The sequence below is a fragment of the Salvia splendens genome, chromosome 19 (assembly GCF_004379255.2).
Source record: "Salvia splendens isolate huo1 chromosome 19, SspV2, whole genome shotgun sequence".
In the NCBI taxonomy this organism is placed as follows: Eukaryota; Viridiplantae; Streptophyta; class Magnoliopsida; order Lamiales; family Lamiaceae; genus Salvia; species Salvia splendens.
This window is the reverse complement of record NC_056050.1, coordinates 23530466-23811779: the sequence shown is the minus strand read 5'-3', so window position 1 is coordinate 23811779 and position 281314 is coordinate 23530466. Positions and strand designations below refer to the sequence as shown.

General features: G+C 37.0%; 29 protein-coding genes, 3 long non-coding RNA genes and 1 pseudogene across 52 annotated transcripts; 23 read left to right on the top strand and 10 right to left on the bottom strand.

The window, feature by feature from the left end:
* The first annotated feature begins 6070 nt into the window (after positions 1-6070).
* LOC121779201 (SKP1-like protein 14) lies at positions 6071-6523 on the top strand. Its single transcript, XM_042176524.1, has one exon. The coding sequence runs from the start codon at positions 6071-6073 to the stop codon at positions 6521-6523; it is 453 nt and encodes a 150-aa protein (XP_042032458.1).
* Positions 6524-9118: 2595 nt separating this feature from the next.
* LOC121779781 lies at positions 9119-11592 on the bottom strand. The gene is made up of 2 exons (XR_006045934.1): positions 11406-11592; positions 9119-11293 (listed from the first exon to the last, which is right to left on the bottom strand). It is a non-coding gene; the product is annotated as an uncharacterized LOC121779781 (long non-coding RNA).
* Positions 11593-13695: 2103 nt separating this feature from the next.
* Positions 13696-14162, top strand: LOC121779200 (SKP1-like protein 12). Its single transcript, XM_042176523.1, has 2 exons — positions 13696-14037; positions 14139-14162. The coding sequence occupies exons 1-2, from the start codon at positions 13696-13698 to the stop codon at positions 14160-14162; spliced, it is 366 nt and encodes a 121-aa protein (XP_042032457.1).
* A 3025-nt stretch (positions 14163-17187) lies between these two features.
* On the top strand, positions 17188-18162 carry LOC121778810 (SKP1-like protein 4). The gene has a single exon (XM_042176214.1). It carries the CDS (start codon positions 17505-17507, stop codon positions 17967-17969), a length of 465 nt encoding a protein of 154 aa, XP_042032148.1. The 5' UTR covers positions 17188-17504; the 3' UTR covers positions 17970-18162.
* Positions 18163-27735: 9573 nt separating this feature from the next.
* On the top strand, positions 27736-31427 carry LOC121779449. Its single transcript, XR_006045816.1, has 3 exons — positions 27736-28769; positions 30126-30188; positions 31234-31427. It is a non-coding gene; the product is annotated as an uncharacterized LOC121779449 (long non-coding RNA).
* Positions 31428-34404: 2977 nt separating this feature from the next.
* On the top strand, positions 34405-39204 carry LOC121779447 (glycerol-3-phosphate dehydrogenase SDP6, mitochondrial-like). The gene is made up of 7 exons (XM_042176770.1): positions 34405-34859; positions 35834-36307; positions 36788-37119; positions 37854-38014; positions 38240-38498; positions 38619-38939; positions 39025-39204. Exons 1-6 carry the CDS (start codon positions 34508-34510, stop codon positions 38916-38918), a joined length of 1878 nt encoding a protein of 625 aa, XP_042032704.1. The 5' UTR covers positions 34405-34507; the 3' UTR covers positions 38919-38939; positions 39025-39204.
* A 731-nt stretch (positions 39205-39935) lies between these two features.
* On the top strand, positions 39936-43228 carry LOC121779448. 6 transcript variants are annotated; one of them, XM_042176773.1, is made up of 6 exons: positions 39936-40692; positions 41315-41422; positions 41660-41704; positions 42221-42358; positions 42466-42823; positions 43042-43228. In XM_042176773.1, exons 1-5 carry the CDS (start codon positions 40282-40284, stop codon positions 42817-42819), a joined length of 1056 nt encoding a protein of 351 aa, XP_042032707.1. In that variant the 5' UTR covers positions 39936-40281; the 3' UTR covers positions 42820-42823; positions 43042-43228. The 6 variants fall into 6 exon arrangements, 4 of the variants coding, with proteins under 4 accessions (XP_042032707.1, XP_042032706.1, XP_042032705.1 ...); XM_042176772.1 differs by having other exon boundaries at positions 39937-40692; positions 43038-43228; XR_006045815.1 differs by having other exon boundaries at positions 39940-40692; positions 42466-42919.
* A 2606-nt stretch (positions 43229-45834) lies between these two features.
* LOC121778368 (exocyst complex component SEC8-like) lies at positions 45835-63638 on the bottom strand. 4 transcript variants are annotated; one of them, XM_042175707.1, is made up of 27 exons: positions 63490-63638; positions 63276-63388; positions 61720-61932; positions 60956-61129; positions 60695-60799; positions 60183-60292; positions 59607-59759; positions 57381-57543; positions 57186-57292; positions 55877-56178; positions 55621-55784; positions 55418-55533; positions 53812-53882; positions 52780-52904; positions 52628-52677; positions 51556-51656; positions 50592-50704; positions 50405-50512; positions 49577-49774; positions 49404-49489; positions 48852-49035; positions 48660-48737; positions 47366-47467; positions 47200-47274; positions 46401-46496; positions 46243-46292; positions 45835-46159 (listed from the first exon to the last, which is right to left on the bottom strand). In XM_042175707.1, exons 2-27 carry the CDS (start codon positions 63315-63317, stop codon positions 46072-46074), a joined length of 3174 nt encoding a protein of 1057 aa, XP_042031641.1. In that variant the 5' UTR covers positions 63318-63388; positions 63490-63638; the 3' UTR covers positions 45835-46071. The 4 variants fall into 4 exon arrangements, with proteins under 4 accessions (XP_042031641.1, XP_042031643.1, XP_042031644.1 ...); XM_042175709.1 differs by having other exon boundaries at positions 63276-63346; positions 63490-63622; XM_042175710.1 differs by lacking the exon at positions 60695-60799.
* A 9468-nt stretch (positions 63639-73106) lies between these two features.
* Positions 73107-78084, top strand: LOC121779820 (protein FLOWERING LOCUS D-like). 2 transcript variants are annotated; one of them, XM_042177262.1, is made up of 5 exons: positions 73107-75048; positions 75694-76428; positions 76702-76747; positions 76830-77605; positions 77725-78084. In XM_042177262.1, the coding sequence occupies exons 1-4, from the start codon at positions 73209-73211 to the stop codon at positions 77566-77568; spliced, it is 3360 nt and encodes a 1119-aa protein (XP_042033196.1). In that variant the 5' UTR covers positions 73107-73208; the 3' UTR covers positions 77569-77605; positions 77725-78084. The 2 variants fall into 2 exon arrangements, with proteins under 2 accessions (XP_042033196.1, XP_042033197.1); XM_042177263.1 differs by lacking the exon at positions 77725-78084 and having other exon boundaries at positions 76834-77096.
* A 348-nt stretch (positions 78085-78432) lies between these two features.
* Positions 78433-80792, bottom strand: LOC121778135. The gene is made up of 3 exons (XM_042175440.1): positions 80628-80792; positions 80133-80203; positions 78433-79462 (listed from the first exon to the last, which is right to left on the bottom strand). The coding sequence occupies exons 2-3, from the start codon at positions 80138-80140 to the stop codon at positions 78634-78636; spliced, it is 837 nt and encodes a 278-aa protein (XP_042031374.1). The 5' UTR covers positions 80141-80203; positions 80628-80792; the 3' UTR covers positions 78433-78633.
* A 349-nt stretch (positions 80793-81141) lies between these two features.
* LOC121778136 lies at positions 81142-83867 on the top strand. The gene is made up of 8 exons (XM_042175441.1): positions 81142-81597; positions 81898-81974; positions 82244-82285; positions 82386-82427; positions 82526-82609; positions 83031-83118; positions 83294-83391; positions 83629-83867. The coding sequence occupies exons 1-8, from the start codon at positions 81414-81416 to the stop codon at positions 83647-83649; spliced, it is 636 nt and encodes a 211-aa protein (XP_042031375.1). The 5' UTR covers positions 81142-81413; the 3' UTR covers positions 83650-83867.
* Positions 83868-97276: 13409 nt separating this feature from the next.
* LOC121779766 (E3 ubiquitin-protein ligase WAV3-like) lies at positions 97277-100546 on the top strand. Of its 2 annotated transcripts, XM_042177178.1 has the most exons (3): positions 97277-97413; positions 97894-98056; positions 98506-100546. In XM_042177178.1, exons 1-3 carry the CDS (start codon positions 97379-97381, stop codon positions 100408-100410), a joined length of 2103 nt encoding a protein of 700 aa, XP_042033112.1. In that variant the 5' UTR covers positions 97277-97378; the 3' UTR covers positions 100411-100546. The 2 variants fall into 2 exon arrangements, with proteins under 2 accessions (XP_042033112.1, XP_042033111.1); XM_042177177.1 differs by lacking the exon at positions 97277-97413 and having other exon boundaries at positions 97420-98056.
* On the bottom strand, positions 100522-103071 carry LOC121779767 (BTB/POZ domain-containing protein At5g03250-like). The gene is made up of 4 exons (XM_042177179.1): positions 102977-103071; positions 102349-102418; positions 101109-102281; positions 100522-101045 (listed from the first exon to the last, which is right to left on the bottom strand). Exons 1-4 carry the CDS (start codon positions 103033-103035, stop codon positions 100596-100598), a joined length of 1752 nt encoding a protein of 583 aa, XP_042033113.1. The 5' UTR covers positions 103036-103071; the 3' UTR covers positions 100522-100595.
* A 6456-nt stretch (positions 103072-109527) lies between these two features.
* On the top strand, positions 109528-111826 carry LOC121779952 (GATA transcription factor 8-like). Of its 2 annotated transcripts, none has more exons than XM_042177438.1 (3): positions 109528-109806; positions 110226-110473; positions 110995-111826. In XM_042177438.1, exons 2-3 carry the CDS (start codon positions 110255-110257, stop codon positions 111577-111579), a joined length of 804 nt encoding a protein of 267 aa, XP_042033372.1. In that variant the 5' UTR covers positions 109528-109806; positions 110226-110254; the 3' UTR covers positions 111580-111826. The 2 variants fall into 2 exon arrangements, with proteins under 2 accessions (XP_042033372.1, XP_042033371.1); XM_042177437.1 differs by having other exon boundaries at positions 109540-109747.
* A 6092-nt stretch (positions 111827-117918) lies between these two features.
* On the top strand, positions 117919-120703 carry LOC121780425 (auxin response factor 18-like). 2 transcript variants are annotated; one of them, XM_042178055.1, is made up of 4 exons: positions 117919-118221; positions 118296-119427; positions 119612-120312; positions 120424-120703. In XM_042178055.1, the coding sequence occupies exons 2-4, from the start codon at positions 118330-118332 to the stop codon at positions 120491-120493; spliced, it is 1869 nt and encodes a 622-aa protein (XP_042033989.1). In that variant the 5' UTR covers positions 117919-118221; positions 118296-118329; the 3' UTR covers positions 120494-120703. The 2 variants fall into 2 exon arrangements, with proteins under 2 accessions (XP_042033989.1, XP_042033988.1); XM_042178054.1 differs by having other exon boundaries at positions 117919-118228.
* Positions 120704-126232: 5529 nt separating this feature from the next.
* LOC121780436 (phosphoglucomutase-like) lies at positions 126233-133253 on the top strand. Of its 2 annotated transcripts, XM_042178066.1 has the most exons (18): positions 126233-126387; positions 127048-127257; positions 127447-127513; positions 128554-128737; positions 128911-128963; positions 129208-129296; positions 129403-129639; positions 129898-129962; positions 130699-130759; positions 130842-130959; positions 131048-131129; positions 131217-131289; positions 131360-131421; positions 131860-131955; positions 132077-132231; positions 132307-132403; positions 132701-132778; positions 132855-133253. In XM_042178066.1, exons 1-18 carry the CDS (start codon positions 126381-126383, stop codon positions 132960-132962), a joined length of 1842 nt encoding a protein of 613 aa, XP_042034000.1. In that variant the 5' UTR covers positions 126233-126380; the 3' UTR covers positions 132963-133253. The 2 variants fall into 2 exon arrangements, with proteins under 2 accessions (XP_042034000.1, XP_042034001.1); XM_042178067.1 differs by lacking the exon at positions 127048-127257 and having other exon boundaries at positions 126248-126387.
* Positions 133254-133313: 60 nt separating this feature from the next.
* LOC121779199 lies at positions 133314-135323 on the bottom strand (annotated as a pseudogene).
* An 11417-nt stretch (positions 135324-146740) lies between these two features.
* LOC121778387 (pentatricopeptide repeat-containing protein At5g55840-like) lies at positions 146741-150534 on the top strand. The gene is made up of 2 exons (XM_042175734.1): positions 146741-146888; positions 146975-150534. Exons 1-2 carry the CDS (start codon positions 146741-146743, stop codon positions 150205-150207), a joined length of 3381 nt encoding a protein of 1126 aa, XP_042031668.1. The 3' UTR covers positions 150208-150534.
* A 377-nt stretch (positions 150535-150911) lies between these two features.
* LOC121780285 (beta-taxilin-like) lies at positions 150912-154874 on the top strand. Of its 2 annotated transcripts, none has more exons than XM_042177831.1 (12): positions 150912-151027; positions 151135-151401; positions 151908-151984; positions 152192-152297; positions 152543-152610; positions 152892-152969; positions 153317-153381; positions 153713-153779; positions 153883-154065; positions 154204-154260; positions 154363-154458; positions 154555-154874. In XM_042177831.1, the coding sequence occupies exons 2-12, from the start codon at positions 151149-151151 to the stop codon at positions 154684-154686; spliced, it is 1182 nt and encodes a 393-aa protein (XP_042033765.1). In that variant the 5' UTR covers positions 150912-151027; positions 151135-151148; the 3' UTR covers positions 154687-154874. The 2 variants fall into 2 exon arrangements, with proteins under 2 accessions (XP_042033765.1, XP_042033766.1); XM_042177832.1 differs by having other exon boundaries at positions 150914-151027; positions 151141-151401.
* Positions 154875-155392: 518 nt separating this feature from the next.
* Positions 155393-157984, top strand: LOC121780205. Its single transcript, XM_042177736.1, has 4 exons — positions 155393-155624; positions 156559-156717; positions 156807-157100; positions 157212-157984. The coding sequence occupies exons 2-4, from the start codon at positions 156583-156585 to the stop codon at positions 157821-157823; spliced, it is 1041 nt and encodes a 346-aa protein (XP_042033670.1). The 5' UTR covers positions 155393-155624; positions 156559-156582; the 3' UTR covers positions 157824-157984.
* Positions 157985-158584: 600 nt separating this feature from the next.
* On the bottom strand, positions 158585-165184 carry LOC121778601. 2 transcript variants are annotated; one of them, XM_042175970.1, is made up of 4 exons: positions 164674-165184; positions 163242-164117; positions 161575-162579; positions 158585-161384 (listed from the first exon to the last, which is right to left on the bottom strand). In XM_042175970.1, exons 1-4 carry the CDS (start codon positions 164876-164878, stop codon positions 158731-158733), a joined length of 4740 nt encoding a protein of 1579 aa, XP_042031904.1. In that variant the 5' UTR covers positions 164879-165184; the 3' UTR covers positions 158585-158730. The 2 variants fall into 2 exon arrangements, with proteins under 2 accessions (XP_042031904.1, XP_042031905.1); XM_042175971.1 differs by lacking the exon at positions 164674-165184 and adding an exon at positions 164223-164662.
* Positions 165185-169913: 4729 nt separating this feature from the next.
* On the top strand, positions 169914-172944 carry LOC121779856 (serine carboxypeptidase-like 27). The gene is made up of 9 exons (XM_042177312.1): positions 169914-170770; positions 170858-170953; positions 171077-171169; positions 171264-171349; positions 171443-171703; positions 171899-172026; positions 172102-172197; positions 172316-172421; positions 172527-172944. The coding sequence occupies exons 1-9, from the start codon at positions 170401-170403 to the stop codon at positions 172665-172667; spliced, it is 1377 nt and encodes a 458-aa protein (XP_042033246.1). The 5' UTR covers positions 169914-170400; the 3' UTR covers positions 172668-172944.
* Positions 172945-174525: 1581 nt separating this feature from the next.
* LOC121779857 (serine carboxypeptidase-like 28) lies at positions 174526-177294 on the top strand. Of its 2 annotated transcripts, XM_042177313.1 has the most exons (5): positions 174526-175055; positions 175150-175242; positions 175334-175426; positions 175696-175780; positions 176777-177294. In XM_042177313.1, exons 1-5 carry the CDS (start codon positions 174974-174976, stop codon positions 176793-176795), a joined length of 372 nt encoding a protein of 123 aa, XP_042033247.1. In that variant the 5' UTR covers positions 174526-174973; the 3' UTR covers positions 176796-177294. The 2 variants fall into 2 exon arrangements, with proteins under 2 accessions (XP_042033247.1, XP_042033248.1); XM_042177314.1 differs by lacking the exon at positions 175696-175780.
* A 3726-nt stretch (positions 177295-181020) lies between these two features.
* On the top strand, positions 181021-189715 carry LOC121779198 (MLO-like protein 12). The gene is made up of 12 exons (XM_042176522.1): positions 181021-181188; positions 181294-181351; positions 181451-181602; positions 181812-181928; positions 182049-182056; positions 186689-186900; positions 188174-188223; positions 188300-188329; positions 188410-188583; positions 188656-188691; positions 188785-188852; positions 188928-189715. Exons 1-12 carry the CDS (start codon positions 181051-181053, stop codon positions 188992-188994), a joined length of 1110 nt encoding a protein of 369 aa, XP_042032456.1. The 5' UTR covers positions 181021-181050; the 3' UTR covers positions 188995-189715.
* A 7550-nt stretch (positions 189716-197265) lies between these two features.
* LOC121780371 (putative tRNA (cytidine(34)-2'-O)-methyltransferase) lies at positions 197266-200154 on the bottom strand. Its single transcript, XM_042177962.1, has 7 exons — positions 199955-200154; positions 199771-199880; positions 198637-198705; positions 198494-198552; positions 198155-198215; positions 198009-198062; positions 197266-197707 (listed from the first exon to the last, which is right to left on the bottom strand). Exons 1-7 carry the CDS (start codon positions 200121-200123, stop codon positions 197432-197434), a joined length of 798 nt encoding a protein of 265 aa, XP_042033896.1. The 5' UTR covers positions 200124-200154; the 3' UTR covers positions 197266-197431.
* An 8757-nt stretch (positions 200155-208911) lies between these two features.
* Positions 208912-211570, bottom strand: LOC121779708 (rhomboid-like protein 19). Its single transcript, XM_042177089.1, has 8 exons — positions 211426-211570; positions 211148-211272; positions 210322-210382; positions 210068-210234; positions 209885-209990; positions 209586-209788; positions 209374-209505; positions 208912-209157 (listed from the first exon to the last, which is right to left on the bottom strand). The coding sequence occupies exons 1-8, from the start codon at positions 211447-211449 to the stop codon at positions 209067-209069; spliced, it is 909 nt and encodes a 302-aa protein (XP_042033023.1). The 5' UTR covers positions 211450-211570; the 3' UTR covers positions 208912-209066.
* Positions 210052-215881, top strand: LOC121779707 (3-oxoacyl-[acyl-carrier-protein] synthase, mitochondrial-like). 3 transcript variants are annotated; one of them, XM_042177088.1, is made up of 15 exons: positions 210052-210069; positions 211943-212109; positions 212565-212794; positions 213013-213120; positions 213201-213272; positions 213484-213570; positions 213770-213921; positions 214282-214362; positions 214451-214484; positions 214576-214642; positions 214729-214805; positions 215004-215064; positions 215152-215234; positions 215370-215441; positions 215510-215881. In XM_042177088.1, exons 2-15 carry the CDS (start codon positions 211989-211991, stop codon positions 215672-215674), a joined length of 1410 nt encoding a protein of 469 aa, XP_042033022.1. In that variant the 5' UTR covers positions 210052-210069; positions 211943-211988; the 3' UTR covers positions 215675-215881. The 3 variants fall into 3 exon arrangements, with proteins under 3 accessions (XP_042033022.1, XP_042033020.1, XP_042033021.1); XM_042177086.1 differs by lacking the exon at positions 210052-210069 and adding an exon at positions 211638-211704; XM_042177087.1 differs by lacking the exon at positions 210052-210069 and adding an exon at positions 211669-211704 and having other exon boundaries at positions 211934-212109.
* A 360-nt stretch (positions 215882-216241) lies between these two features.
* On the top strand, positions 216242-217547 carry LOC121779709 (chlorophyll a-b binding protein 6, chloroplastic-like). Its single transcript, XM_042177090.1, has 4 exons — positions 216242-216489; positions 216600-216702; positions 216842-217130; positions 217228-217547. The coding sequence occupies exons 1-4, from the start codon at positions 216296-216298 to the stop codon at positions 217368-217370; spliced, it is 729 nt and encodes a 242-aa protein (XP_042033024.1). The 5' UTR covers positions 216242-216295; the 3' UTR covers positions 217371-217547.
* A 9952-nt stretch (positions 217548-227499) lies between these two features.
* LOC121779390 lies at positions 227500-229697 on the top strand. Its single transcript, XR_006045800.1, has 2 exons — positions 227500-228253; positions 228654-229697. It is a non-coding gene; the product is annotated as an uncharacterized LOC121779390 (long non-coding RNA).
* Positions 229698-234137: 4440 nt separating this feature from the next.
* Positions 234138-238502, bottom strand: LOC121780471 (patatin-like protein 6). The gene is made up of 3 exons (XM_042178109.1): positions 237196-238502; positions 235604-235919; positions 234138-234407 (listed from the first exon to the last, which is right to left on the bottom strand). Exons 1-2 carry the CDS (start codon positions 238303-238305, stop codon positions 235653-235655), a joined length of 1377 nt encoding a protein of 458 aa, XP_042034043.1. The 5' UTR covers positions 238306-238502; the 3' UTR covers positions 234138-234407; positions 235604-235652.
* Positions 238503-254977: 16475 nt separating this feature from the next.
* On the top strand, positions 254978-256722 carry LOC121779197. The gene is made up of 2 exons (XM_042176521.1): positions 254978-256370; positions 256439-256722. The coding sequence occupies exons 1-2, from the start codon at positions 254978-254980 to the stop codon at positions 256720-256722; spliced, it is 1677 nt and encodes a 558-aa protein (XP_042032455.1).
* LOC121779928 (U-box domain-containing protein 35-like) lies at positions 256659-260924 on the top strand. The gene is made up of 11 exons (XM_042177404.1): positions 256659-256787; positions 257180-257479; positions 257559-257668; positions 257981-258099; positions 258173-258408; positions 258478-258538; positions 258626-258887; positions 258962-259063; positions 259136-259253; positions 259356-259546; positions 259797-260924. The coding sequence occupies exons 2-11, from the start codon at positions 257293-257295 to the stop codon at positions 260655-260657; spliced, it is 2247 nt and encodes a 748-aa protein (XP_042033338.1). The 5' UTR covers positions 256659-256787; positions 257180-257292; the 3' UTR covers positions 260658-260924.
* A 6725-nt stretch (positions 260925-267649) lies between these two features.
* Positions 267650-274624, bottom strand: LOC121779521. Of its 3 annotated transcripts, none has more exons than XM_042176851.1 (6): positions 274265-274624; positions 273370-274178; positions 271371-272490; positions 269164-270547; positions 268994-269071; positions 267650-268355 (listed from the first exon to the last, which is right to left on the bottom strand). In XM_042176851.1, exons 2-6 carry the CDS (start codon positions 274109-274111, stop codon positions 267756-267758), a joined length of 3924 nt encoding a protein of 1307 aa, XP_042032785.1. In that variant the 5' UTR covers positions 274112-274178; positions 274265-274624; the 3' UTR covers positions 267650-267755. The 3 variants fall into 3 exon arrangements, with proteins under 3 accessions (XP_042032785.1, XP_042032786.1, XP_042032783.1); XM_042176852.1 differs by lacking the exon at positions 274265-274624 and adding an exon at positions 273043-273107 and having other exon boundaries at positions 273370-273504; XM_042176849.1 differs by having other exon boundaries at positions 273370-274624.
* Between the last annotated feature and the right edge of the window lie 6690 nt (positions 274625-281314).

Genomic DNA, 281314 nt, shown 5'->3' with positions numbered 1-281314 from the left:
AATAATGAGAAGTTTTTCTTTTAATTCCATCAGATCCAAGAACAATTAAAACCATAATTAACTGTCCCAAGAGAATCTAATCAAATTGCTAAACTATGTTTGGTTGTGGTCGGCTGATTCCGGATCTCATAACTTCATATCGCATATGAAAAACAAATCAAATTAATACCAGTTGAATTGCCTATGAAATAGAAAAATATAGAAGTACAAATTTATTCTATCGTATTTTTTATGTCAAAAATTTCAGTTCAAGTTCATTGTAACAAGCTTTCAAATTTAATATAATTTGAATTACAAAAAAAATACTTATTATGTCTAGGTAGCTTGGGGCCTTAGGCCATTTTCAATTTAGAATTACAAAAAACAAAATTATGTCTACGTAGCTAGGGGTGTCTGGAAATTGCAATGAAGAAGTGATGAATTTAGGATGAATTCGTGTCCAATTTTTACTTTAATACGATTTTGTACAGTTTAGTTCAATCTTGTAATATTAGGAGTACAAATAAATTTGTATTTCAGATACAACTTGACTAGGTACGAATAAACATAGTATTATTAGCTATACTATTTTAATTATATATACACACAATTTTAATTTAAGAAAAACTTCAATCTACTTCCAAATCTTTATATATCTTCTAACATGAATATAATAAGAAACCAAATGCTTTCGAAGTTTCGACCTCAGATGTCGTTCATTCATGATCAAATAAGATTGTGCACACATATTATTTTTCAAAATATTTTTGAACTTATAAGAGCATGATCTTCCAACATAAAATCCAATACGAAAACAAAGGCTTGCGACCTCACATTTTTTGGCCCAAAGACCCAAACATAGCAAATATGACTCACAACACCAAAATAAAATAATGTAAATATTCCAAAAAAGAGAATCAACCATCTTTAACTAATTTGGTGGTCAAAAACCTACATACGCAAAAGAAAAGTAAAGAAAAACACTACAAATATTACTCCATCCTTCCATGAAAAGTGTGAATGTTTAGTTCGACATGGGTTTTAATTTTTAACATATAATTAATAAAGTAAAAAAAAGAGAAATGATAGTGTAAGAAGTGTTAGTGAAGAATGGGTTCAACATCATTAATTAGTAATGTAACGTAATAATATAAGTTGTAAATAAAATATGTATAGGGGTAATGTGTTGTTTAAATATTCTAAAATTAAAAAATTCATACACTTGACAAATAAAAAAAAATAGTTCATACTTTTAAAAGACGGATGGAATATTAAATTACAAAAAAACTCATTTTATAATGAGTAAGCCATTCATTACCTAATATATAAATTTTAGAGGGAACATCTTTTTTAGGTCCACAACTTTGCCGAAGTATCATTTTAGGTCCGTGAACTTTGAAAATATCATTTTAGATCCGTCAACTATAAGTTAATATCATTTGAGGTATTTTGAACTTTTTTCGGACGAAAATGCCCTTCAGGCCTTCAAAGGGAAATTTGAACAATTCTTTCGCCACTCATCTTGCGTCAAACACCTAGAGTCCAACAATTTTTTTTACTATTGTTTAATTCAATTACCATCCAAATTGAATTTAAATATAATTAAAATTTGCCGTAAAAAATAGTACATTTTTCAATTATTAGATGACCAATTATATACGAATAGTGAATTGGGACTTAGATACTTTATTTTATTTTTTTAATCTAAACTGCATTTTAAGAATTTATTATAGGTGATTTGTGAATTATATTTAGTTTATTTGTTTTGAAATTAGATAGCTATTAATTTGAATTGTCATTCGGAGTATTATTTATATGAAGTTCAGAATGAGATCAATTACCATCCAAATTAAATTTAAATAAAAAAATTTGCCGTTAAAAATTGTTGGACTATAGGTCTCTGGCGCAAGATGAGTGACGAAACAATTGTCTAAATTGCCCTTTGATGGCCTTAAGGGCATTTTCATCCAGACAAAGTTCAAAATACCTCAAATGATATTAACTTATAGTTGACGGACTTAAAATGATATTTTCAAAGTTCACGGATCTAAAATAATACTTTGGCCAAGTTTGTGGACCTAAAAAGACGTTTCCTCTAAATTGTATTAGCATCAATAGTGTGGATATAGGGATAATCACATTTTGTCATTTTGCATTATTCTTTGACCGTTTCTGTCCCTTTTCACTTTTATTATAAATTAAACTTTACTGACTTATTTCATTTATAATTTATTTAGTCCACTGTAAACTCCTATTCCACTGTAGAGGCGTTAAAAATATGCAAATGCAATTATCCAGAATTTAATTATTTTAATAATTTACCCTTAAATACCCCAACTTATAATATGAATATTCAATATACTTATATATACACGCAAACACGTCTGCATAAATCATCTCTCCTTTCATGAAAGCAGAAGAGGTGATGGGAGATCCGATGAAGTCACTCCGGCGGCGATGCGGGCGTTTGGTGAAGGAGCAAAGGGCCAGATTTTACATCCTCCGCCGCTGCGTCGTCATGCTCATTTGCTGGCAAGATTGCACCGACTCTTAATTCTTCATTAACTACTTAATTAATCCTTGTTACTTAAATTTGCGACTTCTTTATTTTTCCTCTTTTAATTTTTTTAGAATGTTTGATTCTCTGCCCGCTAGAATATTTTTTTGATCTTCCTTTGAACATAAAAAATAAAATATATACTGTACTGTAATGAATGAATCGAATGCATTTTTTACATTTTTTTCGCTAGATGAAAATATTAATTTATGCTTTTAAATTGTATAGTAAAAAGATTTTTTTATTTATTTTTAGTTGCATTTTAATTTATAATATGCTTATGTATCACAGTATCAGTAGTACTTGCCATCTTCAAAAACAGTATAGTGACTGTATGAGAGCCACATTGACAATTCTTCCGCTGTTTCCCAATATATATTTCCCTTTTTCATGTTTTATTTTATTTTATCAACTGGACTTATATTTAGTGTATATATCCCATCTTAAAAATTTAAAATTAAATAAAGCAAACTAACTTGTGACACGGATTGTTGATAAATATTAAGTAGATTTGTATTATAAGTGAAGGAATCTCTATATTACTACTAGATAAAATGTATTGTGAATGGGGAATGAATCAATGATCCTAATCATTGTAAAAAGTACTCTATGTGGGAAAAATGGGATAGAAATAAGGAATTTGAGTTCAATAAAAAAAATAGCCATAAAAGGAAAGGTCGGCACTGTTTTTGTGGGAGTACTTAATTAGGAGATATTTCTTCCTAGATTTTTTTAAGCAGATGAATTAAATAATTTCGCAATTTTTCTTTTTTCGGATTTCGTATTGAGTCAAAATTATTGTAACATGAAACTTATAATCGTGCCACACATTTCATTTAATAATGTATTTAAAATGAGAAGTTTTGTATATGGAGACAATGACGTGGAGTAGCGTGAGCCAACCGGCAGCAGAATCCAATGTACAATGAGACGACGGCTTAATTTGTTCGGAATCAGAGCTTTAACATGAAAAATCATACTACTCCTATAAAAGTAATTAATTTAAGAGATCGGTGTGAAATGTATCAATGTAACATGAATATATGAGTTTGCATAATATAAAAATATCATAAAAAATTCTTTTGCAATTTTTTATATCTATTAAGATATAATCATTGATTGTAAACCTTTTGGATTTCAAGAGTAAGTAATTCAAATTTGATTTTTAGCTATGCATTAATATATGATTTATATATTTTTTACGTAAGCAAATTGAGTGTGAGATTTTTAAAATAATTAGGAAAAAAATTGGTTTGGGCATGTTTGGACAGCCGTAAACAGATGGCGATTGGCAAAGTGTTGAAAGATGGGGTTTGGTAGCCATGAATTCATGATCATCTTGTTGCTTAGCTTTCCAATCATTGTCTTCTAAGTATTGGCACTGTCCATGATATTTTAATAGGAGTATACCACAAATTGTTTTGTGATTTTATTAAATATAAGAATATAAAAATATGTGGTGAAACATAATGGCCATACCATATTATCTCTAATCGAGCATCACCTGGGCATGTCCTCTAGGAAGTTGCTTTGTCTAATCAAAACTTATCCAAATCATTTTGATAAACCCTAAACATGACTAAATACTCTTGCACGGATTCATAGATCTATTCCATAGTAGTAGAGTCATTTTTCCATTTTAAGCATTTCATAATAGTAGATATATTTACTTTTATAGTAAAAAGTAACACATTTTCCACTCTTATTTTTTCCTCTTCCTTACTCTAATTATTCTTTCTACTTTTTTATCTCTTCTATTTTATTATATTTTTATTTAATACATTATACATATTTTTCTTAATTAATCTTCATGTTGGAAAGAAACGCATCCACTAATATGGAACGGATGTGATATTATTTTCATTTTAGTTATAGTAAAAGTAGACTAGGTATATTATTGTAAAAGTACGATATATATATAAAAATTTGTTATAGGTTTATAACATACCAACATAACAAAATCTTATTTTATATAAAAAATAGTAGTATTTTTAAAAATCGAGAAAACCACCAACAAGTTTCCGGATAGTGTAGTTTGCACCATTTTGGTACCTGTTAAAAATTACAGTATATAACTTCTGAACAAAGACTTAATTACGTTTGAGATATTTTTACACTACGTGGAGTTTTTGTTCTATATCACTTTTTAGTTTTAAGGGATATTTTAATCTTTATATATGTCCGCCATTAAGAGTCTCATTTATGAGCGGCACGAGTTTTAACAAATGTTAAGAAAAGTGGTTGGAAAAAAAATAGTGGAATAAAGGTCCTACTTGTATATACTATTAGTTTTAAATAAAATATGAGTAGAATGAGTTAGTGGAAGGTGAGACCCTAATACTATTTATGGTAAAAGTGAACCGGGACTCCTATTCGCGGACGGACTAAAATGGAAAAACGAGACTCCTATTCGCGGACAGATGGGGTATTAATTTCTCTCTCATCCCTTCTCTCTCTTAATGTTTATTTAATTTCTTACTCATCTCTCTCATTCTAGATGATTGAAAAATATTTATAGTATATATATTTTCTATTTCGTACATAAATGTTTTTATTTTGTAGTGTGTATATTTTGTTTTCAATTTTATTTTTTTGTTTCTGTTAATAAGTACTACTAGTATATACCGTATGCGTATGCATATTTCTGTTTGTAAATATGCGTGTGTATGTTTTATGTTATGTATGTTTTATGTTATGTATGTTAATGTTTGAAATATTTATAAGTATTTCCGAATAACTCTACAAGACTACGATAAACCATGGTCATAATCACCCTTTATTTATCCCTCATTGTTATCTGCACTATTGTCTATAGGGCTCATTAATCCAATTAAACTCATACTAGCTTTTTCAGATTTAATATGTATGTTCTGAGTTAATAGTCAATTTTTCAATAGATAATTAGCGTATACAAAAACAACCAGCTTCAATGTTAGTCATTAGATAGTTAATACTACTATAAATTAGTACTAATATCTTTTTTTTTTATTACTATCATCAAATTGTTTGCAGTTTTTCATTTAAATAATCACAGTAATAACTTTTTTAGTTTTTCTCAACTATCCCATAATACTAAGAACTGAAACTAATATGCTCAAATTAAATATGACATGACAACAAACAACATCGTTTCGGATACATCGTAAATTCGTAATCTTTTAATTAACATTCAAAATAATACAACGTCGTTTTATCGCCGTATCATACTTGATTTTGTCATATTAGTTTCGATTCTGGCCATTATGGAAAATTGATAAAAAAAAAATAACAAAAATACCATAACTTTATATTTCAATTTCTAAAGTCATAGAAACAACAATAAGTTAATGGAAAATTATAATTTAAATGATAATTATTCCTTAATTATATATAGGGAGTAGTAATAAGTTTTACCATATCTATGATGATAATATTAATCTAGATGGAAATTCGAAACCCCGTCCACATAGAAAATTCCCTATATATAGATGAATCGATATTCACAATTCTCCAAAGTAATAAAATTATCAAAACCCTTTTCTCTCTCTTTTTGCAATGGCCGCCGTTCCCAAAACCGTAACCCTAGTGAGCTCCGACGGCGAGCGCTTCGTGATCGCCGAGACCTTAGCGAAGCAGTCGATAACGATCGGGAACATAATCGACGACGGCTGCTGCGACGCCCCGATCCCGATCCCCAACGTCACCGGCAAAGTCCTAACCACGGTGATCGAATACCTCAAAAACCACGGCGGCGGCGGCAGCAACGCCGAGAAGGAGAAGAAAGACGAGGAGTTGTTCCGCGGCGTCGCCGTGAAAGAGCACCTCGAATATGCTACAGCCGCCGGCTATCTTGACATTAAAGGTCTAGTTGATCTCCTATCGAAGAAGATCGCCAATACTATAAAAAACAAAGCGGTGGGGGAGATAAGAAGCATTTTCGGCATCGAAAACGATTACACGGCGGCGGAGGAGGAGGAGATTAGGGAACAGTACGCATGGGCACAATGATCGATCATGTTTTTCAATTAGGGGTTTTCTTTTTTCTTTTTTTTTTTTGGAAATAAATAAGTATGGATTAGGGTTTTTTTTCCTATGCTGTTAGGAGAGAATTCGTTATTTCATAAATATCATGCATTTTTTTTGTTCTCTATCTTGTTCATCTTCAAGGAATTTAATTTAATAAAGGGTTAATTAATTTTACACAATGTTGAGACTAGAGATGACCAAAGTTTATGGTTCTGGCGGTTATCTGCAAACCCCCGTAACTGGCGGTTACGGTTCCGAACTGAAACCGTGAGAATTTATCCAAACTGAAAATGTCAATTTTAGAACCGTGATTTGGTTTGCCGGAATTGCCGGTTCTGGGCGGTTTTAAATTGGAACCGTGAAAAACCATGAAACCGAGCCGGAACCGCAAAAAAACGTCGGTTTTCGGCGGTTCAGAACCGTGAAAAAATTGTAAAAAATTGTCGAAAAACCGCCGGTTCGGAACCAAAACCGAAACCGGCGGTTTTTGAACCGGAACCGTGAAACACCCTCATGGTTCGGTTCCGGTTCGGCAATTTACAAAACCGGAACCGTGGGCACCTCTAGTTGAGACGGTGGATTGCAAAAGCAATTTCAACTTTGCGATAGAGATGAATTTAGTTTAATGAATGGTTAACTCTCATTTTTAAAAGAGGCATAACCAGACAATATAATGCTTTTCTAAAACACCCCTTAAGCATAATTTACCTTGGTTTTGGCATGTTTTTAGAAATTTAAGTTGTTACAATTACAAATTTCAAAATATCTCTTTGAATAAATAAGGGTCGTTAATAGCTAATGGAGTAATTTATTTGTGAATATAGTTAGCTAGTGAATGGTGAACAAACAAGGACCGTTCCACACCTAAAGCTTAGTTGTAACTTGTATAGGTTAGCTTGCAGAAAAAAATAAGGAGCATTCAGAACTAATAGTAGCCTAGTTGTGACCGGAGAAAAGTACTCCCTCCAATCCCCTAAAAATATAAGTTTTCTATTAAAGGAAATCTCTTTCTCTCTAATAAGATGGAACCCATTTCCACTAATCCTATTTTTCTTTTTATCTCTCTCTTACTTTTTCAATTGTACATTAAAACTTGTGTCGTTTCAAAAGTTGCTATTTTTTAAAGACGAAGGAAATAAGAGGTAGTACTCACAACTAAGTAGGAGTCCGGTGAAAAATAAGAGGTACTCACAACTAAGTTGGAGTTTGGTTCGTTGAGCATGATAATAGTAAGATACAATATCGAATAATCATGTAGCACAATATGATCTTGCCGTTATAGAGACGGGCCAAGAGCTTTTGAGAAAAATATAACCGAATAAAAGATAAAATTAATTAGTCATGACATTTAATCATAAGTAATAAGCCCTTAATAGTTAAGTGTAATTAATTATAGCTTAAAAAAAATTATTCAAAACCATGAATATAACCAGTTGTGGATGATAGATTAAAATCACATTAATTATAAAGTAATACTATCAAATAGACCCCAAAATCCGTATATATATATAGAAGCGTCGCTAGAGTAGTGATATAAGGAAAGCATCCCTTAAATATATAACTAGAGAATAAATCTCAACCATAAGATCAAGAAAATTAAGGGCTGACATTCAACATATGATCAAGAAAATTAAGGGCAGAATTGGTTCACTATAATAAGGCGGGGGCAAAATAGTCATTTACAAAAGTTGGAAATAGGAGCAGAATGAGCGATCCTTGGGATGCCGATCGCAACAGTCATGATCGGCGCCGGAGGCAGCGGCGGAGCTGTGGTCGGACGAAAATGGGGATGAGGCCACAGCAGAGGCGGAGGGGGACGAGGCGGCGCGATTGCCGATGGAGCTCGAGTGGCGGAGCTCCGCCGTCGCTCTCTTCGGGCTGAACGACAGCTTGGAATTCGGGATGCTGCTCCAATTGGCTACACATAAATTCAAATAATGGCTAGAAATTGAGAAACAATGTGTTCAACTGTCAAACAGAAGCAAAAAAACTACTATTTGTGTATAGTCATAGTGAGCTTCAACACATTAAGCATACTCATGGTCGCTTATAAAAATGGATTAAGTCCAAAATAGCAAGACCTCAAAAGAGTCAAAAAGTTTATTTAATCTCAAGAGTGCTAACTAATTTTTTCTCTGCAAGGAAATTTTTTGTCTTGACTCTTGATGAGACTCTAGTAGATACTGACATACTAAAGCGTCAATTTTTCCATAGGGAATCTATTTTTTTCATATCAGTGAAGTAAAAACATGGTTAGAGTGATGTATTTCATGGTTAGAGTGATGTGTCTGTGATATTTTCTTATAGTGATCTGATTTGTTCACATCAGTGAAGTAAAAACATGCTTAGAGTTGTCAACTAGGCCGGGCTAGCCCAGCCCAGGCCAGGCCCCGTGAGGCCCGAGGGTGTTGAGGCCCAGCTCGGCCCAATACCAGGGTCTGAAATGAGCTGTGCCGGGCCGGGCTTATTTTCATACATCTCAACCCAGCCCAGCCCAGACCCACTTGGTCAGTGGGCCGAGCTGGGCCGGGTCGGGCTGAACTGGGCCTGACGTTGACAATTTAATAATAATCAACATAAACAAAAAATTTCTTAAATGTAAGACTTCAATTGTAAAATTACAAAAAATATTACATGTTCAAAGAGTTAATCCGGGTAATTTTGCCAATCAAAAGTAAAGTTTGGATCATTAGTACTTGAATAGTAATAATCAGTTATTGGAAAATAAAATCTCTCGATATCCGACTCTTGATCTTCTTGTGCATTAATTACCAAATTCGGTTCGCCATCTTCATCTTCTTGATCTTCTTCTTTCATTTCTGACATCTATATCTTTCGAGCCTCTTCAACTTGTTCAATCGAAATTCTTCATCCATCCAATTCTTCAAAAGCATGCAAAATTTGATAGATTTTGGTGTCAATCGAGTTCTTCTATCTGTCACTGTTCTTACACCTGCACTAAAAGCACTTTCGGATGCTACACTAGACATTTGACATGTTAGTAGATCACGTGCAATCATAGATAAAATAGGATAATTTTTTTGTTCCAAAAATAGCACAAAAAGGAACATTTTGATAATACTTTTTCCATTTAATCTCCATCTTTCCAATAATGTCTTCACATTTTCCATATTTCTATGCTCATCAAAAATTTTAACAATGTTAACCATTTCACGCAACATAATATTGGAAGTAGGATAACAACTACCGGACATAACATTAGTCATATCACTAAACGTTTGTAAAAGTGGTATTAATATGTCAACAATCTCCCAATTCTTCTCAATAATAGCACTAATGCTAGAATTTTTTTCTTTTTTCATATAGTGTATTATTATTGAAGAATAAGGTTTAGCTTCCATTAACATTCTACAAGTTGAAAACCACCTCGTTTTTACATCAATATAAGGAATTTTAAATTTCATTTTCGCACTATTAACCATTCTCTTATACTTTTGCAACCTAACCGAAGATGATGTAATGAATAACAAACAATCTCGTATAAGATCAATGTGAGATCTAATACTTTGCATTCCATCACATACACATAGATGTAGAACATGACAAACACAACGAATGTAAAAAAATTTTGCATCAATATTTGGCCTCAAAAATTCAATAAAATACTCCATAGCTTTGCCATTATTTGCGGCATTGTCTAATGTAATAGACATAATTTTATCACTTATTTCCCAATAATTCAAACAAGACATAACAGCTTGATATATAGATATACCATCATGTGGATACTCAAGCAATGAAAAATCAATTATTCTTTTTTCCAACAAGAAATTTTCATTTATCCAATGGGCTGTGACACATAAATAATGCAAACCTTTTCTACAAAGCCATAAGTCGGTAGTTAAAGAAATTTTAGAATTTAATTTAGAAAACAATGTTTTCAAAGCAATAATTTCAAATTCATATATTTTGTAACCATCTTTCTAACAAGTGTTTCGTGAAATACTTTTAAAACGAGGTTGAGTTTTTTTCATAAAATTTGCAAAATATTGAGTTTCCACAAAGTTAAAAGGAAGTTCAGCTCCTATAACAAGTTTAGCAAGTTCAATTCTCACTTCATCTTGTTTATATGCACAATTTATAACAGAACCACTAGATGAAATATCTAAATTTTGTTGTCTACTATCATCTAACAAGTCATTATCTTCCCAATTCTTGCGATGATTATTCAAATGTCTAGTTAAAGTACCAGTGCCATAATTAACTTTAAAAGCAAATTTGACCTTACAGAGCTTACAAGCTGCTTTTTCATCATTCAAGGTAAAATAATTCCACACTTTACTAGTCTTAGATCTAACTGGTGGTTTTTTAACTGCAATAGTAGTTTGGGTTTCAACAAAAGTGGTTTGGTCCCCCTCTAAGTTTACATGTTGTGGTTGTGATGCAGATTCTGAAAAAAGTGGAACAGACTCATTTTGTAGTGTTCTAGAAGATGAACCAGGAGACATTCCCATAAATCTTTTCATTTTTAAGATATAAAATAGCCAAGAAATAAATAGGCAATGAAGCTATAACAAATAAATCACAACTGGAGCAAAATTAGGTGTATAAAAAATCAACAGTAACAAATATGAAACAAGAACAGATATAAATCAAAAATTAAAACAAACCAGGTGATTATTGGCAGTTCAGCAACACCAAATCAGACAAATGATACTTCGATTGGATGATTCTCGACAACACCAAATGATGAACAGTTGGATGAAGATGGATGATTCTCGACAACAATTACTGAGGATGCAGAGAATAAGAGTAAGAGAATTGGAGTAGGGATGAAGATGGAATGGAGAATACAATTACATGTATTTATAGGAGAATCAGAGAAGAACAATTAAGATTTTACCGTTGAAAACTTGGAATTGGAGAAGAAGACCGACGGATGGAATGAAAATTGAGAATGAAGCTGGATCTAGAAATTGGAGAAGAAGACCGACGGATGAATGAAAATTGAGAATGAAGACCGACGCCTCTTTTATTTACCAATCATCAATCTATTAATTAATAGTGCACGCCACTTTTCAATTCAATCTATTAACACGCCACTTTTTAATTAAGGTCCATAATCAATTTGTCATTAAATATATTAGTTTTAATTAAATCCTAAACCTAACTATATTTAATTAAGTCAGTGGGTTGAAGCTGTGCTGGCCTGAGCCGGGCTTGGGCTGGGCCTGAGCCGGGCTTGGGCTGCTAGTGGGCTTGGTCCCGGGCCGGTTCTGGGTTTACAAATAGGCCCAAATAGAGCCCGTTACACTCAACAAGCCCAGCCCGAGCCCGTTCCATTTCTCTAACGAGCCGGGCCTGGGCCGAGCTGGGCTAGGCCAGCCCGACCCAGTTGACAACTCTAAACATGCTTAGATTGATGTGTTCCACGGTTAGAGTGATGTTTCTGTGATATTTTCTTATAGTGATCTATTTTGTTCACATTAGTGAAGTAAAAACATGCTAAGAGTGATGTGTTACACGGTTATAGTAATGTTTCTGTGATATTTTCTTATAGTGATCTATTTTGTTCACATCAGTGAAGTAAAAACATGCTAAGAGTGATGTATTCCACGGTTAGATTGATGTTTTTGTGATATTTTCTTATAGTGATCTATTTTGTTCACATCAGTGAAGTAAAAACATGCTAAGAGTGATGTATTCCACGGTTAGATTGATGTTTTTGTGATATTTTCTTATAGTGATCTATTTTGTTCACATCAGTGAAGTAAAAACATGCTTAGAGTGACGTGTTCCACGGTTAGAGTGATGTTTCTGTGATATTTTCTTATAGTGATCTGTTTTGTTCACATCAGTGAAGTAAAAACATGCTTAGAGTGATGTATTCCACGGTTAGAGTGATGTTTATGTGATATTTTCTTATAGTGATATGTTTTGTTCACACCAGTGAAGTAAAAACATGCTAAGAACGATGTGTTCCATGGTTAGAGTGATGTTTCTGTGATATTTTCTTATAGTGATCTATTTTGTTCATATCAGTGAAGTAAAAAAATGCTTAGAGTGATGTATTCCAAGGTTAGAGTGATGTTTCTGTGATATTTTCTTATAGTGATCTATTTTGTTCACATCAGTGATGTAAAAACATGCTTAGAGTGATGTATTCCACGGTTAGAGTGATGTTTCTGTGATATTTTCTTATAGTGATCTATTTTGTTCATATCAGTGAAGTAAAAACATGTTTAGAGTGACGTATTCAATGGTTAGAGTGATGTGTCTGTGATCATTGCTTATAGTGATCTATTTTTTTCATATCAGTGAAGTAAAAACATGCTTAGAGTGATGTGTTCCACGGTTAGAGTGAAGTGTTTATGATTCTTGCTTATAGTGATCTATTTTTTTCATATCAGTGAAGTAAAAACATGCTTAGAGTGATGTATTGAGTATATAGTGATCACTCCAAACTTCATTCCAAAAATCACTCCAAAAATCACTCCAACCCCTTCGTCTACTTTTACACACCAAAATCACTCCAAAAATACCAACTCTTATTTCTCGATCAACGTGCATTTACAATATTCATTCCATTCGTCTACTTTTACACACCAAATTCAAAATTCTCCGACTCCTTAAAATCAAAGCAGCTGAAAAAATCCCTATCGGAGGTCCTCTCCATATACTACCCCCTTGCCGGCCGCATCGTCGCCAACCTCTACGTCGTCGCCGGCGTGGCCTTTTCCGAAGCCGAAGCAGATTGCGACGTCTCGCAATTCATCACCAATCCAAACCCTAAAAATTTGGAGAAATTTCTACCTCGCGATGAGTTCAAACATCATTGCCTGGCTGTCCACGCCACCTATTTCCGCTGCGGCGGCCTCGCCGTTGTGATCCTCCTCTCGCACAAGGTCACCGACGGATTATCTCTCCACTTGTTCATATAGAGAGACAGAGTATGCATGAATGTGGTGTGTATGTCAAAATGTGGAACAATGTATTTCCCAAAATACCCCCATGCTATTTTTATTAATAGAAAATGAATACTTAATTTAGTCATTAGATTGAGATAATGTGTGGCTGAGATTTGTTCTCTAGTTATACACTTAAAATTAGTTAGACCTTGATCACTTCCCAGCGTCGCTATTCACAATTCTCGCCAAACTACTAATAAAATTATGAATAACGAGTTTACGACGATGGCGAAAACCGTAATCTTAGTGAGCTCCGACGGCAAGTGGTTCGAGATCGCTGAATCCATGGCGGCGCAGTCAATAGTGATCGGGAACGTAATCGAATACGTCGGTGGCGGCGACCCGATCCCGCTCTTCAACGTCACCGCTAGAGTCCTAATTAAGGTGATCCCTCAAGAATCACGGCGGTGGAAAGTGCTCTTGGAGTGTATGAAGGCCGCAAACTATCTCAACATCGAAGGTCTGTTTGATCTCATCTCGCAGAAGATCGCTGATTCGATCGAAGCCTGCAAATCGGAGGCGGAGATGGTGTACGATTTCTCGCCGGAGAGGAGGCGAGCAAATACGGTAAGCGATCGCGCGTGGATTTGGGGCTTTACTTTTCCAAGAAAACATGAAAAATGGTGAATTAATTAAGGCCACTCTTGTCACATACGTGTAAATTTCAGTGTGCGTGTATTGGCTTGGTGTAAAATACTAGTAGTTCATGTCAAAGCAATGCGTGTTGAGTTTGAATCGATCATGACTTTAAATTTTTGTTCATTTATCCATAAAAAGATAGTACTTAAGTGTTATTTTCCAACAAAATATTAGTACGATTTTGATAGTGGTGCGATGATGTTTTCCCATTTCATCCACATTGAAATATGATTTTTAAAAAACGATAAATTCATTTTTTTCGTATTCATCAATTCTTATAATAAATTTACAAGAATATACCTGAAATGTTAGTAATATTAGCTCAATGCCCAAAGGGAGTTACAATGGTTAGCCCAGTAAGGCCATCCACAAAGCTGTCAATATACCGTCCCTTAACTGTCCCTTAAATTACTATTCGCGGGGCCCATTGTACTTTTTTACTCCATCCCTTAACTAAGGGACGGAACCTGCAACCCTCCGTCCTTTAACCGTCCCTTAAATTACTATTCATTCAATTTCATTTTTTTATTTTTTTTTCCAACAAGTTCAATTAATAAAAAACACACTTCATTGAAAATAAAACAACATTACAACATAAAATTTGAAAAAAATTAAAAAAATATAATTAAAAATCCTAAAAAAATTAAAAAAAACATAATTTAATTTCCTCCGCCAAAGTTTTCCCAAATGTGCTCCATTAGATCATCTTGGAGTTGGGCGTGAGCGGAAGAGTCACGTGTCCTTGCCTGAATAGACAAACGTTCTTGTATAGACGGATGCACTCCACTTCGAGGCGGACTACTGGCGGTTGAGCTTCCGGGGGCTTCAGGGTTGAACCAATTTCCCGTCTCGGGTCCTTCGTCTTGAACAATCATGTTGTGCAAGATTATGCACGTATACATGATGTCGACCATGCTCTCCATGACCCACGTACGAGCCAGGGCTTTGATTATGTTGAAGCGCGCTTGGAGAACCTCGAACACCCACTCCACATCCTTCCGAGCAGTCTGCTGCTTCTGCTTTGCGTTCATAGGCCTAGTGCACGTGTTCACGAAGGTTGGCCACTTCGGGTAGATGTCGTCGGCAAGATAGTACCACATTTTATATCGCCGGTTGTTAGCTGTGAAGTTGATGGCCGACGCTTTACCATCCAAAACTTCGGCGAAGAGGTCGGATTGGTGGAGCACGTTTATGTTGTTGTTCGAGCCGGGGACCCCGAAGTACGCATGCCAGATCCATAGTCGGTAGTCGGCAACGACCTCAAGTATAACGGTGGGGTGGGTGCCTTTGTGGCCGCTCGTGTACGACCCCCTCCACGCCACCGGACAATTCTTCCATTGCCAGTGCATGCAGTCGACGCTGCCAAGCATCCCGGGGAATCCATGCACTTCTTCGTGAAGGCGGAGCAGGAACTGGCAATCAGTCGTGCTTGGCTTCCGGAGAAATTCGTCGGTGAAGGCTGCCCGGATGCCTTTGCAGAATTGGAGCAAGCACATTCTCCCAGTGTTGTCTCCAATGTGGAGGTATTCGTCGAACACATCCGCCGTTTGTCCAGTCGCAAGCTGACGGATTGCTGCAGTACATTTCTGCAGCGTCGTGTGGCTGGGACGGCTGACGGCGTCGAACCTTTCTTGGAAGAACTCTTCCCGGACCGCCAATGTATTTGCGATGTGGAGAAATAGCGATCGCCGCATGCAGAAACGGCGACGGAAGTAGGTATCTCCCCACACCGGGTTATCGCAGTAGTAGTCGCAGACTAACCTTGCGGCGGCTTCCTCCCGGTTAAGATGGATGTAAGTCCGGGAGCGTCTTTGGGGCGGCGCAACTTCCTCCGCCTCCCGGTGTCGATCTTCTTCAAGTGATTCTTCCATTATTTGACGCATTTGCTCATATGGATCCATGAGATCGATTAAATTTGGGGAAAGAATAAAAGAGAGATGAGTTGAGATGAAAATTGGAGAGAAAATGGAGATGATTTGGGAAGAATAGATGTGTAGTTGTGTGTGAAATAAGGATGAATTAGGAGTATTTATAGAGTAAAAAAATAAAAAAAAAATAAAAAAAAATTGGAAAACGGCTAGAAAACGGTAATATTTTAGTTTTCCACTTTTTAAATTTTTTGTTTATTTTTTTTTTTCGAATATTTTTTAAAAAATTGATTTATTGCGTCATCGTGACGAATCCCACTCGCGGGCCGGCAAGTGGGCGTCACGCATGGCCTAGGAGCGCGTCATGTCGCGGGAGCGCGTGGCGAGCCGTTCCGTGCCGCGTCTCGGCGTGACGGGCGATCCGGCGAGACTGTGACGGGACGAGACGCCGCAACGCTTCCCGCCACCGTTCCGTCACGGAGTAACGAGATTCGGGCCACCCGCGTAACGCGTTGCGGGTGGCCTAAAAACATGATGAAACGTTGATATTATCAACCAACATTTGGGGAAACGGGTCAAAAAATATCCAAATTAAAATAATAATTTTAGAGTTAAGAGAAACATTTGTAATGATTAATTTTCAAAAACAATGGCTAGCTACAATATTCTACTATGAAACACTGTTCTTACGAAATCATGAAGAATAAAACAAAGTTAAGAGAGCATTGAAAAAGAAGTTACTTACTACAGATCATAATTCTCAAACAATGTCAGTGTAAGTATTATTGTCACGTCATATAAATTAATTCATTATTGAAAAATATTGTGCCAAAACACATTGATACCACATTACCACCAGCCTATGCTTTTCTAAAACACTACTTAAGCATAATTTACCAAGTCTTTAGAAATTTAAGCTGTTACAAATTTCAAAATTGGATCTTAATTACGTTGACATATTCATATTTTTTAGTGATATATGGAGTTCATTTATTCGTATCACTCCTATTTAAATAAATAAGGGATATTTATAACTAATGGGGACATGGGGTATTTATTTGTGTATATAGTTAGCTGTTAATGGTGAACAAATATGGATAGCTCACACCTAATAGCTTAGTTGTGAATGGAGAAAAAATAAGAGGTATCACAACAAAAGTGACGACGTTCGATTCGTCAAATAAATAATACTAAGATGGAGTATATATAATCCATAATTCATAATTGGAATTATCTAGGATTATATATTAATCCCATAGAGGTGAAGGTGACATGCTTAATTAAGTGACTCGATCTATTCTTGCTAAAAAAATTTATTAAAAAAATACAACTGAACAAGTAAACATTAGCGTGGCATTTAATCACAAGTAATAAGCTAAGTTAATTATAGCTTAAAACTAAAAACTCTCAATTCACAATTTTAAAATTATTGGCAATGAAAAAGTAATTCCCAAAATCCCCAATATATAGAAGGGTCCCCATTCACATTTCTCCCAAAACTAATCAAATTATAACGAGTTTACGATCATGGCAGCTTCAAATTCGAAAACCGTTACCTTAGTGAGCTCCGACGAGGAGTGCTTCGACATCGCCGAGTCCGTGGCGGCGCAGTCGATAACGCTCAGGAACACAATCGAGGACTGCGACGGCCAGATCCCGCTCTTCAACGTCACCGCTAGAGTCCTAATCAAGGTAATCGACTACCTCGAGAACCACGGCGGCGGCGGCGGCGATGACGAGAAGAAGAAGAAGGACGACGAGTTGGTGAGCGGCGTCCCCGTGAAATTGCTCTTGGAGTATCTTATGGCCGCCAACTATCTCAACATCGACGGCCTAATTGATCTCGTCTCGAAGAAGATCGCCGATTCGATCGCAGCCTGCAATTCGGTGGCGGAGATGAGAAGCTTGATCGGAACGGAGAGCGATTTCTCGCCGGCGGAGGAGGCGAATGTTGTGATGGAGAACCAGTGGGCTTTTTTCAACGGTAATTGATCGCTTCTTCATTTAGGGTTTTTATTTTCTTTTAATTTTTTTTTTGGGTGATGAAATGTTTTTGGATTGGTGTAAAATAGTTCATGTTGAAGCAATGTGTCGAGTTCGAATCCGTCGTAATTTTGTGTAAAATAATTCGGGTCGAAGCAATGTGTCGAATTCGAATTCGAATTCGAATCTATCGTATAAAGATATGGAGTACGAAATTCTGTTTTCCTTCTTCTTCGTATCCAAATTAAATTTGTAGTGTGTTTGGTTTATAAGATTAAACCCCGCAACTCAATCCTAGAGGAATAATCATGGGATAATTAGTCATGACTAATCTCATGTGACTAAAATAATTTCACGACTCAATCCTAGATTATATCTTAATATTATTTTATCTTAGAAACCGAATGACATCTTACTAATTAATACTAGTAATTTACAAGATCAGAATTCTCAAACAATGTCAGTGCAAGTATTATTGTGACGTTGTATAACTTAATTTATTATTGAAAAAACATTGTGCAAAACATTGATACCAGAACTCAATACATAAAAATAACAACAGTAACTTAACATCAGGCATATTTGACAAAAACCTTGATACCAGAACTCAATTATGACCGTTCGATTCTCGATTTGATTGCCATTCATTTATTTCCCCTCCTTAATTTATTTAGAGACTAAGTAATTAATTATTTCCTCTCGGTATAAATTTGTATTAAATGCAAGAATACTAACGAATCTCAGTGAAAAAAAATATGATTATTAGTTATAGATATATTTTTTTTATAAAGAATCACAATTAGAAAATATTAATATTAGCTATGGACGAATTAAGAATCACAATGGAAATATATAATTTTTGATTATTGGATAAGTTTACTCAACTCATGAAAATCTGTAAATTCGGGTACCTTCGGGTACCCAAACCCGAAATCTAAAAAATATCATACCTAATACTCGACCCGAATGTGAATTTGGGTACCCTAATACCTGGTGCGGGTATCCGAACCTAACTAATCGGGTACCCATAAACCCGAAATTAGTATATTTCAAATTTTTTATATAAATTATATTGTGATGAGAAAAGAAATAATTAAAAATAACACAATAATACTATTTATTTACTATTATTAATAATCTAAACTTCAATTCTAATGCTTTAGCTTTCTCTAGATTGTGATTCTATTATATAATAGACATTAGACAAATAGACACTCCTTAATTTTAAAATAAAGAAATTTTTGGCATAAATCTACATGTGATTAAATATATTTACCCTAGATTTACCCTACGGGCCATAGGCCTTATACAAAATAAAAATATTTATCACATATACATAATTAATCGGGTTTAACCGGGTACCCAAATACGGGTTTTGGGTACCCTTGGGTACCCTAAACCCGAAAAATCCTAACATTAACTACCAAAACCCGTACCCGAACCCATAATTTCGGGTTTCGGTACCTAAAACCCGTCAGGTATTGGGTCGGGATAGGGTATACCCGAAACCTGCGGAGTAAATTTGCATGCCAAAGTACTACATTCATTTTTAATTATTTTACGGCGTATTAGGGATATTTGCCAAAACTTAAAGATTATACATGAGTATAAATAACGATTTTAAGATTTTAATTTTCGTATAAAGGTTCACATATATACGCTTGAACACAAAACAGATTTATGATATCTCATAATTTCATTTCATATTCAAGTCAATCATATTGTTCCTTTTTTACAATATAGTATTACAAAACTAAACATTCATAATGTCAAAATTACATAAGCTATTTAGGCACATAATGTCAAAATTACATAGCCTTTTTAATATAAAAGTAGACAAACTTAATAAAGAAGGTTCTTAATTAAAATATACTACTATAAAAAGAACTTGAAATCCCCCAAAATATATAACACAAAAAATAACATTACATTTTATTATTTTACCAAAAGTAGTAAATTTCATAGACAATGTCTTCCACTCACTAGAATGCAGAGTTTATGATCTTATCACACCTATATATTTCACGTTCATGAGCCCTTGGTGTATCTTCGGTAGATGAATTTACCAGTGAGGGTGTTGTTGTATATCCAGTTTTGTTTAGTTCATCTAATTGAAATAATAGGACATCTTGGTCCATTTTTGAGTGACCAACAAAACTTGAAATATAATCTTATGTGAAATAGTATAAAGATTATGCTGTCAAATGTCTCACTAATTAACTTGATCTTAAAATAAGTTGTTCTCTGGGTGTTCGGTTGACAAGATTAAATCTCATGATTAAATATGTATCATGTTTGGTTCATAAGATTGAACCCTTCAACCTAATCCTAAATGGATAGTCTCATGATAATTAGTCATAGCCTCCCCCCTCCAACTAAAATAATCCTACAACTTAATCCTAGATGGATAGTCTCATGATATTAGTCATGACAACCGAACGCCAGCTTAGAGAAGATGGTCGAAAGCATTGAAATGATGGTAGTATTAAATCAATTGAATGCCGTTTCATGAAACAAATTAATTGTTAGAAGAACGAGAAAGGAAAAATTGTCACATTCTTATAAGCAATGATCTACGCAAGTATGTGTGTTCTTGCTTGGCTTTGTAACTATGTAATTCATGTTTTACATCTATTTAATTCGTTAGATCCAAAAAAAAATGCAAATTTGGAAATGAAAAGTAAGTTGCTATTATATATAAAAACCATCAAACTAACAATCATGTTCGCAAATACACTGACTTAGCCTCCGAAATAATTTACTTGACACTTAATTTGACAACATTCATCACTACAAACTCCTGCACCACAACATATCTCATCTACCCAGTCCACTTAAACATTTTAATATCAATATCAACATAATGTATTAAAGTATCAACTTAAGTTTATATTGACATTTCAGTAACATCGTGTTGACATTTTTAATACATTGTATTAATGAATTAGCAAGTTAGCAACTTAAGAAAAGTTAGCAACGGATTACACTCCTATGCTCCATACAGTTTTACAGTTAAGTGTCAAGAATTGGTTACATTAGTATATTTTTCCACATTTAAGAATCATGAGGTTTCTATTCAAATATTTCATAGTCACACAATTAATAATTTGGCCTTTTTATCATTGTATAAATTAGCTCACTATAGTGTGTGTCGTCTTCACAATAATTGTTAACTTCCAAAAACCATACAATAACATCAAAACTTATTTAAAAAGACTAAATCTATCCAATCACATTGTAAATGACCATAGTAAGACATTATAACCATGGTCAATATACATAATAAACAAACACACAAACACACAAACACACATCTATTCTTCCCAAATCATCTCCATTTCCTCTCCAATTTTCATCTAACCTCTCCAATTTTCGTCACAAAATATCCGGCGACGGAAACGAGGGCGGCTCCGGCGGGTTTGACATCAACGCGTTTGGCGACTGGGGGGCATGTACAATGTATTGGGTGGTTCGGGTTCCGGTTCGTTGACGCCGGGCACCCAAGGCTCGTCGACACCGGCGGGGTACCAACCACCCCATTTTGATGTGGATGCATACGCTCGTCCCTCCGCCCTGAGGTATTCGCAGGGATTATCCCAAATTAGGGAGGATTATTCGGATGAACCCACTCCGGAAGGAGGACGAGGCGGTGGAAGCTCCAGGGCATTTGACGTCGTGGAGGAAGAGGCGGAGGCGGCCGAGGAGGATGAGGATGTAGGCCGGCATCCGTACAGCCGCAAGGACACGATAGCTGTGTACAACGCCTGGATCAGTGTCTCGTACGATCCCGTCGTCGCGAATCAACAAACCCGGAAATGCTTTTGGGAAAAGGTCACCGAGGCCTACAACGAGATTAAGCCTAAGGGGTCCCACCGCCGCACATTGAAGATGCTCCGCGCTCACTTTGACTGAGTCGACAGAGAGGTCAAAAAATTCTGCGGCATCTACAAGGCTGAAGCGGCTCATTACCAAAGCGGAGTCATGGGAGCCGACATTCTGAGATCGGCTTTGCGAGTCTATTTCGACTACACCGGCAAAGAATTCAAACATGTCGATGTTTGGGAGGTCGTCAAAGACGAGGCAAGGTGGGCCGTCGGTGTCCAGTCCAGCACGGGCTCGACCTCGAAGCGCACGAAGCACACGGCGGGTGGCCAATACTCGTCTAGTGGGGGCGGTTCAGGCAGCGCCGCACAAGAGGTTGCCTCGCAGGAGGTTGAGGGCACGACGGACGATGCGGGGGGGTTTACCCGTGGGCGCCGTCGGCCGCAAGGGACCAAGGCGGCGAAGGCGGCTAGAGGAAGGAGGGGCCAAGGCAAATCAAGCCAGGCGGGCTCCCAAGGGCCGCCCTCCTCCTTAATGTCCATGTACTTCACTGCCACGATGGCGGACACTTCCCGCATGATGCCTGCCCATTTTCAAGCCCATCATGTCGGCATTGTGTATCTGGCGGGACAACTTGGTATTCCGCCTCCACCGCCTATGGGGGATGATTCGCCGGCGGAGTAGTTTTTATAATTTCTATAAAATTGTATTTAAAATTTTGTCTTTATTTATTTATTTTAAGTTATAATTTTTATTTTATTTAATGAAGTGTGTTTTTATTAATTGAATTTGTTGAAAATAAAAATAAAAAAATGAAATTGAATGAATAGTTAAGGGATGAGATGATTAAGAGACGGATAAGAGATGGATGGTTGCAGGTTCTGTCTCTTAGTTAAGAGATGGAGTGAAAAGTACAGTGGGGCCCATGAATAGTTAAGAGATGAGACGGTTAAGAGACGGATAAGAGACAGTGTTGCGGATAGCCTCATCTCTCTACTTTTTTCATTTTCCACTTTATTCTCCATTTACTTAACTCACCTAATACAATTTTTCTTAATCTCCGTGCCGAAAAGAAACGCCTGCATTACTATGGAACGGAGGGAGTATAAACTAACTCTTACCAATAAAATTAATATTAAATTATTTAATATTTACCATTAGAGAAATGGCGTCTAGGGACTGGGGTGGTATAAGTTTTAATTTATCATAATTTATTTATTTTTAAATACTTTCATAGTATTTCATATTGCTGTTTGATCATGAATTCAATAATAACTTATAAATCAAGTTATAATATTATAATATTAGTGAGTAACATTTTTCTTTAATTAGTTGGCTGCAAAAATTAATACTATGTGTTCTTTAAAATTGCAATTATTTTCAATCACGCTTGCACTATGTTTCTATGTTATCATTTATTTTCGTTGTAGTTAACTTCCAATAATATTTGTTTTAGTTAACTTCCAATAATATTTTTGTTTTAGTTAACTTCCAATAATATTTTATGAATTAGTATTACTTGCTTTATTACCAAGATTTTTATATTAGTGAAAGGCGTAAATGTCCAAAATAATAGTCGAAAATTAAAATCTATACGCTAATAAAAAAATTAAACTGTATCTACTTATTTTATTTCATATATTTAAAATCTATACACTAATAAAAAAATTAAATTTTATCCGTACTTATTTTATTTCGTACTACTATCATCCATAACTAAAATTCAATAATTTTGATTGTGGTTGTTGGATAATAGTAGTATATTATTAATATGATTTCTTACAGATTAATTATCACGTGATTGAAAACAAGAAGAAAAACTATTTCCTCTGTCCCATAAAAAAATGGCATTTGATACAATTGCAAGACTGATGTAGATTTAAACATAAAAATACAAAATTAAACTTATACTAACAGCTAACACACATGAATCCAAATGATTATATTTATAGGAACGAAATCTCACACAAATCCAGATAGCCTTGATTCATTTTTTATTTCGACCATTTAGTCTAGTTTAAGGCGGACATTTATAAAAGCATTTACAATGAAAATAATCTAATTGAAATTGATTATTTAAACATTGTGAATGCAAGAATCTATTTCCCATATAATGCCTGCAATTGTCATCACATGTAGAGGGATAATCGTCGTCGCACGTATCTCCAATTTCCAAATCACACGTTTCAGCTCCAAGACATCCTATAATACTCGAAAAATTGGTGACAATTACAATTATATACTTATGTAAATAATCTTAAAAGTTCTTTATTCATGTTATAATGAACCCTGATTGAAATCTTTATAATTACAAAATAAACTGAAATCAATAGTATGTAATTTACAACCATATTTTAAAGTTTATAATCAATATTAGTAGTATTTGTTCTGTAAAATATAAAAATAATACCTGTAATGAGAGCAGAGCCGAGGATACAAACCAGCAACAAATGAAATAGTTTTGCCATTATATTTTATGAGAAAATGGTTTATGACACCCATATATATATATGCAAGGATATGTGTTTTTGGGTTATAATTTTTGAAATTTGATTTCCAGAACCCAATTCGAGAAAAAATCAATTATTGTCACTGTCCAAAATTAGATTTATAGATACTATCATCAATATTATGCAGGGGTGAGTAGGTACTGTATACCTTACTGAAACCACCATACCGTATACCTTACCGTAAATTCTATATGCGAACAAATCATACCTTTACCTTACCAAAATTTTTGGTATACCGAACTTCGGTATACCTTATTTTCGATATGACCAATTTCCATACCGATGCAGTACCTTATTTTTGGTATACCGTACCAAAGTTTGGTATACCGTACTTTTGCGGTATACCTTACTTTCAACATCAATGAAAATAGATAATTTGAATTTTTAGAATATTATTTATATTTTATTTTAAATATATATATATATATATATATATATATATATATATATTACATATATTTTATTCATAATTATATTTATATTTCACAATAAATTTTATAATTTTAAAAATATATAAAATATATTTTATACTATTAAATTTATATTTTACGGTATATACCTTAATTTACGGTACATACCGAACTTCGGTATGAAGCGGTATACCGCGGTATATGAAAATTCATACCGTTACCTTACCGAAAGATTTCAGTAAGGTATTATACCGTACCGAAAATCACGGTATACCAAAAGTTTGGTATTTTCGATATTTTTTCAGTACGATAAGGCCGGTATTTCAGTATTTCGGTATTTTTCCCCAGCCCTAATATTATGAATTGACTAGAGACGATATTATGAATTGCCACTGTATCATATTATGGATTGGCTAGATACACAAAGATTTATAAAAATCACACCATAATAAAGTTCATGCAAATCAGATCACATTTAAGTAAAATAAAATTCAAAACACGTTTAAAAGGAGGACTTTGCATCATAGACTTTTATACAATAGTACTATAATACTACAGTAGTAGTATATTGTATTAAATGTTATTAATTGTATATTACAGTATATGCGGACAATAAACATATACAGATTAAACATATAAGACTAAACACAAATTAATCATTAATTATATCTTTAAATATTTTCATTTCAATTTCAATTTCAATTTCAATTTCAATTTCCTATATCCACGCTATAAATTTTATAAGGGGGTAATGGATTCAAAACTATTAACTTTGAACATAGTCTAATATTTCTAGTAAACTTTCGTAAATACCATGAATTTAAGATCTTTGTGTCACACGTCGGCGGTTCAAGGCCCAGCTATTGACACAACATCGTTATGAATTGTTTATAATAAGAAAATTATATTTGGCAGTTGTTGGAATTTCTACTACCCATTAATAAAAAACTGTATAGCGATCATTACAATTACAATCCTGATTGGTGATGATTACAATTATTCATATGTTGGGTGAGAAAAAAAAAAGCTGAAAATCGAATATCCGAACTGATTCAAGCCGAAATTTTAAAATTCGGTTTAATTTTTTTTTGGTTCGGATGAAAAAAAAAACTGAAAACAGAATTATATTTTAATATATATATATATATATGGATGTATTCATTTCCTTTTTGTATCTTTTGTTCTTTGTTCTTTTTAATCTCAGCCCCACGATTTTGTAATCCGACGGTTAGATTGGTGTCACGTGTCATTTAATAATGCAGATTTTCAGTTGAATAATGCACACCGACTAATAATGCACCATTATTGTGTATATATATTAAATTTTATATATATTATATATTCTATTAATTTTATACGTATATATATTATAAATTCTATATATCGTATATATATTATATGTATATATATTAAATTCTATACAATAGCATTATATAATATATTATATAGTATTATACTTATTATGTATTGTATATTCAAATATATACAATATATTATGGAGGGTCCTCTTTAGTTACATGTTTTATTAATATCTCTGTTTTTGGGTGAAATTATGTAATTATAGAATGAAGAAAGTTGGTTATTAGATGATGTAATTTCATATCTTTGATTATATCTTTGGCAGTGTAGATATGTAGCGAAGTTTTGTTTGAAGTGATTTCTTATAAAGATGAATAAATTATACTATAAACATGAAGTATTTGTTGTAAAAAATGTTCCTGTTTATGGGGTGAATTGATTTCTTTATATAATGAAGAAAGATGGTTATTAGATGAGATAATTTCATACTCTGATTATTTAACTGGAATAATTTCATTTAAAACTGAAAAATGTTGGTATGATGAAATGTATGTATGTGGTTTGGAAATGAAGTGGTTTTACAGTAATGTATATTATCTGATACTTTCAGAAGCTCTAGAATTTGATCGTGAACGAGCTAATGAAGAAGGGAGGTCTAAACGGAGCAACGACAGATTACAGAATGTTAAGGGCAATATAAACAATGATGGGAACAATGGTTTTACTTCAGAAGACAACAACGTCAGTGGCAACAATGGTCCTACTTCAGGTGTTTTATTAAATTACAATTGTAATACATTCTGTATGATTAAGCATACTAACCATAATCCTTATTTTAGGATCGAAGAGAAACTGATGAAGAGTTTGTCAAGGAAGGTGAAAGACTCAACAAAGTTGGAGGAAAAGGGAATAAACCAAGAAAGGAAGCTGTTCATCTCATACTGCTGGACAAAAAAGGCAAGAAATCGAGAAAGGAAGCCGTTAAAGAGATACGACCATAAATTTGAAATTGGCCCTGTTTTTCCACGGATTTTAATTATCTACATAATTTGTGAACAGATATTAAACCACACTAGAAGATTCTTTTCATTTGGCCTTCAGTAATTCTCTGCATAAATATATTGGATACACTACTTTGGTTATCTACATAATTTGTGAACAGATATTAAACCACACTAGAAGATTCTTTTCATTTGGCCTTCAGTAATTCTCTGCATAAATATATTGGATACACTACTTTGGTTCAGCAAGAGCATAAATAAACTACATCAGATAAACAAAACCGTTCAGCACAATGATTTACTAAAAATGGTATATTGCACATAGCAGAACACATTAAACTGAATTGAATAAGTACAAAAACTAAAAAAAAGAACCACATTAAACAAAACAGAAATAAACAAAATAGCAATAAGAGATCATATTGGCTGGAAATCTATTCATCGAACCTGTAGATAAGTTCATCCATGCAAACCATAAATCGAATAGCCTAAATACTTCTTTTATTATTAGCTCAAAATTAATCAAAATTGGTATATTGTCGAGTGCAATTTTTAGATGATTATAAGATAAAGTATTGTGATTACATGATGAAACGATTACAATGCATAATGAATGAATATGTAACACCCCGAGTTTTCGTGCACAGATTTTTGGAGTATAAAAAAAATTTGGACGAAGAAACACTTGGAATTAAAGTGCAAGGAATTTAATTTTTATGAACTATAGTTGTTGAAAAGAGAAATGCCAATTTATCAATTAGATGAATGCTCTTGTTGGAAGGACAACTTGGAGATACAATTAATACATGATCACATATATGAAAGAGACAACTCCAACCTACATTATACCATGAATTATGGGCTATAGCCTTGCTACTCTAGGGATGTAAAACTCCAAGACTATGTTGCTAGCTAAAAATGGTAAACGGATCACTTAATCTTGGAGCAAATCTCTCCTCTGATCCTCTCCAGATTCGATGGCCCCATTAACCAAAGGAAAGCTTGTCTTCTTCTTTCCCTCTATACTTCTCGGAGTTCGATCCCCATGAAGCTCCAAGCAATTGTGGCAGCCAAGTGCATCTTGAGGACCCTGCCAAGTTACACAAAAAAAGGGATTAGCATAGACTCATAGTTTGGGAAATAGGGGGAGACCAAACCAAAATGTGGGAGGGGACAAGATGAGCTAAACAAGATAGCTAAGAACCCAAATCAAAGCTGTAAGAGTCAGCCAATCTGTTTTTTTCAAGGTATCATCAAAGAGGGAATCAGACCAAAAGGGCCTCGGTAAAGTGAGCTTATCACCGAGCTCATTAGAGCAAAGAGCAAACTCAACCCCAAGGCTTGCATCAATTAAGTATGATCCCTATAATCATAAAGCTCAAAAGGGGGATGAGCTTGTAGCCAAAAATGGGAAGCACAATATACAAGGAGTAGGTCCTCCAAGAATTTCACAAATTTGGCAAGAAGGCTTTTTAGCTCAACTCAAAAAGAGAAGTGAGTTGTTAGCTCAAAATAGAAAGTGGAGCTCTCCAATGCCTTACACCAATTTAGGCATAAAAGCTTTAAGCTCAAATTCAAAAGTGAAGGAATCTTTATCCCAAATTAGACACAAAATGCCAAGGAGTTTTGGCTATAAATACCAGCCCACCACCACCTCCTTCCTCACACCTCTCTAAATTCACAAATCACAAGAAGTGCAGCAAGAGAGGAGGGAGTGGCGGCGAGCTTAAGGGCAGTCCGGCGTTCAAAGGAGTCATCGAGAAAGAGGTAAAACACTAGCACACCCTCTGCTTATGTTTCGGACATCATACTAGGCCCAAGAACGTAGAAACATGGCTATAGGAACCTCACAACAGTAGCAGCTATGGAACATATACCATATAGATTAAAACCCCATTGAAACCAAGCTTGAGGTAAACATAGAGGTGAACTGTGAACAACAAATAGATACTTTAAAAATCACATAGCTACTGCCAGCTCACAATAACAACCAAAGAGCAAGATTAAACTGGATCACAACTAGGCAAAGTCCTTAATCACCAAAATATTGCATAACTCGACATGAATCGAGTAAGAAGGGGGAAAGGGGGTGAAGACTTAGCTTAGGCCGAAGGGCAGTCCGGCGATGGCGGAACCCCGGAAGCTCCGCGGGGTGGCTACGGGCCGCGGCAGAGAAGAGGGAGAAGGAGGCGAAGCCTGCTCTCCACCGATGACTTCACTAAGAGAGGGGTATTCGGCGGAGACGACGGAGGGACAATGGCGACGTCAACTCGTCGGGAGATGGGAGAATGCGATGGTGGCAGAGTTTCCGACGGGGGAAACCGCAAGGGAAGCGGGTGAGGTGCTGCCTCCCTGAGCGCTCGACGGAGCGAGTTAGAGGCAGACGGAGGTGGAAGGACCGGCGGCGACTCTGAACTGACGGCGGTGGCTGGACACGGGCGAATAGCAGCCTTGTCTGTGAGCAGCCACCGAGCCGGCCAGCTTGTGCTAAGATTGCCGAGTGGCAGCGGCGTGGAGCACATTAACTGAGTGAGAGTCTTCAATTTAGGGATTTTGATGGGAGAAAGAGTAATTGAGAGAGAAGAACGATTTGGGAGAGATAGAATGTTGCGTTGGGGAAGAAGAGACAGAAAGGAGTATTTTGTTGAACTCTTGACTTGGGCCAATCTAATTGATAAGTTGGGCTTAGAAAATTAAATAAGAGGAAGGATGATTTTATTTGAGGAAGTTGGGCCTGCAGTTTTTAATTACTCCAAGTTGGGCCTATGTTACATTATTGAGTGGGAAGATTAGAATAAGGAAAGATGGGCTGTGATTTGTATTCTCATATTGGGCCGGAAATGGGTATGCTTGGGCTGAGAAGATTTGACAGTTGGGCAAAGAATTATTTGTTGGGCTAAAATAATTGATCCTTAGGCCAAAATAAACCAAAAAATGGAGAAGATTAGTTGGGTCGGATGGAATTAATTTACAGAGGAGCTTGGGCTGAAATTAATTTGGTTTTGAGCCGGAATTCTAATTAAGTTCTTGGGCCATGATTAATTAGGGCATGCATTCTAATTCTAATTAAAAGTTAAAGAATTTTCTTAAGTCTTGTTAGTAAGTTGTGTTGTTTTCAAAAAGGTTATCTCCGCGAGCTAAGGTCGGAGTCAGGAAAAATCAAGCTAAGAAGTTTAAGCAAACGAGGTGGGCTTTCGAACTAAAATGTTTTTATGAAGGTTTACAGTTACTATAAAGTTTTTATGAGAAGTATTTTCGTGTGTTTCTATTTAAGATACGATGTTAAGTGCCCGCTCGCTATTTGATGTGCAGTTTTTATGAAAAGTGCTATTTGCTTGATGCTATAATATGATGTTATGTGTTGCCTTATTGGTGCTTATGAAGTGTAGCCTTCGTTGATATTTGAGTTCGGCTTTGACCGATAGAAAAATGAGTTTATGTTTCAAGAGTGTTTTATGAGGAAATGGAAGTTTTGAAAGTTTTGAGTTCGGTTTTGACCGATAGAAGTGAGTTCCGTTGAGAGAACGTTTACGAGGAAAATGAAGTTTTGGAAGTTTTGAGTTCGGCTTTGACCGATAGAAATGAGTTTTGATCCAAATACGTTTACGAGAAAAAAAAGGAAGTTTTGAAGGTTATGTGTGCGGCTTTTGATGAAAGAAAGATGAGTTACGTCAAAAATATTTTATGAGAAAAAATAAGGTTGCAAAGGTGATGTCAAGCCATGTTTTGTTTTGAACGTTGCCTATCCGACTGACTAGCAAGGACGATGTCTCTACTAGACCAGGAGTTTCAGTTTTGTGAATTCGGGTTTGTAAGTTGGTTGAGCCCATACATTCCGTTTCACCAGGAGTTTTGTGAATTCGGGTTTGTAAGTGGGTTGAGCCCATACATTCCGTTTCACCAGGAGTTAGTGAATTCGGGTTTGTAAGTGGGGTGAGCACATACATTCCGTTTCACCAAGAGTTTCGTGAATTCTATTCACTAGGAGGTTAGTAGGCTTCTGTTCCCCAGGAGTTAGTCAGATATGGCATATGTTCCAGGAAAATAGATCGAAAGATCGCTTTTGAAAAAGGAAAAGAAAAATGTTTTAGTGTTCTCGGACTTTTCCTAAAACCCCGAGTTCACTCAAAGAGTGGCTTGACAAAATCAGTTTTTATGAAAATATATTTCGGCACGTGTCCACTGAGTACACCAAGTACTCAGCCCCTGCATATGTTTTAAAAATGTACAGGTTGAGCAGTGATGACGGCGGGCGGTGTTGAGCATAGACGATGAAGATCCTTCGATAGAATAGTACTTGGATGCGTCGTGTCTCCATACATGATGTCATCTACTCTTGACTCTTCCGCTGCAAAGTAAAAGTCGAGTTTACAATCTTTGTATCAATCACTCTGATATAGATAAATTCGAGTTATTTCAGTTCAAGTTTCAGTTGTGCCACAGTTTTCCCCTTTCTTCCCTGCTTCTTTCATCCTCCCCTAGTCGCGATCAACCGGGCTTTCTATCCTTAGAAAGTGCGGTCGTGACAGAATAAGATTATAAGTATTATGGAATTGTTATACTGAGGGACGTAGAAACATGGTTTTAAGATGAATGAAATTTACTTAGGGGTGGGTAGGTACGGTATACCTTACCGAAACCACCATACCGTATACCTTACCGTAAATTCGGTATGAGAAAAAATCGTACCTTTATCTTATCAAAATTTTCGGTATACCGAACTTCGGTATACCTTATTTTCAGTATAGAGAATTTTCATACCGATATCGTACCTCATTTTCAGTATGTCGTACCAAAGTTCGGTATACCATACTTTTGCGGTATACCTTACTTTCAATATCAATGAAAATTGAATATTTGAGTTTTTAGAATACTATTTATATTTTATAGTAATTTAAATAATATACGGGGTATTAAATACTAGTATATTTTATTCATATTATATTATATTTCACAATAAATTTTATAATTTAAAAATATATAAAATACTTTATATATTATTGTATTCATATTTTACGGTATATACCTTAAATTACGGTATATACCGAATTTCGGTATGCTGCGGTATATAAAAATTCATACATTTACCTTACTGAAATATTTCAGTAAGTTATCATACCGTACCGAAAATTCGATATTTTCTGTACGATAAGGCCGGTATTTCGGCATTTCGGTATTTTTCTCCAGCCCTAAATTTACTACAAGATGAACAAAACATTTTATGAGAAAGAAAAAACATATCTCCTTCTTCCGCTTCATATCATTCAATACCATTTGTGCATCAGCACCATCCACATATGCTCTTAGATCAACGTGGGACCAATATTTGCACTTGCACAATCCGCTATGAATTTCTGATGCACTAGGTCGATATTGCAATTGAGTCTCATAAACCGCTTATGACGTAATTGAACCATATTGTGATTATGTCGCTCTTCAAACTATTTAACAACATAACCAATACCTTTACAAAACTTAAAAGCGACTTTAGCCTTACAAAGATACTATCTAGAGGAACGTCTACGTTTAGTGTCGGGTTGTTTATGATTCACTCGCTTCTCACCTTCTCTACTACACACAACGTATAGCCATGTAACCAGATCCCCAACCCTTAGAGATCTATGTTTATAGTTGTCTATTTATTATAGAACACGGTATGATCATCCAGGGTATGAAAAATCGGCCCAATATGTGGCTTCATTTGGGAAGGACATTCAGAGATATATGACACTGAGATAAAAAAAAGGTAAAATATTAAATAAATTCAGTTAATCACTATGTACAAACACATAATTAATATTAACATTATTAACTAAAATGTTTGTGAAGACTAACAGAGAATAATGATTTTAATAACATAAAATAGCTTACTTCAAAGACTAATAAAGTTTCATTCCAACAGCATGATAGTTCATTTTGAATGTTAAACATTTCATAGCAAAGACCATTCCATCATAAATCCATACATCATTCACTAAAAAGATTTATTCAAAAAGAACCATTGGTGGAACTAGACTAACACAGAAAGTGAATAATAACATTATTGATAAAAACGATTCATAACACTAAAAACACATTTATTGAAAAATAAACGAAAAATAATAAAAAAAATATCAGATTTTATAAACATATTTTGTACTCCCTCCATCCCAAGGAAGATGTCACACTTGGGGATTGACACGAGATTTTAGAAGGTGTTGTTTTGTGTTTTAAGTGGAAAGAGAAAATAATATATTTATATTAAAGTGAGAGATAACTTTTTCCAAAAAAGGAAATATGACATCTTTTGTGGGACAAACTAAAAAGGAAAGTGTGAAATCTATTATGGGACGGAAAAACCCAACTTTTTGCTAATTTTAAAGTTCGTAGGAAAAATCCAACTTTTTAAAAGTTCCGTGATAATAGATGTCAATATTCGATAGCATTTGTTTTGTAAAATATAGGGAGTAGTAATAATATCGGGAGTGTGAACAGAGCCAAGGATACAAACCGGCGACAAATGAATAGTTTTTTTTCCATTATACTATGATAAAATGTTTTATGCCACCCATATATATACAAGGATATATGTTTTTTGGGTTTTATAGTTTTGTGAAAACTTTGATTTCTAGAGCCCAAAAAAATCATTTGCTCGTTGTTAGGATCTCAACATGCCTTACTGACAAACATGGATACTATGAATGCATATCATATTATGAATTGACTAACTACAATTTTATAATAAATCACACAATAGTAAAGTTCAAGCAAATTAGATCACATTCAAATACAATAAAAATACAAAACACGTTTAATAAGAGGACTTTGTAGCTAAGACTTTTATATTAGTAATACTATATTATATTAGTAGATGTGATTATATAAGCAGTGTAATCATATAAGTAGATGTGATTATATAAGAGTAAACATAAACTAATCTTTAATTATATCGTTAACCATTTTCATTTCCATTTCCATTTCCATTTCCATTTCCATTTCCATTTCCATTTCCCTTATCCATGCTATAAATTTATAAGCGGGTAAGAGTTGACCAAGCTATGAACTTTAAACATAGTCTAATATTTCTATTAAACTCCTCTTAAATACCATATATTTACGCTCATTGTGTGACACCTCAGCATTTCCCATTTAAGCTCTTTGTGTGACACGTCGGCGGTTCCTAGCTATTGAGTATTGACACAATCATCGTTATGAACTTTTAATTATAAGTTTTTATTTTTAATACCCATTTTATTAAAAAAACAGTATACTTTTCTATATGTGACAATCCAATGACATTTCTATGCCACCTCCCTATTTATTATTAATAATTATAATTATAATTATAATAATAATATAAAGTCAGTATATTCGATTCGCAATTTCAAGGCAGTATATATATATATATATATATGTGTGCGAGTGTCAGTCCCATAACTGATGCAATACGTTTATTCCTCTTCCCATACTCTGCTCTGATCGCTCAAATTCCATTATTCTGATCGCAATTTGCGTTTGCCCCTCTCATGGCACCCTCCATACGCCTCCGGCATCTCGGCGCCTTCGCCGCCGTCGCTGGCGGCTCGTACTTAACCATCCTCAGCAATCCCCCAATCGCCGCCAGCGACCGCGGTCTCACCAATGTCAAGCAGAGAATCGCGGACCCCTACGCCGCCGTGCCGTCGCGCGATGTCCAGGAGTCCGCCTTGATCGCCTCCAGCGCCGCTAATCCCCTCGACATCCTCGTAATCGGCGGCGGCGCGACCGGCTGCGGCGTTGCTCTGGATGCCGCCACGCGCGGCCTTCGCGTCGGCCTCGTGGAGAGGGAGGATTTCGCGTCCGGCACTTCCTCGAGGTCTACCAAACTCATCCATGGAGGTCTGCGTTTTTTTTTGCCTTCCAATTTTGCGTTTACCTGGTTTTCTGCATTGAGTTGTACCTTGGGAAGTTAGAATTGTACGGTGTTACCGCATGAGGTGAGGTGAGGCGAGGATGCATTGATCACGTTTGTTAGCTGTCATGGAGTATCTGTGACTGTCTGCTAAAAGTAAGAAGTTATTCCGTTCTTTCACGTGAACAAAAACCGAAATCTATTGCATATAGCTAAAAAAAATTATGCAGTACTACATTTTCTTTTAGCTTGTTTATAGTACTCAAATAGAGATGGTTTGTGTGTTGAATACAAACTTAATATCTCAATTTTTCACATAATTTGTGGAATGCTTTTGTATTAGTAGTTCGTTGATGCTGTAGCACAATTTTAATTGGGAAAACTTTAGCAATAGCTATCAGGTGCTGATGAGAATTTTGTAGTGCAACAACTGTTTGACTATGTGGAATAGGCAAAAGCTTTTAATGTAAATGAGATGTGAAAGTTGTTTCCATGTGATACGCAACTGGAAGAGTTGTGGAATACAGAATTCACTTACATTAAGAATTGAGCCAATAGACTTTCTTTGTGGAACTACCAAGCTATTGTATGCTGAAGAGACTATCTAGCTTTATCCTAAAAATGTGCTACTTATTTACCTAACTATTGCACTTCGTTAATGCTCGTAAAGTGATTGGGGAATATTGGCCTGATGAGAAGATTCTTACAGAAGCTGCTTGTTTAATTGTTTCTTAGCGACGATTTTAAGCATAAATCCATAATTTATTTATTGCTTCAGCGGCATCAAATTGAAGTTATTTTTACATTATGTTATTATGACTTACTTTTAAATCCTTGATTGCCATTAGTTATGACTTTGGATGACAATCTTTCAAATTCTGGTCTTCCCTGTATACGCCCTTTGTTGCCTACTGTGATTTTAGAGGACCCATATTATGTTCTAAACCATCATTTATTTCAGGAGTCCGTTATTTGGAGAAAGCTGTTTTTAACTTGGATTATGGGCAGTTAAAGCTAGTTTTTCATGCTTTAGAGGAACGCAAACAAGTTATTCAGAATGCCCCCCACCTTTGCAATGCCTTACCTTGTATGACACCGTGTTTTGGCTGGTTTGAGGCAGTGTACTACTGGATGGGTTTGAAAATGTATGACCTGGTAGCTGGCAGGCATTTACTCCACCTGTCAAGATACTATTCGGCTCAGGAGTCTGTCGAGCTCTTTCCTACTTTAGCAAGAAAGGGGAACGATCGGAGTTTGAAAGGAACCGTTGTTTATTATGATGGGCAAATGAACGATTCACGTTTAAATGTCGCATTAGCATGTACTGCTGCTTTAGCAGGAGCAGCTGTAGTGAATCATGCTGAAGTTATATCCTTTGTTAGGGATGATGGTACTGGGCGTATAATAGGAGCTCGGATTAGAAATAATTTATCAGGTAAGTGTATGAAATTCAATTAATCATTAGCATTTATTCATGATTGTTTCTCTCATTATTGTCTTGATTTTAGTTATTTATTTGATGACATGTTAAAACACGATCAATTCTCAGATGAAGTGTTTAGCATCTTGTGCTTGGTCTATGGCACTCATTGCCTTTGATGGTCTTTACACATCGTTGTGATATTTTTTTTGAACTTTTATTTTTAAACCTGCACCAGACTTTGCATGAATTTCAATGTAGAAAGTTATAGCATATTTTCCACTGCAGTTTTGATGCATATGCATCCAAAAGAGAGTCTGGAAAGTTGATTTTTCTATTTCCTTGGGATCCATGATTCCTGTTCCTCTGTTTCCTGAATGTTAACTCTAATGTTGTTTCTGCATCTGAAGTCTTACTGTTATTTCATTTGCTTATCTTGGGACCTCTGCTGCAATTGATTTGGCATTTCATATTTTGCTATGTCAACCTGTGCAGGCAATGAGTTTGATACATATGCCAAAGTTGTAGTAAATGCTGCTGGTCCCTTCTGTGATTCTGTCAGGTTGATGGCAGACAAAGAAGCAAAGCAAATGATATGCGCCAGTAGTGGTGTCCATATAGTGCTTCCTGATTACTATTCTCCAGAAGGAATGGGCTTGATTGTTCCCAAGACCAAGGATGGCCGTGTCATCTTCATGCTTCCATGGTTGGGAAGAACAGTTGCTGGCACTACTGACTCGAATACATCTATTACAATGCTACCAGAGCCGCATGAGGATGAGATTGAATTCATATTGGATGCCATTTCTGATTATCTTAATGTTAAGGTTCGTGCATCACATATGCTTAAATGCGGATTCCAATCAATCAAAACTTACTTTCTGAACTTTATGGTTTTTATGTGTTTATCATTCATCTCTTGCTTTAATCATCCAACAGGTCAGTTCTTCCTTATATTACCCAGAAATTAACCCTTCTCTTCTTCACAATTTTGGCTTCTCCAGATATTGTTGCTAGTTTGCTAAATCATTTATCTTCATTTTTTTTTCTTTCACGGCTAATCAATCATTTTCTTTCTTTTGGTTCGATCTAGGGGCTGAATATATTGACAGGAAAGAACGCCAATATATTTCACATTAGACTTTGACACCCTCATGCTAGTTTGCATATTTTGCCGCTCTTTTGCTTGATGCACAGACATTAATGTCAATGCTATGTGCTAGATCCGATTATCAAGTTAAAAATCTGCTTCTTGATTATCTAGTTTGTAAGATGATATCCTTGGATTGTTATAGTTGAATGTATGATATTCATTTCAGTCATCCTTAAAGAGTCTTAGGTATGGCATGGCTTTATTAAAGTCCTTGGGGTAAAAGGAATAATCGATTTTTGTTTTTTTTAATCTTCCTATTTAAAGCTTTAAGAAATTTTGACCTGGGTGGAATTGGTTAGTGAAAGGTGCATGAGTGATTCTCCTTTTATTTTTCCATTCTCGCCAGCCTTACAATTGTTCAATTATTATGTTTCAAGGGGAGATGTAATATTTAAGAATGATTGTTAGGTAAGACGCACGGATGTCTTGTCTGCTTGGAGTGGCATTCGACCATTGGCTGTTGACCCTAGAGCCAAAAGCACTGAGAGCATTTCCAGGGATCACGTGGTGTGCGAAGATTTACCTGGTTTAGTCACAATTACCGGTGGAAAGTGGACTACATATAGAAGGTAAATTAATAGTTGCATAATAAAGTGACTGAACATTTCAATATTTTCACTTTTTTGGTGAAAGTTTAGAATCAGAACAAGTGGCATGCATCTATGTTTTTTTTTTGTTTTTTTTTTCCGCGGCGGACGTCCGCCACTAATGATTTAAGACTGGCATGCATCTATGTTTAATCCTTCAGTTATTAGAATTTTTCCGTCAGCATCTCTTACTGAACTCTATTCCAGCATGGCAGAGGATGCTGTTAATGTAGCTATCGGATCTGGAAAGTTGAGCCCAGCGAGCAAGTGCTTGACTTATAACCTACAACTTATAGGCGCCGATGGATGGGATCCCGCTTCTTTTACCGTACTAGCTCAGCAGTATGTGCGCATGAAGATGTCATATGGTGGGAAGGTTGTGCCTGGTGCAATGGACACTGCTGCTGCAAAGCATTTATCACATGCTTATGGCACTTTTGCTGAACGAGTAGCTGCCATCGCTCAGGTTTACTGGTCCTCTATTATTCCTGCAAACATACATGTCTTGCATAATTTTCTAAACACGAAGAGGCTTTTAAAACATGACTCACACATGCCTAAATAGTTTAGTATTCATATGCATCAGAATGAAAACCTGGGCAAGCGACTAGCCCACGGGTACCCTATCCTAGAGGCTGAAGTTGCATACTGTGCTCGGCATGAATATTGCGAATCAGCTGTCGACTTCATAGCCAGAAGGTCTCGGCTTGCCTTTCTCGACACTGATGCTGCCAGGAGGGCAGTGCCCCGTATCATCGAGATATTGGCTTCGGAACACGAATGGGATAAGTCAAGGCAAAATCAGGAACTGCAAAAGGCTCAAGAATTTCTGGAGACCTTCAAGTCGTCAAGAAATGCTCAATTTCACGATGGCAAACATAAATAATAGGAGGGAGTACTACTATATGTAGGATTGATTTCTTTACTTCTTCTATTAAACTATGACATATATAGTTGAATCAGAATTCATAATCTCATCTTCTTTATTACAGGTACACATTCTTGAAATCTACTTGGTCCATTTTCACCACGCAAAAAGGTCCATAGTTTCTTTTCATATTTATTTTATTTGTATTTTTAATTTACAACTTTTGCCTCCAGACACAAGATTGAAATAAAAATCCACCCATTATTCATAAGAATAAAAATCGTAGGATTTGGCATTCTCTTAATCGATCCTTTTAATTTCTTTTGCTTATGATCGAACTACCGCTGTCAATTTGAAGTTACAGTTACCTTAGGCAAGTGAAGTTGAGGTCTCGACTATGGAGTGAGATATTGTGAATTAGAGATTATTTATTTTCATTCGCCGGTGGTTCAAATTGCCAATTAACGAAAAATTCGATATTTGCTACGGGAATTCCAAAATAGAAATTCTTTAACAACTTTATTTACCAACTTTGAAGATTTCACACCAAGGTAAGCAATTTGTCTTTTACTACTATGAATTATTGAGATAGTAAGTAAATCAGTCAGATTGAAACGTTTAGCGCATCATCAAAACATTGTCGAGATAGAAAATGAACCCATTTTCAAAAAAGAAACGAAAAGAAAAGATGAATAGAAAATAGTAGTACTACAATTTAATTTGTTATATCATGGTTGCAAAGAATTATTGAACAAACTTATGGTATATCTGAGTAGAAACAAAACATATGTTTTCGCTCTTAATAAGAAGGATGCATCAATATGTTTTCAACCTGAACTGTATTTAATTAGTATGATATTATGACTTGCTATTATTTATATAGTACAATGCTTTTTTGTTGTTTTTAAAAACAGGGGGTGATCCCCTGCGGTGCACAGCACTGCTATGCACACTCACAAAATAATTTTTTAATAATAAAAAAAATATTTTTTTATTATCTCCTTTGAGCAAAGCAGGGGATCCAAATCCTTAAAAACAACCTCTTTGTTAAAGATAACTACTAATATACGTTGATTTAATTTAAAAGTAATTCAGATTTTATATTCTCATAGACAAATCATAACTGATTTACAAAACACGAACAAAGGAAAAACCCAAAAAGTAAAGAAATTAGAGAAATCCCACCGCAGCTCGTTGGAGAGCGAAATTCAAGTAAGATCAATCGAGCATTCTTTCTTGAAAAATTATTCTATACATATGGAAGCATTCACTGAGAGCTCTTAATAGAGATGGGTGAATTTGATTGAAAGGTGACGAAATATGCTCGGCAAGAATTAAAGAAATCGTTTTCTGGTTTGTGGGTTTCTTGATTCTGTATCAAATGGGTCGGAAGGGGAGTGAAGTGGAGCCAGTGAGGTTTGGGTCTATGGTGCTTCTGTTGATGGGTTTAGTCTCTTTCTGTATGGTCTACATTTTCATGGCAACTGTGATGAGCCCCTCGTCGTCTGGTGATTCAAAGGTGGGATCTTTAGGGTTTGGTGATGGTAATTCTGTCGGCGGTGGTGGGAATTCGGAGGCTGAGGTGAGTGGAGGTGGGGGTTGTTGCAGTGGGATTCCGAATTTGGAGCTGTGGGGTGATGCTGTCAAGTGGGGGACTGATTTCAAGTTCAATTCGTCCGAGCAGTGCTGCAACTCTTGCAAGGCGATGTGCACGGGGAAGGACGGGCCGTGCCTCTGTGATTCGTGGGTGTTCTGTGGGAATAAGGAGGCTTGTGGGGAGAAATTTGGTGAGGTTAGTAGTTATCATGTTTGTTAGTTCTGCTTATTGTCTTGTGTTCTTGAATGATAGTTTGGACTGTGTAGATCTTGGATTGGTTGCTGTTTCATCTGAATTATCTTTTGTTGTGATCATCAGTTGGATATCTTAGAAGTTAGAGCAATTTTGAATCATGTTTGTTTTTGAAAGAAAGTAGCTGTTGCATGCTATCAATTGATGACAAGCACACCAGGAAGTGTAGTAGCGCGTTTAATAGTAAGATAGGAAATTAGGAGACTTGAGCCAGGTCAGTTTATAAGAATGGAATCCTAATCAAATGCAGCTAGGAGAGAGAAGGAAGTCATGAGAATAAAAAGGGGAAAGAGAGAATAGGAGAGGCATGATTTGAGCGTGTGAAATGGGGCTGAGATTTAGAGATCTTGAGCAAATTGCATTAGTATTATTATTCTGCTATCAGTTGTAACCGTTCGATTATCATCAATACAATACCTACTCTGTTCTTACGTAATTGAATTATTTGAGTATTGTATGTGTGATTATCTGGCTGAGTGCAACAGTAGCATGCTCTTATCGCTTATGATTTTTTACACTTCTAACTATGAAATTGACATGATTATTTCTGTTTGCTTTATGTTAGTGCTGGTTGAAGAAACAAAAGGATGTCCTGCTTCCTGAAAAGCTATATACTGAAAACAAAGTCATGTGGACATCGGGCCTCATCTTTGGGAGAGGGGAGGTATACACGGTAGCCTAATATCATGTAGTGGTTTTGACAACAATTGTCATATGCATTCTGTGTATCTTAAAATGATTATTAAGCTCAGTATATTCTTGGTCGTATGGAATGTACGCCATTTTGTTTAATTCCTTGTGTTCACCATCGCTGCATTCTTTCTAAAGCAGCTAATGTTTCTTATCACCACACGAGTTTATGATTCATGGTTCCTTGGGCTAACAATTCGCTTCTCTTTCTTCTTAAAAGGGCATTATTGCATTGGAGACGGAGTATGGGAACCTTCACATCAAGGTAAAATCTTATGTCCTCTGTATTTGGTAAAAGTAAAACTAGATTTGTTTTCATCAAAACCTCAACTGCTTAAGTTATTACACTATATAAATAAAAGAAGAGCTTCAATGCTTCATAATGCTATTCCTCTGGCTGCATAGTGCATAGTGCTTTACATGAGTTCGGAGAAAATAAAAGTTACGTATATAAGTATAATTGTTTTCATATTATCATTCGCCTGATTTGAGTAACGCCAGACTTCAGACGATAAGTTAAGCAAACTGGGACAGCCAGCTTGATATAGGGAGTGTTGGCCGAGATTACAAGTTGTGAACGAGCTTATAAGCTGTTGCGAAGTGTTTGGAAAAACAAGCAAGTAAACTGCTTATAAACTGTAACACTAAGCTCCCACAAAAATAAGTCTATTTTAAAGTCAACCAAACACCATGGCTGAGCAGAAGTCTTGATTCTAATTCAAATGCTTCATTTTGTGAAATCCTTCTTATGTTTTTGATGATTTTTCTATTTTGCTCACAGCTTTTGCCTGAATGTTCCCCACATTCAGTTGCATACATGCTAGAGTTGTTGGCTCTGCGACATTGTGCAGGCTGCCATTTTTATCGAGCCGAAGGCCGGGGTCAGTTTTGGGATATTAAGGGAAACCACATAGAAGATGTAAGGCTATAACCTTTTTTTCTTACAAACCTTTAGAAAAAGTTCAAGTATACTACTTTGCTTTCTTGTTAAGAGTCTTCAAAATTTCCTACTTTTAAACTTGTCAGGCTTCATATGGCCCTCCGTTTGCTCTTATTCAAGGAACACTAGAAGCCCAAGAAGCCACATTCGACCCGATTCCATCGGAGCACAGCTCAACCATAAGAAGGGGTTCGGTGGCATGGGTTGGATCCGGCCCTGAATTCTTCATCAGCCTTGCAAATCATGAAGAGTGGCAAAATGGATACACCGTGTTTGGTTCTGTACTCCCTGAAGATATGGCGATTGCCGAGAAAATCGCACGGCTTCCGACAAAGTCAGATGTTTGGAATAACATCAATGTCTCAGTTTTGGAGAAAACTGTACCTTTGAATATTCAAAGAATCAACCTCAGTGACGGTGACCTAAGTCTCACTGACTAGAAGGGTACCTCGAACGCCTTCTCGTGTATATCTCTTGCTGAAAAATAGGTTTTAGTGCAATATCTCCTAAAGAAGATATCACCTCACTTTGAATGTTGAGGTTTGAAGGAATTGTTTGTTCATTGTCTCTCACTTCCAGATTTGAATGTTGTGTTTTGAATGGATTGTATCTTCATTGCCTCTCTCTTTCTCATTCTCTCTCTCTCTTTTTTGATCAGTTAGATTCAAAGTGTAGATGAACATTATGGAGCATATGAAGGTGCAGCCAAAGACTAACTGTAATGTAAAGCTCTACAACATGCACCTTTGGAGGTGCCTTCTCAAGGAGTACTAAGGAAATGTCTTATTTTTTTCCTCCTGTCAAAACCTAACAACAATCTTAGATAAATAAATGTATTTATTCTCCTCCTCCTTTTTTTGCTATGATTATAGAGTCCCAAGAAATTGAATTTGCACGTTGTGATTTTTGGAAAAAAAAATTATAAAAAATCTCAACTTTGACATATTTACATGAAGTGCAATTTTAATATTTTTCAACTAAATGCCCCTAGTTTCTGAAGGAAAGTTTTGTACATCTTCACATTTCAAATTAATAACCAAATACTATCGTAACAGTTTTCAAATAGATCACTAAATATTATAATAGGCACTCGTAGTACAAAATAAAATAAATCATGGAGCAGTATATTAGTACATTTTTTATGTGTATATATGTATTTTTGAGATTTGTGATATTCTGCTCTTTAAATTTTTTTTATTTTATCTTATTTCTACAAAGCTTAAAATTTAATTACTTATAAAATAAAATAAAAAATTAAAGAGTAAAATATAGACACAAAACTAAGACTACTATAAACTAGGGCTAATTGCCAAATTAGTTATTTAGCAATGCTATAATTTCTGGGCAAATATTATGAACTAGTATAAATGATAGTGAAATAATATAGTAATGAAAAACGATTTGTCGGGAAGGTGATAGCCAATAAGGAAAAAAAAGAAAGAAAAGAAAAGAAAGCGGCTTGTTACCAAAATAAACACACAAATATTAATCAAAATCATTTAGGGTGTGTTTGGAACACGGAATTGGAATTGGAATTGGAATTGAATTGGAATTGGAATTGGAATTCTATGGAATTGAATTGAGTGGAATTGAATTCTAGATCAAATCTAAATCCATTGTTTGGTATTATTACAGAATTGATTAGGCCTGCTTATTCGGCCGGTTCTGATTCTAATCGGACCGCTTGACCGGTTTTAAATTTTCATAAATCCTAGAATCGGAACCGGAACCGATTGGTTCCGGTCTGAAACTGGCCGGTTAAGAACTGGTTGATTCTGGTTCCGAACCGAAACCGATGTGTAATTTTAATCCGAGTTTATTTATAATTTTAAATAGTTTAATACTAAAAAAATAATAATCCAACATCTAGAAATATATAATAAGAGTGAACTACAAAAATGGTCTCTGAACTATGAGTTTATTTCACCCATAGTCCCTGGACTTTAAAAATATCCCCAGACATTCATGGACTAAGGGTTTATCTCGAAAATGATCCTTTTGGCCTTTTTTCATCCGAAAATACCCTTTTGAGCATTTGGACAATTTGGTCTTTTTACACTTTTAAAATTTTAAATCTGATATTATTTCAGTGATGTAGTAAATCTGATATTATTTCAAAATTATCATTCTTCTTCCCTTTTGTCATCCTTCACTTTGTTTCTTTATTTCAATATTAAATTTAATTTTATTAAATTTTAAATTTTGATTTTTAAATATCAATAAATTTTCATTAATTATTAAAAATATTAAATAACAAAAATTAATAGTTTTAATCAATATTTGATAGTGTCTAATATTTAATCAATAAGGTATGACGACGCCTTAGTTTTAATCATAAATAGGTCATATAACACGATTTATTCTTAAATAAATATGCATCTAACGTAAGACTAATATAATTTTCGTTTATTAATTTGAAAACAATCAAAATTAACTAGAAAATTTCAACCAAAATACTCCTATATAAAATTTTTAGAAGTATCAAATTTTTAGTCAACTTCATAATATTTAATCACAAGCAATTATAACAACCGAAAGAATGCTAAATGGAATAGCTCTTATTTTTCCATCATGATTATATTATTTTTCTGTACTTCTTCAATTCAGCTGAATTTTATATTAAATAACAAAAATTAATAGTTTTAATCAATATTGATAGTGTCCATGAATTAATAGTTATAATTTAAAAATTTATTAATATTTAAAAATCAAAATTTAAAATTTAATTTTATAAAATTAAATCTAATATTGAAATTAAGTGAATGATGGCAAAAAGGAAGAAGAATGATAATTTTGAAATATTATCAGATTTAGCACATCACTGAAATAATCTAAAACTAAGATTAAATCTACACCCTTGGATTTTCAAATGAATGAATGAGATTAGAGCTCACAAATTTCAATAAATAGTAGATAAAATATCAACAAAAGGGCAATATCGTCATTATGTTATCATATGATAATTTTCGTGCGTGTTTTTTACATCAACATAGTATATTACAAATATCGACAATATGACATAAGAATATCAACACAGTTTTATTGATATTTTACTTACACTAATTGAGATTTTGCATACACAGATTTTTTTGCATTTGTTGATAAAATCTGCTTATCAACATGTACAAAAATTGAAATATAATTTAACAAATTTCACCACTCGAACATTGTCGGAACGTATGCAATTGAGATTTCGTTGGAATCCTTATAAAATTATCTTTAATTTGATATATTTTTTGCAAAAAAAATTATTTAAATCGAGAGAGTTACGTAAATTTAAAATTTTGATATGATTTTGATGAGAGAGAATTGACATTAATACCCTTTAAGTTTATTTAATATTTTTTTTAATTTAAAATATAATGACATTATATCAACCACTAGATCTCTTAATCTAATGGCTAAGATTTGATCTTAATTTGTGATTGCTAATTAGTTAGCAATGATCACTCCCCTGTAAATAAGCATTGAGAACTCCATATATACTGTACTGTCAACAAAATCTGAGTTGATGCCAAACAAAGCCCAAGGATACAAAATTGAATGTACATAAATGAAGAAGAAAAGACTAGGGTAGGGATGCTCTGATATTTGTCTAATTGAAGGAATCACTCAAAAATAGCGAATCAGGCAAATAGGTATACTAAAACTGCAGATGTGAGGACGAGAACGGCTTACAAATTTTCCAAGTTTCAACTAGGCAAAATCTCTGACAAGCGACCATGAGCGTCCTCGGGAATTTCCCTCCCGGGGACGAAGACTTTTAGCAGATTTAGGTACCTGACAGACAAAATGTTTGGTTATGAATGAGGGAGAGTATAATTGGGATTTATGGCAATTTTGAACTTGTAAAGATAACTCACTCTGCAGCTGAGAAAAGATCTTCGTGCTCTTGGATAAATGCAAGCAATGCCTGGAGAAAACACAAGACAAATTGTCAACGAAACATGATTATTTGTGGGAAAGAAAGTAAATACAGAAATAAGGTAGAAATTGAAATCAGTAGTATCAGATAGTTAACCTCGAAGGGCATGTTTAGTAATTCATAGTATGTCCGAACACGATCTAATCTCATTTGTACAACTTCACTATCAATTGAAGACACAGCAGCCAAAGCCTGATGAAGCTCAGAAAAATTATCAGTTGTCCTTGTCATGATAAGCCGTGTAATGTGTTTGTTACAGGAAATAGTGTTATTTCCATTAGGCCCACACCACCTCCAATCACCACAAAAATACAGAGAAGCGAAATGAAAATTCAAGCACAATTAGCTTGAGCGTATAATGTTACTAATTATGTTTTTCAAGTTCTCACACTGGTGCTCAGTCCATAAGGGTGGGAAAACCATATGCCTAAGTCAAATAAGAAATGCCCCCTTATCATGCACATCTCTTCATTTTGCTAAAAAGATTTGAACATGGGAAAAGAGAAGTTCTCAAATTAATTGTTGCTGCAAGTTGTATATCTCTGACTACAAGAAGTGTTAGCAAAAAAGTTGACTAAAATACTTTGTATATAGAAATAAAACTTCAAACAAATTATGGCACAGAACTAGATATTATGACAGTGATGTTTTTATTGAAAACCTATAACAGCTATTATTCACATAAAATGCATATAATAATGACAGATTAACATTGAAATTTCGTTCTTCCAACCCATGCTTCAGGACTTGTTTGCATAACAATTAACAATCTAAACTATTAGACTTAGATGTTCAAATTCATGAGAAGGATTTTTTAAGAGACCCCAGAAGTAGTGGAAGAGCTGGAGGAAAGGGATAGAGATCAAAGAGAGGAAGAGTGAAAAAGACCACAGACCTGTTCCAACGCAATTGAGTTACGGCAAATCTGCTGAACGCCAAAGAGGTTGATAGACTTCATTTCAGCCAAAGCCTGAGTGGGAACAATTATTTTTCTCACAAACATAAAAATGACCAGCCTTTCCGGTGCAATTTCTCAATACCCAGCACAATTATAAGCAAACCTTTATAGACCAATTGGCGGCAATGGGGCATATCCCTCCAAATATGTAATTTCGTTTCACATCCGCAACAAATGGTGCCATTTCCTCATCTCGGCGTGTTATCTGGATCGCATAAATTTAAGCTTCAGTATGTGTACGATTATTTTGCAAGATTGATCAGGCCACATGACAAATACGCCAGTTATATTTGATTATTTCACAGTTTAACGAATGGAAGCCTAAACCATGTACAAATAAAGAGACCAAAGATAATAAGAAAAGATACAAGGCAAGTGTTAGGGAACCCAAATCTTTTTGATGAATTTCATAGTGCTTAAATATTACTAATCTGAAGCATGATGATAAAGGACATATGCATAATAACTTAGTAGTGCTTTTCCTTAGGAGACGAAAGGTATAGTAATCTGAGGCCCTTAATAAGTTAGTTTATTATTGGGTAGCTGAAGATTTATATGGTAGGGGCCGGTGTAAATTTATAAACGAACTCCCTCTTAATCAGGTCATTGAACATTCACGTGCTTCACCAATCAGGGTATCTCACAGAGGCCTTGTATATTGGTAAATAAGTCTTCAAAACAATACACTAATTCATCTGCAGACAGTGCAATGTCTAAGGCAACAGAATCCCCAAAATAAAGAGCCGTGTCAAAGAATATTTACAAAAAGATCAACTCTTTTGACATAAATTCCAATCATGCTACACCAACCTTGTCAATATCAAGGAAAGTTAATCAAGCCAATTAACTCAATAGCTGAGGTATAAAGTTATGCAAACAAGAAACTCGATTTTAGTTATATATTTTTAAAAAATAGAATGTATAAGAGAAATACTCCCTCTGTCTCTTATAAGTGTTCCCATACTTTTCACAATGGGTTTTAAATTTTAATAAACGCTAGGTAAGTGTGTAAATGAATGTAAAAAGGGGCCCGCATTTATTATAAGGGTATTGTACTTTATTGTAGATGTTAGGTAATTTTGTAGATGATTTGTGGGCATGTAAATAAGTTGATATAGTGAGGGTAAAACATAAGGGGTTAGTGATAGGTAGTTTACTGAAGTGGAAAAGGAACACTTTTTTAGGGACAAACTAAAATGGTAAAATGGGAGCACTTATAAGGGACCGAGGGAGTATATGTTTTAACTTTCAAGGAATGTTCTATATAATTGTCATGACTGCAGGGGAATGACGTGAACATGAAAAAATGGAGCACTAGGTTTAGCCAAAGCATTTTCACCAGATCACAAGGTTAAGCCAAAGCTAACCAGCACAATGCTCTAAAGATGAGAATTCACCTGGGAAGTTAATGATATAACAAAATCGTCTGGCTCCTCTGCATCTTGGTCATCCAAATACTCCCTCTTTGTCATTTCCTATACCAGTTCGCATTTTGCAGCAAGAGTTATTTTGTATGAAGTACAGTTTTCCAGTGAGGCGTCATCACCTTATCAACTTTTTGGTAGAATATGTACACAAATTTCACGTACCTGCAAATGAAAAATTGTCTCCAACTGCATCTCTATTCGTAGAACTTTAAGGCAATCAATAGCCAGTTTTCTGTAGTCTTCAGCAAATGATTCAAGATCTTTTGGAGGCAAACTGCCTGTTCTAGCATGATGCGGTTCATTTTCTTCTACGTGATTATAAGCTTTTGAAGATGATTTCCCTAGCCTACATGAGAAAGAATTATACTGAAGTATTTACATGTTTCATTTTTGCACATACCTGATACTTTCCAATCAGTCCAAAATAGTTGGACAACAGAAAACTAGGTCATGGGCCATTGTTTCAGAAAGTGCATTCTAATTTCTAACATTACTTTAGGACTTTTATCAAAACAACAGATAATCACAGGGACCAGTCATCCAATATGTTAATTGACAATCTAGAAAATTGAGCTAAAAACTTAAAAACACATCTTTTCAGGACTATATAAAACAATTTCAAAACTCTTTCTTGAGCTAGATTCGATCATGAAAGAAGGTAGCTACAAGAATCAACCAAATCGACCATGATACAAATAAGATACATAAAGTTACCTTTCTATGGAATCTGCAACATATTCCAACGAATCGCTCAATGAAGATAATAAGATAAGTTTGTTATCCTCGCGTATTAGGTTTTCCTGCAGAAATTAACCAGAGTAAAACAAGGTGCAAAACAAAGATTAGATGTTTCAAAATGGCTTCTATTTTCATAAGGGCATGAATACCTGCTTAATAGGTCTCAGATTCAGTAGTATATCACTTAGTTCCATTTCTACTCCATTTGATCCAGCATCCAAATCATTGGTTTCTAGGATTCCATCATCTAATGAATTTATTAAACATGTACTGGATGGATCAAGTCGCAAGAGATTATCTACGTCATGTCTCCCAATAAGCATGTAACTTTGCTTCTCCAGAACTGCCTGATATTTTAACCAAAAAAGAGATTATTATTTCAAAGTGAAAACAAATAGAATAGGAGTTGTATCCAGTAGAATATCAAATGTGAAGCTTCATAGTAGAGCCTGTTCCCTGTAGAGGTTAACCCTTCTCTTTACAAACTTACATCATACCAACAATTCCTTTCAGTTTCCATCATTACGAAGTTCCTAAAGCTTAGAGCTTCAAATGGTATGCACATTAAGAATTTACAGGTAAAGGCTGGTATAACATCTTCCATTGAAATCTAGTAAATGGCTACGGTGGCATATTCACCATCGAGAAAGGTAGCCACCAAGCAGAAACCCAGGAAGAAGTCAATAGTCCTGGAGGTTGAATTTAAAGGCATTACTTAGTTCTCATACAGATATAGTTAATTTGTTTTAAGGAATAGTCCAAGTTCTTCAAGTATCAGCTCCCAGATTTACCAAGCACACAATTCAAGAGTGATAAAGTTGCAGAAAGCAACATATCATCAAGAGAAACAAGAAACAGTACAACGAGAAAGAAATTTTAGTGATGCTCCCTTTATTTGAAAATACTTGAATGAACTTAAAAAATATGACTGGGTGAAATGAGAAGAAGAAAAAAAGAGGATAACGTAACAAGCATACCTCCATATATGACGTTCGACATCTTTCATACGTTCTTTCCAGGAATGTCTGGACATAGTTTATTAACTCACCAGCAAACTTTGGCATAGCTTGAGCCCACCCAAGAACCTAAATAAATCATGTAAAGGTTGAGCACAAAGAGATCGCTTATTTCTCTTCTCAGCATATGGCAAAAACACGAATATACCTCTTTTGCTAAGCAATCGATAGCTAATAATCCTTGTAAAACAGGCCGGCCTTTTCCAATTGATGGAGTGTATGACACAGCTACATTAGCTCGTGGCCTGAATGCAGCTGGACCTGTTTATAGAAGAGACCCAAAATCAGATTTTGAGGGGTATGCTAATGAAATTATCAGTACATGATTCGTGATTAGCAAAACTGCAAATACACCAGAATTAGATATTTAAATTGAGCACCATATTTACCATTGCACCTTTTATACATCCAATTCCACCCTATTGCGACAGAATCAATTCAGGCAATAAACTATAATTTATCTAAGTCTATCTGCTAGAATGAGGCAAATATAAAGATATAAGTGGGACTTTCTAAAAAAATAAATAAAGCTACTGAAAGGCATATAATTATGTTGAATGCATGCGTAATTGAAGGAGCCTCAGCCTAAATTCGAACAAGAAGAAGATGCCGTACTAAATTTCATAGATATTACTCCCTCCGTCCCATTAAATATGAAACATTTGCTTTTCAGCAAAGGATTTTATGTAGTGTTGTTTTGTGAGTTAAGTAGAGAGAATTAAACAAGAAAGAGAAAAAAGTAGAGATGATGTTGTTTTCATTGAGGAAAGTTGTCATTTTTAATGGGACGGAGGGAGTATTATTATACCTCTGTAAATTACTGCTTATAAATTACTAGATTTGTGTCAGTCTGCATCAACACAGTTTAATGAGCAGTTCAGCTAGAATCAAACAATCACTGGAGTCATCATATGCAGGCACTTACTTAGCAGACAGCCACAAACAGACGATGCATGAGATCTATTAGTATATTACTGTTGATGAAATCAAACTCGAACTTGATCCACTTCAATCCATATTACAAAAATGGACATAAGGTGTTTGGAAATAATGAAACTAAATGCATTCATCAATCAATAACCAGGCAAAAAGACAATAGTTCGTAGGCTTGCTTGATATGGCTTGCTGTACGCTTTTCCGATAATCTACAAACATAGTTGGCAAAAAGTGATCCTTCACAAAGTTCTCTGTGAAGGCAAGCAATCCATCATTTCTGCATAATCCATTCATTAGTGGATAGATGGTCAACATAAAGATGCATTAAGAAAGGATGGATAGATATAATAGGACCGGAAACAGAAAGACAAACATCTTCAAAACATTCACTCGTGCTGAATCATATATGGGGTAGATTATGAAATTCAGTAAAGGAAAAGGTTATGGGAAACAATTGATGAGGAAATAATTATTTCATGGAAAAGGAGAAATCATGACAAAATCAAGGGTGGGGAATAAAATTCATCATTTTCCTAACAGGAGTATCTCAACTAAATATCAAGAAGAAACTGTGTTCTTCCAATCAAACTTTGCTATTTAAGATGAAATACTACAGTTCTAAATCATTCCAGCTATGTTCAATTAAAAGTCTCACCAGCTGTAGAAGCATACAGCCTTGAAACTGTTACTTTTCGGGAGTCCAGAACCAGACTTAATTTCGTCCCACGATTTTCATTAACTACACACCCCAATACTTACAGTGGGCAGCAACATCACCAAGTCCTAGACTCCTAATCATATTGTGACTATTTCAAAATATGAAAATATCAGTTTTCTCAACGACCAAACAGCTATTTCATGATAATCTCGATCGTGAGTGACAGAGAATGGTTTACTAAGGGAACTTGATAGGTTGAACTTGAGATAACAAAGATCTCCTGACAAATGACATTTTTGCAAGAAAAGCAAACCTAAGACCTCTAAGGTCTGCCAACATATACACAAAATCCCCTTATTTTTATTCAATACAACATCTCTAAAGATATTTGATAGTTTCACTTTCACAACCAATGTATTAATAAGTTTGTAGAGCTGACTAATGGTATGTCACTGAAATCTAAAAGGGATCGAGAGTATATCTGAGGCTTATATATGCTTAGGGTCATTTCTGAGTTAATATTATTCTAAGCAATTATACACTGCATGTCATGCGCTGCTGATTTAGAAATTGGAGCTGAATGTGCTCACCCAAGTTGGGAGAACTTTTGAGGAAGCATGGATGCAACTTTTTCTGTAAACTGCAAGTAAGGGCAGAAAAAGAAAATTAAATTATGCATCTTAGTCATGTGACCAGGAGAACAGACGAGCATTAGTTTCCTTTGATTGCACTCTATCCATACCTGAACTACAGGCCTGTATACTGATGCTGCTAAGTATATCCCTTGCTCTGGTAGCACGGCACCAGTCCCATAACCTTCTTGGACTACATTTGGTCTTCTCCATCCTTGGCGATTAAGGTCAGACCCTACGAAGAATTTATGCTATTTAATTCAATGACAAAATTATATATACGACCTTTGGCCAAATTTAAGACAACGTTATAATAAATTGCAAGGATAAATGCCTGAAGAATGATTGCATTTAATATATGAAAAGTAAACATCCATTCACTGCAATTGTGTCCAATTATTAAAATTATAGAGAAATTTAATTTTGCTGTTACTTGTTAAGTTGTCGACATCGCAATTCACTCCCTCGGTCCCCAATTAATAGGCCTAATGGGGTGCGGCACGGGTTTTAATAAAAAAAAATAGTTGGCGTTTTGTTAGTTGAAAAAGGGTCCCAAATTAGGGGTCAGTGTTAGTAATGATTAATAAATGTAATGTGAGAGAAGAAACTGGTGGGCCATGTGTAAGAAAGGATAAATAAATTGATATGTTGTGGGGTAGTCTCTATAATGGGAAAAGTACTAATTTTTGTGTACATACCGAAATGGCAAAAATGGACTATTTTTTAGGGACCGGGGGAGTATAAAACTGTGTTGAATCAGCAAATTGGGGAAAACATGGTGATTTAAAATGCAACTAACCATTTCCTTTAGGAGGGTTGCGGGATAAAATTTTAGAAAATGATTGTGTCCCAACAGACAATATTTAAATAAAAAAGAAGACTTCATCAAGACTAGGTTCCTTAGGAAGACACGCTGTTGGTTGATTTATTTTTTTTTTTTTTGGCAAAATGGTTATTGCTGTCAATGAGAGAACATGTATTTATATAAATATGATAACATTTCCAACTGATTTTTCATACTGTCAAGCCATGGAAAGGTGATGCCCAGGCTGACATTGTATGTGTAATCAATAAAGTACACTTGCCACTTGGCTACCTCAAGGGGTGAGGTTGGTGGTAGGCATGAAACATATTTCTCTTACCTTGATTAGGAGTGGAAGTACTAGCATCAGTGAACCGAAATGCAAAAGTAAGTCCATCTTCTGATCCATCTCTGTAAACAAATTGATGTAAAAAGGGTCAATTACCTTATTCTATAGACGATAAATCAGAGTACAAGTTCAAACAGTAAAAAAATGATTAATGTATATCATCATAATGATGCAGGGAAGGCTATCATTCCAGTGTGATAATGCCTTCCCAACTAAAGCAGTTCTTGTCAATGGAAAAATCTGCAGAAGAGCCATCCTCTTGCAAAATACTAATTTCATCAACAGTTGTCAATATACTCCATTCATTATCCTTCCAAACACTTATCAATGTCACCAAACTTGTCATGCCAGCAGCATGGAATATATATGGTGAAAACAGAATTCTAATATCAACATCCAAATCAGTCATGGCATCAGATGCAGAAATATACTACTCCCTCCGTTCCATAGTAGTAGAGTCATTTTGCCATTTTGGTACGTTCCATAGTAGTAGAGTCATTTCCCTTTTTAGTAAAAGTTAACACATTTCTTCTCACTTACTTTACTCTCTCTTACTTTATTCTCTCTTCATCTCTCTACTTTCTTAATCTCCGTGCCGAAAAGAAATGCCCCCACTACTATGGAACGGAGGGAGTATATATTTACACACATGTATATAGCACAGGAAGAGGTTCAAAACTTCAAATGAGAAGTCATATTTAAAATAAGAACGGAGAACCATCGATCATGGAGATCTACGGTGGCATCTTCTTGCTTGATGAGTGCAACACCAGTATTCGAATCCCATAAGGGGCGGAATTTTCATTTAATTTCATTTTTTGCGAGTGTAGTAAAGTTCACTCTGAATGCAGTGATTTTATGTGTTAATTGCAATGTTTTTAGTGTTCTTAGTTTTCAGGATAAAATTGAGTTTTTACATTAACCCACGTCTATATAGATAATATATAGAGCTTCTTCCATGACGAATGAGAATACATGAACAAATCCATGAAGCCGAGATGAACAAACCAATGTTAAGAATTGAACAACTACATTAGTTGAATATGGTTGTCCATGTGTTGTATTAATTTGTTCATCTAGGGTCCATGGAACTTGTGATTATGCATGCATAATTCATGTTTGTGCATATATTCATTTCAAACATAAAATTCTCTCACTGGATCCCAACCAAGGGACTTTGTGAAAATTAGATTTGTTGTAGAAATGATAAAAACGAATAAACACATAAAATTAATGAACAAGGATAGAATCTTCACTCCTAATTGCATTCAAACAAGATGCATCCGTAGTAGATCTCTGTAGTCTAAGGACTGAAAACTATTCTCACCTCTCACCAATATTTACCATTCTCACTGGATCCTTTTCATATATAGATTAATTGCATATATAATGTGAAATTCAAGTAAAAATATCATCATCATATGGGGATTAAAATGAGTGCATTGCGGAAACAAAGAAAATAATATGAACATCAGTATCAATCACGTTGAAAACGTTGTTCACATGAAACCCAAATGTAGAAGTAAAAGAAAATGATACTAAGCACATGAACAATCTGTACGATGCACAAAAGTGAAAGAACATGGAATGCCCTTGCCTCTTGTCTTTAGAAGGGTTTTTGCTGGCAAGTCTGGCTGTTTGTACTGCAGCATCTGCAGATGTAGCATCAGGGGTTGCTCGTAGGATCTCACATATAAGTTGCTGGCACTCACTCTACAATCATTTGGGAAAATATTAGGGAAAACTCAACTTTCTGAGTAGCATGAGGTTGAAACACAAAAGAGGTCATTAAGTGAAAACCTGTAGAACATTTAAGGAAAAACCAACACTAAAGCCTCCAGTATCATTAGAAACATCAGAGTCATTGCTCCAACTGACGTCAGCAGCCATTGTTTTTGGTGTGTTCATATTAAGTTGCTGTGAAGATTTTGACTCAAGTAACTCTCCAACAATAACATGATTTTCTGAATAATTGTTCCACCATCAAGAATACGAAGATAACAGCAAAGAGTACATGAGTATATAACTTACAGATATTTTTATAGCCATAACATACCGAATATCCGAACAACTGTGTCCAGAATAGAATCAAGTAGGTCCCGTGCTGAAATTTGGGCTGTTCCCGAAGGAGACATTACATGAGAGACAGGGCTCACAGCTAAAGCTCCATTTGGCGATATCCCATTTTGACGTTTTTGTTTTGCTAAGTGGTGCTCCAGCTGGCCCTTTAGATAGTGTAGACCTGTGACTGTAGGCGAGGCAGTGTGGCCCAGACCATTCCTTTGCCTACTGACACGTCCTACCTGTGCTTTGATTTTGGCAGTAATGATATCATGGATTGTAGAGCGTAACCGCTGGCTATGACCATGGAGACATGAGAACAGAGCAGAAAATAAGTAGAAAAACTAACAAAGTGTACTTTAACAAAAAATGAAATGACTTAATAAGCATATCAAAAAGAAAGTATTCATACAAAAATCCTATTCCAATCACACCTTCATTTACCGAAATTAAATAGCCCTGGAGCTTCATAGTCCCTATAGTATGACTTCCAATAAACAAATAAAATGACTCTAGGGGTGGTTTTTCATGTATACTCCTCCGTCCCATAGAAATAGGCCATATTTCCTTTTTCGTCCGTCCCATAGAAATAGTCCATATCCATTTATGGCAACCTTTTTCTCCTTCATTTTTACTCCCTCCGTCCCACAAAAATAGGCCATTTGGGGTTGGCACGGGTTTTAATGTAGAATTGGTAAAGTAAGATAGAAGGAGAAAAAGTAGTTGAAATTGTGTAGTGGATGGTGAGGCCCATAAATAATTAAGTAAAAATGAAGGAGAAAAAAGGTTGACATAAATGGATATGGATTATTTCTATGGGACGGACGAAAAAGGAAATATGGCCTATTTCTATGGGACGGAGGGAGTACTTAATTATTTATGGGTCTCACCATCCACTACACAATTTCAAAAACTTTTTCTCCTTCTCTCTTACCAATTCTACATTAAAACCCGTGCCAACCCCAAATGGCCTATTTCTGTGGGACGGAGGGAGTACTAAAATCTTGGTATATAGAGGTTATCAAGTGAACTCCCTGTTTCTCAAGATTCAAGAAACATTGCAAAAAACTAACAACAGAAGAATGCTGAATAAAGAGCTCTATACTTCTGCATATATCTACGTAATGAAGAAACGAAACAGGATATCTAACTGCTAGGATAAGACGTTACAAGGAATATATCTGTAGGATTTGACTATTTATTATAGTGGGTAACATCCACAATGTAGAACTATACTGAAATAATGCAAGTCTATTAAAACACAAGTATATCAAATCCTATGGGATTCAAACTTGACAGCATACCATATAATAGCACCAGCTGCAGAAACTTTTCCAAGCATGGAAAGGCACTCGACCAGAGTCTGCAAATACTTTACATGCACTGGAGCATCACTCTTTCTCATTGCTTCCTGCATCAAATACCATGCAATTGACCTTATAGGCATAAAGAACCAGTATAAGTTCAAGAGCAATTTTACTGTAAGAATGGAAGCATACGACAAATTCATCAGGAGTAGAATCTGATAGCCACACTGGAATTTGTCGAGAAAATATTCTTGCATCACCACCAATAGCCTTCATTGTAGGAGTATACCCATTAGGTGCAGCATCATCATGCATATCCAAGGTGCCATCCTCATTGTGCCCATCATATGATGAACTAACAAGCAGAAAGGAGATAAATCCAGTGTTATTAATAGCGTATGGCGGCTTATGGCGGTCGGTCAAAAAACCGCCATAGGGATATGGCGGTCGGCATGGCGGTATTATGGCGTAAATGGCGGTTGATAAATTAACAAATAAATAAAATATAATACATAACATAAGATGCAAAAAATTAGAATAGTTATCGGAAAATTAGAAAATTAAATGATGGAAGACAATAATTATGGAGACGCTTTCATCGAGTAGAATAGTTATAGGAAAAGAGAGAGAATTATACAGTGGAATTAATCCATGCATCGAGTAGAACAGTTATAAGAAAAGAGAGAGAATTAAATAGTGGAATTAATGCAAACTGAGCGTCCACAATAGTGGATTAGTGCCCGCCCTAGCCACAGGCTAGCGGCTAGGGTGGGCGTCTAGTCCACTATTGCAATCGGCTAACGGTAAGGACGAGCGCGGAGCGGACGAGAGGTTGGGCATGGACTAACCGGCTAGCCGATCGCTGGCCTCCTATTTTGCGGCGAGCAATAGGCTACCAGATTTATTTATTTATTTATTTTTTATTTATACTCTATATTTACAACTCATTCCACTTCATTTTTTTAATATTTGATAAACACCAATAATTAAAATGAATTAAATCGTATTTGTCAATTTATTTGTTGGGCTAGGGCATTGGCTAGGCTATTGTTAGCCTATTGCTAGGCTGTTACTTGGCTAGGACAGTGGCTAGGCTGTAGGAAGGGCATGATGATGTGGCAGGAAGAGTTTTTGGCTAGACCATGCTAGTCTGATGCTATTGTGGATGGTCCAAGTAGTAGTACATAAAAATTTTCAGTTATCTTGAATCGTGAATGAAATTCTAGAATCTGGAGCCTTGTGCGTGTGGAAACTGGAGAGACGATAACTTGGATTGACAGCAGCGGTTATGGTTTTGAAGCCAGAAACTCCCATAAACCCTATAAATAGACTGTTTATAATGGCCAATGGGCTAGGTTACATGTCACGTGGGCCGGGTAGTGGGGTAAGTGGGGTAGTTTTACAAGGCAAAAAGGCATCTCGACCGCCATGAAAGCCATATCCTGCCACGGCGCTTCGCGAGTGGCGGCCGCCATTCAAAAAAGGGAGTAAACTGCCATATCACATGGTGGCGGTGGCGTTGAGCCTAGAAACTGCCACCGCCATCCGCCACGGCGCAGCCATCTCCGCTTTTTAATAACACTTGATAAATCTCAGGAGAAGGGCTAATTATTGCATAAACTCTGACATCTGCCTTGGGGAAATTCAATTCGGATTTCAGAATCATAACTAGAATTACTTGGATATGATAATATTAGTAATAATTAAAAAAAAGATGCATCGTCCAGCGAGAGCTGGGATCTGGCATTGAACACGGAGAAAAGACTGAGTCTGACAAACACCCTAAGACATCTTATACATAAACATTTTAGTTTGGAACATCATCAAGACAATAAAGAGGATTGACTAATTGAGAATTCGTTGAAAAAGTTCCTACTTGGTGGACATCCCCATCTAGTTAAATCGGATGTATACATACTCCATATGTTAATGTGTATAAATGTAAAGAATTAAGAAAGCTGAAAAACGAATGCATTATCGGGAAGGAGATGCAAGATTTTTTCTTTTACCAATGAGTGTTAATGAAGATAAAAAATTCTCTTTAGTAAAATTATTTTCTTTGTGCTTTTTAATCATTTCATTTCTGTTGTTTACTAACCAGTAACAGGTTTTTCTTAAGACTGCTAACTGACTAGCTGACACGTTTATGTATTGTTCTGCCCATAATTCTTTTATTATCAGAAGAAAGAAGCTCAAATTTGTTGCAACATACAGGATATGCAGAATATAAATAGCTCACTTCATACCATAAGAATCACATTTACCACAATATCCAATTTGAAAGAGAAATCAAACTGAATTTGCAGACACAAACTAAATAATGTGATTGATATAAGATATCTCATGGTCGAACATAATTCTTGCCAGGTCGATATTTAAAAAGCAAAAATGATTACTAAAAAAATAAGACTATCTCACCTCCCATCAACTGAACTGGGCCTATACACTCCATCCCCATCTCCTTTCAGCAACCTGGTTCTTCGTGAGAGAGAGTGTGAATAATTCATGGAAGACGTAGCTGTAGCAGTTGGAATTGCATCATCACTTTCAAGCATACTTGAGACATCTGAGCTGCCACAAGGAAAGTTGGAATTAAGAATAAGATGATCCAGCCATATACCAAAAAGAAAAGAACACAAAGAAAAAGGCAAACCTTTTAAAACAAAGCTACTTACATGTACAAAAGCAAAATGAAAAAAAGCCAACAAAATAAAATGCAAACTCCCTCAAGTTGTGAAGCACATAAATGTTAACCATAACAGCTATCCTCAAATTTATCGTGGTTAAGCATCATATATAAAATGTGCTTAAAAAGAGAAAAAATGATAGGTTGTCGAATTACATAGGTTCTCAGAGGAAAGGCTCTTCAAACATGTGATGCAATATGCCATCAGCCACCACTCTAACTTTTACTAGCACGGTGATAGTAGGAACCAACGGAAAAGGCTTTGCATGTCTAGAGGTTTACTTTCTACAAAATAGATTGATAATTACCTGTATTCACCCTTATTGTAGAGATGAGAATGTAGATCTTCCAAAACTTTATAGAAAAAGGCTCCTCGCAGTTTCGTCAATTCTGACCGTACATCTTGAAGAGCACCCACCTAAACCCGAGTAGATCATCAGCCATCAGATACTGCCTTATTAGAGATACCACCTTTTTGCTCTCAAGTTGAACCAGAAGTTGAAATTTTGGAAATAGAGGACAAATTGTGGTGTTCAGTAAAAAATGATTAAAAAAATTCTAGTCAAGTCATAGGCTACAACTCTAACAGATGCAAGGTTGGAAAAGAACAACAACTACAGTAGACCTTATATGAACCAACAAAAGACTTAACAAATTAACAAGTAGGATTCTTCAGTAAGTCTGTTATAATGGGGTACGATGTATCGGCTTCACAATATCAATAAGAATAATTACTTCTCAAAACATTTCCTTTCAATTCTTTATGTTTATTAAAAGGAAACTAACAAAACTTGCATAAAAATAGAAAAAAGAAACCAACTGCTTGGAGGCCCTCTCTCTCAAGCATTAAGCTTGAATGGACATGTAATTGTACTGCCGCATAAAACTTCTTTTCAGCAATAAGCTTTTCAATACGAGCTGGGACCTATACGTTTGAAAACATCGCAGAAATAGAATTAAAAATCCATGAAAAAAAACCTTTATAATCATCCCCCATCAGCAAACTGGAGCTAACACAATGAAAAAAAAACTTTTATATTTCTGTCTGAAACAAAATACTATGTCAAAAGAACATACTGACCTTAGCTATGCCTTCAACTTGGTCTAATAATGAGATTATGTGCCGCAAAGTAACAGACCGGTACCACAACTGATGCAATTGTTTATTATGGGCACCGAGAAGTTTCTTTGCTTGAGCTAAATCAACCTTCAATTCCCCAAGGCTTTGAGCAGATTCACTGAACAAGCGCAAAATCTGAAGGACCGAGATATTTTAGTTATAACTTTAAGCATACCTGAAAACTATATGGCTAGTCCAAGGGTAATCATGCCACCAAAGAGTAAAGGCAAAAGAGAGAGAATGGGACAGAAAGAAGGATGCAGTGCCTCAGATCCAATAGTGTTAGCAGTTTATATTAAGTCCCACAAAAGTAGACTGCAGTTCTTGCATAAATTTCATTTGCATGAATTCAATATTTATAATAGAATAAGGGTAAATCAGAAGTGATCGTGTAAAAGATCCATTATTGCAAGATGTCCTACAGCTTGCCACACATATTTTTTCTTATTTCAGGTTGGCGATTAAGAAACAAGAAAAAAAGATCATACAATATGCATAATTTAAGTCCATAAAAGTAATACAGCATAGAAAGGAACATCATTGGTATACATAGTCATAGGTAAAGGCCTATGAATTGCAATATGATCTAAACTTCCTTAGACTATATGATACTTAAACATTGCTTCATAGACCCTACTTCGCGAAATGCTCTAACAAGCTCCAAAAAGCTATCATAAATATAAATAGATGGATTCTGGAACCCAGAAAAATAACTATAGAGAAACCTGAGAATAATTTTGAATTGCTTTGTTAAAGCCACTATGATATGCATGAACAACTTCATCAACAACTTCTTCAATGATATCACTTTGCTCCTTTAAGACCTTCACTTCCCCTTCACGGTCTTTGGATGTTAAAATGTGCACAACATGAGGTAATGAATCAAAGCGCGCTGCAGCCCAACTTTCATCTATTCTAGAAAGTTCTTCCTTTAAAAACTGCAAATACCATGGAACAATAATAAGTTAGACTTTCAGCAGCCCAAACATAATTGTTGTAAAGCTGATGCATCATCAATACAGCATGAGATGTCCTAGATGACAAAAAAACTTAGAGAAAAAAAACTCCAAAAAGTAGGAACTTGGGGAGAAAAGGGACAGGAAAACTTATAATTTTCGTAAATAACTAATTATGCTATCTAAGATCAGAATGGATAGTAGTGTCATGTCAACACAAAGATGTGCATATGGAGTTCTTCAATTTTTCAATATAAGTGATAAAAAAAAGTACCCTGGTAGCTACTTATACAGGACACACAGAGGATAAAGAAGCCAGCAAGTCAGGCGCTGATTATCAAATAGTCAATAAATGAGTAACTTTTAGGTAATTCTACAATGTGTGATCAGGTTGCAATCTTCTCCCTAAACTGAAGTTAGTGAACTATAAAGTTAATTTACATGGACACCAGCCTCCATGCGCGATAAAGAGCTACATGTGTGTGAGTGTGTCCAATCGCATGAAGATCTTGTTTTCCCAATCCAAAATCAGTTAAATACAAATTGAAGCTAAGAATCTGTAGCTATCTATTGTACCAATATGTGCAAAAACATCCATCCAATCTACTAATGACTTTTTCCATTTACGAAATCAGAATATGGCAGTTCAGTTTTCAGCTAGAAAAGTTTGCTAGTAAAGCCACTTCTTTCAACATTATGATGGAAATAAAGTCACCTCGAATAAAATACACATAAACAAGGGGGCCAAAGCAGAATAATTCTCCAGTTGCTACACTTCTGTAGCGGGTATCACACTATATATTTATCACTAGGTGTACGAAGTAGTGAAAATCTTATGTGTTAATAGTAACTGTTTAGTGTTACATGTCTTCAATAGAATCTGGGAAATGAGGAAATTGACAGTGGAGTCCCAACTACTTTAGCCATAACAGTACAGGAGTATTTATTTAGAGACATTGTATAGTCCAAACTTGGAAACTCATAAATCACCACTTCAAGGACTCACTAGAGATTAAATTTAATTGACACAAAATATGAAATCAAATAAGAAGCTAAAGAGCACATTGATCCAAAACCCCAATCAAGTGAGGCGCTATCAAACTACCAAACATTTTTCTACCATTGTTTCTAAATTATCCAGAGAACTAAAAGCATTTTGACCGTAGGAAGCTACCAGTGCATACGAAATGATCATAATAATTCAATCCAGCGCCCAATTGATACAATTTTACATCACTAATTAAAGCATAAACGAAATGGCAACTAAGCTATACTTAAAACACACATAAATAAGCTAAACGTACACACCGGGAGAAAAAACTCACCGATTTATCTTTCGGAATGGGGAGCCCGTCGAAGATTGACATCTCAATTCAAATCAGCTAAATTACAGCTCCTAGAAATTGAAGAATATCAGATTCCAAATTCTTGAGATTAACTGAAAATCGGAAGCATTAGAAGTTAGATACAACTGGTTGTATGTATGTATACACTCATACACACAGAGAGACGCAATAATGGAAGAGAAAACATGCTTACTGGATCTGTCAAACTATGGCTTGAAGAAATAGCTCTGATTATTGGTTTAATTTCTGCAAATATATTATTTCCGACATTTGATTTTAGAATTTTCAATATTAAGACTATTTGATTATTGAAAACAAATGAGATCGAGCCATAAGGGTAACGTCAATTCCTCCAAGTCTGGTAGTTAAATTTTAATTTATGCCATATTAAATTTAAGAGGGCAAGTGTTAAAACTTAAGAGCATCTCCAGTGGTCGGCGAGCGAGCGGCTCGCCGATTTTTTGCGCTCACCGAACTATTGCAGTCGGCGAGCGCCAAATCGGTGAGAATTTCGGCGAGGACACGCTGATTCCCGGGCGTTCGCCGATCGGCTCGCCGCTATTGCAGCCTCCCGATCGGCGAGGGACCGGCGAGCCAATTTTTTTTTCCGAAACACTATATATACGTGATTTGCACGACATTTTCATTCGCACCAATTGTTTTAACGAGTACTCTCTCTATCTTAATTTTTGTACAAGATCAACAACGCGAAATGGATCTCAACAACGAGCCAACTTTAGGGTCGAACGGGTCTCAAACTCCCGTGGTCCCCGTGGGAGGTGGATGGAATCAGATGCCCGGGTACTACAACAACATGTACCCTTGGCAGCAGATAATCCCCGGGATGGCATCTGGTGGTGGTATGCCGGGATGGCAGGGGATGTCGGGGGGTCAGGGGGGACCGGGGATGCATCCCGGAATGCCGATGATGCCGGGGTGGGCACCCGGGATGTAGGGGACGCCGGGGTACCCGGGGACGCCGGGGATGCAGGGGACGCAGGGTACACCGTGGGGGCAGGGGACGCCCGGGGGCTCTGACGTCTATCGCCCCAGCTTTGATTTTGGTACTGCTGCTTCGCACACATCGACCCCAGCGGATACGCAGTTCCAGGGGATTGAGTCCTTCTCCTTAGAGGAGTTGGGTATAGATCTCGGGGCACCGGACACTCCCGTGGGGCGGGGTCGGGGCGCGCCCAAGAAGAAGAAGGGGAAGAAGGTGGTCGGCGAGTCGTCGCAGACGGAGGTACGGAGGAAGTGGACAGACGCGGAGAACGTCGCGCTGTCCAAAGCGTGGGTGAGTGTTTGCGATGACCATCTCGCCTCGAACAATCAGATGATCGTTAACTTGTGGGCTAAAATAGCAGCAACCTACAAGGCATTTTGCCCAGAGGGGAGGCCACGCAGCGGGGAGGAGTGCCGGAAGGGGTGGGACCGAATCCGGTCTGGGGTGTCCCGATTTTCGGGCTTGTACACCAACGCCCTCCGAATGAAGTCCAGCGGCCAAACTGACCACGACTGTAGGAGGCTGGCGGAGAAAGAGTTCCCCCTGCCCGGGCTTTACAAGGACTTCACCTACTGGAACTGCTACGAGGTGCTAATGGACTCCGAGAAGTTTCGGGCAGGTGTCGACGCGGGCTGGCCGAAGAAGCAGCGCCTGAACTATTCAGGTGATTACGCCGGAGGTAGCAGCGGCAGTTCCCACGACCTCCCCAGAGATGCTCAGGAGACCCCGTCCCCTCCCTCGTTTACTCGCGGCACTCGCCCGGTTGGTCAAAGACGGGCGCAACGCCCTCGCCAGAGGTCCCAGGAGGTCTAGTCGGCATCCCCCCCTGTTGGCAGCTCGACAGCCGACCTCGTCTTCTTGGCGCGTCAACAAGCGCGGGCTCAGATGATCAAGGTCATAGATCAATGGAAGAATGCAACTGACCCCGAGGATAAGAGTTTTTTTCACGTCGTGCTCGTGAGTATGCGACAGGATTTGAATCTCGGCGCGGCACAGGTGGGGGGCTCTGACGCGGGCTCAGATGCCGCAGATTTGGGGGTCCCGGATAGCGCCGACGGTGAGGAGTGAGGCGGCGCCGGAAGGAGTGGGCTTGTGCGTGGATTTCGATTTTTTTTAAGTAATGTAATTTTTTTACTTTTTTTTAATTAATGTATTTTTTTAAATTTTAATATTATTAGAGAATTTTCCCGTATATGTGTCGTAAATTTAATTCCATATTTTGTATGATTGTTTAATTATTTGTTTTTAGTGCTGATGATGTGGCAAGGCTATGGATGTCCAGTTGCTTGTCCAGCTGATATGGCAGGAGGAATTTAGTGCTGCTGATGTGGCATAGCTGGGCTATTGCTTGTCCGCCGACCACTGGAGATTCTCTAAGTACTAAAATTAGAAGATGATGACATATAAGGATTAATTGTCAAGTAATGACAATATAAAAATCATTTTTTAAGTATATTGTTTTGTATACTTTTATTGTGTTTTAGGCTCAATGTCACGACTTAGCAAGAGAAAAGAAAATTCACTAGTAACTTAGTATGCAACTCTAAGTCATTTGAATATGATGAGACATGCATTGTACTTCCTCCATTTCATAAAAAATATTCCACTTTTCTTTATAGTTTATCACACACTAAAGATGTCACATTTCTATTTATAGAAAATGTTCTCTCTCACATTAATATAAATATTATATCTTCTTTCTCCACTTAACACACAAAACAAAACCTCCTAAAATCATGTGTCGTCCAACAAGTGTGACATCTTTTGCGGAACGGAGGGAGTATATGTTAATGTCATCAGATGCAAATTCCAAACAATGATATGAACCATAAAATTTCAAGATTTAATGTTAATAGGTGACAAATAACGTCAACAGACAATGTCAACATTGTCAACCAACTGACATTATGTTGGCATTTTCAATTGACGTTATTTGTCATATATTGACATAAAATCTTCAAATCTAATGGTCTAGATTATAATTTGGAGTTTAAAGAAAATCACAATGCGCAAAAGATTGTGATTTTATCACTATCCTGGTTTATATGAATAGGAATGGCCAAAATGTGGTATTAGGGTATCCACATGTGCAAAAGAAGTGTCATGCCCCTACGTGATACGTAGGAGTTGGTCCACGATGGAGGCTGAGAAACCAACGTGAAGGCACGCTCTGACGTGACAACGTGCGTAATGCACACGCATCCATCTCAGTCAATTGTGCGGCACGTGTAGAAGACTCATTGACCATACAAGTAACCTCCGAATCAACCATTATTTTAGTTATTATGCTTTAAAATAATTAAAATATATCAATATTATTTTTTAAATAATTCAAAAATATTTTCTCCTCGTTCACACATTAAAATCATCATCTTTCTCATGTTATTCTTATTATTTCTCAAATTTCTTCAAGATCATCTCATTGTTTTCAATTTCTTATACTTTTTCCCAAATTCTACTTTATTAAATTATACTACTAGTACTTACTTAGTAACACGCAATTCGATCATATGGCTCCTCCAATTGATATGCCCTTTGTTATAAACAATCCATCATTTTTTCGAATACCCCTACTCAATAGATACATTGCCTCCAAAAAGGTTTCAAGTTTTTTTATCTTCTTGACTTCATGTGATGTCGACGGCACGCATATCATCCACTTATTCAAAAATCGAAAATATGAGTGTAGTACACTGCAAACGAAACCATGTGCCTCCCCAATGTTTTTGTTGATATTTCCAAAGATCTTATTATCGGCTATCGAAAATATGAGTGTAGTACACTGCAAACGAAACCATGTGCCTCCCCAATGTTTTTGTTGATATTTCGCAAAGATCTTATTATCGGCTACCAACACAAACTTTTGGAAGGAAAGATCCTACACAATAAAGATTGAAGATTAGTGATTGATTGATATCTTTTTCATACCTTGTATATAATTAGGTATAGAATTTAATAGCTTACCATATGTGGGAAATAATGGAGCCTATTTGAGGCGTGTAATGTTGGTGTAATTCCTCAACCAATAATGAAATCAATTCCCTAAAAACCTATGTTTATCATGGTATCAGAGCAGGTCGCCGACTGTGGGTCATATTTAACTGACCCAGCAGTATATCTGGGCTGAAACCGAAAAAAATGACTGACCCAACAGTATATCTGGGCCGAAACCGAAAAAATGACTGACCCAGCAGTATATCTGGACTTAAAAATTTAGGACAAGTGGTCCAACCAATCGAAAAAAATTGGGCCGATTGTCCAATCGATTAGAAAAAAGTCCAACCCCTCCAAGGTTCACCTTGAAGGGTTTGAGGGAGGGTGTTGGCAATTGAAACTAAAAATATAACATATAACTGTCCCACATCGGTGTCAAGAGAAAACTGAAACTAGTATATAAGTCTCATGGGCCCCTCCTCCTATCACCAATTGGTTTTAAGATGGAACTCATGGATTTCTATCATGGCTTCAGAGCAGGTTATGAATTATGGCTCAGAAAAATTTCATCATCACCCAAACCAATCCCGACCAAAAAAAGCAAGAAACAAGTGACAAAACCAAATTCCAATCAATCCCAAAATGGCCAACGAAAAACCAACCACAGAATCATCAAGCAGTAAACTCAACGGAGGAAATTACCCGTTATGGTCGCGTCTAATGAAAGTCGCAATCGGGAGAAGGGGAGGCTACTCCCACATAACCGGACCACCAAGCTCCAACACCGAAAACAATCATGGAGGAATCGGCCACGGTCTCGCAGCACAGGGACAGAGACAACCCCAGCGTAGCGGGAACCCACGAACGACGACCACCTCACACCGCCCGGGAAGCAAACCGGCGGATAAATCGAAGTTGTGGTGCTTTCATTGCGGAATGCAGAAGCACACGCGGGAGACATGCTTCCAATTGGTGGGATACCCCGATTGGTGGGAGGAGAGGAAGACAACGGCAAGAGCCAAGATGGCAGTTGGCCTGACCGTCGCGAATGAGACGGGGAAGCAAAATCCCGAGAAATGGGAGGTACCGAACGGACGAGGGAAGCATAAGGAAGGGGGACCGAAAGCCTCCGGCGGAGGCGGAGGCGTCGTCAGAGCCGGCAATTCCGCCGAAAGGAAGAACTGGATCAGCGACTCGGAGGCATCAAATGGAGGTAAAGGGTTGGGGATTCACAACCCTAACCCTTGTTTAAACCACTCATTACAAAATAAACCCTCATATTTTAGAAAATTATACAAACACCCCCGAGATTTGCAAAAAGACCCCCCACTTACAATGATTTATATGATGGCCCCAAACTTATGGATTATTGTGAAAAGCCCCCTGATATCCCTAAAAATTTTGAAATCTGCCCTATGTATCTTAAAAATCAGTTTGAGCCCTTAAACCAAATTTGCGTTGCATATATTGTGAAACATGGAATTGAGGGGGAGAAAAAGGGATGGATTTTTTATTGTGGGGCCACCGATACCATGACCCCAAATAAGGATGCTTTTATTAGTTTTAGTAATATTACTAAGACATATATACAGACTGTCAGTGGGGAATTAATCACTGTAGCCGGGGCGGGCACTATTGAAATATCCCCGACATTGAGACTTTCAAATTGCCTTTATGTTCCTACCTTGTCCCAGAGATTGATTTCTATAAGTCATGTGACGAAGGAATTGAACTGTACATTGCTGATGCATCCCGACTTTTGTATATTGCAGGATATTCGGACGAGGGGGATACTTGGGCGTGGCACTAAGAGCCAAGGACTCTACTACGTGGATGAGATAGCTCACCAAGAAAGTGTGATGCTGGCTCACGGGTCCACGAAAATGGAGATTTGGCTTTGGCATCAACGATTGGGACACCCCTCTCCTGGTTATTTTAGGTTACTTTTTCCTAAGCTTTCTATTCCGAAAGATTTTATTTGTGAAACTTGTGTTTTAGCCAAAAGCCATAGACAATCGTTTAAACCTACAAATACTCGTATGAATTCCATTTTTTCCCTTGTTCATGCTGATGTTTGGGGTCCTGCATCCATTGTTGGGGGGAATGGTTTTAGATACTTTGTCGTTTTTGAAGACGATTGCACTAGGATGACATGGATATATTTTTTAAAACACAAATCCGAGGTGCTTGACAAATTCATTCTGTTCTTTAAACTTGTTCAAACCCAATTCCAAACCACTATAAAAACCCTTCGGTCCGACAATGGGAGAGAATTTGTTAACCAGAAAATGACCGATTTCTTTATCAAAAAAGGCCTCATCCATCAAACTTCCTGCCCTTATACACCCGAACAGAATGGGGTAGCTGAGAGAAAAAACCGAATCATCCTTGAAATCACCCGAGCCTTGATGATTGAATCCAAAGTCCCTAAATTCTTTTGGCCAGAAGCTGTTGCGACCTCAATCTTTCTTATAAATCGGCTTCCCACAAAAATTCTAAACAAAAAGACACCCCTTGATACCTTGACCAAGCTCACCAAAATTCTCAAACATTTGAACCTTCAGCCTAGAGTCTTTGGATGTACAGTGTATGTCCATATCCCAAAACACGAGAGAACTAAACTATCATCTTGTGCCACCAAATGCGTCTTTGTGGGTTATGAGATTAACCAACGAGGGTATTGATGCTATGATCCAAGCACACGAAAAATCATAACCACAATGAACTGCAATTTTTTGGAAACAGAATTCTTCTACCGCACCAACTTTAGTAGTCAGGGGGAGAGTGAGTCAGAAAACACTTTTGACTACCTAAGTTGGTTTGTGCATCGGTCAAATCTCTCCAACGAGGACTCAACAGAAAAGATTAGCACGAACACCGAGCACGTCTCCGCCACAGAGTCCTCTCAACCACCACCCAATGATCCTCCTCAACCGGTATCCGAGGTAAACTCTGATCCTCCTCAAGAACCTTCTCTTCCTAACCAAGTTGATACAGATATTGCTCTAGATGAGAGCACTGGGAGACAAGTTGATACAAATACTGTTCTAGATGAGAGCACTGGGAGATACATACTTTCTCCCCGGAGCACTCGGGGAATTCCACCGAGAAGATATTCCCCGGAGAAGATAGGAAGACGGAGTCAGTATCCTGTTGCAAACTTAGCAAAGGCAAACCTAACTAAGATGGCAAGAGCCTTTGAGGCTGCACTCTATGAGGAGGAAGAAATCCCTTAAACAGCAGGGGAAGCTTGGCAGAAGAAACATTGGCGAGATGCAATGCTAGTAGAGATGGATGCACTATTGAAGAATAAAACTTGGGAAGTTAGCAAACTACCTAAAAGAGCAGCAACTGTGGGGTGTAGATGGGTGTTCACTATCAAGAGGAGACCAGATGGGTCTATTGATCGATACAAAGCAATGCTAGTAGCCAAAGGATACACCCAAACTTACGGCGTGGATTATGCTGAAACCTTTTCACCAGTGGCCAAAATCAACACGGTAAGGGTCCTGTTTTTTATTGCAGCCAACAGAGACTGGCCCCTTCACAAATTTGATGTGACAAATGCCTTTCTACATGGCGAATTGACCAAACCGGTCTACATGGAACCTCCTCCAGGCTTCGAAGGAGATTTTCTGAATGGGGATGTTTGCAAACTCAAGAAAACCTTGTATGGCTTGAAGCAATCTCCAAGAGCTTGGTTTGGGGGGGTTTACTGAAGTGATGAAAAAATATGAATACCGACAAAGCAACTCGGACCACAGACTGTTCCTCAAGAAAAGAAATGGTAAGATCACTCGTCTTATTATTTATGTTGATGACCTGATTATTACCGGGGATGACGAAAAAGAGATAAGTCAACTAAAGAAGAATTTGTTCAAAGAATTCGAGATGAAGGATCTTGGTGCCTTGAAATACTTCTTGGGCATCGAGGTAAAAAGGTCGAAACAGAGGATCTTCATCAATCAAAGAAAGTATGTGTTCGACATCCTTGCAGAAACAGGAATGATAGACTGTAAGCCGACAGACACTCCACTAGTTCAGAATCACGGATTACAGATCCGAGAAGGAGCCAAACGAGCTTATCGAGGGAAATATCAAAGACTAGTGGGAAAGCTCATCTATCTATCCCATACTAGGCCGGATCTGACCTATGCCGTCAGAGTGGTGAGTCAATTCATGCATGCACCTCAGGAAGAACATTGGGAGGTTGTTTTGAGAATAGTATGATACTTGAAGGGCACGTCAGGACATGGAGTGTTATTCAAAAAACACAACCACCTAGAGGTACATGGATATACAGATGTAGACTGGGCAGGAAACCCAAATGATCGAAAGTCAACAGCCGGGTATTTCACCTTTGTAGGAGGCAATCTCGTGACATGGAGAAAGAAAAAGCAGAAAGTAGTAGTTTTGTCGAGTGCGGAGGCAGAATTTCGAGGAATCAAGAGTGGATTAACCGAAATACTGTGGCTGAGGAGACTCATGACTGAGTTGGAACTCAAATCGGCCCAACCATGCCGATTACTGTGTGATAACAAGGCTACTATTAGTATCTCCGAGAATCCGATTCAACATGATCGAACTAAGCATGTAGAGGTGGACAGACACTTTATAAAAGATACAATTGATGCAAAGATCGTGGAGCTACCATACGTCAGATCAGAAGATCAATTGGCTGATATCTTGACGAAGGCTGTGAACTCTCAATCGTTTCATGGAGTATTGGACAAGTTAAGCATCGGTGATCCCGTCACTTAACTTGAGGGGGAGTGTTGGAAGGAAAGATCCTACACAATCAAGATTGAAGATTAGTGATTGATTGATATCTTTTTCATACCTTGTATAGAATTAGGTATAGAATTTAATAGTTTACCATATGTGGGAAATAATGGAGCCTATTTGAGGCGTGTAATGTTGGTGTAATTCCTCAACCAATAATGAAATCAATTCCCTAAAAACCTATGTTTATCACAAACAAAAGTATTTTATAAGAATATCGAAAATAGGTATAACGAGATTCGACTAAAAATATAAAAATGTAGGGGTAATTACATATTTTATACAAAATGTTTCACCTTTGTTTCAATTTAGTACAAAAAGTATTAAGTTTACATATTTCATATAAAAAGTTATATTAGTGTTTTAAATTAATACATTCCGGTAAATATTTTAAACACCGTTAGTTAGTTTATAATTTGTCCAACTTATCAATATAATAAAAGATAATTAGAGATTTAATACTATTAATCACTCTAAAAATAACAAGTCAATTTCAATTCTTCTAGCAATTAATCGTAGTTTAAAAAAATTTTGTATCTCAATATACTCTATTTTTTTATTGTATTCTTTATAGAGCACAATATAAAATATAAGTCAATATTTTATATTTACAAAATGACCAATTTGAGCTTCAAACAGTCAATAAGTTAATATTTAATTTTTACAAAAAAGATCCAATATCTCTTTAGTTGTATTCTCCATTGTTACATGAGAAAGCTTCGACAATAAAATGCAATTCGCTAATTTGATGGTGAAAAGTGGTGATTTTTTTCTATGTGTTTTTCATTCTTGTGAGTAATAAAAATAATTATGTTTGAAATAATTAATGGAAAGTTTTAATTTAATTTTTTTTGTACAAATTTGAAACTTGATGAAACTTTTTGTATGTATAATGTAATTGGAAGTAACTGTGTTATGTTAGTAAGGACTTAACGAAATGTATTATTTTGGAATACTAAGTAAATTTTTTGTATGAAATATATAAACTTAATAATTTTTGTGTTAAATTGAAATAAAGATAAAACATTTTGCATGAAATATGTAATTATCCAAAAAAATGTAAAATGCCTCAATTCCCTTCCAAATGAAAACCGCCCTAATTTCCTAAATTTTCAACTACTCTCTTCCAATAAGGGAAAATGCCCAAAACTCTCCCTCCCATGGCGTTTCTCTGCAACTGATTTTTTGATTTTATGACTGCAAACCTTTTCATGGATTCATCAAGCCAAAACTCTAATTCGCCAACCTCTAATCAGGTCGATGCTTCTCTCCAATCCGCCCTTCCTCCCATTCCTTCAAGCCTTAACCCCACCGCAGCTCGTCACTCCAATTTGAATCCCAACATTGTGCAAAACCCTACTTCAGATGCCAATTCAGTCCATGATCACTTTCTTTTTGTGGCGATACCGAAAGGCAAAAGGCGAGGCCGGCCCCAGAACCTGACACCACACCAAAACCATGTAAGGCTGTCTTCTCTGTCTCTCAATAGCGGCGTGAGTACTACAGGGGCTTCTTTGGAAGGTTCTAGTTCAGGCCAGGTTAATAGGACTCGGCTGCATAGCCGAGGCAATTTAGCGTCGAAGAAACATGGATCCAGTTCAAATTATGCTACTCCGGCCAAGAAAAGTGTGGACGACATGTCTGATGAGATCATCGTGATAAATAAGGATGCCACTGCTGAGGCATTGACTGCGCTTACATCTGGATTCCCGGCTGATTCGCTTACTGATGAGGAAATAGATTATGGGGTTGTTTCCGTGGTGGGAGGAATAGAACAGGTTAACTATATATTGATTCGGAATCATATAATTACTAAGTGGCGTGAGAATGTGTCGAGTTGGATAACGAAGGAAATGTTTGTGGACATTGTGCCAAAGCATTGTGGGGCACTATTGGATAGGGCTTATGGTTACTTAGTTACACATGGGTATATTAACTTTGGGGTGGCGCCTGGAATAAAGGAGAGGATTCTGGTTGACCCGAAACAACCAAGTGTGATAGTGGTTGGGGCTGGGCTTGCGGGTTTGGCTGCTGCAAGGCAGTTGATGGCTTTTGGTTTTAAGGTTACAGTTCTAGAGGGTAGGAAGCGTGCTGGTGGGAGAGTGTATACAAAGAAATTAGAAGGTAACAATAGGGTAGCAGCTGTGGATTTGGGGGGGAGTGTGCTAACAGGCACTCTGGGGAATCCACTAGGGATTCTGGCTAGGCAGTTGTCGTTCTCACTTCATAAGGTGAGGGATAAATGCCCTCTATATAGATTGGATGGGACACCTGTTGATCCTGTATCGGATCGGAAAGTAGAGGCTGGTTTCAATCAGCTTTTAGACAAATTAAGTAAAAACAGGCAGTTAATGGGGGAGGTTTCGCAGGATGTGTCTCTTGGGGCTGCTTTGGAGACGTTCAGGGACCCCTTAGATGAAGAGGAAATGAACTTATTTAACTGGCATCTCGCAAACTTGGAATATGCAAACGCCAGTCTGCTATCTAGGCTTTCATTAGCCTTTTGGGATCAAGATGATCCATATGATATGGGAGGGGACCATTGCTTTCTTCCTGGTGGAAATGGAAGACTGGTTCAGGCATTATTGGAGAACGTTACTATTCATTATGACAAAATTGTCCAGGCCATCCGTTATGGCAGTGATGGGGTGCAGGTTGTTGTTGGTGGAGGGCAAGTTTACGAGGGTGATATGGTTCTTTGCACTGTACCCCTGGGGGTTCTGAAAAGTCGGTCTATTGAGTTTATCCCTGAGTTGCCTCAGAGGAAGCTTGATGCGATAAGGAGACTGGGATTTGGCTTGTTAAACAAGGTTGCGTTGCTCTTTCCCCATGCATTTTGGGGGACTGATCTAGATACATTTGGCCATCTCTCTGATCATCCTAGCCGTCGAGGAGAGTTCTTTCTTTTCTATAGCTATGCAACTGTTGCTGGTGGTCCACTTTTGATAGCTTTAGTAGCAGGAGAAGCTGCGTACCGGTTTGAGACTGCAGATCCTACTGATTCTGTGCAAAGGGTGCTTCGGATTCTAAGAGGTTCAACGCTTTTCTCTTTCTTAAGATGAATGCTTATGAATAATTCTTTACCTTTTTGGGGGCATAATATGGTTTTTTACTTGCTTGCTTGTTTACGAGGGGTGCCACTTTAACTAGAAGATCTCAAACATGGTTGTGGATATAGGACTACTATATGTTTCTGATTTGTGTTGTTTTATGCATTGATTTATGACCTATGTTTTGTCTCTGAAAACAGTCTTCTGCAACTAATGTTGGTTACCCATCGTTTACATTTTAACAAAGCAGAGTTACATTGACCTGATCAAGGTCCTTAGTCACCATCTGATACTATATCTCTTCCACATTACTTCTAATGTGGTAGTTTAATTTGAGCAGGTGTTTGGTGTGTTCAAGAACTTATTAATACACCAAATGTAGTCCACTTTAATTTGTCTTTGTGTTTGATTACTTATTTACTTTACAAATTCTGCAACATTGATAAGAAGCAAATAATAACATATACCAACTCCTATAAATCATAAATGAGGATCTGAGCATAAAGATTGAGGTTTTTGAATTAGATTTTATTTGAAAAGCTAAAACATGTTCTTCAGGAGTTATGTAATCTATCCTAGTTCAAGCTTGCGATGTGCTCTAGCATAATCTCTAGCCTCTTTCATGCAGACATATACGAGCCACAAGGCATTGAAGTCCCAGATCCTATTCAAACTGTCTGTACAAGATGGGGAGGTGACCCCTTAAGTTGTGGTTCTTACTCGAATGTTTCAGTTGGGGCATCAGGAGATGATTATGATATTTTAGCTGAAAGTGTGGGGGACGGGAGACTTTTCTTTGCTGGCGAAGCTACCAATCGGCGCTATCCAGCAACCATGCATGGCGCTTTGCTTAGTGGGTTCAGAGAAGCTGCCAATATGGCTCAATATACTAAAGTTAGAGCATCAAAAATAAAAGCTGAGAAGATTCCATCACAAAATGCACACACATGTGCTTCTATTCTTGCAGATTTGTTCAGGCAGCCTGATGTGGAATTTGGCAGTTTTGCCTTGCTATTTAGTAGAAAAAATGCTGATCCAATGGCTATTTTGAGGGTTACATTTGGTGGACACAGAAAGAAACCGGATCAGCAATTTTCTAACAAGTTACTTTTTGAGCAACTTCACTCTCATTTTAATCAGCAGCAGGAGTTTCATGTTTACACACTGCTACCTAAGCAACAAGCCCTCGAGCTGAGAGAGCTAAGGGGAGGTGATGAGACTAGGCTAAATTACCTTGAGAAGGTTGGTGTGAAGTTGATTGGAAGAAAGGGTTTGGGGCCATCAGCGGATTCCATAATTGCTTCGGTTAAGGCTGAGAGGAGCAGCCGCAGGCGCAGCCGTAACCGCAATCCTTCTTTATCTGGTTTGTGCTCTCAACATAAGTACTGTGCTGAACGGAATATGATGTTACCAAAGTTCTTATTTAGCTCATGTAACTCAGATATTGGCTCCGGCACTACATTTTTCCATTATGCTTGAGTTAGAACATTCTCATGTTTTATATGGTCGTGAAAACATGATTTCAATATCTGCCATAAGAATCAACGCCTTTCATCTCGGAGTAACTTGTTTTGCATTTGTGTTATTTGAACCAAGTAAAATTAAAGATAACTATTTGTTTTTTTCTTTTGTGAAGGAATGCCAAAGCCGCGAGTAGCTGCCACCAACCCTAGACAGATTAGGTATGAGCAAAGGCTTGTATTTTTCTGAATTTTGATAACTTTGCTATTCCGTTCTCTTATGTATTAATTATCCTTCAAATAGGAAGGCTAAAATTATACGACACAACAACAACATATTTTCCAGCCCAAGCAAAAATATCGAAAGTAAAGCTGGCAGCAGTGGCAGTCTTGCAGAGTCTAGGATATTGGTCGATAGTAATGGCTCAGATACTGGAGTAAGAGCAGTTATGAGTAATAACGACCAACCTCCTCCAAACTCACTTGACTGTGTTGACTCTACTAGTGAAAGTACATGCACTACCTCTCAAAATAATGGGCATAATAATGGTATAGCAACTTCTTTGGGTCTTCCAATCGGGTCAATGGCGTCATGCAGCGATAACAGCCTTGCACCCCCGGATTCAAATGATGTGCTGATATTGGCCGACGAACAAAGTTCTACCCCTTCGAACTTTCTTGCCAGCAGCCTGATTCCTGCCAGTTCAAGCAGCTTAGAGACAGTTTTAAGTGTTACAGACAATCTGTCTCTGCCACATGTGGATGTTCTTATGGGCTTACCGGGTGATACCAGTGCTTCCAACACTCAGTTGATTGGTTGTCAGTCTTCTGAAATCGAGGCTACAGCAGTAAGCAGTAATTGCAGCATGGCACCTTCTAGTTCTAATCTTCACATCCCTCAGACTCAAGACAGTGCTATGGATATTGCTGATAGTATTAGCTGCATATCGAATCAAGACAACATTTTTGAAGATATCTTGAATGAATTGCTTCCTCCTTCTAGCACAAACTCCAGTACTTGGCAATTCACAGGAAAATTGTAGGAGTTGAAGTCGGTGTCAAGGACACTCTATTTCTCTGGTAATTTTTAACCACATCATTCTTCTAATCTGGTATTATCTTTTGACCAGTGGAAAATAAATGCATTCATTTGCACAATGAGTTCCTTGTTTGATGACTGATTTTCCTAAATTATGCAGTGTGACTGAATGAAGTATAAGACAAAGACAAACTCCATTTCTTCCTGTAGATATGTAGCAGTTCCTATAAGTTCCCTTTTGCACTACATGATTTTTATTCTTTCAATGTTGAGATGTGAGATTGTCTATTGTGATTTGTCCTATGTAGAGATGTAATTTACTTATTGTTGTAGTGAATGCTTTAGTTTTTCCTTCTCCAACTCAATCCTTGCTGCAGCTTAGTTAAATTAGGATGGTTAGTTTCGACACATGTTTTTTTATAAAGATTGTCTCTTCCTTTGTTAGGGCCTTTGGGTTGCACTTCTGTATTTAATTTTTGAAAGTTTATGTTACATTTAATTGGTTTGTTTATTATGATAATCTGAGCTTGAATTTTTGGAGGAACTTGCTGAACATGAGTGATGGAAGAGTTTTTGGTTTAATCTCTACAAATTATGTTGTATAGGCAACATTGCAAAATCATCAATATTATAAATTTAAACTAAGCACATATAATCAGTATAATATTTTTTTTAAAGGAAAAAATAACATAAATCTTACTACGCCCAAATTCTTGTCCAGGAATTCTACTTAGAATAAAGTTGAAAATTGATCCTGTGTACATTTGATCAAAAAAACTTTTTGTCCTATACACAAGTGTGTTACCCCTAAAAGAAAGAAATCAACAATAATCATATTTGAATCCAAATTATATCTGTGACATTTGTGTTAGTATTTGTGATTTAATAACTAGACATCATCATAATAAAGAGATTCACATAATTATTAGCGAGCAGAATACATGTATAGCTCTATCCCTTTCTCTCTCTCTCTCTCTCTCTCTCATACAAAGATTCCATCTCATAAGATAACCAACAATACAAAGAAGAAAAGTGGTGGTCATGGAACCAAGTGCTGCTGAACTAAAGCTCATCTGTCCAAATTTTTCCCTCCTCTTCGATCCTCACGACCTTCTCCTCCCAACCATTCTTCCAGTTTCGCTTCCCGACTGGCCTTGAACTCGTCGTAGTTTTTGTGCAATGCCAGAAAATGCTGATGAGACAGACTCTTACTCAGCTGCGACTCTTCTTGCAGCTCCCTGCCATTCTCATCCAACAGCGGTGAATCTAAAGTCTCCGGCTCTCCTACCGTTGCAGAAGGACTACTACCTGATGTGCTCGCGGCTGCAGGACTAAAATCACAAGGAAGCTTCTCGTTGCTAGACTCAAACGCTTCCTCAGAGCCCGTCTGAGACAGGTTGAAGCTCTGAGCTCGCTGTGTGACTGACTTAAAAGCACTGGACAGGTAACCGGGGCTCCTACCACCATCCTGCTGTGGGAAAACTGCATTACGACCCCAAGAGGCCGGACTCGTTCTTGGAAGAAAACTGGTGCTGGTACTGTACATTACTCCCCTTTTTGGCTGCTTCGCTGATATGATGGAAAGGGACTTTTTTATATCTCTAAGCATTTCATCTGCAACCGCGACCCCACATTCCTTCATCGACCTCAACATTGACATGGAATCGTCGAGATCTTCCGTATGCAAAGCAGTCTCGCGTGATTTTTCAGTGACTTTGTTCTTGAGATCAAGAAGGTTGGGGGTTACCTTCTGAGTATGCTGCTGGATATAGTAAAGCCCCACAGAGGGCTCATTTGCCACAAATTTGATCATGTCTGTCAAATTTTCGTTTATCTCCACAAAGCCATCAACTGTGGAAAAACCATGCATCTTCTTGAAGGCAATTGGCTCCTCATCACTGGATAAAACATTTGAAAATAATTACTTGAAAAAGGAAAGGAAGAAACAAGTTTCAAGTCATACACAATCAAATTCAATCAAGAACTCCGATATAATCAGTCATCACCATTATCAGAGCCCATCCATCCCAAATCTTCCGGCATATCATAACTTAATCTGAGGTCCATAAGATCAGCATCCTACCCACCCCTCCCCACATGCCTTCCACTAGCTCAACAATATAAGATTTGTCTAATTAGGGCCATATGCCCGTGGCTAATGTGATGAGCAGCAGTACACGAGAAGTAAGTTAACAAAAGTATAGTAATCTCAACATTCGGATCAATGATCGCCTATAAAATCAAACTAAAGTTTATACATAAAAGAAAAGCAAGTTAAGATTATGGAAACATTGAGGAGCAAGAGAAGCAAAGCAGCCAATCAATAAGTCAAAATCGAAAAGGGGAAGAAATCTACTATACTGTTTCAAGCTGGCTCACATAACATAATTACATAACCAAGTATATTACCATGTCGACTACAGTATATTCTAGTTTCATGAGGATTCCAGGCTGATTGATTAAGAGCAGTATCTAACTCTACTTTTTTAAAATCTCATCACCATGGCCGTTGCTTAAGATAAAAATCAACACTTTGATCAAGAAAAATAAAATTGTGTCACATCTTACTTGAACATAGATCACGCATCTACGGATGAGCTTAGTTTGCAGAGTACATTCAATCTAAAACACAATACAACCTGCAAATCGAAGTCAGAAAAAGGCCTTGAGTTAGCTTAAACAGCCATTTAGAATGAGAATCTGCATCAGATACAGTCAAAGTTCGATTGTGCAGAACATTTTGATTCAAAACTCAAACTCAAAGCTCATCAAATTATTGAACAAGAAGATAATGCAGCATATGAAAGATATGCTAAAAACACAGGAATATAGAAAATGAACGCAATTTTGTTTAGGGCAACCACGAAATTTCTCAACAAATAGAACAAGTGTGGCTCGAAGAATCAAAAACCCTATTGATATTCAGAGATAACCCACTTCTAAAAATGCAATTTTGAGCTCATTGGCAATCAAAGAACGGATCAACATGTAGAAACGGACATACAACTGCAGATAATATTGAAAAAAAAAAACACATTAAAGAGAAGAATTTCAAATGCTTACAAATATTTTACAAAGCTGAATTAGCTCTTTCTTTGCTCTCCATTTACATGTATACCATGTACTGAATTTATATATGGTAAACTTAATAGTGTGCGAGAGTTTTTTTTCTTTGTCCCTTCTGTTTGAGATGAGTTTTCTTTTTGGGAAGGGGTGCAGTGCACCAGATGTTGTGTTGTCTACAGCTCTGATTGCTAATGCCAGAACAAATCCACTTCAAAAGACCGTTTTGCCCCTTCTATAAGTCTTTAACAACGCTTGGTTTCTACTCCACTAAGAAATGGAAATGATCTTATTAATAAATGGTGATGTGATTCTAATATTTTAGAAATTATGTGAGGTTATATCTCAAAGAAATATCCTATTATTAACGGCAATTAACATCATTCTTAGTTCCCCAATGGTTAGATGGATGGAGTTGGTGTGGCAATAGCAGTTTGTAATATGTTAATATTGGACTTCTTTGTCACTTTATTGAAAGAGCAAGATGATTTGGTTTCTCTCTTCTCATTTGTTTATGGCGTGGAAAGTTTTGGTCGGTGATAAATATACATAGTTTAGAATTTTGGTCTAAAAGTTGGCCTAATATAATTATTTGAGTGTTGGCTGTGTTGAATCAGTAAATTTTGTATGAATGCAGTCACCTGCTGAAGTTTGAGGTGTATTTACTCCCAACTCTTTATCACATAGTAGAAAATTAAAATCTTCCAGAACAACTGAACAAGCATATCTATGAAGGATAGAGGAGATAAGGGTGGGGAGTGAGAGAGAATATTGAGGTGTGGTGTCATGATGGCTTCTTCACTCACATCCAAACAAAATTTTCAGTGCCAATTCCCATCTCTTTCTCTTCATCAACCAAACACACAATTACATTTGAGATCATGCATTCCAAATTTTCCTTCATCAGTTGGAGGTTTTTCTCATTTGAAACTTAAACTCAAGCATAGGAGTTCAAGAGCCTCTTCTGAAGGTCTATCTCTCTCTCTTTCTATCTACTTAAATGCATTTTTAATTGTTCTTGAATAATTTTTCCAGCTGGGCTTTCAAGAATTGAACTTTTCTTGGGGAAATTCCTATTGATATTCATCACTTCCTAAAGTCCCTTTTCCCCCCTTATGTGTGATTATCTTACTTCAGCATATTGAATGGATTAAAAAACTGAATGCTATACATTGTGAAGCTTTGATTAGGCATCCAATGTCAAAATGAAAGTTGATAGCAATTTTAGTTTCAGATGCTTAACTGAAAAATGTCTTGACCCAATTTGCAGATTTACCTCCAGAATTGACTGATGAGGATTCTAAATTTGTCCCTTTAGCTTCAGAGGATTCAAATTATGGCCCCCCTGTAAGTTCTGGTTAGTTTTATGTCATTTGTTATCTACCATTGGCTTTTCATTATCTTGTTTAGGTGGAGAGGAAGGAGATGATTTAGTTCTAATAGAATTGCTCTTGTTTACTCTCTTTTACCGGCTACAAGAAAACCGGATAAACCCATCAATACTGAACTTCAAACATAGCCTTGTTTGCTTTTTCATACTAAGTTAACTTAACTTTATACTATCTCTGGCATGATTCATCAAAACTGAAGTTTCAAATGTTTTGCATTTCTTTCAGGCTTTGCTGTTGCTAGGTTTTGAAGTTGAAGAAGCAGCAAAGGTCTTGACTAATCCTTTATATAGTTTGCAGTACTCAGTAGTTTTATGTTCGGGCGTCCTATCATTCTTTAGTCGGGATTCTTACTGTGTTATGACAACAGATACAACTATTTCTGAAGGAGCTGGATGGCGAATTTCTTGAGGTATACAGAATTTGTACCTATTTGATTTGCAACATATTCCTTTTTGAGTCCTTCTGTAGAAAATCTCATGTGAACAAGCAAATGAAATGTTTACCAAGGTGATTTTTTGCACTGAAGACATGATAAGTCGTTCGCTCTGGGAAGCGGTGAACACCAAACAATCGAATCTGGAAACACTGAAGGTTAGGTTTCTCAAAACTAGTGTCTTCTTCAATCATCTATATGAGATTGCAATAAATGTAGCATGTTCTTCTGTTTGCATTTAAGTAAAGTCGAATATTACTATGTTGAGTTTCCACATCTAAGGTAGAAAACACTGCCCGAGTTTTAGTAGGTTCAATTTGAGCTAGTTTCCGCCTTTTGATTTCCGCTATTGCTGGAGAAACTTTTTTTTGCCAGCGGCTTCTGTCTAAATAAATCGATCTTTGAAGGCTACGAGATCATGCGACATTATATCCAGTTCTCGAAGTTAAACATCCCTGATAAAGTTAAACACTACAGTGTAGATTTTCATGTATAAAGGGTGCTGACTATGTACTTTTGTGAGATTAATGTCGAACAAAATGATGCTAATTCGATCCTTGTATTCTGCAAAAAGTGCAGATTGCAACATCAGTTCCGCGAATTTGCTTCCTATCTGGTCTTACCGGGGAGGAGATGATGATGTTCATAGATGCCTTCCCCGAAAGTGGTAATCAGTTACTACAACTTACACGAAACTCTGTAATTACAAAACATCTGAATTGACCAGATTGGCAATGGTAACACGAGGCCACAGAACTCTTTTCCTGAACTGCGCGCGTCCAAATTCTTTCATTCTTTGTAATGTTTCTTACTTTTTCTGATTTTTGTGTATTCCTGTTCAGGTTTGGAACCTCCTGTGTTTGCGGCCCTCGTCCCATATAGCGCCAACAAACCTTTAACAGAGTTGATAGATGAGATCATGGGAGACCATGAATTGCTAGTAAGCGTGTTAACTATACTTTTCAACTATAATATCATCAATTGTTTAATATCTAAGAATCATTTAAGAATCCTTTGCTTGTAGAATTCTTCAAAATTATGATTAGATTTTTCTGGTTTTGATATAAATGGTAGTGAGAAGTAGATGTAACATTGGGGCATAGTAGCTAGCTAGCTTGTATGTTTTAGTAGTTTGTTTGTTCATTGTTGGTGCTTTCAAGTGAACGGTTTCATGCAGTCTGCGCGGCAAACAAGCTAGACAACGGGCGCAACGGGCGCAGCTGGGGAAGTTTGAGATGAGAGTAGGCGCAGTTTTCTTCTTGTGTTTGGTAACATTATTCTATCATGATTTGCACACTGGCATAGCTAGCGTGCAATCATGTCAATTTTTCCATCCATGTATTTATATGCAATGTATATTTATGATAGTGCATTTAATATTTTTAAGTAATCAATAGAGTTTCCATAATGAAATCCTTTAATACTGGTCTTATTTACTCCAGTTTTGAATAAATATATGGATTTCTATACAAATCCTTAAAGGTAATTTGTAGCATTTTAAAATGGGATTATTTTGAGTTCCATAATCCATAATCCATAAGCAAAGCACTACTGGGCCACAGCCCATTAGAATTTAAAATATGTAGACTCATTTGCTAATTGGGCTGGCTATAAATTGGTCCAATTGAAATTCAAGCCCAGTAGATAACAACTTTTCACCACTGTCCTGTGGAAACAGCTTTAAAATATTCTACGCCCGCACGGGCTTAACTCAGTTGGTTCCTGGGTGGTAGATTGTCCCTAAGCAGACATGATCGAATGCTGGCAGCCGCAGTGTGGGAGTTTCACCACTGTGGTGGCTCCTTGTGTGCTGGTTACCAGTGTAAGTTCCTCCCACCTAATGGGCCGCTGAGGTACCGTGTTTGAACCCCTCCATAGCGATGTCGGGCCGGGTTATGGGGGCGCCTGGGGTGAGCGAATCACCTTTTTATCCCTAAGCTTTAAAATATTCTACTATTATTGACGAATTAGTTCTCTATCGGGGATCCTAGATGAATAATCATGAGATAATTAGTCATAACTAACCCCCTATTTGTATATAGTACTAGTTTTAAATGATATGTGCGTGAAATGAGTTAGTGGAATGTGAGACCCAATTACCATTTATGATAAAAGTGAACCGGGACTCCTATTCACGGACATACTAACATGGAAAAATGAGATTACTATTCGCGGACAGAGAGGGAGAGGGAGTAATACGTAGTAGTAATTTTAAAATGTACTCCCATTTTATTGGTATGAATTTTTATAGTATAATATACTATGGTATTATTTTTCATCATATGTATTATATGAATATGTTTCATTTTTATCCGATTTCTAATTTTCTTTCAATTTAAATAGCAAAACGACTAGTTTTTTTAAATTTTACTTTAAATTGGTCATTGGCCAAACGTCACTTTTTAAATGCCATCAGCATCTTTGATGAAATAAAAAAGTTAGGCCACTCGCAACGAGTTACGCGGGTGGCCCGAATTTCGTTCCTCCGTGACGGAACGGTGGCGGGACGCGTTGCAACGTCTCATCTCGTCACCATCCCGCCGGATCGCCCATCACGCCGAGACGCGGCGCGAGACGGCTCGCGACGTGAGACGGCTCGCGACGTGGCGTGCTCCCAGGCCATGCGTGACGCCCACTCGCCGGCCCGCGTGTGGTTTTGTCACGCTGACACAATAATTCATTTTTTTAAAAAATTAGAATTTAATAAAAAAATTAAAAATTAAAATTTCGAAAACGTTAATATTACCGTTTTCGACCGTTTTCCTTTTTTATATATATTTTTTTATTTTTTTACTCTATAAATACTCTTATTTCATCCTCATTTCACACACAAACACACATCTAAACCTCTCAAATCCTCTCTCTTTCCTCTCCAATTTTCATCTCAAATCATCCCTTTTATTCTTCCTCCAAATTCAATCGATCTAATGGATCCATATAAGCAAATGCGTCGAATAATGGAAGAATCACTTGAAGAAGATCGACGCCGGGAGGCGGAGGAAGCCGCGCCGCCCCAAAGACTCTCCCGGACTTACATCCATCGTAACCGGGAGGAAGCCGCCTCAATGTTAGTCCGCGACTACTTCTGCGATAACCCGGTGTGGGGAGATACCTACTTCCGTCGTCGTTTCTGCATGCGGCAACCGCTATTTCTCCACATCGCAAATACATTGGCGGCCCAGGAAGAGTTCTTCCAATAAAGGTTTGACGCCGCCGGCCGTCCCAGCCACACGACGTTGCAGAAATGTACTGCAGCAATCCGTCAGCTTGCGACTGGACAAACGAAGGATGTGTTCGACGAATACCTCCACATTGGAGAAAGCACTGGGAGAATGTGCTTGCTCCAATTCTGCAAAGGCGTCCGGGCAGCCTTCACCGACGAATTTTTCCGGAAGCCAAGCATGATAGATTGCCAGTTCATGCTCCGCCTTCACGAAGAAGTACACGGATTCCCCGGGATGCTTGGCAGCGTCGATTGCATGCACTGGCAATGGAAGAATTACCCGGTGGCGTGGAGGGGGTCGTACACGAGCGGCCACAAAGGCACTCACCCCACCGTTATACTCGAGGCTGTTGCCGACTACCGGCTATGGATCTGGCATGCGTAAACGTCCTCCACCAATCCAACCTCTTCGCCGAAGTTTTGGATGGTAAAGCGCCGGCCATCAACTTCACCGCTAACAACCGGCGCTATAAAATGGGGTACTATCTTGCCGAAGGCATCTACCCGAAGTGGCCAACCTTCGCGAAGACGTGCACCAGGCGTGTGAACGCAAAGCAGGCGCTTTTTGTGCAGAAGCAGGAGGCTGCTCGGAAGGATGTGAAGCGGGCGTTCGGGGTTCTCCAAGCGCACTTCAACATTATCAAAGCCCCGTCTCGTACGTGGTTCACGGAGAGCATGGTCGACATCATGTATACGTGCATAATCTTGCACAACATCATTGTCCAAGACGAAGGACCAGAGGTGGGAAATTGGTTCGACCCTGAAGCCCCCGCAAGCTCTACCGCAAGTAGTCCGCCACGCGGTGGAGTGCATCCGTCTATACAAGAACGGTTGTCTATTCGGGCAAGGACACGTGACTCTTCCGCCCACGCCCAACTCCAAGATGATCTAATTGAGCACTTTTGGGCAAAATTTGGCGGATGAGATTATTAAATTATGTATTTTTTATTTTTTAGGGATGGAGGGTTGCAGGTTCCGTCTCTTAGTTAAGAGATGGAGTAAAAAAGTAAAATGAGGCCCGTGAATAGTAATTTATGTAAAAATCATGGATTAAATATGTCCGGTCAATGGTTTTGACCAAAGAATAAATGTGACGAGACATTTAATTTTGTGAAATTAAATGATATAGCGTCGATCTACATTTTACGTAGATAAATGTAGTATATTCACTTTCTCAAATCCGATTTCCGGTGAGTGAGAAATAGTGGATTAAAGTTGGGCATAATTAGCTTTTAATTAAAGCTTGGAGCATGTGCTTAGGGAATAATTAACTAGTGTTAATTATCCCACATTGGAAGATTAATACATCTTTAATGTGTTTAAATTAAGTGACTTTATGTTACTTAATAATTATAGTGGATCAATATGGGTGAAAAAGCCCACACGCGCGCACACGCGAGCGCCGCCGCCGCCGCCCGAGCCCGTGCTCGTGGGCGTGGGCGCGGGCCACGGGCCTCGGGCCCGAGCCCGAGCCCGATCCCGATCTCGATCTTGGACTTGGATCTTGGCAATTGGTCTTTGGGCTTGGGGCTTGGCCCAAACTATTCTTTTTGGACCACCGCCGAGTCAGCAATCCAAGTGGCTTGACACGTCGTCAAGCGAGGCACAGTCATGGCTGCCACGTGAGAAATCCACACGCTCCACATGCGATAGGCACACGCCTGCCACACGCTCGTAACCGACGGCGGTTACGAATCTGCCATGATGAGCCTTCATGGCTCGGTTGACCCTGCATGGTGGCTTGGCCTATAAATAGGCTAGCCATACCACTACATTAGGACACACAATTCCAAGTATTCTCTGCATCATAAGCTCTCTCCCTCTCTGCATTGTCCTTCTGTCGAAGCTCTGCCCTCTCCTCCATCCAGTTCGCCGGAGCTCTACTGATTGCGGTGCTGCATCAATAGAGACGTAGCCGTTTTACCTTTGGGGACGACACGCCAAACCAAAGAGCACTACCGGGGCGTATCTCGTCTTGCGGGAAGAGGCCTCCTCGACTCGGCTAAACTTAGTTCACGGTTCTTTGTTTCGAATTCTTACGTTGTAATTTCATTTAGTTCAGTTTCTCCTTTTCTTTCTTTTGGGTTATATTACGCCCGGTTTTGTTATCTTGTAATCAGTAGAACTAACAATTTAAGGAATGATTAAGGGACGGATAAGTGACAGCGTCGTGGATGGCGTTAGTAGCTACAACATCCGACAGCCGAAACCATCAAAACGGAGGGTAATTTCTTTTTTGTCATCGTCAATTGTAAAAATACTAAAAATATTAGTAATAGGTATAAATATGATAGTACTATTAACTAATGATTTCCCATGGGTTTCAATGCTCTTCGGGCTAATTTATTCACAAGTTCAAGAGAATGAGAGACACGCGCGTGGGTCATGCGTTAATCGGTTAATGTGTTTATGTTGAAGTGAAGTCACATTGAATTATAGTATATCAAAAAGTAAAATGTAAATAAATGTTATTCTATTTTATTAGTATTCGGGATTAACTCCTAGAGCACGACCAAATAGTATGTCATTGCTAGGTCGTGCATCACTATTTAATACTAATATGAAAGTTGCAACCATATATCAAGCTAATAAGTTTTTTTTTCAAATATTTAAGAAAGTAATCATCAAGCTTCAAATCAATTACTACAATTTCTATTTCACCTTCAACAAAAAATTTTCTTCACATATACTCAAGACAAAAGCTCCAATTTATGAGGATGAACTCGTACAAAAATTTATTTATTCTACGAGAGATGACGAACAATTGGAAGAGCTAGAAGTGGAGATGATCTCCAACATATTTTTCTTTTTATAGTTAATAAATTGATGGGTATTTTCACACACTAAAATATAGACATGCCTATTAATAAGTTAGCCATTGAGCGTGGTAGATTTGATACAGATCAAACATGAGAACTGAGAGAGAGCTCATTTAGTCTTTATACCCCACATCAGTTGTTCTCACAACCGATGTGGGAATTGAGTCCGTAACATTCGACCCTCCTTTAAGGGCCAATGTCCTCGTTGGTCACGACCACGTTGGTTACGGCTGGTTCTTTGCAAGGCCACCACTCTGTGGGCCACCACTCCGAGTTCTTGTTGGTCACGGCCACGTTGGTCATGGCGGATTCTTTGCCCGGCCACCACTCCGAGCGGTCCCAAACGCACTCGTTGGTCACGGCGAGTTCGTTACCCGGCCACCACTCCGAGCCGTTTGGGCTCTCAATGAAAGCACCAATTGATACAGACCAAACATGAGAACTCATCCCAAAAAAACTAGCCTGCTAGGAGAGAGAGTTCATTTAGTCTATATACCCCACATCAGTTGTTCTCACAACCGATGTGGGAATTGAGTCCGTAACAATTGTACGGGCGAGGTAGTCTTGTCGATCATTTTTAAAATCAACACATTTAGCCAAAATATGAAAACTAATTAAGTGATGGGATTAACAGTATATGTGCATGAGCTAGAGCGAGCTTATCCCGCAATTAGGCATAAAATTCTAAGCTTATATATACTCATTCAATTATTGAAAGCATGTAAAAATCTGATGAGGCAATACTATTGATTGATTCAATATATTATGTCACCAGTAGAAACAAGTATTTTCTTTGTTCTTTTACTACAAAGAAAATCTCCACCATCATTATCAACACATTTGCTTTGAATAGATTGCAAGGGCTAAAGAGATGTGAAAAGTGTTTTTTTGGGCAAATGTAAGATACCAATCTGGCAATCTTAGACTTTAATTTTCTTATAATATTCCTAAAATACAATATAAAAATAATGGACAAGTAATTTTATTCGGAAATACGTAAATTAAAATTTTGAAAAGTATTAAGAATTACTATGGACCTCTACCGACTACCGCCAGCCGTGGTTAGCCAATGGTGGAGGTAGGCTTTTGATATTGGCGGACAAACCTATGTAATTTAGAGACTCGAATCAAGTAGGGTACTGCAGCATTAGATGATTAGGGTATTTTGTGCTTTTTCTATAATTTTTTGTACTACTATATTTCTTTTGGATCATAGACTAATGGTGCATGAGTTGTGACAGTTGTGTGATATTTTGTGATTTTTGCATAATGTTTCTCCAAGTGTTGATTGCTTTATTATTTTGAGAATTGTTTCTTGATTGAGGACAGTTAAATGAGTTTTATAATATCTGATTTGATGAGATGATTAATTAATTTTGTTTCTAAAGTTATTTATTTTATATTGTACTGGTAATTTTTAATCATGGGAAAATGAGAGGACTATGTGGACATGTCTATGTGCAGGCGGAAAGAAACAAGATAGCAATTATCTAAATTACTTACTGGGAGGCAATTAATACACAACAAACTATAAAATGTGGGAGTTGAGAATTTGGAATAAATAAAAGAAGAATAAAGGAAAAGAAATTTGAAAAAAAAGAGTGTGCTTTCCAGTTGACTTGCCACAGAAAGTCTGGCAAATTTATAGGGGAGATAGTAAAAGGGAATCATATACCTTTAAAAAGGAAGTGGGTTGGGGGCAATGTTTTATAAACAGGACCGGACCGGCCGGTTTGACCGGTTGGACCGCAAACCGGTAAGTAGTCCGGTCCGGTTCACCCATTTTAACCACCACTGCATTGAATCGCCGTGAACCGGTGGAACCGGCTAGTCGGACCGTGAACCGGAAACCGGTTTTCTATTTTTTTAAAAGTTGTTGTTGGTAGAGGTTGAACTCATGACCTCTCTTCTAGTTAAGAAGACCTCTACCACTCCACCACATGGGCTCATTGAACAATTTGAACATTAAATATTTTATACATTAACCATTAATTTTATCTACAAAAACTAATAATTCCTTTTAATTTTATTATTCTTTAATATAATTGTTAATTATAATATATATAATTATCATCCTTTATATTTTAATGATGCTCTACTTACCACCTATATTATTATTAGTACCATATAAGATTCATTATTTACTATAAATAAATTTTTTATATTACATACTTAATTTATATACCCTATTGACATTAATGAATAATCTTATCTAAACTAATTAATAAGTACTTAATTCGTATTTAATTATATATTATTTTACGAAATAAATTTTCTTAAATTAATATAAACATTATCTATTTTAATACATGAAATATTAAATTTTTTATCTAGACTAACTAATATTAAATATATATATCTGAATATATTTACTAAATTTTAATATTATTTATATTTATATATCATTAATTATCTATAAGGTTTAATGTTTTGTGATATATTATTAATTGTAAATCATTTATTAAATTTAATATATTTTTATATATATTTGCAACAGTAAAACGGTTAGACCGGTAGTTCGACCGATTGGACCGGTTGAACCGTGAACCAATAACGTCTCCGGTTCGCTTGCCGGTCCGATTTTTAAAACATTGGTTGGGGGCATGTGTAGTCCAAAAAGTAGGTGTGAAATGAAAAGGAGTCACTCACTCGGTTCCTAGTTGGTGTTTTTTGTGGGTGAGAGAGAATAAAGCTTTTTTTAAGCTTAAAAAGATACATGCCATTTTTGCTTTTAAAAGGGTGGCTAAAGTGAGAATTATAAAGTGGGCGGAATAGAGTACACCACTACCTACTCAAAATCAAATTATAGTAGTAGTTTTTTCAAATATAGAAAATCGAATTATGTGACATGATTCTTTTTTTTTGGTTATTTCTTTCTTTATGGAATTATATGTACTACTTATTCAATTTTCAATTTTCTTGTGTTCTTGATTGTGGGATTTAGATTCTGCACTAATTTTGAAGTTGGGAAGATAAGGTTTTTAGTCAAGATTCTCCATTTCGACATCTTTCGATTGAACAAATCTTTTTGATGCTCTGCCAACAATATTAATGGATGTATGTTCTAGTACGACATATTGCGTCCTTAGTGATACAAGCATTCATACATGGGGAATATATAATGACACAACTCAATATATTCCTAATGATGAAGTGCATCTTAATTGATAAGATATTTTTCTCTCTAACTAATAAGGTGAGAGTTCGAATAATTGTGAAGGTATATACAGAATCATTATTAATCCTACGGAGGAAAACCTAATAGTTCATTAGTAATAAATAAGTTAGACGATAAGAATTCGTTTATTTCTTCTACAAGATATTTAGTTCTTACTAAAAAAATAGTGATTTTAGTATTTTGAAAACAACAACGTCGACAATGATAGATTATATAGTATCTAAGAAATTTCCTTTATCATGGGGTACATAGTTTTTTCTTTTGATTATGATGGCAAAATTTGATTTATAAACAATGGAGACAACTCATTGAAGATTTTTTTATATTGAATTGAGACGTGCTTTAATGGAGCATATGCATGCTACAATAAAGTTATGAACAATATTGACATGACTATCGTTTTATTAGTTTATTATCATGCCAAATTGGAAACTTAGGTGTATTTCACCTTATAAGCATAGGGATTACTATAACTTTGGTGTGCCTATTCATGTGTTTATAACATATTAATTTCTAATTTCTCGTGCCAAAAAATAAAATAATTTCTCATTTTGTTGGTGTTATGAATTTGACAAAATAAAGATGATTATTCCAATACAAAGTGGACACGGAAAATAAATCAGAAGAAGTTTCTGATACATTAAAATCCCGATTAATTATTTTATATTTCCAGAAAGCCTATTGATCTAACAAGTAAGACGAATTTATCCAAGCCCCTTGGCCTAGCGGTAAAGGGTGCTGGATACCGCGTCCATCCTGGAGGTCTCGAGTTCGAACCTTGGGTGGCGTAATTTGTCTTTCCTCCTTGTTATAGGAGTTGATTTGTAATTTCCTCCTTCATATATATGATATAAATATATGAAGTTAATTTAAAATTAAAAAAAAAATAATTTAAAATTAAAAAAAAAAAAAAACAAGTAAGACGAATTTGAAATTTGGTAGTTCAAACACAATTCTCCTCGTGGGAATAATTAATTTATAAATATTCGACAACCAAGTCCTCGAGTGCCAAACTTTGTCAATTTTGTGCTGCCAAAAACGATGACCTTTGTTTGAAAATTAATTACTGATAAATAACCCTACACTTCGAGCTACTAAAACATCGATTACACTAAATACAATACACATATAGGTAATTATAATTCTTCTTGATTATGATGTAATAAGTTGTTGAGACGAAAACTTCATATCTATGTGCATTACTCTCTATTTAACTAATAAAAATAATTGCTATTTTGAGTAATTATTAGTAAAATATATGTTCCCATCGACATATTCAACATCAATCTCTCGACTCTTAATGCTACTACTATTCTTTGTGGAATATAGGAAATATCGTGGTCACACCATGGCGATCGATAAGTTGATGTTAATTTTTTATATATATAAGAATTTTTTATATTTTATGACTAATCATTGTACTACAAAAGTCTTTGTTATAGTACTAGTATAAAAAAATTCGCCAACCAAAAATTATAGTCTTAGTGTAATGATATGCACGTGTAATTTATAATCATAATCGTCAACAACGTCATGCATGTTTTTTTTACCAAACTAAAATTTAACATTTTGACCATAAAAATTAAAATAAAAACAAAATTTAACTCTAAAGCTGACTCAATTGCAACCTTTTTTTTCTTCTCTCTGAATGATATTATTATTGTGAGCATTTTGGTCTACGATGTAATAATGTCAATTATGTGCACTTGAGAACTATCCAATAGTTAGAGAACTATTGTGGGCAAAAAAGGTGAAAGAAATTTTTTTATAGAATTGAACCATTTCATGTGTTTTTTTTTTCTCTTCATGTATATAGTTGGCATAATTATTTATTGCAAAATATGTTTCCAATGTGGTATTTCAGTGTATCACGTGTAACAATGGCATCTTTACACAAAAGGTATAATGCTATACATGTAAAGAAATATTGACTAATGGTTTTGGTATAATGAGGATAGGCTGTATAGTGGTAGGAGTATTTAATTTTGAAGATTGTAGCTATGTTTTTTTTTCAAAGACGAATGAGAGATTATCGATACCATCTTCTTTTATTGTAGATGTTAAACAAACTCTGATACATTGATACGAACCTCTATTAGTTTAGATATTATAGGGATTTAGCATATCTTTTTCTATATCTTTGTTTTCTTGTTCATTAAGTCAATAGCATTATAAATAGGATAGACTGTTATCTTTTTTATTCATTCAATCAATTAATGAAATATTTTCTCTCCCAAATATAACGTGTGTTTTCCAATCCTAATTTTGGATTCCCTCCGCCGATCCTAATTGGACGCCGGAGTATTCTATCAATCGCCGAGTTATCTGCCCGACGGGAGCGACTCCCGCGCACAGAAACTCTGCAATCGTCCGCCGAGCCTATTGGCCGCCGCCGAGCGAAACTCGCCGCCGGTGCTTGTTAAGGGAAACGTCCTTAACAACTGGTGCTTTCATTGAGACGGATAGGGTGATCAATCCTTCGACAAGCTCGAAGGAAGGCTCACGGATTTGCTGAGTCACAGACGTTCTCCGATCAGCAGCAAATAGGGAACAATAATTATACTAGATACTCAAGACAAGTTTAGGGAAAATATTATATTGATTGAATGAATAAAAAAGATAACAGTCTATCCTATTTATAATGCTATTGACTTAATGAACAAGAAAACAAAGATATAGAAAAAGATATGCTAAATCCCTATAATATCTAAACTAATAGAGGTTCGTATCAACTCCCCCACGGTTAAAATCCACCTTGTCCTCAAGGTGGGAACCACGAAGCAAAAAGGAGAGTTGAAAGCAGAAGCTTCGGCGAGGCAACTCCTCCTGGATCAAACACACACCGAACAGTTGACCGTCTCCCTTCTTCACTTCCATAAAAAATCAACAAAGGAGACCCAACTTTGGCGGAAAAATTCCTTGCCAAATCGAAAAGCTTGTCCACGCCTCCCAGAATGCCCAAGCATGGCATGTCATTACTCGGAGGGATCAACCTTGCATCTTTGTCGAGCGATGTTGATCGATGATTCATACTTGGAACATCACCGACATTCAAATCCACATTGACACAAGCAATTACGGGCAATTCGGTGTAAGCACCATCTTCTTTCTTGCCCAAACAATTTCCAACAACATTTTGGGATGACACTTGAACAACATTGAGTGAGGCGATTATCTTCTCCACTTCACCAATAGAACCATCCTCCTCTTTATCTTCTAGCAATGTCTCCTCATTTTCACCAATCTTCTCATCAGATACCCCAACGAGCACTTGCGGTGGCTCATTGTCGTTCTTGACAATCCCTTTGTTCTTGAGGAACTCTCCAGGGGACTCGTTGTTTGGAACATCAAGAGGAGCGTCGGTAATGTCATTGGGAACATCATCACTGAATACTATCGTGGGAGTATTATCAGTTTTCTCTTCGGCTAAATTCTCATCTTGAATGTTCTCCTCAAACTCATCCCCATCATCCGCATAACAGAGAATGCGTTGTTTACACACATGTCTCATCACCCATTTCTCGGGACAGTGCCAGCAGAGACCCAACCTGGACCGTTCTGACTTCTCCGCCTGGGAGACCCGTATTAGAGGCAGGCGTGGCTGCTCCGGAGTTTGACTGGTCACACGTGCGGTCTGACTGTACAGGTCTCGCATTGGCTTTTCGGTGGAGTAGCGGGGCTGGTGGGAGGCGGGCTGGACTCGCGCTCTCACCTCCTCCCAAGGGCGAGGTCGGTCCCAGCACGTCTCCGAGCGTCGGGGCCGGTCAACGGTCGGGTAGCCGCGATCCTGCTGTTGCGCCGGTGGGTCCCAACAGGTAGGTCGGCGCTTGGGCGGTGATGGCGAGTACATATCTAGCTCGTAGGATGAAGAATGTTGATATGCAGTGGTCCGACGGGTCCATGGTGGGTCCCAGCAAGTGGGCTGTCGGGTGTGACAAGGGTGAAACGGCTGCACGAGTTGAGGGAAATTGTATTTACGATGGCAATAGCTGGCGTAGTCGTATGACATGTCGACGGACTGAATCGTGGTTGTGGTAGAAATGGTGGTGATTTATTTGGGGATATGGATGAACGCAGATGGAGGATGCTGAGCTCTCAATGAAAGCACCAGTTGTTACGGACGTCCTCCGTAACGTGACCGGCTATCTATCTTCTCGGACGGATAGGGTGATCAATCCTTCGACAAGCTCGAAGGAAGGCTCACGGATTTGCTGAGTCACAGACGTTCTCCGATCAGCAGCAAATAGGGAACAATAATTATACTAGATACTCAAGACAAGTTTAGGGAAAATATTATATTGATTGAATGAATAAAAAAGATAACAGTCTATCCTATTTATAATGCTATTGACTTAATGAACAAGAAAACAAAGATATAGAAAAAGATATGCTAAATCCCTATAATATCTAAACTAATAGAGGTTCGTATCATACATGCATATTGTTACGATCAATCGAATTTTTATTTGTGTCGATCCAAAAATCTGAAATCATGTTTTCGAATTTGTCTTGGTGCATCGCTTATAAAAACATGGAGATTTAACCCAATTAGAAAAGGAAAATATTGACATTGTGGCGTTTTAGCACATAAATTAGAGGATGAAGCCCAAACTTCTTATTCTTGTAAAGTAAAATGACTAAGAAGTGTAATGATATTGAGGTTGGCATAAATTGAGGCATCCGAAATGATGCGAGAACTTTGAGGACGGTGGCAATGATATGCTTCTTGTTTAGTGTTCTGATTAGTGAAAGGTCGTTTAGTTGTCTATGTTGTTTTTAGTTTGTTCGGTTTCCATGATTAAATAATGACATTCTCTAATTTATCGGTTCAAGGTAAAAATCGACAATTAGTTTAGTTAGCCTAAATACAAAAATATTAATTAATGTGGACTGCATGAATAAATTTTTTTATAATGCCAAAGGTAATAAAAAAGAGAATAAGTATTTGACAAAGAATAATGCTATGCGGCCACATTATGGCTAGCCATAAATTAATTAAATAACAAAAAAAATTGATTTTTTTTCAAATTTTTGGTTTAATACTACTTGATTTTACTTTTATATCATCTTCATTATATGTTGCTCAACATGTTAGTGTTGCTCTTTCGTAGTTTTTGCTCAACTTATTATTACTGTCATTTCTTGATTGTTGCTCAACGTATACAGTAATTCATGATATTAATGTGTTTTACGTAATGGAATTCAAAGATAAGTATCAACTCACAAGTCCAATCACACACATATAAGTTTATATCGGTAATTCTAATTTTTTTATACATGTAAATGGACTAAATTAACTCTTTATGGCCGGCCACATTATGACCATTTAGCATCACTCTTTGACAAAACATGCCATGTGACGTTTTCCTGGATTGTCAAACTCCTAGTACGTTAATAAAATTTAGTACTACTAAAATTTGAATATATGCACTCTTACATAGGAAAAGAAAAAAGTTAGACATAAGTTTAAATGAGGTAGTTGAAAATTTAATGTGTGATATAGACGTTTATAATTTATCTAAAACATTTTCTTTATACTATAACTGCTATCTAATCCTATAACATTACTCAATTTTAAAATGTATGAATAAAATGCCAAAGAAAACCCCACAAAAAAACATGTAAACCATATCCATGTGTATATATACATAAATTGTACAGACAAACACCACAGGCAAGGTCAAAAGCCCCCATCTCCCACCAATCAATGCACCCCACAAAGTTACAAAACAAACAGCAGAGGTCAGCTCACTTTCTCTCTATAGTTTGATTAGTTTCATTCAATTGCTGTTATTCAACTCCTCTCTTTACTCTCTCATGGCCGCCAGCAACAAGAGTGAAGCATTTCCCCTTTCACTGCTCACTTATATACTAGGATTTTCTCTTCAAAACCCATAGATATAGAAGAAGACACTCCCCTTCTCTTTCACCAATCTTATCCTCCTACTTTTCTTCTTCAAACAAAAGGGGGGTGTGCTCATGCTTAAGCTGATTTTGTAATTTTTAACCTGTTTTGATTGAATCCCATTTCAAGAACCGAACTTTTCCTTGCATTTGATTAGAAAAGAGGGTTCTTGTTTTCCCTATCTGAAAAAGAAAGGCTTTTTAGCTTTTTGGTGTGGGATTCTTGAATCTTGAGTGTGGCAAAGTGAATGAAATTGAAATGGGGAGTAAATGGAGGAAATTGAAGCTTGCTTTTGGGCTGAATCTGTGTGTTTACAGTCCCAGAAATCATGTGGCCGACAATGATGACTCGCCGCCGCCGTCAGAGCGGCGCTCCGACGCCGCCCTGCTTTCACTGCCGGGTGACTGGACCTCTGCTCCGACAACTCCCTCTTCCAATAGGCTCAGGCTCTCCAAGAGTTTGAGTAGATCTGCTTCCAAGGTTTCTCCTTTTTTCCCGGTCCCCCCTTTTACCAATTTCTTTACTTTAATTATACTTCTTTTTTATGTAATCCTATTTTTCCCTGAGCTTATTGATTATGAATTTACTGCTATTTCTTGGATTATAGTAGTATTCAGTTTTGTGATTTGTCTTTTAGCTGATAAGGGTTGAAATTTGTGAGGTTTTCAGCATTTGGGGTTTTAGCTTTAGATGTCTTGTTTCTGCCAAAATGCTTGAAATTGATTATTAATTGGTTGTGGTTTACATAGTTAGCATATGAAGATTTAATACTCCTACGATTGGAACTTGGTAAGATTAATGCTGTTTGTTCAATATATGTAATGCTTTTAATACTATGATTGGAGTTTCTTGTCTTAATCTCTCTGCTCATTTCCCCTTTGATTTCACTCTCTGCATTATCTTAGATGGTTTCTTGTCTTGGTTTGCAGAAGACTTGCTCCATATGTTTGGCGACGATGAGGCGTGGAGACGGGCAGGCGATTTTCATGGCCGAGTGCTCCCACTCCTTCCATTTCCATTGCATTGCTTCAAATGTGAAACATGGCAACCAAATCTGCCCAGTTTGCAGAGCAAAATGGAAAGAGATTCCTCTGCAAGGCCCAACCTTGGAGCCTCCAAAGGGTAAAGCAAGAACAAATTCACTAGATTGGCACCAGAACAATGACTTCATGACCGTGATCCGTCGTCTACCCCCTGCTCGTTCGAACTCCGTGCGTAATGCTGCCCCATTATTTCGGGCTCCCGATCCAGCAGTCTTCAACGATGACGAGTCACTGGATCACGAGATAGACTCTACCGAGAAGAAAGTTTCTGATGGTGATGATGGTCGGAGGAAAGTTACTGTCTTGACATACACCGAGGTTCCATCTGTTGCAAAGACGAGCGTGTCAGACAGTTTCACCGTCTTGGTCCACCTGAAAGCTCCACTCTCCAATTCGTGGCACAATGCCGCCATGAGCACCAAAATCACGCAGACTCCTCGTGCTCCTGTGGATCTCGTCACTGTCCTTGACATCAGCGGAAGTATGGCGGGGACTAAGCTTGCGCTGCTTAAACGAGCTATGGGGTTCGTTATACAGAATCTTGGCCCCAATGATAGGCTGGCTGTCATAGCCTTCTCATCAACAGCGCGTCGCCTTTTCCCCCTCTGGAGAATGTCCGAATCCGGGCGCCAGCAGGCTCTGCAAGCTGTTAACTCTCTTGTTGCCAATGGAGGAACCAACATTGCTGAGGGGTTGAGAAAGGGGGCAAAAATAATGGAAGACCGACGCGAGAGCAACCCCGTTGCCAGTATAATCCTGTTGTCGGATGGACAGGACACGTATACGGTGAACAGCAACGCAGGCAGCCACAACTACCAGCTGCTTCTTCCATTATCCATTCGTCCGGATGAAGCCTCGGGTTTCAAGATTCCCGTTCATGCATTCGGCTTTGGAGCTGATCATGATGCATCATCCATGCACTCAATCTCGGAGATTTCAGGAGGTACCTTTTCTTTCATTGAGACCGAGAGCGTGATTCAGGATGCATTTGCTCAGTGCATCGGTGGCCTTCTGAGCGTTGTGGTGAAGGCTCTGAGTGTTAAAATCGAGTGTGTTCATCCGAGCGTTCGTCTTGGCTCGCTGAAAGCTGGAAGCTACCGCAACCGGATCTTGTCCAATCAACGAATAGGAACTATCGACGTTGGAGATCTGTATGCAGATGAGGAGAGGGACTTTCTGCTCTCCATGAACGTCCCTTCCGAGACGTCAAGCAATGAGACATCGCTGTTGAAGGTGACGTGCGTCTACAATGACCCCTTGACAAAAGAATCAGTATCCCTAGAAGCCAAAGAGGTCAGAATCGAGAGGACCGACCTGGCCAGACGAGAAGACGTCTCAATTGAAGTCGACAGACAACACAACAGGATCCGAGCAGCGGAGGCCATGGCACAAGCACGAACTGCAGCTGAGAGCAGAGACCTAGCCAGTGCTGTCTCCATACTGGAGAACGTGCGTAAGGCTCTATCAACAACCGTATCAGCCAAGTCACATGACAGGCTCTGCATATCACTTGATGCTGAGCTCAAGGAAATGCAAGAGAGGATGGCGAGCAGGCATGTATATGAAGCATCGGGGCGGGCCTATATTCTATCCGGACTAAGCTCACACTCATGGCAGAGAGCGACAGCCAGGGGCGATTCGATGGATGGTTCAAGCCTCGTGCAAGCATACCAGACACCTTCGATGGTCGAGATGGTGACTCGTTCACAGGCCACGTTGCTGGCCACCCCTTCGGCCCAGAGACTCCTCCGGCCATCATGGTCGTTTGCTTCACAACCGAAGCCAAGATAGGATAACAACTGGTGTTTCTTAGTGTATTTGATTGTTGGGGGTTGTGTAGATAAAGGTATATGGTTTATTAGCTTTGTATTGTTGAGATATGAACTATCCACTTTAAATATAAGAATCTGCAATGTTATTCTGTTCATATATGTTCTGATTTCTATGAAGAAACAAGAAGAAGAAACATGAAAAATTCAATCTTGATTGGTAGGAGACTTGTTGGCAGCATCAGCCTTGAGATCAAAAGACTTAGTTCTAACCTTCAAACCAAACCTCTTGTAGAAGTTCATCCATCTTCCTTTTGTCACCTTCCTTATCTCATGTTTGATGCTATCACACTTCTTCTCGAGGCCGGACACCCGTGCCCTCACCTCGTTCAGTGTAAGTCCCACATCTGACCCTCCCGCCGAGCTCACTGCAGAGGGGCGCTCATTGCTCCCTCCTCCGAGTGTGTCTGAGACCACGAACCACCCAGCCATGTAGGAACGCAGCCGGAGCTGCTCGAAGAATAGAACCTGCATTGTCACCCTCAACGGAAGCATCTCGTTCTGAGCTGCGTTCGTGCTTGCCTCGATCGATAGCTTCTGGCAGTTCATCAGCCTACACACCAGATCCCTCTCTTGCTCTGTTAACCATGGATGTGCCTACACCAATTGTTCAACAACATCATTTCAAGAAGAAAAACACAATAACAAGAGCATAGATACCTTAAGGTATATATCGATGGCGCGATAGATCCCGTCATCCAACAACCTGGCATAGTCCGGGAGCGAAGCTGCAAGGAGCACGAAATCGTCCAACTTCAAGTTAGCATCATTTGCAACCTCGGCTAGGTATCCATCCAACAGATTCGAAACGATACTCATGACCGGGGGCAAGTCGAACCCTTCCACCGACTGCTCCTCGCCCCCCTCGTACTCCTCGTCCCCGACCGTATCCAAGAAGTAATCAACAATCCTCTGCACACACTCGACATCGTAGATGGTCTCCTCCAAGGGGACAGTATTCGGGATCAGAAGGTCGTGCAACGACGCCTGATCCAACTGCGCCCCAACCCGTCTCTCCAGCATCTCCCTGCACCCCGGGCTAGCATCCAACATCATAGCAATCTCGAGAAGCTTTAGCACGAATCCGGCTGGCAAAGCCCCCTTCTGGCTAGGGAGCATCTCCGCGATCTCCTCCACCAGAGTCCCCTGCTCCTCCTCGGACAACGGATGCGCCAATTCATGCTCCCTTTCGCAGAAGCTGCCTGATCTCGACCTCCCACGCAAAGGGAGATGCCTCTTCGCGTAAACCATGAGAGCGCCGCCTATCTTAGTAGGCGACATCCCTTTGCTAGAGACGGCACCTATTAACATTTTAAAAATAGGGAGGCTGAGCACGGCCACGCCATCGTGCCACCAGTCCCTAACCGGGGAGCAAGGTTCGGAGGCAGCAGAGTATGTCCCATTCGACATGGGACTTTGGTGGGCGCGGTGGGGCCCGCAGACCCCCCTATCCTCCTCCTCACAGGCCTTGGCAGCGAGAGAGTCGATGCAGCTTGTGATAATGCCGAGCTTCTCTGAATAGGGCAGGGCAGCATCGCAGGTCTCGAGGGCTTGCACGGTGCATTCCCAATTATTGAGGACTTGCTCGAGGAAGGCGGCCGTCTGAGAGATGAGGTTGCCCTGGCCGTAATCCTCGGTCATCTGGAGGTGCTCGGCCGCGCATCTGAGGCTAACGACGTTGGTTGCAGTGAGCTCGAACTTGACATCGTAGCAGAACTTGGCTACGAGGAGGAAGGAGCCAGCTCCACCGGGTAGATCGTGGAGAGACACGACGTCGTCCGCTTGATCATGGATGATTCTCTCAAGAAATTTGCTCTTTGATAGAACAGGAAACTGCAACAAAACAGTTGATTCATTAAGCAAAAATACAATAAGATCATCACATAAAAGAGAGTGAGACCTTGTGGAGATGGAAGGACGTCTCTCCGACTTCGACACGAACATCGCTAGGAAGGCCAGTGGTGCAAATCCTGAAGAGAGAAGAAGCCTCAACAACTCATCAATCAATATGATCATCAAAATTTCTCACAAGAACTCCATACATTGTAATTTTTTTATGAGGGGGGCTGAAGCCCCCACAAGTAAATTACACTTATTTGAATCCCTAAATTCCCACTTAACCACACTATTTTAGTGGTTGTCTGTCTCGTTACTCTATCTTACTTTATTTCTTCATATACATCTCTTTCACATCTTATTTCCCGCGGCGTCATTGCCTAATGATTCTTTCGAATGTCTGTCACCGTATGTATCTCTAGATTTTTTCACTCATACACTAATTCTATGTGTCTCATTACCCATCTCTCTCGCAATAATTTTTGTTATTGAAAAACAATTTATCAAGAACATAATTATCAGATTAATGAATAGATCGTAATGAAGCATTAGGTTTGATAAGGCAAGATTGAATTCTGGATATGAAATAGTTCAAAACAAAATTGAATCACATTAAAAACATTTCTTAAGAAAATTAAACAATGGGATGATTAAAAAGGAATAATAAATGAGAGATGAGAAAAGGGACTGACCAACTTTGGCCTTCCAAGTGAAACACATCTGATTTGGAACCCAACTTCATGCATGCCATTTTTTCCCATTGTTCATCATGAAGCCATACATAAACTGCAATTTACATTTTCCACGAAATATACGGAAGAAACTTTCAGAATATGTCATTTTAATTGATTTTAAAAAATCGTATTCTCGCATTTTATTTTTTATTTTTTCTCTTTACTTTTGACACTTTTCCATTGTTAAGTTGGCATGTAAAATTATACTTACAAATTTCGAATTGTGGCGTGCAAAAAAAATTCAAGTTTTTTAGTTAGTGTGAAAATAAGAATTTTATCAAAAAGATTAGTATAGTAATTTACATGCATGTTATTGTTAATGAACGTGTGCATGTGTCATACAATCTTAATTGTTTTACATTAGAAACATGTTATTTCCTTTTGTACTTTGAAATCTGATTTTATTAGCAAAATTATGTACTATGAGACTGAAAGTTTATTCACTCTTATTTGAGTGTTAACCTTGGTGATAATTCAATGCATGTGAACTATAAATTGATATGGATGGCCAAACAAATTAATGGGATGATTCCAACTCAAATAGCCATATACCAAAAAGCATACAATCTAATAAAATTAACCTGCAAATTGCCTAAGCCTTATAAAAATGACTTATATACGAGTAGTTTATTTATTTTTTAAACTTCTATATATTTTAATTTTGTTTGAAAGAGTTAGGTAAAGTTTATTTTATACGTGGAAATATCAAATACATATAATTAAAAAAATGAAGAAATCACGCTCATTGAGGCGCTTAATTCTATGGTCGCAATCAGCAATACGCGACAGACTAATAAATATTTCTACGCATTAAGTTGAATTATGCATAAGAGTTAAAAATATAAAAATTATGCCCTGATTTAAGGGGAGAGCTTGACATTTTGAAGTTCTAATTTAGATTTTCAAATTAGAGAACAAATAATGGCTACTCTATGTAATTAATCATTTTTTTTAAGTGAGACGATAAAGTTTGTGTTATTATCCAAGTGAAATATTTAAAAATAGAGATATCAAATTAAATTGAATTATGCAAAGGAGAGTCCAATCAATAAATAAAAAAGAATTTAGTACATGCAACCCACCGACGCCGTAAATTAAAGAGCACCGTCTCTTGCCGGTAAAAATTTAATGTGGTAACCTGGTATAGCCGGTGGATTGTCGGTGTCGGCACCGACACTCCATCACTTTTACCGGTAATGCAGTTGTGCTTAATTACTACTGGTTAATTTTATTTATTTTTTCTTAATTACTACTGGTTGAGTATAGATCGAGTGATCAGAAGCAAAAGTGACATTTGATTGGTTTCGGTGAACGTATTTAGCCTGGGTCCCACTTGTCTATGAGCACACACTTCAAATTATATTCAAGAAACTACTCCCTCCGACCCAGGTTACTTGAGGCGTTTCTTTTCGGCACGAGATTTAAGAAAATTGTGTTTAGTGAGTTAAATAAAGTAGATGAGAGAATAAAGTAAAAGAAAGAAGAGTGAGTAAAATAAAAGAAAGAATAAAGTATGTGAGATTAGATGTTTTGTTTTTAGTCAAAAAAAGGAAATGACTCATGTAAGTTGGGACAACCCAAAAAGGAATACGACTCAAGTAACTTGGGACGGAGGGAGTATAATTAATTTCACAATTTAGTTTTGTTTCAAATGATATTTAGTCATTCTATTTGGGTAATCTTTCTCTTACGGACATGAGACACATATTGTATTTAATTATAACTTCGTATTCATTATCTAATCTGACTAAAAGCAATCGCAAGTTGATTTTTTATTTTTTTGATTTTTTTATAGAATATGTTAGCTTGTAAAGAGAAATAACAAAGTTGAAATTGAGATTTTTATATGGAATAAGATTTGCCATGCAAAGAGAAATAGTACAATTTTATACAAAAGAAAACGAAATTAATATTAATTCAAATGGAGAATTTCGATATCGCTCATATTTTTTTTAAATTACGATATACTACCAGTCCACCACACCATTTGAGTAAAGAGCTTTTGCACAAGACAGAAGGAGGACTGACAAAAATGAAAAAAAAATGCTCCGTCGTCTCGAGTGGCAGGCGACGCCACAAGTTGGTTCGATCACTGATTGATTCAGTTCCTGTAAATGATTTTGAAAAAAAAATCCTACTTTTTCACAGTTGTGTAAATGAATACTTATGGTATTTTATTTAAAAATTAATCTTTAAATAAAATCCTATTTTTATTACAGGAAAAGAAGTCTAAGATGCATGAATCTAGTATTGACAAATATTTTAATAAGAGTGGTAGTTAGTAACGATTCAATGTTCGTCCTCGTTGATATTGAATGAAATACATAGGATTGTACTCACACTCAACATGGTTGTTGTAATTTTAATTATAATATTTCGATATTTAATTACAGAATTCTTTTGAAGCGACTACGATGTTCAATCAGTTCAAAATAATTGAGAAAAACACATGTACGAGTTTAGGAGTCCATTTACTAAATAATGATGCACACTATATATAACTACCTTTTAAAGCAATTCAGATATTTTTCTGCAATTTCCATTTGTTTATATAATTTCATATTCAGATATTATTGTTTCGATCCCGATATGTAGAATCATTTTAATTTTAACATTTATATAAAAGTGTTCCATTTAATTTAATGGAGAAAAATTCTTCTTTAACTTTATAAAATTAGTGTTAATGTGTCACTGGGCAGGTGAGTTTGGAGTGGATTGTTGGAATTTGAATTGAGAAAAGAATGAAGTAGTGAGTGAATCAAGCAATAATTTTCTGAATTTGGTGATGTAGAATCTGGATTATAACACATGCAACTCTGGTCCACCAGAATTATATTCAAATGTCCCACAATAATTATCCACTTCCCAACAATAAATTGTTTGTGTATTTTTAGAAAGTGAATGGACTATTGAAAATTTAGAGAAAAAATTAATATTCATCTTTTGGGTAGTTTGAAATTAATTCAGCAACCACTCTATATGTGTTCGGATAAAATTTAATCTGTATGAAGATAAATCTAAAATTGTAAGGGAATTTGATATTTTCACTCTCATGTTTATCATTTTTTGAAAGTAAGGAGTAAAAATAAATCAATTGAGTCCTTGAACTTATGATCATTTAACAATTAGGTTCCCAAACTTTGTTTATTTAAATTAACGGAATTAACTTTGTATATCCTCAAACTTCAGATTGTTTTCTAGAGTAATTCATCTATAATTTGAAGATAAATTAAATAGTTTGCAAATCATACTGTTTCTCTTGTTTATCATAATAAGATTTTCAAATTCTAGATATGGTTAATCACATGCTCTAGATTGGATCTAGTGCAATAATGAACAAGGAAAATGGTAACAGACATACTTAAGCATGTTGTTTTGAATATATATATACTAATATATATATATATATATATAGGGGAGCGTTATTCTCCTTTTCACATCTTAGATCTTTTTTCCTTCTTAATATTACGCATTAGATCTAAGGCATCAACGGATCAGATTGATTCTATAAAACTGGTTCTGTGTTGCATTATAGAAGGTGGTTGTATGCATTACAGGGTTATTATTGACATTTGACGGAAAAGTAACTGCCACATTTTTGGTATCTGCGAATAATGCACCACATGGTCACGAGTAATGCATATAATTGACTATATAATGCACAATATGTGAACTGCAATGCATACGAATAAGATGTACCATGTTATGATGTTTGGACACACGTTTCTTGTTTCCCCTAAGGGTTTAATAAGCTTAGGGGCTATGGTATAGTACGTACGCATTAATAACAAATTATAAAACGATACGAATAATTCACCAAATTGTCACGAGTAATGGATGTTATTAATTATATAATGCACAATATGTGAACTGCAATGCATACGAATAAGATGTACCATGTTATGATGTTTGAAACACGTTTCTTGTTTCCCCTAAGGGTTTAATAAGCTTAGGGGCTAGGGTATAGTACGTAGACATTACTAACAAATTGTTGTTATTGGAATATACGTATGTGCATTATTTGGTTTAGGTAGTGCATTATGTAGCTGTTAATTGTCATTATCTCAGTATATTATGCATTATTAGAGGTATTGTGTATATGGGTTAATCAACGGATTGAAGATTACATGCGTGCATTTAGTAATGTCTACGTACTATACCCTAGCCCCTAAGCTTATTAAACCCTTAGGGGAAACAAGAAACGTGTGTCAAATATCATAACATGGTACATCTTATTCGTATGCATTGCAGTTCACATATTGTGCATTATATAGTTAATAACATCCATTACTCGTGACAATTTGGTGAATTATTCGTATCGTTTTATAATTTGTTATTAATGCGTACGTACTATACCCTAGCCCCTCAGCTTATTAAACCCTTAGGGGAAATAAGAAACGTGTGTCAAACATCATAACACAGCACATCTTGTTCGTATGCATTGCATTTCACAAATTGTGCATTATATAGTCAAATATATCCATTACTCGTTACCATGTGAAGATTACATACATGTCTACGTACTATACCCTAGCCCCTAAGCTTATTAAACCCTTAGGGGAAACAAGAAACGTGTGTCAAACATCATAACACAACACATCTTGTTCGTATGCATTGCAGTTCACATATTGTGCATTATATAGGCAATTATATGCATTACTCGTGACCATGTGGTGCATTATTCGTAGCGGTTTCCAGCCATTATTAGATTACTATTGTACCCTCATAATGCACAAAATAGGACAAATAATGCAACACGGAATTAATTACCCAATGTTGATCGTGACCGTTCATTTCTCTAATCTAATGGCTGATATTAAGAAGGAAAAAGGAGGAAATATAGGAAAAGGAAATGAATACATCCCTATATATATATATATGGATGGATGGTAGTGGTAAAATTTCATACACAGCTGACAAAATTAAGCCCACACACTATAAGTAAACCAAGCATGGTAAAAGTATCTTGTATCAGCATGGTAGTAATAAAATATTGGCAAAAAAGTTTAATTCAGATAAGTATTGAAGTTTTTGGCCATCATCATTAGCTTATAGTTGAGGTTGAGGAACATTTGAGCTACTCATTGTCTTTGAAGTTAAGTTTTGTCCGAACAACCATAATTATGTGAATGGCACTAAAATTTCGATTTGTTAAGACCCAGTTCATTTCACCAGATAAATAGTAGAGGGAGTTTAAATTCTGGCACAAAGGGGTCATATCATTTATATGGAGTATTAACTAGTACTTCATGGAGTCTAGTAGGGTAGCTTTGTGGGGACACTTAGAGATGCACTCCTCTCTATGTTAAGTTAACGAGTCGAAGACGAAGACTATCATGCTCAAACTTGGTTCGTTTATCTAACTATTGAACAAGTTTATTCCGAGTTGAACTCTGAATAGCATCTGAACATCTTGGTTCATTTACTTTCCTTGTCGGACAGTGTGTGCGGTCTAACCTGTCTGGACCGAGGCCAGACCCGAACAAACTTGCTTTTTCAAACAATAATATATATTCTTATTCATTAACATTGTTAGTTTTAATAATAAGAACAATTACTTTTGACATATTCATTTTACGCACAAAATAATTAAGTATTACTACTACATTTTTTAGAAGCGTGAATTAAAAAGAGGCTCAGATGAATTTGTCTTTGCATAATAATTTGAAGTCGTGAAATACTACTAAAAATGAAGAATAATATTTTTTAAAACATGAGGTTTGGAGGAAGAAATAGATAAAGAATGAAACATTAATATAAAAAATTATGTTACTACTACTTTATTAGTATTATTGAAAATAACATAGTATTAATTGTGCATTTACCAATTGTTAGAATGCTAAATTAAAATGCAAAAAAACACGAACCTTGAATTGTTATATGTGGGTTTCCATAAATGGTATATATGCATTATACAATCGTTAAGTCTTTTAAAACGATGTGATTCATAGAGTGCAATTCAAGTAAGCTGTAGAGATACTTTTAGATATTTCTTATGGTTAAAAAATACTATGTATAATGAAAAGAAAAGGTTTACAAATTACAATGGCCGGTCAAATTAATTGAAGAATTATTTCAACAACAATTTTGAAGAAAGAAAAGGTTTACAAATTACAATGGCCGGTCAAATTAATTGAAGAATTATTTCAAAAACAATTTTGGATTTTCCTCTATTTTCTACCAAATTCACATAATTATGTTACACACAACAGCTGTTAGCATTTTGTCAAATTACATTACTATTAAATGAATAAATTGTGGCATGTGATGGACATAACATGTTCGTAGCAAGTCACGTGCTGCATTTACTTTCGTTAAATTCAAACTAATTTTAATTGAAAAATAAAGCTAATTTGTTGGGCAAATGTTATTCTAAACAAAGTTTGCTGACAAAAACACCATTCCCGTGTAATCCCGCACATTTACAGCTCCGGTGGCTCTGTGATTACGCGTAAAGATAGAGCGGTGGGAGTGGTGTGGGACCCGTGTTCGAGCAAGTCTTAAACATGACGACAGTGAAAGGCTGATTGCAATAGACAGCTTGCATTGAAGCAAGAATTTCACCTACCATTTCTTCCCTCATTCACTATTTTTAGCCTCACTTCCTCCCTCTTCATATTCACTCTCACACACCTTCAAACTAGCAACTCTTACTTCTACTTCATTTGCTTTGGGACTTGTGCATATAAACAAGGACACATCTCTCACTTTCTCCTTCATCCCACCAAGGTTTGCCTCTGCGTTTTCCTTTTTTGCTGTTTTAAATTTCAAGAACCAATTTTGATATGGTAAATGTTCACATTTGAGTTAATTTTACTTGAAAGGTGTAATCTTGAAACATGCCCACATCCAATTTTGTTTGTGACTGATTATGTGTGAACAATTATGTTAAGGCTTTCTAGGTTGTTGTTTGCAAGAATTTAAAAAATGCTTCACCCTTTTGGTCCCACCTATGTATAAGCTTTCAAGAACCAATTTTACATGGTAGATGTTCACATTTGAGTAAATTTTGCTTGAAAGATGTAATCTTGAAACATGCCCATATCCACTTTTGTTTGTGACTGATTATGTTAACGTTTTCTAGGTTGTTGTTTGCAAGAATTCAAAAAATGCTTCACCCTCTTGTTCTTCAATGTTTTTTGTTTTAATCTATGTAGGCATTGTACACCAAATTCTCATTTGTAACATGTTTCTTGCTATGTTACAGTTGTTGGCGTAGTAGTGTAGAGAGGGGTTATGGAGCCAGAGTTGATAGACGAAATCGACTGTGGAAACTTCTTCGGTCAAATGGAGGATTTGATTGAGTTTCCCCCAGACATTGAGTGCGATGATGCTAATGTAGTTAGCTCCAGTGACTACAAGGATTTCCCCACCTGGGACGAGGCGTTGCAGGGCTGCGACTCCCTCTTCTCCGTCACCTCTGCCTCCGACCTCGCTGCTGAGCTCTCTGTTCCGGTGAGCTTCTTCAACATAAACCTTTTGTGTAGTAAAACCTTCATGGTATATGATGTTTATTGAACTAAGTGAATATTGATGTTTTACATTTGATAGGATTTTTGTGTGTGAGTTTAAGTTCAATTGTATTAGAAAAAATGAAATTTATAGATGAAGTTTAGGTGGTTTTTAGTGATTAAGTTACTAGTTTTATGTATGGTCTTGATTATTGCTACACATCCAATGCTTTTTGAAGAGATTCTTGATTATTACACAAAAAGATGTTTAATGAATTAAGTGAATATTGATGTTTTACATTTGATAGGATAAGTGTTATTGTGTGTGAGTTCAGGTTGAATTCCTGTCATTCAGCATGTAATTTGATTAGAAAAAATGAAGTTTAGGTGGTTTTTAAATGATTAAGTTACTAATTTTATGAATGTTCTTGATTATTACATCCAATGCTTTTGAAGAGATTATTATTGATTATCAATTGAATGATATTCTTTGATGATCTGATCCATTAGTCCGTGATGTTGCAGTATGAGGATATAGTGCAGTTGGAGTGGCTTTCGACCTTCATGGAGGACTCGTTTTCAGGAAGCAGCAGCAGCAGCACTAGCAGTCCCACCTCGGGGGGAAGCGTGATGCCCCTTAGCCCCGTCCATCTTGGCCCCCAACGTGCACGCAGCAAGCGTCCTCGGCCACCAGCTTTCAATCCCAAGCCAGCAATCCAGCTCGTCTCCCCTTCATCCTCTTGCGTGGAGAATCCCCGTGCTGCTTCTTCCCCGGAATCCGATAGCTTTGCTGAGTCGCTTCCTTCAAAGAAGAGCAAGAAAATCAAGATAACGCTTCCTGCAAACCCGACAGCTCAAGACGCCCAGCCTGTTCGGAAATGCTTGCATTGTGAGGTAACAAAGACTCCGCAGTGGAGGGCGGGGCCAATGGGGCCGAAGACACTGTGCAATGCTTGTGGCGTCCGCCACAAGACTGGGAGGCTGTTCCCTGAATACCGGCCTGCTGCTAGCCCAACCTTTGTCCCATCTCTGCACTCAAACTCGCACAAGAAGGTCGTTGAGATGAGATGCAGGGCCGAGCCTAGAAACGAACCCGACACTTCCCTCTAGAGCTGGTGCTCAAGCCATTTGTTTGTTCTTTGTAGATTAAGGTAAGGAGGGGATAGGGAGCTATAGAATTCATCATGATTTAGCTAGTCGGGGAGAGGAGGAAGATGAAGATGAAGATGAAGAGAGTGTAGGAAGTTTAGCTTTCTAAGCAACTGTTGGTGGGAATTCTTTTTGCAGTTGATATGCTTGTAATGTTGATCTTGAACTGGTAATGAGTTGGAGTTGAGTCTGTCTTGTGTTTTGCAAATAGTCTTCTTCTCCATGTAAACTTCCAAATCTATCTATCGATTAACGATGTTGGTCTGGTCCAGTTGTCGATCGAAAATCTAGTGCGAACGCCATTTTTCCCTATCATTTTGATTTTTTTTTACTAAAATTCAACTAATTCTGAATTTCCCTTTTGACCCGACCTTGGAGTTTCCCTACGTGGCAAGCCACAAAATTTGACATGGAGAACGCTGAAAATTAATTAAACGACGTCGTATAACATGTAAAGCCTCAAAACCCCAAATCCATGCCTAAAATCAGAAATTCGAACTCTCCCATCCCGTCGTGATTTCTGCCGCCTCCTGTCGCGATTTGTTCTCCCTCCTGTCGCGATTTCTACCGTAATCCCGTTGAATAATTGACCAAAACTTAACCATCACATTCAACAGGAAATTAGTTACTTACTCCCATTGATATGCAGATTAAACTAAGTAAGATTCATAGTTAAGAGCATCATTAACCTCATCCTTATTTCAGGCCCCAAGTCCCCTCTACGTCATCATTCCCTTACGGTTGCGGCTCAGGCTCCAACTGCTCTAACCCTGCAGGCCCCAACCCGGGCCGCAACTAATAAATGACACTATTCACAACTTCAACCTATTTTACTCGTGAATGCAATACGTTAAATAATTCAAACCGGGAAAAAATATTGTTTAGTCGAACAAAGAAAATTACAAATCCTAGGAAAAAAAATTACAAATCCTAGAAAAAAAATATTAAGCCCTAAAAAATAAAAATTACAATTCGTAGAAAAAATATTGAAATAATTTAGAGGATAGAAATTGAGAAATTTGTGGAAGAATGTTGAAGAAATGGGTATAAATGGGCAAAAAAAAAGAAAAAAAAAAATAAATTTTGGGGGTTTGCAGCCCGTCCCGAACCCTCCAACGATAGCCAGGGCCGGACCCCGGGACCGGTCCAGGCCGCAACTTCCGCTCGTCCAACGCAATGCCCGGGCCGGGACTCGCTTTTTGCGGCCCGGCCACTAGCGTTATTGATGCCCTAACGTCACTACATATAAGTTTGCCCAATGTTTCTGCATTATCAGTGCAGCCTGAAGCTCAGTACGACTGATAACGTATCCGACAACTACTGACCATCAATAATATTATTCTTGACTTACCAAAATATTTTAAATACCAAAGCTCAGTACATCTCATTTCTTATGCGACAGCTACTGACCATCAATAAAATAAATTTTTTGACTTATGAAAATATTTTAAATTGTCTTTTTTCCTTCTCCATATACAATTATACTCCTACCGGATAACAACAAGTGATGTATTGCATTGAGGAATTGATTCTTGAATAATTATAATTGTGCATCATGAATGTCTATATAATTAAAATAAATCTCTACCAAGCTATTTATTTATCGTCTAATTTTCAGTATTTTGTGATGTTTGAAAGTTCACATTATTGGCGATAAAAATTAAAAAACAAAATTACAACTATCTCACATCAGTGTAAAGTGATAACTTGAAACCACTATAGTAGAAGTCGACGGGCCTCTCACAAGTTGGTTTTAGGATGGAACTTCATGAATTTCTATCATGGTATCAGAGCATGTCGCCGATTGTGGGCCAAAATTAACTGACTCAACAGTCTATCTGGAACGAAACCAAATGACCGTCACAACAAGTGGTCCAACCGCTCAGGAAATATTTTTTAAAAAAAAAGTTCAACCCCTCCAAGATTTACCTCGAAGGGTTAGAGGGAGGACGTTGCCGCGTTGGCAAATGAAACTAAAAAACTAAAAATACAACTATCCCACGTCGATTTAAAGATAACTGAAACCACTATATAAGTCTATAGGTCTCTCCTCCTATCAACAATATTATGAACATAAAAAATTTATTGCTAAAATCTTGAATATATATGGCTCGTACCAATATGAATTTTACTGCATTGATGAAATGGTCCCTCCCTCTGCACTTACCAGTGCACCAAACAACATAGTTAGATCGTAGTTGAAATGTTTTCTTGATTGAAAATGAGACCAACACAATTTGCAAGTTGTTGGATCTTGATGGGATGTGGAAACTAATGCTATTATTATCATTTTCGACAAAGCCATTTGCTTATGTTTGGACACCAATTAATTGGAGGGTCCATTAAATTCCAAATGTTGGGTTTATGTTGTTTAGGGGGCCTTCAATTTAATGGGCTTTATATTTACGTTATTTTCTCTCTTATTACAAAAATAAAATTAAAATATAGCACCATCTTATGCACATTAATTATGATGTCTTGTTTTTGTTGTTGAGGAAAATATGATGATGTCTTGTTAGTTGTTACTACTAGATCATCTTCTTTTTTATATCAATAAACGAAAACATTGAATATCATGTCACGAGCCTTAGATTAGATTTCGAGATCTTTGGCATCGAACATTAACTACTCTATCAGCTTATCACTGGGCTAACTCACACATACTACTAAGTTACCCTTTAAATTTCTAATACACATATATATTGTTGTGAAATTTACTCAAATAAAATACTTTCTTTTTCTCTTGAATCCAATTTGAGTGGCTTTGTGATAAAACTGAATCGACGATGTTGTTTGTTTACTCCAAAATAGTGAAAAAAAATACTATATATTATTTTGATGTAACAGATGTTTCTAACAAACACATATTTGGAAATGATTGTATTTATATCTCTTTGGTCGATTAAGTGACAGAACACCTATAAAAATTGATTTTCAAACAATAATTGAAACAACTTATACCTTGAAATAGAAATGAAAGGTGGTGTTGAATAAAAACAACTACCAATTTCATCCTTTTACATAAATCTCCGACGATATGCTTCTTTACCAAAAATAGTGTGCGTGAATGTCAAAATTGTCGTTGAATTTTAAGAAATAAATCATCGCCCCAATTGAACACTATTAATGAATAAGAAAAAAGGTTACTTGATTATAAAAATAGCACACCAACTAGTATAATGAATTAGATATTGACATTAGAAGAGAAATAAGATGGTTACGAAGTCATTTTCTCTATATAATTGCTCTATTCTATATTTCAATGATATGTGAAAATTTCATTTTATCTATGAAATTAGCATAAATGGTGACTGAATGCCTAACTCTACACTTCACGGGAAATTAAAATTCAAAAGAATTCCACTTACAATATTTTATTTTTATTTATTTATTTATTTATATTTTTATGTATATCAATTAAGGATTAGGTTTTTTGTCAAGGTAAACATTAACTCAAGAACTATATGAGTTAGAGAGAGAGTGGGATAGAAAAAAAAAAACAAATAAACCAACCGAAAAAGCTCCACATTTTGGGTTGTGACCATAAAAATATGTTCCTTTTTTTAGTAATAGTTTTTAAGCATTTTATCAATTTTTCAATTATTAATATAAAAATAAGGGTGAGAATCGAGATTTGTGAATTTGCATACAACATCGGTTTTTGCTCACAAATGGGTTGACTTAGTAGCACTAAACGTGTCATTATGCTAAATCTAATGAAGATAAAACAAACTAATTACTACACAAACAATGTTAATAGCGACCTTAAAAGTTAAACTCCAACCAAATTATCGTTTCTCAAACGTCAACTACCGACCGGCTTGCTTTGTTACCGTATATTTAAGAGAATCATTAGCACTAATTTTATGTTGCTTTGTCAAAGATTAGCACTAATTACAAGTGATCGCCGATCACTTTTGGCTTATCTTGTACCTCCATACTTGTGTCCGTTGGCCAACCTCATAATTTTCACTTTTTATAATACGGTTACAATATTATACGTATTTATATCAACAATCTAATCAAACAAGACCGGAGAATAAGGATATAATAACCAAAAAAGCAAGAAAAAAAAGAAAACTACGACTATAAACCATAGCCATATATTGCATGTAGTTTTCGAGCATTTAAATATAGATTAAATGGCAAAAAAAAATCATAAAGCACATCTTTTACAAATGGTCAGTTATTACTTTGGCATTTTTCTCAATTGTCTCAGAGTCTATGATTTGGGATAATTATGTATGCTTTTGACAAACAAAGATATCATATACGAACAAAACATTTAGCTATTTCAGCGTCCTCATTTAATATATTTAGTTCATTGTTTCTTTAATCTTTACATATGTACGCAATACATTGATAAATTTATAAAATGTAGCATGATGAAATTTTTTGCTACGAGACAATTGAGAAAATTATCAAAGTTAAAATAATTGACTAATTTTAAAAGTTGCGGGGTAGACTAAACTTCGTGATTTTTTTATTTATATTTTTTTTGCCATTTGCCCTTAGATATAACATATATTGCCCGGTCGACAACAACAAGGGGATTTAAAGTGAAGTTGATTTAAATGGAGTACAAAAATAAGGGGATTTAAAGTTAAAGCTGATTAAGATATAAGCTATATTAATGCCTAAAATTGAGGAATCTTCATAGCTGAAGCTATTTGAATCACTAATTTAAAAAGAGACGGTGACGACGCGGGTAAGCAGGCAACGATTATTTGATGAATTTTGTCACATCTTATTCAATGTTAATAAAAATAATAGTACTATGTGAATTGATAAATAAGAACAAACTAGATAGAATGATTGCATATAAATTACTCCATATTTTTAAAAATAATTTTAACTATGTTTTTAATATGGGTAAAAATTGAAGCCATATTAATTTTGTTGCACGAAGCAAGTAGTATAAAAAAGTTTCTCACTTTTAAGTTTATGACAAAAGGAAAAGACCGAACAACTTTTCACTAAAAAGAATACTACTCCTACGAAATAGTTGTGATATGCGATTTATATACTGGGCTTTTCTCCTACCACTAATTACGATTTAAGACACCAATGCAAATACTAATCACATCTTAATTCACTTTTTGAATGGGGAAGATTTTTTTTTCTTTTTAAATTCATAAAATCATCAAAACGTACGTCTGCACTACTAGTCAAAGTCGCATCATTAATATTAATAAGTAGATAAATGTGTAAACGTTTGAAAATTATTTCACGAAAATGCTAGAAAATTTTGCCACGAGACAATTGCAACAACATTAAAAATATCAAATTTCAATTATTATGAGATCAGCCAAATATGAACACAATTTCATGATTTAAATATTCATTATCCAAAAATTATCACATCTTTATTCATCACGTATCATGATTTCTCCTACATTTTTTTAAGGATATTGACATCTAATATCATGAAACTTTCAAAAAGTTGGATTTTTCCCACGAACTTTAAAATTGGCAAATAATTTCACGAACTTTACTCCGGGTTAGTTTTTTCCCACGAATGAAAAAATTCCCACAAATAATATTATGATACGGATTTGTTTTCGTAATTTCTCGACAATAATTTTGAGAGCTTCAAGTTTTTCAATCTTTGAAGATATTTTTTCTTGAAGCACACCCTCCAAAATTGTTCTTCAATCTATTAAAATAACATTAATTTTTTCATTCGTGGGAAAAAATAAATCCGGGGTAAAGTTCGTGATATTATTAGCCAATTTTAAAGTTCGTGAAAAAAATTCAACTTTTTGAAAGTTTCATGATATTAGATGTCAATATTTTTTTTTATTGTTACGTATAGACAAAAATGATCTCATCTAAACTATTTTAAAAGATCAATTAGTATATTCATATGGCAATACCAAACAATGCCATCATCCCTTTCATAATAAAGAGGTCTAAACTCTATAGACAACGTATATCACATAACTTATTCCACAATAACCCAATGTTTTCATCTAAAATTTATTACACTATTACCATTTTCAAAAATAGGTTCTTTATACAAGCAATCAAATTCCGTATTGGTATAAAATATGCAAATTCTCAAAATATAAATTACGACCAAATCAAGCAAGAAAAAAGCTTAATTCAAAGACAAAGGATGAAAGAAATGTTTTTTTCTACATTAGTGGACAAACTCATTTGCAGAAAAAACAATATGAAAATAGAAAAAGAAAAATTAATTGGAAACACACTCAACAGCAACGGCAGCAGATACACAATCCCACTATAAATAAATAGGGACACTTATTTTATCTGCATCATCTGTCTAAATCAATTCCCTCTGCCACCTTCTGGTCGGCAAACCAATGCTTATATCTACAACACTTCAATCCTCTCTTCACTCCACCTCTCTCTCTCTAGAGCTCAGTGTGTGTTGTGCGTTTTTGTCTTTTGTCTCTGTCCCTTCCCTCTATTTTCATGAAACTTACCCTCTTCCCACACTGTGCTTAAATTCCCCCTCTCCTCTCCCTCAACCAGTTCAACAGTTTTATGTTTTGCAGTAGCCCTACACAATTTCCCTCTTCTGTTTCTTGTCATTGCTTCATAAAGTTGTAATCTTTTCAAGATTTCCCTGCAAAAAAGGTGAAAGGTATTACTTTTTTGCTGTTTTCTTGAATTAAAGATTGTTTTTTATACTGAAATCCGTTTGTTTGCAGAAAGTTGTGAGGTGGGGTTGTGGAATTTGAAGAGATGATTAACGTGATGCATTCATTGAGCAAGCCCATGAACCAGATGGAGAATTGCTTGGACCCTCAGCTGTGGCATGCCTGTGCTGGTGGGATGGCTCAAATCCCACCCCCAAATTCCAAGGTCTATTATTTCCCTCAAGGTCATGCTGAACATGCTAATGAGAATGTTGATTTCATGAAATTTCCGAGAATCTCACCTCTTGTGTTGTGTAGAGTAGCCTCTATTAAGTACTTGGCTGATTCTGAGAGTGATGAGGTTTTTGCTAAAATTAGGCTAGTGCCTTTGGTAGGGAGTGAGTCTGATGTGTGTGAGGATGAGAGAGGGTTTGAGAGGAGTGAGGAGGCAGAGAAAGCCAATTCATTTGCAAAGACATTGACACAGTCTGATGCAAACAATGGGGGTGGTTTCTCTGTCCCTAGGTATTGTGCTGAGACCATATTTCCTAGGTTGGACTACTCTGCTGAGCCCCCTGTTCAGACAATCTTGGCTAAGGATGTTCATGGGGTGGTTTGGAAGTTTAGGCACATCTATAGGGGTACTCCTCGCCGCCATCTCCTGACGACCGGATGGAGCAATTTCGTGAACCAGAAGAAGCTCGTGGCCGGGGATTCAATCGTGTTCTTGAGGACGGAGAATGGGGATCTGTGTGTGGGGATAAGGAGGGCCAAGAGGGGGATTGGTGGTAGTGCTGAGGTCTCGTGTGGATGGAACACAGGCATCCCGGCCTTGCAAGGGGGCTTCTCGGGTTTTCTTGGTGAGAGTGTTGGCCTTGGTGGTAGGAGAGGGGGTGGGGCTGAGTTGGGGTTGAAGGAGAGGGATAATGTGAAAGCTGAGGCTGTTGTTGAGGCAGCTAGTGTTGCTGCTAATGGCCAGCCTTTTGAGGTTGTTTACTATCCTCGTGCTGGCTCGCCCGAGTTTGTGGTTAGGGAGTCGGCTGTTAGGGCTGCCTTGAGGGTGCAGTGGTGCTCGGGGATGAGGTTTAAGATGGCGTTTGAGACAGAAGATTCGTCGAGGATCAGCTGGTTTATGGGAACCATCTCGTCCGTTCAAGTCGATGATCCGATTCATTGGCCAAATTCCCCTTGGAGACTTCTTCAGGTAACCTATGTCTGTTATCTTGATTTGTCAATTCTTGATCATATTTTGTGCTAAATGATGATGTTGTTATACATATGTTTGTAATCTTGATTTGCAAATCCATGTTCAATTCATGAGTTTTGAGGAGTTCTTGGATTAGATTCATAGCTTCTCAAACAGTTTAGGTCAATTTTTGCATTTGTAGGTGGTTTGGGATGAGCCTGATTTACTACACAATGTGAAGAGAGTGAACCCTTGGTTGGTTGAATTAGTATCAGCTATGGCAGCAGGCCACGGCCACGGCTTCTCCCCGTTCTCTCCACCAAGGAAGAGGCCGCGGCTCCCTCAGCCAACTGAGTTCCCCTACGGGCAGTTCCCGACGGGGACACTCGTTACCAATCCCCTCAGTCCTAGCAGCCCCTTGTGTTGTCTACCCGACCACATCCCTGCAGGCGTACAGGGAGCCAGGCATGCTCGATTCGAACCACCCCCGTCGGATCTCCAGTACACAAAACTGCAGCCTTTTGATTTCAAGCTGCTCGACTACGCGGGCCAATTTCCTGGGGTCCTCTCCAGCTACCCTACCTCGTCTTCCTCGATGAAAACGGGGAGTTCCACGAAGAAAAGCAACGAGGCCAAGGAACCGATGTTTCTTCTGTTCGGACAGCCGATTCTCACTGCTGAGCAAATCTCTCAGAGCCACTCTGAAGGCAACAACAGCTCAGATGGGAATCAAGATAACACAGCAAACGTTTCCAACGGCTCGGGGTCGGCTGTCATTCAGAATTTCCCACCGGAGGCCTCCTCTGATGGAGAATTTGGCATGGAGAGATCGGAGATGTCGAGCAACGTGCTCTACAACGACGCTCGTGGAAACGCGAAACACATCGGGGACGAGCCCTTCGGGTACTGTGATCATAGCCCATCTTTGCAAGATTGTTACATAGTATCTTATTTTTTACTAGTATATAATTAGACATTTGGATTAATTATGATTGAGTTTTTATGATTTTGCAGTGATTTCATCAAGAATGCTAGAAGGCTAACGATTGTTATGGATTCGGGCAGTGTCAATCTTGGAAACTAGAGGCGAATTTGATCGATTATTATTATTTCAATTTTCAATTGTACAGTTTGACCAAACTTATGTTGTAGGTTTATAACTTTTAAGTAGTGGGAAAATCCCTTTCAATCGAACTTCGTATTAGTTTTTTTTTTTTATGTAACTCACTTTTGTATTGTCCTACTCCTACCTAATTCCTTACTACTATAAAAGATTTTCCATTGTGACTTCTAATTTCATGTTTCAACAATGTTTGGTGGAGACTAATTCTATAATAATACTACATTCATCCACTAAAAATAATCTTGATAACTAACAGACACTAAAAATAATCTAGTTTTAATACAAAATTAGTAAAATAAGATAAAAATAAAGTGAAAAATGATTAATTAAATTTTCATTAAAAATAAATAATAATAATAATCTAGTTTTAATACAAAATTAGTAAAATAATTAGTAAAATAAGATAAAAATAAAGTGAAAAATGATTAATTAAATTTTTATTAAAAATAAAGAATAGTTTTGTGAACGGCCTAAAGATAAACAAACATAGTAGTACCTCCATGTCCCATAAAAGTAGTCTTCTTCTTTTATTTTAGTCTATTTTTAGTAAATTTTTCTCTCTTATGATATAGACCTCATTTTCTATTAACAATACATAGTTTTCTACTAACGATACATATTTTTCGTAGATAGATGTAGTAATAGATGAATTACTTTGAGAACAAAGTAAGTATGAAAGGTAGGCATTATTTGTGACTTGTGAGAGCAATGTTCATATCTAAACAGAATATTTAGGGGTATTTCAAAGGCTAATGATGAACCATATATCAATGAAAAAAATCCAAGATTTATTTAATCCCATGTCGACGAGTGTGTTCTACTTTATTAGTCACTCATCATACATCACTTTTGCAAATGGGACTTGTGATGAGAGGAACCGTAATTAATGAAATCACATAATTAAAGTTATTAAACAACAATCAAACCCCTTTCATACATGTGGTAATCAAACTTGAAATGATGTAAAAGCTCTTCAAACATATGTTTGGACAACTTCACATAAATTTTATGTCGGTGCCATGTATCAAAACATTTAATTATATGTTATCACGAGATGGAGACATATATTGAGAAATTATTTGTGACTTTAGCTATATGAATTAATTTTTTATGGTTTGGTCCAAATTTATGTTATAAAGTCCCCCTATCCCCATAGATTATATTTTCAATATCGTATTTCGATTGATTGAATAAAATATGATATCGACTGTCATATATAAGATCCCAATTAAGTAGGGGTTTGAATTAAAATCCCAAGAAGAGGCAAGAATTCAATTTCCAACAATGAAAACCAACTCTGAAGGCGCAAGACTAGGGCGAGATCAAATTAGGATTTGAGCCTCAAATTTGTTTAATTAGTGGGTAATTAAAATGTAATTAAGAGTAGGCAGAGAAAATGGAAGGCTCTAATCCCAATTGTTTGTTGGAGAGCTGTTTAGGTCAAACGTGTGGACAAATATTGTTAGACATAATTAATTTCAATGAAAATTCATTAATTTTATACGGAAGTGCAATATATATTTCAAATTCTTATAAGAAAAATACTATTGATAGTTTGATGGAGTACTATATAATTACATGTTTAATGCGAAATTTGTTAAATAATAGAGATACTGAAAAAATGATTGAAGTTAATATTACATTAAATTGGACACCTCATTATAGAGAGAAGCTTATCATAGATAGAGACTAAATTTGATAGACGACTGGACGAACTAAAACTGAAAACATCATTTGCCTTTTTCTTGAATGGAGGTAGTATCCTTTTCATGTTAACTCATTCATATATAAACAATATGTACAAATAGCCATTTTAATTTTAAATGTGAGCATATACGCACTAGGCACTTGTATATATAAAAAATCGAGTTCTGCCATAAATAGATCGTTGCATGAGTCAGAGATCCGCAAAACATTACCCCTTCAAAAACAAGTTTATGTGTTACAAATAATATAGGAATATAAAAATGGTTAATTTAAGAGGAAGCATTCATTGTGTAGTGTTAATTAAATGGTTAATTAAGGGAAGAAAACATTAGGAAATGGGGTCACGTGACATCCCTCGATAGTCAACCCTTCTAAGCCCAGAAACAACGCTTGCGCCGTGTTGACGCTCGTGCCCTCTCTCTACACACGCACTCACACTACAACAAATAAAATAATATAAGGTCAAACTCAATTTTCTCTATCTATTTTTTTCTATTTAAAATTGGAATATATACATTATGTGTGTGTGGAGACAACAATCCTATGAATGAGCTGGATAAGATTGTTTTTTTGGAAAGCAAAAGTCTTCCTTAAGATATGTAATTAGTGATCCAATAATAATGTGTTATGTATGAGTTGCTTAGATACATAGATATTTTGCCAACAAAATGAAAAATAGTGGCTTATTATAATAAAGTGGATAAATTGTTTAAAATCTTAAACTCATCTACAAAGCAGTAGATCTAAAGTTATTGCATTTATAAAAAAATTAATTGGGATGTTGAGTTTTAGGGTTCATAATATTGGGGTACAACCAATTGCTTTATTTTATTTTTTTGTGAACACGAAGCATGTTATTGATGATGCACGAGGAGAAAGCGTTGAATGAGAGACATTATTGTTGCAAAATTTCATGGCCGTATAAATTATTGTTGTAAATGATTGTTTATGCTTAAAAAAAGACCTAAAAGAGAAGTGATAAGTGCACTAGTTACTAGTTAGGGTTCACGAAAAAAAATCCAATAGGTTTTATTTTAAGATAAAAAAGAATTTGGTAAATATTAATTGAAAATTTCTGCCTCAGTTTTCGAATAGCTATCCTGTTTGGAGAAAAAAAATTGTTAAGTAGTTTTTTTTTCTTTATTAGTCTATAGAAAAATAATGTCAATATTTGAAATTTAACATTCAATATCACTGCAAATTCTTTAAAATGGTAAAGTTACTCACTTTGTGAATATTCAATATATCTGACAATTAAAGGAGACATTTCTTGGGAATGATTTTCATAATTTTCACTTGTTTTAAAGCCAAATTGTAAGAAAAAAAACAAAAAATTTGGTCGAATTATAGTTTATTCCGTAACTTTAAACATCAGTTGTGTATAAAAACTATAAATTTTACAAATACTTTCTTAATTTTTTCCATGATGAAATATTTCGATTTCTTATTTATATGTTGTTGATTTAGCGTTCGTGTGTTTCAAATATAATTCATGAGCGGTATCGTCCTTGTAGAATTTTTCGGATGACACATTAAATACAATTTCACTCAAATTATATCCCGTATGAAAACTGAAAAAATATTAAAATTCTTAACTGTTGCCGCTAATTTTTGGGTTTACGTTGCTTGATCTGATTCATTTACACTCTCTAATTTAATTATATTAATAGTATATAATTTGTATCTACAACTGTCATGAGATTCTCTACGTTAGTTGAAAGTTTAAATCTGAATCAATCAAGACATGATATAACTTTTTAGTTATTGTACGTGTGGTTGGCAATGAGAAAAACAAGATCCAAGAAATCGAGTAATGTCCAAATCCATAGTCAACCCTAGATATTAGGTTTCCATTGTCATAGTATTAAATTTACAACTCTTTTTTTTATGTTTTTAAACAATTTTTTGCATGGGAACAGAAACTCATGGTCGAATTAGTTGGTCATGGTACATTGCAGCAAGATCTGCCCCCCTCCGTTGCCAACTGCGCTCGTACTCTGCGGGTAATTGGTCATGGTACATAGTTTTAGGTCAACACACATTATACCAAACAACTTTGTGTTTTTCAACTTATATATGGTATCCAAAGTTTTACATTAGAATAATGTTTATAAGACCTACGACAATACAGCTTTATATATATTGTAAGAAAAGAAATCAACTTTAATCTCTAAAATATAGAATTGAATGATGTGCTTGGAAATTGAGATAAAACTTAATTTTTTGTAATTTTATAAAAACTGTAAACACATCAATCTGGATATGTACGTCTAGGTCTGCTTAGTCGGTCAGTTATTACCCGCCAATCGTGGAGCTAGAGTTGGAACCATTTAAGGTTCAGTTCCTATACTAACTAGTTGTTTAGTATAAGAATCGAATGTCCTATGGGTTGACTGTGACGAAAATAAAATAAAATTCATTGAATCAGTTTTCGGTCCTGTGATAACTAAAAAAATTCGGTTCGATTACAGATAACCGAGAACTCCGAATAACTTAAATGTCAGCCCTACGTACATACGTGTACGACCTGTGAACGTTTCTAGTACCTATTTTGATTGAATAGATGGTTAAGATTGAATTTCACCCTGAATATATGTCTTGTTGTATAGTATATCACATATTACAATAATATGGACCTTAGAAAGGTTTTAGGTTTTAACTGTGGAGTAGTATTTTCTGTATAAATGAGAACTTAGAAATTGAGAATTATAAGGCTTAAAAGGGCCCAAAGTAAAACTTAGTAAAACGGCCCAAGCTTTAAAAAGGCTATGATTTATTAATTTTTTTAGCCCAAAAGGCTTTATGTTGGAAGCATTTAAGTTAAATTGTTATACGTATTTATTTTGCAGATTTTGTTCTTAGTTTAATTTATTTTATTTTTGAATTAACAGGATTTATATATACTCCTACTATTTACTCCTTCCTAATTTTTGACTTGATTCATTCATTGAAAATAAAAAGAACTTCTAATATTTTGAGCGCTTTCTCAATAATGTCATAATTTGTTAAAAGTTTATAATTTATTTTCATGCTACCTGGTTAATGGTTAAATTTATTGAATCTAAACTCTTGAATATCACGTTGAAATTTTATGTGAAAGATATGTCATCTAGTTGTGCGAGTCCACAATGAGAGCGTGCCAAGCAAAATTTCTATGCCGTAAATATAATATATTGAGACACGGCTATAAAATTGGTAATAAATTAAACTATTTAATCCGCATTTTAGATGTGTTTCGTGTATAAATATATATAAATAGGTATACTTAGATTAATATTCTCTTCATCCCAAGTTAGTCAATGCATTTCATTTCGCCACATGATTTAAAAAGTTGTGTTTGATAAATTAAGCATGGAGATAAATAAAGTAGATAAGTCAATAGATATTAGAATATCCGAGAACAAAGTAAGGGAAATTTTAAAAAGTTGAATTTTGCAAAAATAAAAAATGTTTCATTTTGCTAGGTACGTCAGAAAAGGAATATAGATTGATTAATTTGCGACGAGGAGTAAGAAAGATTAATATTAGCAGTATTGTTTTGTATCAGAAAATATCCGCAACTTTGAGCGATTTTCCAAAAAAATCTCTATTTTTAATAGAAACTGTCTCTAAAGAATAACAAAAAATTGAGACAAAAATCACTACTTCCTCCGTCCAATTATAAATAAAGCGTTTATTTTAAGCATATAAATTAAGAAAATAGTACTATTTAGTAAGTTAATCAAAAGACAAGATAAAATACTAAAATAATAAAAACATAGTATAGCTAATAAAATAAGAAGAATGTTAATTATTTTTATTTTTTTTAGTAAAACAACATTAGCATTAGATTTTGTGGAGTAAACTAAAGTTAAGGACCGTTGATGAAAATAAAATTTAATGACTATATTTTATGAGATGAAAATTTGAGCAAATGAAAACGTTTTTAATTTTAACTCTGTTATTTCAACTTCGAAAGATTTTGAGCTTAGAACCTAAGTCGCGTTACTTCAACTGGAAAAATCGCGTTTTTCGAAAATGACGGCAGCTGTCGCGATCTCCCCACCTAATCAGCATATTCGGAATCGGAGCAGCCTTCCATAGTTTTCTTCGCCAACCTCTACCGCTTCTTCTCTCAATTCAACTGTCTCGCGATTCAAATATGGCAGGTAAAGAATTCCTCTTTTTTACTATTGATACACTACTAGATTTTCATGTTATACGCGGTTGTGATTGAATTTATTTTTCCAGTAATTTTATTGTGTATTCGATTCCAAAGCTCTACTTTTCTTAGCTTTTCTCGGCTATGGTGTGCTAGGATGTGTTGATTTTGTACATTGTAGTTGTGATGGATGAATTGGAAATGGAATGAGTGTATTAATTCATGTCTTTTTTGATAGTGAGGTGGTTTTTAATTGTCTAAATTAATATCTTAAACTGTAGTTAAGCTTTTCAAATCTATAATTATCAACAATTTAATGAGAGTTCTTGCATTCGTAATCGCTCAGAGGAGTTTTAAAGAGTAAATTCTTGTCCCGGTTCACTTGGTGACTGACATCAATCAAAATATTTGTGGATGTTATGATGTATAATGATTCTTAATGTTATAATTAGGAGAAAACTAGATGCTTAAGTGATTAGTACGTAACAGAAAGGTTCCGATGGAAACCGTGGAATTTTATTACTCTGAGGAAATTAAGTTGAATAAGATTTGAACTTAGAGGCAGTAAGCAACATCTCGCCCAAGACTTCATGGAGATTGTGATTTTTGATTAAGCTCGTATCCATAACAAGCATAATAATAGTGCGAAATTTCAACTTTCATGCAGCAATGTCAGGGAAGATTGTCCAACATGTTCTGGTAGCACAATGCTGCCAGCAGGATAGGCATTTAAGCACCCAATACCGAAAGGATTGTTGTACCCCTTATAGAAAAAACTTGCTTCCCTACCTAAGTGGAAAGCTGGCGTGGAATGACATCCCCACCAAGAAATTGTCCACATTCTCGAATTTAAACCGAGCAATTGTTTACTGCAATGGTCTGTACTAGATTCTCATTGTTTCTGGTTGCTTTCACTCTCACCCTACCTGGGTCCGACCTTTAGAATGTTTTGATTGATCTAACCTTTTCGTTGTGCATATCTGTCTGATTTTCTTTTTTGTTGGTGTTTTAAAACCTTTTTATATAATTTATCACTTTGGTTATATTGTCTTTACTCTTCTCGCAGCGGCCTCATCTGCCACTATCATACATTCTGTTGACAAAAGTGCATTTCTCAAGCTTCAAAATGGCAGGTCAGTATAAAGTGCCATTCGATTTCCTTATTGATATGACTGGATAGGTTCGTGGGTTAATAAGACTGTCATTTGTCAAGTATGAATATCCATGTGAAGCAGGAATTTATTTACTGGGAGTGAGTCAGGAAATTTCTTTCTTAAACATGCAAATCCATGTCAAAAGGTCTCAAGAGTGTTTGTTAACCCTGGATGTAAGACGAGCTCTTAGGTTCAATTTTTTTAGTGTACAGCAGTACAGTTTCCCACGTGATATCTCGCTTTCTTGGGACTTTCTTCTCTTTGGTCACTTTGATACATAAGAGGCTGATGATAATTCTGCTTTACAATATGGAAGCTGGAATCAGAAGAAAGTTCATTATTGTTTATTTCAAATACTATTTTTCTCTTCTGTTGAAATTAGAAACCTAGATTACTGTGCATTGCAATTTTATGTTTCTGAATAAGCAGAGACTTTTTAGTGAACCTTTATATTAATGGCCACATAGAATAAACTTTTGTAGTTTGAGGAATTAATTTTGTATTAATTGATTTTGTTTTAATGGCTACATCATACATTTTGTAATAATTCTATGTTTCTGAATAAGTGGAGACTGTTCTGTGTTACATAAGAAGTTGTACAACCGGTATATTAAACATGGCAGCATCCTTTTCCTAACTTATAAGTGATATTTAAATTGAATTTTAGTAATTGAGTTTTTGTAAGCATATGAACAACTTATATTTAAGACCATTCGTCCGTTCCTCAATAAGAATCGCTTGTTAAAGATTATTCTTGCTATATATAGTATGATGCATTTTCTTTGGTAGGATCCTCGAAACCTGTTTGTTTTTGTTGAGAACCCATGTGTGTTTCATGTGTTGATGGATCAATGCTTGGGATGGTTTTGCTGCTCATTATGTTTTATTATGGTTCTCCGTATTAAATGTTTTTTTTCTTTATGTTCTTTAGTTTGTCTGGTATTTGGATGATACTCCACATAGGTAACCACTTCACATCTCCCTTCTGATACATTTTTTTGTCATTGTTCATGGAACAGTGATATTCGAGGCGTTGCTGTGGATGGTGTTGAAGGTGAACCTGTTAGCCTCACAGAACCAGTTACAGAAGCAATTGCAGCTGCCTTTGCAGCATGGTTGTTAGATAGAAAGAAACCTGATTCATCTACACGGTTGAAAGTCTCTGTAGGACATGATTCGCGAGTATCTGCACAGAAGATGCAGGTAACGGTTATACGGGCTTTAGGTTTATATGCTGGTTGTACAATCCCGTTCTTATTATGGTTTATGCATGGTTAGCCAGAAAGTTTGTCCTAAGGTCAATTTATTACGATCATCTTTTTTAGTGTTACTGGATGGCTAAGATTGCCTATGGTTAAATTCTGGTTTAATTACAGGATGCAGTATCTCGAGGTCTAGCTGGCGGCGGTGTTGATATTATCCAGTATGGGTGCGTTAAGATTTCTATCTTACTTTGCGATGGATAGACGGTTTCTTTATCAATCAGCGGGAACTTCTCCCAGAGTAGCAAATCTGGTTATTTCTTAGTGATTCTTCCAATCGAAACAACTGCTACTTTCCGTTATCATAATTCCTAGATTACTGAAAACACTTTTTGTGTAATTGAAAGATGATTATTGATTATCCAGAATGGACATGATTTTGTAGATTCCAACCATGGTATTCTTGTGTAGATTAGCATCCACACCAGCAATGTTCAATAGCACTCTCACTAAAAATGAAGATTTCTTGTGTCCAGCAGATGGATCTATAATGATAACAGGTTCTCATCTCTTTCTTAACTTTTTCAGTCTGTTCTGCATAGAAGGCTGGATTTCATACTTTCCAGATAGAACATTTTGTGATTCTTGTGTCTTTTCTTGGAACAGCAAGCCATCTTCCTTACAATCGCAATGGGTTTAAGTTCTTCACTAATGCTGGTGGGCTCGGGAAAGTGGACATCAAAGACATATTGGAACGCGCTGCTGATATCTACAAAAACTTCACTGATGAAGGTCTCAAGGAAGCTGAAAAAAGAGCAGCACAATCTGTTAAAAGAGTAGACTACATGACTGTTTATACATCTGATCTGGTTGCAGCGGTTCGCAAAGCTGCAGGAAATATAGGTATGCCTTCAAATATGCATCTTTATGACTATTATATGTCACCACTTATTTTAGATAGATAGAAAATTCAGTTCACTTCCACCATAACCGAGGACTACTCTCATATTTGATCTGATTTGATGTCTTTCTCTAAACTCATTCTGTAGATTTAAATTTTATGCAATAGTTGTAACCTGTTCAATCCACTTTTTAGTGATGTACTCATCTATTAGTTGTATGGTAAATCTTTCTCACCGTTCTTACTTTTCTGACTTCCAGAGAAGCCACTGGAGGGTTTCCATATAGTTGTTGATGCTGGAAATGGAGCTGGAGGATTTTTTGCCGTGAGTTTGAACTGTTAAACATGTTTTTACTTCAGAAATTCTTTCCTCCTCAAGTTAAAAAGAAATTCAAACATAAGATCAATAATACAAAAGCTGTCAACCGTGGGAGCATCTTCATGGATGAGTAGTACTGAATCTGCTGATAATTGTATGGGAAAGTAGTATTCATAAAAACAATGATTTCCATGCAAGTTCTTAAAGATTTCAACTTGACAAACTGTGCTTCGATTTCATTTTCTATGCTTTAGACGGAAATGCTTTTTTTACTTCAAAAAATGTCAAGATCAGCCATGAATTGATTGTGCAAGAGAATCCATATCTTTCCAATCTATCATGGATATGATTTTGAGCAGGATCAGCATGAACGTATCAAGAGCCTTTTATCCGTCTCTTAAAAAATAGAAACTATTTCCATTTTGGTCCATTTCTTAAAAATAGAAACTTTCTAAACATTCTATTTTAGGAAGTGGACCCCACAATCTACTAACACTACTTCAATTACTTTTTCTCTTCATCTCTCTTACTTTACCAATTGTGCATTAAAACCCGTGTCGTTTCAAATGTTTCTATTTTTCAACTACGGAGGTAGTATATGAAAACATATAGAATATGCTATTTTTGGTATAGGACCTAAAAGGTACAGTATCATGGTATATCCTAGTAATTCTTTAATGCAACTTCGTGAATATCTTGGAGTAACTTAGCTAATGACTGAGTTTCATTAATGGTCTATCAGGAAAAGGTGCTCCAGCCTCTGGGTGCTATTACTACTGGAAGTCAATTCCTAGAGCCAGATGGTAAGGAATCTGGAAGATTCTTGTATGTCGCTCTTAGGGTGTCACAGCATCTTGGATCTGAATAACAAACTGTCTTTTCCAGGATATTTTCCTAATCATATCCCGAACCCAGAAGATAAGGATGCAATGAAAGCTATCACCAAGGCTGTATTGGACAACAAAGCAGACTTGGGCATCATCTTTGATACTGATGTTGACAGGTAGCAGTTTGGTGGATTTTCTTATTTCTTTGTACATCAGATGGAATGTCTTTATACTATGATAAACAATGTTATGTGGTTTTGTTAGATCTGCTGCAGTGGACTCCAGTGGCCGTGAGTTAAACCGGAACCGTTTAATAGCCCTTATGTCTGCTATTGTCTTGGAGGAAGTACGGTGTCATCTTTATCATATTTAATTATTAGTACACCGTGTAATGCCCTAACCGGACATAATTCCATTTTGTTTATTTAACTAGCATCCTGGGACTACAATTGTCACTGACAGTGTGACATCAGATGGATTGACTACATTCATTGAAAAGAAGCTCGGTAAGATAATTGTTACTAATGTTTTTGTGATTTTACTATCACTATACTTACCACCAAACCATATTGGCAGGCGGAAGGCACCATAGATTCAAAAGAGGCTACAAAAATGTTATTGATGAAGCTATTCGTTTGGTATGCTCATTTGATAGTATGTTGCATTATAGAGTTCAATAATTGTTTATGCTATAATGTATAATCTGAATTCGAGGCTGTTAGACAAACCAAAATTCCAGCATCATGTGACTTCTTACCTTCTTGGGGAAATGCTTGATTCATTTTGTGGCTTTATATATAAGGAGTTAGTTATAGCACATAATTACCCATGAAGCTATTTACTGTTTTCTTAAGTGACATTCCTCCTTGTTGATGTCTGTAATGAGATCATCTTGCCACATAATCTAGATCCTCAGACACAGCAAGAAGAAGATGATATTGCCAGCTCAATTAATAGTTGTTATTTTTCGCTTACAGGAGGATTTCTTCTACTATTTTAAATTCTGATTTGTTGATATTTTTATCATTCTTCAATCCTGACATGTAAAAAGCTGTATGTTGGTTGAATAATGACAGAATTCCGTTGGGGAAGAATCACATTTAGCTATTGAAACCAGTGGCCATGGAGCACTTAAGGAGAATCATTGGCTTGATGACGGAGCATATCTCATGGTAGTCCACTATTGTTTAACTTTAATTGATACTACTAGATTTTCTTTGTTCTTTTTTATGTCAACATTTTAAGCCTATACACTTTATTCAATAATGTTTATCGCTCTATGCTTATATATAGGTCAAACTCTTAAACAAACTCGCGTCAGCCAAGGCTTCTGGAATGGGTAAAGGCAGCAAGGTTCTGACAGACATGGTAGATGGCCTACAGGAACCAGCTATTTCTGTTGAACTAAGACTTAAAATTAACCAAGATCACGAAGATCTTAAAGGAGGGTGAGCTTTTCTAAACCTTGCAGACTAATACTGCAATGGGATTTCACAGAATACTCATTTAGTTGTTACTTTTAGATCATTCCGTGCTTATGGAGAGGCCGTGCTACAAAATTTGGAGAACATCATTGCTTCAGATCCAAAACTTCAGAAAGCCCCTGTTAACTATGAAGGAGTAAGTTGTAATTAGTGCTTTAACAAACCAAAAAAGTTCAATCTGGAAGCTCTGATTTCACAATTTACCTGTTATGCAACACGTGTTGGGATATTAAATGTTGTCTACGTTGCTCAATCCTCATTTTACAAATGATCAAAATATCATGCCAAGTGTTTCATATGTCCCGAACACCAGAAGGTCTCTGTGGTTATGTTGATATAAGTCCCTTTGCATGAAGCACATTGAAATTTGTTAGGATATCCTCGAAGAATTTACTTTCATTTAATTCATGAATGACTTCCTCCTTACAAATAGGTGAGGGTTTCCGGCTATGGTGGATGGTTCCTTTTGAGACTCTCACTTCATGACCCGGTGCTGCCCCTTAATATCGAGGTGATTATTAGCTTATCTATTCGAAAAATCATATTAATATTTTGCTATAAACTGATTGGTCGTGCGGATTCTGCAGGCACCAAGCAATGAAGATGCCATCAAGTTTGGTCTAGTTGTTCATTCTGCTGTTAGAGAGTTTACAGCTCTTGATACATCTGCTTTGAACAAATTTGTCCATATATAGTCGAAGATGAAAAAAATTGTCCAAATGTAGTCGAAGATAATCCTAATTGACGTTCAGAGAGCATTCACAACTGCAACAATCGGCCTTCTTCTATGTGCCAAACGGTGTTTTGAAACCGATTCCCTCATTTCTCCGAGTTGATTTTGAAACAGATTTGCCTCCTTTCTCCGAGTGTTGTAATTTACGTTGCAATGTAGTACAGTAATAGTTTTTCATTGTCATCATGCCTTGCTATAAACACTGGCTCAAAATGGATAATAAATGAAATAAAGATGCCCATGTTCTTGATAACTTACTATAGCCTTGATCTTTATTTTTTACCGTTTTATAATGTTTGATTTTGGCTGTGAATGGAAAACTCAAATACTTTCATAATCATATGACAATCTAATTGTGTCACAAAACAACATTACATTCAGAAATAATTACATTCGATTATCTGCATGTTGAAATTGATGTATTCTATTCAGCAGTTACAATGATCATTTTCGAGTATTTTTCTGCTTCCTAACTAAACCTCGGCTGTCTGTGGAGTTGAGGAGCTTCATCATGAAGTTGAATTCCATCTCCGGTGACGTCCTCGGCTGTGGCCAGTTTGCTCCAGCCGGCAACTCAATGCATCTGAAGCCTCTGCTCAAGTAGAGCTTTGTGGCTCCAGGGTTGGTAAGGTCAGAATGCAACGCGATGGCACGGCATCCCCAAGATTTAGCCTTTGCCTCTGCTTTAGCAACCAATGTCTTTGCTATTCCCTTTCTCCGATATCTTTCTCGGACAGCAACATTCGATATATACGCGATTCCTGTCCTGGAAGTGATAACAAACACATATATCAAGCCTCAGATGTATTTGGTGGAATTTGAATTCAAGGCATAATGAGAAGTGAGAACGAGCGTACCTTCTTTGTTGATGGGGCCCTTTTGTGGAAGGAAATCGGCTACCGTATCTACTGTCAAGATCCCAGCTACATAGCCTTTGCATAGACTGAGTTTTCCATCAAAACTTCCAATCCTGAGATCGTCACTCCCTAAAAAGAACGGAACTTCCTCGGAAGAAGTTCCGGTCACAGCAACTAGGCAAGTTCTCTGGCAGCCCTTCGGCAGCGAGAGTCCAAAGAGCATCCCGATTAGCCTGTCAATTCTCAGTACAAAATCTAGAGGGAAAGAGAATTCAGGGAAGAAAGAGCTGCAGTGTGTCTCGGCTACTTCCCAGCAGTCCTCTATCCTCGCCTCACGAACAACAATCTCGGGAGAGACTGGGGAATAATTCAGCCACTTGACTGGCTCTACAAGAACCTATGATATTAAGCAGCAAGATAAGAATATGCAGAAACACAATTCATGATGAAGGATAATAAGCTTATCCCAACAGTCTAAGAATTCCTAGCTCCAGAGTCCACAGTATCAAAATAATTATCTCATCGTATCTACAAAATATTTGGTTGAATAGCATTTGTTCACATCCATTAGCATCATCATAGGATGGACACAAAGTCAATGCCAGGCGTCTTTCTTGTGTACTGATAAAATAAAGATCTACGAATCTGATAACATAGAACACTCTTTTTTCAATTTCTCACCCAACTAGCCCAACAACCAAGAGACATTCATATTGTAGGCAGGAAGCACAAATAGTAGGAATCCTAATCCCAAAATACTGATAATGCCCCTACCCGTTCGTCATCAATTCGCAGATAATCAGTTTCATGCCTGTACAGGAAAGATAATGCTATACTCTGGACCTAGACTCCAAACTATGTCTGATGAGTCCTGCTAAAGTTCACTTAGTGAAGGAAAGTTTCGAGCCTTGAAAGTTTCGAGCCTTGACGACAATGTACCTGTTAATGATGACATGGACTTGTCTATATCTCTAGGAAAGGGTGTTAGAACTTGCACTGAACGTTCCAAGTTTAAATATGGTGTACCTTGAACAACAAGAGAAGTCCTCAATAATCCTAAATGGAGAATCCTCGAAACGAGGAAGTTGGAGCTTTGGAATGACGGGAATAGGGAGACCTCTTATATTCCTAATGGAAAGAAACCAGTTGGGTGTAATGGGTTCTCACAATTAACCCTAGGCTGATGGAAATATAAATAAGCTCAATGTAACACTGAGTACTAATCAGTTCCAAGCTCGCCTTGTAGCTAAGGGTTCTAGTCAATCCTATAGCAAAAAAACTATGAGAAGCATTAGCTTTTGTTGCCCCTCTCAATCTCATCAATCTCCTAATCCCCCTTGCAGCCAACAACGACTGGCCACTGCATCAATTGCACGTCAAGCATGATTCTCTAGATAGAAACTAAGAAAAACAGAATGTATGGGGATTCCATCATTCCACTAAAACTCATCTAACTTTTACTTCATCTATAAGTTAAAGAAATCCTTGTATGATTCTAAACAATCCTCTCGTGCATGGCCTGAAAATTTCTGCAAACACTAGTACGGTATGATATATCAAAATTGAGTTCCTAATAGTTGTGTTGATACCTTCAAACCACCTACTTGCCTCCAACAACAAATACTAGCAAGAAAGAGCCAAATTATACTAGATTTGGAGTAAAACGACTCAAAGAGAGAGTTCGAGTCAAGCCTTCAACTATGGTAGGCATACCCTCATATTAGCAACAAAAAGAGTTCAAAGCATGATATGCAATTATGCATATGATTATAAACTAATAACATAGAGATGGCCATCTTCAAATATCCATGAATCATCAGTCCACTTATTGTCCATGGTTCCACTCCATCTTAGCCTTAATTGTGATTGAATTACTCTGAGTTTCCCTACTGTTTATAATTATGTGGCTTCAACTAAGAAAAGGTCAACACCATCAGACATCAAGCTTATACACAACTGATTGGCTCAAATCTCTTCAAATTATAGCATCATCAAACACACAAAAATGGAACATGAAATAAAAGGGTAAATTATGTTCATACCTATTGAGAGCTGAGGAGGACAAGGGAATCCAGATTTTGAAACATGACAATGAGACAAATTGGGAGTACAAGAGAAAGGTTGATGCTTGAGATTCTTGATTTGGTCAGTGGCACTGAGATTAAGGAAGCTCCCTCCCAAACAAATCGTCTGTGTCTGCATATCTCTCTGACCCTTCTCTCTAGGTGGAGATGGAGAGAGAAGAGAAGGTATCAAAAATTCTACTCCCCTTTTCTCGATTTTGGGACTCCCAAATTTTTTTGGGATCTGAGATGCTCTCTCTCAAGAAACCATGGGAGAAAGGGGTAGTTAAAGAAATGAAAGACGAGCAAACAGACAAGTGATGATGAGTTCCACGCAAGTCTGGATCTCACCATTTTTATCTAATTACAATTCAGCTGCGATCAAATGCTAATGAGAAATTCTACCGTTTCACAGTATAGTCATCATTTGAAAGAAAAAGAAATCCGAAATTCATCAAAGTAGAGTCATCAGTGAGTGAAAGAACAAGAAATCAATCAAAGTTGAGTCTTTTTCATGAGAAACTCTAATTATTTTCAATTTTCATTAATTTCTCGGTTAATTAGGCAGCCTAACTAAAATTGCAGATTGCACTTTCTAGATTGTATTGGAAATAAATAGGCTAATTTCTTTTGTTGAAAGCAATCCTCAAATTTGATCATTATTTTGAATCCATGTGATGAAATAAAATAAAAAGAGTGGCTATTGGAACAATTTGGTAACATGGAGTATATCTAATGTAACATGGATTATTGGAACAACTTAGTACATGTAATGTAACTACTTAATAGCCACAAAGAAGAGGTTCGTTTCTGCATACTACTAAATTAAGTCTCCTAAGACAACAGACAAACAGAGCATGTACTCTCAACATCGCTCAGACAAATTGAGAAGTTTTAACTCTTAGCTAGGTAAATGGAGACTGCTAAAGGATTTTTGATGTGGTAATTGGAGACTGCTGTGTTACTCAATGGCCTTAGGTTTAGTGTAGGAAATTTTATTGGAAAAAATGTTCTTGCGAATGTAGCGTTTATTAGATACTTCTGCAGCGTCACATGCTCCTGCTCATCCTTATGGGGGACCTTTCATAAGGAAGCTCGGTTTGTTGGACTACTGGAAAGAAAATGGAGCACAAAACTTATTAGCAATAAGATTACTGACACATATAACATGCTTACAAATTCAGATAGCTATAGATCATATGCAACTCAAGAAGACTAAGTTAATCCACTCTTTTAACTCTCAAACGTACTGGATTATCCCCACATGCCTCAATGTTATTCACACGATTTGAATTGCATATGCAAAGATTAATAAGAATCTTGGATGCAGAGGAAGGCTAACAGATGAAGGCACCATGGAATCGGTTTTAAAGGGGCTGACAGACTGAGGATGTATGATTCTTGATTCCATCTCATTAATTCATTATCTATTTACTTTTGTTTCTTTTTCCAATTGACTTTTCTACTAGGTGGTCTTACAAAATCAATTGATTGGTAACAGAGCAGTGGACGCATTTTAAAACATGAATTTGAGTAAAGGCCACTTACTAGATTTGAGAGATAACCAAGCTGCTATACAGAAAATTCATTAAAGTTGCTATACAAAAAATTCATCCGGAAACGTAATTTTCGAAAGTTGAAGGACTATTTTACAATTTATTATTCCCGCAAAAAACTGTTAAAAACAGTTGTGAAGCGAAGAGACGCGACTCTTCGTTTTCAGCCTCTTCTTATGATCGATTTCTGGGTTCAAAGAGGATTACAAAATCAACGTACGAATATCTTCGTAACCTGAATTGTATCCGATCAAATATTGGTAGAACCGCCAAATTGATTTGATCTGAAAGTGTTTTCATGCCTTTCAGGATATCCAAATTTTTCACGTTTGATAATATCTCCCTAACAAAGACCAAATCAATTTTTCTGTAAATGTCGAACAAGGAAACGGCGAAGGAAGCAACGAAAGGTTTTGCGAAGTTGGATAAGTTTGCTGGCCAGGATTTCAGACGTTGGCAGAAGAAGATGTATTTCATGTTAACTGGTCTGAAGGTCGTGTATGTTCTGAGTACTCCCATGCCCGAGGCTGTTGATAATGAAACTCTGGAACAGACGAGGAGACGAATGAAGTGGGAGAACGACGACTACATATGCCGTGGTCACATTTTAAATGGTATGTCTGATTCCCTATTTGATGTATATCAAAACGTAGAGTCTGCTAAAGAGTTGTAGGATTCCCTCGAAGCCAAATATATGGCAGAAGATCCCTCTAGCAAGAAATTTCTTGTTGGTAATTTTATTAACTATAAAATGGTTGATTCGAGGCTTGTCGTGGAACAATATAACGAATTGTTGAGGATATTGGGACAATTTTCCCAGTATGATATGAAAATGGATGAATCCATTTCTGTTTCTAGCATTATCGATAAACTGCCACCCTTCTGGAATGATTTTAAAAACAATCTGAAATATAAGAAGGAGGAGTTGAATCTGATCGAACTTGGAAGTGACTTCCAAATCGAACAGTCCATACGTGATATGCAAAATGGCTCTGTCGGTAATGGGAAAACAATGGTTGGTTCTTCTGTGAACATGGTGGAAGAGGGTGAATCCTCCAAGGCTGGGAAAGAGAAAAGATCGTTCCAAGGGAAACGGAAGTTTCAAGGAAACTACAGTAAGGCTGGGGATAAGAAGCCTAAACTGATGTGTTGGAAGTGCGGTAAATTTGGGCACTTCAAAAGGGACTGCAAGTCTGGAAACAGTGGAAGTAAAGGAAAAAACGTGGCTGGTACAAGTGGATCCAAGGATCCGGGAAAACAATCAAGTCTAGAGTAAAATATAGTGCTATGTTTGGTTCAGATCACTTTGATACCGACCTATCAAAAACTTCCATATCATTTCTTTCTCGGTCTAGAGTAACAGAGATCTCTGACATAGAACATATGCAATTCTTAAGGGATTGCTTAGTTGAATTGTGTTCTCTAGATGTGCAAAAATCATCCGTTAAAGCTGTTGCTTCTTTATGTCGATGTGCCAAGATATTTAGCTTGGCAATACAAACAAAGAAAAAGGTTTGATACTGATTTGATTTAGTATTATTATTATTATTATATAAAATAAAAAATATACGAAGGATACTGACTGGAATGGGTTGTCCTAATCTTTTGAAACATGAAGCAGTTAGAAAGATTTGCAGCTGGGAATATGTTAACTGTGTTGATATGTGGGTTAGGTTCATATCAGCAAATATATGCGACTATGATCTTCAGTCCTTGTTCTTTATGACCGTAAAGCTTATTGATGGTGTAGCTCACATGTTTCCTGGTCCAAGGTATTTACCTCTGAGACTCAAGTCCATCGAGTGGCTGAATCTTCTCTCAAGTTCGAGTGGAACTTTTATACCAGTTGCTTCATTAGTGTTGGATGTTTTGGAATATAAGGTTTCCGGGGAGGGAAGAAAAGCTCAAATTGCATTCAATACTATGACAGTGTTGAAGGTGAGGATCTTTTTTATTCAATCACAGGCAGAAAATCTATTGTCATTTTCTTCTCGATTTAATGCAAAATTTGGACCTTGGTACCTTGTAATCGGAAACTGTCATTTGCAGCTGCCCAAACATTACCTAAAATAAAAAAGCTTTCAAGACGAATGCTTTCAGTCTGCTTTCAAACAGCTTGCATTTCACTTTTCTCAGTGGAGCTACCATATTTCGTTTCCTGACCTGGCTACTATTCCAGTAATCCGCCTGAGAAGAATTCTTGATCATCAATCAGCAGTTTCTTTTCTTCAGGTTTGTGTCTCTGTATCCAATTGTTCATACTTCTATACGTGGTGGGAGGTAATTTAATCGAGAATCATGGCTAAACATGTATATGCAGCTTGAAAAGTCGAGTCTGAACGCTCCATTTACTCAATATTACAGAAGTGTCCTGGAGAAGGCTTGTGAAAGGAAGTTGCATAAATTTGATAAGAAAAGGTACAGTTACTCATACACTAGCTGCCCTGTATGATTGACTATAGCCAATGACACAGAGTAGCATGTTACTTTGTTTCCTATGGAACGACTCTATTTCAGTTTGACAGAGCTGAAAACTTCAAAGACGAATGCTGCAAAGCACAAAAGAAAACCAGTAGCTGCAGATGTTCATGTTGATGCAGAAGATCAACCTGCTGAAAATGGGACGGTGAATAGTAAACGGAGGAAGAGAGCCTCTGAAGCCCAGTAATAACCATCAAAGCATGGTTTTCCAAGGAATTCACCCAATTTTGGAATTAGAGTACTCAATTCAAATCCAATATAGCCTTGTTCTTTTCCCATTGTTGTATTCTGTTCGTTGAGTTCGATCCGATGTATCAGAAGATCATAGTGCCTTTTTTGATAAAATTGAGAGGAGTTTGCTTAGCAGCATCAGTATTTTTTAGTGTTGAATACTCAAACATGGATAACTCAAATTTTGCTGAGAACATAATTTATCAATGAAATGAGATTTTATAGTTGATGGCTGCTATATTTTATGTGCTCAATAAACCTGATTGTGAGACACTGAGATATTGATAAAGATATTGGCGTAACTAATCAACAAAACCAGGTAATTTGCTTTACACTAATAATTTGTTTCACTAACAATTGTCTAATCTGATTAACCTCTGCAAACAATGAAACTAAAACTGGAGAAAAATATGCAAATGCTTTCGATGAAGGGCTCATATCCCCTCTATCTGATTGCAGCTTATCGACCCGACAACTAGGGAGTTGGGATCGTTGCTTCCCTCGCAACTCAGTACTCTTACCATCGCCCACAGCCCCGATGAGCCTCTGCCCGTGTCTCCAGCCACCTTCTCATCATGGTTTTGAAACCTCCACGTCGGAGATGGTTGTGGGCTGGGGCTATGACGGCGGCTCTGCCTGTTCTTGGTATCCTTCAGCTCCATTTTACTCGAAAATCTTGAAATCCCAGACAAGAACAAGAACCATCTTGCTTTTGCAGACTGTGAAGATGTCAATATAGGCATCTTATGCAGTGGGAAATCAAAACCTTTTCCCTGCTTGCTGCTGTTGTGCTTTTTCTTGGAGCCAAGCCTCCACCCAAACAAGCTCCAGCCGCGCTTTTTCTTGACGCCCGTTGGTTGTTTGATGTCAACTTCTTTGGTTGGGAGGGCGTCCGATGCATTCGGTTGTTGTTTATAAGCGATGATCTTATCGCAGAAGATGATGTTCTCCGGTGGGAAACACGGGGTGGGGTGAGTTAGCTCGTGGCTGAAGAACTCAAAGTAGTTGTCGTGGTCATCGGAGGACATGGAGGTTGAGCCTTGTGAATCAGCAGAGAGATCCTTCTCCCACTCTTCAACACTCTGATCACCATACAATGGGAGATCACACAAAGAAAGTGTCTCATATAATTCATCTGTTGTGTCATGCATTTCTTTGTGCTCCAAGAATGATTCTTGAGGCAACATTTTGAGTTGTGTATTTTTTTTTCTTGTTTTGGTGAAATCTATGTTGTGACTTAGGATTTGGAAAGGTTTGTGGAGTTTATATATGCAAAAGGGATTTTTTGGGAGACAGAGATTGTGGCACATGAAAAGGATTGGTGTTTGTTTTTGACTAAAATAATCAAGAAATTGGTTGATGGATTTGGCTTTCTTCTAGATCACCAAATAAAAGTTAAAAATGGTTCTTTAATTTATAGGAGAAGTTTGATTATTGGTTGGTTTTCTAGAAGAGCATGCCATATGGGAAGACATGTCACAATATGGTTTTTTAACTATCACAAATTTGACTATTACACTAAATTTGGTATTTGAATAATCCAAATATAAGAAAATTGAGCATAAGAATTGAATAATTTTTTAAAACTAAATATTTACTTTAACTGATCTGAGGGTTTGTAATTTGGACTGAGAGTTGAATATGATTATTTTCACTTATTTTTTCCCTTTCCTTTTTTGTTTACCAAAAATGCAATATTAATTACTCAGATAATTTATACTCCCTATTCTCATCTAAGTAATCAAATGAAACAAAAATCGAAAATAAATAAATAAATTTACATTTAGAGATGAATATCAAGTAAACACAAAGGAACTGTTACACCTGCTTGCAATAAATCTCTCTCTTCTTTTCCAACACATCACAATAGAAGGGATTGCAAAGCCAAATTTCAGAAAACAAAATCTTAAATCTTTATCAATTTCTATGCCACATTGATTATTGTAGAAAATATCTCTATTTTTTGAGTTGGTTATTTGGTAAACGTCTGTTTGATGTAGTTACCCTCCAAATAATTGCTACTCATTGACTTAAACATTCAATTATCTAATTGAATTCAATACAGCTCAAACATGACACGCTTAATATCTTCTTATTCTTAGTATATCTCCACCCACACCTGCAGAAAAAGAAAAAAAACATTAAAATGTTGAATCTTTTTTAAAACATTAGATTTTATATTTGTTTCTTTAGGTCTTTTCCAAACTAAATGCTTATTTTTCACGTCGTATGATTCTTTTAATTTTTGATACGTTCACAAAATTCAACTTACAAATTTTGGAATTGAATATGTTAATGATGTATTTATTGTATGTATGATGATGAAAATTAGAAATTAGAGAATGGGAAAGGCTAATCAAAGTTGAAGGAAAGAACAACGGACATTAATTTACCATGAGAATTAATGGAAAAGTTAAGGTTTGAAATTGAAAATGATCCGTTAAATAAGTAATACTCCATAATTAATAAAATTAAATTAGTAACGGTGTAACACAGATAGAAATAGTAGGTGTAACACAGATAGAAATAGTATATAGTAGTATTAGGTCATCTCCAACCATTTACGCCAAACTCAAACCCATTTTTGAGTATATGTCACATTAAAAAGTAGTTTTACTTCAACCATTTACACCATATTTAAAATTTGCACCATTTTTGGGTATTTGTCTCACAAAAAATTTGCAACAACACCAAATATGGTGTTAATCCATTGAAAAATCCAAAAATAGGTTTGGATATGGTGTATGATTGGAGAAATTGTCTACATAAAAAATGAGTTTTGATGTATGATTGGAGATGGTCTAAGACGAGATCCGCATCCATTCCTTCTAGACTGAAAAATATACGTAAATATTTATGATATGGTTCATCTAGAAAGACGTAATTAATTAAATAATAAATGCGCGTTATTACCTCTTTCTTTCCTACTACCTTCCAATATTTATCTAACACATTCACATGTCATCTCGATTTCTTCTACTAATATTTTGACAACTCTATTTTTCATCACATGCGACTATCTAGCCTCAAATATCGCCAATATAGCATATTGACATAAGGGTAATATTAAACAAATTTTCACTTAATAAAGAAAAGAGGAATGATATGCTCCATACCTTAGGTGAGCTTCTAATGTGAGGACCACTCTCGTTTGACACACGTTTAGTATTGTTTATTTTGATTTATATATTTAATTTGATTCTAATACATTAAAAAGTGTTATTAAAATTTTTTTATTTTACAAAATTAATAAAAAAACAAAGCTTGATTTGTTATTTTATTAATTTATTTGAAATTATAGAGAAAACGAGCAAATCGAGCTTTGACTTTTATAAATTTTGTAAAATTAATAATTTCAATAATATTTTTTAATGTATTAGAATCAAACTAAATATATAAATCGAAACGAACAACTCTAAACGTGCGTCAAACGAGAATGGTGTTCACATAAAATATGTAGCATATCATTTCTCATAAAAAAAATAACTAAAATTTTAGAACAAATAAATAAGAAAAATGGGACTATAATTTGTTTTACTCATATTGAGACTATTGCTTTGGATTATGAGATTACGTGCCACCTACATGTTCTGAGTTCTATTTTTTTTCTATAAAACCACTCCATCCTTCCACGATTTAAAGAATCATTTTGTCATTTTGGTTTGTCCATGATTTATATAACCATTTACTCTATTCCACTTTTAGTAGGCGGATCTCACATCCCACCAACATTTTACACTCACAATCTAATACTATAAAACTAATACTTTAAATGGAACACATTCCACTCACTTTCTCCCTTTACTTTTCTTCACAAAATCAAACAATTTTTTAAAACTCATGCCGAGTCAAAATGACTTTTTAAATGGTGGACGGAGGAAGTACAATATATACAAAAGTATAATATGTAGTTCTCCCATCTCATAAAAATATGAACATTTCTTTTATTGTCATATCTTTACCATCACAATTAATACTACTCATAATACAAACAACACTAATTTTCTTAAAATCTACATGAAAAATTAATTTATGGTTTCATGTGAACAACCCATATTAATAAATTTTTAGTATAGTTTTTTTTTAAAAAAAATTAACTACTATATGAAGGAGGAAATTACAAATAAACTCCTATACTATTGAAATTATAACTGATGTCAAGAGGGCTCGAACTCGACACCTCATACATTAATGTCTAAGTTCCTTGCAGCTAGGACAAAGGCTCTGGACTAAATTTTTAATATAGTTATCTCATCATTTGACATATCTAGAAATCAGCACGAAAAACATGGGACAACAAACAAAAGGTAACTACATTGTGTGTCACTATAGTCATTATTCGGATCAATTATTGGTTTAACACATTGAACAACTTCAAAACTAAAAAATACTTCTGTCTCATCATTTGCGACCGTCTCACTATTTTAAATTAAAGGTATCTACAAATCAAATCAGCATGAGAATACATATGACAACAAAATAAAAGGTAACACCCGATCTCCGACCCACTCAATAAGTCTATTCGAAATATCTTGTAAGAAGCACGAAAACAAGTGACAATAAACAAAAAGTAACACAATTGATAAATCTATTCAAGATATCTAGAATTCAGTACGAGAAATATGTGACAACTAAGTAAAAATACCGCTATTACATAAATACATTGGATGTCAATCTCCTCTAGAAGAGCAATAGGAAATCTATATATATACTCAAACTTGTTCCATCATTTGACAATCATCCCCACATTAAACCCCATTGTCAAGATAAACACATTCACAATCTAAAAACACCTCCATCATGAACCAAACCACACCATTCCTCCAACAAGAAGAACCCCACCGCCTCTCCTTTTGCGATCTCCCACTCTCCTCCGCCACCCCACCACCACCACCACCACCCTCCTCACCCGACCACCTCTTCGAATTCTCCGCCGCCGCCCCCTCCCACTTCGATGACATCATCTTCTGCGGAAAGATCATCCACGCCGGCGCCGCCGTAAAATCCCAATCCCTCCGCAAACCCGACCGCCCCGACGACCAGGTCCGACGGCTATCGGCGTCAAGCCGGTTCAGCGGCGGCGGAGACACGGGGTACCACGCGCAGAGGGTGAACATAAGCGCGCTGACGTCGATGTCGGCGAAGTCGAGGAGGAGGATGTTTATGTTCGGACCGGTGAAGTTCAAGCCGGAGATGGAGCTCAGCGCCATCAAGCAGAGGCAGTGGAAGATGGCGGAGGAGAAGCTGGCGTCGCCGCCGCCGAAGAGCCGTTGGGGGGTGGTGCAGTCGAGTTTGAGGGGGAGGTCGCGGTTGTCCAGCGTCTTGGCTAGGTCGCTCGGTTGCATTCCGGTGGCGGCCGGCGGCGGATTGGAGCGGTGGGGGCTTTAATTTTTTATTTTATTTTTCAAATAAAGAGTTGGACTTTTGTATAAACAATTTTTTTTGTGTATATAAGTTGAAGAATTCTTTTAAGACAAAAATTCTGGGGAAAAAAATCTTAGATTGACATGGTTAACAAAAGTAATTTTAGAGGATGGATCATATAACACATAAACTAAATAAAAAATTTTACAAATTTATGAGACTAATATTACTCTTATGACTTCATTGGAGTATGATTTTAATTGAATTTCATAAACACAAGAAAAATTTTACTATGAAAATGCATAGAATAAACGGTAAATCGTTAGAAAAATAATGAAGTATCGTGATATTCTACTCATTTTGAAATTTTAAAAATTAGCAAGAAAGAATATGAAGTTTAAATTTGTTCCTAATTACCCTACTATAGAAAAATCGGTGACACACAAATAATATGTTTAATTCTAGATATTTCATTACATGGCGACCATATCAAATGCAATTTCGTCAATTTTGCAATCTTAATAAGTGTAAATAAATTAAAATTTTAATAATCAAGAAAAAAGCTTAACCAAAATTTTGTGATTTTCCAACAATTTATCAAAAGAAAGTAGTATAAATTGATAGGGTATGAAGGCGTATATATGATCTATTGAACGTAAGAGCATCTCCAAGGGGAGGTAAATTGATATAATTACCATATTTATCTTTTTTTTCATGAAAAATTATTCTCCGGGGAGAAGTATTTGAGAAGGTATTATACTTTTTTACATTTTAAAGAGGTATCTGGTAAAATCTTATAACTACCATATTTACCTTCTTTTCATGAAAAAATTATTCTTCAATGGGAAAAGTATCTGAGAAGATATTACACTTTATGTTTTTAATGCGTTTTATACTATTTTTTTATTTTTAAAAAATAATTTACCTTTCTATATTAAGTATCTTTTTCCCTTGGAATGTGTTACTTTTTAAAAGGATTTATTTCAAGTACATAATATACATTTCTATATACCTTCCCCATTTTAAAAGAGTATATTTTAAGATAAATACGTAATATACATTTCTATATACCTTCTCTCCTGGACATGCTCTGACAATAGAGTTTAACAAAATTTCCCTAATTTCAATTTCAATTTGAATTTCAATTTCAATATACTCCTAAAATGTCACCACTCTGTAAGTAAAGCTATGGCGTCGCGCTTCAGTTCAAGGATGGCGCCAAAATGTAATCTTTCTCTCAAAACTCCAAAAACCAGAGCTCCACCGCCGTTTGATGACCCCAAAGATATCCCTCAATTTCTCAGAAACACCTGCAAATTCAGCGCCTCTTCTCACGGTATCTCCCTTGTAAAAACTCGTGCTTCCTGTGCATCTTCATAGAAAAGTTCATTATTTTACAATTTGGTTGGGGTTCTTGAACAGGTAAAGAAGCTGCAAGAAGTGTATATGCAGTTCTCACAATCGATAGATGGGAGTCGCTGAATTGCATGAGATACAAAACAGCATCGCTTAGGCGAGTTCACGGAAGGTTAGCTCTCAAATTCTTGAAATGGGTTGTGAAGCAGCCCGGTTTGGAGCTCGCCCACATAACTCACTTGTATTGTATCACCACCCACATTCTCGTTAGAGCAAGAATGTATGATTGTGTTAAGTCGATTTTGAAGTATTTGTCGGACACGGGTTCGGGTCCAAGATCCGTTTTTTATGCGTTGATGGATACTTATCCTCTCTGTAATTCAAACCCTGCTGTTTTTGACCTGTTGATAAGGGTTTATGTGAGAATGGGGGCAATTGATGATGCTTTAGAGGCTTTTCGTTTGATGTGTTCGAGGGGGTTTAGGCCGTCGATGTATAGTTGTAATATGATTCTTGCAGCAATGGCCAAGGCTCGGCGTGCTGAGCCTGTGTGGCAGTTTTTTGGGGAGGTTATTGAGTATGGTGTGTGTCCGAATGTTGTTACGTTTAACATAGTGCTGAATGTGCTTTGTGGGGAGGGGAAATTGAAGAAGGCGAGTTATTTACTTGGGAAGATGGAGGAGAGTGGTTATGCCCCGACTGTGGTGAGTTATAATACGGTGCTGAATTGGCACTGTAAGAAGGGGAGGTATAAGGAAGCTATGCAGCTGTTGGATCACATGAGTTTACGGGGAATTGAGGCTGATGTTTGTACATATAATGTGCTTATAGATGATTTGTGTAAGAATAACACAAGTGCTAAAGGGTATCTACTCTTGAAGAAGATGCGGATGAGGATGGTGATCCCTAATGAAGTCACGTATGATACTCTCATAAATGGATTTGTTAATGAGGGGAAAATGGGAGTTGCTGGGAAAATTTATCATGAGATGTGTAAGGTTGATGTTTCACCGAATTGTATCACTTATAATGCACTAATTGATGGGCATTGTCGTAGAGGCAATTTTGTCGAAGCTTATGGACTTCTTGATGAAATGCAAGCAAAGGGATTGAGGCCGAATCAGGTTACTTACGGGTCTCTTTTGGATGGACTCTGCAAGCATGGAAAGTTGGATTCTGCGAGAAATCTACTTGCGAAGTTTAAGCTCGATGGAGTTACTGTCAACTCTATAATGTATACTACTCTAATGGATGGAGAATGTGGAAGTGGCAATCTAGCTGAAGCTGTGGGGTTTCTTGATGGAATGTCTAAGAATAATATGCATCCTGATATTGTGACATATTCAGTTCTTGTTAATGGATTTTCTAAAGCTGGGAGGATAAATCATGCAAAGGAAATAATCTGTAAAATAGTTAGATCTGGAATCAGAATGAACACAATTGTATATTCTACATTGATTTGTAATTCATGCAGACTGGGAAATATCGATGAAGCAATCAGATTTTATACCATAATGCTTCGTAGTGGTCATTTTCCAGATGCTTTCATATGTAACTTATTGATATCCACTCTTTGTCGAAGTGGAAATGTGGCGGAGGCGGAGGATTTCATGCATCACATCCATAGAATTGGTCTTGCCAATTCTGCTACCTTCGATGCAATTATTGGTGGTTGTGTAAGTAAAGGAGACATCTTGAGAGCATTCAAATTGTTAGATAAAATGGTTGAATTTGGCTACCAGCCTAGCGCCTTGACATATGGAAGTTTACTGAAGGGACTGTGCAAAGGAGCAGATCTTCAGGAAGCGCTTGACTTCTTTAGTAAGCTTCGGAAAATTCCTCATGCTACAGACATAGTCACCTACAATACCATGGTGGCTGAGTTATTTGCTCAGGGCTATTTTGCATTGGCTCTCAGTCTTATAGATGAGATGGTTGAAAACAACATGTTTCCTGATAGTTATACATACGGTTGTCTGATTGCCGGTTTATGTAAGGCAGGGAACATCTTCACAGCAATTATTCTGTTGGAAAGGGGAGTGCAGAGAGGAACTCTTTCTCCAAACCAATTTATGTATTCCAGTATAATTGGTGGACTCGTCAAGATCGGCCAAGGACGAGCTGGCATTTACTATTTTGATGATTTGGTAAAGCAAGGTCTGAATCCTGATATAGTTACTCTTAATGCAGTTATTGATGCATGTTCAAGGACAGGAGAGGTCGATAAGATGGGCTATGTCCTGTCAATGATAGAGAGCCGGGGTTTAACCCCTAGTTTGACTACGTATAACATTCTCTTGCATGGGGAATCAACACGAAAAAATATTTCTGGTTTCTTCGCGTTGTATGGAGCCATCTTGAGTAATGGCTACGTTCCTGATAAATTTACTTGTCATTCTGTTATTCTGGGGCTGTGCAAATCCGGGATGCTGGATGTTGGAGCTAAGTTTCTGAAAATGATGATCGAGAAGGGGACTCGTGCAGATCACTTGACATTTGATATGCTTATAACAGCGTATAGTCAGAGAGGCGACGTGTCAAAAGCCTTTGATTTGCTGAATTTTATGAAATTTGTTGGAGTTTCCCCTAGTGAAGTTACCTTCTCTTCTATCTTCAATGGTCTTAAAAGAATATCAAGATGCCGCGAATCCCATGCTTTACTTCATGGGATGGTGGAGAATGGTTATATCCCGACAATCAGACAGTACTGCAGATTGATAACAAAAATGTGTAGGTGTGGAGATATACGTGGTGCTCTTAAGCTTAAAGACGAGATGGAGGCTCTTGGCATTAGCTCCCGCCAGGTGGCTGAGAGTGCGTTGGTTAGGGGACTCTTGCAGAGTGGGAAGACAACGGATGGGATGGCCATGCTGAAAAGCATGGTGATGAGCAAGCTCGTTCCGACCATTCCAACTTTCACTACAGCCATCCATGCATTGTGTAAAGAATCTAAAATGTCCGAGGCAATGGAGTTGAAGCTTCTGATGGAACGTCATGGAGCTAGACCGGATGTTGTGACTTACAACGTTCTTCTCTCTGGCTTCTGCCGGAGTGGTGAATTTGCTCGTGTCTTCATGCTTTATGAGGAGATGAAACGCAGGAGTGTTGCCCCTGATGCCACCACGTTCTCCATTCTCATTGAGGCCGTTTCTGCTGAGAACGATCCTGTGAGAGACGAGAAGATACTGGCCGACTTGGAGGAAGGAGGGTTCGTTAGCCAGAGTTCGACTGGTGAACCTTGGGGTCGGAGATTGGCTGATGCTGTGGCGAATATAAACCTCGTGAAAGGCAAACCTTGAGGCCACCAGTAGGTCCTATTTTGCAGAAACCTGCGCGGCTCCTCAGGCTGGCAAGGCAACACAGGGCGCGATCGTGTTGAATCCCGAATTCTGCTTCAGTAGCTCGAGCAGCCTTGGGTACGGCTGATGTTTGAGAACACACATCTGCAGTGCAGATCAACGAGGGAAGAATGAGTGCTGCTCAGATCCAAGAATTGAAGAAAATTTAACTTGTTTTGCATAACGTGTTCATTGATTTAACTCAAATTGGCTTTAGTTCTTGAAGATGTGTATTTATGCAGATGTAGAAGCTGTATATATATATATTCAACCTCTTTATTAATGATACATGTATATGGACTAGTATTTTTAAATTATCCTATGAATAATTTGATGTTTAATGATAATAATAATAATAATCATTTCTAAATATGTTTCTACTGTTTCGAGAATCATGTCTAGTTTTGTATTGCTTCATTCTTGAATTATTTAAATTTTGTCACTCATTGGAGTTATATATTTTGGTAATTTTAAGTTTAGGTTGATGAAAAATACTAGTACAGTACTATATAATTAGTTTAGATCATTTATAAATATTCAATACTAATTTCTAATGTATTTAATTTTATTGGAACAATGTTTACAATTTAATCACTCTTTCACCAAAATACAAAAATACAATTTAATTACTTTCCAAATATACACTTGGCATCATTGCTTGTACTTAGAAATTCATTGTTTTTTTGCAGCACTCCCTCTCCCTCTCCCTCTCCCTCTCCCTCTCCACATTAATATAGCTCTCTCCATTCGAGTCATTTTGCAAAGCTGAGACCTCGTATCTGTAAGCCTCTCTATCATCTATCTTTCAACCTCGTCTCCATGTGTTTTAAAACCTTAATTAAACAAATGTAAGCAAAAAAAAAATCAAATCTTTCGTGTTTCTCGAAGTTGTAGGTGCAAAAATGGGAGACCCTAACCCGAACCCGGAGGCGAATCAGCTCCCAGAAGCCGACTCGCTGCCTGATGGGTTTGTCGAATCCTCTACGGCGGAAGAAGAGGTGGATTACAAGGAGGAGAAGCTGCTGGAGCCCGGCTCGCGCCCCGAAGTTGTGATAGAGGATGGCGGTTCGTCATTGGGTAAATTGGTCGAGCACGTGGCGGATCAAACTCAATCAGCGGCTGCAGCTCAAGGCGATGTGAATGCCAAGGACAAATGTAATGTTCTTGTTTTTCAGTTTGGTGTGTTGTAAAAAGATGCTAGCTTTCTTTGTTTGGTTTGTGATTTAAGTAGAATTCTTCGTCCATATTTGGGAGGTTATTGTTTTTTATGCTGTTTGTATATTATATGTGCTGTATGTTAATGGATTCTTGATGCTGTAAATGGAAAGGGATAATTCTTGATGTTCAGTGGTGCTGTTTACACCATGAAAGAGAGGGTTTCATTGATCAACAGTTTGATATACTTGCTTCTGGCATATGATATGGTCTTCAAAAAAAATGTCATTATAGCTTAAATGCATTTCCTAACGTGTTTCCTTATTACATTGGTGCAGGAACAGATTTATGCGTTATTGATTATGTTTTCAACTTAATACAATAAAATATTCTCGTATAGCTGGTTTTGTTTCTATTGTAGATGGTTTTTGACTATTTACTACTCTAGATTTTCTTTTGCTTTCTTCACTACTTTGCTAAATCTAAGCTACTCACTGTTTTTGCAGCTGTTGAAGATGCTCAGACGCACACAGTTACCTCAGTGGAGATTGCTGGGACTGGAACTACTGAAAACAACAAAAAGGTATCCATAATGGATTCATCTTGAATAAATTGTGCCCTTCAATGTAATTATTGTAGAACTTTAAGTAATTTGGTTATTGGTACTCCTATCTTATCGTCCTTCAGGGGCCCTTTGAGAGAAAGTGAACAATAGTTTAAAGGTCACTTGAAAATTGCATCAAATCCATTTCCTCGTAATTTTCTGATTTTCTCTGATACATTCCACCAGGAAGCTCCTGAAGTCAAGCGCAAAATCAAACGTACCTTCAAATCAGAGAAGGAATATTTGGAGTTTACTTTGAAGTTTCAACAAGTCCTTACTGAAAGAGATTCTGGTTGGTTGCTGTGGTTTATACCTTCTAATATGTTTTATAAGTTTAGTTCATATCGCTCTGTAGACAATGTTTTTGTATCCCAAATGTTTTATTTACAATTCAACCTTGTAACTCTGTAGTTTTTATGTTAACATCTCCATCTCCGTCTACTATCTAATAACCTCATATATTTGCTTTAATTGGGGATAAGTCGTGCATCACAGTTCTTTTTTCTACTAATTTGTATGTCTTTTTCTTATCTGCAGCTGTTGCTGTCAGAGATAAACTTGAGTCATTGTGTCGGGAGCTGCAACGTCAAAATAAAATGTTAATGGTATTTTCTTGGCTTTCTCAGATCATCTACTCAACCATCTCCTTTTCTGTTTTTTTCAGACCGAAGTTTAGATCCATATGATCAATAGTCACATGTAGTCAGAAAATTTTCTTAGACCTCTTGTTTCTTAGGCCTCATGTTAATGGCCAGTATAGAACTTTCTTGCGGGAAAATGTCGGGAATGATGATACCCTTGACTGCAAATTCATATCTTCCTGATCTCTTTCTGAAATATTGATATTAGTTCGCCTTTCTAATCACTTGCTGTTTGCTTGTTTCAGGACGAGTGCAAACGAGTGTCAAAAGATGGACAGAATTTGAGATTAGATCTGTCAAATAAGTTCCAAGATGCAATTAAGGTTCTTATATTTGTTTGATATATTGTATATGGTCCTGTCTACTGCCGTGTTTACTGTTCTATGCTCATCACTTTCTTGCATGTTTAAAAGATTCTTGGTTGTCAAACCTGAAACAGCAAATGACAGCTAGCAAGATTTTTCTTAGTAATTCTTAGAAACTTTTCCTTACAACTTGCTCCTCTGAATTGTTTGTTGAAATTAGGTAGCTCTTATTGCATAAATGTATTCTTGAGTGCATAACATCTGGAAGGTCGTTGCTCCATAAATATAAAGAGTTCTAGCTCAAAAAATGCTAACTGTGATTCCTTTTTCTATATTTATGTTTATGTTTTGCTTCTTTGTTGTAGGAAGTAAGCTGTAAGCTGGAGGAACAGAAAGATGAATGCATAGCTCAGCTAAAAGAGAACGAAATGTAAGACCAAATCAAGGGCTTTAGTTTCTCTTGACATTTTTGAACTTTTTTCATTATTGTCTGTTTGAGTATAAAACATTGGGGGCATTGTTTCAAGATTCTGTGGGATGAAATGATGAGCATGAAGTTTACATTTCTAGTTGATTATAGAAGATCGTGCATACAAACCCTATATATCTTTGATGGCGCCAATTAATTGATTAGTCCTTGGACCAACTCTCTCTGTTCTAGTTGAATCCGATAGCTTCTCAGAATTTGCAAAAAATGTTGCATTTAACGTCTTGCTTTATTCGTACCAGTTCCTTTCATGCACAATATTCTCTAACTTCAGGTTGAAGATCAAGTTAAAACAACTTGTCGAGCAATATACTCTTTCCGAGCAGCAGCATGCACAGCAGGTATGTCCATATCCAAGTATAAGGAATTATGCTTATACAAACTAATGGAGTATTACTTTTCTCCCATTGAGCTGAAATTGGAACCTTTCATCTGGCTTTGCAGCTAAAACAGAAAGCACTCGAACTTCAGCTTTCTGATCTGAAACTTCAGCAACACGACGAGAAATTAAAGCAGGAGCATGCTCAAATGAAACTTTACGCAGAACAAGTGGCGCAACTCTTAGGAACCGAAAAGAATTTGAGGTTGCAGTTAACAGCCGATGGCGAAAAGTTCCAACAGTTCCAGGTCGGCCCATTATAGTCTCTCGAACGTCACATTTCAATATCTTAACACTATCATGAATTGCGAATTTGGCTAGTTCATTGTGTTTCTTTCTCTATAACTTGGTTTCTTTCTTCCCACTTTGTAATCCATGTTTACCAGGAAGCATTATTGAAGAGTAACGAGGTTTTTGAAACATTTAAGCAAGAAATTGAGAAGGTAGAGAGTGTCATGGCATTACTTTTTAAAGATTTTCCTCTATTTGATCCATATCCGTTCCTTTTCCTAATATAAATGTGAACACTGGGTTGGTAAAACTAGATGGCGAAATCAATAAAGGACCTCAAAAAGGAAAACACCTTCATGAAGAGCAAAAGCGAGAAATCAGATATCACCCTAATCGAACTGGCCAACGAGGTATGAACCACAATTTGCTGTCAAAAAACACCTTTTGATCTTCATTCTGTATGACATGAACTAACTATGCAATGTCTGTTTACCCCTCCTGAGCAGCGCGAGCTCCTGAAGAAACAACTGGAGAAAACGAGAAATCAGAAGGACAAACTGGAATCGCTGTGTCGATCCCTCCAAGCAGAGAGGAAGACGAGTTCAGTTGCAAGCAATAGTTCAGATACTGTTGTATGAACTCAGCTGTTTGGAGTGGAGTGCTATAAACTAGACATGTATTCCAAAGGGCTGATGTTGTTAAACTTTGCCAAATTAAGGTTGTCCTAACAAATTTTGTTGGCTGAGTTGAGTGAACTTTTGGTGTTTCAGACTTCCCTTGTATATTGTCATGTTGCAACAGCTATTGAAAAGTCTTTTCATATTAACTGCTTCCTTCAAAATTGTGCCTGCACTTCACATACTTATGCTCTGTGAAGGACTTGATTTGTTAGTATGATTTTAACTCAATAACTTGGTCTTGGCAAATGTTTTTTAGTCCACTTTCGACATCTGAACAACCACAAGAGGCTGGTTTTCTTTTAATTGGGAAAATTATAGCTAAAATCCTTAATTTTGAGAGAACTAACCAAAAAGAAACTAAGTTGGGAAAAATAACCTATTCAATAATAGAAGTATGTGTTGAAAATGGTTCAAATAAGAACCTTCTTATTGTGAAAATTATGAACCAATGACACACGACCCTTTATTACATGATTAATTCATGGGTTTAATTGAATTTTCATTTGGTAGCTCGATAAGGTCAGATCTATAATTTCCATAAAAATATATCAAATCAATTATTCATATTACACCAGATTTGACAACACCCCACTTAAAGGAGTGGGTGACCAAAAACATGCCAAATCCAACAAACTAAAAAAAAATCTGAATTTTTATTTTTAGAGTTAAATCAAATTGGCGTGTGGAGTAGTTAAGCCACTACGACGTCGTTTGCTTCTTCCCTCTGAAAAAGTACCAACCTTTGAACGACTTCGCTTCGCCATATCTCCTTTTCTCTTCCGTCCTCACCCACTCCAAATTCCTCAATCCCTCTCTCCCCTCTCTAAAGATCCGTTTTTGCTCGAGGGTTTTTAATTGCGTAGCGTTCCGTCGCTAGCTCGTTGGTATTTTTGAAGGTGGTGATTTCGTCTTTCGTTTTGATGCTTTCCTTTGCAATTACACTTTGATGTCATCGAGTTATGAATGGTTGGTTGTTTTGGTGGCTGTTTGAATCGAATCATGATTTATAATTTTCTGAAACTCTTGTATGGGTTTAATGTGTTCTTTTCTAGTCAATGAACAGGAAATTTCTATCTTGTCTTAATTGGTTTTCTCTTGTTGAACTTCTTACATATGTTCGTTTGCTACTATTCTGAGTTTTTGGGGTGATTTAAGCAGTAATTTGTTTCTGGATAGGTAGATTGAATAGCCTTGTAGAAAATCAGAAGAAGGCTTTTTGGGTTGAGCTTAGATTATACTGCATATAATTATGTTTGATTGGGCTGATATGTGTCTAAGAATCTAGTTCAATTATATGGTGTTAGGATTAATATTTTGCAATTGGTGAGGACAAATTGGACTAATTGTCATTGGACACATATTTTACTGACAATTTGAAGTTTAGATGCACTTATTTCAGTTATGGTGTATACAAGCTCTAGGTCTAGGTAGTGGATTATTTGAACTTCTCAGGACCCCTTCTCGTTATGCCTGAATTTTGTTTGTGATTCTTGGAAATATGCAATTTTGGATATTATAGCCATGACTTATTCATCTGTCATCATTTTGGTTGAGTAATGAGGTGTTTAGTTGTTCTGTGAGTTTTGGATTCATCCCAGATACCTACTTGATTATTGATTGGTAATTATTTTGCAATCGGGTTTTTCATCCTCAAAAGATCCTCCCATAAGGAATAGGTGCCCGATTAGACTGCAATTTGGTGATCCTTCTTTTGGAGCCAATAAGTTGTTCTTTTCATGCTATCTGCTATGGATATCACAGTTTTTGCAGCAATCAACATCTTGCTTCAATATTCATCTCTCTTTTTTGTGTGTTTTATGATTGTTTCAGGTTGCAGATCATTGCATTTCTAGGATGAATTTTTTCTTTGGAAACTCGAACGAGGGATCTTCAAATTTTGACCAGGGCATGTTTAGGTGTCCATTTCTGAGGAACATCAATGAACCAACTAACTTCTCCTTCACATCATCGATGGCTTTCCCTATTCCTGTAAGTCATATGCCTTTCTTTCACTTTCCATGTTTGCCCGTATCATTATCTAATAGATGCCCTTTTCTCCGCTGTCTTGCTCATATTAGGCACGGGATGGGAAGGGTCCCATATTTGAGGATGGTCCCAATTTTGATATGGCATTTAGGCTCTTCCATGGGCAAAATGGTGTTGTTCCGCTTTCCGGAAGGTCATTTCTTCCGACTCAAAAGTCTCAGCCCGAACCATCACAAGTGCAATTCAACCCCTTGGCAGCTAAAGCAGCCACCATTAGCCTCTCCAGTTTTGGTGCAGGGGGGGCTTTTGGTTTCGATGCTTTCTTCGAAAAGTGGGGGAAGGACAACAAGAAACCGAAACCCTCAAAAAAGAAATCTTCTTCAAAGGTAAAATTTGCTCCTTTCATATTCAGAAATACTCATCTTATTGGCTATACTTTGTCTACCAATAAATAATCTCGACATGCAATAGTTAAAGATGTTTATGTGTGAATCCAGGGAGAGAAATCAGACCATGAAGCAATGGGCGATGATTGGTTGGAAAAAGGGAACTGCCCCATTGCAAAGTCCTATCGGGCCGTGAGTAGTGTGCTTCCTCTTGTAGCAAAGGCCCTTCAGCCCCCTCCTGGCATGAAGTATAGGTGCCCTCCTGCAATTGTGGCCGCCAGGAGCGCTCTAGCAAAAACTGCTTTCGCCAAAAACCTTAGGCCACAGCCCCTACCTGCAAAAGTGCTCGCCATCGGACTTCTGGGAATGGCAGCTAATGTACCTCTAGGAATATGGAGGGAACACACTGAAAAATTCTCGCCATCGTGGTTTGTTGCTGTCCATGCTGCTGTGCCGTTCATAGGAATGCTCAGGAAATCGGTGCTGATGCCAAAGGCAGCCATGGCATTCACCATAGCGGCATCTATTTTAGGGCAGGTGATCGGATCAAGGGCGGAGAGGTACCGGCTCAAGACAGCTGCTGATGCGAGGAAATTGGAATTTGCTGAAACTTCAGTCATCGGGCCAGACGTTACTGGGATTAAATGCCGGGAAAACGCCGACTGGAGTTCAAATTCTCTGCAAGTTCCTGGCACCTCATCCCCACCTGAGGTTTTCTGCTGATCTTGGGTTAGTCCATTCTTGGTTCTGTTGCAGGTCTAGTTATATGCAAAAGTGAGCATCTATTCTTGTTTTTATATATTACCGAAGTCCTCCAGAAAAATTGGTGAAATAAATGTAAGAATAAAAAGAAGTTTATATTATGACTGAGGCATTTTTATGTATATGCATGTGTTGATTGAGAGATTCTTTTTGCCCTCTTATTTTGCCTGTTCAATTGTAAAATAATTCAAAAAATGGAAGGTTGTATAGTAAAGAAAGTCCACAATGGACTTGGCTCCTGTCATTGATTGATTAGTTGTTTGAGTTTCTGATGTAACTAAAAGTATACTGTTTGGCTGGCCGTTTGAAAGAGAGAGAGTTGTTTAAGTAAGAATTGATGGGACAGGTCACAGTTTGCTGTCCTAACCCCATTACAAAACTGATAGTCAACACATCACATGGGAGTTGCAACTCACCTAACCACCCTAAAAAGTCAAATGCTTATCTTGATTTAAGAGATGCTATATAATTCAAATTTAAAATTGTAGGAGTATAGAAGCAAAATAAAACTTGTATTGCAGAGAAAAGTGTATTGTATTAGCAAGTGTAGAGACTCATATATTTATATATACAGATTACAGAGGTAGGTTCATCTAATCTTAAACGATTACATACAAGAGGAAAATTACTCCCATACTATTTGAATTGAATAATTTCGCTGTATAGTGAAAATCAACATATTTAATCTCTCCTACTAGCCAAACATTCTTGACATGTTCTCAGAGTTGAACAAAATTTGGATAAAATTACTGTAGTATTTGATCAGATGCAACAAAGACAGAAGCAATAGTACAGCTACAAATACAAATGTTAAAAACTATTAATACAATGCGAGCAAAAAAAGAAGTATGGATTGCAAGTGTTTCTACTACCTGCCTACATCCCTACTGTTAATCCATCTACCATCGGTGTCGAAGACGATGTTACCTCCCTGCATCCTAGCATAGTGCATTTTGATGGCTGCCACTGGATCTGTAAGGCTAGGATACTCACCTCCAAACATCATCCTTCCTTGTCCAGCAATGCCAACACCCGACGATGTTCCTGCAGCTGCATTGAGTGTGTTTCTTCTCTGCATTTCAGCCAGCGTACCATCTTGTACCTGCTTCACACCAATGCTACTGCTCATCTCTCTTCTTTGGAAAACAGACGTGCCATCAACGGGGCCATGCAACGAAGATGGCATGAAATTGCTAAATGCAGAGGGGTATTTGGCCAGCAGGCGAGCAGAATCCAGCATGGGAGGGACCGGTGTTGTCTGTATCCTGTTTCCATCCCAAAGCGTGAATCTCCTAGCAGGCATCTTCTCAGGGGGAGCGTAGCCATTGCAGTCGAACTTTGACTGGGCAGAATCCTTCTGCTCGGAAATGAGTTTGAGTCTTTGATTCTGGCTGCTGCTATTCTCATCAGCTTGTTCAACGGGTTTCTGCAGGGAAGATGACAAGATCTTACCAAACAATTTCACATCACCTTTTCTCGGAGGATTGTTGTCACCAGCAGATGAGCAGCTTGATTGCGGTGGAGTTGAACGATCCCTGATTCGTTCCGGAGGTGGAAACGAGACATCGTTCTTCCTTGCTTCCTTGCACTTCTGAAGTGAGAAATCTGTATGCCAATCTGAATTCGAATGTTCACCATGACGAGCAGAGCAGACATCCCTCTTTGTCCCTTTCATAGTCTGCAAGGAAAGGGGGTACCCCTGGAGAATCTGGGGAGATCCCAACGAGTAGCTAGAAAGATGGGTTCCATCATTCCCATTAGCCTTAACAGGCAGTAAAGCGTTGCGGTTTGGAGTATCACTGTATTTGATAGGAACTGAAAATATTGATTTTGAAGCCACGGATGCTAAGCGGCCATTCTGTGGCAATGAGCTGACACTAGATTTTTCAGCAGAACACATTCCAACATTGGCCTCCTTTGGGGTATTGGACTTCTGACAAGTTTGTGTAGAAGAATGTGTATCAACAGAGGTATGAGAAAGCTCAAATTTCTTCCAGCATGTTTTATGGCTTGTGTCATTAGCATCAGTAGAATCAGATAAATGAACTTTGGGTAAAAGAGGTACGTGACATTGTTTTTCTTCAGCACAATTGCCATTCGAGACCTTAACTAAAGCCCCCTTCTCAGCCTCATTTGGCCAGTCTGGAACTTCTTCTTTAGCCTCTCGTCCGGACTCCATATTCAAGGCAACAGCTGTAGTTTGAGGGTATTGGACATCTGTAACTGGCTTATCATCCCCACAAGCAACTAAAACTGAATTCTCTAGAACCAGTTCACCAGTTGTAGAATCAAGAGGGCATTGTCCTTTATTCCCTTCGAATGTTTTAACTTCCGGAGCCATATCCACAATCTCAGATTCATGATCAGACTTCATGCGAGGTGGTGGGGAAGTCTCCTTTGTCTCGTATTCTGAGCTGTTGTTGTCAGTGCCCAAGTAAGTCCCCATATTACAATCATCTTCGATGTCACTACCACCTCCATCAACATCACCTGATGCAGCTCCAGAGCCAAGCTGAACCATATCCAACCCAAGGGACTTTCTAGCCTTGCTAAAGAACACCTTGCACTGATTGGCAGATTTTGTTCGGACACAGTGAGAGACCATACGAAAATCTTTCCCATGAGATGACACGGCCCGAATGAAGATGGATTTCTCCTCATCTGACCAATCAGTTGAATTCATTTCGCCGCAGCTCTCATCCGAGCACTCACTATCAACATCCTCAGGGGTCAAAGGCCGTTTTACAGACGGACTGATTCGTGGACAGCTCGTATCTTTGTAACCATCACCAAGGTCAACAGAACTTGTGATGGAAGAACTCGTAGTCTCAGGTGATAAGGAGCCACAAATGCCAGCTAACACATCAGCAGCTTCTGTCTCCATATCGTTGTTGTCCATATCCTTACTGTCAGACCCCTTCAACAGATGATGAACGACCCTAGAGGGGCCGCAAGAACTAGATGCACCACCAAAAGAGGATCTTGATACGCATTTCTGCCGAACATCCATGCCCTTATCAATGTTAGCCACAATCTCAGAAGCTGCACCTAACATATCAAGAGAAGCAGCATTGAACTCGCGATTCCTTCTTTTCCCCGAACCAACAAGGTAATTTGTTGTTTGGGATTTTCTTTGCTTGATGAAGCCGGAATTCTTTCTAGCTTCCTCGAACCATTTTGACTTGTGATTTTTGTAATAGAACTCGATGCAATCTGCCACAGTTTTATGATCCAGAAAAGATGCTATCTTCCTGAAATCCTTCCCGAAGGCAGCAAGCTTTTTGATAAAAATTACTCTCTCTTCAGTTGCCCACGGGTTAATGATAGACCTTTCTTTTTCAACAGTAAAAGGATCTTCGACAAAACCATTGTTTGTGATAAACCTTGACATCTTCACGTTCTTGTCCAAAATTAAAGCTGGCATCTTCAGAGTATTCCTATTGGGTTTGAATGCCAACTGTGAAAGCAAATTGTTCACATAGTCGATCACTTCATCAGCAGGAACTGTTTGAAAACCTCCAGCTGCAAAACATTTCCAGATAAGTAATTAAACATCAAAAACAAGTATACATACACTCAACAAACTTGAGATTCTTAAAGATCTGAAAGATCATAAAACAGGGAGGAAAATATGGGTTTCAAAGTAACAGCATGCTTCCATAGTCACCCATTTGTTATAATAGACAGAAAAGATATAAAGCAATAAGCTTACCATAAGAAGAAACTCGAGAACGATGTCTTTTATGGCCATTTCGACTTGGATCAAACTTCTTCCGAGTTTTCCCTCTAAGTGTCTTTATAGAAACTACTTGGCCTTCCTTCCAGAAATGCTGAAATACCTTAAACTTGAGGACCAAAACCTTCTCCTTGAACTGGAGAAATTGCTTCCTCTTTAGAAATCTTTCCTTAACTGCAGAGGAATTGCTTGGCAAAGAAGAGAAGAAAGAATCAACAGAACCATCAAAACGGTACTGTTTGGGCAGTAACTTATTTAACTCCTCCAAAGCTCTGCTGGAAGCATCCTTATTGGAAGAGAGTATTGCGCCCCAAATATTGCCCACGTCGCGATCCTCACGACTAGTATTCCTAGTAAGTACATTACTACTGACATGCCCATGGCTTTCAGGAGAACTGGAAACATTCTTCAAACATTTCGTATCCAAGTTGCAAGATTTGTCCACATCCACATTTCTAGAATCTTCTGAAAATTCTTCTTTCTCAGGTAAAAAGATGGCAGGCACATCCACAAATTTCAACGTAGCACTGCCTGGGCTATCTGTATCCACATCTTTGGACACAGCATGCCCAACACCATATCTGGAAGCAGTATCTAGCAATTCACAAGGTTTTGATTGCTGCTCTCCTACCGATGTCCTGGGACCGGCTGGGTGAGATATCGATGACTTCAGTTCTATTTCAAGAGACTCTATCTCAGATTCTGTAATTTCAAGTGCTTTTAATACATCTACCTTCCATACCAACAACTTATTCATGGACATCCTTTGAGTATCACCATTTTCTGCAGAACATGGATCATTGGGCTGTAGCAATTCATTTATCAAAGAGCTCAAATTCGTAATAGATTCAAGCTCCAAATTTTGTAAGTTAATAGGAGAACCAGCATAGTGTGACAGGGATGCAATACTGGGAGAACAGCTTACATTAGTAGCATCACAATCCATATTTGCCTCCTTGGCAGATTTTTCTTCGAGAACATCTATTTCACGGAAGAAATAGTAGTAGGTTAGAAGAAATTTATAGACATAAAGGATGAACTAAAATTTTGATGAATAATATGAACGACCTAAGTTCCAATAAAGCATCGAAAAACAAGTTCACTGAGTGAGGAATTTCATATTACAATCCAGGGCAAGAGGATAAAAAACTTAATCCCTAGTTGTACTAATATTTCAAATGCAAAAGACTGACTTGCATATAGAAACATTAACTATTTTCCATATTATAAAAGGAAGCTATAAAAATAGGCAACAAGGTGTATACATATCGTTCATTAAGATCATGTTCAACCAACAACTGTGCAACAGAGCACCAATGCCATCACTTCTAGTTAATTAGAGTTAAGGAAATTATATATCAACTTAGTAATTAAGAAAGACTGACAGGGCGTACATGGCTGCAGTTTAGGATGAATATTAAAGAATAGATACAAAGAATTTATTGACAGAATAAAACAAGGGAGTGAGCACCGACAACTACAATGCAAAAATCTTTAAAAAATCAAGCTGCAAAGCACAATAACAATCCTACATACTCTTTTTCCATCTAAAGTGGGACAAGATACACATACAGGCAATCAGTTTACACAATATTGTTAAGAAACAGAGGAAGTAAGATGCTCAGTGGTGAACCATATATTACCTGGTGAATAACTATAAGCAACCGAAGATGGAGTGGCAGGTGAGGCACACTCCAATAATCTTTCAACCCTTGCACTCTTCTCAACCAGGTTGACGAATTGAGACTGCGGTGATTCTGTACTAACGACACTAATAGAGGATTCGCTTTTGGTAGTACCATCTTCAGGGCCATCGACTTTCTTCTTCTCATACTTCGCCAGTCCCTCACCCCAACCAAGGCGCCTTTTTTTCCTAGATCCAGTATCTTCAGATTGGGTGGGACTATTTGATCTATCACAAGAAACATCTACAGTAAGAGACTTGCTGGGAATTGCATTCTTCAGCTGCACTTCAGTCAGCACCTCAATAGAATCCTGCCCTAGACTCTTTGAGCTAGTAGAATGATTGATACATGTACTGCCCACCTGGCTCCACTTTAGCGGTTCCAACTCTACTGGTCCCAAGCAGTTCTCTTTTTCAGATTCTTGACCTTTACCAGTCGTCTCATCAGTAATGTTATCCACTTCCTCCTTCATGAGAGATTCAGTTTGGGATTGATCTGATACACTTATAGAATCAAGTGGGGCATGAGAGACCCTGTCGCTTCTGCTGCTGCTATTGTGGCTTGGTTGGGTGTATTCTATGGACCTCAGGTTGTTTACTTCAGAGATAGTTTCTCCAGTTGAATTATGTGGTACAGCAGCTTCCCAAGAGGGACCTTTCCACTCTTTCCGAGTAAAGGAACCCCTATTATTCTTATAACACCTTCCATTACCACGGGAGCTAAAGGTTTGGCTTCGTTCATTTTCCAAATTTCTATCAAACCGAGAACCGAAAGGCGCAACGCCTTGACCAGGATCACCAGAATACATAGACCAACCACCCTGCTTGCTCTGGCCTTTAGCAAATGAAAACACACACAAGGAGAAAAGGAATCAGCATAAGCAAAACCAACATTCCTTTGTTAAAAAATAAAGATGAGAATGTGTTCTAGGCAACTCACCGTGCTCTTTATCAATGAAAGTAAAACCAAAACGAAACCAACAAAAGTTCTATTTTTCTCTCTTTCTTTACTATCAAACTGAATCCCACACAACAGAAATACATCCTGAAAACAAAACAATGGCAAATAACCGGTGCACATGTCTCTTAACTACAAAAGGTATTTTAGGAATTAACCACGAGCAAAAGTATCTCCACAACAACCTAATCCTCTTAAAGCTTCCATCTTCCATAACTGGAAATCAACAAATCCCACTTTCAACCCCAAACCAAAACGTCTTTGACAGACAACAACCTAACACAATTTTAAATAAGCACTATTCCAGAGCTAATTAAACTGAAACACAAAATTTCTCATTTAAAAACCACTCCACTTTAGCCCTAAATAGTAATTTCAGAAACCCTAAAAAAAGATTGGACCTTTTTCTGATTTTTTCTCATTGTTTACTCACCAGGGGAGCGGAAATCAGAATACCACCGCTGCTGCTGCTGCTGCTGCTGATATGGAGGCGGAGCGTGGTGGTTGCGGTGCGGCTGCTGCTGCTGGTCCCTCCATTTGTGAATCCCGCCGCGGCCCAATCCTCCGGCGACGGCAGAGGCGGATCTGTCGTGCTTCCGAAAATCCCTTCGATCCCAAGGCAATGGCTCCGGAGGCATGAAAATCGACTGATTCACTACTTCAGCGGCGGCGGTGGCTGATTCTCTTCACGCGGCGTCGTTCCAATCTCAAACAATCCCCTCAATTTAACAAATGGGCATCAACTGGAGGTGGAGCCAAAACACTGGACTACAAAAAAGCTTAGGAATTGAGAGAGCTGTGAATATGGGGGCGGCGAATTTATCCTTTTTTGCTTGTTTTTGGAGGCGGGGAGAAGAGGGAAGAAATGTTTTATGAGAGAGAGTTTATTCTGTGAGGTGATAAGGTACAAAAGAGAGAAGAGAGAGGATGAGAGAGGATACTTCTTTTATTAAAATATAATAAAAAATAGTAGTATTTATTTGTTTTTGTTAATCAAAAATTAGGATTTCAGTAGCTTCAATTCGAATTCATATTCCTCTAATTTTAGTTGTCGGTGTGGATTTTAATATTTTACGATTTTTAGGTGTATTCCACCTATAAACTGAATTTTATTCTTCTAAAATTTGTTAAAAATAGTAGGGAGTAGTAGCTACTATTTATTAAAATATCCAAATAATTGAAAAGTCCATCATTTATTTCCATCCTTTTGCAAATTCAAAAATATATTGTTTGACTAATTTTAAAAAAAATATACTTGCACTTTGGAGTATTACATTGATTGGTGACGTTTTCGTCATCTTTGTACTAGTGTACACTTCAATGACCAAACATTTTGTTACTACCTATAATAGGGGTAGTGTTATTTTAAAAAGTGTAATTTATATGTAATTATTCAAGTTTACCCTTATTTATTTCATTTATTACGTTCATAACTATTAGTAAATGATAAAAGAAGATTTTAAAATAAATAAAATAAAAAGGAAGAATATTTGGAACGTCTGGAAAGAAAGTATTGAGACATCATAAATTCACAAGGGAATAGAATAATGTTTAATATAACTATTTAATTAGGTTGCTTGTTCCATTGGCAAGGTATCATACCTTGCTTAAATAGAATAGATATATTTATCTAAAATAAGTGTAGAAATGTATTATATGGCACCTTTTCCAAATAAAATATTCCTATTTTCCCCAGTAATCACAATTTTACATTTTCCGTTATGTTTTCAAGAGGGATTGTATTATATTATAAGGAAATATATGCAAATAATTATTCCTTGTCAATTTATCATCATATTCAAATTGATATTTTTATATAGCTCGTAGTGGATCTCAATGCACACTATATATTTCAATTTTTTTTGTAATATTAAAACAATATGATTTAATTCGTATGGGCCCATTGCTTTAATGGATCTTCATTAGGCCCAAATTCTCAATTTTGTTAAGTCTCTTTCAATTTTTTTGAAAGGATATTTTTATACTCATGTTTCCTAGTCCATTTGCATAAGCAATGACACATTGGTTATGTAGATGTAATCATGCTAAAGGATACAATTTCGAATTTCACAATATTTGTACATTTAATACAAAATGAAATTGTTTTTAATGAATAAATAAACACATATTTTGAAGGCCATATATATCACAGTTGAATCGAATCTGAAATCTTTACCTTCGAACATTAACAACTCTACCCACACATTGGTTAATTGCTTTGTTTATAAAAAACAGGTGTCAGAGTATCAAATTAGTTTGCTGTCATTACCAAATCGTTATATGTTTAAACCAAGTTCACAATATATAGACATAATATAAACATGGTATATTAAATCCAATTTTATTTAGTCTACAAAAAGTCGTACAAATGCAAGAGGCTCAAAAAATTTATAAATAATATTGTCTCACGTTAAGAGTACTCCTATGCTAAGTTCATTATTCATTGCTAGTTCCTTATGTAGGCCTAAATATAACTAAACAATTAAATCCTTGGGAATTTAACCTTTATGGGAAGTTATTGGTTGACTTCAACGCACATGTTACATCATTTCATGCAGTTTTAAATTAAATATGTAGATTAAATAAGCTGTCATTCTTCAATATCCATAATCCATAATTATAATAAAATGAAAAAGTTAATCATACCCAATCCCATGTGCACCTCCCTATAATTGGTTCAATTCCTTAGTCAACATTCAACAAATCATATTACATTCGATATTAAGTCGAAATCATACTATACATAATTAAATTATATTTTCCTTGTATATATTTACAAAATCATACCCAATCCCATGTGCACTTCTATGTATTTTTTTAATCTATATATGTGAAATCCTAACAATGTAAATTGTTAGCCAATGACTTTCTATTTTTCCTCAAAAAGGTTAAGGTATTTCTACTATTTATCATTAAATTGAATTCTCAAAATATATGTCAAAATTAGGTTGTCTTGACTTTTAGTCACAAGAATCACAACACCGTTAGACAAAATTTGTCAACAACAGTTAGATTCTATTCTATTTCAATCTTAATCTTTTTACCTAATAAATGGATACGCCTTCCACCTTTTTCAAAGCAAAACATTTTTTTTTTCATAATGAAATTTTATACTACAATGTTATTTTCTATGTTAAGTAGAAAGACAATAAAATAAAGAGAGTACTGTTCACGTTATAAAAAGTATAGCATCACTTGAAGTGAACCTTTTAAACATGGAAATATAAAAAGGTGGGAGAGAATTAAAAGATCTACAATCTACTTGAACCCTATAAATTGATTGAATTTTTCGAGGCCTTTTTCATTGAATTGCCCACGTTTAAAAACAAGAAGAGTTTAACTAACAAAGCTAGGATAGTTTCAATTTCCAAACTTACTAGTAATAAAATTTCAGTCATGGTTTACTTAAATCAAAATGGAGTAGCAATTTTTGACTATTATAAGCCACCACCGTCAACATCTTACTTTAACAAGCAAAATAATGATTAGAATCATTGAGTACACCAAGTATATTCATCTAAGTAAAGTTGTAAACTCATTTATAAATTTTATATTTAATTTTAAATTGATAGTATAATATTAATAAAATCTTACAAGTTGCAACTTTATTGTGTTTAGTAGTTGTACAAATTGAGTGTCGGCAACCAAAAAACACAGTACTGTCTTCGTCATTGCCATCACTATATAAACCGATTTTAACTCTTAGTTAGTAATTTCAAGGATACCACTAAATCACAATCTGAGCAACAATGAGTGCTTAATTTGATAAAATTTGAAAAATATGTTTGATCTGTTGCAATTTTTACATTTTAGGTTGCGATAAAGTGATGAAATTGAGGTGTATCATAAGATATTCTTAGTAAAATGACTTGATCAGTTTAATAAAGTTGAAAGAGTGTCATTTGCAAGTGTATAAAATAACATTATATAGTTAGTATGGTGGCAATGGTGCGACCCCACCTATAGAAGTAGTTATGCCTATTCCCAAGTGAAAAAAAGCTCTATGTGAGTCATGTTTTTTTACATTAAATTTTTAAAAATTGTACTAAATGAATTAAGTGAAGCGAATACGAAAAAGAATAAAGTTGAGATTAAAAGATCGTTAAATAGAAGAGTGAATCGATCCATGCCTTTGGATATGAAACGATCTTAAATCCTTGGTCAGTTGTTTTACCCTTCAAGATATCTACAAATTAGCATGAGAAATAGTTTCACGAGTCCCAAAAAAAATGTGTTGCTTTTCATTACAATTCAACCCTAATAAAATGGTCCAAAAAAGAAACATAGAGACGAATGGAGTGCTTATTATCAATTACCTTAGTAAAAAATAAAAGTACTCCTAATTTACTTTTGGGGAGCATTGTTTTTCATAACAACAAATCTATGTGAACTTTTCATAAAGAGAAATTAAAAATATAGACAACTAAATAAAAAGAACGTGAATATAAGGGCATCGTTAACGCGGAGGGCCGGGCCGCAAATCGCGAGTCCCGGCCCGTCCTACGCGTTGGAGGGGTGGAGGTTCCGGCCCAGGCCGGTCCCGGGGCCACAGTTGCGGCCCGGTGACGCTCCCGGGGTCCGGCCTGGCCGGCGTTGGGGCTTCCAGGGCGAGGGGGTTCGGGCCGCAAGTTCTGAATTTTTACATTTTGGAAGAGGAAGAAGAAGGAGGAAGAGAGGGAGAGGGGCGACGTGGCTGCAGACAAGCCAATTTTTTTTTTTATTTTTTGCACTTTTTTTAAATTCTAGTTTTTTTTTTTTATATTTTTTAGGTTATAATTTATTGTTTTTGTATTAAAAATGAAATTCTCGTGTTATAAATGAAATTTTTCGTGTTATAAATTTCCGGCGTTTTTTATTTTACGTTTAAAATAAGTTGAAGTTGTGAATAATGTCATTTATTAGTTGCGGCCCGGGTTGTAGTATGCAGGGTTAGAGCAGTTGGGGCCTGGGCCGCAACTGTAGAGGAATGATGACGTGGAGGGGACTTGGGGCTTGAAACCGGGCCGGGGTTATTGATGCTCTAAGGGAATCAATAACGCTAGGGGCCGGGCCGCAAAAAGCGAGTCCCGGCCCGGGCATTGGGTTGGACGAGCGGAAGTTGCGGCCTGGGGACGGTCCCGGTTCCGGCCCGGGCTAGCTTTGGAGGGTTCGGGACGGGCCGCAAACCCCCAAAATTTATTTATTTTTCTTTTTTTATTTGATTTTTTTGCCCATTTATACCCATTTCGTCAACATTCTTCCACCAATTTCTCCATTTATATCCTCTAAATTATTTCAATATTTTTTCTAGGACTTGTAATTTTTATTTTTTAGGGATTAATAATTTTTTTCCTAGGATTTATAATTTTTTTTCTAGGATTTTTAATTTTCTTTTTTCGATTGAACAATAAATTTTCCCGGTTTGAATTGTTCAACGCATTGTTATTATGAGTAAAATAGGTTGAAGTTGTGAATAATGTCATTTATTAGTTGCGGCCCAGGTTGGGGCCTGCAGGGTTATAGCAGTTGGGGCCTGAGACTCAAATTTAAGGAAATAATGACCTGGAGGGGACTTGGGGTTTGAATCCGGGCCGGAGTTAACGATGCCCTTAGATGCTGATATTTAGCAACGACTTTGTCACTTCCATTGACTGTTTAGTCCAAAATTTAACTCACAGATGCCAGAGCTGCAAGTGTCCAATCACAAACCTTCATCATTGCCGCCAAACTTTCTCAAAATCCCATTAACTTTTCTGTAGTCTAATTCCAATTGGGCGAATCCTAATTATCGGTTAATTTCATGGGGTCGCTTTCGTTTCCCCCATTTTTTCTCAATGAACATGAGACATGTGCTTGTCAGAGTCAATGATAGAGCACAGAGGTGTTAATGGAGCAGTAAAAACTAGCTGACTTCTCATTTTGCCATTTCTTTAAAAATAAAAATCCAGTCTTGAATCTGAGAATTTTTAGGGATTTGTAAAATGATGAGGTCTTGTCATTTTATATTGCTCTTTATTTTAACTGATTGAGTTGGCCAATCAGTATAAGTATAACTATGAATTTGCCACCCCATGTTTCATTGGCAGAGCACATTCTTCTGTAGATAAACTCCAATTCAAGTGGAACCCTATATCCAATTTGGGTTCTTTTTCTGTTTGAAAGGGGTGAATATTTTTTTTTGATGGGGGGTTCAGTAATCTGTGCAATTTGCTTCTTGTTGTTGATTTCTTTAGTGGGAATTTGCCACTCTTTGTCTAATGTAGATCAAGAACATGATAGGATAACATACTTGCCTGGGCAGCCACAAAATGTTGGATTCAACCAGTATTCTGGTTATGTGACTGTGAATGAGCAAAATGGGAGGGCACTTTTTTATTGGCTGACAGAGGCTCCTAAGGATAGAGACCCTGATTCAAGGCCACTGGTTTTGTGGCTCAATGGGGGTCCTGGTTGCTCCTCTGTAGCTTATGGGGCTGTGGAAGAGATCGGTCCTTTTCGGATTAATTCGGATGGGAGAACCCTCTTCCTCAACCCTTATGCTTGGAACAAATGTATGTTGTGAAATTGGATTTGGTGGTTTAAATTGTTTCCTTTTTGCTGTGATGCATACTTAATTACTGGTTTGTGTTTTGTGGTAGTGGCTAATTTGCTCTTTCTGGAGTCACCTGCTGGTGTTGGATTTTCGTATTCGAATACTACATCTGATTTGTATACTGTTGGTGACCAAAGAACTGGTATTGTTCTGTTCTTGATTCTTGAGGCTTCATTTGTTTAATTGTTGTGAAATGATCAAAATGTGTCTGTGTTTGCACTTGATTTTCTGAATGTGTTGTTGGTTCATGGTATTGTAATTTCAGCCGAAGACGCTTACGCCTTTCTGATCAACTGGTTGGAGAGGTTTCCACAATACAAACATAGAGAGTTTTACATTGCTGGGGAGAGCTATGCAGGTCTTTATAATGTTTGTGATTATGAAAAAGCTCAATTTTGACAGAGAAGATGATCTAATCATGGCTTTCGTGCTCGTTGCTCATCCTTTTTCAGGGCATTATGTTCCTCAGCTTTCTCAACTCGTATACGAAAGAAACAAGGGAATTCAGAATCCAGTTCTGAACTTTAAAGGATTCATGGTACATACATTTGAAGTCTTGCTCAGTTGAAGAATTGTGTAAATATCCATCTCATTTTGGCTTAATCTTTGTTTCTGAGCATTGTATGTTTAGGTGGGGAATGCAGTCACGGATGATCACCACGATTACGTTGGCACATTTGAATATTGGTGGACTCACGGCTTGATATCAGATTCAACTTACAAAATTCTGCAGAAAACATGTGACACGGGATCTGCGACTCATCCTTCAAGCGACTGCGTTAGGTCTCTTAATCTAGCCGACAGGGAGATGGGGAACATTGATCCCTACAGCATTTACACTCCCCCTTGCAATAACACTTCTGCACTCAGACGCCGTTTAAAGGGTCACTATGTAAGTCTGAATATTATTTCTGAATCATAGAAAAATCCTTAGTTTCTTTACATTTTAATGAAGTACTAAGCTATGGATAAAGGTATGAATAGTAAGATTGCTTTGGAAAAATCTTTGTGCATCTGTAGTGTAAGTAAGTTGTGGCAATCAAATTGTATCTAAAACACAAAGGATCTCGTTTTTCTTGAAACATAGCCGTGGATGTCTAGAGCATATGATCCTTGCACCGAGAGGTACTCCCAGATCTACTTCAATCACCTTGATGTTCAGAAAGCAATGCACGCCAACGTGACAAGGCTCTCGTATCCATGGCAGACGTGCAGGTAGCTTCACCCTTTCGTGGTTTTCTCATCTCCTGTTCCTTGCCTTTTTTTTCTAACTACCCCTCACCAATGCAGTGATGTAGTCGGTAATTACTGGACCGATTCCCCTCTGTCCATGCTTCCGATTTATCAAGAGCTAAAATCAGCCGGCATCCGGATATGGGTATATAGGTATGAATTCCTTCTCCAACATTCATTGAATCACAAATTTGTGTTGATAACTTCATCAAATAGAGTAGCTTGAGTCACTTGCCCTAAAAATCATGTGATGATCTTGCCTTTCTCGCAGTGGGGATACTGATTCGGTCGTTCCAGTCACTGCAACACGCTACTCAATCGATGCTCTGAACCTTCCGACTCTATCAAAGTGGTATCCGTGGTATGATAACAAAAAGGTGAGACTAGTAAGCCAAACAAGAGCCTTCAAACATAAACACTGCTTCATAATCTGTCGAATTTCATCGCTTTTTGATGCCACTTTTCGCCATTTGTGAACATAGGTTGGTGGATGGAGCCAAATATACGACGGATTGACTCTTGTAACAGTGACCGGAGCAGGGCATGAGGTGCCCTTGCATCGCCCCCGACAAGCCTTCATCCTCTTCAGATCGTTCCTTGAGAACAAGGCAATGCCTACCTAAATATACTATTTTCGAACACAAATAGTTGATTCGTTGGTTCGTGTATGATGGAATGAAATAAGATATGTTTTCGTTTCGATTAGGGATAGTTAGAAGACAGAGTAGAGTACATTATTTTTTCCCTTTCTGTGTTAGGATCAAATGTCACACTTTATAAGAATAGTTTGATTCATGTATTTGTAGTAGTGAAGTTGCATTCTCAGCAACATATATGTAACAAGTTGGGCATATAATTGGAGTTCATCTCAATATGTATGATTTATAATGTTTGTTTGTATGGTGTGTTACTGTGTTGTTTAAATTATCCAACTTTTCAAGATTTGGTTACCAAATTCGAGTCTTGATTTGGGACGAACTTATAGTTAGAAATGTTTGACTTTTGAGGTTGATTGTGAAGAATATAATAGGCCAATTAACAACTGAAAAATATGTTGAAACATAAATTCATACGAATTTAAATAATAAAATATTATTAAAAAGGTATATTTTGTATCGAGATTTGAGCAAATTGAATACTTGGAGTAATTGATCAGAAACTAATGGAATATTTATTGTTGTTGGATAACATAAAAGAATACACATTTACGTTCAAAGTTGTAAGACATTTTGTAGCAATTACTATTTCGTATTGGAAAATTGTAACATCGAAGCTTTTATTTAATTTAGGTATTATTATTGTATTAATAAAATTCAAATCCCTCATATTTGTCACCATTAATATTATTCCAAAAGGATTGAATAATTGTGTCATTTGAAATTGTCAAGATTGGCTAAATCAATAATAATGCCTCTAAATTACTAATGGCAACCTAAGAAAAGATATTTAATGCTAAAACTTTGACAATGTGAAATTTTATAGCTTTCAATTATTTTATCACCAAAGTTTTATTCTGCTAATAACTCAATAGATTAATTGCTCCATAATTTACATCTTAATTATTTTTATAGTTAATGAGCTCAATCAGTTAATACCTACCAAATCGAACTTGTATATTCTTTAGTCAAGTGGTAGTTGATTTTAGTTATATATATGGAATATATATTTAATCACTAGTAAGGGTTGTATTATATACCAAACTAGTTTAAAACACTAAACGCCAAACACATCATTATATAATAACGCGAAGTTCATTACAACTTTATTTGTAGTTCATTATAGGGAATTCTGAGATTTAAAAACAATGACATCATTATGCATAGTTTAGAAATATGAAGTTCATTATAAGTTTGTTATTAGTTCATTATAATGAACTCCAGGTTATCATATAATGATGTTGTTCGGCGTTTAAGGTTTAGGAATGGTTTGATATTGATCACAGTCCTCACTAGTAATACTCTATATAGATCATTTTTCTTAATTACCCATTTCTTTAAAATTAAAATCATTTTATATACTACCACACCAACTGTACCACCAACCTTTGACATAATGTAGCATTTGTAACTAAATCACTAATTTATTTAATTACTATTATACATGTTGGAGCATGACCTTTTGTTACTAAGGTCAATATTTTCACACTTGATACATTTGCCCATTTTTATAATTTCTAAGATCTATTTGGGATCAGAAAATTAGGCTGGCAAGGAATCAAGATTTGCTTCCTAACTTACCATCAATGCTCATCACATGCATGAGCCCATCTCAAGATATTATATTTCTGTTGGAAAAAGGAATCATAAATTAGCCGCCCCTCATTCATTACAGTGGAGTTCCTAGAACATATTTAATAGTGTAAAGTTTCTAGTTGTGGTGTAGTTCCAATACTCATTTATTGGTGTACTCAAAGAGACTCTATTCTCCCTATAAATACTAGGGAGATGAGCATTTCATATATACAAGACATATAAACTTTTTTCTCTCTATTCTCTACATAAACTATGTCTTACCAATCATGTTATACCTCTCTCGATTAACATCTTTAAGAATTTCCACATTCATACTTACCTTAAATTCCACTCTACAAATTACAACCCATCCCATTTTTCTTTAAATTGGTCTAATAAAGATGACCTAAACTTAGCTTAATCACTAGCAATTGTAGCATTACAATGAGAGGGCTCCCCCTTTGCTCTCTCTCCCCAATGGCCCATCTTCGTCGTGCTACTTGCATGCTTGTTCGTGCCACCTCAGCAGACCTGACGTACCCTAAACAATAAGAGAGAGATAGGATCATAAAACTCCCGGGGCAACCATCGAACGTGAAATTCTCGCAGTAGTCGGGCTACGTCACCGGGGCCCTTTTTCTATTGGTTGGTGGAGGCGAGCAAGAAGCCTGAATCAAAGCCGCTAGTCTTGTGGCTCAATGGCGTCCGAGGAAGTCGGCCCGTTTCGTGTCCGGCCCGATGGCCGGTCCCTCTCCTTGAGCCCCCATGCTTGGAATAAAGGTATGTTACATATTTTTGAGCTACATGAATCTAATTAATTAAATATTCTCAACTATTCATGATCATGAAATAATTTGTTGATTAATACATGCAGTGGCCAATTTGTTGTTTCTTGATTCACCAGCTGGTGTTGGTTTTTCATACTCAAATTCTTCATCTGGTCGAAGAACTGGTGACAAAAGAACAGGTCCCAAGTCCCAACTATTTCACACACACACACATAAACAAATCCATCTTATCACTAAATATGAGTATATTTAATTTTCAAAATTGTACAGGAAATGATGCCTATAAACTCTTGAGAGGGTGGTTTGAAAGGTTCCCTCAGTTTAAGTATAGAACTTTCTACATTGCTGGTGAAAGCTATGCAGGTAATTATCACACACGAGTAGAATTGTGGTCAATTGAGAACTAAATTAAAATGAGAATTTAAGAACTTCTCAGTTGACTCATTCATTAATCAGTTGTTGATTTTCAATAACTGATATTCACGAATTAACATACCCTTATACATTTTGTGATGTTAACTGATATTAATAAATTAATTTTAATTTAATTTAGTTTTCAATTGATGATGGCCATGTACATATAATAGTAGATATAATGAATTAATATTTGCATACATGCCTATTCAATTAAGGTCATTATATTCCCGAGCTATCGAAGATCATCGTGATCGTAACAAAGGCGTCAACAACCCCATCATCAACTTCAAAGGTTTCTTGGTGAGCAACTCTTGAAAATTCAAAAACATAAAAAAATGTCAACGAATTAATAAAAAAAATTATTATGGTTGGTAGCTGTTGGTTTCTGGTGATTACAAGAGATAACAAAACCGGGCGTAATACAACCCAAAAGAAAGAAAAGGAGAAACTGAACTAAATGAAATTACAACGTAAGAATTCGAAACAAAGAACCGTGAACTAAGTTTAGCCGAGTCGAGGAGGCCTCTTCCCGCAAGACGAGATACGCCCCGGTAGTGCTCTTCGGTTTGGCGTGTCGTCCCCAAAGGTAAAACGGCTACGTCTCTATTGATGCAGCACCGCAATCACTAGAGCTCCGGCGAACTGGATGGAGGAGACAGCAGAGCTTCGACAGAAAGACAATGCAGAGAGAGGGAGAGAGCTTATGAGTGTGCCATCCGTGTGTGGAGCGTGTGGATTTCTCACGTGGCACCCGTGACTGTGCCTCGCTTGACGACGTGTCAAGCCACTTGGATTGCTGACTCGGCGGTGGTCCAAAAAGAATAGTTTGGGCCAAGCCCCAAGCCCAAAGACCAAGATCCAAGTCCAAGATCGGGCTCGCGGCCCGCGGCCCGCGCCCACGGGCTCGGGCTCGGGCGGGCGGCGGCGGCGCGCGCGTGTGCGCGCGTGTGGGCTTTTCCACCCATCTTGATCCACTATAATTATTAAGTAACATAAAGTCACTTAATTTAAACACATTAAAGATGTATTAATCTTCCAATGTGGGATAATTAACACTAGTTAATTATTCCCTAAGCACATGCTCCAAGCTTTAATTAAAAGCTAATTATGCCCAACTTTAATCCACTATTTCTCACTCACCGGAAATCGGATTTGAGAAAGTGAATATACTACATTTATCTACGTAAAATGTAGATCGACGCTATATCATTTAATTTCACAAAATTAAATGTCTCGTCACATTTATTCTTTGGTCAAAACCATTGACCGGGCATATTTAATCCATGATTTTTACAGTAGCTTGGGAATCCGTTGATCGACGATTTTTACGACAACATCGGGACGTTTGAGTTTTGGTGGAACCACGGGTTGGTCGGTGACTCGACCTATGCTCAACTCAACGAGTCTTGCCCTCGCGACTCGTTCCTATTCCCTTCAGATGATTGCTACACAGCTCTCTCCTCGGCTTATTCCGAATTCGGAAACTTTAATCCCTACGCCATCTACCAAAGCCCTTATGATCAGCTTGCCACCCTCAACAAAGCTCCCTTGGTAATATTGTATATTTTTCAAATTAATATACTTAATCAACACATACTTTTATATTGATGTAGTAGTAGTTAATAATTAATATGGTTAGGGTTTTTAATTTGCCTAAGATGTGTGTGCTTGTTTGGATATATAGTGTAATGTGAGATAGATGCCTTTATTTGAGGAGATTGTGTTGTTTGTTATTTGAATATGTTATGTAAGCAAAAATCGAAAATTGACCTTTTATTAGTGAATATAATAGAATCATGTTTAATTATGTTACATTTTCTTCTTATTATTAACATTTTGACCGTTTTAGCCTTGGAAGTTGTATATGAATAGAGCAGATGTGCAAAGGGCTTTGAATCCCTCACCCTTGGGTCACCTGCAGGTATTCATATCGCGTCTATACAATAATTTTATTTATTTATTCATACCAATTATGTCAATAGTAATATAAATCGAAATAACAAACATTAATAAATATTAGTAGCATATAAACACAATATGTTTCCAGCATTTGATTGAATCACGCGGGTGAATGTACTACTTTCAATATTTGTGTGCATGCTAATTCAATGCCTGGAACAATTCCGGTACATAGATCAATGAGATAAAAAAATTTAGAAAATCTTAATGATTCTACTGAACATTTTGAATTCCTTATACTCCCTCCGTCCCATAGAAATATGTCATTTTTAGGATTGACACGAGTTTTAATTCGTAATTGGTAAAGTAAGAGAAAGAGAAAAAATAGTTGAAATTGTGTAGTGGATGGTGAGACCAATAAATAATAAAGTAAAAAAGAAGGATAAAAAAGTTGTCATAAATGGATATGGACTATTTGTATGGGACGAACCAAAAAAATGAAATATGGCATATTTTTATATGACGGAGGGAGTATATTTTAAGCATCATAGGATTTGGGCCCTTACACTTTGGAATCTGTCTATCCCATATTAATTGGGTCGTATTTTTATTTTGGATTATCACATATTACCTGAGTTATTTGTTTTCCTCCAAAACAACAACATCATCTCCTATCTATCACCTACTTTATGCCATCTCTAGTTAAAATACGAAACACTAAACACGTACTCATTAAAATTTGAAACGAATGAAGCAATATTTCTGTATTAATTAATTAAAACCAAATTTTAATTAATTAAGACAAAAAAAATACTTGGAATAAAGGAAGCAATATTTTGTATTATTTTTTGTTGTTAATTTCGCATTTTTTAGAGCAATTGTTGAAGTCAAGGATTGTACTTATTTATTATTTTATCGACAATTTAACTTAGTAGATATGTAGATTATTCCTTTAGTTATTTTATATGCATACTTTTAGTTCTGTAACCTACAAATTTCATTAGTCTAGATTGAGGATTACAATTTAGGATATTAATCAATTATATTAACTCAATATCAATCGACACAACTTTATTTGCTTACTATATTAGACAATAATATCGGTGCACTTGAAGCGTGAATTTTTCGTGGAGTAATAATTTAACGAACATTTTTGTGTATGGTTGTTTTCATTTTTATTCAAATTTGTAAACTAGTGGAAGACTTTGAAGTCTGGTTGATATGATAATTATGGACTTGAACATGTCAAATAAATTGGAGGATTTGAAAGTTTTTTATATTTAAATTTGTAAACTAGTGGAAGACTTTGAAGTCTGGTTGATATGATAATTATGGACTTGAACATGTCAAAGAATTGGAGGATTTGGAAGTTTTTTATATTTAAATTTGTAAACTAGTGGAAGACTTTGAAGTCGGGTTGATATGATAATTAAGTATACAGACAGTCAAAAGAATAATATAATGGTGAATTGTATATAACGAGTAATTTTTCTAACATAAATAATTAATTGTAAATAAATTATAAGGACTGTACATAATTAGATGCTAGTATTTTCCTAGTAGAGGTCAAAGTCGAGGATAGACCTGCCCAAGGTTTACCGAACCGGCGGTTAAAACCGAAACCGTGAGAATTTACGCGAACCGAAATCGTCAATTTTTGAACCGTGGTTCGGTTCAGGATCAAAAATTTTCGAACTGAAATCGTGCCGGAACCGCGAAAAACCGGCGGTTCGGAACCGTAAAAAACCGCCGGTTCGGAACCGAAACCGAAACCGACGGTTTTGGAACCGAAACCGTAACCGCGAAACACCCTCGTGGTTCGGTTCCGGTTCGGTAATTTCAAAAACCGGAACCGGCGGTTCCGGAACAGTGGGCACCTCTAGTCGAGGACAACTCCGTTGAAAGCATAACCCGTTGCGGATAGCCAGAGAACTCGATGAATATCTCGAGTTTAAATGATATTTTGTCATAATCCGTTCGATTCCTTTCACATTCACAATTAAATACTCATTTCGTCCTAAATTAGTTGAGAAATTTCTTTTGGGCACGATATTTAAGAAATTGATGTGTCAAAAGTTAAAGTGGAGATAATAAAGTAAGAGAGAGAATAAAGCATGAGAGAAGATAAAGTTTTTGCCAAAAAAAGACTCAACTACATTACGACAACTAAAAAAGGAATACGACTCAATTATCTGGGAGTATAATTTAGAAAAAACTTAATTAATTATATGTTGGCTAAGTTAATCAATGCAAGAAGCAAAATTATAATATTAATGGCTAACTTAATAAAAATTAAGTATAATGTTAATGACCAATTGACGCTAGTTGATCGTTAAAATTATAATATTAATGACTAATTACAAACATGGGTAAAACAATGAATTGATCGTTAAAATTGAACAATTCCATCACTTTTTGGATTAGCATATATGGATCAAGTTAATGTTGAGATCAAAAGCTATAAAATATAATATTTTGATCTAAAATCATATACTAACGTTTTTTTGTTTAATAGTATAAAAATGGACTATAGTGCAGTATCATAAATTTAAATAATTGTCACTGTGTAATTAAGGTGTTTATTACGCGACATAAGTAACTAAGTAAAATATTAATTATCATTTAAATTAGCTTAGAGCATTTGATTATATATATAACATGAATTGCAAGTAGTAATATTATTACTAATATAGGTAAAGTAGGCAATTTATATATGTGAGTATCATTTGTAAGATTTTTAATATCCTGATGCTCATTACATTACACGCAAAACGTACCAAACTTTGAGACTGAGAAAATTCTTCTACGTATAAAAAAATTGCCAAGTCATAATAAAGTAAACAAAAGTCGAAGTCGAAAGCTCAAGAAAGTGATGTTTTTTTAACCTTTGTATTCGTGAACATAATCTAAATATCTAGAAAAAATAAGTGTGGACTACACACTATCAGGACTTTTTATAACCCAAATCAAATTCTGAGGATCCAACAAATAACGAATGGTTTAGCCTTTATGTAGCGTTCCAATTCTTTTTTTTAAATGTTCATGTCAAAAATTAGAAGGCGAGCTAAAAATACACAAATGACTTAATTAGAAGATAAACAAGAACAATAATAATGAAGCAAGTATGCTATACAAACCCATAACCATTTAAAACCAATGATGATCTGTGGAGTACGTAATTTATTAGAATGATGCCTAAAATCAACACATCGTCATGCATGCATGTAACTCAAACTGAACCTTCAACCAAAGTGGTTGAGGAGGCATCAGAGTTGGGCTCTCAACGACACCAACTCTCACTGTTTTCGACACAAAACCCAATATTTAATGTTTGTGGTATAGTATAAAAAATCTGAGGTAACATGTGAATAATTGAGGTATTGATATGATCCATGGTGTATTATTGTCTCCTAATTATGTCTTTTAATTTTTAGCAATTTCAATACCCTAAACTATTTTTCGAGGCCCAAACTTTGATAGCATTAAATTAGTCTCTATCCGTCTTATCTAGACTCTCATAAAATGACAATTTGTGTATTTTTGACAATTTGATCTCTTAACTGGTTGAGTCTTCCTCCCTCTATAGTATATAAACTAAGATCTCCCACAAAATATCTTGGCTACAACCACATACATCTAAGTCTCCTACGACTAGAGAGATACTATTAAATATGTCTACTATAACCTCGTATAAGGAGCCTAGGTATAAGTCATTGGAGTCGACGGCAACGTGTGCGGTCACCATAGTTTGCTTCGCGTTGGTTGTGATCTCCATCCGCATCGAACACCTCATTCATCACGCTGAACTGGTATATTTAATTTTGTGCGACACGCTTGACCTAATGTTAGTTATCACACATTACTTAATGATAATATCGATATTGATAATAGTGACGATATTGATTTCACTGCAGTGGTTAAAGAAAATGAGAAGTTTACCGATATGTGAAGCTCTAGAGAAGATCAAAGCAGGTAAGTGCGTCTCAAAAATATCACTAGTTGTTGCTTGATTTTAGTATCTAAACTAATTATTTGAACATTTGTGCTAAATATTTTTTTTCGCTTTTTTAGAGCTTATGTTGCTTGGGTTCATATCGTTACTACTGGCAATGACACAAGACAAACTTTCTTATATTTGTGTCCCAAAAAGTGTTGCAAATTCTTGGCATCCTTGCAGGAAGACACACGACAGAAAATTTAACTATGATCCATGTCGCGCTAAGGTATAATTAATTAATTAATTTACATTCAACCTTTTAATTGTACTACATTCTCCTTAAAAAAATATTTTAAGTACTGTATCAATTATTTCACCAATTATTTTAAGTACTGTATCAATTATTTCACCAATTTTACATTAAAATTCGTATTATTTCAAAAGTTTCTATTTTTAAAGGATGAGAGGTAGTATTGTTTATTACAACTATTGTAGGGCAAGGAACAACTTGTTTCAAAAGATGGGGTCCTGGAACTCCGTATCCTCGTTTTTGTACTCGCACTTGTTCGTGTAGTCTACTGTGTCGTCACTTACGCCTTCGGAAAACTAAAGGTAATTAATATTCATAGAAAATTTTAATACTCCCTCCGTTAATCAAAACTAGTCTATTGAAGTAGACTAATAACTAGGTCTCACTATTTTTTAATTAGTGGAAACATTATTTTGTATTAGATGAGGCAGTGGAGAGCATGAGTGTCACTCCCGCATTTTCTAAGGATAGAAAACATGGTTGATCGCGACTAGGGGAGGATTAAAGGAGCGGGGAAGAAAGGGGAAAACAACACAAATCGACCATAGCTGGAAAGAAATGGGAATAACTCGAATAAAATCAGAGTATCTCAACAATCAACAACTAAAAAAAACAATATTTAGCGGAAGTATTTCGAGAGTAGAATAATGCTATGTATGAAGACACAACATATTCTAGACATTTGATAGACATTCTTCACTTTTATGCTCAACACCCACCGCGCTCGTCACCGCTCAACCTGCACATAAGGAAAACACATGCAGGGCTGAGTACTTGATGTACGCAGTGAACAAATACCAAAACAATTTTATAAAAACAGTTATATCATGCCACCATTGAGTGACCTCGGGGTTTTAACTTGAAAAGGCCTGAGACACTAAAAATATCTTAAACACAAACTTTCAACTCATCCTCAAATCCTTTTTCCTCATCATTTCAAAACACAACCATTTCTCCTTGATTTATTTAAGAAACTGTCATATCTGTTCTTTAGGGTGCCGTGTAAGGGGGCCACTTTCCACGAGCACGAAAACCGGCCAACCCGTTCGATGACTCACGGTCCTCATCGTGTACACTAGTCTGAGTAGAGACGCACCCTTGCTAGGACCCGAATTCGATTAAACTCATAGTAGGGACTCACTCCCCACTAAGCAATCATCAACATCAACATCAATCTCATCAACATCAACAACATAATGTGGAACAAAAATGTGGCCGCAAACTCAATCACTGGACCGGCCGACCCAAAAGACGGCTCACGATCCCCATTGGTGTACACTAGCCTGAGTAGAGACTCACTCCCTAGTCAGACCCGAATTCGATTTCAATAGGTCTAGTAGGGACAACTCCCTTGCTAAACAAACAGATATGCATTTCTCAAAACAAAAACATGTCATGATATTCCCTTTGCAAACTTTATTTTCCTCAAAAACGTATTTGAAACACAAATCACTTTTCTGTCAAGGTCGAGCATCAATTCACATCATATCAACAAAGCCAAGCAATTTATAATATCACTCAATAAATCAACACATAGCACCACATAACATGCGCAACAACACTTTCAATTTGATCACATATCTCGCCTTATCATTGGAATAAATATAATAAATCAATCACACATAACATGATGCTCAAACCGATATATTAAAACGAAAGCTCTTGAAAACACTTTAGTTCGAAAACCCACCTCGTTCGTTTAATTTTTTTGAATTTGAATTCCATACTTCGAGTTCAATTTTGTCAGTGGAGAAAATCCGTTCTTGAGTCCATGCTTCCCTACTTTACATTATCCCCTTTGGCCCAACAAATATAATTACTTCAGGCCCAAAACATATTCGGCTCGACCCAAGACAGTTCTAGCTCCCTTCTTCATTTTATTTTTCGTATCAGCCAACTAATCCTAATACTCCAACTGTAGGCTCAACGTAAATTAGAATTAACATATCTATCCAGCGCAATTATACTTTAGGCCCAAAACAACTCTCCTACTCTTACGTCAACTCCATTCTTCTACAATTTCATATTCCTAAGTTGACTTCAATTTGAAGCTCCTGTACCACCGCCGGCTGCTTCTTTTTCCCCCATCTCGGCACTCCTTCCATCACTCTCCCTCTCCACTCTAATTCTCTCTCAAAAGCTCCTTCTCTTCGGCAAAACTCGGCACCGCCGCTGCCACCGTTCTTCGCCGACGCGAGCTGCTGCATCAAGCACAGCCGTCACCACCCTATCTTTCCCTCATCTCCTTCTACCTCACTGCAGCACCGTGGTGCAGAATTGGGGTCACCGGGAATAGGAACGGCGACCGGAATCTCACCTATACACAATGAGCCATTGAGAGAAGATGAGAGAGATAAGGAAGAAGGGAATTCCATTAATTCATCATTCATAGCCTAGTACAATAGAGTGAAGCAGCTTATATAGCTGTACATATGAGCTAACAACACGGTGTAACCGTCTAACTAACTCCAAAATCTCATGCTTCGCGCTCACTAACTAACTAACTAATTCCATGCGCTTATTGAGTTCCTTTTCATGCACCAAATCTCCCCTCCTTCAAATAACCTTATCCTCAAGGTTTGGTACCTTCAACAAAAGGTTGAAACATTCCTTTTGAAAACCCGAAAGACGCGCTCCGTGCGATGCTTCGGTTCTTCAATCTTATGCGGAGCTGATTCAATTTCCCCATTCCCACGATTCCCGATTTTGAGAATGGTCTCCAAGAGCTGGAAGAACATTTTTCTTTGGCCCAACTTCGAACAACCAACCTTGTAAACTACAAATGATTCTTGTAAAGGCCCACCTTTCCTTCCTCCTAAGCTAATCACAATATCAGAAGTGTGAACTCTTGAAAGAGCATCTTTCTCAATCACAACTTTTTGGACTGAACTGTAGGATCTGCTAGCTATATCCCGCGTGCCCTCCTTCAGCAATATTTGATGATTATGATCTCTAAACGGAGGTAGAGATGCTGGCTCGTTAAAGACTACCCCATGGCCTTCCAAAAATGGAGCCACTGCATCATTTGAAATGGACTGTAACTGACCTTGAGCACATCCTCTCAGCACATGTGTCATGCCTTGATAACTAAACTCCATAGGCAGATTCTTGAAGTCCCACTGAGTAGTGCCCAAATTTTCTAACCATTGAAATCCCAATACCATATCACAATTCCCCAACGGCAGCAATAACACATCAGTTGTGAAGAATGTGTTCTGTAAAGACCATTTTACACTCCTACATAAAGAGTCACAACTCCAGATGTTCCCATCAGCTACTGCCACTCTTACCGGTTTAACTTACCAAATTTCAGCTTCTGCAGTCATAATTCCCAGCTGAACCAACACTTGAGCAACACCAAAAACAGCAGCATTAACAGTCATTAGCACTTTGTTTTTATCCATCCAAAGGTTAGCAACCTTCAAGCCCCTATGGACTACTATATTTTGATGCAAATAGCTCATTCCTTCAGTGACATCAATTGTAATTTTCAACGTGCCTAGAAGCTTGAGGATACTCTTTCGATTTTGCAGATCATCGAACACCCTACCACGTGACATAAATTCAGTAAAGAGACATAGGGGTGGAGTCAAGCAGACAACCTGAGATAGCAACTCTTGTTTAACTAACTGATGCTTGAAGTTCATCTTCCCCCTCTCTACCGAACGAGACCGACTCTTATCCTCTAGTAGCAAATGGTCTTCAACATGAATTCTACTATGTTTGTCCCCATTCTGACAGATGACTTCCAGACCAACTACCTCATTGAGGATAGTACCAGCAGCAAACGGAGAGAGAATATCATTCCCAAACATTCTCATTGAATACAACAGGCACCTCTCTGTTTTATAGAAGTTCTCCCTTGCAACTTGAAGTATTCATGTCGTGCGATGTCTTGGTTCCTCAATCCACTCGTGTAGCACCTTTGGAGCTGTGTGTATAGCATCTGGTACCATAGCATTCATATCCCTGAGGCTTCTTTGTGTATCTTTAAGCAAATCATCTCTGAAATTCAAGTATTTCTTCCAACCTCCAAACTCCAAGTGAGAAACAGGTGCACGTGACAACAAATCGGCTCCTTTGACCTCTGCCACCGCAAGGCCTTCTGCCCTCGGATAGCCGATGAGGTTGTGTCCGACGTCAAGAGTCTTCCTTTGCAACACACCAATCGACTTATTCCACACAGCATCATCCACATCAACATCATCCATATCAGGATTGGACCCTCCACCAAGTGTAGATGATGAGTTCTTGCTGAGTTCTATCGCAATTTCTGGAGCTGTAATTGAATGAAGCTCTTGAGCTGCGAATGATGTTGAATTCATCAACTCAAAGTTTCCTTCAAACGAGGATTCCTTCTCCTTCAAGCTCATCACCATCCCCGTTTCGGTCTGTTCTAACCAAACCTTCTCCGTCACTTCCACATTCTCATAGCTGTCTTCAGAGGAGATTTCTTTCCCCTTCAATTTCATCACCATCTCATTTTCAATCTCTGCCATACACACCTCATCCTTCACTTCCAAATCAGCATAATAAATTCCTCTAAAATTCAAAGATGACTCTTGTAGTCTAGCCAAAGCAAATGCGTGAGCAAGGGATTTAGGCCTGAACATCCTAACTGAATTTTGTATGTGATAATGCAATCCACTCACAAAAAGATGCACAACATATGATTCATTGATCTCAACCTTCGCTAACAATGTTTTGAATTGATTGAGATAGTCAGGGACCATACCTAATTGTTTTAGGCTTCTTAATTCAACCATAGGATCGTAGAAGTTACTGCTGATGAAGTTACTGATCTCTGCAAGAAAACGTGTGATATATTCCTCCACCGATTTATCCCTCGGTTGCAGATTTTCAGTGGTCGTTGATGCTGGAGGTTGCAGCAATTTTGGAGCAGTAATACAAGTGCCAGAACCGTTCAAATCATTGACAAAGACTATCGGAGAATCAACCTTAGATTGGCGTGTCGGGAAGCAATGAGCACACGTGTTTGATCTGGTCGAAGCTGCCGAAGAATTGCCCCCATTATCAGCCTTAAGCTTCACCATCAACTCAGAGTTTTGGACTTTAAGAGCAATGAAACCATCCCGCAGTTCCTTCAAGGTCTGATCGTAAGTGTGATCAGCTTGATCACGCCTCCGATTGGACTCGTCGAGCCTCGAGAACAAATCGCCCATGGCCTTGCGAATTGTCTCCTCCATCCGCAGCAGATCTGCCGATTGAGATTGGAGCGACATCTTCAAAGTCAGATAGCGAGTGCCATCAGATGTATCCCGCAAATTATCGATCTCCTCCTGCCGACGATCAGAATCGGTGATATTGGTGGAGAACTCAGCCATGGCAGTCATGAAAAGCTCCTCTAGTCGGCGCAGATCGCCGGAGCGAGTTTCCACCATCGCAGGACCCGAATCAAGTAGTCTGATACCACTTGGTGCAGAATTGGGGTCACCGGGAATAGGAACGGCGACCGGAATCTCACCTATACACAATGAGCCATTGAGAGAAGATGAGAGAGATAAGGAAGAAGGGAATTCCATTAATTCATCATTCATAGCCTAGTACAATAGAGTGAAGCAGCTTATATAGCTGTACATATGAGCTAACAACACGGTGTAACCGTCTAACTAACTCCAAAATCTCATGCTTCGCGCTCACTAACTAACTAACTAATTCCATGCGCTTATTGAGTTCCTTTTCATGCACCACACCGCCCCTCCGTCGCCGCCGCCTCTGCCTCCGCCGTCGCTCAGTCTGCCGAAACTGCATCGCCGTTAGTTTTTGCGGTCTTACCCACCGCCGTTCGGATCTGAATCGCGGCGAGTCTCCGTCAATGCCTTCCTCGCGCTGCTGTTGTCCCTCCTTCGTGATGCCGCTGCTGTGTGCTGCTCGTGTAGTGGCATCCGCCGCCGTCTCCTCTTCTCTCTCTTTCGTTGACTGCCGGCGGTGCCATCATCGCCGTTACTGCCATTCGAAGCCGCTCGGAACTACCGAACAGTTGCTGCTGCTCCCCGCCGGCTCATCGTCGTTCGCCTTCTTCAGGCAGTTCTACCCAGCAGTTGCAAAAGTGGACTACTTAGCACTTAGACATGGCTTTGCAACAGTAAGTTATTTCCATTCTACGTATATTTATAAGCCAAATATGGAGTATATATATAGATACAAGGGTGTATTAGGTCCTCACACCTAATAAGCTACATTATTAGACTAAGATGCTACATTGTTTTACTAAAATATTAAATTATTAGCTAAGTTACATTATTAGACTATTAATCTAGTACATTATTAGATGATACGTGACATTAATCTAACGGTTAAATCATAAGATCCAATAGACTAACAAGTGTTTTGTTTTTCAACTATCCGAAATTTAGGAACATCTATCGCCTCAAGTCAAGGAATCATTCGATTTCCAAAAATACATCAACAGAGCACTTGAAGAAGATTTCAAAGTCATTGTGGGAATAAGGTTAGAAAGAACAAAAAAAAATACATTCTCTTCTTTTTTTCTTGCAACATGTTCAACTGGTTCTTATTTTTGCAGTCCTGCATCATGGTTCGGTGTTGTCCTGTTACTCCTCACCAACACCAATGGTTAGTTGGTCCATTTTTTCCTCTTCATTTTTTCTAGGAGTTGAGGCTAATCAGAGTTCATATTTCTCGTAAACAGGGCTTTTGGATGCCATTCATCTCTCTAATTGTGAGTAAACGTGCATCAACATGTAATTAACATCTCTATTTATTACGGATCAAGAATCTCTAACATGATGGAATTATCAGATAATACTGTTAGTAGGAGCGAAATTGCAAGTGATCATCACAAAAATGGGAACAAGGATTCTTGAGAAAGGACATGTGGTGCAAGGCAACCTTTTAGTTCGTCCCACCAAAGATCTTTTCTGGTTCCGTCGCCCTCAACTTCTCCTTTTCCTCATCCACTTTGTTCTTTTTGAGGTATTTCTTGTTCATAACCAACTATTTTTGATTAATCATATGGCTTATGTTTCTTGATTTATTCTTTTGCAGAATGCATTTCAGATTGCTCTACTGGCTTGGAGTTGGGTGAGTTGTTGAACTGTTCAAACGAACAATATTCATGTTATTTCCAACATTTATTCACAAAAAATAACAAAATTGTGTTCATGTTTTTTTCAGTATAAATTGGGATATCCATCTTGCTTCCATGAGAATCTTGAGGATTTGATCATACCTAGTGTGATGGGGTACATGTTTCTTTCATTACAAAATGTCTTGATTCATCAAGAAATACTAATGTTGTGTTTCTTTTGTTTTGGCAGTGTTGTGATACAAGTTTTGTGCAGCTATGTCACACTTCCTCATAATTCGAAAAATCATCAAAGCTAGGGAAATAATATTGAGAAGGGTTAACATTTTGGGAAGGGTTGAAGTTTTGGGAAGGGTTAAAGTTTTGGGAATCGGAGAATATATTATTCTCATCATCCTCCATAGCTAGCAACAAGGGAAACTAAAAAATATGAAATTCTATTAAACAATAAGGATTATAGGAGGAGAAAAGATGATTTTTTTGTGTGCAAAACTATAGCAAATGTGGTCTCTATTTATAGAGGAAGAAAAAATACGAATTTTGGTATAATTTTTATAATTTTTTAATATAATATATTAAAGATATATTAATTATTAAAAATAATAATATCAGCCAATGAAATTGTGTCATTTGACACAATCTCATTGGCTGAGTGGTGAAAGGGGAGGAGAGACCGACGGGTCTGTTTGAAGAGAGAGGGGGACTTGGGTCAGAGAGAGACCCATGTATTGCATTTATTTTTTTAATTAATTTTCTGACATGGCGGTCGACCTCAAATGCCGATAAACATGGTCTTAGTATCTCAGATGGGATCAAATATGAAGCCAATCATTTTCAGTGATGACGTGGCATCGGGCTGTGCAACTGGCAGGAGGCCGCCAAGAACCAAGCAAAGGAAGGGCAGCCGCCAGTCAACAGAGAGTCGAACGGGGAGACGCATGGTGGCGGGGAGAGGCAAGCGGCCTCTCCCTACCGCCATGAGAAAAAAAAAGAGACTTCAGTTATTGAGATGGAAAGGGATGTTTGATAACTCCCGGTCCTTAATCAATTAATTTGGTTGTCACCATTATGATTTTTGTTGAATTGGTCTTAAACATTAAACGGAATTGATAAAGTAATCAAAAGTAGACTCACGTTTTATTGATAAAGTAAGCAAAAATAGTTGAATTGGTATCAACTAAGTGAAAATAGACCAATTTGAAAATGACACAAATTTTAATATGGAATTGATAAAGTAATACAGATAGAAAAAATAATTAAATTATTGTTAGTAGAGAATGAGACTCGCGTTTTTAAAGAAAAAAAGTTTTCTTATTTAGAATTTGTCTAATTTTAAGTAACGTTCTAAAATGGTAAAACTATTCTATGGACAGATAGGAGAGAGTATATACCACGAAGTTCGTTAGCATTTAAATTAGGTTAGAGCAATAGATTAAATTATTATTATTATTAATATTAATAATGGAGTGCACAAATTAGTCAAGTAAGATCCACGATGCTTACAGGCAAAACGTTCCAAACTTTGAGACTCAGAAAATTCTTTGATAGTATAAAATAAAACTTGCCAAGTCATAGTAAGTTAACGGAATCGAAGTCGAAAGCTCAGACAGTAATGTTTTTTTTTTATTTTTAACTTTTGTAGTATTAGAGAATATTTTTGGAATTTAAATAGGTGCTATGCTATGATGCCAGTTCCAAAGTAAATACTAAGTAAATATTTTGAGCAGGTTGGAGGGTGGACAGAAACATATGAAGGACTAACATATCTCACAGTAAGAGGGGCAGGGCATGAAGTTCCATTAACTCAGCCTTTAACTCTATTTTAGGCATTTCTTAGCCAATAAAATGTTGCCCATCACACCTAATTAACACATAGGCCATGTTTGGTTGACAGGATTCTGTGTGGGAAAGTAATCTGATTCCTTAAATTTTAAATTCCTGTGTTTGTTTCCGTTTTTAATCAAACTGGGAAAGTAATCAAAATCCTGAAAAAAGGAAAGTTAGTACAACTTTCTAGGATTCTGAATCCTAACTTTTCTTAGGTATTCTTTTTTCCAGTTTTAGGATTTTTACATATTTAATGCAATATAGTACAATTTATTTTATTTTATTATTATTATTATTATTATTATTATTATTATTATTATTATTATCATCATCATCATCATCATTATTGTTATTATTTATTACAATGTTTTGAAAACAATTTAAAAGTATAAACCATACTTAATTTCAGGATAATAAATAACTATAATTCAAATTATCATAATTATAACTATATTATTAATATTTATTTTTATTTTATTTATCATATAAATAAAAATAATTTATTAAATAATTAAATATAATTATAATTATATAATAATATAATAATTATTAATTTATAAATTATTATTTAACAATACAATTGTAGTGAAATTTTAAATTATAAAATTTATTCAATTAAAAATTAAGTAAATATAATGATAATAATAATAATCTTATTTATTATTATATTATTATATATTATGATGTATAATCCATATTTAAATTATCCATCGTAATAATAAATAAAATAATATAATTATTATCATTTGTAATTAATAATTTATTGAATAATATGTGTTATTATTTTTTATAAATAAAAAATGATAAGTATATTTTTAGTTTAGTGTTTAAATCAAATATATACTTTCAAATCTTGATATTTTCCAAACACGGGAAAGTAAAATTATTAGAAATCATATTCCCGGGATTCATTTTCCCATGAATCATTTTCCTTGCAACTTTACTTTCCCGCCAACCAAACATGGCCATATTGTATTCTTTTTTGCTGTTACTTTCGCATTTTTTCAGAGCAATTATTGAAGTTTTGGATTGTATTCATCATTTTATCGGGAAAAAAAGTTATAAGTAGATATAGGGGATGTGATTAATTGCTAACTTTCCCCCCTAAATTGCTAAGTGTAACTAATTAGATATCATAGGATTTTTAGATATATAGTAATCTATAATTTGCCATGTGTAAATTTATTTTATTATTATTTAAATTTAAAAAGATAAAAATCTTTACCAAATCTAGGATTTTGGATCAAAATGTAAATATAGTGTATTAAACATATTAATACGATACCTTGAAAATGTCAACACAATTTCGAATTGAAATTTTATATGTATCATGTTGACATATTATGATGGTTATATTGACATTAAATGTTCCAAGAAATACACGAAAATTCAAGTTTTTTTCTTTAAATTTTGTTATCAAAACATATGCAAGTGAGATCTCGTTAGAATCCGTATAAAATTATCTTTATTTTGATATATGTGTGAAAAAATAATTTAAATTGAGATAATTATATACATCTAAAATTGTGAGTATTTTTTAAAGTTAGTTATAACTAATTTGTTGTCAATTGACATTTTTTATTCATTGTATTGATACTTGGAATTGAATGATCATGACCCTTGATTTGAAGATTTAATGTCTATCAATTAGTTGTAATTAATAATTTAATGATGAGTTAGTAATATAATGCCCTAGTCAGCACATAGTGGACAAATTTTACAAAGTTAATTGCTTGAAAAGGTCTATAAAAAAACTTTAATATTGGATTTGACAAATGTAATAAACAAATTTATATATGCTTGTTTTCGATTATGACAATGATAGATGGTAACTTGGTTTTGATATGTGTTGCAACGAGTAAATAATTAAAATTAAAATTAAAATTTTATCCGATTAAAACATAAATACTCCATATACACCACGTGTAAAGAAGGAAATGTTGACATTTGCGACTCCATTAGTGTTGGACGCAGAAATTTTTTTGTAGCAGGGGCTCCTCATTAAACTTTATTAATTCAGATTTAAAGTCTCGTCCCATGAATGGAAAACGTAAGTGAAATATTTGTCTTACTTTTATGTATAGAGTTTATAATGGAAAATTAATGTAATAATTTTAGTAAAGTGACAGGTTCACTTATCTAAAAAAAAGTGAATCAGACATTAAGTTGCGGACGTATCAAAATGACAAAGTATGATATTATTTCACGAATAGAGTGAGTATTTTGTTTAAATAATAGCTTCATTGAACCTACAAGATAAAAATCAAGTAGGCAAAAATCAATTTTAATAAATCACTAATCTTATACTCCTTCCGTCCTTCTTTAAGTGGAACATTTTTTATTTAATGTAATTTTTCTATATAAATTGAGTAGAGAAAAAATAAAATAGAGACAACGATGTTACCATTTTAATAATGTATCAACTAGAATGGGATGATGGAGTATAAATTTAAACTACAAACTCTAATTTTTATTGTGAATTTTTTATAATAAAATAAATATAAAGAGTCGTTAAAAATAAATTTTTTTAATAATTGAATTGAAAAAAAGAAAACATACAATTAAAGTGAACCGTCAAAAAATTGTATGTTAAAAATGAAGAAATGGGTTTTTAAGCACATTTCCAATTTCTTAAACTATCTAAATTAAAATACTAGTTGTAATTTCTAACAAAAATATTGTCACGTTAACAAAAATTACTACAAGGAGTATAAATTTAAAATATTAGGAGTACTGTATAATTACTTAAAGTGTCACGTCACATTTTAAAGTGGAGTAGTATTTTAAAGAAACTAAATAGAGAGCATTTATGAGCCAACAACTATTTATAATAATAATAATATTATTATTATTATTATTATAATAATAATTTTACTTTAACTTTTTAGTCGTCTTCTTCAGAAGAGTTACGGCAACCATTTTTATCTTCTGCAACTTCCAATTTTCCAATTTTTTCAGACCCTCCTTATCATTAACGTTAGGCAATTTACTCTTTTGTGGTATAATCTTAGGAAGGGCTATTGATAAGTTTTGATCTTTTTTTTAAAATTTTAGAAGAAGAAAAACATAAAAAAAAAAAAATTGGAAGGGCTTAAGCCCCTCATCACTCCTTACTGTGTCCGCCATTGGACTCCATTAGTTGGAGGTAGATCGAGTTGGATCAGATGTTTTTTCTAAAGAGTGAACTATAAAAATAGTCGATGTACTATGAGTTTATCTCACCCATAGTCTCTATACTTTAAAAATATCACCAGACATCGGATTAAGGGTTTATCTCGAAAATGATCATTTTCACTGTTTTCGGTCGAAAATACCCTTTTGGGGGTTTGGGCAATTTGGTCTTTTTACACTTTTAACATTTTAAATCTGATATTATTTTAGTTATGTACTAAATCTGATATTATTTCAAAATTATCATTCTTCTTCCCTTTTGCCATCCTTCACTTTGATTCTTTATTTCAATATTAGATTTAATTTTATAAAATTAAATTTTAAATTTTGATTTTTAAATATCAATAATTTTTTTTATTAAAACTATTAATTCATGGACACTATAAATATTAATTAAAACTATTAATTTTTGTTATTTAATATAATATTCAGCTGAATTGAAGAAGTATAGAAAAATAATATTAATCGTGATGGAAAAAATAAGAGCTATTCTATTTAGCCTTCGTTCGGTTGTTATAATTGCTTTTGATTGAATATTGTGAAGTTGACTAAAAATTTGATCATACTAAATATTTTATATATGAGTATTTTTATTGAAATTTTTTACTAAATTTTGATTGTTTTCAAATTAATAAACGAAAATTATATTAGTCTTATATTAGATGCATATTTATTTCAGAATAAATCGTGTTATATGATCTATTTATGATTAAAGCTATTATATATTGATTAAAACTAAGGCATTGGCATACTTTATTGATTAAATATTAGACACTATCAAATATTGATTATGACTATTAATTTTTGTTATTTAATCTTTTTTATAATTAAAAAAATTTATTGATATTTCAAAGTTAAAATTTAACTTTTTAAAATTAAATCTAATATTGAAATAAATAAACAAAGTGAAGGATGACAAAAGGGAAGAAGAATGATAATTTTGAAATAATATCAGATTTAAAATGTTAAAAGTATAAAAAGAACAAATTGCATAAACCCCCCAAAAGGGTATTTTCGACCGAAAACAGTGAAAAAAGACAATTTTCGAGATAAACCCTTAGTCCAGGGATGTTTGGCGATATTTTTAAAGTCCAGGGACTATGGACGAGATAAACCCATAGTCCAAGGACCATTTTTGTAGTCCACTCTTTTCTAAATTGGGTCGGGCCAGACTCATTTTGTAAGTGGGCCAGAATGAGTAGAATGTGCTAGAAAGAAAATTGTTTTTTATTTTTTGTTAAGTATTTGAAATTAAAAAGTACAGAGTAATTTACTAATTTATATGTTTTTTTATCATTAATTTTCATAGTACTAGTATAATTGTGGGAAGGTTTTGAAATAGTATATGAAATACGTAGTACTCCCTTGTCCCATTTTAGGAGTTCCAGTCACTTTTCTGTCTTAATTTTATAAAAATAATAATAAATAGTTAAAATTGAGATAAGCAAGAAAGAAAATAACGATGAGAAGACTCTTCTTCCATGTTTCACATACTACCTCCCACTCAAGCCCCTTTCCACTTTGGTTTGTCTTTCTCAAGATATTCACTTTCTATATTTAGAAATAAATCTCTTTCTCTCTTCTATCTCCTCATTAAAATATTCAATCACATTTTTCATTCTATTTTATTACACTCAACTACTCCACCTAAAATACATACCGTATTAAAATAAACACACATTAAATTTGATTTCGTCTCTTCAATCTATGGTCAAATCAGTGCAAAGCTAAGCCATGGAGAGAGTAAAAACAAAGGCTCACGGCTCACCTTTGATGCGGATGCAGAGGGAGAGGTGTTGGCCGCACTTGAGATGAGACTTGAGAAAAGGTTTGATTAATTTTATTTTGGCAACTCGATATTTCTCTCTTTATTAATTTTGAAGCCTGAGCCCTCTCTCCCCCATTTCTGGACTCTAAAAAAACAACAAATTTACCGCCGGTGATTTCAATTTTTTATAGCGGCAAACAGAGTTACCGACGGAATTTTTCGTTGATAATTTACTTGTCGGTATTTTTTAGCTACGGACTATGGAAATTCCGTAAGTAATTCCATCATAAATTCGTCGGTAATTACTGACGGATTGGCCGCCGTCGGTGCATCCGTCGATAAATCAATTTTTTTGGTAGTAGGATATTGAATTTGTTCTTGCATCGTACTACTCTCGGGAGCTAACCACCATCTCATTTTCTCGACATCATCTGTACTCTAATTAGTATTTCTGGAAATCAAATCAGCCCTATGCATGGCTCTCTACATGACCTCTCAATGAAGTGTGCACCACACTGCATTGCCGCGATGCTTGTATCTATAATACGTATGTATCGTGTTCAGATGAGAGTTGGGATATACATGAAATGTGTTACACATCTTTATACGAACTTTAAAATCTACGGTATGCTGCTTCTTTAAGAGCATCTCCAATGCTGACGGACGTCAAATAGCCGTCAAATAGCCTTCACACTGCCACATCATCAGCACTACAATTCTCCTGCCACATCAGCTTGCCACATCAACTGGACATCAAATAGCCATCAAATAGCCTTCACACTACCTATCCACATCACTAATAACAATTATATAATTTAATTTACACTCGTATCAACATACGGAATTTAAATTACGAGACAAATACGGAAAATTCGAATAATAATATTAAAATTTTTTTATTACATTAATATAAAAAAAAGTACAATAATTAAAAATATTACATTTAAAAAATTACATAAATTTACATTAATATCGCTGCTCCAATTCGTTAACAATACGCATAAATAAGTCCCGCCTCATCCTAAAACGACGCCTGAAATGGTTGGCGTCAAAACGCGGCTCCTCTGCGAAGTAATCTGTGAACAGGCGCTGATGTGCAGCGTCATGATCACGATGCACCACTTGTCGACGGTGGACAACTGGTCGTGGGCGAGGTGCCGCCGGCTGCATATAACTCTGCATCCATCGATCAACCTCACGGCTCGTATAGGCATCAAGCTCTTCGTTCATCATACGCTCGTACTCATCCGCATCCCCACCACTACCACCGGCATTACTCATTTCTTAAATTGATCTTGTACAGAAAGTAAGGTAGAGAGAGAGTACTCGTTAAAACAAGTGGTGCGAATGAAAATGAGGTTCAACGCGCGTATATATAGTGTTTTGCGAAAAAAAAAAAAAAAATATTTAAATCCGACGCCGGTTTGGCGCCGATCCGGGAGCCACAATGGCGCCTGTGAGGATCGGCGTGGGAACCGGCGTCAGCGCGGGAATCGGCATGGCGACGCCGATTTTGACGCCGATTTCGCCCACGCCGGTTCCAATGGTTCGGCGTCAAACCGGCGTGGGCGAAAAATCGGCGCTCCGGTGGTGACGCCGACCATTGGAGATGCTCTAAGTAACTGGGAGAATAGTGTTTATGAATTTGGGCAATTTTAGGGTCTCAAGATGGACTCTAGATCAGGAAATTTCGGTCTAAAACTAACTACTCCCAAGTAATTGTATATTGTTTTAATGTCCTTTTTCTTGGATTTTAGACATTTTTATATGCCAACCGTTCAATAAATAAAGAGTAGAAAGAAGATTAGCTTGTAAAATAAGAGTTTTGCACCGACTCTTCAACGCATCTCAAATAATGGAACATGGATCATACAAGAACCAAAGTAATTATAGCTCAAATACCTATTCTAACAACATTGTACAAACCAAAAATGACTAAGAAGAAGAAAAATTGAAAAACTTCAAAGAAATTAAGCAAACATGTCTTCAGTTAAAAACAATGTCTCGTTCAGACAAGGTTCGGATGGATTGTGGAACTGCTCGTAGTTGAGCTGTCTACAAGCTTCATACAGAGCAATGCCAACGCTCACGGATAGGTTCAGACACCTTACATAGGTTTCAATCATAGGAATTCGTATAGTGCCACCCCCCAATGGCTCACTCATGCAATCATCCAGCGCTTCAGCCGGCAACCCGCTAGTCTCTGATCCAAATACAAGCCAGTCGCCTTTCCTATAGGTGAATTCCTTCATAAGAAAAATTAGAGGTCAATACAACAGTAACTGATTAATTGTCAAGAAGCAAAAGGCAGAACTGTGGATGAGGTTTTGATGGAGGGTCGAAGGAAGAGATGCCTGCAATATCAAGTTGGTCTTAAATGAGTCCAAAATAGTGCAAGCGTACTTGGAGTGTACATGACTAGGGCTAGAAAAAATGGGTTAGGTGGCAGCTACTGGAACGTGGGCATGGACAAGGTGAGAGTACCTAACTATTTTGAGAGTGACTATGCGTCAAACAGAATAAGCAAATAATGTATGGAAAACTTACCGAGTGGATATTTATCCCTCGCTTTGTAAATGCTAGTAACCTCTTTTCGCCTTCCTAAATAATCAAGAAGGCAGAATCTTATGCTTTCAGTAGAAAAAGTAACACGCAGACGTTCTATTAGTTCATTTCATTTAAAAGAATGACACCTGTTTCTTGAAGTACTCCCGAAATTCTGGCCATGAACTATGCACCTTCACAACTACATATCTAAGTGGAGAGTTAAAAACTTTCAAGTACTATTACTCACAAACATAAGAAACTCAAGAACTTTAAAATTGAAAAGGGCTTTGTTAATGCAATTATGACCAGCTCAAGCTCAACGATCGAAATTATTAATTGAGGATGAAAAACTCACATCTGGGGAAAGTGCTCTCTATAAATTTGAACATGCACACCTATTCCCCTTATACTAAATTCAACCATCTTTAAAATTACTTGAACTGCTCGATTCATGACAAGCATCAGCAGAAATTAGCAAAGGATACGGCCAGTAATCAAGCCCTGCACGCTTTAACTTTACATCATCAACCTGAAATCCCAGTGGCTGAAATGAACGGGAAAGAGTGAAGAACTAAACTAACCAGGACAACCAAGCAGGTAGATACTGCAGTCTGTTACAAGTACTTACCTCAATTAAGTGCAGTTTGACAGCTGAAGCAGCACATGTTCGAGCTATGGACCCTGTGTTTCCGGGAATCTGTCAAGGACAAGACCAATCCAAAATGAGACCTCAACCGTTCAAGTTGCCTCCAGTTAAGATGTAAACATCAATTTCAGATGATCTAAAAAAATGCACGTTAACAAGATATATCTACCAAGAACTTGCCATGAAATATTACATGGCCAAGACGAGAAGACCTGTAAATTGCAGCAAACGTATTTGGTGTATCATCTAATGAAATGCTAAATTATGAAACCAAAGCATAACATCTATACCATCTTAACTGCACCTAAAGTCTATCGTTTCTCTCTTTGATAAGTAAACAGGACATGCTATGCAAGCAGATAGATACAATGGCACCAGCGGCAGAGACACACATGGAGATGATGGGGCAGTTTCCCTACCTCAAACTTAATTTATCCCTAGTTCTATTACAAAATTACCTAAAGTTGCCCCACCAATTTTTTTAACGAGTAGGAGTAAAAATACATAAATATATTTCAAAATAAATAAAAGAATTTTAACTTCTTGTTCCTTTCATTCCATATGTGTTGTGAGAGAATAAAGAATAGTGAGTGAGGCAAAAGAGTAAAATCAACTTCATATTCTCAAACTTACCTATCTCTTTTTGTGTTTTCTTCTTAAATCTAATACTATTCAAAATCTTCAACCAAGTAAGCATTTGGAATTGATTATATAATTTGTCTCATTGTTTTAAATATTTTGTCCGAGGGCCATTGGATGTCACTGCCTCTCAAGTCCAAGCTAATAACAAGGTATCAACTAAAGCCAGGTTTAGAGCACTATACCGTTAATTCCTTTTCCCATTTCTACATTTGTGTGTATCATTATTGTGTTTTAGCGAAACAAATTCTTCTACCAATGTATGTTCTGATTGACTAATTTCTTTAATTGGGTGATGCTTTTCAACCCCACACACCACCTTAATCACTTTTTTACATCTATTTTCTGAATTAGAAAGCATAAACAAGCATTAGCTGCTAAAAGCTGCTTGGGAATTATGGAAGTTTCTCCTTCTAGAACAGTCAGCTCAATCAATTAATGACATATTAAGCACAAGAGCACAGATGAATAAAAGACCTGCGGCGACATTAGCACCACTTGAAGAAATTCCTTCTTCGACGAAACACTGGCTGCCGCCACCGCCGCACCGCAGCCATCCGACAAGGCATGAGCTCGACACCTTTCAGCTGCAATTGAAGGAACATGGAATCGATTAGGGCACACAGGAATTGCAGAATCGAAATAGGATGATGTTAATTACAGGTCACGTAGCGCAGACTCAGAGAGGAAACGCGGGGCGAAGGACGGCGACGGAGAGGAGGCGGAGCTTTGGAAGAGAGGCGGAGGAGGTGACGAGATGATGAGGTTAGGGCCCTGAGGCCCGTTGCATCCATTCTCCAACAATATATGGCGGCCCGTTTCCGAATCATCCGAATATACGTTGGAGGTGTTTCGGAATTACTCCTTCAAATCTCCACAAATTGTATTTCTGTACCCCGGGAGTTTTTTTATTTAATATTTCGAAATTTGTTTATTTATAAATGACAAATTCTAGGCTTACTTAGAGATGGTTGGTTGACTACACTATTATTATTATTATTCCATGTTTTAACAAATAAAACTATGTATTTCTCCAGTCATGTTTGTTATCAAATTGTAGGGCTACTTAGAGATGAGAGTTGCCTTGCGAAAATGATCAAATAAAACTACAGTAATGCAATTGGTGATGGTTGGGCGAATTTTTGATGGTAGTAAATGCAGGTAATGAAAATAGATCACGACACAAGGAATTACGTGGTTCGATTTACTGAGGTAAATCTACGTCCACGGGAAAAAAGGGGGGCAAAATTGTATTGCTTGATCTGGTTTACCAGCTTACAAATACAGACTTGCTATATGATATTTGATGTCTAGAGAGCTCCCCTTCCTATCTGATCTAAGTTCTATTTATACATTGAACTAAGATCGTGGCTTGCATCACCACTAGCTAGGTCGTGGCTTACATCATCACTAATTAGGTCGTGGCTTACATCATCACTAATTAGATCGTGGATGTCGTGGAGGTCATGAGATCTTGCATGGGTCCACCACTAAATAGATCGTGTAGTGGAGGTCGTGGAGGTTCTGCATGAGTCCACTATCTCCCAGTTCGGTCGAATACTGAGACCGAACTGCTGAACTATTGCCGAGCAGCTTTTGCCGATCTGAGAGTAGAGCTTGATTGGTCGGCTTTTACCGAGCTGTAGGCTGGGGCCGAACTCTTTGGTAATGCCGAACTGATTGGTAGGCTTTTACCGAGCTGTAGGCTAGGGCCGAACTCTTTGGTAATGCCGAACTGATACTCTTCCTTGGTCTTTGGGCTGATGGGCCGTCACTGCTATTGGGCTTGTTTAGTACGTACCCCATCACTACCCCCCCCCGAAAAGCGAAGTGAATCACTTCGGCGAAGCGAGTCACTTCGGCATTCTGGATAAAGGTACGGGGGAGGCTGACGTTAGGGGACGTGCCTTGCGCGTGACTGCATTAAATGCGACAGTAAAATCCGGCCGTTGAATCCTGAAAAGGTGGGATTCGAAACGGTGCGATGATTTTGAAATCTTCTCCGAATCTGATAAATACGTCCTTTCTTCATCAGTTGAACACTTTTGCTATTGCTTCTTCTGCATTCTCTCTCTTTTGCGAAAAAATTTCCTTCCGCCTTCAAGAATTTCTTCAGAATTTTTTCAGACTTTCAAAGAGTAAGAACTATGTCTTCTTCTTCTTCTTCTGAGTCAGGTAGCGGTAGGAAAGGGGATAAGGGGTCTTCTAGCCGGAAAGAATCCGGGGAGAAGACCGTAGAGTATTTTCACAGCATCTTGAGTAAGGATACTGTGATATCCTTACACGAAAAATATTTTTTTCCTGGGGGGAAGGTTGCGATTCCCGACGACCTTCATAGGGCTGACTCACCGCCGGAGGGTTACGCCACCGTTTACGAAGCCGGCTTGGAATGCGGGCTTCGTTTCCCTCTTCCCCCTGCCTTTGTAGAGCTGCTAGATTTTTTTCAACTCCCTTTAGGTCAGGTGACTCCGAACTCTTGGAGGCACTTATCGGCCTTTGCTGCCGAACTGCGTAGGCTAGACAAGGATCTGTCTCTGAGGGCAATCCTTAATTTTTTCCAGTTTAAGAGAAAAGGATCTTGGTTTTACTTGATCCCTTTACAGCCTTTTAGGGCCTTCTGCAAAACCAAGTGGCCAAAGTGGCAACATCGCTTCTTTTTTTATAATAGGACAGCGGCTCCGGGCTTTCCCTGGAGAGGGCCGAAGTCCGTGATTCCTCATCCTCGGTTAGAACCGTTGGACGAGCTCGAGGGCGAGCTCAATAAGATTCCTATGATTAGGAAGCAGTACCTGGAGTCTGAGCTCGTCAAGGGCGACTTCGTGTTTGACTCCTCGTCTTCGGACGAAGAGACTGAGGGTGAGGAATTTCTTTTTTATGCCTTACTGCTTTTGTGGCGAAAACTAACTTTGCTTTCTTGCTTTTTGGCAGTGTACATGCTGAATAAGATTAGCCGCAAATCCTCCGAGCTTAAGGAGCCGGAGAAACAGAAGGCTACCAGCTCGGCGCCTGATGCCGAGAAGAATCCGAAGAGGCAGAAGACCTCTTCTTCGGATCCAAAAAAGCCGGAGTCCACTTCGGCAAAGGGGAAGGGGAAGACCCAGAAGCCCCCAAGAGCGCCAGAGAAAGACGTGGTCTTGGCGCCTCCTTCGGAACATATCTGTGAGCCATTTTTATGGCCCACGGACTTCGCCGAGGTGAATTCTCTTCTTGATTTTCTGGCCTTGCTTTTTTTCCTGTATTTTTTGTGGCCCCTCGGTTGACTTTTTCCTTTTTCCATTTTCAGAGGAACGATATGCTCTCCAAGCTCGTCGCCGTTGAACTCTCCAAAGCGTCCAACGATTATGCTGAGATGCAGAGGAAGTTGGCGGCAGCTCGTCACCAGGCCGAACAGGCTAAGGCCGACTTTGAGAAGGCCAGAGCTGCTAGGATCTCGGCCCAGGATGAAGCCCAGTTTGCCAAAAACCAGCTCGTCATCCAGCGAGAGCAGACGAAACGGAGGGATGCTGCCGCCGTGGTTGCCCAAGGGGAGGTTCTCCGTGCTTTCGCGGAGAAACTCTTTCTGAGCAATCAATTTTCGGCCTTTGTCGGTGATCTGCTGAAACTGATGACCGATAATGCCGAGCAGGGGCCCGAAGTCGTCCTACCGCTGTACGGCCGCGAGATAGCAGCTCGTCTCCAGAGTCTGCCGCTCCTTGAGGAGCTTGCTTCGTCCTCAGTCCTGCTTTCTGCTGACCGAGTTCGTAGTTGCCGAGCTGACTGGGACGAGAATATGGAGGCTATCTTTGCCTCCTTAGGGCCAGTTTCACCCGCTCCAATTTTCCACGGAGAGGGTGAGAGCGAGCAGCCTGATCTGCAGACCGGAGACAGGCAGGCCGAGCAAGAGGTGCTGCTGATCGGTGATGGGGGCACCGAGCAGGCTGGGGGGAGCAAGGAGGCCGAGGCTGAAGCTGAGGCAGACAAGGAGAAGGAAGCTGAACTTCACCGAGGAGCCGGAGACGAAGCTGGCGGAGTATGATTTCGTCTCCCTTCTCTTAGTTTAGTTTCTTCCTTCTTGTAAAATGGCCTTGAAGCCCTCGTGTAAAAAAAATTTTTCTTATGAATGAAAAAATTCTTCTTTCTGCACTTGTGTCTTCGTATAGCTTTTCGTACTCTCTTTTACTCCTGTTGTGGTTTACTACCTGCTCAGCAAACTGAAAAGCCGAACTGACATAGGCTGCTTTGTATTCTTAACTCTTAAGGAGCTGGAGGTACTTCACTGGAAGCAGCTGTACTCTTCCGCTTTAGACGAAGCTGAGAAAAAAGCCATAGCTGACCAGATGAAGAATGACGAACTCTTGGCTTGTTTAGTGAAGCTGGAGGCCGACAATAAGGACTTAGAGTCCGAAAAGAAAGATCTGGAGGCCGAGCTGATCACTGCCGTCGCTGAGAGGACTGCGTATGAGGATTTCATCAGCAGGCGCGGGGGAATGACCATCTCTGAAGTTCAGGAACGAGTTGACGAACTGTGGGAGGAATATCACGTACTCCGGAGGAACAATGCGCTGGAGAGCTCGGCTTGCCAACAAGTTGTGAAATCATTGCGGCGCTGGGCTTCTCGGTACGACATCGTTCTTTCCCGGCGTCCTTCAATCGAGAGATTCCTTAGGCATTTCCCGCCAACAGATGGTCATACTCCAGCTCAGACCTCTGATCCACTTGCTCAAAATCCTACTCCAAATCAGCAACGAACTCAGGAGCAACCGGAAACGTCAAGACGAGAACGGACTCAGGAGCAACCGGAAACGTCAAGACAAGGACGGACTGAAGTTCGTAGAGGAGCTGTGATTATGAGTGAGCAAGATCAACAAATGCTTCGTGAAGAGACTCTTCGCCGCCGAGGTGCCAGTACTTCCCGGACTCAAGGAAGAGGCGGTAGGTCGATCAGAGCATCTCGTCGACCTGCTTATTCTTCAGCTGCCCGGAACGCCCGAACTCGGCTTCACGAGGATTTTGTGAATAGATGGCTCAACTTTAGCAACCAGGGACAGTAGAATAGTCCTTTGTAATAGCATAACGCCTTCTCGTAGGGCAGCGGAGTTGTATGCCGAACAAGTTTTAATAAATGAAATCTTCATTTCGCTTCTATCACTGCGTATTTACAGCTCAGCGAAAAAATTTCATCGTGCTCGTCCTCGGTCTTATGAAGTAAACTTCTTTGACCGGACTCGTCCTCGGTCTTATGAAGTAAGCTTCTTTGACCGGACTCGTCTTTGGTCTTATGAAGTAAACTTCTTTGACCGGACTTGGTCCTCGGTCTTATGAAATAAACTTCTTTGACCGGACTCGTCTTTGGTCTTATGAAGTAAACTTCTTTGACCGGACTTGGTCCTCGGTCTTATGAAATAAACTTCTTTGACCGGACTCGTCTTTGGTCTTATGAAGTAAATTTCTTTGACCGGACTTGGTCCTCGGTCTTATGAAATAAACTTCTTTGACCGGACTCGTCTTTGGTCTTATGAAGTAAATTTCTTTGACCGGACTAAGCTTGTGTCCTAATTTGGCGAGTTTTATCGCTCGGATCGGACTTTCCCTTGTCCTAATTTGGGGATCGGACTTTCCCTTGTCCTAATTCGGCGAGTTTTATCGCGTGGATCGGACTTTCCCTTTGTTGCAGTTCGTTTCAGACGTACTGCTTGTTTCTTAAGCTGAATTGTGGTCTTGTATCCTCCTTAGAAGCTTGGACTCACAATCGTTGGCTTATATATGTTCTAAAAAGGGGATCAGCCTTCGAAGAACAAGATACCTCAGTAACATTTGTAAGAGACGACACGCACATAGACAGACAAAACGCACATAGACAAACATGAAAAACAAGTAAAAAACAAAGAAAGCACATACCCCTAGGACTGAACTAGACACAAGACTGACTGACCGGACTGTCTCTTACAAATGGAACTTCTTGAGGTTGGAAATGTACCATGTTCGGGGTGCTTGTTCTCCTGACATGTGAGTCAATTTGTAAGACCCTTTGCCGAGGACTTCTGACACCCGATATGGACCTTCCCATGTGGGTTCGAGTTTGCCCAGCTTTTCTGCTCGGCTTACTTCGTTGTTTCTCAAGACGAGATCTCCCACTTGAAATTGCAGCTTTTTCACCCTTTGGTTATGATACCGGGCTACTTGCTCCTTGTACTTGGCTGCTTTTATGCAGGCCAATTCTCTTCTTTCTTCGGCCAGATCTAGTTCGGCTATCAGTCCGTCATCATTCATTTCTGAGGAGAAATTTAGAGTTCGGGGACTGGGTACGCCGATCTCAACCGGAATCACGGCTTCAGTGCCGTACACCATCGAGTTCGGCTCCGGTGTGACTTCGGTCATTTCGCCTGCCTCTGACTCCGGCTGCTGTGATTGCTATGCTTGATGGTGCCGATCTGATTGCTCGGCACTTTTAAGCGCAATCTGCAAACACTCGCTCTTTTTTGATCACCTCGGATGACCGCTATCCCTCCTTTAGTGGGGAAGGAGTTCGGCGAGGAAGCCTCTGATCGCTATGATCGGGCTTCTTTTTGTCTTCTCTAGATGAGCTGTCTAAAGACCGTTTTCGACGGTCTGCCTCATCGGCACGAGAAAACTGGTCCGCAATGTCCCACATCTCTTGAGCTGTTTGCGGACTGCATTCCACGAGCTTTCTGTAGAGAGCTCCGGGCAGGATTCCATTTTGGAATGCCGAAATGACAAGTAGATCATTGAGATCGTCTACTTGTAGGCATTCCTTGTGGAACCTCGTCATAAAGTCGCTGATCTTTTCGTCGCGACCTTGACGTATAGAAAGCAGCTGAGCCGAAGTGATTCGGGCTTCCGCTTTCTGAAAGAACCTCCTGTGGAAAGCATCCATTAGATCTCGGTAAGATCTAATGCTGCCTTGGGGGAGGCTATCGAACCACCTTCTTGCGTTCCCGATAAGCAGCTCGGGAAACAGCTTGCACATATGGACCTCATTGAGACCCTGGTTCACCATGTTATACTGATAGCGTCCCAGGAAGTCATGAGGATTCACTAACCCGTCATAAGTCATTGACGGAGTTCGGTAGTTCTGTGGTAAGGGAGTTCGGGTGATATCGTCCGAGAACGGAGTCTTCAATGCTCCGTACATGGCGAACCCGACATCTCTTCGGTATGGAGGAGATGGAGTTCTCCTGTGATTCCGGTACCGAGGAGGAACAGGAACATGTCGGGGTTGAGGATTCTTCTTCCTGGAAGACACGGCACTACTGCGGTAGTGACTTTCATGTCTGGATGAGGAGGGAGAATCCACCGTTTTCGTCTCCGGCTTTTGGCTCTTTTGCAGGAAGATTAAGAACTCTTCCTGCTTCTCGGCCAAAAACAATTTGACAGCCTCGTTCAAATCGGGCTGCTGGGACGACTCGGTGCGATGAGTCTTTGAGCGGCTTGTTCCTTCTCCGTGAGAACTGGAAGTAGATTTCTCCCGAGGCTGTTTTCCAGACCTGCGGGCTGGACTAGCTTCCTCATGATTATCACGAACGGTATTATGGGTGTTACGTGATCTGGTATGCATTTTTTTGGTGGAAGAGGATCAAAAACTCGCTTTGTCACAAATTTGGTTCTCTGTTTCCCACAGACGGCGCCAGTGATGGTTGGGCGAATTTTTGATGGTAGTAAATGCAGGTAATGAAAATAGATCACGACACAAGGAATTACGTGGTTCGATTTACTGAGGTAAATCTACGTCCACGGGAAAAAAGGGGGGCAAGATTGTATTGCTTGATCTGGTTTACCAGCTTACAAATACAGACTTGCTATATGATATTTGATGTCTAGAGAGCTCCCCTTCCTATCTGATCTAAGTTCTATTTATACATTGAACTAAGATCGTGGCTTGCATCACCACTAGCTAGGTCGTGGCTTACATCATCACTAATTAGGTCGTGGCTTACATCATCACTAATTAGATCGTGGATGTCGTGGAGGTCATGAGATCTTGCATGGGTCCACCACTAAATAGATCGTGTAGTGGAGGTCGTGGAGGTTCTGCATGAGTCCACTATCTCCCAGTTCGGTCGAATACTGAGACCGAACTGCTGAACTATTGCCGAGCAGCTTTTGCCGATCTGAGAGTAGAGCTTGATTGGTCGGCTTTTACCGAGCTGTAGGCTGGGGCCGAACTCTTTGGTAATGCCGAACTGATTGGTCGGCTTTTACCGAGCTGTAGGCTAGGGCCGAACTCTTTGGTAATGCCGAACTGATACTCTTCCTTGGTCTTTGGGCTGATGGGCCGTCACTGCTATTGGACTTGTTTAGTACGTACCCCATCAGGAGGATGTATTCTTTATTATCTAATCTGGTAAGTGTTTTTATGAATAATTTTTGTTTACAAAGTTCAATTCAGATCCAACCACATAAAAATTGTTAGAATTGTGCAGAGATTGGTCTAGGTCTAGGTCTAGGTCTAGGTCTAGGTCTAGGTCTAGGTCTAGGTCTAGGAGTATTTGTTCGTGTCTCATTATGTTTTCGCTTGAATTGTATAGAGATTGCGCAATTTGATTATGTCTCAGCTCAATCAAGTGACAAAATAGAAGAGAACTCCAAAAACAGAGTAACTATACTACACTCTTATTATAACTCATACATTATACATTGATCCAATCTCACAGAAGAACTCCAAGTTCACCACTTTGCCATATCACCTGCACATGAAATAACATGAACTATAAAAGACAACTCAAAACAGAAATTGCATGCAAATAATTGAATAGTATTTTGGAGTATTGGTACTTGGCCATCCACTTATTCAACTTAAGTTTGCATACTTTTCATTTTGGGTTATTTCTTGCCTTATTTATATGTTTTTAATTGATGTTTCTTTGCCGTTTTTGTAATTATCCAGAAGATTTTAACCAATGTTTATGTGCTAATTTTTATAAGTGATTTTTAATAGTATGCTTTATAATGAATAAAAATTTAATATTATATAAATTTATGAAAGAAATATAATGTGTTGTGCGGGTGAGGGAAATAACATAAATGTTATATTATTGCTATAAAATCATGTCATAATTGAGGAAATTCAAAAAGGTTTTTTTCATATGACTTTTTATTTATAATTTCCATATAATGGTATTGTTTCTAATTTTATTTAATTAATTTATAATATTAAATTAATGTTTCAAAATATTTTAGTCCGTGCATAGCACATGTATGATACTAGTTCACTACAGTATTTTCAAACAATCTATTACTTTTATACCATACTAACACGTTTAAAAAAATAAGTACTAGAGTAATAAAATTTCACTTTTCACCCTCCAACTTTTCGAATTATGTCAACTAATATCATGTTGGAGTTTTCCCTGGAATTTTCCGTCGGTAATTCCAATTTTTAGTCGGTAAATAGTTTTATCGGCAGAATCTTCCGTCGGTAAAACAATTTTAGCTCTTGACTACGGAAATTCCGTCGTTAATTCATTAAATTCATCGGTAACACTGTTTTCCGTCGATAATTCAACTTTTTTTTACATTTTATAAAACTCGAGCCAACTGTTTTCCGTCGGAAATTCAACTTTTTTTTACATTTTAGCCAAATCAAAATAGGATGGGTATGCACAAAATATTGTGTAATTTATATCAATAACTACCTACCTTCTATAAATGAATTAACATAATGCAAAATAGTGAGGAACATGATCAAGGAATGCAAAAACTAGCCCTTGCATTAGTAAACAAGAAAAAGATTCAAAACTAGGAAATCAGTTTGTTCATATGTATTTCTTGAGTTCCTACACATTTCCTACCTCCCTTTTAGTCTGTTCTGCCTTGAGCCTCTCAGCTGCCAACAACCTTTCTTCAAGCGCACGGGCGCCTCGTTCCCTACCAATTTCACAACAACAACATCAAAACAGAACATGTAAACAAATTTGAACGTTCTCTTCTGCAACGAGTTAATCTAATCGTGTGACTCACACAATGCATGTTCTTGAAACTCAAGTCATGGACTCACACGAGAAAAGCAAATATTCGTGGACATGCTTGTAGATGACAACAGGATCGTTAAGAAACCTTCTAATGAGCGTGGAGTGGGATTACCTTCTCCTTGATGCCTCAAGAGACTCTGGACCAGGCAATGTGGTGTCTACAAAACTGTAGTCTTGAGAGGGTTCGAGTCTCCTTCCACAAAGCATCCGTTCAAAAATTTTTGCAGCAGAATCAATCAACGGTCTGCATTTAAATTCAAATTATGTTTTGAATGAAGAAACCATTATTGAACCAGCAGATACAAAGAGAAGTGAAGGTACTACCTTAAAAATACGGGGAAGAATGTGGAGAAAGCAAATTCATCACTCGGATCACCTTTCATGTTCGTTTCTGGTTTCCTTTGCCAGTATCTAAGGTAAATCCAACCCATGTAGGTTCCACATATCAAGGTAGGAAGGTATGCTGCTGTTTCTGTCACTAAAAAACTTACAGCAACAGCAAACAAGATTACCAGGGATGGAAGCCACTGCAAGAGCGGAGTGTTAAGGAGCCATTAGACTTAAACGGGCACCAGAGTCAAATACTTGGCCGAAAGAAAACTACTGAAGAGGGAAGTTCATACTTTTGCTTTAATCTTTAAGAAAGACAACTCATGATCAGGTACTATTTGTTTGATGCCAACTAAAAGCCCGGATAAGATCCCTTGGAATCCTGAAATAGGTTTGTAACTGCAAAAGGAATATCAGGAAAGGTGGAGCATGATACACTGCTCGTGAGATATGTTGCTCGTGCATCACTTACTTACAGGTATATTTCCTCCCTCGTAAAGTAGTACATGGAAATAGCAGCAGTGAAAATGCAAAATGATGTTAGGAGGTTAACTACAAAGATGAACTTCAAAAATTCCCTCTCCCCCCATATCGGTTCAAGCATCCTCCCTACAAAAAGAAGACCGACTATGTTGATGACCACCTGCAAAATATTAACAATCTTTCGGTAAACCAGAGAAGAAAGCCTAAGGAAAGGGACGACAATAAAGTAAAATATATGATTAAATACCCCATAAATTGTTTGTTCGATAAATCCAGCTGTAATGAGATTCCAACCAAAAGGAATAGTCCTACATTATCAAAAGGACAGCAAGTTTGTCAGAGCTTTTGAGTTTTTATTTCTTTCGTAAACAACTAACGAAGCTCGAAGGATACAACTATCCTTAATAGTTTAGCCTCCCCCATACTAGAAAGTTTTAACAGCAGAAGCAATCTATAATGTTTGGATTTACCACATTGACATATCATACTCAGAAACTATTAAACTGAATTGTCCTGATATTAATCTAGATTTTGCTCACAATCTGCCCCTAAGCAGAAGAAATTTCTTGTATTCACACCTTATGATTCCTGTTCTTAGGAGAGACTTAAGTATTCCCATCAAAATCCATATTTCTAACAGACCTTATACAATCCTAATGACCATCAGTAACACCTTAATTCATCCCCCAAATATCCATCTAGTGCAACTTACTTCCACATCCTAATTGGCACCCGACCCTCAACTCTCAAGAGTACATATCCGATTTGGCCTATGGACGAATATGCAAGAACGCGTTTAATGCTTGTTTGAATAATAGCAACTATGTTTCCACTACTTCATGGCAAGAAAAGTTAGGATAATCAGAAAAAAAAGATGTCATTCCTTTGATGAGAGTAAAAAAAACTTAAAAGAAACAAAAGCAACCAAACAAACCCCAAATCATACCACAATAGCTCAAAGAAATTCAAGAAAACCACCATAACACACCCTCAAAGCCATATAGATGGAGCTCAAAAAATTGAAACAATAAATAATCAGAAATATGTGAGATCAAAGAGCAAAATTAGAGTACTTGGCAGGGATGAGAGCAAGATAAGAAACAGCAGTAGGAATCTGCACAACAATGTGGCCACCTATTAATACCACTGCTAGCCCCTTGCACAGCTTTGTGAATCCAGGATTGATGTTCATTGCTACCTAATTAAACCCACCAAAAAAATAACCTTTTTAATTCTGGAAAATGACCAATTTAATCAAAACCCACTTCAAATCTAACGGTGCATGCATTGCTAAACATGGAGATTGAACACGTGCATATATATATTGAAGAATTTGGAAATGATTACTTACTCCTAAGAGCTGTGAAGCGCCCATGGTTCTGAAACAGGAAATTAATAGTTCAATGAACCATGCTGAGAAATGATGTAGAAGAATTCACGATTTGGCCTTAGATTTTGAAATCATATTCCACAATGTGAAATATAAAATATTTGGGGTAAATATGGATTTCCACATTTTAAAAGGACAACTATGCAAATAACTAGCTATATAAAACCCGATAACCGAATATGAGTTTGAATAATTTCAGTGAGTGCTCAATCTCCATTTGCATACAAAAGAATAGAATAGGTAACAATCTCAATCTTCTTAATCCAATACATTCCTCACATTTTAAAAGTATATTAATTTCGAGTACTGATTGGCAGTCTGATATGCTCTACATTTGAGTTGGCATATTACCTGTTCGATTAAATTCCCCAAAGAGATTAACAATACGATTCTTGGATACTTCAGTCATGTTAGAGTATTATCGCGATGTGGGTTGTCGTTGATAAAGTTTTCCTTTTTTACATGAGAGGCGTCCCAGCAAGTTGAATAAGTTGGATTTCAAGAAAAAAAAATTGGAAGCAGCAATGGCTAAGAGCCACCACAGTAAGAGAATCTTGACACCAATCATCCGCGTAAGCCGTTTGTTCTCTACTGTTCCCTTTGATCCTCCACCCCTTTCAACGCCTCGTCGAGTTGTTGTGACAGGTAATTCTCATAAATGAGATCTAAATATTTTATCTTGGAGGGAAATAGTGTGTGTTCCAACTAGGTAGCATTAGGGGGAGGTTTTGCTGGGAAGTAGATTTAGTGCTTTCGAGTATTTGAACGGTGGGGAATGGTTTTGTTATGGAATGTGTTCTTTGTGCCATCTTGGTTAGTTAAAATATTTGGAGCTAGTATGGATTGCAACAATATTTGTATGGTCTTTATTTCTGAATGAGGATATAGGATATGATGCAGATCAAAGTATTGCTTCCAAGATAATATGTTTGCATCTTGAAAAAAGGTCATGACTGCAACCAAGTTACCATTCGATTGGCACTAACATGAAGAAAGATTTTAGTATTGTTTTGGTTGACAGCGGGCTTCTTGTTGAATTTCTGATGCTACTTTAACGCTAAAGTACACTATTCCTTCTAATGTGCTCTTACTGTGATTAGGTCTAGGGATGGTAACTCCTTTAGGCTGCGGTGTGGAAACCACCTGGAAGCGTTTAATAGATGGGGATTGTGGTATTAGGGCAGTAACTGTTGAAGATCTAAAGATGAATGATTTTGATAGTGAGACACAGCAGCAGACCTTTGATCAATTGACATCAAAAGTTGCTGGAGTTGTACACTCTGGGTCCAACCCAGGTGAATTTCATGAGGAGCTTTGGCTTAACTCTAAGGTAAAACTCATTGGTGGTTTATTTTGTCAATTTTTACTGGTGAATCCTCCAAATAGGTATTACAACAGAAGTTTCAGTTTTTGGTTTAGTTTAGAAAAAAACAATTTTCTATGATGAGAAAAAGCAAACAAGTTTGGGCTGCATTCACATTGCCTTTGTTTCATGAGCTGGACCTAAAAATCTTGATTTATAAGATTTTTATGTTTTAATCTCCTCAGGATCATAGGTCGATTGCTAGGTTTATAGGCTACGCATTATGTGCTGCCGATGAGGCTCTAAGAGATGCAAATTATATCCCCACCGAGCAAGATGAGAAGGAATGCACGGTACTTTATCATTTATTGATGAAAAATTGTGTGTCTGAGTTCTATTTGTGACTTCTCATTTCTGACTTTAAGATTCTCAGGGAGTCTCCATAGGCGCAGGAACTGGTAGCATTAGTGACATATTGGATGCTTCAAGAATGATTTGTGAGAAGGTTAGTTGGCTGCTTTCTCTGTATGCTATTTTTGTTTGCTGATTAGTGGTAAAAAAAATCTTCGCAGTTTGAAAGTTCCAAATGTATCCCCAATTGGAACCATGCCAGATCTTCCAGCATTATGTCATTCTGTTTGAGATATTTAAACAGATTTGGAGGTACTTATAGTACTAAAATGATTTTTTCGTCGAACTTCTTTTTCTGAGTGCAGAAACTGCGCCGGCTTAGTCCATTTTTCATTCCAAGGATACTAATAAACATGGCTTCTGGCCATGTGAGCATGAAATATGGATTTCAGGTATGCATTCCAGTTATTTAATAACATGTCAAATTCAAGAGAATCCATTGCCATTTGGGATTTATATGAGATTATAAGTTAAATTTTTTAGAAAATTCTAAGATGCTAGTTGTACACAATGACTGTGGTTGAATAACCATTTTTCATGATACAAGAAATAGTTTTGTACTCCATATCCTAGTTTTGATCTCGAATCTAGGGACCAAACCATGCTGCAGTGACAGCCTGCGCTACCGGGGCACATTCTATTGGAGATGCTACCAGGATGATTCAATTTGGTGATGCTGATGTTATGGTTGCTGGAGGGACTGAGGCAAGCATTGATGCTTTGTCAATAGCAGGATTCTGTAGGTAATGCTTTACTGCCATTTCTCCTCAATGCAGTCTTACATCTCACAGAGGCTTAATAGAAGGCTAGGTAACATGCTTCGAAAATATGAGTGAAACAGTGTTCTCCTCTTTAATATGAGTCAAATAATGCCTTTTACCATAGAAGCTAGGGCACTCAATGCTAATATACCCTATCTTGTAATACCTTTTTACCATTGTTTCCAATGCCTGAATATGTTATGAAATTTTAGATTCAAGTCTCATGCATATGCTATATAAAATCGTACTTAAAAGAAAGTCCGCTGAAGTTCCCGTGGTAAATCTTGAGGAAGAGTTCAAAATAAAAGTCACAGAGCTATCAAATAATGCTGTTTTGTACAGGTCAAGGGCACTGACAACCAAGTACAATGATGCACCTGGAGAAGCCTCAAGACCTTTTGACTGTGGCCGTGATGGATTTGTGTAAGTAATGGCTGCTATTGCGTGATACGTATCATTTCATTTTTAGAGTTGCTTCACATCTAGCATCCTAATTATGTGCTTAAAACAGAATAGGTGAAGGTTCAGGCATCCTGATTCTTGAGGTGAGTGGTATTTCTAGTACACAAGCAAAATCTATGTTTCTTTCTTAAGGAGAGATATGAAAGCTTTACCGCTATCCTTAATTTATAAAAGGAACTCGAGCATGCTAGGAAACGTGAAGCAAAAGTGTATGCAGAAGTCCGGGGTTATGGGATGTCAGGTGATTTCTTCAACTTCCAGATTTTCTTAAATTTCTACTATGCATTAGCCATTTTATGGATAATTGTATATTTTTCATCTCCTAAGGTGATGCATATCACATTACTCAACCACATGGTGATGGAAGAGGAGCAGTTTTTGCCATGTCACGAGCTTTAAAGCAGGTATTAAATTCACATATCGTGATCATTGATTAAAACATCTTCACTCTTTTCTCTGCTTTTAGTATGCTAATGTAATTCAAAAGGCAAGTTTAACCATATCTGTTTCTATTGTGTTCTTGTTCATAAAGAAAGAGAACCAAGTTACAATCATTATTAGGTCATTGATGCACGTTCCGTGTTCCTTTCTGTGGTTGGCAGTCCGGCCTGAATCCTGAGCAGGTGGATTACATCAACGCACACGCTACTTCCACTCCTTTGGGTACTTGAAATCAGTAACGACATTCTGAACTTTTGATAGCAGTGTGGAGGTTTTTATAAACTCAGGCTAACTTGTGGAATCATGCAGGTGATGCAGTGGAAGCCAAGGCAATTCAGTCTGTATTTGGCAGTCATGCAGCATCGGGGAATTTAGCTATTTCCTCCACCAAGGTAAGCGAGTTCATGTCTCAGTGGCTGTCTTGGCTGCATTGCCACTTGCAAGCAAGATTAAGTGGACATTAAATTGGAATACATTTTAGCTATTGATGTAACCGAATCTCTATTTTAATGGTGATTGGTTTTCAGGGTGCAACGGGACACCTCCTCGGAGCAGCAGGAGCTGTTGAAGCAATCTTCTCTATACTATCGATTCACCATGTAAGAAAATCAATGTTTGTCTTGCAGCTTTACAATGTCTTACACTAAACGTGCTGCCTTCGTTGCAGGGGATTGCGCCGTTAACTCTCAACCTCACTAAACCAGATCCCATTTTAAGTAGTGATTTTATGCCTTTGAGTGCTTCAAAGAAGATGAGCATTAGAGCGGCCATGTCGAACTCTTTTGGCTTCGGTGGAACGAATTCGGTGCTGCTCTTTGCTGCTTTAGATTGAAGGATCAGATTTGCCGGATTTGTCTGCACTTCCTAATCAGTCAGGTTTTGGTGTTCTTGATCATAAAAATGACAGATGTGTTGATTGGGTATTTTATTTCATTCCTTTTAGAGCCAATCAGTTATACAGAATTCTGAGTCTGAAATCAGCTCTGATGAGAATATTTTCTTGTTGAAATTCGGAAATAAATGTGACTAATTCAACGAATATCTATATAGCTAGTGTGGGTTTGGTATCATAGAAATGTAGGCTTAATTTGGATCTCATACAAATTGCAAAAATTACTTATCGCGAATTGCGCACACAAAAATTACTCGTCAAAAATAGTGAGTGCTATAATAAATTACAAGACATATTTTTAACAAATTTAGAAATTATATTCCATTGGAGATATTGTCTGATTTTTTACACTCCCTCATTGAACCTCCACCATGGAAACAACCACACAATATCTGATTAGTTTATACACGTGGACCAATAACATAACAGATACCAAAACCCTTAGCCAATCACAATCACCATTTAGATTTGCCTATATCCTCCAATATTCCCATATACTTCAAACTCCTTTCCTTCAACAAATACAATCTTCCTCATTGCCTCCCCTCTTCTCAATCAACAATGGCAGCCAACACCTTAATGAGCTGCGGCGTTGCCGCCGCCGCCATCTGCCCCTCCGTCCTCTCCTCCTCAAAGTCGAAATTCGCCGCATCCGTGTCCTTCGCCACCAATGCCAACACCTCCAGGTTCACCATGTCTGCCGACTGGATGCCCGGTGAGCCCCGCCCCCCCTACCTCGATGGCTCCGCTCCCGGGTAATCACCATGCACTCTATTTTTTTTATATATAAAAAAAGAAGATCAATAATGGTTTCCCAAGTTTTTGTATTTTTAGTTAACCTTTAAAGTAATTGTTTGGAGTTCAGAGATTTTGGATTCGACCCACTTCGGCTAGGGGAAGTCCCGGAAAACCTAGAGAGATATAAGGAGTCTGAGCTCATCCACTGCAGATGGGCTATGCTTGCAGTTGTAAGTTAGATTATGTCGAATTTTATATTAGTATGATATTGTCTGATTAAGGTCAAAGTCCATTTATTATTTTAGTCACTTTTCAAAAGGTCTCGTACTAATATAAGGGTGACAACTAATAGTACTTATATATACGCAGCCCGGGATCCTAGTGCCTGAGGCCCTAGGGCTGGGCAACTGGGTGAAGGCACAGGAGTGGGCGGCGGTTCCAGGCGGGCAGGCGACGTATTTGGGGAACCCAGTGCCGTGGGGGACCCTACCGACGATCTTGGTGATCGAGTTCTTGTCCATAGCCTTTGTGGAGCACCAAAGGAGCATGGAGAAGGACCCGGAAAAGAAGAAGTACCCGGGTGGGGCTTTCGACCCGCTCGGCTACTCCAAGGACCCAAAGAAGTTTGAGGAGTACAAGGTCAAGGAGATCAAGAATGGTATAAACATTAGAAAGAATGAATAAATGAATGTCAAGTGTTGAATTATTATTATTTTTTTAAAAAAAATTAAAATGTGGTTGAATTCTCCTTGTAGGTCGTCTTGCGCTATTGGCGTTTGTGGGATTCTGCGTGCAGCAATCAGCGTACCCGGGAACAGGGCCGTTGGAGAATTTGGCGACGCATTTGGCTGACCCGTGGCACAACAACATCGGCGACGTTCTCATTCCTCTCTCTTAAATCTACTTCAACAAACAAAGGCAGCCATTTGTATGATTCTATGACTTAAATGGGATGATGTCTCCTTGTTTTTGTGGCATGTATGTGTAGTAGTGGTTTGGTGATGATTTTGTGTACAAATTTCAAAGACTATGTCATCGTGCATAACCAATAGTACTATCTATGTATTGAGCATAATTTGTGGTGTGTGATACAAGTGAACGTGTGATGATAAAAGCACCCACATAATCGGATGAGGACATTGTGTTAGCAAACAAATGCACAAGTAATCACGAATAGAACTTACAAAGAGAGAACAATAGTATATAACGAGCCCTAATCCTAGTTGGATTGTCAAGATTGTACACTATATTCACTTTCTTTCAGGCTCCATACTTAACACAACGCACGAGGTACTTACAATGTTTGTGTTGCTCTATTACATATCAAGTTGCTACCATATACTTAGTGATGTCAGCTCGGTCCTAAAGTCATGAATTCATCCTAGTAGATCGATATTTAATAGAATTATGATTAAAATTTTACAGTTAGAAAAAGAAATTAAATCGGACATGTACCTATAATATGATTTGATACAAATATAGCTTGAGCCCCATAGAATTGTCCCGGCAATAAGTAGTCCTTGTTATTTAGTCTAAATATTGAAAGTTAGTGTGATAAATTTTAATGTGTCGATATATCCACCATTTCACTCTCTGTATTTTACTCTAATGCTTGATATACAATTTACAAATTTTAAAATTAAAATAAGATAATTATTCAGGAAAAACATAGTATATTCATACATCTCTAAAAGTTACTATCTGTTTCAAGTTGAGATGACACATTAATTGAAAGAAAACTGATAGTATTACTAAACATAGGGAAAAGAAAATAAAATTTCTGTTTTTACTTTTAATATAGAACGGGCCGAATATGCTAAAATATCAAAATGGTGAGCCCACTAAGTAAGCCTCAGATTTCATATAAATGGTCTAATGATAAATTTTTTATTGGGCTTACGCAGTTTTACTATTACGTGCTCATTTGTTAATGGGCTCATTCCAAATCTTTTAACTTTTGTTAATAAGAAATTTACTAATTTGAACATTAATATATTTTGAAGAGAATAAAACAACTACTATTACTCGTACATGGGGTTGATATGTGGTGAGTAGATCGTCTAGTAACATACGTTCTCCAGTCACGGAAAATAGTCTTGATAACGACGTCACAAATTTTAATGCAAAATTGGTAAAAAAAATATAGATATAAAAATTGATTAAACTATTGATATAGATGTAATAGTACACTTTAGTCTAGTTTTGAAATATATAGGTATAATTTTTTGTGTGATAAAATATTTTTAGTATGTACGTACGCATATATATATATACCTCTTTGATTATAAAAATGTGACAATCAAATCTCTATTGGCATTTTTTCCGTCTCAAGTTCTACATCCGATTATACTTACTCTCAAACTTATTTGGATCATCTACTTAACATATTAATTATTTTACTTCACGTAGTATGTGACGACACATAAAATTTATACATACATATATTCATAGAAAAAAAATGTTATCTTACGTACTATGCACATGGTAGTTAGTAAATTATTACATACACTATAATTCGAATCGAATAATGTAAAAGAAAAGAAAAGGTTCTAGCTAGTAATTGTCTCAAACTTTAGGGGAACGTCACGTATTTTTAACAACGAGTCGCATTATGTTATGGTTGCCAACACAAGATATTTTTAGTACTCCTAATTAATAAACACCTAAATTGATAATTTTAATTAATACTCAAATATTGTTTGATTGTTTTATTTTACTAATAATTTATTAATAATTTTAAATCTAAGATTTTAAATTTTATTTTACATTTTTTTAAAGCCTTGTGACAACAATAAGCTGGTTATTTAGCATCACTATTTTTAAACACACATAGAACTATCTTTTATTTGTTTGAAATTCCGAATCTTGACAACAATTATGACATATATAAAGGTATAAACACGAAGAAACCCTTTAATTAATCAAGAAATTAACGAAAATATTAAACACGCACTTGCTTGTTTATATATCATCAATAAGATTGGTGCTATTTTAAAAGTGTCATTAATTTGATAAGTTTTGGAAAATGAAAATTAGTAGAATCTGTAACATATTCAACACAAAGCTAAGGCTTTATTATATACATTTTTAAACATGAAATTGTGAATAGCATTTTGTTCTAATAATATCTTTTTGGAGCTATTGACAGTGTATAAACCACTTCACTTATGTACACATCACATGTAAATCCGAAATACTATGTATCTTCATTTAGTGGCTTCACCGAAAAATAATACTAATAAATGCAAGATCAACATAGATTGGTCACTCATATATTGATAAGATAATAGAGAAAGCATGATCTAATCACAAGCAATTAATTCAAAAATTAAGGGTTTCTCTCTCAATAAATTAATAAATTACTGGATGCATCCCAGGACAAAACAAAACCTGACTAAGAGAACCACTATTACCAACAATATTATTGAATTAAGTGAACTAAATTAATCAACCTAATCAAAGCATGCCTACTAAATCACTGGTCATGTTTACATATATATAAACATATATTCTCACGCTTCATCTTCTTATCATGAATTCGAGGCGTTATAATTAACATTTAATATTATTATTTCAAATATATACAAATCTCATGATCATACATTCATACTTGCTTGTCATCTACCTGCGTGAAAGCATTTTATTTGTGTATTTCGAGGCATATATATGCATAGAATGTAATGATAGAAGCAATATTTAATTAAATTGGTGAAATAAGCATGAAATAAACTCACTCTCCCATACTTATTACACATATACTCCTATTTATAATAAAATTTCATCTATATTTTTATATTCAAATGAAATTCTCTCTCTATCCATCTGACAGAAGGATTCCCATACAACACTCTACACGATAAAACAACTGTTTCCATTTTTAATAATGCATTCCTCCTCTTTATGCACTCTTTCCTTACAATTTTCCACTTTAATGACATTCTTATTTCATCTTTTTTATTTTTCAAGTATCCCTTTTTAACCCTCAAATTGACCACAAACTTTTATTTTTATTTATTCATTCTTGAATTCCAAATGAAGTTATTTTGGAATCAAATTACTATGTTTTTAGTTGAAGACAGTAAGAATTATGTCCCATCAAGCAGTGGAAATTGAAATATAATAGTACTAATACTATGCCATATTTACATAGGAGTATAAAAAAAAGTGTATCAGTCGCGTGATCAGAATTATGGTTTTCTGCTACTCAACAATGTTTTAAATTACCTGACCTAATTTCTGAGAATTTTCAAGTACAAAAATTAAACAATAGTACTTCGATAAAAACGAGGTATAAATAGCTAGGTCTACGGCTAAGGTTTACATGACTGTACGATATTCTCTACTTAATTTCTTTATTAGAAGATTTCCAATAATTAATGACAAAAATGCTCAATCGACCAATTAGATAAAATAAAGTACTCTATGCAATATTAATTCACAACTAATGTAAGGTATATTTGATACATAAAGGATGATTAGTTAAACAAAAGAGAAGGAAAATGAAACCAAGATATGCAAATGTGTATAATTAGAGAATGCAGAAAAACTATGATGGTTTCCATGTGACCAAATAGTTGTTTTTCACCAATACACCATATATATATAGTGCATAGTAATGACTAATGGGGGTACAACAGAGTAGGACATAAGTTTTGTTTCCTCACTTTATTGTGAATGTAATAACATACTTAATTTTTATCAATAGTTTTGTGAAATATTATGTAGCAATTTTAACTTTTGTGTACACCTGTGTTTTTCAATTCTCTTTTCATTTCATGTGTGCTATGATTGATTGTCAACTTTTGAATTTTTAGTAAAACGGGTCCAACGTGGTAGATAAATTTTAAATTTAGTTGAAATAAAGTAAATTTTTTCTCACTCCTATTAAAATATTCATCTTTTTTTCACTCTCTATTTTAATACTTATACACACATTTTCTCTCTCCAATTAAACACATTAACCATTAGCTCCTAAAATCCCGTGTCAGTTAAGAAATGTGTCATTTTAGCTGGGACGGAGGGAGTGTTATTATTCTAAAATAATTACAGAAAATGAAATGACTTAACTACCGTGGAACGAAGGGAGTATGCTTTTTCATTTATCTATTATTATATCTTAAACTTTATTATATCTCCGGTTAGTTCTCATATTCAAAAGAAATGCATTGCCTGACATTGAATGGAGGGAATTTTATTAGAATTTCGGATTTCGCATAATATATTCAATTTGAATATTAGCAGGAGTAATGAATAGAGTAATTAGCAAAGTTGTTAATTAGAAACGATTTTTCAATTAAGAATCCCAATGTTTGACTGATGTGTCTGTGACTTTCATGTTGGGACTGAAATGCCATTGTGCCCTTTCTTGTCATACCTACTTCTATGATGGATTGTCTTTGTCTTTTCTTTTTCTTATTCTCTCTTTTAGTTTGAAATTTAGTTTATTTAACTTTCACATTCCCCTATTATTTAATGATCCCAATATCATTTCATTGTCTCGTATTTATGAGCCATAAATGAATAATGACAATTCAAATTTAATTTTAAAGTGATGTTAAATGGTCATAATGTGGCCGGCCATAAAAAGTTAATTTAGTCCATTTACATGTATAAAAAAATTATAATTACCGATATAAACTTATATGTGTGTGAATGGACTTGTGAGTTGATACTTATCTTTGAATTCCATTACGTAAAACACATTAATATCACGAATTACTGTATACGTTGAGCAACAATCAAGAAATGACAGTAGTAATAAGTTGAGCAAAAACTACGAAAGAGCAACACTAACATGTTGAGCAAGATATAATGAAGATGGTATAAAAGTAAAATCAAGTAGTATTAAACCAAAAATTTGAAAAAAAATCAATTTTTTTTGTTATTTAATTAATTTATGGCTGGCCATAATGTGACCGCATAGCTTTATTCTTAATTTTAATATGATCGTTACAAAAGACCATATGATGTGAAGTACACTAACAATTAATGTCTATCTAGTACTATAATTCATTCAAATTTTCTTTGTCTATTGCACAGCTTATATATCAATTTTATTGTGATATTCAATTGACAAAACTTGAGGATTCACTATCTGTTTTTGGAAGGGCTAAAACCCTAGTTTCAATTTAAAATTTCAGAGGAAATTATAATTAGAGAAAATAAGTTGTTTTTATTTGGTTACCCATTAAACATTGTTTTCTTTAAGATTTTCTTAAACATTGGTTTATGTGGTCATATGTCGCTATCCAATTTGATTATACTTTAACTCAGTTTGCCTATCATTGTAGCCTTTATAGACTATGAGACTACTATATCCACATCTTCCTATTTTCGCTTTATGCTTCTGTTTACAATTAATCAAAAAAGAAATCATCATAAACATTCGAAAATTTCAAATTTTAAAATTGATATGACAACGCAAGGCCTCAAAAACAGAACTCTCATGGTCATCATAATTTTTTTTCTATTCACCATGACACAATATTTAATTATGAGGTCACATTTAATTTTGCACACATTTTTTGAGAGGATGATTTTTCTGTAAATTCTTAAATGCTAAATTCTGATTGTGTATACTAGATTTAAAAACTGTCTGTAAATTACTGAAATATTGACTTTGTCCGGATTTTGCAGCCAACCTATTGATCCAATCTTGCAACAATTCAGCATTTAAATATAACATAAATTATTGACATATTAACGTGGCACTACCAATGCTAACCAAAACGATATCATGTTTAGGCAGTGAAACAACATCGTATTATACTAGATTAAATAATTTCATTTGTTGAATTAGGAGTTATATTAAACTAGTATATTAGAGTCAAAATCTTGATTAATTGCAAAATTAAAACAAATCAACAATTTGATAATTTACATATGGATTTTAAAGTTGGTATGCAAAACTAGAATTTGATGAAAGTTTATGACTTTAAAGGCATTTAAATGCCCCTTTTGAAACTAACTTTTGTGTTTTTTTCTCTCAAACCATATAGTCGACATTAATATTTAATTTGTATTGTTTTAGTTATTAAATCTCAGTCATTGGATAAAAAATGGAAGGATGTGATTAAATATTTTTAAGATCGTCTTAGACAATCTAAAAATGACATTCGTGTTATGAACTAAATCGATCTAAAAATGACCTAAAAATTTTCTTACAATTATTTTTAAATTTTTTTTGTCACAACCTATGAATATATGTGTATTTACCCATTTTCGTGGACTAGAAAAGGAACGATCCAAATTACTAGCTAATAAGTCTATAATAGACGGCTCTACATTCAAATCTTGTAGTTGAAGCATCACTGTGGTTTTTATTCAGACAAATCAAAAGTAATCAAATTGAGTTTTGTCAGAAATGATAGTATATTGTTGTGCCCACAAAAAGGAAATATCTGCTTTCTTTCTTCCTCCTCCTTCTTCTTCTTCTTTCCTTTTGCTAATTACTCAAGCAGCAATAAGAATGTTAAAGTCGTGATTTGACACATAATTTTCTTGATTTTCTCCTTTGATTTAACAGTAATTCTTGGATTCTTCCAAAGTTTTTGTTTTTTGAGGGATTGGATTCTTTCGAAGTTGAAAGTACACAAAAATAATTCAACCTCACTGATCTTTCCTTACTAAACCTATAATTTAACAGAAAATAAATACTTTGATAATTAAAGAAAATTAATGTGAACTCGAACAACGCAACTTTTTAATTTGACATGTAATCTTTGAATTACAAGGATTTAATCAGTTGATTATTGCACAATCACGTCACTTAATTTACAAGTTATTAATTTGTACAATTAGTAGTTGTTCCATAATCATTACTAATTAAATAATACTTTAAATTATTGTCCGAAAAGACACAATATGGTACTGTGAATGCTGCAATAGTTGTTGGAAATAAATCCAATTTCTCATTTTTCTAACTGTTATCATTATTCGTCGACTAATTAAATTAATTGTCTCATGGTATAAATGGTTCTGAATTTATTATTCATGTCACCTCTCTATTGAACTGTTATTGTCCTCTATCAGTTTTGGCCCATTCAAATTATTGTCGACCAAAAATATTTGCTATACACATTTGAATTGAAAAAAGACGTGTCAGATTTATATATAAAGAACAATGATGAAAATACACATGATGAAATTGAACGAAATAATATATGAGGTTAATTGGTTCATTTGATATAAATTTGTACACATAGTCAGAGGGATAGCAAGGTGAAATTGATGTCAACCCTAGCATTGGATTGGTGAAATATTTATAATTATTGACAGCAAAAAGATTCTCATAAGATATTGACCATTCAAAGGAACATCAAATAAGGTTAGACGTGCTATAGTTGCCATGCACATATGAGACAATGTGACCGTGCTCTTACTATCGCATCATTCTTTATATTAATTTCACCACTAGTAACTTTTTTTTAAAAACTTAGCTCAATTCAAATATTTACCGCTTTCACAAAACACACACTAGGGCTGATAATTTGGTTAATTGGTTCTCGGTTACCACGCGCAGGACCGATAACCGATTCAGCAGTTTTTTTCGGTCCTGGTTCTGCATTTCTAGGTTTGTTGGTTCTCAATGTTACCCGGAACCAAAATAAAATTTTAATTTTGAATTCTTTCGTATAAATATGATCTGACAAATAGCTATCACATGGATAAGAATGGTCTAGCGGTATAGCACATTGCCTCACTAGGTGTAGACCCAAGTTCGACCATTTCCAATGCATTTTTTTCAGAATTAATTCATACACAATCAATTTTTTGTTATTCAGTTTTTATGGAGTACTATCTAATGGGTTATTCTAACCGAACCTTAAATGGTTTCGGCTCCGATTCTAGGGTTGACAACCCTAAATTGTCGGTTAACCGACTGATCGGTTCGGTTAGAAATAAATAAAACATAAATGAAAACGGGGAAGATAAAACGGAGATAAAAATGTGGTGAATGACTTGCTTAGTCGTACAATTGGTGCCGCAGCGCCTGCTCCCGGGCTGCATGCATTGGGAAGCATGCATGCAACGGAGTGTTGGGGCAGATGTGCACCCAAAATAAGAAATCAACTTTTTAATATTATGTAATTCCGAAACTTAATGATCTCTTAGATCGCAATTTATAAGCCAGTAAGAAATTGAGGGAAAAAAAACATATAACATAAATTAAACTTCAAATCAATGACAATATACGGCATATCGAATTTCTATATGTGTTTGATACACAATATGCTATCATTGCACATGTGTAACTTGTTAGTGAATTTATGTAACATTCTATTTTGAGTTCCCTAAACAATACGATCCAAGAAAACAATGAAACTTCGTATAGTAAATATATAATTTTTCTTCTAGATTTCCTGTTTTTCCACAGTGCTCAATCTTATTTTGTTCTATTGACTACCTGAAAACATAGTGTCATGTTATTATTATTTACACGTTGTGGGCCTAATACCAAAAAATAACTCAACACTTTCATAAAATTTATATGACCTTTCGATTACTATTGCATGTATATGCTTAAATTTGTAGTCTTTTCTAGAAAATTGGTATGCGATAAAAGTAATGATTGCTGGTTGATGTGGGACGTTGGACTCTCACATGTTAGTCTATTTCATAAAGACAAAATAAATTGTTTACTAAAGTAATCCAAAACGACGCTGTTTCTATGATCTTTATTTCGACTTCTTCGATTTTAATCGTCGAGAAAAAAATAAAAGTCCTCCTAGTTAATCACATCTTAACTTGAGCTTAAAGATGAGAGCTAATGTGCATTTGGTGAGAAACAAACCATGATCTTTTATCGCATAGTGTGCATCTGGAACCACCCACACCCATAGCTAGGCCTAAGCCTCACTTTTTTATGTTTTAACCTCTAATATTCTCTCTTTGTTCAAACTTAATTTCCAAATATATGTAAATAGAAAATTTGAGCTATTGCTATTAGGGCTGATAATTTGGTTAATCAATTCTCAGGTAAACGAGAACCGAACTGAATTATTCTATTATCAAGGGACCAATGACGGATTTCAGCAGTTTTATGTTCGATTCTTGTTCTGCAATTCTAAGTTCTACAATTCTCAGCGCCACTCGGGTACCGAAATTCAATTTTAATTTTAATTTTTAAGTTTTATAACAAAATCATAATTTTTTACGTATAAACACACGAATGAGAATGGTCTAGCGCATTACCTCACTACCTATAGACCCGAGTTCGGCCCTTCTAACACATTTTTTTGTTATCAACTCATACACAATTAATTTCGGTTATTCGGTTCTTATACTAATTGACCAATTAATAACTGATCAATTAGGAGGAACCGAATCTTACACGATTTTGGCTACATCTCCATAACTGACGACTCCAAATTATTGATTAACCAACTTGTCGGTTCAATTAGGAATCGAAACGACTGAATAAGTAGACCTACTTGTTATTGTATAGCTGGACTCACATGTTGCCCCAATGAAAAATAAAAGAGTGGACATGTAAAAAAGACATTGGAATAATTAGATATGATTATATTACTACATCCACGTGACATGGCTTTATGAAATTAATTAATAACATCAATTATAACTAGATAGTATATGTTGAGAATGAGTAGGGCAGTTGGGAAATAGCATCAAAGCTAGGGTGGAAAATGATAATTGCACAACCAAACTCCTATTTGGTCTTTGCTCTTTCCATGTAAAAACAGATTAGTTAGGTAACCATGAAACCAAGTAGAGTTTAAAAAAATCAGTTACACCAAAGTGGCATTGATTTATTACACTAAAGTGTCATGTAAAATTTAGCCAATCTGCGTGTTTAGGGCAAGATATATATACATATAAAAGAGAAACCCTAATTGAACAAAACAAAATTGAAAGGAGACATCAAAGTGGCAATAAAAGGACATAACCAGAGATTTATAATCTAAAAAATCCCAACTTAAGACAAAAGAATTCTATATATTTGGGTAACAAAATAAAAGGTACATAATCCCAATTTCATTTATTTACTTATTTATTTTGTAAAGAAAGTAGAGAGATGAGGAATCCATGCCGTCCAAACACTTGAAGACAAAGTAGATTCAGAAGAGAAAAGCAAGCTTTACTTTACGACCCAGAAAAAGGAGATTTCAAACCTACAAGAGAGTGAGCTTAGGAAATTGGGTCGACACTAAACATAACCCTATTTCTTCTTCATCTTCATACCCTCAACCCCACCCCACCCCACCCCCACCCCCACCCTACGTCTGTCTATATTTAATGGCCAGGTTTTGTGATTCAATATTGCAATCCCACATGAAATTAGGAGCTCCCTTTTCTTTTGTTGAGTATTTGGCCATGCTTGTTTCTTGCCATCTTCTTCTGTGTGTTTTAGTGTGTGTTTTAGAAGGTGTTGAAAAGGGTTTTTGTGGGTTTGATTTGTTTGCCATTCTTTAATTTGGTTTTGAGCCCTATTTTCTCCACTGTTCCATCATTTTTTATGGCTTTGATCAGTTCACTTGCTTCGTATGGTAAAATTTGGTGCTCGGCGAACATTGTTTTTTATTGTCGTTTCAAGAAAACACGCGTAACATATAGTGGAATCGATGCGTACACACGCTTATTTATATATGCCTGGCTCCCTGTATGCCATTTGTAGAGCTCATCGGAAAAATCGATGGGTCTCCGTGGATGGCGTATGAGGAGCCAAGCATATCCACACATTCTATATATGTGTTGCAATTTTCAATTTTGCCACATACAAGATAATTGTTCCCCGTTTATCCCTTGATCCAAATTTCCAAGGTACGTATCTATTTAATTTCTTCAAATTACGAATTATTTTCATTTAAATTAGTAGATTAGAACTTTAAAAATGAGATAGGTTTTAGTAATTAGTTTGATTAATTAATGTTGAAATACTATTTAATTTTTGAGAGATGTTGCAATTATTCGCTGCGCTCACCTCCCGATAAGGCATCCACGCTTTGTATAAACCGACAACATGAAAGTTACAACCTTTGCATTGCCCAATCAACTTCAACCCCTACACACATATGTGTGTTTGTGTGTGTGTTTTCTATAATTCATCGCTTTATGTACCATACAATTACATCAATTTGACAGAAGCTTCATTCTTGATTTACTAATAATGATGATTTGTTTTTGTTTAATAAGTACTCTTTATTTATTTTTATTTTTGCAGCAACTAACAATGCAATATCAAGATATATTGGACATATGTATGTAGTGCTTGGCCAATCAGATCTCAAGAAACCCAAACTTTTTTACTAGCAAGATTTTGATCAGAGATGCTATATATCTAGCTAGCTAGCTAGCTAGGTAGATGATAGTGGTTACTATGTGGGTAGATAGATACAAATTTGAAAACCAAAAAAGTAATGGGGTGAAGATGTGCTCAAAATTATTAGTTGGGAAGGTGAGGCTAAGGGCTGTGATTATATAGGAAAGTGAAACAGATGGATCTGTGGAGATGCTTAGGGTTTTTTAGGTCCATCTGCATAGACCCTAGTGTGGGCCTAACGCTGTGTATTTTGTGTGTGTGTGATAGCTACTTGAGGAAGAGGGCATATTTCATTTTTTTTCATTTCATTATTTGTATTAGTATATGGTTGGTTAATTGAAGACACACATACATGATACAACCATGTACATTACACTCCCATGTTTGTGAGAGATAGGGGTATGTGATATGTGGAGAGATGGGAGTGTGTGAGTAGGAAAAAGGGGTTTTGTTATCATATGATGGCTGCTTTTGCTGGGCTTTTGGGATTCCAATTGAATCATTGTAACATTTAGTATTGAGAGGGAATGGGGCAATGGACCACTTCTCCCACCACCTATTCAAAAACAAGAAAATGAATACTATTTCAAAATTTAATCACACTATCTCTCTCTCTCTATTTGTTGGTGTGTGGCTGGTTAGTAGAGAATAAAATTACACAGTCAATGCAGGTCAAAAAAGGACATAGATTGGGTTTGTGGCATCAAGAAAAGGGACCACCTCCACCCCTTCCTGGAGATCTCCTGAAACCAATTGGATTTTGGGTGCTCTCTCTCTCTCTCTCTCATCATGTGCATGCATGTGTGTGTGTATGCTTACACAGACACACACAGCGCCCATCAGTGAGTGTAGTATGCAGTGTGGAGAACATTCCCCTGCATATATCAGCTTTGTCTAAAAAGGAGGTCAAGAAAAATAATTAAAAAGAAATATTACAAAAAAAAAGAAAAAGAAATACTATATCACATTTCTTTTTGCATTGTGATCAGACTACTTAAAGCAGACTCTATTCTTCACACTCTCAAAATTTGAATTAGATTAAATGGGATCATATTTTAGATGTTTGTTTATTGGGTTAGTGGGTTGTGATTGGTACTAGGCTAGGGGGTGCAAGTTGTAATGATGAATCCACATGTACATATGTTTGTGTAGTACAAGACATTCATTATTGACATATGTACCTATTCTAGTGAAAGAATTTGTAGCATCAACTTGTTATTGGTGTTATTTTAGCCCAAGAACATTTTCTGCCTTTTACCTCACTTGTTATCCAGTTATAGAGAGCGATAAGGCTGGGAACAGAAATTTGTGTTGAAATATGTATGTAGGTTATTTGTTTGTTTGATATCACTAGTTAAGTTTTTCAAGAATAAAATCAAATTAGAGAGTTTCTTACAAGGGAATCAAGAAGAAATAACTAGTGAAACACAGCGGTAAAAAAAAAAAAAGACATGAGTGAAATGGAACATTTAATAATGAACATTCCTAAATAATAATATGTGACATTTAATGACAGATAGAATTTTTTAAACCATGACTAAAAAATGGGTTTTCGTGAATTTGATCCCGTGAACTTGATGAGCAAAGGTAAATTCACAGAATGTTCAAGGATTATATTTTGTATAGCGAGTCTCTTCTTTGAACAAAGTCGAGGTGAGGTTGCACAAGGTCAGATGGTCCCATGAGTAGCGTAAAATTCAATTAAATTCGGCCTTTCGAGCAGTCAGTCGACTCCACATACGATAGCTCGGACTCCATATGTTCTGTTTCCTTAATCGAGTTGGCACTAAATTTTTACATTACTAGGTTATGAGAATCAAATTCATAGTATAATGGTGGTAGTATTTTTAATGAGAAAGTTTGCGTTAACAAAATAAAAGCAAAACCTTTCAAGCTTAGTGGGCCAGAAAAATAACCCTGGGCCGAAGAAAGTTGCGGTTTCCATGGGTTTTATCTCGAGAGCCCGATAGAATGGATTCTGTATCTAAGTCCATTTTTCAGTTTTTATCTAAAACATAAATTTATATGCAAATAATTAAGCTGGAGAATGGATATAAATTATAACAATAAATTTAGTTAAAACTGTTTTTCGGGATTGCATTTATAGAAAAAGAGGCAAACATGGGTGCACTCCATTTTTACGCGACCCTACCCAATCCGATTTAATATCTTGTTGAAGATCTATATTTTTATTTATTGATATAAATTACATAAAAATTAAATCATTTGCAACACAAACACTCTTATTTCTAACAAAAATAACTTTTATTTAAATAACAATCACTTACACAACAATCATTTTTATTTTAACATACGGGTATTAGAGCATCAGCAATGGGGCGCCCTAACGCCCGCCCTATGCACCGCCACGTCAGTATTTTATCCTTCTACCCTTCCACCTGTAGTGGGGCACCCTATAAGCCGCCCTAAAGGCCACCCTATAGGTTTCACTATTGTTTTGTTAATTAATTTAAATGTTTTCAAATATGTCAATGCAAAATAATTAAAAAATACCACGATTAATTAAAAACGGCAAATCCTACATTGATTAAAAAAAAAGTTTTACACGAGTTAGAAATGAAAAAAAAAGTTGACTACTCTACAAAAGTCTCAACATGCGGCCAGCTCATCGATCATCCCCTGGAGGTATCCGGCTTTGGGCGGGTCCTGACATTGCATGTTGGAGTCGAACGGCCGATATTCGTCAGGGTCTGTACCCGGCCAACGTGCACCACCCCCAAACATCGGACTATTCGAACTTGGGTATTTATCGGAATCCATTTTATAGTATAATTTGAGTATGGAAAAGTGAATGGAAAAGTTACAAATAAAGGTGGGGTAGGGGGTATTTATATAAATAAATTTTTCAGAATTAAAAAATAAAAACAAAAACGCGTTGCATCGTCCGCATCGCCCACAGTGGGCGGACGATGCCCTATCGTCCGCGGACGATGCATCGGGCATCGTCCGCGCACCCACAATGGGCGGGCGATGGCGCGCCCGAGGCTATGCACAATAAATGTTAGTATAGTATTTTTACAAAATGAAGTTTCGATAAAATTTGGGTCAGGTTTGAGCTGAGTTTGGGCTGTGGATGAGTCGAGGTCGAGTCCAAAACGATGACGACCAACACACGCCATAAGGGTGCACACATAGCCGAACTTGTCTCAAGGAAGGGAAATCACAATCTAATTTTAAAATATTCACTAATAAGATATACTGTTTCTTTAACTAATAAGTCGGAAGTTCAAGTCAGTAGAAATTAAGCTGAGTGTGTATCTGATTATGTGTGTTAGAGCATAGCTCTTAGTTATAGTTCACAATGGTTGAATTATCAAAAATAAAGTGTGATTGAGTTTGTCGGGAACGATTATCCTAGTTCTATATATCAAATTTTATTGGTTTTTTTTAATATGACATGGAATGCTTGTGTTGATAGTAATTTGAATTAGATAAATATAACGTTGATTTTTTCGATTAGAAAATATTGTTTCATTCGAAAATTTAATACCATCATCAATTAAGACATAGATTATAGATACAAATATTTTCAAGAAAAGTCGATTAAATGCAACCCATTTTAGAGGTCAAGTAAATGCGCCAATATAAAATCATTACAATTAATTAATCAGTCACTCTCCCTTTCTTTAGAAATATTAATTTTCTTCTTTCAATGTATAACAAATGTGTGCTTCTAAAATCGTGTAACTTTATCTCTTTTTCATCACTTTCGGTGTCTTGTAGTAATTGATATTTAAGAAGCAATTTGCAGGTTAGTGGTGCAAAGAAGTATAGATAGTCGTAATTGGAATTCCTTGTGTCCCACTTGTCTTAATCAACACCATTATCGCAAAATTAACTTAGGTTTAAATGGTTGTCCTTTTTAGATTTAGACCATCTTTTTTCATGTCATATCTTAATCATACGTTGAATAATTACTCTCAGTTATTAAAGGATTTGTTTTTTAGTTTTTGTAAATGTTCAAAAAGGATAAGCTTAAAGTGAGTTATAGTATCTTTCTATCAACCTAAAAAGAGGAATGTTTTATCCTAACTAATACTCCCTCTGTCCGCGAATATGAGTCTCATTTTTTCCATTTTAGTCCGTCCGCAAATAGGAGTCCCGGTTCACTTTTACCGTATATGGTAATTGGGTCTCACCTTCCACTAACGCATTCCACTCCCATTTTATTTAAAACTAATATATACAAGTGAGACCCCTATTCCACTAACTTTTTTTCACCCACTTTTCTTAACATTTCTTAAAACTTGTGTCGCCCATAAATGAAACTCCTAATGGCAGAGAGAGGGAGTATATTAATTTTTTATTTTAAAAGATTGGATAAAATTAAATCTTACAACAATTATTATACAGCTATACTTATTCCACGTTGAAAGCTTTAATCTCATTATTATATGGGCTAATTCATTACTATATCTTTGTTAACCTTCTTTGTATAATTCATAGAAAATCAACCAAGTTAATAACAAAAATAATAGTATATTACTATGATTTTAAATATCAAAGAAACGTAGGCATGCTGAAAATTTGTTCTTCTTACATTTTGTTTAATGTTAATTGTATTGGATAATTGTATTTATCCATAAATTAGTAGTGGAAGCAAAGTGCATGTAGCCCCCTCACACTATTATTAAAAACAGGCAAGTGCGTTGGTTCCGATTTCCGTTTCCGAAGTTATTACAAATTTGGACTTATACCACTCCTCACTTATGTGTTGGAACTATGCCAGAAATTGACATTTTTATAATGCATTTATGAATAAGTACAATCATTTTGGATGGTTTGCAATGTCTACTGCAATTTTACCTCTCCCAACTTGCATATAACATGTAGAGTTGCTTACCCGGTTATCGATTAAATTAAACCGATGAATTCTATAACCAACTAATTAGCAATCCATTCGGTTTTCGATTCTTACATCAATGAACATTCGATATTTGGTTTCTTACATTAGCGCCCCCAACTCACTTAGCCCTAATTTACTATCTCTCTGACTCGGTTTCTCCGTCTCTCGCCTCTTGCAAATGTGAGTGTGACCTGACCTCTATAGGCATAATTGATTGAGCATTGAAGTGGATAACCATATTGTATATCTTGTTCTGTTTCTTGCTTGTGTTATTACAAGTTTGGTATATGTGACAAATTGATGTGCTTCATATTAATACAACTCAAAATATCATAGTAAAAAAACAGCTTTAAGAGTAGTTTCGGTTAAAGTTCCACTTGACTCCAGACCAAAAGTCCACATCCATTCCCATTTAAATTATTGAATGAGACAGACCCAAAGTCCCCAATAAAAGACATTGTTTTCGAGAATTTTTTTGTAACAAATATAACATATGTGACATATCATCAATATAGAAATTCAAAAAGATAAACCACGAAGAACTTAGGATAGAATAGGAGTACTCATTACATCATCCAATTAAAAAAGAGAAAAAGGTAGTACAACTTCCATAGACCACCGTGGTGTGGCGGCTTCCACCATTCTCCGCCGCTGGCCGGCAAAGAATCCCACCCACAACCTTTTTTCACAACACAAACTCAGACCCCACTTCTCCTATCCTTCTCAAAATGTGAAAGTTGCTATACATATTTATATCACTTTACATTGTTTTTCCTCTTAACATTTACCTGCACAAAGTCACAAAATCTCCAAGAATGAGAACCACTTGCTCTTTGGAAAAAGAAGATTCAAACACACAAAACCATTAGATTAGACATCATGTTCAATGCTTTAATCTGTTGCTCCTCAATTTTTCACACCACAGTAATTTTTTCCTGTTTTTAATTTCACAGGCAAACTCAGTAAATTATGCCCATTATTTTTTCAACTTTATCTTCTTTTCAAAAACGACCATCTTTTGACTCGTAATATTTCAATCATATGCAATTAATATATTAAAATAATGTAATACTAGTTCAGACAGCAAGCTACAAAAGTGGGAGGAGTTCTTTGACTACCTAGGTTTCAAGATCATCCCACTAATCTCCAATAGAAACCAGTGTTCATTGATGATGATGTTGTAGCTAGATTCTTTCCAAATTTTTACAGGACAGATGTCTATCTATGGTTCAATGTTTGTCTTTTTATGTGTATAACTTCAACCATTTAGACCTACTGCTTACATAAGTAGCAGTAGCACTTTCGGCCAAAGCTTACCGACTTTTCTTGATTTGTCTACATATTGCACAAGTATACGACAACTGTACTTCAAATATATGTCTGTCGGCAATAGATATCATTTCAATGAAATGTGTTTTTCTTCACGATTTTGGCCAACTATGAAGGGCCAATATTATCTATAGGAAGATGGCTGTGTCCATGACTAAGATTTATCACAATGGCTCCCACCAAAAAAATGGCAAGGCCCTACTGAGATACAGAGACTAAATAGGACTTGGTCCAAGCCTAGAGTTGTTAAATCGACTTGATCGAGAATATATATGTCTAAAACTAAGGGTTATAAACAATGCCAATAACATAATTGGTGACTAAACATATGTTTAGAGTCTACTAACAAGGATTAATCCCAACTCTCTCTATCACTTCCTAGAAGCAGTGTCGGTAGGCAGACAGCAAGATTAGGATTTTAGGATGTGACTTTTCATCTCTAACAGTGTTTTAGAAAAAAGCGTTCTGATTTCCGTAGAAATGACAAGACAGAGCCCACGGGGTACCAGAAAACAGACAAGGCTTGGTATCTTAATGTGATGAGCATTGACAAATTCATATTGTTAAGATAGAAAACAATTTATGATGTGGCCTGATAGATATTAGCAGGATATGTCATGCTAGTACTAGTAGTGGTGAAATGGAGAAAGTTTACCGTTTAATTTTGCTTTACTGGATGAGTATTGTGAATTGCCGGAAGTCGCTTAAGGCCTGCTCGTTGGTTGCTTGAACGCGACAGTGGGAGCTATCCGGCAACTCCTCTTCTGATGCTCTAGCACAAGTTGGTCGGCAAACCAGTCGAGTTTCTCCAAGTTGCTCTGCTCTCCCATCTTCTTACCACTGAAGAGGACAGACTCTACATTTTTCTGCTTCAGCATGTCCTCTGCTATCCCCATTAGCACTTTTACATTACTTGGACTGGAGTCTGAATCGACACTTGCACCACATTGGCCGAAGCTGGAACAGCTTGCCTGTTGATAGAAATGTTTTAAGTGAGCTTAGGATTTTCTAAACATCTATATCACTCACTAATTACCCATTTTACTCAAAATTATGCAATTCAATAACATTATAACTAATCTTGCAAAGTAATCCAAATTAGTACTCCCTAATCAGATGTTTCTTAGTTTTAGTTAATCCCAAGCCGTATATATCAGGCATCAGAATAAATATACCCATAGAATGCACACCTGAAAAATATACATATATATGGTATGTGTGTGTAGAATAGAGTGAGAAGTTTATTAAGCAAGGTCATGCAGGGAGTAATGGGACCATTGCAGTAAATGACTGGCAGGACCATTTCAATAGTAGGAAATTAATCCCATACCATACCAGTTTCAAGCTAGTTCAAGTCAAATGACAGTAGTTACATAGTCCCCTTCTCCATGAGATAAAAGACCATGATTGTTTTCCTCAAGTCACATTCTGTGCGTGTATTACCATCTCCAGTAGTTTGAGGACCCCATCACAATCACACTTGGTGAAAAATCTAAAAAAATGACTCAATTGTAAACTGTGTAGTATAATTTTAGCATTTCCCCTCCAAGGTCCAATCTCATCATCCTCTTACTTCTACTAGTTATACTAATACTAATGGGATTATTCAATAAAAATGACAAATATTACAAACGGCGTGTAATTTAGCTCTTTCCCTTCCAATCTCATCATTTTCTGACTGCTACTAATTTTAACAAAATGGTGCAGAATATGTTCAACTGAAATTGATCAATAATGTGAATTCCTGTGAGTTAAAAAGAGTCTTCTGCATTAGAGGAATTAACTAGTTTGAATACCTTTGTTTTGTAAAATTTAGCTTTAAAAACAGAGTAGCGGATACGTTGCAGCTATGATCATGATCATTTTCATGACAGAATGCGCGTAACTGCAACCGATGTCAGTGTCAAAATACTGAAATTATGGTTGGCACTTGGCATTTTGGCATGTTGCATCAAACGACAACGTTCTTCACCTGGTTTGAACTCTCCTTTTCCTTCACTCATCTTCACATTATTTATCCCCAGAAGAACCACACAGAATTTAATTGCATGCTCCCAAAAATACCACTGGCACATGTTATTCGAATAACAATTTCCCCATCTCAATCCAGCCTGTTTCCCCACCCAATTTTTTTTCTCTTGACTATACGAAATTAAGCTATTGATTTCATCATTACTCATTTAGCAGGATTTTAATGGTAAAAGTTGCGTTGAATCAGCTGATTAATTGATTTCGCCTTTTGCGTACCTGAACCCTGACGTAATTGCTGCTACGGCTCTCCCCAAACGCCATGGCTACAGCGTGGTCCACCATCTCGGCCGCGCTGTCACCGGAAATCCGTGCTAGCGGCCGCGCCCAATCCTTCGCCTTCCACGTCTTGACCTGCTCATAGTCAAAGCTGCCCTCCATCAGCTGCCCACCCGCGCCGACTGAAAGGACCAAAATATCCTCCACTCCTCTCACAAACGGAAATTCCTGCTTATTGTGCAGCACGTGCGTGATCGCCGCCGCGGTAGGGTTTCCCATCGCAATTCCGCCGTCCACCCCCACGCACCGGGTCAATCCGTCAACCGATTTCATGCAAATCGGATCGAAAACCACCGGCTCGGCCGCCGTCGCCGAGCAAACCTCCCATAGGTTGAAATCGAAGCTGTCGCTCTCGAGCGCGTCCGCTCGCGAGAACAGAAAAGGCGCCGCGCTGGAGAGGTCGTAGCAGGGGATTAAAACCGGTTTTAGCGTGTCCTTCAGCGTGAGGCTGCGGCCGGTCCTCTCGTCCTTGAACGCCTCCTTCATCGCCTTCTCCATCCCCGCCGCCGACGAACCGTCGCCGGATGTATTAAAAACACGCTTGAGAAAACCGCTCCTCGAACTCCGCGAGTGTAACTTTTTCCCCTCCGCAGCGAGGAACCTCCACGTGTCGTCCGCGTGGAAAATCGGACGGTTCTGATCGCCCGCGGCGAAGAGCATCGCTGTGAAGATGCCGCCGACGCCTGTGCCGGCGGCGACGTCGAAATAATCGGCGATTCTGGCGTCAGGATTCCCCGATTTCTTCTTAAGCGCGGTTTCCAGATACGACAGCGTTTTGCCAGACAAAATGCTTCGCATACCGGCGCCGTCGATGCTCAGGATGCAGATTTTCCCCCTCTGATTTTTCTCCGCCTGAATTTCGGCGCTCTTCGGCTGCACTGAAATCGGCTTTGGTAACCAGAGGTGCTGATCGTCGTAGCCGAACAAAAACTTGCTCTCCAAAATGGAGAAAATCTCGTAGCTCAATTTGTCGGTATCGATGCTTGGCTCCTGCAATCCAATCACTGGATTGTCGTTGCTACGGTCGTCGTCGTTAACTGCACACGCCATTTTCTTAGAGTGAAAATCTCTTCACGTCATCCGATTATACTATATCTCTTGATTTGGATGAGAGAAAAGGAGGCAGCAAACAGCAAACTACAACACAAAATCCAGTTTTAGGCTTTAGCAGAGCATGTTTGTGTTGATTTCCCGTTTTATATAAAGTGGAAACATATTTAAATTAAAAATATATAAATGGTGAAATGGTAATTTGCCGCTAAATGACTAGATTTAGCCTACCATTCTTAGGTGATTTTTTTTTATTTTGTAATTAAACTAGTCATACTAAATGAAATAATTTAATATTTACTAAATAAACAATATGACCAAAATGGCAAAATTACAACATGCATTACTAAATAGTGACTGAAATCTCAACCATTAAGGAGTTGCTTCTAACAACTCCAAATATCCGCAAATAATATAAACTCGATTTGTTAGTAATATTATGTACTCCAAATATTTACTTTAATGTAAAAAATCTCTGAGATGGACTTAAATGATAATAATTGTGTAAGAACGTAATACTGAGATAAACAAAATAATTCATATATCCTTCGTAGTTTCAACGGCAAAATAGTCAATTGATGCACTTAAACATCATTTTTATATTTTTCTGTAGTCTTTGAAACATGATTTTTCCTACTTAGGAACCCAAAAAAGTTAAAAACTCTATTTTCTAAGGGTCAATTTTGAAAATTACTCAAACTTGATATCATAAAAATTATATTTGTATCTATAAATCACCTTTAAATAACAATTACGAGTCGATTTACGAAATTGGAATTTAATTAGAATTAGATTAACAGCTGAAAAATATATCAATTATAGGACAATTCTGTTTTATACCACCTACTTTGAATGTGGTTAGAGCATCAACATCCGTGCTCTTGCCAACGAGCATGGATGTGTACTCAGTCCCACTTTTACTCTCTGCTCTTAGACAAGAGCACAACACCCACATCCGTGCTCTTCCGCAAGGACAAACTCAATGATCTCACCATTCTATTATTCAATTTAAATAAAAACATTTTCACAAAATTAAAATGCATTAAAAATACCCGGAATAATATTACAAATTAAAAAAAATTAAAAATTACATAATACTAAAAATTAAAAATTACATAAATAAAGTACTAAAAATTAAAAATTACATAATTAAAATCCTAAAAAATAAAAATTACATAATTAAACACCTAAAAAATAAAAATTGCCCCCGTGGATGACTATTCATCCGGCTCTACCCCCAATGTTCTTTGGAGACCCCGTATCATCGCCACATGCGATCGAAGTTGCTCATGAGTCATAGTTGACCTATCGGCCAAATTGAGTTGGGCCAAAATCCCCCACCATCTCGAGGTGACACATAGGGAGCGGGAGCGGGGGCGGATGGAGTCGCAGCGCGACGGCGGTTGGCCGCCGCCTTCTTTTTTCCTTGCGGCCGGCGTTGGGAACTGCTCGGGCAGGCGTCGGGGCTACCCAAGTGAGCTCCGGCAAGTTGGCTAGCCACATCCTAGGAGCCAGCGTCGGATAGGGATACCGACCTCGACCGTTTGGAGGAGGAGCTAGAGGAGGATGATACGTCGCCCCTATACTTCAGATGCGCCCACGTCTCATGCCAAATTTTGAGGTACTTGAACGGCTTATAGTTCATGGATTGGTAGGTCGCCAAGGCGGAACTGATGATGTCAAGCTCGCTCCAGCCGCTCCCCGCTGACCGCTCTTCCTGGAGGTAATACCCCTGGAACTTTTGGATTTCTTCGCTGGCTCTGTATATGGCATTGCGCCCCATACTCTCGTTGCGCTCGATTGTTCCAGCCGGCCGATTTTGATTGTACCGGCGACAGATGCGCCACCAATAATGGTCACCGGATTGGTTCGTGCCAACCTCCGGATCTTCGGAGATTGACAAGTACGCTTTGAGTAATTGCTCCATCTCTCCCCGGAGTGTACGGGGTGCGGACACCATGAGTAGGAAGAGGAGGAGTTTGAGAGGGGCCGCTCCCTCCCGCTCTAGGTACGGGTGGTTCGGGTGTCCACCCGTATTGCCCTTCAGGGGAATCTTGGTCGACGACCGGGTAAGGCCGGTAGCCACCCGGAACTTGGTAACCTTGGATTTGAGGAGGGCCGAATATTCCGTTTCCGGACTAGGAAATGGTTGTGAACCGAACCAATCAAGGTTCCAACCGTGGGAGCCGGAGGGGTAATCGTTGGAGCCGAACATTTTTTTGTTGTGAGTGAAAGAAAGATTGAGAATTGTAAGAATAGAAATGAGAGAATTTAGATGAGAATTGTGTAGTGTGGTGTGAATTTTTGGTGTGGAAGTGAGAGTATTTATATATGAAAATGTGTATTTTTGGAGAAAAAATTGAAAAATAAATTAAAAGTGGGTAGAAAATGGATATAATTTTTTGGGAAGTGGGAATTTTTTTTTATTTTTAATCGGATTTTTTAATTAAAATCCAATTTTTCCAAAAAAAAAATCAAATTGCCATGGTAATAGGGTCGTACGCCTGGAACAAACCAAAATGATTCCTGGATTCGGAAATGAGAGGAATGTCACCCATCGACTGAGAAAGAAATCGGAGGTCTATCAATTCCAGAGCTAGCCGAATAGCTTAGCTTAGCTATCAGTGACATATGCAAACGACCAGTTCGTAAGTCAAGTGATGGGCAAATACACGCATGATCGGGAACCAGACGTCGGGATCAGCCAAAGGAAAGCAGCGCCGTACCAGCGGCAAGAGCGTAGCGAGTGCCGCGCCGCTGGCACCGTCGGACGGATGGCTGCGCTCAACCGCCCGGTGTGGATGCTCTTAAACAATACATGCACTTTTAACTTGTAATCAATTTCCCACGATTAAGTATATGACAAATATGACAAGAATCTGACATGAAAAAATTATTGTTTAATTGAGAAGTCGTATATCTAAACGATGTCGTTTTCATGGTTAATTGAGTGTATTTTTTATATATATATTTGGATTTTAATCTAACTTTTGGAAAACAATGTCATTTTGATCCAATTAGACATGCCTATATGTCACACCAAATCAAGATGATATTGTTTTAGACATCGCGGCATGTTACATTGGATTCAATTTATGTAGAAAATTGACTACACGCTAAAAGTTCATGCATTTTTTCACTATATTCAAAGTTAGTGGTAAAGATGAATTGTCCTATATTGATTGTATTTTTTGGCTATCAGCCATTATAGTATTCACAGTGGGGGCAGATCACAAGGGCCGAGCGATCGGCTCCCACCGGCTCCCATTACGGAGAGGAAGCCGATGATCACTCCCTTCTTCCTCCACCTCAAGGTTGTTGCATCTCCCCAGCAGATAGGCTTATGGGCCCTTATCGGCTTGCCTATCGGCCTCCATTGCGAGGTCGTCGGGCCGATAACCATTTTTTTATTTAATCCATCACATCTACACAATATATATACCTCATTTCTCAATTCACTAATCACTCTTCAATTTCAATTTTTTACTTCTCTTTAAAGAAAATGAATTCCGATGAGTCCACTAATTCCTACGATGGGAACCAGTTTGCTGCCCAAGGAGGTCAATTTTCGAACCTGGTTGCGGGAAACCAATTTCGCAGGGGTAGCCAATTTCCGAGGTGCTGCCAATTTCATGCGGGAAACGTCTTCGTGGTGGGAAATCAATTCTCCTAGTTTGGAATGGGGGGAAACCAGATTCCGTGCCAAGGAGGTCTCCCTTTTTTCAACGGCCCCCATTACGTCGGCTTCCCACAAAGCGGCTACGTCAGTGCCGGTAGACCGATGAACACACCACTTCCGTCGTTGATGTCTACCGCCCAATAATGAGCCCAAGCGTGTTTGGTACCCCCGGGACTAACGAATCCGTTGTTCAACCGGAAACTGAAGTTCCGGTTAGAGACGCTAACTTCAGCACCGACGAGTACGAGGTATCGGACATGGAGCCATCTCCTCCTGGGCCAAGTCCAAGGCGGCGAATGGGAAGAAGAAGGAGAAAGTAGGGGAGACGTCTGAGGGTGGACGGATGGGGAGAAGATTTTTGGGGGCGTATCACGCAAAGATACGAACAAGTCAAGCCCAAAGGAGCCCGTACACACAAGCCTGGTGATCTACGCAAGCATTGGAGACGCGTGGTGTTTCGAGTGCGCTAACTTTCACAGTATCTATGATGATAACCTGAGGGACATGCGTAGTGGAGAGAACGAATTCACAGTCAGAGAGTTGTCGCTAAAGGAGTTTAGGCTCACGGTCAATGCAAAATGGTTCAAGTTCTGGGAAACATATCTTCAATTGAAGGATTTCCCCAAATTCAAAACGAGTATGTTGGAGGCGTTGCAGAAACGTTTGGTGAGGACGCGTCTGATGGTCTCTGGGAGCTACAGCAGCGGCGGCTCGAACTCTATCGACTTGTCAGAGGACCAAACGCCCAGTGAGCCTACTCCCCAGCACCCAATCGGCGGGAAAGCAGTGTAGGCAAGGAAGGGGAAGGCAGAGTCCAGCGGGACGGATGCCCAATTCGCATAGGTCTAGGCCGACAGTGCATTGGGCAATGCCGCCTTCTCACAATCGATGGTGGGCCTCTACTGCATGCACATGAAAGCCAAGCATCGACAGTGAAGAAGTCCATCTGGAACACCATCCAAGGGATGTAGAAGAAGATGGGTCTTGTCGATGAGGACGACCGGAACCCGAGTCCGGTTGATGTGTGTTTCCGTTGTTTCCAATGTTTTTATCTATCTTTATCTTGTTTTTTAATATAGAATGTTTTATTTTGTTTTTAATGATATTTGTTTTTTTCATATATTATGTTGTCTTTAATTTACACCAACAATTAAAAGTGAACTATATAAAAATAGTGATGATGTGGAAATGAGATGAGCTCTGAGATAGGCTAAGGGATGAGCTCTCATTGCAGGGAGATAGGCTCTGAGATGGGTCTGCTGACGTGGCAGGAGAAAATGGAGATGGGCTCCAGAGATAGGCCTCCATTGTGGATGCCCTTAGAATTAGAACCATATGAAACTGATTCCTATTTAACTTCAAATACTTTATTTGGTATAAGGAAGTAATTTATATGAGTATGACACTGAATTTGAATGAAATTGTGCACATTTACAATCGTCACAGTACACATTGCACACCACACAACACTCACAAAAATACACATTGCACACACACGATACACATAATAACTGAATATACATATTGTGCACACACAAACACACTATACACGCGTCTGCACACATTATGTATGCAATTACACACAATGCACACACTCAAGACGTGTAGTGTGTATGTGCAACGTCTATTGTGTGTGTAATGTGTGTATGTATATGTATATGTGAAATGTGTGTATTGTGTATGCTTATGCGAAGTGGTTGTGCGCTATATGTGTGTATCCAATTGTACGCTTTATATGTTTGTGTGTATAGTGTTTGTGTGTGTATAGTGTGTATTATGTGTGCCCACACTGTGTGTAGTGTGTGTATAGTATACGAGTGTGTGCATGCGCGTTATGTTATTGTGATGAGTGTGTACTGTGTGTGTATGACTCAGTGTGTATTGTGTACGCGTATGTGCAGTGTGTCTTTGTATGTTTATGTATATAGTGTGCAGAGACGGATACTAGGAGTCATGGGGGTTCTTTGGAACCCCACCCCTTTTGGCTATTTACTATATCAGATATAATTATACATGATTAACTAAGTAATTCGTTAGCTCAATTAGCTGGCGAGGCTGTCATGTAATCACATGATCATAGGTTCTCGATTCCTCTTGTTGGCATTTTGTCTTGCTTAATTCTTCTAAGTCCGGTTCCATTTTAACTTTTACTATCTTTTTTTGAATTTGTATTTCCCTAGTTCTCGTAACTAATTTAATTTTTGATGTTGTTTTCGGTTTCATAGTCCATTAACTAATAATTAATTGATTAATAGTAGTAATTTTTATTTTCTTACACTATAAGTTTTGTTTATTTTTCATTATTTATGTAAATGTTTTTATTATAAGATCACAAATTAATAATCATTAATTTAAAAATTATTTTCTTTAATTATTTCAACGTCAACATTTCATCGTATGTGTATTTAATTTATGTTGCTCCCTCAAACTATTCATCTCTCTCGCAGCTTCATAATATGTTGGGTTGTTTCTAGAACCGTCGACACTAAAAAATATGCAATTATCGTTAATAGTAATTTGAACCCCCAGTATAAAAATTTGTGTCAGCCATTGATAGTGTGTGTGCGGACGTTATGTGTATTTTATGTGTGTGCGCATAATATGTATATAATGTGTATGCAGTGTGTTTTGTGCATATAAGAGTGCATTATGTGTGTGTATATTATTTGAATATGTATGTGTAGTGTGTATTGTATGTGCGCTGCGCAATATACGTGTATGTGCGTGCGCGCAATATGTGTGTGTGCAGTGTGTAGTGTGTATTGTATGTGCGCTGCGCAATATACGTGTATGTGCGTGCGCGCAATATGTGTGTGTGCAGTGTGTGTTGTGTATGTAAGCATGCATTAGGTGTGTTGTGGTTGATTTCTAAAACACAATATCTATAGTACCAAATGGAGCTTAAGAGATTTTCCCCTATAGTACCAAAAACATAAATATTATATTCAAAATACAGTATCTAGATTCGATAGTTGTTGAAGCCGGCCCCTGTCTACAATCGACGGAGCAAATCGGAGACCACTAATTATAACTATAAGTTTTTATTTTTCTAGACCTTAATATATTATTTTCCTTGTGATATTTATATTTTTGAAAATGTATTTGTTTATTTAAATTGGTTTGACTTCAAGATTCATCGTAGTTTTAAAAAACCAAAAATAGCGACATTTTATAAGAAAAGTATTCAGTAATTAAACATATTGTTAATATACAAACAACGACCAGGTGGAAAACTAGGGCCAAAAAAATATTTTACTATTTCCTGATAAGGTTTTCTATATAAAATAAAACACAATTTAACACAAATTTATTATACTATTAAACAATCTTGAAAACTCTTATAGTAATTCCTTGATATTGTTGGAATCGTTCCGGTCAAAGGACTTTGACCAAGAATACTTCCAACGAGACATTTAATTTTGCGAAATTAAATAATATAGCGCCGATCTACGTTCGGAGTAGATGACCGTTATATATTCATTTTCTCAAATTCGATTCTCGATGAGTGAGAAATAATGGATTAAAGTTGCGAAATAATTACTAGTTAATTAAATGAGCTATGAGAGAAGCCATGAGATTAATTAAGTATCCCACATTGAAAATTAGAAGCTTATTAAACAAGTATTTAATAAGTGGGATTACTACATGTAATATTTCTAGTGGACTAAGATGGGCTGTAGAGCCCACACGCGCACCGCGAGCCGCTCGCCTCGCACCCGCTGCCGCCTGGTTGGTGTAGTTCTTTTTTGACCACCAACGTTTCCACGCCAGCGAGCCAAGTGGGATGACATATCGTCATTATGACGCGGTAAGAGCCTACGAGGCTGACACGTGATGAAGTCCACGTCGTCACGAACCTAGACGCGCGCGTGTCCCGATGCGTCAAGGAGCAGCTCTCGTAATGGTTTATAACGCCCGTAACGTTCGGCAGTTACAATCTCGCAATGGTGACAGCCATCATGGCTGTTGACCCACAACAGTGGACTGAGCCTATAAATAGGCTAGCTATTCCATGCATCTCTACATAACATTCACAAAGCATATAGCATCATAAGCTCTCCCCCTCTCCTGCATTGTTTTTCTGTCGAAAGCTCTGCCCTCTCCTCCATCCAGTTCGTCGAAGCTCTGTTGATTGCGGTGCTGCTTCACCAGAGACGTAGCCGTTTTATCTTTGGGGACAACACGTCAAACCGAGAGCACTACCGGGCGTATCTCGTCTTGCGGAAAGAGGCCTCCTCGACTTGGCTAAACACTTTTACGGTCTTACTGTTTCGATTTTTTTTTTCATTGTAATTTCGGTTCTGTTCATTCTTTTGTATTCCTTCTTTGGGTTGTATTACGCTCGGCTTTTATCTCTTGTAAGAAGTAGAATCTGTTGGGGTACAAACCCATCCCACATCGGATGAGTAGGGGAAGTTGGAAGGTGTATATAATTCCTATCCAACCCCAATTAGTTTGAGGCCTTTTGGGAGTGACCCAAAAACAAATCCGTGCGGGCTTGATCCAAAGCGGACAATATCAAACTAATGTTGCAGTCGACGATCCTAACAAGTGGTATCAGAGCCCAGGTGGCTATGGGTTGTGCCTGGATGAGCCCCGGTTAGGGTCGGGCCCTGAAGGACTCAGAGTTAGAGTCGGGCCCAGGATGACCCAGGGGCCAGGGCTGGAACGACCCATGTTCGTGTCGACTGCGTTCCTGATGTGGTCTCGGTTTGAGAGGAGGTTTGTTGGGGTACAAACCCATCCCACATCGGATGAGTAGGGGAAGTTGGAAGGTGTATATAATTCCTATCCAACCCCAATTAGTTTGAGGCCTTTTGGGAGTGACCCAAAAACAAATCCGTGCGGGCTTGACCCAAAGCGGACAATATCAAACTAATGTTGCAGTCGACGATCCTAACAGAATCCTAACAGATATAATCCTAGGACCAAAGATCAAGAATCGAGAGGAATTAGCCATATATTCATCAATTAAAACTTTTAACATTAGACAAATTTCTAAAATTCTCAATTATACTATTTTAATAATAATATTTTAATAAAATTATATTTATAATATAAAATTATCCAAATACCATTAGCTGAGTTTTAAAATTATCCACCATTGCACATATGGCAACGTTCCTCTCTCATTTACCAAGTATTTCACACAAGAGAAAACAAAGGTTCACTCGGAATAAATTTATATATTCGCCTCTATTTATTTTAACAGATTTAAGAATAATAATAGTTTGGCACATGAATCACATGAATAAGAACATATCAATAGTGACAAGTGACAAACAATAGTATTAAATATTTGGAGATATTGTGATTGTTCAAAGTCAGTCATTGATTTCTCGAATCAAATGTTAATTTGAGCAATGAATATTTGTTTGAATATATGAAATTCTATTATTTGTTATCTGTAAAACTCAATAATATTGTGCGAAATTAAATGACATTCACCTGTCTGGTCATGTTGACTAAAAATAATCGTATTAAAATAGTAATTACAAACAAAATACTACTACTACTACTATAAAACATTTATTATTACCTAATTAACGGTGTTTGCCAAATTTATATTCAATATAGTATTACACAAATTTATATTGATAATCTGCAATCATACCCTAGGTTTAAACAATTTAAGAATTTTAATTTAATCATTCACCACCTTGAGTTTATTATAAAATGTCAATCCCAGTTCAATTCCAAATCACATCTCTCATTCACTTTTCTCATTATTCCAAATTCAAAATAAAAATTGAAGTCGAGGATAATGGGTGGAAATAAAACAATGGGACTATCCTTGTGCTGCTGCTTGCTAGTTTTTGCAATATTATTCGAGGTCGGGCCGAGTCCAGTATCGGGTCGGCTCGTATCGTATGACCCGTATCCGTGCATTCTCACCTATTGCGATTTCTTGTGCTTCAAGACTGGTGCAAAAAATGGCTGTGATTTGCCCCAGAGACAGTGTGGCACTTGCTCTATAGTCTGGGAAAATGGCAAGAAAATAATGGGTTGTGTGTGTACTAATTAGTTTATCAATTAAAAATTCTCAAACTATATGGTTTAAATGGGAATTTTACCTACAAATTTATTCTATATTTGATGATTTATGTCATGTTTCTATGTTGTTGCTAGGAATGAAATACAAGCATCTTCTTTTAATTTTAAGTGGTTTTTGCTACTATGTAATTAGAGATATGATGTAGTATGATGGATTCTATATTAGTGATTCTTTATTTTCAAGAAAAATTTAACACCCAATATTATACTACTCGTGCTTCCACTTACTTTTGTCGATGTTGCTAGTTAAGGTCTTTCATATCGCTGTTTAGTTGAACTTCTCTTATAATCTGTTTTGTTATCTCATTCACTACTCTTTTGGTTTAAGCATTTTTGTCTTAAATTGTAACGATAATTATAAAAGTATCTTCCCTATATTTATGATATCTAAAATGTATACAACAATGGACACTAGCAATCCTGAAATAAAATATTTCTCCGTATCATAACAAATTGGATAGACCATAAAAAATATATCTACTTTGTATTTATCATACATATACATGGATGTCAGTTTAGCCCGAAACCGATGGGATGACCCGAATATACATATACATGGATGTCAGTTTAGCCCGAAATCGATGGGATGACCCGAATAAACAGCTAAACGGGCCAGCCCGCTGGGCTGCACCAAAATTTGGTTTTTCTTAAGTGTTTAAAATATGCTGCGTGTAGGCAGATTTTTCCTTTTTTCTTAATGTTATTGGTTATTTTGATTACGTACCTTTGCTTCATTAAATATGTAATCATGATTTTCTAGTTTCAGTTTGGACGCTAAATTAATATTCATATATTAATTTCATATAACTGTTAATTGTGAATTTAATTTAGTTTAAGTTTAAATTCAATTAAGATGAATTGAAGTCGCTGATAATCTCTCATAATATCACATTAATTTATTATTTATCTCCAATATGCAATATTAAAAATAATAATAAAAAACCATATACTAATTAATTATAGCAATTTATGTAAAATTCCATCGTTGCATGAGAATTTTGATATCGACTTTAAAATAAATTCAACCATACCAATGTTATTGGTTTTCAAAAATCATAATTCATAACTAAATATTAAAAATGATTCATAGATTTCCATTTCCAATCTTTAACTTATAGTACTAAATGTAAGATGTATTTCCTTACTAATGATATTGATAATAGTGAAAGAGGAGATATTCTTGGAGACTAAAAAATTATTAATGGATGTTTATTTTAATTTTATCATATGCTTTATATATATATATATATATATATATATATATATATTAATTCATTATAGAGAGTAGAATAAAAATATACACAAAATTATTTACATTAGTTGCTTTAAATCCGATTAACCTACTGGACTAGCTCGAAACCTGAACAATTAGGGTTAGGGCTGAAAATTTGTAACCTGATAAAATTCCAGCCCGATTAGCCCGCAACCCGAATAGGATTGACCCGAAACCTGCTGGACTGACCTGATTGACATTCCTACGACTACATTTTATACACAATGGAAAGTCACAATTCTACATTAAATACTAAGGCCATGTTAGTTTGACATGGATTCTGCTATAGGAAATTAATTTTGATTTTCAATTGTTAAATTTCAATGTTTGGAGAAAATACAAAAAGTAATTTTATTCCTAATTATTAAATTTATATTTTTGGTTTATTTTAAAAATAAGGAAACTAATCTGATTACTAAGCACATGGAAAGTTAAGTAAAAATTTAAGGATTCTTTTTCCCTTTCCCAACCTATATTTTCTTTTTCTCTGTCCACTTCTCTTTTTTGTTTTTTTTGTTTTTATTTCATTCCGCCCGCATTGCTCTTTTTTTTTAATCTTAGCAATCTCATATGCTTCTCTTTCTCTTTGTCAATATCTTCTCTTTTTTTTAACTATTTGTTTTTATCTTTATACAGTAGTTATTTTTTCTTCATCACTAAAAATCAAAATAGGATCATCGATGAGCCTTGGGGATGGTTTCAAATTGTACAAAATCACAACAAATTAGAGAATTTACTTCTTCTTTTTCTTTTTCCCAGGAATGGCCACCCTTTTGCAAATTGTTCGATTCATGAAATCATGTGTGGATGATTAGCCTAAGTAGATGTTTACAGTGCATAATGACAGGGTAGTATTCATGCAACAACCAAACCAAACCAAACCAAACTATGAAAGAGAAATATGAAATACTGTTAGTCGAACCATGAACACCCTATTGCCTTGAATTTAAGCGTTTCGAGACAAGATCGGCCATATCGCAAATGCTTCAAGATTGGCTCCCAATCAGCTGACGTGGTTGCGTTTTAGAATGCATATGTAAATCTTCATTAATTGAAGATAGAAGAATAAATGTATAAGTGGAGGATCAAAACCATAATTTGAGTGAAGAGAGAGTATTTATTGGGTGGAAATGATTTACTCCGTACAATATAAAGTGAATGAATGAATTAGAAAGAGACAAACTTTTGGAGTGAAATTTTAATTTCAAACAAATATTCTTTTTAAGTTTTAACCAATCTCAAAACAATATTGTTTGACTTCGTTTTAAAAAATCCTGAGTCTATGGCGTGTATGACGACCCTGAGGAATAGTATTTGAAGACTTCCAAAAATTCAATCACTTTAATGGGACTTCTCGACGTAAATTTGATGATTTGATAAGAAAAGAAGAAAAAAATTTGTTAATATACTTTACCTGAGATGAGAGCATAGTAAGATTGACGCCAAGATAGCTTTGCCATTTACAATTGTGAGTGAACGAACAAAACAAGTGCGATTTCTACCATAGGCGTGGCTATATGTACAACAAAATAAATCATGTAGAGAATTTATTGATTAGTGGTAATTAAAGAATTTCCCTTCAATAATCAATTAATTTATGTATCATAGTATATGTTAAGGGTGCACTCCCTTAACAAGATTCCGGCGATGACGAGCGGTCGACGACGGGAAGGATAAAGGTGGACGTCACGGGCTTTCCCCGGGATCAGCTCCAAGAACAATATGGAATTGAAATAAAAGCGTGAAAATAAAATAGAAGGATAATTGATATTTCTTGATTGAATGAAATGAATAACAATGTCTACTATTTATAATAGTGGATTCTAACTTAATGAGCAAGACAAAAGATATGAAAAAGATATGCATCCCTAAATATCTAACTAAATAATGCAACTAAATAATAATTCAAGATATGAAATATATATAAATAATAAATGTATCAACTCCCCTGCGGTTAAAATCCACCTTGTCCTCAAGGTGGGAACCACGACACAACGAAGAGCGACGCGAACATAAGCTTTGGCGAGCTCTCCCCTCCTGGATCAAACGCACACCAAATAAATATGCATCTTCCTTCATCATATCCCTCCAAAATCACCAATGGAGGACCGTGTTGGATACGAGTCACGGCAGACTTTGAAATAATATTGTGGTCATGATATTCCAGGGCTACAACGGGGAGCATGTCAACGCGTTCAAGAATACTCAAACAATGTGTGTCAATGCGCGGAGGGATCAACTGTGCATCAGCGTCGAGCGATGTTGATGATGTTTCATACTTGCAACATCACCGACATGCAAATCTACATAGAGAACGACAATTTTCGTCAAACCTTTTGGAATGACATATGCAACTTCATCTCCAACAAATGCACCTAGTCCAGCACCTCCTTTCTGAACCAATTCTTCAGATTCTACTCCAAGCTCATCCGTAAACAACCTTCTCCTATTTTCTATTCCTACTTCAAGCTCATGTTTTGTTGTCTCTGATGCAGCCTTGTGCTCATCAACATGGACTTGAATCTCCGTTCTCTCTTCACATTCATGCATATTTGTTTCTAACTCCTTTATTGAGCTCGGAACTGCAGCTTGTTGAGGCAGATCAGAGGCCAATGGTGGCGCTGTCACTAGCAGTGACGGCAGCTCAAAAGGCGGTGCTAGACTTGGCTGTCGTGGCGGGCAATCTGATCGCGATTGTGGTGGTGGCTGCTGGTAGTCTTGGTGAGGCTGGTTTGCAGCGATGGTTGCTGTTAGTGGTGGTTCCCAATAAGTCTGTTGAGCCTGGGGCTGATCGTATAGCTGAAATCCGAGTTGTTGTTGCCGGATAGGCTGCGGATCCCAGCAAGTGGGTTGTCTGAGCGCGGTGTGGTGTGACTGCTAAGGCGGTTGATAAGGCTGATCATATGGTGAGTATCCCTGCCGCGCGCACAATCTTGGCAGGTCCCAACAAGAGGGCGGTGGTGGCGAATACAAATCTGGCCCATAGGACGATGGTTGCTGATACGTAATTTCATGGCGCAGCCTTGGCGGGTCCTAGGAAGTGGGCTGACGAGCTTGGTAGGGATGATGTTGTGGGTAGAGTCGCCCATCCTGTGGATGTGGATATGATGGCTGTTGATCGAACTCTCTGATCGGATGGTGCGGGGGATGATATACGGGCTGCTCAAGTTCTTCCATCGCGTCCAATCTCATGTTTAATCTATTGCAGAAAGCCGTCATCCGGTCACATAGAGAAACAATATCCTCGGTGGTGTAACAAGCCATGAGTACGACAATGAAAGCATCAATTGTTAAGGGTGCACTCCCTTAACAAGATTCCGGCGATGACGAACGGTCGACGACGGGAAGGATAAAGATGGACGTCACGGGCTTTCCCCGGGATCAGCTCCAAGAACAATATGGAATTGAAATAAAAGCGTGAAAATAAAATAGAAGGATAATTGATATTTCTTGATTGAATGAAATGAATAACAATGTCCACTATTTATAATAGTGGATTCAAAGTTAATGAGCAAGACAAAAGATATGAAAAAGATATGCATCCCTAAATATCTAACTAAATAATGCAACTAAATAATAATTCAAGATATGAAATATATATAAATAATAAATGTATCAGTATATCACGATCACTGAATCGACTTACATTATTACTTCATTATATCTTGTACCTTTAAAAAAAAAGATCTTGTAGTCATTGGCGGACACATAAGGGAGGGGGAAGGGCTTAAGCCCCTCTCAGGAAGTATTTTTTTGTTTTTTTCTACTTTAAAAAATTTCAAAAATTTCAAGTACTCATATCAGCCTTCACCAAATTAATGCCAATGAAGAAAAAATTTCTGAAAGTTGAATGATAGGAAGGGCTGAACTTTTAAAATGGCAGTTTTGTGTGTTCGTGAGGAACTGAACTTAAGTTAAATAAAAATGGCTGATATATTTTTGGGGAAGAAAATGACTCAATCCCCAAAGTGAATAATACTAATAAATGATATTTTGAATTAGTGTTATTTTAGTTTTAGAAATTAGAGCCGTGCGTGTCTCACATTTTAAAATTGGTTCATACTTTTATTTTGTAATTAAGTTTAGTGATTAATTAAACATTTTATTCATTTTCTTTTCAATTCAATTCAATTATGTAAATATTTATTTTATAAAAAATTTTAATATTTACTTTATTGGTATAAAAATTAAAAATGAAAATTGAAAAAAATATTATGGATTGAATGTGTAATTTATTTAGTATAGGATTTGTAATTAATTGAAAAATAATTGATCTTCACATGATTTAAGTTTAAGATATCGAGTTTGTAATTCTATAATTAGATTTTGAGGTGTTTTAATTGAAATTTTAATATTTTATTTAATATATATATATATTTTTCTCAAATATATATGCTATATATTACTATAAAAATATTCTCCGTCCGTGATATATTATTTTAATTTTTTATTATATTTATGTTCGAGTTCTAAGAATCGTAGAGAAATATGAGTGGAAAAAAATTATGAAATTTGTGTAATACTCCTACTTTATATATTAATTTACATAAAATTATTCTTCGACGATGGACTATAAAAAATATGAGATAATTATTCGCGAACAAGAAAGTATATACAGTTTAGTCCATACCACAATTTTTTTCTGCGTCTGCCACTGTAGTAGTACTACCCATCTTCAGTTATCTTATCGTATTTATCTCGTTTATGTCTAATGAGTGTGATTAAGTTGAGCTGGATTTTACGAGCCAACTCGGACGATTCCGATTCCAACTCATCTCCACTGAAGCGCCATTGACTACAATCCCAACGCCACGCGACGCTTCGGGGGCCATTTTCTCACTCTAGTCTTTATACATTCTCTCTTACTCCCTAATCTCCTCTCCCTTTTCTCACCCATACCGTTGAAACCAAAAAAGCAAGAAGAACAGCATGCAAAGTGAGCCCTTCTCTTTCTAACCTTTTTGCCTGATGCTTCATTTCTACATTTGATTCATGGGGTTTTGAGAAGTGTTTCTTCAATTTCTTGTGCATCTTTTCTTTCTACTCCATTTTTTTTTTGCAAAAATAGAGGAATGGTTTAGTCTTTTGTAAACCTTATTTTTGTTACTTCTTTGTATGATTTTATTGATTTCTGTTTGTTATAAAGCCCCAAAACTTGGTTTGATTTCCGGTGGAAAGATATATGATGAAATGCGCCTGAAAAAGTTTTAGTTTTTTAAATGATTTTTCTAACAAGGTTGTTAAGGCTTTGTTTGGTGTATTATTTAAATTTTTTTGTCACTTTGTACATGCGTTTGACTTTTTGTTCAAGTTGTGTTTTTTATATGGGAAGTTGATTCAAAGTCGATTATTTTTTTGGGAATTGGATGTATTTCTTGTGACAGTTAGCTATATTGCATCACAGCTTACATTCATAATCAGTTCTTCATCTAGGGGAGTTCAAGAACTATCCCTTTTAACTACATTCTGCTATTGATATAAAGCAAGGTTCTGTTTTGTGTTAATTTGATGTCTAAACATATTCTAGAGAAAAAAGAATAGTAACTCATATAGTAATCATGCAAAAGTGTCATTAAGTTCATCTTCATGATATGTTCTGTTATCTCACTAATGCTCTTTGGAAATTGCAGAAGGTGGAGAGTATACTAGAATAAATCAATTGTGAGATGAATTCAAGAGGGTTTACCGTTGATGACAGGAGTGCATCATCAGAAAACAGCGTGCTAGAATCGACTTCTTGCAGGGAAACATTGGAATGTCCACGGACCTCTCCCACCACCGGTTGTGATGATTCGCAGATCAAAGAAGCCAAACTTCACATCGGTAGATTCTTTTACGAGAATGGACTGGATCTCAGTGCTGTCGATTCACCCAGCTTTCAGAGCATGATCTCTCTTTTCTCTCAAATGGGGGTGCAGTGGCAAGTTCCTACGGTCGAGGAGTTAAAAGGCTGGATATTCAAAGATGTGATGAAAGAAATGAAGGAATGCGTGAATGAGGTTAGAAGGTCGTGGGCTGAAACTGGTTGCAGCATCTTGCTAGATGGATGGACGGATGCCAATGATCGGACGTTAGTGAATGTTTTGGTGGATTGCCCGAAAAGTACTGTGTATCTTTTCTCGTCCGACATAACCGACTGTGTTGAGAACATGGATGCTATGCAGATCTTCTTGGTGAAGGTTATGGCTGAGGTTGGAATCCAGAACGTTGTACAGATCATCACATACTCGAGCTCGGTCTTTATGAAGGAGGCCGGTAGGCAGCTCATGGAGAGATACCGGCCAATCTTTTGGACAGTGAGTGCTTCCTACTGCATTGATCTTATGTTGGAGAAACTATGTAGGGTGGATCTCATCAACAAGACGTTGGAGAAGGCGAAGATCCTCACAAGATTCGTCCACAGCCACTCAATTGCACTCAGGTATCTGCAAGACCAGACTAAAGGGAGCGGCCTGATTGATTCTTCGAGGATAAGGTCGATAAGGCCCTTCCTAATCCTCGAGAATATAGTGAAAAAGAAGGAGACTTTGAACACAATGTTCTCCTCCTCTAATTCTCAAAGCTCGATTTTGATATCAACCATGGAGGGGCGAAGAGCGGCTGAGTTGGTGGGGGATCATTCCTTCTGGAATGAGGCCTCGACTATTCTCAAAGGCACCATACCTCTAGTCCGCGTGATAGAATGGATGAACAAGAGTGGCAAGGATCACATGGGGCTTATATACAAGACAATTGATCAGGCCAAGGAAACCATTAAGGAGTGCTTCGAGAATAAGTCTGCCTACTCGCCTTTCTGGAAGACAATTGATGATGTTTGGAACGAGTCCCTCTACAGCCCTCTCCACTCCGCTGGCTACTACTTGAACCCGAATCTTTTATACTCAAGCAACGGGCTTATCGATCCTGAAGTCCTCACTGGCTTATACTGCTGCATTGTTCGTGCGGCTGCTGACATCCGTGTGCAGGATCGGATTACTGTCCAGATGGAGCAATACAGAGTTGCCAAAGGTGCCATGGCTGCTGGAGTCCCTCAAGAGCAAAGATCGAACGTGTCTCCTGGTAATGAATACTTCTCTCCCTTTCTCTGATATGCTATTCTCTCTACTAAACTGGTGTTTTTGTTGTAGCACTTTGGTGGTCGAGATATGGTGGGGAATTCCCTGAGTTGCAGAGGCTGGCAGTTCGAGTTCTGAGCCAAACGTGTGATGGAGCATCCAAGTTTCAACTCAGTAGAAGCTTAGCCGAGACACTTCTCATTAAGGGAAGGAATTTAGATGAGCAGAAGTGGCTGAGGGATATGGTTTTCCTAAGGTACAACATTCAGCTACAGAATTTTGTACCTGGCAACGTCGTTTACAACGAGCCTGGCCTAGTCGATGACTGGCTCGCGGACAGGAACAACGTTCCTTGAAACGGGGATGCCTCGAGGATGGAGACCGGCAGTGGAGATGGACCTTCCGGTCTTGATGTGACAAGGTAATCATGGAGGTTGACTTATCATTGTTTTGATTCGGTTGTTTACATATTTGTGATCTGTTTTGTTTGTAAGTATGATATATTCTCACCTGTCGTGATTCATTAATTGGATTTTTCGGTTAGGATCGGATTGTTTTTTAAAGACCAAAAAAATCAAATTAATTAACACTAACATAAAAGCAATAACCCAATGTACTTTTGTGGTTTATTTCATTGTGGTGGGTTAACCAATAGAAATGTGATTTTACATTTCAAAATATTTTAAATATATGTTACATGGCTGAATTTTCGATCTGACTCTATGATACCATGAGTCCTATTTGTTTCCTAGTCAGAAAAACATGGAGAGATTTGAGGCATGCCTTTTGTTATGCTTTCCTTAATGATCTCAGATTCCTCAACCAACAGAAAATTTTCTGCACCAAAAATGGATAGTAAAAGATTCAGAAGGAAAGAGTTTGAGTTTCCCATCTCAAGAAACAAGATAAGTGGATGAATCTCGAAAATGTGGCTCCCGAATGGAAAGGCGAGTATTCGGGGAAAAAAAGGTGGTAGAAATGGGCTGGTTGCTGTGGCCATAGACAAGGGCAAATCAAGCATGCATGCTATGAGATGGGCTGCTGAAAACCTCGTCACGAAAGGCCAGACCATCATCCTCATCCACGTCCTTCGGAAGTCCTCTGCTAATTCATGTACGTCTCTGCTTTTACTCGACGTTTTTCTTGGCACGCGAGAATTTTTGGGGATTTGTTAATTGATTCGGGTGAGCAGGTTCCAACTATGCCCTTAATGGCATTGATGGTAGTGGCAACAATATCGTTCTTGAAAAACCAACTAAAGATCTCTTCCTTACCTTCCATTGCTTATGCACTCGCAAAGATGTAAGTTTACATACAGGGTTGTGTTATATGCATAACTCAATCTTATTGCAGAGACGGAACCAAAACACGGAGGTCATTTTTAGTTAGTTTTTAGGTCATTTTAGAAAACATGGCCTAAGATGATCTAAAAATGACATCCGTATTTTTCAAATCTGGATTTTATAAAATGAACTAAAAGCGAACTAACAATGACCTACGTGATTCCGTAAAATGACAGTTCTGCATTCTGCAATAAGATGTGCATATATTATATAAATAATCTTGTCTTGTTCGATTTTACTTTATTGGTTTGGTGAGGAGAGAAATGTGCAGATACTATGTTTCGACGTGGTGCTGGAGGACATGAACATTGGCAAGGCCATAACCGAATACGCCGCGCACGCTGCAATCGAGAATCTAGTTCTCGGAGCATCTCGCCATGGCTTCATTAGGTGAAAGAATTAGTTTTCTTGATGTTGAGAATTAGTGTGAAAAATAACAGTGTTGTTTTTTTTCGTAGTGCAGAAGATTGAAGACAGTAGATGTTCCCACGAGCGTGTCCAGAGCATCGCCAGAGTTCTGCACAATTTACGTCATCTCGAAGTCCAAGATCTCGTCCGTCCGAAACGCTTCCCGCGAGGCGCCCTTCGCCTCCCCGCTCTTGCCACAGCTGCACCAATTACAGGAGCAAAACTGCTCTACCATCAATCCCGCTGCATCCAACGAGCCCCGTGTCATGCCCCGACACCTACCTAGCAAAGGTACATTGTGTTGTATATTTATGATATTTTTTCTGCGTTCGCCCGTTTCTTAATAATGTGTCCGAGCAGGTCCGGACAGGACGCTGCCCAGGGTCATTGCTGTTGCTGACGAAACTGACATGACGAGCAAGTAATGCTTCTTTTCTACATTAACATGAATGGTAACAGAGGAGTTGAGTCATACAATACTGAGCAGGTCGTGTTCGTGTTTTTGCAGGTCGCCGATTTTGGCACGAGGCCACAATCCGAACATGTTCATGGATCTCTCCGACAGCGACTCGGATATATCCTTCATTAGTTCAGACAGGGCGAGCACAGACAGCAGATTCATGGATCCTCTGCTCTACGACGGCATGGATCCAAGCCGGGGCTCTCGAATGTCGGTTTGCTCTGAGAGAAGCTTCCAATCGACACGCTCCGGGCTAAGATTTAACGATATGAGTACTATCAGCGAATATTCGACAGGATCAATGGAAAATGTAAGATCAAATCAAGATTATTTTTTCCATTTTTGAATAGGAATTGAAGGGGATGATGAATCATGAATGTGCAGGATGAGGTGGAGGCTGAAATGAGAAGGCTAAAGCTAGAGTTGCAGAAAACAATGGATATGTACAGCACAGCTTGCAAGGAGGCTTTAACAGCCAAGCAAAAGGTAAGATGAGTGATGAGATCGCAAAAACTAGGCCAGATTTTTTAGTAACCGGTTATCTCCGTCCTCTTGCAGGCGGTGGAGCTACACCGGTGGAGAGAGGATGAAGAAAAGAGGCTCGAGGAGGCAGCACGAGTGACAGTGGGGCAAGAGAAAGGCCGATACAGACCAGCTATGGAGAATTTTGAAACAGGTTGTTGGAAAATTGAATTGAAATGCGGAAATATAAATACTGAAACGAAAGAACTATATTACTAATTTATTCTCTGATATCTATCTTTTCGTTCCAACACAGGCCAGACTCTGAGATACAGAAAATATTCCATCGAGGAGATTGAGCTGGCTACGGACTGCTTCCACGAGTCACGCAAGATCGGGGAAGGCGGCTATGGCCCCGTCTACAAGTGCTCCCTTGACCACACGCCAGTCGCAGTGAAAGTCCTGCGACCGGATGCGGCTAAAGGAAGATCACAGTTTCAACAAGAGGCAAGACATAGCTTGTATGAATACTACTACCTCCGTCCTTTAAAAATAGCAACTTTTAAAACAGCATGGGTTTTAGTGAAATAAGCGAGAGAGAAAGAAAAAGTTATTAGAGAAAAAAAGTTTCCTAAAATAGGAGGTTTCTAATTTAAGTGATGGACCAAAATGGAAATAGCTACTATATTTAAAGGACGAGAGGTAGTATTACATAAATCTTTCAATCTTTGTCATAGCTATGCCAGTAATGATGCAGGTCGAAGTGTTGAGCTGTTTAAGACATCCCAACATGGTACTACTCCTCGGAGCCTGCCCCGAGTATGGCTCCCTGGTGTACGAGTACATGGCCAACGGAAGCCTGGAAGACCGCCTCTTCCGGAAGGGGAACACCCGGCCTCTGTCATGGCAGCTCCGTTACAGGATCGCTGCAGAGATTGCAACAGGGCTGCATTTCCTCCACCAGACAAAGCCAGAGCCTTTGGTCCACCGCGACCTCAAGCCTGGCAACATCCTGCTAGACCAGAACTACGTCAGCAAGATCAGCGACGTAGGTCTGGCAAGACTAGTCCCACCATCCGTAGCGGATGATGTGACGCAGTACAGGATGACCTCGACAGCAGGGACTTTCTGCTACATCGACCCGGAGTACCAGCAGACGGGCATGCTGGGCACGAAATCCGACGTGTACTCGTTGGGAGTCGTGCTGCTGCAGATCATCACGGCCAAGCCTGCCATGGGGCTGACGCACCATATTGGGAGTGCGATTGAGAAGGGGACGTTGTTGCAGATGCTGGATCCGACGGTCTCTGACTGGCCGATGGAGGAGACGTTGAGCTTTGCGAAGCTGGCATTACAATGCACGGAGCTCAGGCGCAAGGACCGGCCAGATCTTAGCAAGGTCATTGTGCCTGAGCTGAACAAGCTGAGAGAGCTTGGTGAAGAGAATATGGGCAGTTTTTTAATAGGCGGGAGTACAGCCTCGACTCCTAGCCATAGCTTCGCGTCAAGCAGCTCGAACTCGAAATCCTCGAGTTTCAAGAGTGATCCCAATGTGCAATCTGTGTATAGCGGCACAGGAGATTGCTCGGGTTCAGCATCAATGCCAGGACATGTATGATGTATCATTGCAACAAGTCTGCCTCAAAAATCGATTCATGACTCCTATGTTAGGAAGGTAACTAAAAAGGAATACGACTCAACGTCGGAGTAAAGTAATAGTGCATAACGTAAAAATAACATATATGTCGTCTTCTAGCATTAAAAAAGTAAGCTATGACTCTTGTATTTTCACTCGTTCGAGACTAGTCATCTTTTCGAGTACTAGAGAAAGCATGTACATGTACGCGACAGTTTGGGATATGAAGCACATCCTCGACTTGAAGGACCTCTCCGTTTTTGCACTTGGATAATAGTCTAGTAGCTTCTTCTTTCGTCATTCGAATCTTCACTCGAACTGTGCATTTCTCCTGATTCGAAACTCTTCCTTCCTTTGGATCATTTTGAATCAACGGCTCCGATTCAAAGTGCACCTTCTTCTTCACCTTGGTGGTGGATGTCTTCTTCATACTTAAATCTTCTCTGCATACAAAATGTTGTACTCTAGGCTTCGATTGTCGTCCACTTTGGAGAAATGGCAGCAAAAAATTCATTTTTGGCTACAAATGTATGTGTAATGAATATTTTGTGTGTTAATGGTGGGTTACAAGCATTGATGATAGGTATCATATTTATAGGTGTAAAAATTATTTGATGGGGCTGTTTGAACCATAATAAAGGAAAATTCCTATAATAATAGTCAACATATAATTATGATTCTGATTAAAATTGCATCCAACTTGAGCACTACGTGTGTTTTGGAACCTAGAGTCTTTGACGAGTTCAAAATTGTGACATGAAGGTGTTTGTCACCACTTGTCTTTTTTTTTAAATATACTCCTACTGTTTTGTTCATAAATTTTGATATGCAATAAGTTGGGGAAAGTACAGTGAGTTAAACTGATTATAATAAATCATTGTGCATTATTCAAGCCATTATTAGTATATAAGTACTATGCATCAAATAAGCTAACGAATATATCATGTAGGGATGTCAATTGGGCTAATCCGTTCGGGTTTGGTCCAACCCATTCGGATTGTCGGGTTATTTGGGTGCAGACTATTCGGGTTATGAATTTTTTGGTTCATAAATTTTCGACCTTAATCCTAACCCGCCAGGTTTTGGGCCAGCCCATCGGGTTATTCGGGTCTAAAAACTTTCGAAAATAATCTCTTGCATCAAAATTTTCCTCTATAAAATAATTTTTATTCTTAGTTTTAGAAGCATACAAAAGCTTTAAATTTTCATAATTTTCTTCAATAATAGTTGGAGAGAAGCCTCTCATCTCGATCAACTACACATAAACTAAGATAAATCAAAATTAAATCAATCAATTTGAATTAAAGCTTGTGTTCATGTCATTATTTTGGTATTATTTATAATTAATTTTTTATGAAAATTAAAAATCATATCTTACGTGAATCATTATTAAAATGATAAATATATTGAGATTTTTATGGGTTAGTTCTTAATTTTGTCTTGATTGACTTTAGTGGTGGTAAGACATTAGTGGCAAATGATGAAACGATGGAATAATGAGTCGACGTGGAATTTAAAAGTTGATAGTGTGGGATCTAGTGGAAAAGTATAGAATAAAGATTGAAGAAAACTAATGATTGTGTCACATGAAATTCAAAAATACAAAAAACTTCTAAAAATTAATATTTTTAATTAAAAGTTGCAACCCGTCAGGCTGACCCGCAACCCGTTTAACCCGCCAACCCATTTAGCCCGTTTTGTATTCGGATTACAAAATCACAGCCCTAACTCACTAATTTTACCGGCTATTCGGACCGACCCATATGTTTCGGGTTGAATTGACATCCCTAGTCATGTAAAATTAGAATAGTGTGCAGTCTAGGAATAAAATAGCAAAAATAATTAAATTAGTATTATGAATATAATATGATGAAGTGTACTATTACCAAAAACACAAGAAAAGAAGTCACTTAATTTCTATGATATTGATTAACTGATTAGTCTGATTTTAAGTGCATGATATGGACTTAACTGAATTGATGTAAACGCGGTTTGAATTAGTAATATTTTCATGACTACTTCTATATGTAAGTCGATGACTTGATAATGCATCGAAACTGAGAACAGCTTTCACTAAATTTTCTAACAAAATATAGAAAATGTAACTATAGGACAAATTATCAGTCAATATAACCCCCCAGAGAGGTCGAATTATGATTTGAGAGGTACTAATTATTAGCGTATTGATTACTTTTACTTAGTCATATACTATACTCTTTTAAATACTTAACTAAATAATCTTATAAGGTAAACTATATTTGTGAGTTTGATAAAGTAAAATATGCAAATTATCATTTTATACCCAAAACTTAAAAAATTTGATTTGGTGTTTTTAACTTGTTAATTGTTGAAAGATGAGGTCTAAATAATTATAGTTTTAGTTTATCAATTAATTAAACAAAGAAAAGGGTTGTGAATGGGTATATAAGCATTAATGATCGAATCTATTATGATCTTTAGTGGTTTTATAAATTTTATCTTGTTTCGGAAAGTCTGAGATAGAACTGATAGTTATTAAAAGTTGGAAATCAAATTAATAAAATTTAGGTTAAATTAGATAAAATCACTGTATTAATTAGTAGGTCCAGATTGTTTTCGGACATGGGCTTAATATAATAGGCCTTAATAAGAATAAAAGGTAGGCCCATTTAAGACATAATTCTATACCAATATTTTGTAATTTAGATTCAGAAACCATTATTGAACGCGTTATTGAAGAAAATTCGAAGAGGGAAAGATGGGGGCAGGGCAAGCGATGAAGAGAATCCCACGCATCAAATTTCCTCAACGCCATCCTAAATCCTCTGGTATGATAATACATTTCTGCGGGATTTTGATTTTGCTTTTTGGATTTGAATTTGTTGCATATTTTTCTCTGAAACATCACAAAACACAATTCGTAATAGACATGATTCAGGATACAAAATTGAAGGCTTTAAATGTATACTGGTACATTTTTTAATGTATCGTGGTGCTGTGTGTGAATCTACGTGAATGGTTAATATTGATGGATTTTATTCGTTATATTTTTTTATATATATTCCCTGTTGAGATGAAATCGCTTTCCTGGCTTGGTTGCTTTCAATGAGTTCATGTTTATGCCTGATGTTTTTAGTTGAAGAAATTAGGGTGCTCCAAATTGGATTTCCGGGAATTGCATTCCTTTCATGAGGAAAATGTGGACCATTAACCATCAAATATAGGATTCTCATCAGTTTATCTGAAAGGTGGTCTATTTGATGGTAAAAAAATATTAGCGTGATGCTCTATGCATTTTCTGAACTGAATCAGCTTGAGTTTGATTCACATTTTATTTCAAAAATATTGGCAGGGAGCTGATATTTTCTGAAAAGTGTGAGAAGCATAAATATCAGTTCGATTACCTTTGATATAGAATTTGCTTATAAGTTATTAGGGGAGAAAGGCTCTGGATTGTTGGAAATCCAATTTTCTATAGACGCATAGCGCGCTTAAATGTATATCTCCACGATAAGTGTGTTTGTACACTAGTATGCTGATGGCCAAATGAACTGTCGATTTGGATATGCTATTTTCCTAGGAGTAGAAGCCGTATTGGATTTCTGATAACTAAATTGCAACTTGTAAGTTGTAAGAATATGTCTGAGATTTATGCAGCATTTAATTATCAAGCGCATCGGCGCATCCTACAAATTAAACACAGATATTGGAATATGTCTGGTCCCATTACCAATGTATGGTTAGTAGTCCTTTAATGAAGTTGGAATTAGGAACTACTCCTACCAAACTATTTAAGTAATGCTGTAATGGAGATGCTGAGAAATTTCAACTCTTAAATATCAATTTTTTTTTCATGTTTGTCTTTTGGAATCCTTCAAATGTTCTATATCAGATGGTGTGGACTGTCCTTGCTTTTGTCAGCTTCCATATGTCATTATGAAGATGTATATTTTCTGCATTGCTAATGCAGTACCTAAAGGGTAAAGTTCATTCTTCAGCAGGTACAACCAACCAGGCCGATGGCTTGTCCGCACATGATCTCAAGAATGATGATCTTGTTATGAAATTCTTCTCAAGGGCTCCATCTGCGGCATCGGGAGGGAAGGCTTCTGATCAGCCTAAAAGAACTCCTGTTTCTCAAGACGAGATTGACGCTGTCATGGTATGCTGGACCACTGAATTTTTATAGCATATTTTAGTCATATTCCCTGGTATTCTTTAAGAGGATCGTATGCATTAAGTTTCTTGGATTTCTGAAGTTAATAACTACTAGTTTTCTTTCGCATATTTGTCAATTGACATTTGTTCTGTTTTGGCAGTTGGGTGGCTGTTTCTGACTAGTTGGAGGAAAACATTCAAACTAGTAAAATGATCCACATTGAGGCCTTTTGTGTTGCAAGAAACTCTTGTTTGAGTGAACAACAAAATGAGTGTATATTTGAGTAGATACACTTAATCACCTTTGTGGAATCCACACTTTGAACTCCCTTGGTATTTGAATTGTAATATGCTCAAAACCAAGATGCTTAACTTCTTTTTAGTACTTGAAATTGTACCAATAATGACACCTATGAATTCCCAAGAGAAATGGTTTGTTTTACATATTGTAGTATTAATGCTATATTTTCATATGTTGGTGTTATAATGGGCTATTGGTTCTCATGAAGTCTGTCTGGATTACTTAACGTCTTAATTGTTAAAGACGATTCATCTCCATCCAATACATAATTTAGAGCCATCAATGGGGTAAATAGAAGAAAAAAAGTGTTTGGATAATTTGAGGACACATGGCATCCATCGATGTATAGAACCCAACTTTTGTGAGCCTCAAAGGATGGGACTAGATGTTATAGGGAAAATATGTAGTCAAGTCAAAAATGGAAAAAATACAATTGAATATTCATGGATCTTGGAACAAAAATACTCCAAATTACACATAAATACAATTAGTGAGTCGAGTTTTACATTACTACCAATAATATAAAATTATTATTGTTTCTTGCCTTTGATTTGCTCTTTTTGTTAAATTTTCACTAGTTTTATTAGTTCTAGTACTCCCTCCGTCCCCAAAAAATATGAACTTTGAGTTCGGTATGAGGAAAATAAATAAGGGGAAAAGTAAGAGAGATGGAGAAAGGGTAGTGGAAATAATGTTGGTGGAGAATGGGGTCCACATTATTATAATGATATAAGTGAATGGCAATGATATAAGTTGTAAATAAAATGATGTGTAGGAGTGGCAGTATGTTGTTTGAATTTTTCAAAATTAAAAAATTCATACTCTTTAGGTACGAGGAAAAAGGAAATAGTTCATATTCTTTGAGGACGGAAGGCGTATAATATTAGTCATATATTTTTGTTAAAAAAAGACCTAAGAATTTGGATATTGATTGCATATACCGTGGGACGTTCCGTTAAAATGATTGTGTGTGGAATGAAATGCAATCTTTACAGGAGAAGTGAAAATTTGAGGCGGAAATAGCAAATTAGTACTCTCTATATCTCAAGTTACTTGAGTCGTTCTCTAGTTTAAATTGTCCATAATTATTTGAGTCATTTTTATTCTCTTTTCTAATTTACTTTTTTATTATCTCTCTTACTTTATTCTTTCTTCATTTACCTTTAAATATCAATATTTTAAATCATGCGTCAAAAAATGCCTCTTGGGATTGATGGGGTATATCTTTAAACATTTTCATTTTGCCACGGAATTTTATGTAGTGTTGTTTTGTGAGATAACGAAGAAAAAGTAAAGTAAGAGAAAAAAAATAAAGAGATAGTGCTATTTTTATTTTAGGAAATATTTCATTTTTAATGGGACAATCCAAGAAGAAAAATATTTATTTTTAATAGGACCGAGAGAGTATTTCAAATGAATCAAGTTCACGTTGAAAAACGATGGATCTGGATGCCCTTGTCTCTCCAGCCCTTATTTTTTTCTCTGACATAATTATTTAGGAGTAAGATTAGAGTAAAGTGATTGTAAGAATAAACATATCATGTTAAATATGACAATTCGAAAAAACTACATGCCAACTCAAGTAGGAAGGAATGTGTAACTTATTCAGATTTTTGGGACAAAATTTGGAGCTTACATATAAAATGGTAATATTATAGTAGTTCAATATTCATCTTTTAATGAAAACGTTACGAATTATGAATAATTATAACGTTATGTTTGAACATGGAAAACTAACTAGATTGTCGTAGAGTTAGTCCATTCTGGTATGGATTTTAACACTTCAACAGAAAAAATGTATTGAGAAATAGTACAAATCAATACTCCATAAATACTAATATATAATGAAAAAATAACTCACTATTAGCACTAGCTCGATATTTTCCTTGCTTACTTTTTTTGAGGTATAATGAAGATAATAGTTTCATGAGCTGTTGGTGTAATAACATTATCTCCTATTAGAGGGAAAATGAAGAATAAGAAAAAGATTAAATACTTTATTATAGAGGTAAAAAAAAGGGAATTGACTCAAATCAAAGTAAGATATCATTTTCAAAATAAGGGGAAATAAACCGATTTGAGAGCCAAAAATTCCATCTTTTCTATATCTGAGACTCCAAATATTGAAATAAAATCAAAAGAATTGATTGTTCACTTTGACTGTGCAAGAGTCCATTTTCTTAACCCAAAGCAAAATACTCAAATATCTAAAATTACAAATATTGAATTCAGAAGCAATTAGGTTTCATCCAATTTTGTGCAAAATTGTCCAGGATTTAAACATGGAGTACCTTATATTATGTGAAGATTTGCAGAGGCAGATCACAGCATCATCAGCAGAAGCCTATTCTGGTGAAGCTGAAGTGTGTCTGAATCTTGGGATCTTGGTGAGGAAAAGGAAAACCCATTGTATATGACATACAAACATTTTCCCAATTTATTCCTCACAAAGAACCCAAAAGACCAGACACTCCAGGAGGAAATGAAAAACCATGTCTCGGACCTAGTAAGAGAAACTAGGAGAGCAGAAAAACAATGGACGAACCAGAGTTTTATTGATTAACTAGCAGCAACCACATTGAAACGAAGATTAAGAAATTACCACCAAAGTCATTTCAAAAACCTCAGAAAAATAAATCGTCTCAATGTGTACTTTCAGGAGAATGATGTATCCGGCTCACATTGACCGACTCTGGCATCATAGCCTCAGATGCCTCTGAGAACATATCAGAACTAAGCAATGGATCACACTTAGTAGTAGTATCTACCATATTCACTTCCCCATTGTTACTACCAGATTCTGCAGCCAAATCTTTCATTTCTGATGATGGTAGTGGAGCAGCACTCGAACCTTCAACATCTTCAGCAGCCAAAGGCATCTCCACGTCATGCTCCTCTGGCCCCAGATCAAGAACTGAATTCACCTCTAAGTTGGTAGGTTCTGAGGCAGAAACAGAGTCCTCCATTTGTTCACTCAAAGCGCCAACAGGTATGTCGGTTTCTGCATGCCCTTCATCATTCTTCGTACCATTTTTGGGATCTTCCTGGATATCAGAGTTTGGAAGAGCATCCTCCACACCTTGCATGTTGTCAGATGGAGGTAGCTCCTCTGTTTTGTCATCTACCACATTCACTTTCTCCTGATTGGTATCCAGAACAAAATCGCTCAAGACTTTGATTTTCTCAGCATGTTCAGCCTTAAAATGTTCTGTTTTCTGCCTCTTGTAGAGGGACATAGATTTCTGCAGTTACAAAGAAAGAAACCAAGCAAGCACAAATCAGGGAATGTCTACCTAAGAAAGTAAACCAAGCATCATACTTGTGAACGACCGGTTTAAGAAACAACAAAACTCAAGTGGAATGGAAAAAGGCAGATCAAATCAGACAATCAGAGCAAGCAGAGACATTTAGAAAATGTGAGCTACGCTAAGAATTACATGCATTCAGTAGCAAACTGTCTTTGCTCCCAGAATACCTGTTGTTGAAAATTTATTTTTACTCAACACTCACAGATTAGTTAGATAAAGACCTCCCAGCTATCCCAGAAAACTAAACAAGCTACAACAAAATATGGGGACTAATAGTTCACAAATGGATGAATGATATCAATTAGTCAAAATAAATAAGCAGGACTATAAATTAATAATCAAATAAAACATCTGGAAAACATGAGCACACCAAGGAAACAAGCTACTATAAAATTACATAGCAATAAGTTGTCATGAGAAATATTTGGCAGATATGCAGTGCACGGCAAAAGAAGTGCAAACAGTTTTAATCCACATATCAGTAAAATAAGAACATAGTTGAGTCATTGATATATTGAAGGTGAATTTTACTCATCAAAGAGCTGCATAAGAAAATGTATTCAACAATGTACCTGGAAAACAGAATCATCATTAGATCCAAATAGTACATAATTCAGAAGTCTGTGAGATACCACCTCGGCTTCCAAATCCTGTCATGCAAAAAAGGAAAATAATATTAAGACTAGAGTCGAATATTATCTAGGCCAGGGCAATGAAGCGCATAATCTGCTGTAACCTTTACCTCAATATATAAAATTTCAGAGTCGCCTACATCAGAAGATATACTATGCTCATTACCAATCATGACTTTGCACTTATCAAGTAAATTGGGTTCAGAAAGATCTGCAGAAATATCAAGTTTGGAAAGGTAAACATGCCATCGTGCATCATCCTTTCCCAACATTTTATCAATATCACCAGTATCCTCCAGACTACCCTCAGTTTCATTCTTTTTGGGGCTCTTTATATGCTGCCTAACATCGGTGCTATCTGCTTGCTGATCAACTTGGTTTTGCTCATTCATAGCTGCATGAGTAGATTGACTTTCCAAAGCCTCATCGCCACTTCGAACAGAGTTATTCTCTTTGTCTGTAGATGGGACCTCCATGCTTCCAGTTCTATTGGGCCCCTTCCAAAAATCTCCACTGGCATCCCAGCTTCGAGTACCAGGTAAGTTTCTTGAATGATCCCAATCTGATCTCCCATAAATGTGAGACTCATCCCCAAACACGGCATTACTAGCATCCCAAGCATGTAATGGATGGCAGGAATCATCCACCTGATTGCGCCATCCCATTGGACGCCCAGGACCAGAAAACCTATCAGCTTCAGACATATGGTAAGCACCAGGATGGTTTAGCTCTATCGAAGGCCTGACTCCAAACATTGGTGGGGCAGGAAATGGCTGCATAACTGAATGAAAACCTACAGGAGGCGGACCATGTGGGAAAGGCAAGAAACCATTTGCCACAGGAGAAGGCCAGCTCGGAACACCTCTCCAAGGACTTCCTTGAATTCTACCCATGTTACTCATGTTGGGATCACCAACCCTCCTATGACACATGTTGGACTTACCTCTACCATCATCATCACCTGGGCCTGACCCCAAAGGACTATCTACACCTGTCCTAAAGAGGAGAGGTGGTAACATTGGCTTAGAACTGCTGGAAAAATGGCCAGTTCTTGTGAAAGGCGAAGAAATAGATAAAGTATCCGCATCCCCTTGTAAAAATTCCTCTCCAGGAAATACTTCCATGGCATCTCGAGTTCCCCTTACATCTTTACCATTGTACTTTTTCCATTCTCGAGAACCACCACTTCTCTGTGTTGATTCTTCAATATCAAAACTTCGTCTGACATCAGGCCTGCTGAACTGTCTCCTGTCACTGCTTGATGTTGGAGATTTATCTGCTAGCTGCAAGGGTGAAGATCGAATATCAGACTTGAGACGCCTTTCAGAAGAAAGCTCTCCAAATTGGCCACCATCCTTTTGACCAAGCTTCTCAACTGATTGAGATGAAGTCTTCTCAGACCCTCCAGCAGCACCAGCATGATCTCTTGTTGAAGGTCGAATTCTCTCTTCATAATTGTAATCTCTATATTTGGAATCATCTTGCCTCAGGGTCCTGTAAATTTAATAGACGTGTAAATACGTGCTCCCAGTGCAGCTGCTCATGGATGGTGTTGTATTAATGTTTTAAGGAAATTTACATAATACAAAGCTATGGAACAGAAAGTAGGTATATATCTGACATCAATCTCAAAAGGAAAGTATGAATACAAATAAGGGAACCTTAATTTCAAGAACGATATCAGATCGGTCAAACAAATGAAGCAAGAGATTTCAGTAGGCAAGCAATGCACTCAGCTCTGATATACAAATCCCTTTTATTAATTCGCGCTAGTACTAGCATGCCAGCTAATTAACCCATCCCAAAGAAAAAGAAGAAGTGTAACTAATGAAACAACAACTGAAAACTATTTTGAGTCCTCTCTTTCACCATCACTACCGCCTTAGAGTTCAACAATTGCAGCAAAGCCAAACCTCACATTCATCTAATATCACTGGAATTTGCAAGTTTGCAACCTCAAGATAGCTCTTGTAGACATGCAATTATATTCAGAAATTTGAAAAGAAATTCTCTGAATTTAAGGGATAAAAAAGCAAGTCATCATCAACTTGATTATTGGTTGAATTGTAAAAAAAATATAAGACTCATGCCTCAGGAGTATTATATACTATCACACACAAAATTCAGTGCCAATACCATGCTTCCTCATCTAAGAAAATGAAAATTTCTTCTCTGTAGAGTTGTTGCTACAAATTACAAAGAATATAATTTTCCCTTGACAACAACCTCCCCTCCCCTGCTCACCAAAATTCACCCTTACCCTTAAGAAGCTCACCCAACTCAAGTTGTTAGAACATAATTGCAAGCATACAAGTACCTGTGGTGATCCCTAGGTGTATGAGAATTTGATGGGGGTGAACTCCGCCGTCTACCATGGCTAGATGTAAGTTCCAAATCAGCATTTCTGGAAGCAGACCGAACTCTATCAGTAGTCAAATCCATTCTTGCACTGCTTGTACTCTTCCTTTCAGCATCTGATCTTTGATCCTTTGTACCTCGAGATTTAATATCGCTATAATCCTCTTTTTCGTTAGTTCTTCTCCTGCCTTGATCATCTCGGTACCTGGCTGCTCGATCATCATGGGTTGGACTATCATCATATGCACTTGATTTTCTCACATAATGATCTCCAGCAGAGCTATCGTCCCTCGAACGCTTAAGGTCCAACTTATCACCAGACCGATCTCGTGTTGTCCGTTCATCCCTATATTTAATGTCTCTTGTTCTCTTATCTCTATCATATCCATCCCCTTGCTTACTATCCTTATGGCGGGAGTCTCTTTCAGTGTCTTCTTGATATTTTTCTTCCTTTTGCCTGATATCTTTATCAACATCTTCGCTGTAAGTATTTTCTCTGAGCCTATCATCTCTATCACCGTCCTCATTATACCTCTCATCCCCACGCCTACTATCCTTGTCATCATCTTCATGATAGCGATCATCCTTGAGTCGGCGGTCTCTATCACCATCCTCATAATACTTATCATCCCGACGGCCATCTCTTTCAGTGCCTTCACGATACTTTTCATCCTTCCGCCTACTATCCCGCTCTCCATCCTTGCGTCTACTGTCCCTATCACTTTCACGATGTCTATCATCTCTACGTCTAGAATCCTTCTCACCATCTTCTCGATACTTATCATCTTGATATTTATACTCCTTATCAGCTTCTTCATGGTACTTCTCATCCCTCCGCCTGTCATCTTTGTAGCCATCATCTTGATACTTATCAGTATACACTCCATCCTTGTGCTTGTCATCTCTATATTTTATATCCTTGGTACGATCACCTTTTGATGATGATCGTCTCTCACCACCTTCTTTAGCATCATCATAATGTTTCTCTCTTTCACTAGAACCTTCTCTTTTTCTGCGTATCCTTTTCTCGATGTCCTTCTCCAAGTCAGGACTCCGCAACTCATTCAGTAACACACGTTCTGCAGAAATTAATGAATCGGAAAATTAGGCGTGCCAGACACTACTTTTCTGATGAAAGTAAAGAGGTAGCAAAAAGAGATGACGACTGAACAACCATTCTACTCCAAAAATCTTTGTATCAGATTTCACAAAGCAGATTCTAATAATTTGTGTTGCAACATTTGTGGGGTTTATAGAATTATCAAGCCTAAGCTTCCTTTCTAATTTATCAGATAAGTACAATTTAACAAAACAACATATTTGATTCTTAAAAGGTAGGGAGCAAAGTAGTCTAAAATTTATGAGCAAAGAGTAACCATGGCAACATCCAGAATGACTCAGGAATGTGGAGGAAGAAGACAACAACAAGTGAAAGATAAAAATCAAATCAAATCAAATCACACTGTCAGTCTAAAAGCAATCCAATTTTCTCAGGATACCTAAACATGAGCAGGAACATAATATTAGGAATACTATCTTGTTGTACTTCTGAGCAACTGATCTAAACAGCTTATTTGATGCATAAAACAAAAAGGTGGTTCCACACACTCTTCATACCATACAGTCCATACCTTGGAGACACATGAGAGAAAATCAGAAGTTGAGGCCTGAGGTCATCATTCTTAAGTAGCACTCACTTTACCAAAAAAGCAGATCATCCAAAAATCAAAATAGAAAAGTTTAATGTCATGAATCAATGACTCAATTACAATGAGAAAGCTAACGCATTCAGAAAAAAGCATATTGGTCGAAAAATCATTATTTAAGGGGAAGCATAACAAAAAAAGGAAGTAAAAACTTTAACAGTTCATAAATATCAAATCCTCGAGATTTTTGGTCACATTAACAAAGATAAATCGCCAGTATCCAAGCTAATACCATTAACAAAGTTACCTTACCAGTATTTTCTCGAGCACGTGTGCCCTGTCTCTCCTCAATAAAATCACCAGGCAGAGGCCCTTGCTTTTTCCCAATATCCAATTCCACTATTTTCACCTCAGCATCACTACTCTTGCTCTCCTGACCACCACTTTTCTCGTCCGACCTGCGATCCTTGTCCTTCAACCCTTCTTTACGAGAAGAAGAATCCCTCTCAGATTTCCGCTTTGATTCCCCTTTGCTCTTACTCTCCTCCCTGTCTACTAGTGAAGAGGCCAAAATGTCTTCTTTCCTCTCACCAGCATTTCCGCTCTCATAACGTTTACTCTTACTCTTCGAATCAACTCTCAAGCTCTCGCCTTTGCCACTATTTTCCTTTCCTTTACTATCTACTTTCAAGTTCTCACCTTTATGAATATCCTTCTCCGCATTCTTGTCCCCATCCACTCTCTCATCTCCACCCCCATTCCAACGATCTCCGCCAATAGCAACATCAGTTTTCTCCTTCCGCCGTTTGGATGAAACATAATCCTCCAAGCCATCACCATTCCCATGACCGCTCAGATCTTTACTGTCCTTGCATTCCCCCAGCTGGGATGAAACCTTTCTCTTCTCACCAGATGCTGAATCCCGATGAGCCCGAACAGAATCATCTTTACTACTTTTCTCTTTCATCTTCACTGCATCCTCTTCGGAGTCCGAATAATCCCTTGAGCTGCGTTTGCTCTGTTTGTGCGATTTGTGTCTCGAACTCTTGGGCATATCTACAACTTGATTGTTAACGAAGCCCAATCCTTGCTCTGTTCACACTCCGGGAGCCCAAAAAAAGCTAACCAGATGGAATTATCGATTGGACCCAGCAACAGAAGAAAGAAAAATCAATAATGAAACGTAGAAATGCCGAAGTTCACTCACATGAATAGCAAAAAACTGCCCCAACACTTGAGAAAGCCGAAACCCTAATTCAGAACTTTGCCCTAATTCAAACCCCCTCCAATCCAATCCAGCTACAAAAAATTAACCGGAAAATTTCAAAAACCGACTTCGGAATATCGATGCTTTTGCAGTCGGAAAGCTTTGACCCCTCTCAGATCGCTCGATTGCGGCGGAACAAAATTGGAGAATCTAGCATCGCATACAGCACCAGCTCGATTTATTTATTATACTGCATTGGCACGGGTGTGAAAATATTATTTTTTGGAAATGAAATTGAAAAAATGGAATTTTGAGGGGAAGGAATAGAGAAAAAATAAAATGAGGAAGAAATTGGAAAATTTTGGGGACAGTGAGCGAGAGAGAGAAGGGGGCGAGGTCTTGATGTTTTTTTGTTTTAACTGCGTTATTGCAATTTATTTTGGGATAACAACAGGCCGCTGGAAAAAACAATATTGTCCTTGATCTGGACCGGCCCAAACCTAGTAGCGTAATGACCGGCTGGGCCCAGGCCCATAACAGGATCGGGCTAGGCTGGGTTGGGTACACTTTCCATATTTTGGTAGTGGTATGATGAGTTAGCTCGTCGACTGCTTTTGTGGATTTTTCTGCTCACATTTTAAACGACGTTGTTTTGCCAAAAAAAAAACTCCTCGTACTACCATAGAAACTAAGAAAAGAGTTGAGGAAGATTTGTGGAGTTAATGTCAAGTACACTCTTTAGTATGACGCGGGGGTTTGAGTCATCATGGGGTAATCGGAGAGTCATTATCGATGCTCTTAAAAAAGTGTTGAATGCATCGCTCAATTTATTGTGTATAATTTCAGTAATGTGTAGTATATCATACTTTATGTACGCGTTAAATTGTTTTTAGCTTTAATGTAGAACTACGCATAAGAACGTAAATCGATGTTTTTCAGAAAATGAGTTATAAAAAATATATCTAAACAGTTAACAAGTTAACTCATCATTTCGTCACCGAAATAAAAGAAGGGGGATATAAATCAAACTTTTCATAAAATTGTGAATTTTTATGAATATAGTATTTATAGTTTGGTTTGATCATCCAAAGTTTGTGGATTTTTATGAACTTAACTTGGTACATATATGGACTCAATTTGATTAGTTGCATTGAATCGAATAACTTGGTACCTATATGGACTAAATCTAAATTTGATTAGTTGTATACTTATATTCAATTGCGTGGAATGTAAACACTTGTCTTAGATCATCCCCAATAAGGCGGATATCCCGGCGGACTAGCACTAGGACTAGCCAAAAACACCTCATGTTAAGTCACTAGGACTAGCCACTGCACTGTCACATCACTAGGACATCCCAACCAGTGGCGGAGCCACATGGGAACAAGGGGTACCACCGTACCCCCAAAACTTATCATCATAACGAATTTAGGTATAGCTAATACCAATTCGCATCCTTGGTCCAGCGGTAATCTGCTCTTATTTAGCATAGTAGTCCCGAGTTCAATTCCTAACAAATGTTCTTGTATGTCTGTTTTCCTACTGCTCTTCATTTGTTTATTCAAATCTTTTGTGAGTTTTTTCTTACTGCTCCTTATTTTGTTTATTCAAATCTTTTTATCCTTTTTATATAGACTCTAAAATAGAAACTCATTTAATGCACACATCTTTTGTTTATTAAATCTCATGCATTTCTATATTTTTCATTCTTTTTTTTATATTCTAATGCATTTGAAATCTACACTATTCACATATATATTTATATTTTCTATTTTTTCAAATCTTTAAAAGCATTTTTCACCCCTGCATAATTTAAGCTTTTTAAAAATATTTTAATGCATTTGAAACCTATACAATTCACACATATATTTATTCTTTCTGTTTTCAAATCTTTAAAAGATATTTTTCATTATCTTGATTATTTTAGCTTTTAAAAAATATTATCATGTATTTTAGTTGCATATCGTTTAGTCACAACATACAGTAATAATTTTTTTTAATCTTTCCAATCTCTTCTTATGCACATATCTATAATGTTTTTAATAATTAAAATAAAATAATTCATTATGATTGAGAAAACAAATTAAAGAAAATAAAAGGAATTAATTTGATTTTGAAGCTTCGAAGTGTTATAATTATTTATCGTACCCCCAAACAAAAAATCCTGGATCCGCCACTGATCCCAACAAACAAAATCACAAATTCACACAAATACAGAATTAAAATTTCGACACGAATACGGAAAAAATGCAACCATTTTATATAAATTTTAAAAAAATACATAGTTCACGAAAACAAAAAAACCTATCCTAACGCTTCGACACCCGCGGCCCCCTTCTCACTCCTCGTCGTCCCCTTGGGCAGACCCAACGGCATCGGAGTCCCCAGATGCTTCCCTTGTGCCGAGGGGTGGGAGCCCCAAATCGCGCCTCATATTGTCGATGACCCCCTTGAGCATCTCCTTGTGGTAGGGGTCAGTCGTCATACTCCACTTTTGTATGACGTCTATCATGCTCTGTTGCTGTTGCATACGCGTGAGGTGGGCGAGCTCGGGACTCAGCTGGACACTAGAAGCTGCCGATTGGACCTTTTGGGACCCGCCAGCGCCTTCCCTAGACATCTGTTATGTTTTCTTTTGCCCAACCGGGCGACGACGGCTGGAAAACGAGGGAGGGGTCGGAGCCTCTTCGGCGTCGTTGGGGAGGTCGTGGGAACCGGCGCTGCTTCGTCGACGATGTTCACCCTCTGCCGCTTCCGCCAACCAACTTCAACACCCGCACGAAACTTGGAGGAATCCATCAGCACCAAATAGGCATCCCAGTATTTAAACATGGCATACTTCCCTTTCTCGGGGAACTACTGCATTGACAACGTCTTCACATCCTCCATGGTTTGGTCGTTGGTCATCATGCGGATGTTGTTTTTGTAGATGTCGTTAAATCGGGAGACCGCGGCCCTGATTCGGTCTCATTGCTTCCGGCACTCCTCAGGCATGTATATCTTCCCATCCGAGTAAAATACCTTGTAGGCTTTGGCGATGCGAGACCACATGTTGTGGATTCTCTGATTGTTCGACATAAGGGAATCATCGCAAACACTGATCCAAGCCTTGGATAGCTCGACGCACTGCTCCTCACTTCATATGATACTCACTTCCTCCTCCTCCTCCTCATCGTCCCCCGCCACCGCCTGCGAAGACGGGCCAGCCACCCCTTTGCCCTTGCCGCGGCCCTTGTCCTTCTTCTTCGAAGAGCCCCGACGTCCTCCTGCCGTTGGAATCTGAGTGGGAGGCACCCCAATGGGAGATATACCCAACTCCTCCAATGAGAAAGTTTCATAAGAAGTAAACTGAGAATCCAATGGAGTACAAGTCAGGGAAGCACCTGTCAAAAAGTCAAGGGTGGGTCGATAGACATTGTCCCCATGGAATTCGGGAAACTGTGACTAGGGGTGGGAATTAAGAAGAGGGGAACAAAAAGGGGATAAACAATGACTAATATTCACTTAGAAATAAAGGGGAAAACAATGCAAACAAACTTTTAATCACCAGAACTTGAATGGAAATCTTACTTTTCAATAAATAATTATCAGAGTACAGAAGAACAGTCGATGTTATCTAGAACCTTAATATGCAGCGGAAGGAACACGGTGACATGTATGGAGACATGTACCTCCAAGAGTCTCTACTTAAAATAAAAAGGAAATCATCAACGCTGCTCAGCATTCTCCACCATCACTGCTCAACCTGCACATTAAGAAATATATGCAGGGCTGAGTACAAAGATACTCAGTGAACACATTGCCAAAATATACACATATACGTTGAAAATATTGTCCTGCCATCACAGTAACACTCGAGAGTTTCCTCTTAAAAGGCCCGAGCTTACTAAATTCTTTGTGAGCTAAAGTTCAACTGATCAATCTAAGTTCTTTATGTACTTCTGCCATATCTGAAGACCAAGTGCCGTGGAGATGGTGCTCTTCCACGGTCACCTACATCTTTCTCCAGCCGGGGAGGTGGCCACCTCCCAACGGCCTCCACTATATCATCTGTGTGCCGTGTAAGGTGGCCATCTTCCACGGTCACCTGTGTACACTAATCCGAGTAGGGACATCACCCTCACTCGGATCCAAATTCGATTCTTACGTTCCAACCAAACAGATAGGCTTCATACACATAAAACAAATCATTTATGGCAAGACAACATCATTTGTATATCTTAATATCATCTCAAAAATATTTGACATTTTGTCCACATTAGTATGTAGGATAGAAAAGTTTACTCGTGAGCTTAAATTCCTCCACTTGAGTTTCTTTACTCCTACCATCACTTGCTCGTAGAGATAGCCTTTTAAAAACAATAACATATACTTAATTAGACTCAAGAAAACATCAAATGCATACATCCTATGTGTGTTTTTCATTTTATTCCTTGTTCTTTCTTAGGGACATTATAAAATTCTTTTAACGTAATTAAATCAGAGCTGCGTTGAGTACTTTCTCTTTCAATTTACGTGCCGCCTGATGCCATACGTTCCGAAAATCCTACACCCTCGGCCCCATTATACTCTTGGCTGAAGTCGCAATTAATTACATCTTGCGACTTAATCAACTGGTAATTATTAAATTACTCCAATCAGTTCTTATTTATTTCCAGCCCAATAAAAATATTTAAATCTTTCAACGCAAACTATTTTTCACTCAAAACATTTCTTGGCTCATTCTATCGGTTAACAAATATGGTCCAAGTCCTTCCATTACTTAATTTGACAAAGGAGTCCAACAATTAAACAGGGAAAATCGGGTTTATGGGGGAGTTTACACTAAATATTACGTAAATGTACCCATTTTGTTATCTATTCCACAAATGGGAAAAACGCCAACCACATTGGCGTTTTTATTAGTAAATACGCCAACGTCATTGGCGTGTTTTAAGGTAAATACGCCAACGATGATGGCGTTTTATACTTGTGCCGTATTTTGGGTGTATGCTCTCGGATTGTAATTACGATTAAACACGCCAACTTGGTTGGCGTGTATAAATAAAAAAACGCATTTGTAAATGGCGTGTTTTCTTTGTTAAAACGCCGAACATATTGACGTTTTGTAAAAGACGCCAACCGGAGTGGCGTATTTACTTAATCATGAAAAACGCCATTCTGAGTGGCGTGTTTAATCAGACTGATATACCAGGCGTTCCTCCCCCAAATCGCGAAAACCTCACAACACACAGCCTTCGCGATTTCTCCACCTGCGCGCCTTCTCTCCGTGATTTCGGCCTACATTCATCAATCGGTGCTATTCTCCCCCAAATTCATCTATTTTATTCGGTTAGTATGCTTACCTTTTACATAATTATAGTAATTGGTGGATAGCTAGGGTTTGTAATGGGTTGTGAATTGAGTAGAAATATTATGCATTTTGGATTGGTTGAATGATATTATTGTTGATTATTATGTTGGATTGTGTTGGGTTTAAGTTAATTTGTGTATAAATTTGATTATAAGCCTAAACCCTAGGGTTTTTATAGCTAAAAAATTGGGCAAATTGTTTTGATTTATGTGGGTTTTGGTTGATTAGTTTAGATTGTTAAATTTGTTTAGGTTAGGCAAAATTGAAATTGGTAGGTTGGGCGAATTGTTAATTGAAATTGTTAATTTTGTGTAGGTGAATTGGTTTATGATTTTGAATGTGCAATGTTGTGTAACTTGCTTATTTGATGTTGGTGTTCAATTTTGTGATATTGGATTAAATTGTATCTAATTATTGAAATGGTTTATGGTTGGTTATTGTTGAATTTGGTTTATGAAATTGGATTAAATGTTATGGTTGGTTATTGTTGAATTTGAATTATGTAGGTAAATTATGGCATCATCTTCAACCTCTCGTCGTCGGCTTGCATGTGGTCCTGCGGATCCATCTGTATTATATTTTCAGAGACAACACGTCTCTAACAACATATGGGCAGGAGTTCCATCCGAAGATGTACGCTGCCGACGATTTGAAGGAAAAATTTGGGATGTTCCCATCCAGCAACATGTCTTGACAATAGTGGACCAGATGGGGTTTGGGGGTATGTTAAGGTGTGGTAAACCAAAAGAAATTGACCACCATCTTATCACAGCTCTGATTGAACGTTGGAGGCCAGAGACTCACACGTTTCACTTTCCAGTCGGTGAAGCGACTGTGACACTGGAAGACGTGGAGGTCTTATGGGGCCTGAAAGTTGATGGAGAGGCTCTGACAACTTACATCCCCCCGACGGACGCGGGATATTGGACGGACAGGTGTATGGATTTTCTAGGATTCATACCGGAAGCATCCGAGTTGAAGGAAATGGCTTTTAAGCAGACGAGCTTATCGCGCCAATTGAGGATTGAGCTGTCTAATGACCACGAACACTACATATATGCTCAGCGGGCTCGTATCTATTGTCTGCTATTACTTGGTGGTCTGATGATCCCCAACGCCACCGGAAATAAAATTCCGTTCTTCTACCTACACTTTTTCATGGATATAGAACGGTGTTCTACATATAGCTGGGGTGGGGCGACGCTTGCTTGCTTGTACCACAATTTGTGTGAAGCGGCCGTTGGTCAGAGGACGGATGTAGGGGGAGCCTTAACTCTATTACAACTTTGGGCTTGGGAGAGAATCCCAAATATTAGACCGAGGATGCTAGATCCCGTGCATACAGACTATCTACCATGTGCAAGCGCGTAAGTTGTTCATTAATTGCGTTTTTAAACTTAATGTTCATCAATTTTCGTGTTCTTCGCTCATAATTTAAATTTTTTAGATGGAATGGCCCGGCGTCATATGTAAAAGCACCCGGACATTGTGTTGAAAATTTCCGAGATCAGTTCTCCATGATGCATCCTAATCAGGTACTTCATATATTTATAAAATGTTTTTGGTTTTTTGTTTTTTGTTTTTATGGAAATTATTTTGAAAAATTTGTATCACATGTAGTTTATTTGGAGGCCTTATCTCCACCGGGAGTTGCCGGAAAGTTGTGATGCCGGTCGTCCTATATGGATGTCGATCAC

What these genes read in the sequence shown, in the direction of transcription:
- LOC121779201 (XM_042176524.1), top strand. Translation starts at nt 6,071, where the DNA reads ATGGCCGCCGTTCCCAAAACCGTAACCCTAGTGAGCTCCGACGGCGAG.
- LOC121779200 (XM_042176523.1), top strand. Translation starts at nt 13,696, where the DNA reads ATGGCGAAAACCGTAATCTTAGTGAGCTCCGACGGCAAGTGGTTCGAG. An exon ending in AGAGGAGGCGAGCAAATACG is followed by an intron (nt 14,038 to 14,138) that starts GTAAGCGATCGC and finishes TGTAAATTTCAG; the next exon opens with TGTGCGTGTATTGGCTTGGT.
- LOC121778810 (XM_042176214.1), top strand. Translation starts at nt 17,505, where the DNA reads ATGGCAGCTTCAAATTCGAAAACCGTTACCTTAGTGAGCTCCGACGAG.
- LOC121779447 (XM_042176770.1), top strand. Translation starts at nt 34,508, where the DNA reads ATGGCACCCTCCATACGCCTCCGGCATCTCGGCGCCTTCGCCGCCGTC. An exon ending in CTGATTATCTTAATGTTAAG is followed by an intron (nt 37,120 to 37,853) that starts GTTCGTGCATCA and finishes AATGATTGTTAG; the next exon opens with GTAAGACGCACGGATGTCTT. An exon ending in AAGTGGACTACATATAGAAG is followed by an intron (nt 38,015 to 38,239) that starts GTAAATTAATAG and finishes ACTCTATTCCAG; the next exon opens with CATGGCAGAGGATGCTGTTA.
- LOC121779448 (XM_042176773.1), top strand. Translation starts at nt 40,282, where the DNA reads ATGGGTCGGAAGGGGAGTGAAGTGGAGCCAGTGAGGTTTGGGTCTATG. An exon ending in GTGGGGAGAAATTTGGTGAG is followed by an intron (nt 40,693 to 41,314) that starts GTTAGTAGTTAT and finishes GCTTTATGTTAG; the next exon opens with TGCTGGTTGAAGAAACAAAA. An exon ending in ATGGGAACCTTCACATCAAG is followed by an intron (nt 41,705 to 42,220) that starts GTAAAATCTTAT and finishes TTTTGCTCACAG; the next exon opens with CTTTTGCCTGAATGTTCCCC.
- LOC121778368 (XM_042175707.1), bottom strand. Translation starts at nt 63,317, where the DNA reads ATGTCAATCTTCGACGGGCTCCCCATTCCGAAAGATAAATCG. An exon ending in CTACTCCTGATGAATTTGTC is followed by an intron (nt 57,293 to 57,380) that starts GTATGCTTCCAT and finishes TATTTGATGCAG; the next exon opens with GAAGCAATGAGAAAGAGTGA. An exon ending in GATCTTTTCTCAGCTGCAGA is followed by an intron (nt 46,160 to 46,242) that starts GTGAGTTATCTT and finishes TTTGTCTGTCAG; the next exon opens with GTACCTAAATCTGCTAAAAG.
- LOC121779820 (XM_042177262.1), top strand. Translation starts at nt 73,209, where the DNA reads ATGACTGCAAACCTTTTCATGGATTCATCAAGCCAAAACTCTAATTCG. An exon ending in CCGCAATCCTTCTTTATCTG is followed by an intron (nt 76,429 to 76,701) that starts GTTTGTGCTCTC and finishes TCTTTTGTGAAG; the next exon opens with GAATGCCAAAGCCGCGAGTA. An exon ending in ACCAACCCTAGACAGATTAG is followed by an intron (nt 76,748 to 76,829) that starts GTATGAGCAAAG and finishes TCCTTCAAATAG; the next exon opens with GAAGGCTAAAATTATACGAC.
- LOC121778136 (XM_042175441.1), top strand. Translation starts at nt 81,414, where the DNA reads ATGATGGCTTCTTCACTCACATCCAAACAAAATTTTCAGTGCCAATTC. An exon ending in AGATGCCTTCCCCGAAAGTG is followed by an intron (nt 83,119 to 83,293) that starts GTAATCAGTTAC and finishes ATTCCTGTTCAG; the next exon opens with GTTTGGAACCTCCTGTGTTT. An exon ending in TGGGAGACCATGAATTGCTA is followed by an intron (nt 83,392 to 83,628) that starts GTAAGCGTGTTA and finishes GGTTTCATGCAG; the next exon opens with TCTGCGCGGCAAACAAGCTA.
- LOC121779766 (XM_042177177.1), top strand. Translation starts at nt 97,835, where the DNA reads ATGGGGAGTAAATGGAGGAAATTGAAGCTTGCTTTTGGGCTGAATCTG. An exon ending in TGAGTAGATCTGCTTCCAAG is followed by an intron (nt 98,057 to 98,505) that starts GTTTCTCCTTTT and finishes CTTGGTTTGCAG; the next exon opens with AAGACTTGCTCCATATGTTT.
- LOC121779767 (XM_042177179.1), bottom strand. Translation starts at nt 103,035, where the DNA reads ATGGCATGCATGAAGTTGGGTTCCAAATCAGATGTGTTTCACTTGGAA. An exon ending in CGTCCTTCCATCTCCACAAG is followed by an intron (nt 102,282 to 102,348) that starts GTCTCACTCTCT and finishes GTTTTGTTGCAG; the next exon opens with TTTCCTGTTCTATCAAAGAG. An exon ending in CCATCGATATATACCTTAAG is followed by an intron (nt 101,046 to 101,108) that starts GTATCTATGCTC and finishes CAATTGGTGTAG; the next exon opens with GCACATCCATGGTTAACAGA.
- LOC121779952 (XM_042177438.1), top strand. Translation starts at nt 110,255, where the DNA reads ATGGAGCCAGAGTTGATAGACGAAATCGACTGTGGAAACTTCTTCGGT. An exon ending in CTGCTGAGCTCTCTGTTCCG is followed by an intron (nt 110,474 to 110,994) that starts GTGAGCTTCTTC and finishes GTGATGTTGCAG; the next exon opens with TATGAGGATATAGTGCAGTT.
- LOC121780425 (XM_042178055.1), top strand. Translation starts at nt 118,330, where the DNA reads ATGATTAACGTGATGCATTCATTGAGCAAGCCCATGAACCAGATGGAG. An exon ending in CCCCTTGGAGACTTCTTCAG is followed by an intron (nt 119,428 to 119,611) that starts GTAACCTATGTC and finishes TTGCATTTGTAG; the next exon opens with GTGGTTTGGGATGAGCCTGA. An exon ending in ATCGGGGACGAGCCCTTCGG is followed by an intron (nt 120,313 to 120,423) that starts GTACTGTGATCA and finishes ATGATTTTGCAG; the next exon opens with TGATTTCATCAAGAATGCTA.
- LOC121780436 (XM_042178066.1), top strand. An exon ending in GTTGATATTATCCAGTATGG is followed by an intron (nt 128,964 to 129,207) that starts GTGCGTTAAGAT and finishes ATTCTTGTGTAG; the next exon opens with ATTAGCATCCACACCAGCAA. An exon ending in CTGCTATTGTCTTGGAGGAA is followed by an intron (nt 131,130 to 131,216) that starts GTACGGTGTCAT and finishes TTATTTAACTAG; the next exon opens with CATCCTGGGACTACAATTGT.
- LOC121778387 (XM_042175734.1), top strand. Translation starts at nt 146,741, where the DNA reads ATGGCGTCGCGCTTCAGTTCAAGGATGGCGCCAAAATGTAATCTTTCT. An exon ending in ATTCAGCGCCTCTTCTCACG is followed by an intron (nt 146,889 to 146,974) that starts GTATCTCCCTTG and finishes GTTCTTGAACAG; the next exon opens with GTAAAGAAGCTGCAAGAAGT.
- LOC121780285 (XM_042177831.1), top strand. Translation starts at nt 151,149, where the DNA reads ATGGGAGACCCTAACCCGAACCCGGAGGCGAATCAGCTCCCAGAAGCC. An exon ending in CAGCTAAAAGAGAACGAAAT is followed by an intron (nt 153,382 to 153,712) that starts GTAAGACCAAAT and finishes CTCTAACTTCAG; the next exon opens with GTTGAAGATCAAGTTAAAAC. An exon ending in TAATCGAACTGGCCAACGAG is followed by an intron (nt 154,459 to 154,554) that starts GTATGAACCACA and finishes CCTCCTGAGCAG; the next exon opens with CGCGAGCTCCTGAAGAAACA.
- LOC121780205 (XM_042177736.1), top strand. Translation starts at nt 156,583, where the DNA reads ATGAATTTTTTCTTTGGAAACTCGAACGAGGGATCTTCAAATTTTGAC. An exon ending in CGATGGCTTTCCCTATTCCT is followed by an intron (nt 156,718 to 156,806) that starts GTAAGTCATATG and finishes TGCTCATATTAG; the next exon opens with GCACGGGATGGGAAGGGTCC. An exon ending in AAAAGAAATCTTCTTCAAAG is followed by an intron (nt 157,101 to 157,211) that starts GTAAAATTTGCT and finishes GTGTGAATCCAG; the next exon opens with GGAGAGAAATCAGACCATGA.
- LOC121778601 (XM_042175970.1), bottom strand. Translation starts at nt 164,878, where the DNA reads ATGCCTCCGGAGCCATTGCCTTGGGATCGAAGGGATTTTCGGAAGCAC. An exon ending in TGCTTATAGTTATTCACCAG is followed by an intron (nt 162,580 to 163,241) that starts GTAATATATGGT and finishes TCCGTGAAATAG; the next exon opens with ATGTTCTCGAAGAAAAATCT. An exon ending in TTCTCGAGTTTCTTCTTATG is followed by an intron (nt 161,385 to 161,574) that starts GTAAGCTTATTG and finishes AATGTTTTGCAG; the next exon opens with CTGGAGGTTTTCAAACAGTT.
- LOC121779856 (XM_042177312.1), top strand. Translation starts at nt 170,401, where the DNA reads ATGGGGGGTTCAGTAATCTGTGCAATTTGCTTCTTGTTGTTGATTTCT. An exon ending in TATCCATGGCAGACGTGCAG is followed by an intron (nt 172,027 to 172,101) that starts GTAGCTTCACCC and finishes TCACCAATGCAG; the next exon opens with TGATGTAGTCGGTAATTACT. An exon ending in CGTGGTATGATAACAAAAAG is followed by an intron (nt 172,422 to 172,526) that starts GTGAGACTAGTA and finishes TTGTGAACATAG; the next exon opens with GTTGGTGGATGGAGCCAAAT.
- LOC121779857 (XM_042177313.1), top strand. Translation starts at nt 174,974, where the DNA reads ATGGCGTCCGAGGAAGTCGGCCCGTTTCGTGTCCGGCCCGATGGCCGG. An exon ending in CCCCCATGCTTGGAATAAAG is followed by an intron (nt 175,056 to 175,149) that starts GTATGTTACATA and finishes TAATACATGCAG; the next exon opens with TGGCCAATTTGTTGTTTCTT. An exon ending in AACTGGTGACAAAAGAACAG is followed by an intron (nt 175,243 to 175,333) that starts GTCCCAAGTCCC and finishes AAAATTGTACAG; the next exon opens with GAAATGATGCCTATAAACTC.
- LOC121779198 (XM_042176522.1), top strand. Translation starts at nt 181,051, where the DNA reads ATGTCTACTATAACCTCGTATAAGGAGCCTAGGTATAAGTCATTGGAG. An exon ending in ATGATCCATGTCGCGCTAAG is followed by an intron (nt 181,603 to 181,811) that starts GTATAATTAATT and finishes CAACTATTGTAG; the next exon opens with GGCAAGGAACAACTTGTTTC. An exon ending in GATAGCGAGTGCCATCAGAT is followed by an intron (nt 186,901 to 188,173) that starts GTATCCCGCAAA and finishes TTATTTTTGCAG; the next exon opens with TCCTGCATCATGGTTCGGTG.
- LOC121780371 (XM_042177962.1), bottom strand. Translation starts at nt 200,123, where the DNA reads ATGATTCGGAAACGGGCCGCCATATATTGTTGGAGAATGGATGCAACG. An exon ending in GAGTCTGCGCTACGTGACCT is followed by an intron (nt 199,881 to 199,954) that starts GTAATTAACATC and finishes CTTCAATTGCAG; the next exon opens with CTGAAAGGTGTCGAGCTCAT. An exon ending in TCAAACTGCACTTAATTGAG is followed by an intron (nt 198,553 to 198,636) that starts GTAAGTACTTGT and finishes CGTTCATTTCAG; the next exon opens with CCACTGGGATTTCAGGTTGA.
- LOC121779708 (XM_042177089.1), bottom strand. Translation starts at nt 211,449, where the DNA reads ATGGGCGCTTCACAGCTCTTAGGA. An exon ending in GCGCTTCACAGCTCTTAGGA is followed by an intron (nt 211,273 to 211,425) that starts GTAAGTAATCAT and finishes GGGTTTAATTAG; the next exon opens with GTAGCAATGAACATCAATCC. An exon ending in TTCTTCCCCGTATTTTTAAG is followed by an intron (nt 209,506 to 209,585) that starts GTAGTACCTTCA and finishes ATTTAAATGCAG; the next exon opens with ACCGTTGATTGATTCTGCTG.
- LOC121779707 (XM_042177088.1), top strand. Translation starts at nt 211,989, where the DNA reads ATGGCTAAGAGCCACCACAGTAAGAGAATCTTGACACCAATCATCCGC. An exon ending in TCAATAGCAGGATTCTGTAG is followed by an intron (nt 213,922 to 214,281) that starts GTAATGCTTTAC and finishes TGTTTTGTACAG; the next exon opens with GTCAAGGGCACTGACAACCA. An exon ending in TGTCACGAGCTTTAAAGCAG is followed by an intron (nt 214,806 to 215,003) that starts GTATTAAATTCA and finishes TGTGGTTGGCAG; the next exon opens with TCCGGCCTGAATCCTGAGCA.
- LOC121779709 (XM_042177090.1), top strand. Translation starts at nt 216,296, where the DNA reads ATGGCAGCCAACACCTTAATGAGCTGCGGCGTTGCCGCCGCCGCCATC. An exon ending in CTCGATGGCTCCGCTCCCGG is followed by an intron (nt 216,490 to 216,599) that starts GTAATCACCATG and finishes TTTGGAGTTCAG; the next exon opens with AGATTTTGGATTCGACCCAC. An exon ending in GGTCAAGGAGATCAAGAATG is followed by an intron (nt 217,131 to 217,227) that starts GTATAAACATTA and finishes TTCTCCTTGTAG; the next exon opens with GTCGTCTTGCGCTATTGGCG.
- LOC121780471 (XM_042178109.1), bottom strand. Translation starts at nt 238,305, where the DNA reads ATGGCGTGTGCAGTTAACGACGACGACCGTAGCAACGACAATCCAGTG. An exon ending in GCAATTACGTCAGGGTTCAG is followed by an intron (nt 235,920 to 237,195) that starts GTACGCAAAAGG and finishes TTCTATCAACAG; the next exon opens with GCAAGCTGTTCCAGCTTCGG.
- LOC121779197 (XM_042176521.1), top strand. Translation starts at nt 254,978, where the DNA reads ATGAATTCAAGAGGGTTTACCGTTGATGACAGGAGTGCATCATCAGAA. An exon ending in AAGATCGAACGTGTCTCCTG is followed by an intron (nt 256,371 to 256,438) that starts GTAATGAATACT and finishes TTTTTGTTGTAG; the next exon opens with CACTTTGGTGGTCGAGATAT.
- LOC121779928 (XM_042177404.1), top strand. Translation starts at nt 257,293, where the DNA reads ATGTGGCTCCCGAATGGAAAGGCGAGTATTCGGGGAAAAAAAGGTGGT. An exon ending in GAAGTCCTCTGCTAATTCAT is followed by an intron (nt 257,480 to 257,558) that starts GTACGTCTCTGC and finishes TCGGGTGAGCAG; the next exon opens with GTTCCAACTATGCCCTTAAT. An exon ending in CTTTAACAGCCAAGCAAAAG is followed by an intron (nt 259,064 to 259,135) that starts GTAAGATGAGTG and finishes GTCCTCTTGCAG; the next exon opens with GCGGTGGAGCTACACCGGTG.
- LOC121779521 (XM_042176849.1), bottom strand. Translation starts at nt 274,111, where the DNA reads ATGCCCAAGAGTTCGAGACACAAATCGCACAAACAGAGCAAACGCAGC. An exon ending in ACACCTAGGGATCACCACAG is followed by an intron (nt 270,548 to 271,370) that starts GTACTTGTATGC and finishes TTAAATTTACAG; the next exon opens with GACCCTGAGGCAAGATGATT. An exon ending in CTGAAATTTTATATATTGAG is followed by an intron (nt 269,072 to 269,163) that starts GTAAAGGTTACA and finishes TTTGCATGACAG; the next exon opens with GATTTGGAAGCCGAGGTGGT.